The sequence below is a fragment of the Dromaius novaehollandiae genome, chromosome 14, assembly GCF_036370855.1.
Source record: "Dromaius novaehollandiae isolate bDroNov1 chromosome 14, bDroNov1.hap1, whole genome shotgun sequence".
Classification (NCBI taxonomy): Eukaryota; Metazoa; Chordata; class Aves; order Casuariiformes; family Dromaiidae; genus Dromaius; species Dromaius novaehollandiae.
Window position 1 is genome coordinate 21045993 of NC_088111.1, and position 280354 is coordinate 21326346.

General features: G+C 49.3%; 9 protein-coding genes and 1 non-coding gene across 25 annotated transcripts; 4 read left to right on the forward strand and 6 right to left on the reverse strand.

Annotated features, from left to right (window-relative positions):
- Positions 1-8748: 8748 nt before the first annotated feature.
- CCNF (cyclin F) lies at positions 8749-23858 on the forward strand. Its single transcript, XM_026100436.2, has 17 exons — positions 8749-8876; positions 12142-12296; positions 12736-12842; positions 13784-13851; positions 14686-14879; positions 15237-15290; positions 15833-15937; positions 16493-16570; positions 16948-17099; positions 17780-17944; positions 18683-18806; positions 19251-19431; positions 19892-19979; positions 20557-20656; positions 20994-21124; positions 21335-21504; positions 22102-23858. The coding sequence occupies exons 1-17, from the start codon at positions 8864-8866 to the stop codon at positions 22563-22565; spliced, it is 2349 nt and encodes a 782-aa protein (XP_025956221.2). The 5' UTR covers positions 8749-8863; the 3' UTR covers positions 22566-23858.
- A 365-nt stretch (positions 23859-24223) lies between these two features.
- On the reverse strand, positions 24224-33770 carry VRK3 (VRK serine/threonine kinase 3). Of its 2 annotated transcripts, XM_064520679.1 has the most exons (13): positions 33610-33770; positions 33311-33528; positions 33071-33217; positions 31430-31482; positions 29308-29374; positions 28611-28695; positions 28018-28120; positions 27596-27688; positions 27081-27213; positions 26129-26249; positions 25752-25810; positions 25158-25306; positions 24224-24585 (listed from the first exon to the last, which is right to left on the reverse strand). In XM_064520679.1, exons 1-12 carry the CDS (start codon positions 33702-33704, stop codon positions 25158-25160), a joined length of 1323 nt encoding a protein of 440 aa, XP_064376749.1. In that variant the 5' UTR covers positions 33705-33770; the 3' UTR covers positions 24224-24585. The 2 variants fall into 2 exon arrangements, with proteins under 2 accessions (XP_064376749.1, XP_064376750.1); XM_064520680.1 differs by lacking the exon at positions 33071-33217 and having other exon boundaries at positions 33610-33769.
- A 12891-nt stretch (positions 33771-46661) lies between these two features.
- ABCA3 (ATP binding cassette subfamily A member 3) lies at positions 46662-95168 on the forward strand. Of its 4 annotated transcripts, none has more exons than XM_064520682.1 (31): positions 46662-46757; positions 57533-57625; positions 62826-63090; positions 64152-64279; positions 64706-64871; positions 66591-66850; positions 67874-67990; positions 68716-68836; positions 69987-70160; positions 72246-72427; positions 73902-74048; positions 75367-75496; positions 76456-76610; positions 77148-77303; positions 77519-77729; positions 78184-78334; positions 79627-79725; positions 80686-80878; positions 81796-82099; positions 82462-82735; positions 83712-83916; positions 84683-84902; positions 85134-85292; positions 86132-86304; positions 86772-86906; positions 87042-87236; positions 88342-88529; positions 88712-88882; positions 89204-89391; positions 89499-89572; positions 90497-95168. In XM_064520682.1, the coding sequence occupies exons 2-31, from the start codon at positions 57572-57574 to the stop codon at positions 90626-90628; spliced, it is 5127 nt and encodes a 1708-aa protein (XP_064376752.1). In that variant the 5' UTR covers positions 46662-46757; positions 57533-57571; the 3' UTR covers positions 90629-95168. The 4 variants fall into 4 exon arrangements, with proteins under 4 accessions (XP_064376752.1, XP_025956285.2, XP_064376751.1 ...); XM_026100500.2 differs by lacking the exon at positions 46662-46757 and adding an exon at positions 46980-47224; XM_064520681.1 differs by lacking the exon at positions 46662-46757 and adding an exon at positions 52321-52350.
- A 1744-nt stretch (positions 95169-96912) lies between these two features.
- Positions 96913-106140, reverse strand: MCRIP2 (MAPK regulated corepressor interacting protein 2). Of its 3 annotated transcripts, none has more exons than XM_064520683.1 (5): positions 105884-106117; positions 105729-105807; positions 98998-99125; positions 98335-98436; positions 96913-97420 (listed from the first exon to the last, which is right to left on the reverse strand). In XM_064520683.1, exons 1-5 carry the CDS (start codon positions 105936-105938, stop codon positions 97350-97352), a joined length of 435 nt encoding a protein of 144 aa, XP_064376753.1. In that variant the 5' UTR covers positions 105939-106117; the 3' UTR covers positions 96913-97349. The 3 variants fall into 3 exon arrangements, with proteins under 3 accessions (XP_064376753.1, XP_064376755.1, XP_064376754.1); XM_064520684.1 differs by having other exon boundaries at positions 97377-97920; positions 105884-106138; XM_064520685.1 differs by lacking the exon at positions 98335-98436 and having other exon boundaries at positions 105884-106140.
- Positions 106141-110553: 4413 nt separating this feature from the next.
- TRNAG-CCC (transfer RNA glycine (anticodon CCC)) lies at positions 110554-110624 on the forward strand. Its single transcript has one exon. It is a non-coding gene; the product is annotated as a tRNA-Gly (tRNA).
- Positions 110625-110873: 249 nt separating this feature from the next.
- On the forward strand, positions 110874-116788 carry METTL26 (methyltransferase like 26). Of its 2 annotated transcripts, none has more exons than XM_026100489.2 (6): positions 110874-111148; positions 113267-113429; positions 114157-114216; positions 114824-114907; positions 115257-115335; positions 115425-116788. In XM_026100489.2, exons 1-5 carry the CDS (start codon positions 110958-110960, stop codon positions 115305-115307), a joined length of 549 nt encoding a protein of 182 aa, XP_025956274.1. In that variant the 5' UTR covers positions 110874-110957; the 3' UTR covers positions 115308-115335; positions 115425-116788. The 2 variants fall into 2 exon arrangements, with proteins under 2 accessions (XP_025956274.1, XP_025956273.1); XM_026100488.2 differs by having other exon boundaries at positions 110880-111148; positions 114840-114907.
- Positions 116571-121514, reverse strand: WFIKKN1 (WAP, follistatin/kazal, immunoglobulin, kunitz and netrin domain containing 1). The gene is made up of 2 exons (XM_026100487.2): positions 119968-121514; positions 116571-118404 (listed from the first exon to the last, which is right to left on the reverse strand). Exons 1-2 carry the CDS (start codon positions 120202-120204, stop codon positions 116911-116913), a joined length of 1731 nt encoding a protein of 576 aa, XP_025956272.2. The 5' UTR covers positions 120205-121514; the 3' UTR covers positions 116571-116910.
- A 5391-nt stretch (positions 121515-126905) lies between these two features.
- On the reverse strand, positions 126906-164866 carry RAB40C (RAB40C, member RAS oncogene family). Its single transcript, XM_064520686.1, has 7 exons — positions 164715-164866; positions 163842-164217; positions 143397-143457; positions 141121-141181; positions 132678-132755; positions 131920-132142; positions 126906-130176 (listed from the first exon to the last, which is right to left on the reverse strand). The coding sequence occupies exons 2-7, from the start codon at positions 163993-163995 to the stop codon at positions 129896-129898; spliced, it is 858 nt and encodes a 285-aa protein (XP_064376756.1). The 5' UTR covers positions 163996-164217; positions 164715-164866; the 3' UTR covers positions 126906-129895.
- Positions 164867-175260: 10394 nt separating this feature from the next.
- Positions 175261-216208, reverse strand: PIGQ (phosphatidylinositol glycan anchor biosynthesis class Q). 9 transcript variants are annotated; one of them, XM_064520689.1, is made up of 12 exons: positions 215804-216206; positions 212157-212206; positions 210899-211599; positions 204232-204363; positions 202528-202648; positions 196842-196968; positions 195942-196095; positions 192936-193047; positions 190738-190818; positions 189663-189777; positions 185774-185835; positions 175261-181826 (listed from the first exon to the last, which is right to left on the reverse strand). In XM_064520689.1, exons 3-12 carry the CDS (start codon positions 211570-211572, stop codon positions 181674-181676), a joined length of 1731 nt encoding a protein of 576 aa, XP_064376759.1. In that variant the 5' UTR covers positions 211573-211599; positions 212157-212206; positions 215804-216206; the 3' UTR covers positions 175261-181673. The 9 variants fall into 9 exon arrangements, 8 of the variants coding, with proteins under 8 accessions (XP_064376759.1, XP_025956225.2, XP_025956226.2 ...); XM_026100440.2 differs by having other exon boundaries at positions 212065-212206; positions 215804-216204; XM_026100441.2 differs by lacking the exon at positions 215804-216206 and adding an exon at positions 215424-215770.
- A 12627-nt stretch (positions 216209-228835) lies between these two features.
- Positions 228836-253871, reverse strand: PRR35 (proline rich 35). Its single transcript, XM_026100432.2, has 3 exons — positions 253664-253871; positions 234422-236147; positions 228836-232703 (listed from the first exon to the last, which is right to left on the reverse strand). Exons 2-3 carry the CDS (start codon positions 236041-236043, stop codon positions 231773-231775), a joined length of 2553 nt encoding a protein of 850 aa, XP_025956217.2. The 5' UTR covers positions 236044-236147; positions 253664-253871; the 3' UTR covers positions 228836-231772.
- Between the last annotated feature and the right edge of the window lie 26483 nt (positions 253872-280354).

Consider the following 280354-nt stretch of genomic DNA (forward strand, 5'->3'; position numbering starts at 1 on the left):
AGCCATCAGTAATTCTACACCGCTTCTCTTTCAGTCCTTGTTCCAGGTTGGCTGGAGGGAGGTCCACTCAGACATCCCTGCACTGAGTCACAATCCAAAGAGCTTTGCAGTTATAAAGGCTAAAGAGTTGGTTCCTTTCCTCCATTTTTATGCAAGAGCTTAGTTTCTGTCGGAGGTCATAGGTGACTAGACAGGAAATGCTGACATGGAAAGCTGCCAACTACTTACACTATCCTACAGCTTAGCTTGTCTCCTGCACATTTCGAAGGCATGTTTCTCAAAGGCTTGCTCGCTCTGTAAAGTGCCTTGCACGCTCTGAAACTACCTGGATAACAATACATTTACCATGTGTCTACATCTGTGTCTTCCCTATGTATCCCGTACGGCAAGGGATAACACTACCCTCAGCGTAGGTTAGTGTCAGACAATAACTGGTGCATATGCTAGTGGTAAGTTGTGCTCCAGCTTCTGTGTTTCGATGGCCTGCTTCTCTCCTTGCCCTGGCTATTGCAGTCCCCCTCCCTGTGGCCATCCTGAGCCTTCCCAGGCTCCAGGACCAACACATTGTCTTCTGCAGAAAGAGACACAATGTCATGACTCCTATTCCCAGCGGTAACCCTTTTCTGTCCCAGACTGAGGGCAAATTATGCACAGGGAGGCTGGGCCTGACCCCTGTATTTCATCTGTCTGTGCTTCTCCCTCCTGTACCTCCTTTCACTCCTCTAGCCCTTGTGCTGTCTCTAGCTTTGCAAAGTCTGGCAAATGTCTCTTTTACAGCTTTCTTCTCCACACTTCTGGCCCTCCAGAATCGCCATCGTTTATCTCTCAGCATCATCAACTCTCCACCCTTTTCAAATTCAATTGAAAGCACATTTTCTCCCTTGCCTGTGGTTCTTAAATTATACACTCAGCTCATTTCAAAACATCAATTCAGAAACTTGGCGAGGTGATTATTAATAACAGCTCTGTTCTTCTCTGGAGGAGAAATAATATTAGAAATATGTGAAATGTGTACACAGTTGTCATTCTCACTCTCCTCTTTTGCTAAACACTATGTTCTTTACGGGAAACAAAAACAACCCTACACCCAGTATTAAACAGCTGAGACTATGTAATCAGTGAGGAACCATAGAGAACTAGGGCAGTATTTCTTTACATGTTCTGAAACTCATGGTGTGCAGCACCTTCTGTGATGAATTAGTGGTTGGCACTAGGTAGATCAGCAGCACATCTAGGGCTAGGCCTTACTGAGCACCATACATAATGATCTGCAACCCAGTTGGGCCTGTGTGGTTTCTTCATTCACTTGTTGTATGTAGCAGCAAAGCACACAATAGATATAAATATGCTTAATTAGTCATGGCAAATTGTTCTTCAGCTATAATGAAGCTATTCATGTTTTTATTCCAAGAGCATGGGAAGACGTGCCAGGGATTCGCAGGGACCCGGATCTGCTGGGAAGCACTGAGCTGTGGTCTGGCCTGGAAGCATTGGGCTGGCAGCCTGTCAGGTCCATTTCTTTTCTTTTCTCTCTTTTTTTTTTTTTAACTCTACTTACTAAACATGTAGTAGGGTACTGAAGAGTGTTTCACAGCTTATGGTGCCATAGGATGTGCAGAGAAGCAGCTCTGCAGTCCCTCCTGCAGTAAACACACACGCGTGGGTGCTGTGCATATAGGGGAGCTGACCTCAGCGGTCCAGGTACCCCCTCTCATCCTATGTTCTGTGTCATCCTAGCATAAGGAGACAGAGTGTGTGCTTCCACGATGCACAAGAGGGAAAGAGGATAGCTTTCCCAAGTCCTTTGGAGGACGAGGGGGAATAGAAAGATGGGGAACCTCTAACTCTTGTGGTAGAGGAATAAAAATAAAGTCTTCCAATGGAGGGGAAGAAGAGGGAGAGAGAAATCCTTCAGGCATACATCCATGCACCACATGCGGTCTGTATTTTTAGCCTTGTAAGACAAGGGAGGTCCAGTTAGTGATCACTTGGTTTTGAGAGGAGAATAAAATATAAACTAAGTTATTAAGGTATCCAGGAGCTTTTAATTTTGAAGTAAGACTTGCCCTTGGAGTGGTATGGCCCTGACTTTTTCATTGGCATTCAGAGACTAATAGGGAAAGATGTGCCGACACAAACAAAAGCAGGCTTGCTGCTCACTTTATACAGTAACACCAGCGGCCTCAGTTACCATGGACCCAGTACAACATTCCCTTCCTGGCACTTGAGTCTTCAGGATGCCACATATAGCTGTCAGTCTGCGTAAAGTATCTTGAAAGCATAAAAAAAGATATAAATTTTTCATAAAAAAAGATATAAATTGAATGCCCCGTATCAGTGAGAGCCTCCAAGGTCACTCTGTACCCAGAGGAGAAAGCCCAGTCACACTAACAGCCTTTGGCTCAGTGCTTGTCTGGCAGATAAAGTACTGGTCTGTCTGCCTGTATTGTGTAATCACGTCTCCCAATTAAGGCTCACTGGTTCTATTCCAGGTACTTCCCTCAGACACAAGTGTGGGGTTTTTCTTTAAGACATGATACACTTTAATTATTTTAAATGCACCTCTTCTAGCAAGAGCTTGAAGAGTATCAGCTTTTATCCGGAAGAGAACGACCACATTCCCTGTTTTCTGCAGCAGACACCTGTACAGGTGGTGTGTTTCCACTTGAATGGAGTGGCAGTAAGATGCCCCACTGAGAGGCCAAGAAATGAAGGCCTGCAACCATCCAGGGAATGGGAGCAGCACAGGCGCACAGTGAGCCTGCCAGTGGGACCTCCAGAGACAAGACGGGTCAGTCACTGTTTCTTGGCCTTTCCTGGAGCTGCCTGTGTTGGATCTGACTGTAATGGGAGGTGGATTGTTAGCTGGATCTTGGCTGAGACAGCGCACTTGTTCCAAACACACCACGGAATACAAACCTTACTCAGGAGACATGAGATTCACTCCCTCGTGCTCCCCTTCCGCTGTGTTTCATGCAGCACGACTGCTTCTTTCCAACGCTAGGACTCCACATGCTGTACCTTGCTGCTCAGAGGGTCTGTGATGTGCTGAGCATTGCCTGTGGGTTCTGGAGCAAATGAAGGAGACCCCTTAGAGAATCCACTGCTTCCTATATGTAGTGTTATGGGCTTTAGGCTGTCACATAACCTGTCCTTTCAGAATGAGGACTTCACATGACCCAGCACACAGGCACACATCTGTTATCCAATTCAGCACGTCAGATGCTTGCCTTTGTTTTATGCAGTGAGACTTTAGACATAGATGGTAGATAGCTTTAGCAGCAACCTACTGTAGCTCTAAGCTAACCAAACATTTGAAACCATAGCTCTCTTTTCAGGAAAATGAAGCCCATTGTGGACCTCTTTTGCCAAGTCATTTGTCATTAAAAGCCATGTTCATTATTCCCTTGCCTTGGTGAGGACAGACATGAATTCTGAAAAGTGCTGCATTAACCTACTTCATGGCAAATATCTTGATTCTTGTTCATTTACTACTGTAGAGTGGTACTTAGTAATGGAAAGCAGTGAGATTATACACATCAGTATTATGTGTGAGGAAGATTTGTAAAATGAAGACCTATTGCTTTTAAAATATTAGTGCACTCCTTCTTGGGTTAGGATGTCTGCACTGAGGCTTTCTCAAATACAGAAAAAAAGGCAATATTGATGGACATTTGATGCCCCAACATATGTGTTTGATGCCACCTTGTGGTAGTTTTATGTCCTAATTTGAAACGGAAGGTTTTCATTCTTTTGGGATATTTCTATACAAATTTGTTCCATGAAAGAGAAATACAACGTGGAGAAAGGATGGAGATATTAGACATCCTGCTCTGCCCTTGCCCATCATTTCTGATTTGCAGTACTGTCTCCAAACAGCATTGTTAATAAACCTTAGTGCAAACTTGAAATATCCTCCTAGCAGGGACTGCAAATTAATAACATTATGCTGAAATACACACAATATAGGGAGGCAGCCATTAGAATATATGCTGAGATGTCCTGACTTAAAACTTGGGCCAAAGTTGCCCGAGCATCTAAGGACCTCAGACAAACTCTTCCACCTAATTTGCACCTAGATTTACAGATTTGGAGAATCTCTTTCCTCTCTTGGAGAGCAACTTCCATCTCTAGCCCAATAGTTGTTATATTGTACTGAGTGTGTAATAAACAGCTGAGTTACATCACCCTGTTAAAAGCAGGATAGAAATTGTAAAGGTTGGTAACACCATTTCAGCTGAGGACTGGCTCCCTCAAGAGAGGATTGGCTCTTTCTACCCTCTCAGTAATTTAGTCTGACTGCTGCAGAATAGTGATTGCCAGGAAAATTCATGGAACACTTCAGCCTTTCACAAAGCAAGTGGTCTGTATTGTTTTTGTTTGCCCATTGGACTTTGGGAAAGACACCATTTTACAACTGACTGAATGCATTCATCAGATGGTATAATATAAAACCATCATGTTTATTGATTGAATAATCAGAGACTATGTAAAAATTGTAGCAAATTCCCAGACTCCCAGTTGCACATTTGTTTTCTAGCCTCAGACACCCTAGTATTCCAAATGGCATCACATCAGACCCTGTAGAAATACTAGATCCTGAAGGCAATATAGCTGTAATGTTGCTGCATCTGAGCTCATCATTCCTAAGTCTCAGCTTGGCTAATTAACTTGCATGTAGCATTATAATGTCACAGTCATTTTGTTTCAGTTCTGGAACCAACTTGGACAGTGCTAGTTTGGGGGAGAAAGAACCTCTGCAAACCATGCAACTCCACTGTGCAATGTCATTTTCCTGAAAATCTAAATACAATTACTTCTGCAATGGCGTGTAATGCAACTTCTAGTGCATAGTTGCTTGTCTACAATTTGTTCACCAGACTGAACACATTCTGAATGTCTAAATTAAGTGGCTTGTTAACCTATTCACTAGCTGAACTAAGATTATACAGGATGTTACATTCAGATTTACTTTTATCACTTTCTGAAAAGTCCTATTTTATCAAAATTCTTCATCTTTATTCTCTCCTTAAAATCTACCTATTTGAATCTGATCACATACCCTGCATACTAGGGTAAAAAAATATATTAGCTCTAAAAAGACTTCTACAACTGCCAATCCAGAAAGGCTTAAAAGACAAAAGTTCCTAAGAAAGAGGACACCAATGAGTAATAATCTCTACACGAATAAATCCTCTCTCTCACACAAATGGATTAAAAAACAAGCAAGTTGATATATGCCTGATTAAAAGGTATTTTCAGTAAGTTTACTGATAAAACTATGTAATGTCACCTCAAGATAAGACTCAAACAGCAAAAACAAAAGAATAAATCCTAAGCATGAATAAAATCCCTAAATTACAGACATTTCTGATTAGATAATTTGTTCCTGACCTGAGGAGCCATAGAGCTGCTTACTCTGCCCCTTCTCTACAGCCTGGCCTGCTGTCCCGTACTGCTGCCAGGGAGAGGAGGATTCTTCCCTTTCACTCTCTTCCCAGGGCAAGAACTGTGTATATGGTGCTGTGGTCTCTGTGCTCAAAAATACACTTACAGCAAACCATAACTAGCACTTGGAGGAGAAAGGGTTTGTGATGGGCTGTAGGTTTCTGTGAGAGTTTTTTTCCCCTCTAAGAAAGTTGTCTCCTACACAGACAGGCTTTGTCTGGGAAATAAAGCACTCTGTTTTGCCAGGGGAATGTAGTTGTCGACCATGGTCTTTCTTCTAGTGCCTTATTGCTTAAATGCCATGGTCTCAGGCCCTTGAGTGTCTTGGTAAGAAGGATCAACACCTTGATGGAGCCTTGAGCTGGCATAGCAACACCTCTTCCTATGCAGAAGAATCACAGGTTTGGCAGTATAGTGAGTAAGTATTACAGCTGTGTTGAGTTTTGTTTAAATCTCAAAAAGGTAAACAAAAGGCCTTTACTATATTTATCTTAACTTCCATAGCCAACAGATGTGAAGGGAGGAAAAAAGCATTCTGATCCAGGAGAAACACAATCTCTCTACTGTTCAGTGGAGAAAGAGATGTGATAAATAAGAATTCCACTCAGAAATTGGAGACAGTGATTAAAACACACACTTACAGCCTTATTCCTCTTCAGGAATAGGCTCTTAATTGTGTAATGCCTTTCTGAGAAGGTGCAGAACTGAGAAGAACCAACCTGGCTTCCAGCTGCCACTTGGAAAGGGTGCAGGTCTCACTTCTGTTTCATGTTGGTCAGCGCTGTGCAAGTGTTGCAGATACCACAGGGGTTTCTAAAAATTTGCCAGATGGCCATGTTTGGGCAACATGAATGCCACCCGCACACTGGCCTGCCTCTAATCTTATTCATGTCAGTGATAAAACCATCTGAGTATTCTGCCATTTGATTCTGGAAAGGATAAAACAGACCAAAGTTTAGTGCTTTTGAAAATTCCAACCATAAATTTTACTTTCACAGAAAAGACAGAATATCGCTGCAACTAATATTTCTTATCCTTTCGTTCTTCTTCATAGACCTGCTCCAAACCCTGAAACGCAGAGAGAGACTCCCTCGCATGGATTACACCTTTGACTTTGGATCAGGCCTTACATGCTCATTCAAGGTGGGCATACTCTCACCAGTAAATCTGGGCAATGCTTCTATTGCCCTGCTCCACACACTTCTTGCATCTGTTTGTTTTTTTGTCACAGCATTGCTAACTCCCAACTCTCTCTATGCCCACTTGTTTTTCTGTTATAACCTTTCCCATGCCCTGCCTCCCTCTCTCATTTCAACTTTTGGAAAGAGTGTGATGGGCCTGAGGGAACTCGATGAACTGCGACTCACCTGTGACTCAAAGAGCATCTCCTGGTGGTATTTTACCTCTCTGTGGGGAGGTGATTATTCATGTTCTGTTTGCTGGTTCGACTTATTAGCTGACAGAAAGAGCTGTGAGGGGGAAAAGAAATAAAGAACAAAAGCAGACAGCATGATTAACTTTTTACCTCAAAATATTTCTCAGTTAAAAGAGGTTAAAAATTCCCTCTGTTCCCCATGCTACTTTTTCATGTCAACAATTGCAGCATGCCCAGAGAACATCTTGCAGGTTTGCGGATGGAAGCGGAGGTGGATCTGTGTGGGAGAAAGCCTATACACAAAGGCACGTGTATTTACAAAGACAGGTTCACGCTCTGAAAAAGTGTGGGCACATCCACTGTCCCGCATGGTCATTGCACAGGACTGTGGGTCAACGCAACAGGCTTCCACTCCCAGCACTGCCAGAGTTGTAGTGTGACCTTAGACAACTCATCTAGCTTTTCTGTCTCAGCTTCCCCAGCCATGAAATGAGATTACTGTGAGAGATAATGATATTTTTAAAGCTATCCAAATCCCTTGCATTCATGTATACACAGGAAAGCATCCAGAATGTTCTACAGCTGAAAAATACCTCATAAAATTCAGGGCTATCCTTTAAAAAAAAACTCACACAGATGCTACCAGGAAGAGACCTTGACTGTGCTGAGATGGATGATGCTTGCTCAAGGTACCCGAGGGCGGGGAAGTTCCTCACAAGCACAAATCATGACACAGTCATTTTATGCCTAACGAAATGGTAGCTCCTCCTGTTGCTGTCCTGCCTGAAAAGACCCACAAAAGGCTTTGCTGAGCTAAAGAGATAACCTGTAAAACTGATCTTCCCTATGTTGGCTTTGCTCGTCTGCCAGCCTTTTCAAGACACCTTTCTCTCTCTCGCTGGTCTTTGCCTACTTAGTTCCTGGGTTTTCCTCTGAATTCTTTACTCGGTTTTGAACTTTGACTCCGAATTGTCTTTCAAATTCCACCTCTCTCTCGCTCGCTGGGACGCCAGGAGAGGCAGGAGCAAGGCAGGGCTCTGTGTCAAGCTGAGGCACGAGGTGGTGTTGCAGTGAGCAGCACCAGAAGCCTCTCTCCCCACATGGGTCCCTTCCTCCTGCCGGCATGCCTTTGCTCCGCTTTTCCTGCGCCAGCACTGATACTCTTAGGCCCCAGACATTCAGGGAGTCTAAATGGGGTGTAAATAAGCCCGGAAACAGGTTTATTTGTGTGTGTTTTAAGTGTGGTGTAGTTCCCATGGCTGGACAAGCATCCATGTGAGCGCAAGTGGCCATGGGCGAGAAGCACTGAGGTGGCAGGAAGGCTGCTGCCAGCAGGGGCCTAGCTGGGATGAGGGGCTCACAGCCCACGGGCCCTCTGAGGGGCTGAGGCCTCCCCCGCACCCTAGTTGGAGGCTGCGGGGCCCCCCTCCATGGCACCTGGGTGCTTGGGTGACACTGCACGGGGGACGATGGTGGCGACATGACCCCCAGCTGTGTGGGGGAGGGGCGCGTAACGGGCGCCTGCTGCCATGGCAACACAGCCCCCCAGTTGGGGGCAGACCTTGCCCCATGAGCATGCGCCCCAGCCGCCGGGTCCGCGAGATGCTCGAACCGCCAACTGCCCCAATTCGAATTCGCATCCTCAACGCCCAATCACGGCCCACGGGGCGGGGCAGGCACCACCTCCAACCAGCCTTCCGACCAGTCGCAGCGCCTGCTGGGTTTAAAAAAAAAGTGCGCGCGGCTGGTAGGCGTCGCTCACGGGCTCTGGGCCTATCCCAGGCCGGGAGGAGTTCCGGGCGGGACGGGGCGACGCCTCGGGGGGGCGTGGCCTGGGCGGAGCTCGCGGCGCACGCTTTCCCTGACCCTCGCTGAGGCGCGAGGGGGCGGGGCCTAGAGCCGGAGGAGGCGGGGTCTGTGGGCGCGGCCCCGCCCACCGCCGGGGGCTCGGGGCCCGCCCCCACGCGCGCGCCTCATTCGGAGCCGGCTCTGGGGCGCGGCGGCGGCTGGTGCCGGTCGGTTCCCCGGGGACGCGCGGAGATGAAGGCGGGCGGTGAGTGCGGGCCGGGCCGCGGGGCTCTGCGCCGGGCCGCGGGGCGCCGCTTCCTCCCGCCTCTGTCCTGAGAGGCGCCAGCGGGGCTCCCGCCCTCCGGGCCCCGCCGGAGGGGAGCTCTGACGGGGGCAGCGGGGCGCCGGCGGGCTGCGGCCCTGCCCGGGCCCCGCCGCGGCGCCTGCCCGGCTCGGCGGGCGGCCCTGGGCCGCGCGGGCTCCGGGTGCCGCGGCGGGGCGCGTACCGTCCTCCGCGCCCCGCGGCGCGCGCGGAAATTCAAACGGCGGCGGTGCGGCCTGCGGCGGGCGGGCGGACGGGCGGGGGCTCTGCCCCTGGGGCGCGCGCTGCCCGCAGCCCCCCCGCCGGCTCTCCCCAGGCCTCTCGCTGCGGGGGCGTCGGTGTTTTGTATCCTACCTGGGTTTGCGCTTTCTGGTCCTTTTCTACTGGAGGCTGTACAAATAGTCTGCAAGTGCTGGGTGTATCTCAGCGCTCCTTGGCTTCTCATTTTGAAGCCAGCTGTAAAGAAACGTAGGCTGTGTGTGGAATAACATATAGGGCAGCTATGAAGTTGTTGGGCACAAACTGAAATGCAGGAAATTTTGTCTAAATGTTTTGTCTAAAAAAAGAAGTTTTTTTTTTTTTTTCCTCATTCTGAGGGTGGAACACTGGAAGACCTTGTCCAGGGAGATTATGGAGTCTCCATCCCTCCTGGAGATCTTCAAAACCCAATTGGCCACAGCCCTAAGCTGCCTGCGGCAGCTCGCCCTGCCCTGGGCTGTAGGGCAGGACCAGAGGCTCTCTGAAGGTCCCTGCCAACCACAACGGTTCTGTGATCGTGTGAAGTTACAAACTGATTTCCCCGTATGGCTTCTTACCTTCTGAAACCTGCTTTTCTGTCTTTTGTCTTGTTCATGTGGGTGACCCTGCAATTGGCACCCCAGTGTAGATGTCCTTATCTTCCTCATTACAATAATTCTGCTGAAATTGGCCTGGGAAAGGGGATGAAAAGGAGAGGAGTGTTCTTCCCTGTATGTGTTTTATTTTCATGGCAATAGTCTGTTATTCAAAGGTAGGTAACAGGTAGATAGATACATGCTATACTGGGACAACAGATGCTATAGTGTGTCTGTTGGTGGTTTATTCCATGAAACCTGAAGTGCCAAGGAAGTTAATAGTATATATATGCTAAGGCGAGCACAAAAGGCTATTTTAGCACAGTGGCTTTCTAGCCATTGTTTATGGACTCCTTGGGAATCTGCAGGTTATTCCTAAGAATCCTGCTGAAAAGTCAGATAAAACTTACTTTGCCAACTGTAAAAAGCTGTGCAAAGCAATTGAAGATGATGCAGTAACTTTGTTTTGAACAAATCATCTATAACCTCGGAGAGAGAGGGCTGTAACTGGACAGTCCATATATTTTTCCATTCACTGCGTCTGCAGCTGGTAACATGCTCTGTTTCTCTCAAAGATAAATGCAACTTATCGCTTCTCCAGTCTTTCATCCAAACTCTATGTAAAGAATCAGAGAGCTGCACTAGATCATGAGGCTTTCCGCACGTTAGGTTATTACCAGGAGAAGGTAAACGCTGAAAGTAGTAGAGTAGGCCAGAGGAGGGAAAAAAAACTTCATGGAGGAAAAATATTTCCCTCATTAAAATTACCTATCTTCACCCTGACTTTTCTGGCTTTTAATTTCACTGTGAAGAGAAGAAAACTTGGGACTTGCACCATTCTCTCAGCTTATGCATTTGACCCTATAATCTAGGGAGGCTGCATGAGTCTAACTTGTTTTAGCTCATAGATAATATGCTGTGGTTTGCCATATATATTATATTACCGCATTGACTCTACTGTTTGGGGGTTTTTATTCATTTCAAAAAGACTTCAAATTAGAAATTAACCAGTGGAAATAGGGTAAAAATGTGGGCCTCCATATGTGGCAAATTAATGGGCTCTCTAGTGGAATCTATCTTTTATGAAACTTTTTTAGAAAGTAAGTAACTACAGTTTCCATATGATCTCTTTGTAGAAGACTTAGAAGCCCAATTTGAAAAATACAAGCAAGACGTCTTCCTTAACAAACGCCCTAACGTTTGTGTTGTGGGACTGAAACTTTCACTTCAGAATTTGTTTCCTGAGCCCTCGTGTCCGCCCTCTTCTGTCTCAGAAGTGGACCTCTGTTGCTTGCGCGGGCTGCTCTTGAGAGCTCTGCTTTGAGTGGGTTACCGCTGCCTTTGTAAGAGATTGACGTTGAATTGAGCAACGCTGATATCTCTGTGGCTGCTTGACAGACCTGAAAGGAGGTAGAGCATGAAATGACATTGGGGCTGAGGGGGATCCTCCTACCCAACCAGAAACATGGGGGTGATCCTTCTCAGGCAGCCTTGAGGTGGGGGACGTGTTCTTCTCCTCCTCCTAGCAACTTTCACGGATTTGAATTTCTAACATTTGTTAGTCAGCCTGCTGTTAGTGTTGAGCACAGGCGAGAGATAGCCTCTTAGTGGCTGTCCGGACACTGCGTTTTCCCCTGCAGATGGAAAAGGATTGGGCTTTCTACCATGGGGTGTGTCTTCAGCGAGTGGTACTCGTGTGCTTTTCTCAGTTTTGCCTCATATGTTAGGTAGTTTCCTACTCTTGGCTAATGCATTGAGGGTAAACGCTGCCTTAACAGGAACAGAAGATGGAGGTGATGCTTCAGTCTCTGAATGCTACGAGATGCCAAAACTTGAAGAAAGGGCTTCCTGCTTCTTTGACATCTTCCATAAGTGTCTGTGGCAGGCAAGAGGCCTCTTAGAAAAAAGATGAAAGATCTTGGAAAGATCTTGGATTAGTTTGGTGGGTCTTAAGTTCCTAATCTCTTTGGTCACATTTTGAAGACTACTGTCAGCTGAGAAGGAAAAGTCAGGATGTGGGGGAGGTAAATGAAGTGACAGTCTAACTAAAATCAGTAAAATGATGAAGTTATATTACAGAGGGATTGTGCTCAACGGAGAAGAGTTGAGCTGAATTGCTTAAGTCGCCCCTTCTGAGCCTCTCGCCTTAATCAATTAAAATAAAATAATCATTCACTTCTTCATAGCTCAAACTGCTAAATCGGTCACTTCATCCTAAATGAATGTCTTTGAATAAGTGGTGTCCTATGCTGCAGTAGAATAGGTACAGTAACACTGCCCATCTCTGTGTTTATATATGTGTATATTCTATAGCATCTCTTTTTCCTCCTGCTGTTCCATGGCTAACTGAGGTGTTTGGGGTTTTTGTTTTCCAGTAATTCACTGTAGATGTTCCAGATGTTTTTCCTTCCCTTCAAAGCGAAGGATAAGAAAACGGCCCCGAGTCCTGACGTTGTTAAGTCTGCCTGAAGATGTTCTGTTTCACGTTCTGAAAGGCCTTCCTGCTGAGGACATCCTTTCAGTCAGAGCCGTGAGTCTAATTGCTTCTCCTCTGTAACACGCTATGGCTTTGCCTCTGGCAACAGGAGCCAGGACTTGACATGGAAAAGGCTGGCTCCTCATGTCAGAGTAAATCTTACTACTGTGTATATTCTTTGGTTTTCTTCGTTTTTTTTGCTGTACTAATAGCAGTTGTATTTCTCAGTACTTGAGCTTAAGAAGATGAGCAGCAGGATTTGAGTGTTTTGTGTAGGTGTTCTGTGGGAGTTCTCCTGCCAGATCACTGTGACTGAAAAATGTAGTTCAGTTTGGCAGCTCTTGCCTTAGTGATGGTTGGGCAGAAAAACAATTGTGATTTACTTGTGGTTAATTTGCTATCTATATAAAATTAGATGGCTGAAGAACTGTTTATCTGTTGGTCCCTTATTTTCGTAATTGCCTTCTTACACACACACACCCTATCCCCACAGGTGCACTCGCATCTTAAATACCTTGTGGATAATCATGCTAGCGTTTGGGCATGTGCGAGTTTCCAAGAAATATGGCCTTCTCCTAACAATCTGAAGATGTTTGAAAGGTAAACTTTTAAGAATCAAAGTATGTCCATGATTGTAGAGGAGGATGCTTCAAGCTAGGTATCCAATGTGAATCAATTTCTACTGCATGTGGGATATCTGACTGTCCTTTCTTACTTGTAGAAGTCTTTGCTTGCTGTAAGGAAGAATTGTTGAGTTCATGTCTAAACTCTCAAGCACATTAACCTGTTGTCTTTTTAATAGGAGCACGGCCTGTTGTATATACCAAAGTTTTATTTCTCTTGCAGTGCAGTAGTATTCCATGTTGGAAAGCAGCATATTAACTAAAACCTGTGTTATTGATGCTCTTGGAGCCTGTTGCCATATGAACATGCAAGTCAAATCAGAAGATCTAGAATATAACCATATTTCTAAGTCTCAGTTTGTTTAGTCACCTCCTGTGAAAAAGTATTTTTACCTAATGAAAAATAGATAAATGTCAGTATTAAGACTGGAGTTCTAATAGATAACGATAAATCTGGTTTAAAAAGGAAGGAGAGTGTCCGTTTATCTCTGCTTTGAATGGAAATTGGTCACTTTCGGTGTCATGCTAATTGTTTCATTTCTTATTGTTGCTTCTGCTCTGATGCATGTTTAATGTTCTTTCTAAAGACTATCTGATAATTGGCTTGAGAATGGGAATACCAAAATATGTTATCGCATTCTGGCATTGGAGATGTTACATGGGATTGGAAAACAGTTCCTGCAGAATTCTCAAATTGTTCTGGACATGGTCACATCAAAGAGTTGCAGCGAGAAAAGCCAGGGCACAATTTATGCTTAACTTCTGTGGCAGGAGCACGTGTGCTGGTGGTTAGAATGCATTTGTTACACTGCATCAGATTCACAGCCTGGCCTACGTTGTAGTAACTTGTTTAAAGATGAGGGCCTGAAAATACCTATTGACTTAAACTTGAAGTATCCTCTCTGTATTCCAATTTAGGGCTGCTGAAAAGGGTAACTTTGAAGCTGCTGTGAAGCTGGGGATAGCATACCTGTACAATGAAGGCTGTAAGTATGAAAGCTTGTACTTGGGCTCTTGGGGAGAGTGGTGTGACAGATGGAAGCGCAGATGAACTGAAGGCTTATTTCTAGCTGCAGATCAGACTAATTGTCCAGTCACAAAGCTGGCATTTTTATTGGCTACCTGCAAAGTTGTTTCTCCTGTGCCTTGGACACTGATGCTTTTGTACCCAGGTTCTAGAACTATGAAGTGCAGAGCCAGTTTGCTGTCTTCAGTGTGTGATTATCATGCCTCTTCAGTTTTATCTTTCAGTCAAACTTGAGCATCGGCCACTAACCTGTTAGGTGTTAAATGATATTATGGTGCAAAAGTTTTTTGTTTTTTTTAAAAAAACCCACGAAATTAGTCAATGCAGAGCTTATGCACTCATATTTACAAGTCACGCTTCAAAAACTTCTGATCAAGCTTGACTGGTTACCTAGTCTTTTAGATGTGACAAAAGGGACTGATGATTGACAGGAGGAACCTTATCGCTGAGGGTTCTGGCAAGGCAGGTGACTTGCATGCTGCTTTGTTTGTTTGTGCACTGACAGGAATTAACATTGCTCTGAATATTGGTATTTGCAGAATGCCCTCCAGTTTTAGGGCTGTGTGTTGCTACAGACTGACTGTAGTAAAATCTTTCTTCTTTTTCCATCTCCTTGATTTTTTTTTTTTAAAGCTCTAAAGGGAAGACGCTGTTCAGTCTTTTCCTGATTGTATCCTATTGTCTGTAGCAACGTCGCTGACTGTCTTGGCCTGATTAAATGCCAAGAACGTATTGTGAATAAACTCATTTCTAAACTGTTTCTGGGGGTGGGTGGGTGGTGGTTGTTTTTCAGTGTCCATCTCTGATGAGGGTCGTGCAGAAGTGAATGGATTAAAGGCATCTCATTTCTTCAGTCTGGCGGAGCGTCTGAATGTGCGCGCAGCCCCATTCATCTGGCTTTTTATTCGTCCTCCCTGGTCCTTGAGTGGAAGCTGTTGTAAAGCTGTGGTCTATGAAAGTCTCAAAGCAGAATGTCAGTTGGAGAAAGTAAGATTTCTTTCTGCTCTTGACTTTAAGATAGCGTAGTAACTCCACCTAGTTCTTCTGGAAAAATTATTTTTGTTTACCCCAGGAGCTCTTATGCCCTTGCTGCTTAAATGACCATGAATCAATTGTTTTAATGAATTTGCAGCCAAACTGCACTGGGTATGTTGTGAGTGCCGGAGGCCTGTACTGTCTCTTATGAGAGATTCAGTTCTATCTCAAAGATCTCAAAATATTGAGAAAAGTAAGGGGAAGGAATGATTGAAAGGCAAACAAAAGCATACTCTGGAATTGTTTGGGGCGGGGATTCCCTGTTCCTTGTTCCTCCTTAATGACACTTTATTTTAATGCTTTCTTCAGGTTCAAAAAGGATCTATTCTCCACTGCTTGGCTAAGGTCTTAAGTCTCTTTGAGGTGAGCAATGTTTCTGATTTGATGTCTTTGGTGATTCTGAAGGTGACTTTTTCTGATAATACTAATTCTCTATTTACCTTGATAAAAATCAAACAAATGTTCTTGTATTGCTCAAATGCCCTAGAAATTCACGTTCTGATGAGTATACGTTACCGATTGTTTGAAAATGTTATCAATTCAGCTTATTCAATTTTAGAAGAACTGAAATTAGTTTTGGCTTATTATGGGCTTGCACTGTGGTCAGACCTCAAAGGAAGGCTTCCAGTCTTAACGTGTATCAAAATAAATGGCCTTCAGTGGTGAGCAACCTAAAAAGCTTTTGACTAGCTAAGGAAAACTACCAACTAATTCATGAGCCTGGATCTTCACAGGACAGCACTGAGTGGATGTAGTGGCACCCCTTGCCGTCTGGAGGGGACTTGCCACTAGTAGATGCCGTACCATAGCTTTCGGTACAGAGCTGTTCTGCAGCTGCTGAAGTTTGGAGGTCTGGTGCCCAGTTGGCTGGACAGCATAAATACCATTGTGCTTTTTGATCTTAGGATGAAGAAAAAAGAAAAGAATCCCTTGAAATGTTTGAAGAATCTTCAAAGCAGGGTTGTTTAAACAGCTCCTACCTCCTTTGGGAAAGTAACAGAAAGGCTGCTGTAAGTAAACTTTGTCTCAAAACAACATTTTCCACTGTAACATCTGGACCTCTGTTATGTGTGATAAACAACTGCAGAAAGACATTGCTCTTCCTCATGGGTTACCTACTTCATAAACAGGGAGAGCGCTAAGAACTCTCACAAATGAGCCTTGGTGTTTGCCTTGATGTTTAAAATAAGTGAGCCCATGAACAGTTAAGCTGTGGTGCAAGCAGAAGCTCCTTTATACTGAATCTGCTAAAGGCATAGTCACCACTGGCTAGCGATCAGGTTGCTCACTTGGGAATGGGAGGGGGGAGACTGCCTACATCATCATCTATAAATATGTTGGAATGCTGAATGACCTGTCTCATTTCCTGTGAGACCTTGGGCAAGAACTGAAGCAAGCTTCTTAAAAACAATGTTGCCCTCATGATGAGAAACAGACTGGTTGCTGAAACAATACATGTAACCACAAGCAGTGTTTTTTTTTTCTCTGGATATTAGTGTTACAATCCTTCCATTCATCCTGTAAAGGTAATGGTTTTTGAAATCCATTTACATATCTCTCTTTAGATGTCAGATCCTGGCAGATACCTCCAAAGCCTCAGGAAGCTAAGGGACTATGCAGCAAAAGGCTGCTGGGAAGCACAGGTAAGACTGACTGTTAGTCTGTCTTCAGTCTTTTGTATGCTTTTGTGAGCATAGACTCCTCCCACTAAATACAGGGTCAAAATTACTGAATAATGTGTATGTGTGTTCTCTGCAAATCGTCCTCTCTCGAAAATACTGCGTTTCTGTGGTACAATCTGAGCAAGGATCCCTATTTTGCTAGAATTTAAGGCTTACTCCCAAATAATGGGTGCATTGTTCAGCATTTAAGCCAGACTAAGAACTACCTGTTCCTTACCAACATGACAAACAACTTGAAAGGTCATTTCCATTTTCAACAGGAAAATTACAGGACCATCCCATGATGCTTTAGTTTGCATTTGGTATAAGCATTTTCTTTTGTGTTCTGTCTACTGCAGATAACTTTAGCTAAAGCTTGTGGGAACGGAAACCAACTAGGATTAGAAGCAAAATCTTCCAATGAAATGGTGTCTCAGATCTTTCAAGCCTCCCTCCCTGTCAGCAAGCAAAGTATCTTCACTGTGCAGAAAGGAATGAATGAAACAATGAGGTAAAAGCTCAAATCCAGGAGCCAGGCCTGCAAGATGGCATGCCTGCCTGTGACACAGCAGAAAACATGTCTGTTTGCCTTTACACCAATAGAGGAAAACAAATCTAGGATGTGGTGTGTTGGAAGATGGAACCTTTTGCTTTACAATACTTCTACCATGCATTATGTACAATTAAACACATGACACTTTTGCAAAGAGGAGGTATTAGAGCCCTTATTTTGAGCCACAGTGAAAATGAAGTGTGTGTGGGTGGTGGGGGTTGTTTTCTTTTCTGGAATGCAAGTTCTTGCAACTGTCAAGACTGACGAGCCCTCCAGGAGCTAGAAGCGGTGTTTGACTTGTTGGAGCTAGAGTTACTCTCCAGTTTTCTAGATTGGTGGTCTTTAGCCTCCTGACTTATATGCCCCTATCTATTTCCTTGTTCAAGTGTCTATTAATTACAGGCTAGCTTTCAATTTCATTTCACAAACTAATTAAGAGGACCACTGGCCCCTAAGAGGACAACAGGCCTCTGGCTGCAAATCGTTATTGTTGTGCAACGCGGAGTTTTTCTGAAGTCTTTTTTGGTACAATTTCTTGTTTGGAACCCTTCAGTGGAGAGGGGACTTGTATGGGGAGAATGTTCAGCCCAGACCTGAATGGCTTCTAACCTGGCAGATTCTCTCTTTCTCCTGCCTAGGTACATCCTGATTGACTGGTTGGTAGAAGTGGCTACCATGAAAGACTTTTCTAGCCTATGCCTTCACATGACAGTAGGATGCGTGGATCGTTATTTGAAACTGAGACCTGTACCCCGGGCTCGACTCCAACTTCTGGGAATTGCCTGCATGGTCATTTGCACACGGTAGGGATTATGACTGATGATCACAGGCAGTTACTATGATCATTCAAATTCATTTGTGCACTCTAGCTTCTTTCCCTCTGCCCCCTTTCCCCTTCCACCTCCCTCCAACCTCCTTCCCACCCTGCCCTGGCTCCTCACTAATAATAGTACTGGAAAGACCTTTTGGCTTCCCTTTACATTACTGCTGCTTGAACTGTGTTCACATACAAACATTCCCGGTCTCTGCAAATGGCATGCAAAATATTATTTCCTTAGCATATTTGAATATGAAAAAACTCTATTGCAGTGAATAGGTCTAAATGGCTTCTACCAGCAACTAAAGTCTTTCACACAGTATTAGCATGAATAATCCTGTAAGGAACAACTGCAGCAGTATTGTTACCCAGTTTAATCTCTTGTGCTCAAATGAACAGAGCTGCACTTTACAGGAATAAACAAGCATGGTGTGGTGGAATATTATTCTTCTGTATTAGTTCCCTTAATATCTTCACCTAGGAGAGGTTTCCTAAATGTGATGGATTAGAATAATAAATGGTTCCAGCTTAAAGGTAAAATGAAGAGTTGCTGTGCCTTTTGTCCCAGTCTGTACCTGATCTATGACTTTAACAAGTACTTTATGAAGCTGTTTAACTCTTTGGTCATCTTGGATGCATTTCTTTGCCCCCCAAAAAATCAGTGCACAGGTGCACACATTTGGGTTCTTCTGGGGTCAATTGTTAATAATATTTAATGTTGCAGTTTCGTCAGCAAAGAGATCTTGACAATACGGGAAGCTGTGTGGCTAACAGACAACACATACAAATATGAAGACCTGGTCAGAATGATGGGTGAGATCATTTCTGCCCTAGAAGGAAAGATAAGGGTGAGTTTGGAAAATGGATGGAATGCTTAGCCCTTTGGGCTGCCACTGAAGTTGTGCTGCTGTAGTTAGCAGTGAAGTGTGAATCCTTTCCTGCTTCATAACATCTAAGATGTCATTTTTGATGGAACTGCTCTCAGTAAGACTATGCACATTTAAAAGCCTGCTGATATAAAACTGTCTCTCTTTGTGTAGAGATTAAAACTTAACTCTCAAGTTCAGAGGTCATATAATCTTTCACTGGGGAGTGTTTTGATATCATTTATTTGATTGACATTGATATCAGTTATTGATATCAATACTGACATTGATATCAGTATTATTTAAAAAAGAAAAAACAAAAACAAACTCTAAGGTAATGAAAAGAAGGTTTGCTGGGAACAGCTGTGTTGTAACTACTTGGTGCTTGACTTACGTTGCCAACCTCTGTTCTCCTTTGTATATTAGATACCTACTGTGGTGGACTACGAAGAAGTATTGTCAAACATAGTCTCGCTGGAGAGAAGAACTCTTCACCTTTACAGCTTCATTTGTGAACTGTCGCTGCTGAACACAAGCCTCTGTGTGTATTCCCCAGCTCGTCTGGCCGCTGCAGCACTGCTGCTGGCTAAGATACTACACAAGCAAGGTAAGGAACAGCCTCCTAAGTGGAGCTGCAGCATGGTATGCAAGTCTGACTTGCCCTTTTAGGGAGCCATTTTTTCTTTCTTTCTTGGGCAAGATGCCTCAGTCATTTGAGGAGGGGGGGAGGTGAGGGACATGGGTGCAAGACTTCTGAGTGCAGAGATGAGTTCACCTTATTTTGTCTCTTTATAGTTATGAAGAACCAGAGTGTTAGCATTATACAATGCAAATATGTTTAAATGGGACTGAAGGTTTCTGCCATTAATTCTACAGCATAGACAATATAGCTAGCCATAACTTCAGTTTGGCAGACAAAGCTATCCTTGAAGCTGACTCTAAATTTGAGTAAGCTGTTTACAGGCACAAGCTTGTAGAAGATCATGTTCTTTATCCCATTAAAAATATCTGTGTGATTATAGAACTACCAAGCTTCACAAAATGATAGTATGTACTCTCTTCTCCAGCACATCCCTGGACAAGCCAGCTGTCTGAATGCACTGGTTTCTCTCTCGAAGACCTGTTGCCGTGTGTGCTAAGCCTCCACCAAAAATGGTAAAACCTTTGGAACCCTTCTGGGAGGGCACATGAATGTTTAGAATCTAACTCTTCCAGACATACTGCATCCATATGACCAGTCCTTCCAAATGAAGAAGGTGGATCTGGGAAGCAGCTTTTCTCCTCCCATCACAAGGCACTGCGGCCTAGGGCAATATTAGATATGTTCTTGTTCAGTGATAGCTTTTTATTTCCCTGGCTGGTAATGGGCCTGCATTACAGCTGATGTGATGCTTTCTAAGGCTAGCAGTTTCAGCTTGCCAAATGTCACTATTTTCATAAGACTGACTTGCTTATTGCCGAACTTCAGGAAATGTTCCAGTAGCAAAGATAGCTCACTTTTGGAAAAGTACAAGGCAAATATCTTGTTTACTTCAAGCAACAGAAAAGGAACTGGATGCTAATATGCCTTTGAAACCAAGTGGCCTATCTGGTTCCTGAAACACCAACTTCCTTAATGCAGAGCAGTGACAAAATGCTCTTGGACAGTGGGAAAGTACTTAAATTGGCAGGTGGTGGTAGCATGGTCTCATGTAATCCATTCTCAGATTGGGGCTTTAATCTTTCTTTCCAGCTTCCATGATGATGTCCCAAAGGATTATAGGCAGGTGTCTTTAACTGCAGTGAAACAACGATTTGAAGATGAGCGTTACGAAGAAATAGGTAAAGAAAAGGTGAGTGAGTTCTTTCTCTTCATTTGGTGATGCCTGACACTCGGAGCAAAACTAGCCATATGGCAGGATGTACAAAACTTCAAATAATGGGAAGGAACTCTTAACTTTAGATTTTTCTTTTTTCTTTTTTCTTTTTTTTGGAGGAGAGAACATGCAAATAAAGCAGGGGTTTTTAAACATCTGCTGGGACTGTAAGAAGTATAGTTGAGTATGTGTGGCAAGAACTTGCTATGATGGATTTTTCTAGGAAAGAGAGAAATAGCACCCTTCTGCCAGAGGGAATTGCATGATCTTATTTGTACTGACTTTTTTTTTTTTTTTTTTTTTTTTTTTAAAGATGATGAGTTACAGCCAGCTGTGTTCATTGTTGGGTGTGAAGCAGGAAGACCCGGAGCCCAGCCCCTTGCACACAAATATGGTGGAAATTCAGACTTTCCTTAGCTCTCCCTCTGGAAAGAGAACTAAAAGGCTAGTAAAAGCTCATCACTATAAATGTCTGGGAAGATAACATGAGGCTTTCCTCTTTTCTGGTGTCCTGAACTTTCATTCTAAAGCATAATCAATTTTTCTGATCTTAATCTTCTGATTCTTAACTGGCATACCTTTTAAAAGAGCTGGAAAAGAAGACTTGGCTTTTAATATGTGACTTCTGGATATTTTTTCTCTTGTGCACTACAGGAGGAGGGAAGACAGCATTCAGGATGACAGAGGCAGCTTTGTGACTACACCCACAGCTGAGCTATCCACCCAGGAAGAAAGTCTTCTAGACAATTTTCTGGACTGGAGTTTAGACTCCTGCTCTGGTTATGAAGGTGATCAGGAAAGTGAAGGCGAGAAAGATGGAGATGGTGAGGGTTTTATTCTCCTTACAAAAAGCAGATGAGACAAATTTTAGCTATCTGTCTTTGCTTAAAACTGTTTCCTCAGGCAACTTTCAGAGGAAGACCACTTTGGGAAAAACTCCTTTGCTTCTACAGTGGTCTTATACCTCTAAAGCAGTTTAATATTTATATCCCTTCTCTTCATACTGCTTCAGAACATGGTGAAGGATTTTGTAGATGCTTAGAGTTTGAGTGAGACTGTTTTCAAGTACTGCTGTGACAGAGGACCAAACTCTGAATGAAGGGGGGAGTACTTCGAACTGCACTGCATGGTTCTGCTCCAGGAATTTTGCCCATGACCAGCATTGTGAATGCTGTATTACCTGCTTGTTTTGCTAACACTGTGACTGGCTTTTCACTGTGTAAACTGCTGGTGGACAGTATCCGCTGAAACAGGGTGAGGAGGGAATGCCCCCGTTTTAAATGAGGACAAAGTTAGCTGTGTCTTCACTCTATCCATATATAAGTAGACGTAAGATCTACTCTTTTGGTTCTTACTCTATACTGAATGTCATCTTGGTGTTGCTGTTATCAAAGATAACCTTTTCTTTCATCATCCTATAGTGACAGCTCCCAGTGGAATCCTGGATGTAACTGTGGTCTATATGGATCCAGCAGAGCACTGCTGTCAAGACTCCAGTGATGAAGATAACCTAGCTGCAGGCTGGCCTGAGCATGCAGTACCACTGAGTGAGGCTCAGCTGCCAGATGGCAGTCATGTTCTTCCAGCATATCTCACCCCAAGAAATCCTAACCTAGAAGGGAGCTCAGGCTACTCCTCTGTCAACAGCACCAGTCCTACATCTTCTGTAGAAGGCAGCTTTGGAGTACCTCTCAAAACTACCTCAGCACTGTCTCTTGGCAGTGCCATGAACAAGGGGCTGTGCCAGCCTTGTTACTTGAAATCATGTTTACAGTCAGTCTGTGCTAGGCCTAGTGATGGCAAGTGTGACAGAAGACAAGTCAAGCGAAAAAATGTTGCAGAACACAGTGAAGAAAGGGTGAACTTGGGCTTCTTAAGTCTCTGATTTCATGCTGTTTACTTCCAGAGGGTTCCTGGAAACAGTATTTCTGTGTAGTCATGCAGGGCGGTAGTGAATAATTGTCAATACCTCCAAGAAGTGCCCCCTCCCCTCAACTTTGTCTATGCCTATCATGGTCTACAAACCTATCCTGTGCTTCTGTAGCTCACTTCTGGGCAATTTCCTTTCTTGATAGCTGCCTTTCTAAAGTATTCCCTATTGTGTGATCCTATGCAAATTAAGACCCTTCTCTATGTATGAAATTTTACAGTTCATTTTTGCATCATGCCTCACCAGTTACTCCTTGATAGCAGAGTACTTGTCATGTCCCTTACTTCACTGTGAGCCCTATTTTAAAAGAAGTAGCTTTGGTTCCCAGGTTACTGGATGTAACACTATGCTTGAACTCTTCCACTTGAAAGACCTTTTTGAGGCTGTGTGAACTTATCCTTCATGACAGGTGCTATCTTACTCAGCTGGTGCTTTCCTATTCTGTGTATATACCACTTGCTGCACTGATCTATAAGGTTTTTTTTTATGGAAACAATCAAGAGGTATATGAAGGCTCTCTGCAGGTCTGTTTTTGTGTGTATGGGTTGGGTGTTTTTTTTTTTTTTAACCTACCTCTCGCATGGTTTTAGCCCCATTTGCCTCAAGCCCTAGTTGCCATGTGTTCCCTCACCTGAAAAACTGCCCTTCTGTGCCTTAACACTTCACTGCCTGATACAGCAGTACTATGATCTCTGTGAACTGTTCCTAGATGCTGGAATTGTGTGGTTAAACTGCCACCTCCATCCAGTGACTTAACTTCATTTCCTGTCTTGCACAGCCTTCCTTGCTAGTTTCAATAGTGTGTCCTCAAGTAAAGCACAAATAACACTTGAACACTAGAACCAGAGGCAGCAGTGCAATAAGGGTGGATAGTACTTACTGAAAGCTCTAATTTAAGCCTCACTCCTGCCTTCTAATCTGCAAGGACAGCACAGGCATTTCTTACTGCTACAGAACAGGAAATTTCATGCTTAGTAACAACTTTGAAGAAAAAATCTACACTGACCTCAGCCTAGCAAGTCTGGGCTAAAGCCACTTCATGCTATAACTGTTAAAAGAACAGCCTCCTCTTTAAGAACAAGTAGTGAGTATCAAAATATCAAGGTACAAGACTTCCAGGAGATGTCACTGAATTTAACACTGGAACTGGACTCCATGACTCTTCCTTTGTTTAGAAATTACCATGGCAGACAGCAACAGTTCAATACAGTGTAGTGACTTTTTTTTATAAAACTTTTTTTTTTAATACATGGCTCCCTGTCTTATTTTAATGGCTGTGGGGGTGCCAGCCCTGGATCCCATGCACCTATTTCACTGAACCGGGGGCTTGGAGAACTGAGGTGATGTTGTGGGGGGGGGGGGGGGGGGAGGTAGAAGTCTGAGTCGGGTTGAACAAGTCATAATTAATACTAAGTGGAGGTATAGCTCTGGGCAAGTTCTTACCCTTCAGTTGCAAAAAGGACCATCTCAAAGCTATTTACATCCAGATCATGAACAGCTGGAATGTACACTGAATAGCAGTAACAATTCTAACAATTCTACACCATCCCTAAAAACAGAAGCTACAGAAAGGCCTCATGCATGCTGACTAACCAAGGGAGACTGGCCTTGGGTGCTTGTTCACAAAGTTTATTACAAAACAAGGTACTGACTATACAGTTACAAAAAGTCCCTGATTTAGGTTCTCTGTGCCAAGCTTGGCCCTCTCCCTGTGGCTGTGTTACAGTTCTCCAGGTAGCTGCTCAGCTACTGCTTACAGTAACTTGCCATGCAGAAGCGCCTTCACATTAGCTGGAACTTCTTACAGCAGTGGCTCAAGATTCAGTGTTAGGTCACATTAGAGTCAGAGAACACCACCTATAAAAACTCTCTCGATTCTAAAACAGCTAGATAAAAGTTAGATATGTCTCCTGGAAAGGCCTCACAGTGCAGAAAGCTTTGAACTGAACTCTTTTCCTGTGAAAGCTTTCTTGATCTGGAAAAAAGGCACAAAATAGGAACATTAATCAGTTTGAGAAAGAATTGAACAGACATGGGAGTACATTAGGTGAAGCGTTAGCTCAGTGTACCTGGGCCTGTCACTTTACCACTAGCTTTAGCTGATGCAGCTCTAGACTAGAAGTAGATTTGTCTCTATGTATCCAACCTCAGTAGCTAGCCTTTCAAGTTTGGCGGCTACCCTCATGGATGAAACAGAGCAAGCGTGCCCAGTAGAGCTACCAGCTGGTATCTGAAAAGGATAAGCAGAAAACCCAGGCCCTTGGCTGTATTTTCTAAGGATCAGAGTTCCCATAGTCTGCTTTTTGTTGGCATCCCTACACCCCTGCAGACTGTTCAACCTTTATTTATTGCCCCTGGAGGAAGAAGGCAAGTGTTCTTTCCCCAAAAATCTGGGGAAACAGATGCTGTGACATAGGCAAAGCCTGGCCTTGTGTCGCACTGGACTAGTCACTTAAGAATAGGGAACTCTGAAAGGCCAGTGCTGCTCACACACTCCCACTAGTGTGTTTGGGGGTGCATAGTGCTGCTGCACTAAACTTAACTTACTTAGGGTACGACCCTGACATCCACCGAGTCATAAGCTGAAGCTCTCATCTTCTCCAGTGGCTTCTTCAAGAGCTGCCGCAGGGCTTCGTAGTCAGGCTTCTCCTCATACTCTAGTGCCGTTATTTGCTGCAGGTAGCTCTGCAAGGCATCTGCAAAACAAGGAACACCGCTGCACAGAGCAGCACAGCAACCCCAATTCTCTTTACAAGGCTGCCAAATGGACTTTGCCAGTGGACAGATCACCTGCCTTGGCCAGTTGCAGAGAGGAAAACAAAACCAAAGACCAGTATCATGAAGCTCAAATACAAGAGGGGGGAAAGACCCCTAGTCCTAAATCTTGCATTTTTTAAGCCACCAGAACACCTGCCTCTTCAGCCAGGCTCATGAATACAGGTAAGAGGCATCAACCATCCTTGTTTTGCTGTAAAGCAAAGTGAAACAAGGAATTCATTCACAGAAGGGGCCTGCCAGCCAAAACTTTGTCACCACTGGAAGCCATCCCAGACTAGGATGCCACTGCAGAGAAGGTTCTAGCTTTAGGTATAGTCAGTCCTCCTTTCCCATACTCCACAGTCACAGAGAACATGCCCATACCTGGAATCAATTTCTGCCTGAAGCACAGTCGGAGGAGGCCTGTCACATCCCCCTTGTACCTGGAATAGTCAATGCAGAGTGCTGTCAGACAGTAAACAATGGAGCAGGGACTTGAACAGCTTGTCTTTGGCAGTAGGGACAAAAAAAGGCTGAATTCAGATGGCCAGGTTCTGAATGGAGGAGAAATTGGGGTTCAAAGACTCTTTCAGTTGGAGACAAAATTCTGGCCAACTGCTTCCAGAGTCAGCCTTTACAGTGGGATGGATTTACCCACATCCCAATACCATACTGTGACCGAGTGAGCTCCCTTCAGTCAGAAATCCTCCCTCACTGCTTTGATCTCAGCATTTCCCAAAAGAGTTTATGATGTCACTTACCTTTCCTTCTTCTCCATCACGCTTTCTATTTTGGTCAGCTCATCAGACCAAGGCAAGAAGCCACAGAGCCATTTCAGCAGACAATAGCCCAGAGATTCCAAGTCACTCCGACGAGATGGTCCTGATGGGAAGGAAGAGATATTCAAGTGTGAAAAAACAGATTAGGCCCAGGTTAGTGCCTCTCCTCAACAGAGTATGGACTCCAGCCCAAGTAATCGCAAGGCCAGAGGAATCCTTTCCTAGTGGAAAGGGAACACTGCCTATTGGCTGCACAGGCAAGTTCCTAGGCTCTCTCCATAGCTCAGCACTCACTGTGCAGCCTCAGAAGTCTCTATTTTAGGTTCCTCTTGTGTAAAACACAGGCAGCCTCATAAAGGGGTGCAAGTCCAAAGAACACAATTAAAGCAATGCAAGAGCCTAATAACAATACTGGGAGCCTGCTAAATCACACAGTTGAGAAACACTCCCCCCCCCACCAGCCTCTGAAGGACACTGAACACTGGGAGAAAACAGTCCCACCCCAAACAGGAGCAGTACAGGCGCATTTAAATGCCTTTCCAGCTCTCACTGGTTTAAGAGCAGAGCAGAGCCTGCTGCAAGTCTGTTCTGGGCAGGGATCCAGTCTGTCTTGGAACAGATTCCTGCTAAGCCTGAATAAAGCAGCCCTGTTCATACTCCTCACATGCCTGTAGTAGCCAGGGCTCCAGATGAACAGGAGCATCCCTGCACCTCTTGCTGCAGCTGCTGAGTCACCTAGCAAGTCCCCCACCAGAGGCCCAGGGAGAGGTAAGAGGAAACAGCTCAAAGAGGAACTGTTTTCCAGATGCATGTAAATGCCTGGAAAGCAGCAACAACAGAAATGCCAGCAGGGAGGCCTAGTTCCTGACGACATTACCACAGTGAATAGTTCTAGACAAGCTTTGCTGGTTTGTGTCAAAGACAATAGACTCACCTGCTCCCTTGTGGCTATCTAGGCTGATAAACTCTATTGTGCCTTCATGAGGGGTCCTACTGCCTTCACGCCGAGCCACATGCTTCCCTCCTGGGCAGTAACGGAACGCAAAGCAATAGCCCGCTAGGGTCACCTAGAAGGCATCGAGAACCACACAACATCTAAGTGCTACTGCTTGGGGCCAAGTCCAGAGACTGCACCTTTACTCTGCCTTCTCCAGAGAGATTGCCAGGCAGAAGCCTAAAACTTCCCTTCAGGAGAAGTCATTGCTCCTCATGCCAGACACATGGTGGCATCTAAGGCATCGTGAACATTCCTTCAAGTGTGAAGTCTGCTTACCATGTACCTTGCACTCCTGCACACAGCATCTGTTTGAGCGCTACGTGGGCCGCAGTGCTCCTCCTCCCAAGAGCAGGCACCTTTCTTCCCATTGGGGTGCTGCTCTATCCTCCTTTGCAAACCCACCTTCACCACCATTTGCTCACAGCTCTGCTCCTGCTCTTCTTGCTCCCTACCTCTGTGAGGTCAGCTGGGTTCACGTAGATGTTCTCAGCGGAGATATCCCCATGCACATACTCATTTTCATGAATGTACTCCAGGCAGTCTAGCTAGGAGTAAACAGAGGAGGCAAGCACATAAGAACTAGACAGATTCTGTCAGCATTCTGGCTAGCACTGAACTTTACCATTCTTTCCCCGCTCTTGGCAGCTGTGTCAAGGAGCTCACAAGCAGCCTTCAAGTCAAGGGTTTCTCTCATTCTCCTTACCCCAAATTCCCTCAAGGTTACATATTAATAGGCTCAAGAGACACTACTTAAAAAGACCTCAGCCAACCCCCTTGATGATCTGCATAGCCATTAACACTTTTAAAAGGTCACAGAGAAAGTTATAGGGCTTTACTGAACAAGTCTCTCAGAAAGGATAGGTTCTCTACATACCAGCCGGACTGCAATCTGAAAAGCTGCCTTCTCCCTCAGTAGGTTTAAACCATCATCCAGGATGGACTGAAGGGTTCGCCCTAAATCAGGAAACACCAAAAACCTACAAGAGACAAAGACTTCACACTTAGCAATACCTACCTGATATGGCAGTCCTGCGACAGATGCTCATCAAGCAATCTGCCTGGACTTGACCCCTCTTCAACTCCAAGTTAACCTGGGTGCAAATTCCCTCGCTTTTGACAACAGAACCTCCTTGTAAAGGAGGCATGCTGATCCCATACTGCACATATAGAGTCTTCCCTTTATGTTAAGTTCAAAGGTCAGTGATGTCCCCTGGCACGAGCAGAAGCAGCAAAAGTCACGACTTCACCAGCAACACAGGGACTGAAGTGAATAAGGCAATGACAGAGGCAAACTACTTGTTAGGAAATGAGATATGATCAGTACACAAGGTTACGAGCCCAGGGAACAGTGAGAAAAGGAACAGCAGACAGCAACGACAGAAGAAGGAAAGCCCAAGAAGATGGGCAAGGAAGGAAGGAAGCCGTGAGCAAAAGAACTCAGCTGTGCATTGCACAGAACCACCTCACCGATAGTTATTTCCGTGGAGTCCAAAGCCAACGCAATCGGGGATACCCAGCAATGGCACAGAATGCAGCTTCTTCCACTTCTCCACTAGAGGGGGAGAGAACAAGACAGAGCAGTGCAGACGCTGCTAAGGAGCTCCAGAATAGAGGGGCTAGGTCAGAGCTGCACTCCCTTTCTCCAAAGGCACACTCTGCCCTGGGCAGCTCACAACCAGAAGCCGCTCATACCAATTCTTGACCATAAATGCTAGCCTAATGTTTGGGATATCGGCATGATATCCCAAGGGGGTGGGGGGAGGAATCGGGGGGTTCTTCCGACACCTGCCCATGTACTGTGGTCAGCTTGCCCACACTCTCGTTTTTGGATCAATGAAGCACATGCCAGACAGCTGAGACCAGGGAAACAAGGCAGGTCAGGCTGCAGGGTTAAACAGCTACCGGGTAGATCAAGATACAAAGCATGGGTAGGGCAAGAGAGCTTCGAGAAGTGCTTCAATGTCAATATCATGCTGTCCAAAGGTACCTAGACACCCTTGGGAGAGCAGACACCTGGCTAAGCTGCTTAGCACTCTGGCACAGATCAAGCAGTGAATTAGTTTATTCAAGCCTGGACTTCCGAGAAAGTCTCATAGCTTATGTGAGAGGGATGCCAATTTTCCTAACATGCAGCACAGTCCTCCCCCTTCCAAGGAGCACCAACCTGTGGCTTTCTTTGCAGCTCGCTGGAAGAAGTTCTGTTCATTGTAGATCTTGCCATCTTTTACATCCTAAAGGGAGCACAGAGATGAAGGTACGTCACTTAAGCTACACGCCTCCTTGCTAGAAAGGGAGACTTGGGCTAGATTGCTACAAGCTCTTCACTGTGCATTTTAAAGAAGAAAGCAACAAACCCCAAAAATCAAGAAGCAGGTCAGCAACAGAGCTAGAAACAGAGCTCAGGTCTTTTGGTTCACTGTCTAATGCTGCATCTAACAACCACAAACTCCCAGCATCAGCATGGAACAAGGAAGTGGCCATCTCAAGATGGACATTTCAAGCCTTACCACTTAAGAGTTCTCTGTGGGTTAAAATCACCTAGACAATACAGATCATCTAGCAAACTGGAACAAGCTCTAATCCTGAAGCTGCAAAAAGGAGCCAGAGGCAACCTTCTTATCCACAGCATGGATGACATTATTCCTACAAACATGCAAATTCCAACAAGGAGCTGTACCACTTTATTTTAACTGTCAGAAAGCAAAAGATAAGTAAGAAAGACTGTATTCATGACATTTCCTAAGTGTCTGGGTAATGTGTTGAATTCTTAGAATCCATCTTTTTATACCCATATTACTGCCTTTTTACTACTGCTGTTACCCAATGACCTGAAATGCATAGTTTGAGTGTGTGTGTGTGTGTGTGTGTGTGTGTGTGTGTGTGTGCGCGCATGCATGCACAACTGTGTGTATGTACTCCGAATACTACAAGCTAACTTAGGACAGATGCTCTTCTGTATGGGAGGAGGCAGCAATTTTATATCCTGGCTGGTTCGATATCAGCCCCACCCACAATTGGCCAGGGTTGCTGAAGAGCAACGGTCTCCAGACAACATAAATGACCATGTTGCAGAGAAAATTTTATCACACATCTTGCCTGGTGAGCCACAAAGAGCTGTGCTTTCTCAGTACCAGCGACCTGAACCACCAAACCCAGGAATCAAACTGCTGCTCTACGCCATACTATATCCTACAGTCCTTTGTAACTGCAAGGGCAGGGGCATGCAAGTCAGCAGACTGCCGAGCAAAATGCCACATGGTGCTGGAGTTGCAAAATATAGGAGTCGGGAGTGTTATGTACGGAACTAGTTACACTTTCCTACCTACTGGTTCTACTTTTACAGCATTTAGCTGTCCCTTCCCATTAACACCGTATTCTTTCTCCATCCTCTTAAATGGCTCTTCTCTGATAAAACAGAAAAGTGATTTTTCAAATGCCAGCAAGAGCAGGCACATCTAGATTCCCCACAGAACCACCAGTCCTCATGGGTTTTCCCAGACATGAGCAACCACCAAGGGCCACAGCAGACAGGAGAATACAGTCTTTCGCTCCAAACTGTGAATTACTAAGTCAGCTGAATTCCAAAAGCAGAACAGATATTACTGAAAATAACACATTTCTGGACCCAACTCACTGGCAAGTGTCTAGGAAGCTGGCTCAGAACTTTAATCGCCATGTGATTTATAAATGTGTTCCGGCAATACAGAGAGTCTCTCAGTGCTGGTTCATCAACACTACCTCAGCACAGCCATCAAATTCTAACACCTCCGGCTCCCTCAGATTTCAACAGGATATACGCACACTTGGCATACATGAAGGAAGCAGGTCAGACATCTCAATTCTCTTTATACTACATCTACGAAACAAAAACCCTACCGTATACCACTAGATTTGTTTTTGGAGATTAGACAGCCTAGTGGGTCTAAGAGGTAACCACCTGGGATGAAGGCTTTTTTTTTTTAATCCTCATATCTATTTTCTTGACATCTTTATTGGTAAAATCAACTTCTACCAAAATCCAAGCTAAAGACTCCCAGGGAGCTGTACTGATCTTCTAAGCTCTGGTGTTCTTTTCCTTATTTCTCTAAGCAAATGCACTGACAGTGATGAAAGCAGTGAGGCTAGTGCATACTCCATGAGACCGCACTACTTCAAGCTAGAGGGAGCCTCTGTATGACCATCTTATCTGAATTCCTCCAGCACCTCTAGTCATACAGGCCAGATGGGTCAGGTCCTAGACACAGTACACTCCACACTATTCCTTACCCACACAGATCAAAACTCACAAGTTTCAGGGAGTATCTTTGCTTTTGAGGACAGGTTCCAGATGCTGACTGTGCTGTGGAAGGATGGAACAAATGTGGTTACAGGAGCACAGAACAGAGGTACTTGCAGTGTTAGTTGGTTAAAAAAACAGCACTGCTAAACACAGCCTGTGTGACTGACTTTTACTTATCCTCTGCTTCTTTCTCTTGGTCTTTGTGAAAGCATCCACTGTGGGCGCATCTTCCCACGTCACTACAAAATAATTCTTACCTTGCTCCAGAAGCACAGCACCCCTGACATGCTTCAAGTGGAGTTCTGCTTAAATCACAGTAGCATCTAGGCATAGCTACAGTAGTGGGGTACTTTGAAGATGATATGTAAAGAACAAATCATTAGTAGAACCTCAAAAGTACCTCAAATTCATTTGCTTAGACTTCACTACAGCTCACTTTGCAGTTTTTCAAGTATCTGTAAGAGACGTGCCAAAATCTTTTCTACTCTGCATGGATGCTAGAGTTATGTGTGACTTTCTTCCTCCAAAAAGATTTGCACCCATCATGGGGCCTTGGGGTAGTCTCTCTTCTCCTGTTCTTGGACTCACTGCTATACACAAGTCATCTGCTGCTCACTATCCAGAAGGTGGTTCTATGAAAAATGCCCTCCACTGCAAGAGAAATTTTGATTTTCTCTAACATCACAGCTTTTTAAAACACATGCTGTTGCATAATGAAGGCTGGGCATTAAGATAAGTAGGTAAAAAGAAACTCAGGCCAAGTATCAGGCAAAGCATACTGATGGAAAAAAACATTGGAAAAGTGCTTTCAGGTCAACAAGGGAGAATAAAATCCAAATCTTTCCTTTGGAAGTTTAGAACTAGACTGGAGAGGAAAGATCAGCAGGCATTAAACAGCTAAGAGGTGGCCTAGATGATTTAGCTTCTTTCTTTCAGCCCTGAAACAGGAGGAGAAACCTGAACTGACATTCTGTAAATATCGACGATATCTACAATACAGGAACCGCCGTAGGACTGCGTTGGTAACATTTAGGTTTTGAACCTAAATCCGAGAAGAGGAAGAGCTAATGATTCAGGTTCTGGTAAATAATGGAGAATCCCACTGTCAGCTTGATCTTATGTCAATGCTAGCACCTATGTTCTTAGGTCTCCAAGAGCTCAAACCCAACGTAGGAATGCCAGGCACTCAAACCGTGCAGGCCAGCCTCTGCCGCCGGTATCTCGGAGAACACTTGCAGAGCGCTGCCGCCTCCGTGCCACATCTATCCACAGCAGACTCCAGCGGCTCGAGGGATGAGCGACATCCCAGACAGCTGCCAGCAGACACGGACAGCTGCTGGGGACCTCTCAGACACGCAAGCCTGGCGTGAGAGCCCCCAGCCCGGAAGGCAAGGACAGCCCCATCCTTGCGCTTCTGCTGCCGCTGCCCACAGCCTGACCACCGAGGTCAGCCGGGGCTGCGGCGCCAAAGGCGAGGCCCTCCGACAGCCCCAAGCCCTCCCCACCTCGCTGCCCACGCCGGCGGGAGCAACCCTTCCTCCTGCTCGCTCGAGCCTCCCTCCAAGCCAACTTTTCCGGGCGGCGCACAGAGCGAGGGCCGGCTCCCGGCTCCCTGTCCGCCCCACCGCGGCGCCGGGCCCCACGGCACCTTCGTACATCAGCCCGCAGCCGCCCCGGTCCAGGAGCTTCACCAGCCTCCACTGCTGCTTGCTCTGGTCCGTCAGGACCTGGTCCTGCGGCAGAGGCGCCACCGCGGCGCTCCGGGCTTTCCGCGGCGACCAGGAACCGCTCCTCGCTGCGGAGGGAGGGAGGAAGGGAGGGAGCGAGGGCAGGCGGCTGCCGGGCAGCGCGGCGGCCCCGGCGGCCCCGGCCCCGGCCCGGCGCTCACCCCTGCCGCCGCCCGCGGGGCTCCGCGCCAGCCGCTGCGCTGGTGCTGGCTTCGGCTCCGGCTCCGCTGCCTCCGCCCGGGCGGCCAGGGCCAGGGCCCGGGCCGGCGCCTCCTTCTTCTCCTCCTCCTCCTGCGGCGGCAGCCTCTCCCCGCAGCCCGGGCAGAACTTGAAGGCCGGCTCCACGCCGCGCCCGCACTGCGGGCAGAAGCGGCTCATCCTGCGGGCACGCACAGCCGTCAGCGGGCCGCGCCGCCTCCCGCCCCCCCCCCCCGCCTCCCTCCCGCCGGCCCCCGCCCACCTCGGGCACGCGCAGGCCGCCGCGGCCGGCCCCGGCTCCGCGCGCCCCGCCGCCGACCCGCGCCGCTTCCGCCCGCGCCCCCCGCGGCCCGCCATCTTCCGCCCGCGCCGCGGCCCCACGGCCGCGCCTGCCGCTGCGCCTGCGCGGCCGCCTGCGCCCGCCTCCCGCCCGCGCCGCCGAGCGCTCTGCCGCGCATGCGCCCGCCACGCCGCGCCGTGAGAGCGCTCGGGGGGCGGTGACGGTGGCTGGCGGCTCGCGCGCGTTGCCGGGCGGCTGCGGGAGCCGCCGCGTCACCCGGTGGTGGCGCCGGCTCGGGAAGGGGGCCGAGGGCGGTGGCTGCGGCTGCGGAGGGCGCTCGCCGCCTCGCACCTCTGCGAGCAGCCCCTCCGCCGAGCCTGCCGGCAGGGCGCACCCGCCGGGGGGGGGCACCGGGGGCTGCCCGGGGACAGCCGGGCCGAGCGCGCCTGCCCGGGGCCTGAGGCGTGGGAGATGGGCGGGCTGTCCTCCACGAAGCCGAGGCAGAGCGGGAGGGCAGAACTGCTGTCCTGCCCCGGTACCGACAAACATCACTGCCTCGCTGAAAAGTTTCCTCAGTCCTTGCTCTGGAAGGAGCCGGGGGCTGTTTCCGTTACTTCTATTTCGGTATTTATTTGTTATTTAAGAAACAACATGAGAAGGCTACTTAAAATAGACCTTAGGACTATAAAACAGGCTCTGAAAAGTCCATAAATACAAGAGGGGTTCAATTACACAGTGCCAGGAGGGATAACTAGACCCTCTGCCCTGTACTTTGTAGGCCTGTGTATTTCCAGCGGGTACCAATATATTAAGGTGCAAAGGATGTGGCTGGACTTGCACCTTTGTGATCTGGAGAGATGGGACTGAGCTTTGCTTGGGAAGAAGTTGTCACAGCGCCTGAGACCCGCCCGGGGGAGGAGAACGGGGCAGAGGGAACCTGGAGCTTCTTGGTCCCAGAGGAACATCGTTTGGAGCGTAATTAAATTGCTTTTCGAAATCCAATGAGCCGTCTGAATACCGCATGTGTGGGATGCGCACAGAAACAAGGAAGAAACTGAAAAGCAACAGGCTTGACCTCGTACGGTGAAGAGCTGAGTGATGACGCTCACTCTCACAAGAGCTTAACAGGGACCCAGGAATGACCTAGCGGTGTAGCTCATGCAAAGAGCAGCTACAGAAGCTAGAATAAAATAATATGTGGGATATCAATCCTATGTTTGAGCCTACCACAAAATCCTGGGGGCTAGTAAGATGTTTTTCCTGCAGAGAAGGTGTTGGATAGTGTGCTGTCTCAGGCTGGTCACCCTCACCCAGTCCCTCAAAACACTGAAACCTGTCTGTAACACTCAGTAAGCAAGTGAAATAGTCCTAGAAAAGCCCAAACTCTGCCAAATGAAATTAGGAGGCTCGGTGCGTGATGAGATTGGTTTTTGCAGTCTGCTGCAGGGATTTTTCTATCTTTCTTTGAAGCATGTGGGCCCTGTCAGAAGCAATAGAGCAGGTTAGATGGGTTCCTGCGTTCCTGGCTATCAAATTCATAGTGGCAGAATTAATTCTATATATCATTTCATTTTTTCTTTGCATCGTAGATGGCAGCAGACGTATGCTAAATTGGCATACTTACACTGTCATCCTCAGACGGCACAATCTTTTCAGTTCCGGCTGTTCCTGCACCCTACATAGATACAGATAGCAATTGCTTTGTTAAACAGAGCAGCTCTTCAAATTTTTTGAAAAGAATATAAGTAATCCTTCACTGAATTTGTTTGAACATGCCTTTATCGGGCCTGTGTGTGGTATTTTGTTATCTCCTAGTACTTGAAGCAAGTTCAATGATCTTTGCTTTTATCGACTAAAACCTTCCACTTTGCCAGCTAGTTGCACTGATGGGAAGGCAATTTTTCAACAATGATTTTTGAAGCTTTGTAGTTGTAACTTTAATTTTTTGACTTTTTTTAAACAGTGATAACTCATGATAATAGGTCCATAACTTTGCTGGTGGTTGCCTAGGGAACAATGACCATGACGTGAATACATTCAATTTGAGTAGGGAGTAATCAATTCATTAACAAAAATACTGGGCGCTTTAAAAAGTTAAACCCCATAAAGCTGCGGAAAACTGTGAGCAAAATTGATGATGGAAAAAGGTAAAAAAACATTTGTGGAAGGAGAGTGTTCTTTAAGAAAATTTATTTCCAGAGAGCCACCAAGCTAGAATCACAAAAGAGGACTCCCTATCTTGTTTTCATTAAAAGTAATAATTATCAATAAAAAAAATCTGTAATAAATAGATGAAAGAGCAAGTAGATAGCAATTTTCTCCACTTCATAACTAGTAATTTGCATCAGCAATGCACTGAGACATTGCTCAGTAGGGGACTGCATCTGTGGGTAATGCCACCTTCGGGCTGATGTCAGCTCAACAGAAATTTCCTCCCTCTTTCCTGCCTGACTTGAAAACCAAGCTGGAGTGTGAGTTTGTGTGTCAGCCCCGGGTGCTTGGGGCCTGCTCCCTGCTCCGTTTTAGGCACAGCACCAGGATGGGGAGAGTGGGGTCCAGTCGAAGGCCAAGTCGGAGCAGGAAGGGGGCATCGCTTCATTTGCCCTTCACGCCCAGCAATGATCTAGCAACATCCTGAGCGGGGAGCTGCTCCTGGGGTGTGATAGCCCCAGGACACCAACCCTCTATACACTGTCCTGTTTCCTCTATTCACACTGCAGACCTCCGTAACGGAGTCCACCAGGGAGTAATGTGTGGTTTGCAAAAGTTTTTCCTGCCATTTTAAAGTGGATCAGGTCCTGTGGCGTTCTTGAAGCCCCCATTCTAGGAAATGGAAGATATTTCCTCCTTTCTTTCCCTTCTCGGTGTCAGCAGCACTTACCAGATCCCTCACCCATGGCTCCCTCCTGGGCTGAAGGGTGTGCTCGGTCTCTCCCCTTTCGAAAGCCACTTCGTCTCCCTTTATCTGCTTTACCTACCCCATCCTTTTTGAGACACGGTAACCACGCGTACACGTTACAGCAGTCCCAGCAATCCTTTCCTAATGTTCTTTTTGCTTTTTTAACCATCGCAGAGCACAGAGATGATATTCTGAGAGAACTATCCACAGTGACTCCAGGATCTCTTTCCTAAATGATAATAGCTCATTTAGAGCTCATCACTGCATACAGGTAGGGTCATTTCTGCCCATGTACGTTGCCTTGAATTTAATTATATTAAATTACATTTGGTGTCTTACTGCTCAGCCATTCAACATCATGAGATCCCTTTCCAATTCTTCACAGTCAGCTTTAGATTTGACCACTCTGAAGCACGTTGTGTCATCAGCACAGTCTGTTCTCCTTTATGCATGAATAGCACAGGTCTGGCACAGATCCTGCCCATTTATTCCTGCCCTTTGTCTCCTCACTTTTAACTAGTTAATTTACAAGCAAAACTTGACTGTTATTCCATCCCATCTTAATGCCCTGAAGACCTTCTGGAGAGAGGTTTTTTCCAAAGTTTTTTGAAAATTGTTGTTTAATGTATCACCTGATTCACCACTATTCACATCCTCCCAGGAATTCTAGCAAGACTTCCCTCCACAAAGCTGTGCTGACATTGCCTCAATATATTGTATTTATCCACTTGTTTCCTGATTCCATTCTTAATTACTTAATTAATTACTTTTGCTTTTAGCAAATTTTCCTGGTACCAAAGTCAGATGTGAGTCCAGTGTTTCCTGGAGCCCTGTGGAGCTCTTTCTATAAATTAGCCTCCTCTAAAAATTTGCAAACTGCTTTTACTGGGAAGGTCAGGTCAAGTCCTAGGTATTGTGTTACAGTTAGTCACCTCGTGCCTCCATCCTGCTGCAGGTTGCGATAACATTTGCGGGCTTTGCCCTGAGCACACACCGTTTCAGTCCCCTGCCAGCCACAGTGGGTTTCTAGCAGACTTCCTGCTTGTGATGTGTTTGCCAAAATATACTGCTATTAATTTTTATGCAGTAAGGAAATTATGCTCAAAGTATTTTTCATCTATCTGAGTGTGGGTTTTAACTTGCTGGGGTTTATGCATCTTGCTGTTTTCCTTGTTTGAAAAGAAAATGTCAGTTTTTGAAGATATTTTTAATTCTAATTTAATTTATTTATATTTTGGATAGCTTGCTTAGCTGTTAAACCATCCTTCCAGGGGCTCAACAGGGTATTTCACTGAACCTCTTTTGCTAAGTGGCACACATCCATCCTGGCTAGATGATATCTCCCTGTCATTTGCAAGTATTTTGCCTCTGTGTTTGATTTTTCCTCCTTCTAGCAAGTTTCTTTACGTAGCTCATTTTTGCAAAGATAAGGAAGCCAATAGAGGTTTTTAGCCCTTAACTACCCCCACTTTATTGCTTGAGGGTTCCTACCAGGGTGCTGAATTTCCTACTTTGTGCTTACTCTGATGGACTGGTTCTTCTCTAACAATGTGAGCAAGGTCCTGTTCGATGCTGAGAGCTAAATCAAGAGTCACTCACGCCTAAGCCCAGCCACGCCCGATCAGACTAAAGGTCTGTGTAGCCCAGGATCCTGCCATTAGCACTGGCCAAGGAACTTACTAGGGAAGAGTATAGAGACTTGCGGAGCATGTAGTGATGCTTCCCAGAATATTTTCCCCAGTTTTGGCTCAGGAGATGCCTTCTTGTGGTTCTCTACCTAGGATCTCAAGACGCAGTCATTTAGGATGGCTTTGCTGTGACATTTCCCAACTTGAAGTCTCCACTATACTGTGGTTCCTTGCTCTCCCAGCCTTGTAGCCTGTCTTAGCATTTTGGGGTACTGTCCGCATCCTTACTGGGCAGTTTAGAGGATGGCCTTAATAATCTCTTCTGTTCATTCTCCATGTTTCACAGTCCATTCCCTGTGGATTTGTGCTGCTTCTTGATGCATATAATTCATTCACCTCGCTTGACTTAATGCCTGCCGTAACACTTTTCACATGCCAGCCCTCCACCAGCTTCTTCTCCACTCTCATTCCTGGGCTCTTCCCTTCACTGCATCCCTGGGGTTTCACTGATGCTTTAACCTCATCTAAAACCAGGCCGCTTACTCCATTCAGCTGGGATCCCACACATCTGCAAAGCAGCACATGCGTGTGATCTTGACTTGGCTGTCTGTTTGTCTGATGTCCCACATAAATGAGACTTCACCTGCAGAGGGCATTCCTCACTGTCTCGTTCCTGAATTGTACTGGCTTCTCTCATTCCTTTATTGATGGGATGGAGTTGTGAATTTACCTCTGAATGATTCTCTGTCCCCAGTCTCCAGTGATCTACCCCTTTGTCTTTGATTTAAAAACCCTCCTATGGTTGTGTTTGTTTTAAGGGCTACCAGCCTGGCTTTATTTTTGTTTAGACAGAGCTCATCTTTCCTGGAGATGCTCCCTCTATTTTCAAGTTTCCCTAATTTTTTCTAAGTCTGAGCCTTTCTTCCCTACGCCATTTCCTTGGTCACAGACTACAGCCCCCATTTCTCCGTTGGGTCCTGCAGTGGAAATGGGAACCTACCAGAGGATGCAACTGCAGAACTCCCAGTCATTACCCTTCTCCCAGTAACCTAAAGTTCTGCATTCAGAACCCCTCACCTGTCCCTCCCAATATCGCTGGTGCCCCCATGGGCATGAACTCCCCAAGAAGTTGCCTAGATGTGCACATTAGCTGTGGCCCAACCCACTCATGGAGCTGGGATGTTCATACCTGCCACATACACTTAGGTCTGCATTTTATTTCACGTGGGATGGGAGGCGTTTGGTTGTTTTGCGCCTTTCAGGGGAAAAGTAAAAATCATTTCCTCAGTCTCTTCTCACACCAGCTCTCTATTGTGAAGTTTAGGAACAGCTAACGCATGAGTTTCATGAAAAATGTGACTGTAAACTGCCATGCTCTGCTGTGTGCTAAGATGTAACAGACCTGGAACTTAACTAGCTTCTGCAAACCTCTATTTATAAGTCACTGACTCTTCTGCTGACTCTTCTATCTAAGCTTTCGTTGTAGCTGAACTATTAAAATTGTCCCTAGAACCAAATACTGCTTAAGATGAGCATGATATCCTATTAGGACCAGGTTTTAAATTAAAATATTCTCTGGACATGGCACTATAAATATGGAAATTCCGAAAGGATTAAGACCTGCTTATCTACCCCTATGTACCTCTCTGTCTATCCATGGATCTATTCCTTTATCCTTGGTCAAATCCCTGGTGCCTCCCTGTGTCACTGGTTTGCCCCAGCCATAAAGCCATGCTTGTCATGCCCATCATGGGGAGAGATGTGAGCCTGTGCGTGGAGGAAGGGGACAGGCAGGAGGTGCCTGCTGTATATGCTGGGAAGAAAAGTACAAATCTCAAGGTGATAGCGGTGGGAAGAGATGAGAGAGGAACAGCTCCAAAACTGCTCGGATGTGCAAACAGCAATGGGCTGACAGCCTCATGCCCAAGGACTGCAGGAAACCACCCCAGGAACAGCACCAGCCATGAAGGGAAGCAGAGCCCAGGTCATGGCCATGTCCTCACAGGAACTGGCCCTCAGAGGAGGTGTTATTCATCTTCCCAGGTCCCCAAACACAACTTCAGCACTGATGCCAGTGAGACTACTCGACAGGGCACGTGCTTATATGCCAAAGCACTGCCTTCCGGCTCGCTTTGCAAAGGATTGGACATGACTTTGGGAAAAAAGGGGCTGGTCAGCAAAGAAGAAGAGTGTTCTTCATTTCCCACTGAGGGACAGAAATCCAGGCACCATGGTGCCCTACGGACATGACTCGGCCAGGGAGCCGTGGCCTCAACCGCAGCTTGTAACAGGCTCTGGCTGCCACGCGCCCACGCTGTGCTCTGAGATGCAATGAGTGTGGCTGAAAGCAGCCCCAGCAAAGCCCTGCTAACTCAGCTGCCCCGAGAGACCTGCTGCCTCCAGCCCCCTCACTGCAGTCCCTTTGGCCTCTCATTTTTGGCTAAGTTTGCTGGAGGGAGTTACCTGGGTTCCTGGTATGGCCCTGTTGTTGAACTGACCAGCAAAACCGATGTAACAGTTTCTCTCCTCGGCAGTTTGTTTCCCTGGAGCTTTTGGTGCTGAGACAGAAACTGCTAGGGTTTTTTTGCATGCCGTCAGTCGTCTCCATATCTTGATGGAGAAAGGAAACTGGAAAGGGTGAAGTAGCCTCAGGTGAAGTCCTCTTCCTGCCTTTACGTCACTCTAAGGGTTATCAAATTTTTTTCTACGTAGGCATTCTGTTAGGTTTAGAAAATGAAATGTAAACCATATAACTGCCCCCCCTCACTGAGCCAGCAACACCGGCTGCAGTTTATTCGGTTTCTTTTAAAGCAATGTTTTAAGTGAGGTTTTAACACTCTTCCTTGCAATGCTTTCTGTTTCTGCAGGATGGGAGGGTGGGGGACAGAGGTTTGACTCGCCACTGAAAGCTTTAGAGCTGGCTGGATTCGCTCTTCCAGGCACAGGTCTTGGAGAAGGGAAACGGCTAAACTTTTAGGACACGAGCTCCCTCCGCATTTAACAGGAGCTTGCAGGATTTGGCCTTTATGTGTTGAGGAAGGTATGTGCTACTGTGCTAGGCAGGAACCTTCAGTCAGCAGGGGTGGCAGCAGAAAGGGCAGTATATATTGCCTTCAGGAATCTCCTCAATGTCTAATCAATTATGTCTCCCTTATCTCAGCCCTGTCTGCCCAGAATGGCAGCCGTCGGTTGAGCGTGTGGCTTGCTGGATTTATAAGCTGGCGCAGATCTGAGAATGCTGATCTTCACAGAGCGCCCAAAGCTGCCAGTTATTTACTGGCTATTAATGAGGTTAGGCTATTTGCATTTACACACCCCTTTGATCCTGAAGTAAGGTGACAGAGCTTTACAGAAGATGGCTGAGTCACGGGAAGGTCTCAGGAGCCTTTCCTCTCTAAATCGCCAATTCACATTCAGCCCCTGCAAGTGGTGCAAGTCATTTCCGTAGGCTGGCTGCCTGGGAGCCTGCCCTGCCCGGAGAACAGCTCACCTGCCCATCCAGTTGTTGCTGAGGTGGCACGGGGAACCCTGTGCGGGGTCCCCGAGTCGGGGAGGCACTGGAGCTGCATGCTGAGCACGTGAACACCAAGGCTGGAGCAGGCGTGCCTCGCAGGGGAAGGGGAGAGGGAATCCCAGCCCTGGGAGAAGAGAGCTGGGTTCTTGCCCTGACAACAGCAATATCTTTTCTTAGATGCCCCAGTTCAGCCACCTTCACCCAAGCCTCCCTCCTCCTTTTGCTTCCCTTCCCAGCTCTCTCCTGCCAAAAGGTGGCACAAATGCCCACAAGAGCTAGCATAGCCTCTAGCTGGCAGAGGGCAAGGATGCCGGCAGGGGAGCAGGAGGAGAAACAAGGAGTGGAAGAAAAGCCTCTCTTCCCTGGAGCATGTGCAGTTGCCTCTCATGGGAATGCTAAGAAGTTAAGCATCTTCTCTACCATTGCTTTGGTGTTCCAGGTGCCAGGGAGAATGGAGCTGGAGGAGCTGCCAGTGTCTTGCTTGGGAAGAGTTAAGGACACACCTTTCCCTAGCATGACATCAAATGGGACCCCCCATCCCTTCTGCTTTTATGTCACCAGTGTTTCCAAGAAAAATGGTTCTGTCTCCATCCCGCCTTGCTTCGCAGAGCAGATCCCCTGGGAGGATCCAGGCATCTGTGTGCGTGCGCACAATCCCCTTAAACATTAGCAAATCCTGAAGGTTACGCGGGTGAGAGCATCCTCAGCGCTAGGCAAGGAGGTTGCATGGCAGTGCCTTCTCCTGGAGCAGGGAGATGTTGCAGGTGCTTCGGTGAGTCCTGCTGTCCCCTGGCCTCAGCGCACCTGCAGTCTGGGGAGTTACTGCTCCCCACACTAGGCTTCTGGCAGCGAACATCTTTCCCATCACAGGTGCCGGAGCCGGACGCCTGCTCTAACGAGAAACACAAAGTCCTAGTGTTCCTCTTCCTGGGAGGTTGCGCTCTAACGTAATAAATAAGGTTCCCTGCTGCCACATCCAATATTGCAGCGAGTGGGGAGAGATGAGTATAAAATGGGAAACGGTGTCTGCAGAACTTGGCTGTGCTTGTTTGTCTCTGACTCCGTTGCTGGTGGGATGCACCTAGCCAGGGAAATACGATGCTGATCAGGAGGGAGAGTGCGACAAGGGGAGGCACTGCCCGGCCTGGACAGGCAGGATGTTTTCCTCCATAACCTTTAAAATGCCTTTCATGGTGAAACGAGGTATGGGACACACAATGCCAGCATTTCCAAATCAGACAGAGGAGGAAGGCAGCACGTCATCAGCCCACTGGCAAGCGTCTCCTCCGTAGTGTGGCAGCAGCCTCTTCTGCAGCCATCATCCCACACCTTCCAAAACCCAGCAGGAAAAAGCAGGCTTTATGGGAGGCCGATGAGCTGGAAGAACCTGGCCGTATTTGTTCCTGTCCTGTGCTTGATGCTTCATTGTCACTCCATCATTAGCTAAACGAAGCTCCCCCGGGAGATGCTGAGGGTGGTCATGCTACCTGGCCTGGGAACGGTGGTACGTTAAGCCCACTAGCCTGGCAGCCTGGGGGTCCATCCTGCAGACTGTCGCGGTCACGATTCAGGAACACGCGGCCTGGTGTTGCCCAGCATTAAAAGCTGTAGCCACGTGCAATGCATCAGAGGCTGCCGGCTGCCTCCTCACGGGCAGCAGCTGGTGCCGTGGGATGCCCTGCTGGTTTTGATGGGATGGCCTCAGGAATTACCCTCTTGGAGGAACTGGGCCAGAATCTGACCCAGGTAAATGGCGGTGTGGTGGCAGCCTTCAAGGGAAGGTGGTGGTGAACAGCTTGATCCAGTGATCTGAACAAGTAAGTGACCAAGAGGTAACAGAAATGTAGTTAGTAGGTTCCAAAATCCAATCAGACTCCAGATCTTTATACCCTACTGCCATTTTCTGGCTATGTCCTATGGATTTCATCTGCTTCTCTGCTCCAGCATGGGTGTACGGCTTTCTGAACCGCTACAGCAAGCTCCCAGTCCTGAGTGCGAAGCTGCATCACAGAAATGCCACTGACTGTGGCTCGTCGCAACATCTCTAATCTTCTGTCCTTTCCTTCAAAGGCAGCCGCAGAGGGAACTTGAACGAGGCAATGGAGAAGGTCGAGGGGAAAAAGGAGGCAGGAGTAATTGGGAAGGGTCAAACCAGGGCCAGAGCAGGGGTGGGGAAGGCAGCAGAGGTGGCTCTGGGCTGACTCACCTGAGCCTCCCGCTCTGAGCGCTTGGCTTGCAAAGGCACTGACTGCCCCGGACAGTCTGCAACATCCGACTCCTGCCACCGGTCTCTCCTGGCCTGTTTCCCGCACGTTAGATTGGCCTAGAGCCTGTTTCAGAGGGCTGCAGACTCCCGCTCGTGTTACTTCAAAGGAGCTCAGCTCCGAGCAGGATTAGATCCCAAGGCTGGGCTCTTCCTCAGCCCTGCGTGCTTGTCTCCGCTTAGCTGTATATTGAAGTACAAATGTAAACCTCGATATTAGAACAGCCTGGCTCCCCAAAAGGACAGTTGTGCCACTAGTACAGTGCCTATTTCCACGGTGCCGACGTTCATTTTCAAACTAAGCTCTGAAAGCCACCCTTATTCCAGAATCAAAGAATGGGCAGGCAAAATTTTACTAGCAAAACTCCACATTTTGACAGACAGATGATCTACTGCAGCAAACTGTGGGCACCACCGTAGATGTGGTCTCTTCGCCCACGCTGCAGTGAGCAATGGGGTTCGCGCCTGACGGTAGCAGAGCTGCACTCACGCAATTCATTTTGTGTTTGCAGTAGAATACGAGCATCATGCGGGTGCTGTGCAGTGTGGTTACAGGTGATGGGGGAAAGCAAATTAAGAGATTTCTAGCCATCAGCTGGACCATACTCACCGGGAAACACATGCTATCCTTGCACACGGCTAATGTGCATCATTCACATTTCAAAGTGTGCATGCATGAAGCTCTGCCGAGGAATAGTAACTCACCGAGCTGTGATAACTCCTTCCTCTTTCCGAGCCTGATAATCAACTTTGCTGTATGCTGCTTAGTGGATGAGTGCAAGCAGGAAAGGTTTTCTGCATGGGCAAGTCCTTGTAGCTGCCTGCTTTCCTCTGGGAGACGGGCTCCTTGCTCCGCTCGTGTCCATTGAAAAATCCAGGGACGTGCTGGGAGCGATCTCTGTCTCGCTTTGCGGAGGGCCGCGCTCTTCGGATGGGCGCTGGTGGGCAGCTGGTGTCTGTACGTCTCGTACTGCAGCCAGAGCAGGACGCTCGCTGCCAGGGGCAAATACAGGCAAGTCAGTGGGGACACTTCTTCCTTAATAAAAGGTGGTGGAGCTGCTGTACCTTCCCCCTTTTCCTCCTGCTACGTTGTGTTAGCAGCTTGCTTTCCAGCTTTTAAACCGCAAATCCCGCCGGCTCTGCCGCGCAGGAGAGCTGGGACCTGTCCGTGCCGCAGTGGCATCACTGCTGGCAAAGCCTCGGAGCCAGGAGCTTCCTGCCCTGGTGCGTGGAGCCTCCCCTGCCGTTGCGGGACAAATCCTGGCAAGCGCAATCAAGCAGTTCCCCTCTCTCCCACTGAGAAAGCATCACCCCGTCTTGTTTTTTTTTCTTTTTTTGGTGGATAGACTCCTCTCCTGAGGGTTGGGCAGTGGAGTGTGGATGACTACAAGAAAAAACCCTACGGAGACGGAAAGATCATAGCAGAAAAGGGTCTCCGAAGCAGCTGAGATCAAAGCAGCGAAATGGGGCTGCAGCCCTACAGTAGTCTCGACCCCGCCGCTCTCCCTGGCCCTCTTCCTCCATCGCCCTCTGCAACGTGGCCGTGTCAATCCCTCCCGCCCCCCCCATCAGTTTTTGGCACTGTTTTCTCCTCCAAGCCCCTTTTCCCTGCCAAATGGGTGGATGGCGGCGTGGGGCCATGGCCGCGGGCTCTGCTCCTTCCCCGCCGGCTGCGGTGGGCTTCGAGGAGGGGCCGTGAAAAGCCACAGAGCTGTGGGGTCCACAGAGGCAACCCCTAGACACGGGCATGCATGAGTGAGCCCCTGCGTGCACACACAGACACAGTCCCTTACAAACACGTGCGCGCCTGTGTTCCCCTTCAGATACTCGGTTTCTTTTGAGAGCTCTTGGACCCCCGCACATGCAATTCCTTATATGCTGGCATGCAACCTCCTGCACACGCGTGCATGAGCACCCACAAACACGCACGCTGACATGCATATGTGCAATGCACTACATACGCAGATGTGCAATGTGCTGTCGACACGCACAGATGTGCACACATGTCATGCCCTGGTGCATGCACACCTGTTTTCATGCCCGATATACGCACACGCACACATGTGCATGCAAATGCACATGCAATATGCCGCACATCCCCTCATCTGCTCACATGTGGACGCGCAGGCATGTGCAAGGCCCTGAGCGAATACGCATACATGTGCATGCACATGTGTGTACAATGCCCTGTAGACACACACACATGTACACGCGCACACTTGCACACATGCAATGCCCTGCGCACACCCATGTGTGCAATTCCCTGCACACACATACATGCACATATACACATGCGTGTGCAACGTGCTATGCAAGTACACATACATACGTGTGCACGTACATGTGTGCAATGCCTCTAAATGCGTGTGCACACGCACGTGCACACGCAGTGCACATGCAGGTGTGTACGTGCAGCGCGCGTGCAATGCCCTTCGCACAGAGGTGCACGTGCGTGTGCACATGCAGCGTCCTGTGTGGAGAGACGCACTTGCTTGCGTGCCCACGCGGTGCCCCGCGCGCTCACAGACACGCGCACGCGAAGTGCCCCGTGCAGACACGCGAACCGCTTGCGCCTCTGCCTGCAACGCCACGCGCGCGCGCACGGGCGGCGCCCCGCACCCCGACAGGCGCGGGCCCGCGCAGCATCCTGCGCGCGCCCCCGGCGGCCCCGCCCCACGCCGCCCGGCGACACGCGCGTGCGCGGCGGGTCAGGGCGGCGGGCGGGGCGCGGCGCGGCGCGGGGGATGGCGGCGGGAGCGCGCGGGCGGCGCCCGGCGGCGGGGGCGGCCGCGCGGCGCTGAGCGCGGCCCGGAGCCGCCCGGCCCGGTGAGTGGCGCGGGGGGGTGGGGGGCGGCCGGCGGGGCCCGGCATCGGCGCGGCCCGGGGGGCGCCGTTCCCACGGCTCGCTCCGCCGAGGCAGCCCGGAAGCCTGCGCTCGAGAGGGCTCGGCGCGACGGTCAATATTTGCCCAGCGATAGCGCGGGCTTTCGGGTGGCCGCAGGCGCTGTCGGCGAGGGGAGGGGTCGGGCGGCGCGGGCGGGGGAGGCCTCTTGAGCGCGGGGGGCCGGGGCAGGCGCCGCGCGGTGTTTGGCCAGGGCGGGGCGAGGAGGGCCTGGGCGAGCCTCGGGCCGGGGCCAGCTCTGGTTCCGGGCACCGCAGCTCTCCTGCAAATGTCAAGTGGTCGCTGAGGTCGCCCCGGCTGTGTTTTCCCGGGCGGCCCCTCCTGCCCTGCCCCAGGCCGCGCCGCGGCCGCTCGGGGAACGCGCCCGCGATGCTGCAGCGCCCGGAGCGGAGTGAGTCCGCGCTCGTCCTGCGGCGCTGCGGCCCTCGCCCGCGGGGGACGGAGAGGGAGGCCTCGGGCTGCGCGTGAAACGCCGAGCGTTTCAGGGGAGCGAGCCTGCCGCCGCCACCGGCCTAGCCGGCCTTCCCGGCGATGCCAGGGTGTGGCGGGGCAGCGAGGTTGCGCGGCGCCGGGGCGAAGCGGTCGCGGGCGTCGGCCGGGCGATTCGGTGCCGGAGAGGCGACCCGGTGGCGCCGGGGCCGGCCCGGCCCCGTGCTGCGTGCGGGACTTCTGCGGCGGCGAGCGCTGCGCGGCGGAGAGAAGGGGACCCGCGCGGGAGGCAGAGCGTAAGGAGCGAAATGCAGAGCTTTCCTCGCCTTTTGCCGTCTTTGTGCGATCGGGGAGGTGGACGGTAGAGAGCGGCGTTGCCTCCTACCTGTTAGTGGCCTGAAGGGAAGAACCCTGTTTTCTCAGTATCTCCAAGCCAGGGCAGGTTTAAATCGCTACTCAGAAGAACAGCTCGTGGCTGCAGGAAAAGGCAGCTTCCTATTTAATTGGGGTTGCCGGGGGAGAGCGTCCTGGGACTGCCTGAAAGCATTTGGCACCGTCTCGTGAAGTATTGTGTGTGATTCAAAGGCAGGATACGGGATGTGGAAGGTGGGACTCGGTGCCGTTGTTTTGTTGTCTGATGCTCTGGTGGTTGTCTCAAAGCTTTAGCTGTGGGTGCCAGGTCTTGGCGTGCACCTCGATGCCTGAGCCTTGTCCCTTCCCGCTACGCACGTGCAGATAATGAACATGAGAAAAGGTACAGTCATCTTTAGAGGAACAGCAGATACACAGCACACCTCAGAACTGGGTCCATGTAGTTGTCAGGGGGCTCTCAAAATCAAATCCAGTGGTGCTTCTGTGCTTTTGCAGGTTTGCTATGGACAAAGAGGGGTCAAGTCACTTCTTCTGGTGTTTGGATACCCAGGTGCTCTGCATGCTGTAAAGCGTCTACCCCAGGTCCATGTTGAAGAGCAGCTCTGTAGTGATGGGCATGGGAAACAGTCTTTGCTAAAGCAGTGCTTAACAGCCTGAACAGGCTGGGACTGGTGTCTATTCAAAGGACTGTGCGCTGGTTGTGATCTGTTGAGGTCCGATGTGGATTAGCTTTGAGACCCCAGGGTGTTATGGAAAACACGAGTTGCATTTGCAGTGGAGATGAGGGCTGAAAAGTACTTGTTTTTTGGCTGAGGCCTCAGGAAGTGATAAGCTACCTTTCTTCCCCTCTTCTTTCCTGTGCGGGTAGATAACAGGTAGATAAGCATTAGCCTGATGAAAATACACTCGGTGTGGATAGTGTTCTCCTTTCAGAATCAAAAGAGCTCTTGAAACGCTGAGCTGGACATGGGGACAAAAGCTCACATTTCCTGAAGTCTGGCCCAGGGGGAGCGTTGCTCGAGGAGAAGGACGTGTACTCAACTCCCTCGCAGGCAGTACCGTGCCTCTGCAGAGGATAAGCCTCCCATGTCGCCTGGCCGTTAGGGTCTGCTCCTCCTGGCCCTGTTTCCGTTGCCTCGCGGGAGTCCTGGTGAGCAAGTCTGTGGTGGACGTACTGCTCATGCTGGCGTCAGTCCTGAAACTGAGGAAAGCCTGGCCTGGCATCCATAGCCGGGCTGGCTATTTGTCAGACGACCTGGTCAGTCTTTTGCTGTGACTGGTAGAGGTGGGGCAGTGGGGAGAAGCAGCCCTGCGTAGTCCCCTACCAGGTAAGTCTGTGCCTGGTTCACGCCAAGGCTCTTGGAGGTGCTGTCGGTGAGCAGGCAGTTGCCGCCTGGCTGCGGCTTCTCACCCGGCAGGAACCAGTGATACAAACAACTCCTTGACAGTGTAAAAAGCCACAGCTTAGGTTTTGAGGGCTCAGGCACATGAAACTACCACTTCACAGTCTTCCTTTGCCTGCTTTTAGCCCACAGCAAATAGAGTCAAGTTCATTTAGCCCTCAAGGGAAGGGAGCTAACCTGCAAATTGCTTGCTGCAGGCTTGCAGCGTGCCCAGATGGTTAACACAACCCTGCTCAGTGCGTCCAAGCCCTGGGACACAGCCAGCCACAGTGGTTTTATAGCTGCTTTTCCTTATCTCGCTCCCTCCCTCTGCTGGGATGTCGGTGCTGCTCAGTAATTGACTTAGCAGGTGAAAGAGTGAAGGAGGCTGAGTGATCGTACTCTGCTCTCCAGTGGGACGCAGATAGCTCACGCTCAGGCATGGCAAAAGTCAAGCTCGTGCAAAGGTTTTACAAGGATTTGTGTTCCTATCCCCCGGCAGGGCAGATGAGAGGCAGCGAGTGGTTCACCCGAGGGCTTGCAAGAAAGCCCACGTCAAGCTCTGGACCCTGTTTGTTAGTCTAGTCATGAGGCTGTTGAATCTGCAGAGATGGTTTGACGCTCTCAGTTTTGGTAATTCTGGTGTTATGCGTAACTGCAAACTTTGTGGACAAAGCAGTGAGAGTGTGTCTTTTAAACAGAAGAAGAGAGAAAGCAGCTGTGATACAGCACGTCTTGTTTTCCTCCTTTCTTGCTACTGACCAACAAAGCGTCTGACGTATTGTTTTGGGCTTGTTTCAGTGACCCGGGAGCTCGCCGGGTTGCCTGGGCACACAGGATCTGTCCTTGCCTTGCTTCACTTCCGCGGGGCCCGGGAGAGAGGCCTTTCCCCAGCGCCGGGCCCAGCTCCGGTTCTGGGGGCTGCAGGCTGGCGTTGCGTGGCCTACCAGGCCCAGAGCTGACCGCCCGCTTCTGCAAACAGGATCTAGCCCAGCTGCTGTGTGTATTTGCTTCGTTGTTTTGAGGTCTGAGGTTCACATACAGGGAAAAACAGATCTGTGGAGGGCCTGCTTCAGTCGTGGCTTTGCAGAAGGTTGCGAAGCTGCTAGCTCCCGGCAGCTGCCTCTGTGTTTTATGTCTGAGTTAGGTCAGCAGGCTTTCAGATCCTGCCAAGCTTGCAGCCTCCTAGAAAGTTTTATTGTTCTGTTTTGCCCAACCTCTTATACTGCAGTAGGATTTTTTTTTTTTCCTGGTCTGTGCTTTTGATTCGGTCTTGTTCCTGCCACTTACGTCTTCTGCAATGATAAGAAGGAAAAGAAAAAATGGCAGGAAGAACTGCTGGTGACTCCGGACACCCCGTGGCCAAGGGCTGGTGGTTCTGGATGCCGCTGGCTTCGTTCGCTTTTAAAAGGACCCAGCTGTTACGAGACAGGACTTCCTGAGCACGGAGGCGTCTGGAGGCACTAGCTGTTTCTGTAGCTGCTTCCCAGAAAGCTCCCCGCGGTCGCCGGCGGTCCTGCTTTAGGCTTTCAACGTGCGGCACTGCAAGGAACAGAGAAGCGTTTCCCGCTCTGGGAGGGAGCGCGCAGAGGTGCCCTGAGCGCGGAGGCCCTGCGTGCCGACGGCACCCGGGAGGGCCCGGCCCCGGCCTCTGGCACGAGGTGGCTGCCGTCCTGGGAACAGCGTGTCCTCCGGCAGCGGTGCTGCAATGGGATCTCTCAAATGGAGCGGCAGGAAAAGGTCCGGCTGCGTGTGCCGCCCCAGCCGCTGCGGCTGGCGGTCCAGGGACGCAGTTCTCCTTCGAGTTGGTGGGGAGAAAAGAGGTGCTGATTAAAAAAGAAATGTCTGCCGTTTCCAGGCCTTGTTTCTATGGAAACAGGACATCAGAAGAACAGAAATGCAGTAAATGCTCTAAAATAATTGCTGGCTCCCGGGAGCACATGGCCTTTTCTCAGCTCGTTCGGCCCTTTTCACTGAGATGGCAGCCAGGGCTGGCTGGCTCTCCATGACAAGATGGTGTGTGAAGTGGGTCAGGAAGTGGGATGCTGTGGCCTTTTTCTCCATCGATCCTCAGCCTGTCCTGATCTAAACTGTGCCAGCGGGAAAGCTCTAGCTCAGCCTGGCAGCTGGTGTGGCTGCTGGGTTATCCGGCACTGCTCTGAGCTGTGTTTGGCAGCGGGGGAGAGATTAACTCCTCCTTGTGTTGCTCCTGGTGCCGAAGTTTCACGGGGGCTAGTCAAGCGATGAGGGTGTTGCTGGCTTCTTTAGATCTCAATCACGAGTTGAACTGCTGTCTCCTCAGCTCACTCTCAGCTCCTCTGGTCTTTTGAGGGTGAGGATGTCTTTCTCTTTTGCTGACCTTGGTGGAGTTGGCCAGGGTAGATCCGTACCCACCTATTTAGGAGACTGTTCCTCCATCCGCGGTCCAAAGCAGAAAGCAGGGTATTTCCAGTGTGATGGAGAGGAACTTAGGGATCCTGTGTTATCACAGAGCTGTTCTCTCAGACGCTGGTGCCGTTCTCTCTTCCTCTATATCTTTGTCTACGCCACTTTGTGGGAAAATCAGTCTTATTTTACAGAGCTTAATACTGAGGTCAGGTAGAAGAGCGTTTCTGGAGGGTAACTTGACCTGCCACTGTACCGAAGCTGCAATGCAAGTAGGGTTGCAGGTGAATTGCACAGCGTCCTCGTGCAAGGTAAGCAGCAGTATATCTGAAGATCACCTTGAACCAGCCATGCCTAACCTTCCTTTGCTGAGGAAGATGATCCCTGTGCGCTTGAGCGAATAGCCACTGCTCGAGTCTGCGGGAACCTGCCTTGGCTTGGCCAAACGCGGGAGGATTTATCAGAAGAGCGGACAGCGGCCCGTACACTGATCTGTCTATGCGTACAGACACAGGCCAGGGCAGCAAAGCCCCAGCACTTGGGGCTGATCCCGAGAGTGCTTTCCAGAAGTTTTCCCTTCTGGTTTTGCATGTTCTGGGTTGAAAGAGTTATTTCTATGGATGGCCAAAGTCTGAAAAAACTTTTTGCTCTCAAGTCTGGTAGGAGTGGTCCTGAGTTAACCAAGCTTCTCTCTTCTCTCATTCTCCGGTGAGCAAAAGGTTCAGCACTGATCTTCCTGGGACACTGAAGAGCTTGATAAATTTGGCAATAATTAAGTTTTCTGATTTTGCGTGGTGTTTGTGTTACCTGAGAGCTGCCTGACGTTTCCTCAGAAACCTAACAGCCTTGATCGCAGCAGTAATAGCAGCCCTGGTGGTCAGAATGTGCCCAGCTCGCATTTTGAGAGCGCGACAGGGTGAGCAAGCCAGGAGAGATGTGGAAGCAGGAGGTAAGATTTCTGTTAAGGGAGCAGCCTTTGTTTCTACAGCGTATTTTCTTGCCTTTTCCTTCATTGAAACAAACAAGCAAAAATTTTAACATCTTTTCCAGCCTGAATTTGAAGGCAAAAGTTTTCTTCTTGCATTCCCCAGGGCAGGTCAAAATCTTAACTTTGGTTGCTCAGGAAGATGTGGCTGCCTCAGTTTTTGACTTACGGTCTAATTTCCTTTGGTAAATTATCATTGCTTCTGCAGCCATCTAAAGCCCTTCTGTGCTTGGGCTGGTTTGGGCTATTGTGCCACAATTTGCCATTCCCCACTTCTTATCTCAGGGCACTCGAGATGTGTTTGTTCTTCTGTGCTTAGTTTTGACTTCTCTCTAAAGCAAACCGAAACATTGCGACAAACTGGAGATGAGGGGGATTGAGGTTACTCGCTGCTGAGCTGTGAAGGCCCATTTGAGATGTCTGATTGATTGGCTTTGATCTGGCTTGAGGTCTAAAACTGATTTGCAGACTGTCCTGGCTGGTGCTTTCTTTGCTGTTAAGTACTTGCTGAGACTTATGGTTTTCCACCCATGTGTTTAGCTCTTGATTCCCTTTGAGTGAGCGCAGGAAGAGGGTTTCTGCTCTTAGGTGGTGCTTTTGAACCTCTATCAGATCCTGTCAGGTACTTTGCTGTGTGCAATATGTAGCCACATGGGTTTGGGGGGCTAGAGGGAGGCCCTCTCAGTTTAGAAAAAGCCTGCAAATTTTCACACTTTTCTTTGGCAAACAGATGACATTTCTGCCAGGGCAAATGTGGACTAGAGGCCAGCTGGAGACATGGTGCTTAAGTGGGCATGTGATGAGTTTGAATGTGTTTAAGCTGAAATTTAGCAGCAGCTGTGTTTGCAAAGTCCCATTTGCTGTTTCTCCTCTGCTTGCTGCCTGAGGAGGATGGTATCTGATTGGCTTCTCTGGGCTGCCAGCGTGGGCCTGTTCTTCTGAGTTTGTATGTGGAGCAGGACACTCACGCACAGATATGACTGTTGCACGAATCTGGTATCTGCATATATATCTACATCTATATTGAATAGCAAAACCTGCGTGTTTCTTGCTCTGAGAACGCAAGAGTTTTGATTTTGGGGATGGAAAGATGAGTGCCAAACTGAGAGGATGCTTCACCGGGTGGGGCTGATGCTTCCATAGGTCAGCTTTGCTCTGTGTGTGGTAGGCTACCTCCGTGCTGGGCTCAAAGAGCTAGTTGTGTAGAGCAGGTTGCATAGAGCAGGGTAGATGAATGGGTGCTTGTTGCTTTATCTGCAGATCTACATCGGTTTTCATTTGCTCTTGCCGTAGTGCAGTAACTCAGCTGTCAATACAGTGCTTGTGATGCACTTTTACCATTCACTGATCTTGGAGTAAAGATCAAGCAGGGTGATTAATTAACCTCAAATTTCTCCTTTTGGTGGCGTGGCTGTTTCATTTTGATACCTTGAATTCTCTGTTGAGGTTCGAGGTGATACATTGTACTGTGACCGCTTTGTATTTGGAAACCCAGCTCTCTGAGGGTGTTTTTGGCCTCCTGAGGGTAGGAGGCAATCGCTATGCTTGTGCGGGGCTGTGGCACCTGGTCAGTCCCGTTGGAATCAGCAGGAGGAAGTTGTCTTTGCACCCGGGCAGCCCACAGGCTCAGCTGGGGGTGAGGCAGGCATCCCTGCGCTGGCTGGAGCTCCAGAAAAGGCTCTGCATAACTTACAAGAATAACCTGCGCTTCGCCAAGGTACGAGTCAAATGTGTCATCTCACGCTGGGAGATGTTCATCTGCTTGAGCCAGACAGTCCAGCGCTCCCCATTTCCCCTGCCTGGCTGTGCCACAGAGAGAAGGGACTGGATGACTACAGTGACTGCATGAACAAATGCAGTCCGGGATGCCCAGTGCTCCTCGCTGCCGTGCGTGCTCACGCTGGCTGCTGAGAATCTACTCTTTCACTATTCCCATCACAGCCAAGGAAAGGTATCTCAGTGCACATCTTGCCCACGTTCAGTTTCTGTTTAACTCTGCTTCTTCCATCCCTTCCCAGCGAGGAGTCTGCATGTGCAGCAAGGCTCATTCTGAGTCAGTTTAGTGCCTGGTGACCTCCAGCACCAAGGACAAGCCAGTTAATGGGCCAGCAAAGCCTTGGTGGCTCTCCCTGCTTGTGGCCATCTTGGGCTATGTTTGCCAAAGGGGCTCCGGAAAATTTTCTTGGGTAATGTGAAGTTCTTTGCACGTGTTCTGATATGGGAACACTTGTTATTCTGTGAATGTGGAGAGAGGTGAAGAAGGCCTGCCTTTGCCATGGAGCTCCTAGAAGCACCCAGTGTGTCATGAAGGCTGAAAGCCCCCCGGCTTGTCCAGAGGAGCAACACCAGCTTGACAGAGAACCTGCCTGGAGACTGCACTGTGTCCCTTCCCATCCTCCAGGTCTCTGGTTGCTCCTGCTGTTAGCTAGCAGGCTTTGGGGTTGCTAGGATTGGAGGGGAAAGCATCTTCTTACTGCTCCCGGATCCCACCATCTGTGAGATCCCACTGCAGCATTTCCCAACGTGGTGTGAGAGGAATGGCTGAGGAACCATGGCACCGCACAGGATATAAGGCCAGAGGAGGCTTGGTGCTTTCCGGCTGGTGGTACGTGACACTTCAGAATCATCAGCAGTCGCTGTGCTCCACCCCACCACTAGCCCATGTTTTTGTGACACTCCCAGTGCAGCTAATCACTGTAACATGTGATCAGAGCTGGCTTTTTAATATCTCCACAAGTAATGGTTTAGTGTAGGATTTGCTGAAAACAAAATCCACCCTGCATTGCCACCTTTGCTTGCAGAAGCATGAGGTGTCCCTGAACATGAGCAGGTGTATGAGAACAGGCAGGTGCCTGCTGGATCGACCAGGACTGGAGAACGTGCTCTTGAGTGTCTCCAGTCGTGTTGCTGGTATGTAGTTTCCTTCTCTGTGTCTGTAGTGACCTTCAGCGCTGTCAGCTTACAGATCAAACTGTGAGGCTGGGGTTTTAAGCATAGGTCTGCCCAGTTGCAAAGAGTGACTCTGAGTTAAAATCTGGGAGCTGTCTGCTTGTGGGATGAGGCTGCTCGTGCTGGAATAAAGCAGGGCTGACCGATAGTCTGATACTGCCAGGGCCCAGGTTAGCCATCTCACTGCAGAAAGAGGGATTTTTGCTGTGCTTAGTCTCTGATGAAGCAGGCAGAGGTGTTGCTCAGCTCAATGGCTTGTTTCCCACAGTTCAGCAGTTTGCATTTCTTGGTCCCAACTGCAGAATGTGATGCATTGGAGAAGTGAATCCAGCTACCTGACACAAGACCTTTAGGTTTAGGTAGGTACACAAAAGATAATTGCTTGGCACGCTGCATAGGAGCAGGACAAATTTCTGAGCCTTCTGTGGGCCTGTGTTACATCCTTTCATCTTGGGTGTCCTGGGGTCAAAATCATGCTGATGAAAGTGGTCCTAAACCAGACAGCTGTGGCACTTGGATCTGCTTGTGCTAAGGCTGGCCCCTCGTTTGTATTGTGCTGGTAGATAACTTAGCAGGCATATGTAATTGCAGCTCATTTCTTGGTGTGACAGTGATGCTTCATCAGGGAACTTCTCTGCATATAGAGACCAAAGCAATTTGGAGAGATAGTGGGAAGAGGGCTGAGAGGTTCTTTCAAAAAGAGCAGAATGACTAAGGTGTATCACCCCACAGCACCGAGCTTTCTCCTACGTGCTCTTCGGTAATTCTGGTTCCCCGTGCTTTCCTCATCCTTGCCTCATCTTTTAAATGAAAGAGTCTTTTGTGAAGGTGTTGCTAACGTTGCAAACCAACAGTTCTGAAGCCTTGGCGTTCCAGGAGTCAGAGGAACAATTTAAAATCTTAATCGGTTCCAAAATAATGGACTACAAGTAGTTTCATGGCCTTCCTGGGACCATTTTTTGTGGTTCTGTAATCCTGGGTTCCCACTGTTTAACAAAAGTTTTCCGCTCCCCCATTGCTGGGTAAAGACTGCTGCAAAGGAGAAGGGATGAAGCTGCCAGATGTGAGTTGCAGGCTACACAGTAGCTTTCTTTTCGTAGCAATCTTTAGGAGCTACCTAAAATGTTAGGGCGAAAGACTCTGGGATAGAAGTGTGCTTCAAGTGGATGTTGTCTTTTTTACTTCCACTCCTGCAGTGGTAATTGTCTCACGTGGCTGCTAATGTGCTCTATTTAACAAGCATGAATATGCTTGTAGTATTGCTACATGTTTTGTGCCTGCTCTCTAATGTCATGGCCTGCATATTGGGCTCACTGTATTGGGTGTGTTTCAGCGCTGTAGTAATTATGATGTCTCAGTGTTTATAGGTTGGATTTCCAAACAGCAGCCTCTTTTTCTATGTATCCGGATGCTTACTTGTGTCATACAGGTCATCTGGATGACTGGGATCTGATGACACTGGAAACTAAGATGCCGCTGGCTCTTAATGGCTAATAATGACCCTTGGAGAGGGAGCACGAGAGAGTTATTTTTCCCTTGTTTCAAGGATGAGCCGGCTGTTGCAACATCAAGCAGGAAACAGGGTTAGCCACTCAGATTTATTACAAACACGTATGGTCAGTGATGCCATCTTTCTGTCTCGGTGTGGGAGGTCTTCTAGTAGTATAATTGTCAGGAGCTCTCAAGTCATTGAAGTACGTGTATTCTTGTAGTGAAATGAAACTCGCATTCGCAGCTGACGAAAGTGTTTTTCTTCTGGGGTGGTGGTGGTGAGTTAGTGAGCACCTCATTCTCAGGCTGTTGAGATGGTCCTTCCTATGATCTGTCAATGGTGCATGCTAAGTTGGTTGCAAAGGTGCTGTTGGTAAAAGAGTTGTGGAGCAGTACTGCCCATCGCAGAAGACAAACTTCCTTGTTGGGAGCTTTGAGAGCGGTGAGCAGTGCGTGGAGCTTTCAAGCTCGTTGCAAGTGCTCCTGAGCATCAGACTGGAAGCTGGGGTGCAGGCAGGAGAAAGCTTTCTGTCTGATACTGCCCCGGGAGGGCTCCTGTCCTCTTAGAAACAGCAAACTTGGATGTGGGGACTAAGCAACAAGCAAAACCCAGGAGCAGGGTTTTCCAGGGAGTTTCTGGGATTCAACAGTAGAGACCTGCTTGAGTCAGTATATGTTGTTCACTGCTCTTGGTTCTGCTTTCTAGAGTCCTGCAAAGTGGTGGCGGTCCCCTTCTGATGGAAGAATGGTTGTGCTCAGGCAGTTTGGGCTGCTTCTCTGGAAGAATTATATCCTGCAGGTAAGTTGGCACCATGCTTGCAGTAGGGGAGCTGCCTATGTCATCCCTTAAAGGTGGTCCCTTCAGAGCTTTCCCAATATCTAGATTCCCTGGTGAACCTTCTCTATAGGCCCAGGATGGCTCTGTTTGTGTGTATGGTGCCTTTTGTGCTTTTGTGCCAGGGAGGAATGGGCAGGCATCTGTGCTCAATTACCTCACATCCCTGTCCCCGCAATTGCACAATTTATTGGTTCCCCTCATTTTCAAAATAAGACTGTGAGTTCAATTTTCCCTTCTCAAGGGGCAGGATAGCCCATGTGCCCTCCTGTGCAACTGTGGGTTTTCCTGAGTTATCTTATTACATAGATCTTTCTACATCCTTCTCTGGAGAAGGTGATTGCTGCGCTGTGCCTGTAAACTTACCAGACTTGCCATGTTTTTTCTCCATTACTTTTTGCAGTCTTCAGAAGCAACTTTTATGGGTCTGTGGGCTGCCTTAAACCACCTTTGTCCTGGCATCTGCTCTTAGTCCTGCTCTGTGCTTGGGAACTAGCTAGTTATGAAGTATTTAGGGACCTTAGGGCTAACTCGCAAGCTGTGTGCTTCAAAATGAGCATTTGCTTTGCATCACAGCACTGGCTTCCTTGGCCTTGTGACCTGCAGCATCTTGCCTGCTGCTGAAATATGCTGCAGCTCCTTTAAGTAGCTTGCAAATGTTCCTTGGCAGATCCTGCAGATTCGCAGTGGGACCTGGAGCCAGCCCCTTGTAGAGGGCAGTGGAAGAGGAGGAGCAGATCTCAGTGCAATCTGGCTTTAGGGTTTCAATTACCATACTGAGGATCAGCACAATGCTGCTTAAAAATAAACAAATGAAAGGGAGGAGGGCTTGCTGGGTTTTCTGCGGCCCATGCTTCCAGCATAGTATGGAGCGTGGAACAGACTGCAGAACTCAGCTTTGATCTAAGGGGTCGAGGAACTGATCCGATTTGGAGCCCTTTGTCAGGAGCATGCTCCAAGGCCTAGAGTGTAGCATGGTCACAAGCCCTGTAAATTTTTCCATGTGCACCACAGACATCAAGCAGAGCAACCTCCTTTCCTTTCTGCAGCGGAATAAAACCTTCCTCTGGGTGTACCTCGGGGCAGGGGCACATCTCTCCACCTTTGCAAGTTTTGTGAGGGCACAAGCTGACTCAGAGCGACCGTGCCAGAACATACCCTGCAGTGTTTGTTCCTCTAAGTAACCACCAGAAAATAAGCTCCTGATAAAGAAGTAAAGCTCACAAGTTGTTAGCAGGCTAATTTAAAAATGGATGCTCAGTGCAGGGACTGGAGCATGTGACTTGCTTTAAGCTGACAGAAATGGCCAGTTGGTAGTGATGATTATAGATGAGTGTCCCTGTCGCCTCTGAAATAAGGAAGCTTAAATGACTTCTGCAGGAGCAAAAGCCTGTGCTTGTAACTGTGTATTAGCTTCTGAGTTCATGGAGCCAGGCAACCGTTCTGGAAAAAGTGCAAGGGACTATTAGAGGGTTAATATAATAGCAAATCAGCAGGAGGCAGTTCGTCTGCAAGAGCTGCATTATAAAACCATCAGACATCTGCAACATTCACTTTTATGAACGTGGCCTTTTAAAACACTTCTTGACCCTGCCAGCTCAGAGCCGGTGCTTCCTGGCTGCTGTGCCAGAGCTGCTAATGAGTTTGCACCTAGGGCTACCTTCTTGACCTTGACATAGTGTCAAATGGTCATTGATTCCCAAGGTCCAGAGGAACCCTCATGCAGCAGGAAATACTAAGTAAGGAGCTGTGTCTAACAGGTACAGCTGTGACTGATCTCTGGAGGTGGTCAGGTGGGAGGCAGCAGGCAGCTCTTTGCCCCTCCAAGGGGAAATCCAAAGATGGGCTGCCCACTTTAATGAAAGCTGGGGAATGCCAGGGCAATGGGAGGAGCAGCTGTGTGGCAAGATGCCCACACACCCACCCCCTGAGCAAACCTGGGAAGAGCAAATTGGAGCCAGTCGCTGCAGTGCAAACTGTCTCCCCGTTCCCAGGAGATCTTGAGAAATCAAGATGGCTCATGTTCTGGGCTCGCTTCCCACTCCTCCAGAAACCGCGTGTGATCTTAGGATGCCTGACTTGCTGCTTTTTCCTCCGCCTGAAAAATAAAAACGTGTTCTAATCTGCGAAGGGCCCACGAGGTCTAACTCAGCGCTCTGTGCAACAGAGACCCGCAGTTAGAATATGCAGCTTCAGAAGGAGCCGTCACGACAGCTGCGGCACTGTCTGGAGCCCTCGGAGGTCCGGAGCTGTGGTCCATGCTAGGATGAAAGCAGGCAGGGGAAACAGTCAAAGGCACATGGACAGGGGCTCGTGCCCGGGCAGAGCAGCAGGCTCTGCCCGTAGAGTGTGGACCCTGTGCAGACGCCCGGAGTCCTATCGTGTGTTTGTTATAACAGCAGAGCCGGTTGCTGTGCTCAGCTGCAATCTGGACTGTTGCGTTGCAGCTTCCAGCAGACAAGTTGAATAAGAGTATGCCAAGTAGGAGGCAATTTAGCAACACCGAGTGTGGAGAGAGATCAGGGAGGAGCTGGACCATCCACGTAAAAAACAATTGCTGAGACAGCAAGTTAAAGAATAAATGTCTTGGTGCACCTCTTGCTCCTCTTCGTTGCTCCTCTTTCTAGCCCAGCGGAGGGCTGTATAACAACATGATCTTGCAAAGCCTTTTTTAGCAAGAGCCCTCAGAAAAGGTTAGTTTTGCTGCTTCTGCTCTGGGCATATGCTCAAAATGAGCAGCGCTGTGAATCCCACCAGGGAGCTGAGCTGCCTGTTTTGGCAGTGGGTGTATTCATAGCCCATCCCAGCTGCCAGATAAAACTCGTTAGCTTAAACTGCAGTAAATGAGTTTAGTTTAATGTGTTTGATCTTGCATGTGGGCTGGGCTAAGGTCATGCACAGCCGGTAAAGGCAGCTCAGCTTGCAAGAAGAAATGAGGCAGCTGGATTTAGCTTCACACTCTTGTTCACGCTCTCCTGAAGCTTCCCATTGCAAAAAGGGAGCTGAGCAGGTACAAGATGCCTTCTTCCCTGGCTCTGTGTTAGCTCCCTGCGTGGGGGTCCTGTAGCAGGCAAGCAAAGCCATGCAGGCAAGCCCTGCCTCGGTTTCCCCTGAGGTTCCCCGGCCCAGCTGTATTGTTTGGCATGTTTATGAGAATAGACCAGCACTCACCACTTCCCTCTCCTGGAAAGCAGCATGACTCCATCTAACTGTATGAGCATAAATCCAGTGGTTAGCAGCGTGTCCCAGCACATGTGGTAAAACAAGTCAGGGCAACTGCACTGCAGGACCACAGGGCTGTGTTTTCCTGAGAGCTACTGTTCCTTCTGCATTCCTGACCCTCCGCACCTGGTGGTGTTAGTCCCTTTACTCCAGCAGCCTTTGTCCTGCCTCATGGCTGAATCCACAGAATCCATGTTCTTCTGGCCCCTTCTTCCATAAGTACTTCCTTTGCAGAGCATGCCTTGCCAGGTAAATCCTCTTGGTTTAGAGTCAACCAGCCCTGAAGTGAGCTTCTGTTTTTTTACATGGGACATTTGCTGCAGCTGTGTGCGTGTTTCCAGCTCTGCCAGAAACCTCTGCAGCTACTCTCTGCTGCTTGCTCTGGTGCATGCTGCGTCTAGGTAGCAGCTGCTTGCTGGTGGGAGAGAGGACAGTTAATTAGTCACTGGAGACCTGAACTGCTCTGTGAAAAGAGGAGTAGGTTCAGCTCTCCAGTGCCTATCCAGTCACCTCCTAGCAGGGCACGTTGCTTTGTGACGGAGCAAGTGGAGTTTTAGGTGCTAATGAACTTGGGTTAGTAGTGTGTGTTAGTAGTTAATGGAGAATATAAAGTGTCTTGAGAGGCAGCCTTGAGGGAAAACTACAGACATCTGTGCCCTTGGGGATTGGAGGGTAAAGTTCTGGCTTTGCAGCTCAAGCAGATTCACTAAACTTAATTGTCTAATTGCTTGAACTTGAATTTAAAAAGTAAGTGAGCTGATGTGTTTAGTGCAGGCAGATCTTGGAAGTGGAATCTCAGCTCTTGGATCTGTTTTCCACGCTGTATGAGGACACCTGTCACATGTAGCTAGAAGCTTTGAGGGCAAAGTCACTTCATCTGTCTTGCCTAGGCCAGAGTCGAGCATCCTGCTGAAATGCCACAAGAGGCAGCTGAGTGGCATGGGGCTCCTTTGCTGCCTCACTGCTGGATGCACTTGGTTTGCACTCTGCCTGACACCTCGCTGTCACCTGCCGGCTGTCCCAGCTGCCTCTTCAGGCGCCCAGGGGTTATCCACCTCCTGACGGGTGGTCTCTGAGAGCCAGAGGAAAAGCTGATGATTTCAGCGCGAGGAGTTCCTTTTTCCCTCAAGCTATTGCTGACCCACTTCCGTGGCTTGGCAGGAAGAGCTGCCGTGCTCTCAGGGTCTTGTCTCCTGGCTGAGATCTAGAGCTGATGTCCTAGTTGCATGCAACTGCTGATTTCTGGCAGAAAGGTTCAGTGGCTGCATTAGCTTTGCTGTGCTCCAGTTGAACTCCCCTTTGCTTGTTTGCTCTATCTTTCCTTTTATTTAGCTACAGTATTTTTAGCTTCTAGCCCTTTAAGTATGGGTTAAGGTTGCTCTACATTGATAAAAGCTGTTCTCTTCACTCTCCTGATACTGACTGGCCTCCAGATAGCACTTTTCCTTCTTGCGGGAGCACTGAAATGTATTGCGGCACTTGCTTACAGGAGTGATTTAGGCAGGCATCAAGCAGTGCCTACTCTTTGGAAAAGTTTCATTGCACAGCAAAAAGGCAAATAACCAGCTAAACTCATTTATTCTGTGGCAGCGTAACTGGGAAGTATCTAAAAGCAACACAGTTTAAAACTGAACATGTTTAGGGAAGGAGACAGAAACCACCTTGACTGGAAAGTCCTGAAAGATGCAGGAACCTTCTAAATTTAACAGACAAGTCTCGCTTAGTCTCACAGTCAATTCACGTGCTTCATTTGTTTGTAGCCTCCTACAGAAAAAGCCAGCTTATGAGATCTTTGCAGTCCTGAGTGCTGTGAAATGCAAGAGCCCTCTGGTACTTCTGCCGCATGGAATACATGTGCCATGAACTTTGTTTAGTTTCATCTACTTTGAGCAGGTCTAACCCTACTTATATATGTCTTTTTTCTTCCTCTACCTTGCTACAGAAACGGCAGATTTTGGTAACAGTCATCGAAATCTGCCTGCCGCTGCTGTTCGCTGCCATCCTGATTGCACTTCGTCACCGGGTGCATTCGATCAGCCACCCCAATGCCACTATCTATCCCACCCAGTCGGTGGATGACCTGCCAGCGTTCTTCTATCACCGACATCCGAGCAACCCTTGGGAGCTGGCGTACGTCCCCTCGAACAGCAGTGCTGTGAAGAGCATTGCTGAGGCAGTAGAGAAAGCTTTACCGATCAGCATTAAAGGTTAGCAGGGGCTGGGGGTTGTGGCTTGGACTTAGGCATCTCTGAAGACGTGCGTTTGTTATAGCTCAAGTTGAACGCTACGCTAGCTTTGGTGATGTAAGTGCATTCCTGAACTGGGACCTGCAGGTAGGATGTTCTAAGCTTCTTGGATGAAACTTCTAAAAGACATGAAATTCTCCCTAGATTAAGCATTACCAGGGTCCAGAGACCAGCATCTAACTCAAGCACTGTGTGGCAGTGTTGGTGGCAGCAGCTTCACTTTTATGGGCTGAGCTGCCAGCTAAAATTAAGTGTTCTCTCAAAACCTAGACTTCTGCTCAGCAGTCAGCTGTGTCCCCTGTTCCTATGGGTAACACCCAGTACTCATAGCGCAAAATGAGGTTTAACAAAATGGTCATCCTCTTCTCTTCTGTGTATTTGATGAATTTATGTCTAATCAGTCTGTCTTCCACCCCAGTAATTGTTAGAGTAGCCAGAAATTCTCAGACTAATTTTTATTAAGATAAATCTTGATGCTCTGTTCCCAGAAGGCATCACTTTGTCAGCTCTTCAAGGCAGTGGTTTTGCTTTTGTTGCACTAAAGCTGCCTGACTTAGTTTTGATTTTTGTTGTGGTTTTTGTTGCAATTTCTATCTAGACATTGAAACATATTGGCCTTAAAATAGCTGAATAAAGTGGCTGTCGCTTTCCTGAAACAAAGTATTTGATAATCTTGTTGCGTAGAAAGTTTTAATACTTCTACTTCTTGTTCCGAGCTGAAGAAAATACTAGAATTTTTCTGTGAAAAGATATCTGACCTTCTGGTCTCAAGGAGGAGAAAAAAATCTGTGTCCCCCATGATGGGTACAGCTACATCCCATGTAAATTCCCCTATGTCTGACACTGATGATGTTTTTCAACTCTGGCTGGAGCACTTCCCTCCCGCTCAGAAAAACTGTCCTGAAACGATATGACATTTGCAGTGGTGGCCTTCTGGGTTTCAGCCTGCTCTGTGAAATGCCGTGCTCTGCGGACTGCAGCTCCCGCAGGCTGCTCACAGTCTGCCTTTCCTTCCTCTGCAGCTCAAGGCTTCTCCTCAGAGAGGGAATTTGAGGAATATGTGAAGTTGGACAACCGCTCGGGCAATGTGCTGGCTGCCGTTGTGTTCAAACACTGCTTCAATCAGAGCAAGGCCCCGTTGCCCCTCCAGGTAAGCAGAGCTGCTGGATGTGCGACCGCAGCTCGGTGGTGAACAGCTGGGGCTGGATCCCAGCATCCTGCAGAGGGAGAACGACTGTTTTAACCTTGATGAGCAGCCGCTGGCAGAGGGGGGCTGATGCCAAGTGTCCTGGCTCCCAGAAGCCTGCTCAGGCCGTCAGATGCCTGCCGAGGTGCCCAGACACGCTCTGCGAGGGCATGTGAAGTGCAAAGTGTCAGCACTTTGGAAAGCCTGACTGGAGGATGAGGAGTTTACTCCTAAGCTGTTAACAGTGGCTCAGTGCTGGTGCTTGGAGGGACGTGTCCGTGTGAAGAAGCATGTGAGGGCGACATCCTCCTCTGGCCCTTTGTCATGCAAGGAATTGCTCCTCTTTCTGATTAATCCGTGCCACAAACCTCCTTTCTGTGCTCCTTGCAGGTTGATTATGCGCTGCGCTTCAAGTACAGCCCGAGGAATGCCCCCCGCAGCGAGCAGACGGGCTTGAACCCCAACCTTGACCGTGACTGGCACACCAGCTACCTCTTCCCTCTTTTCCAGTTGCCTGGCCCCAGGGAGGCCAAGTTTGCAGATGGTGGCACACCAGGTGAGGGTTTGTTTTTATTCCACCATATGTCATTTGCCAGCCAATAAGACAGACTTCATTTTCCATATAGTGACATACTGTACAGTATTCACTGAGACTCCGAGTATAAATAAATATCCCATTAACCAGAATCTCTTGGGAAATGCTGGCCAGCACCTGGCCTAGTCCTACAGCAGCCAACTGCAGAAATGCAGCGTTTCCCTCCACCAATTGCTGTCAGCTGGCAAGGGAGCTCACAAGGCCACGAAGGGCAGGATACAGGTTTTAAAAATGCAGGGGATTTGTGAGGCAAAGGGTTGACGTCATCTCTGTCAGTCTCTTACTGACAGATAAACAAGTCCTCCCTGTGTCCTTGGTGACTGTGCCCTGCATGCCGTGGCTGGCGTGTGGACGTTGCGGGCCTCGCTTCCCACTGCTTTAGCCAGTATAACTCTAGAGCAAGCTGGAGGTGTGGGATGACAGTCATCTTCCTAAAGGCCCTACAAAATAAAGGAGAGCATCTGTTTGTCTGGAAAGAGTGCCCCTGTTGAAAGTAGTTGGATAAGAATAAATTGTATTTACTTGGATTTTAAAGTTTAAATATGTATTATTTTCTCATTTTAAATCTGTTTTTAATGGTAAATTTATTTCAGGTCCAGACTATTTAGGTCTTATAATGCTACTGAAATACATCAAAACTAAATAGGGCAATTCTGTGGTTTCAGCAAAAGTGCATAAAGAAAGCTAAACTGCTGAGTGGGAAACAGCAGTGGAATTCCTGGAGCTGGCACTGGTTTAGGACTAGCCCAGCCCTTGACTCCTGGAGCTTCCTCTATGGCTGCAAAAAGGATGTTTCCCTTGGTTCAGCTTCTCCTTCCATTTGGTTCAATAGCTACGTCAAGAAAAAGATTGGGACACTGAGAAAGCGGGCAAACTGATTTTCCTCAGAGGGTGTAGGTAAAACAGCATGAGGGCACTGTATCTATTAGTTTCAACAGAGACACTTAGATCAATTCCCTAAACTACAATGTTTGTTTAGTCAGTTAGTTAATATGAATTGTTGTCAGTGAATTGCTTTTTTCCCACCTTTTCCATATCTGTTTAGGATGTTTTAGGCAAATAACTTTCAAAATGCTGATTTGGAGCTTTCTAAATGGAATTCTAGTTTCCATTCAGGTAACGTGGTAGAAATCACCTGTAATGATAGATTAGTTTAAAAAAAAATACTGTTTTCTAATGCACAAAAATTTAAGCCAAATACGTGAAAAAAGGGGTATAGTTTTCCCCACAAAAACCTGCTTCAGTATCTCATACCCTCTTGGTTTACCGAAAAAGGACTGAATTTCATAACAAAAACTCAGTTCAGTTACACTGTCTGTGGTTGATGATAACTGAGAATCACTTTCCTTACAAAAATCACGCAGAAAGAGGATTGCCATTTAAATCAAAGCTTCCTGCCAGCTGTTTTTGAATGATGATTATGAGAGATTTAAATTGTTCTGATTTTAATCCTTCCCAAGCCCCTCTATGTCTGCTGAAATGACAGGGAGTATTTTGATGGTGATATTTGCTTTCCTTTTCTAAGAACTCTTTTCTTCTTTTCTGGTCTTCCCAAATAACCCTTCCCTTAGAGGCTACTTCTCTTCCTAAGAAGGTCTGTCCTGTTCTTTTCTCCCCGTGAATTTGTGTCTATGGAACATGCACCCATTTCTATTTCCTCGTGTTGCTTTTGCCATGCAGGTTATATCCGGGAAGGCTTCCTGGCAGTGCAGCATGCTGTGGATAGAGCCATCATGCAATATCACACTAACGCCACCAATGCCGGCCTGCTGGAGAACATCACAGTGGTGGTACAGCGCTTCCCCTACCCATCGTACGTCAATGACCTCTTCCTTCTTGCCATCCAGAACCAGCTGCCCCTGCTGCTCATGCTCAGCTTCACCTACACCTCACTCAACATCGTCCGTGCTGTTGTGCATGAGAAGGAGAAGAAGCTGAAGGTAACGTGAGTGGGTCATGTGGACTGGTATTTCCCATGCTGCCCCTTTCGTGGGCTGTGATGCCCCAGGAAAAGCTTCCCCTTGCTTTGCACCACCGGGACCTCCTTTTTGAAGGAATGACATCTCCAAAGTAATAAGCACCCTATGATCTGTAACCCATATTGCTGTCAGTGCAGACAGCTCTGTGCATAGTGCTTGCCTTCCTTGCTTTGCTCCTCTCACTATGCAGTGTTTTCTAACAGATCCTTCCTTTAAAAGAACTAGGTAGGAACAAAATCCTCACTGGGTTTGGAGCCGGCAAGCAGGAGGTGGGGAGAAGGGATGACAGGGGATTAGCAAACTCTAGGCAAGAATGTCGTTAATCCTGTTGCTGGAACCCAGCTCTGTTCTTCCTTGCTGTGCAACCTTATCTGCTTAGCAGTGCTGTTGGGTGTGAAGACTGGCGTTTCTTTTGGACTGGAGGGCATTTTGAAAGGTGGCTTCTTGAGAGGACAGCTCTCGTGAATTCAGAAATTCAGTGTGTGGGAAGCAGGATTTCTGTTTTTTAAATCTAGAAACCTGTGTTTCTAAATTGTGGTATATGGGTGGTTAGGAGCTCAGCGAATGTGATGGTTGCAACATCAGGCCTGAGGGTGCAGGGCTCGGTTTCCTCTGGGGTGTTGGATTGTCCTGCCCTCTAGTCTGCCCTGCTGCCGGATGACTGCAGCGGCCCCACCAACCTGAACTGCTGTGGTTTTGGATCCAGCTCGGCGCTTCAGGGAAACCTTGTTTTCCACATCCCTCCTGGCCTGGCTGTGGTGGTGGCCCCTGTTCAGGGAGGAGGCACTGTGTGGGGATGAAGGCTGCACAGGGCTGCTGGTGCCTGGGGCTGCCTCCTCCCTCACCAGCACTGAAGGGCCACAGTCGCCACCTCCACTTTCACCACGGATGCCTGGCCTTGCTCACTGCCACATGAGGTGCTCTGGGCCCCCTTGATCAGGAAGGATGGGTGCAACTCTGGGTAACAGCTTGGCCTTCCCACAGGAGTACATGCACATGATGGGCCTCAGCAACTGGCTGCACTGGAGTGCCTGGTTCCTCATGTTCTTCCTCTTCCTCCTGGTGTCCGTCTTTTTTGTCACAGTACTCTTCTGTGTGAAGGTGAGTATCTTTCCTCATGCCCACATTGCACAGGTCAGTACTGCTGGGCATGGGGATCACAGGACTTCTGTGTCGTTGGCTGGGGAGAAGGAGGGCTATCCTGGTAATTCAGGATTCCTCCTTCTTCCATGTGCCTAATACGGAGAGCCTTTTTCTGAGTCGATTCCTTGCTTAAGCTCTGTGCAGGATGAATGCACTTAGAGTGCACCCAGGAGCTTGGTTTATTCATGCAGGCCGGGCCCCCTGCCACTGTTGACTGTAGAAGGTTGACCCCCCATCTCACTCCCAACAAGTGGGCTAGGTGCTTTAACAGCCTTTCGCACTGCCTACGTCACCCAGCAGCAGGACGAGATGGGAGGGTTAGAGCTAGGCAGGTGCAGGGAGGGTCTGGGCATTCCTGGGCCTAGCAGGAACTCCTGTTCCTGAGAGCCTGTGAATCCTTGGAGAGACTCAGGCTCTCCTGCTTCTCTGTACCAGCAGCATGAGAAAGAGAAGGCAGCTGTCATGGGTGGAAAGCAGGATGTCCCCTGCCTCTTAGGTCCTGTGTTACATGAGGACAGCCCACGCTTCCACCATTTGGACTGATCTAGGAGGGTCTGGGGGTTCTTGGTCCATCTCTTAATTTGTTTTTAACCCATGAAAAACATCAAGCCTTGGCTGCCTGTGTGTGCCAGCGGCTGTAGCAAGCTTCATCAGCTGCAAGTGTAACCGGATTTTCTCGGTAGGTGAGCGAGCAGGGAGCAGTGCTTACCAACAGCGACCCCACTCTGGTGTTCACCTTCCTCGCCATATTCTCCATCTCCTCTATCTCCTTCAACTTCATGGTGAGCACCTTCTTCTCTAGAGGTGAGTCTGACTTCCCTAATTGCCTCCTCTGGCTGATCTTCTGTTGTCTCGTGTGTGTCTATTATGCAGCTCGTCACTGAGCCTCCCTCAGTGCCCTTATGCAACCCCAGAGAAATGTGCTACAGGGAGAGGGGAATTTGAGGAGTTATCAGTTTTTTTAGTGGTCTGTGGTCAGCCTCACCTGTTGTCCTTCCTGTTCCCCAGGAGAAATGTGCAGCTAGAGGAGCTGCTTCTGTGCAAATGTTTTTTTTATGATATAAGCTAATATCTCTTGAAAACACCTTTCATCTTCCTCACTGGCAGTCCAGAGAGCCTACATTTTGCAAGTGCCCTTATAGTAGGAGCTGTCTGACCTGCTGCCTGTAAATCCCTACTTGTAAAGAGCCTAGGCTTTTGAGTTCGAGGGTGTTTGGTGAAATGCTGATGCTGTTCCAGCTGGTAATGGGAAACACAGATGGAGGAAAACACTTAGAATCTGTTTCCCCATCCCTGTGGGGTTTACAAATCCTGCCAAAGGCCGTGAGAGGAACCCACACAATGCAGAGAGTTTGTTCTGGGCCTTGTGCCGACGGGCATAAGAGCATTGTTTCTCTTGCCAGTAGGCCATGCATGGAGAGAGCAGCATGGTATAAAATTATCAATTTTTGCATGGTTTTGGTTGGAAGGGATCTCTGGAGAGATCTTGCTCTGGTCCATCTTGCTCAAAGCAGGGCCAGCTCCAGAGTTAGATGAGGTTGCTCAGGGTCTTGTGTGGGACAACTTGTCTTGAGGCACAAGGCAGGGTGCTTACTTCTCTCTTTGCCTGTGTTTTATATGTAGTGCTTCTGAAGGGGATGTATATACTGTCACTTCCCAAACCAGATAAGCTAATCTTCAGGGCCTCATCTGGGTGTCTTGGGCCCCTGCGTGCTGTGCAGGAGTGCTCTGTGCTTTGAGGTGGGCTGGGTGCTTTAACAGCTGTCCTGTGTAGAGTCAGTATCCAGCCCTGCTCCTGCCTTGCTGTGTGACTTGGGCAAGTTGTAGCCTCTGCTCCCCTGTTACCATTTGTACAAAAGACTTGAATCTCCGTGGATGGAAAGCTGGCAAGAAATATTCAGCGGCATCCCTGTGTTATAAATGTTTCCTTTCCTATTTTTCTCTGTCCTTGCAGCAAACGTTGCAGCTGCTGCTGGTGGTTTCCTGTACTTTTTCTCCTACATCCCTTACTTTTTCATCTCACCCCGCTATGACCTGATGTCCCACAACCAGAAGCTGTCATCCTGCCTCATCTCCAATGTGGCCATGGCGATGGGGGCACAGCTCATTGGCATGTTCGAAGGAAAAGGTGAGTGAGTGCCTCTTGTTCCTCGTGCCCATTGCTGCCAGTCAGCAGAGGCTGGGAAATCAGCCTGCTGGTGTGCACAGTTTGCTGGAAGCTGAACGTCTTTGTCCCGTCCTTTGGCTCAGCCTGCCGCTTGGCCTCCCTTTCTCTGTGGCGAGTTGGAACTGGCTTATGTGCAGTCTGAAGGGCGTAAAGAAGTCAGAGAGCCGCTTTCCTGCTCTTCGCAAGAGCAGGAGGGCTAACTGTTGAATGTTCCTGCAGGTCTTATCAGCTTTGCCCCTCCAAACCCTTGTGTCTGGCAGCCGCGAAATGGAGTCTGAGCTGTACAAGATGCTGTAGTCAGTCTCTTTGATTACAAAGTCAGTTCTGTTCTAAGGGATGGGAATTAATTGCATCCTCTCCTTTCCAATTTTTTTTTTTTTAATTTCCATGTTAATAAGAATTTGCTGTTGGTTCCAGTAGAGGCCACGTCTTTGCAAAGTGGTGGAACTGAATAGGAGGCTGCAGTCACAGATCTCACTAGAGAAGAGATTGTTTCTTCCCAAGGCAGTTACAAAGAATGTGGAGGAAGAAGCCTGATGATGTGTGCGAAGGATGGGGCTGGGAGCCTAGAGCTTTCAGTACAGTTCCTGTTGCATCTTTTCTCTCCATCTGTAAAACAGGGATCGTTCTAGGTTTGCTATGTTGCAGTCTCTTCCAGAACCTCCATGTATTTTTGTCCTCAGAACTCACACGTTGTTATTTCGTACATGTCCTCTAAAACTGTGGTAGGCTGTCTTCTGGGACGCAGCGTCTGTGCAAAGAAACATGATACATCTCCATTTCAGAGGGTGGCTATGGGGACTGAGTCAGCCCTGCGTGAGGTGCATTGATGCAGCATTGATGGAGACCCTGTAATCATTTAGATATAGAATGGCTTGTGGGATAGCTAACAGACCAGCAGAGAAGAGAGGGGAAGCAACACAGGAGCCCTCTGAGCTGCTTGGGTGTTGACACAAGTGATTTCATGGCTGGGAGGTCCAAAAGGGTTGCTGGGTTTGATTCTTTAACGTCTGCAAGGTGATTAAAACTCTGAGCAAATCTGTGCTACCGCTTAAATATTTGTCACTGGCTCTGGAGTTTCCCTTGCTGATATGGCTCAGTTTAGGTAACTAGGTTTAGTGTAGGGAGGGTGGGCAAAGAGTTAAACATCATCCCAAGTGACCAGTTGTATCTGCATCAGCTCCACTGAGCGCTTCGCAGAGCAGGAAAAGTGAAGCCGTTGCCCGTCAGGTCCTGCAGTCCCAGAGATGCGGCAGTGACCCCAGAGCTGCTCAGCTGTACAAGGTACTGCCCTCAGCACAGCCAGGATGGAGCAAGGAAGGTCCTGCAGTAATTCGGGTGTTTCACACAAACACTTTTGGGTCTTCACAAATTATGTTGCAGAGCTCACTGAGTGTTTGGGCCGAACAGCTCTTTTTCTGCTACAGAAGATGGAAGGGGTTGAAGTAACTCAGGTAGTGGGTAATGCAGTGCTCTGTGCAGTGCAATGCAGAGATATCTGGGTTTCCATAGAATCAGCTTGTGTTCAGCAGATGTTAGTTTTGATTCCGTTCCAGGCTTGCTGGACTGGGAACGTTCAGTGTCTCCATGCCAGGTCAGGGTGTGCAGGGAAGGCTCATTAGCCTGGGCCCAGCGCCATGCAAATGTGGAGGAGCGGTGTGGATGTTGTGCAGTGTCCACCTGTGTAAAACCGTGCTGAATCTGATCTGGCAAATCTGAACTAGGTGTTCTCACCCTGTATTCCCTGGGTGAGACTCAGGATGCTCCTATATTTGTGCACAGTTAATACACAGCCTGGAGAGTCCACCGCCAGTACCTGAGAAATGATTGCATTTGTTGTGTTAAAACATGTCAGCAGGCAGGGAGCCATGCAGTGTGGAGCCATGCATGTATTACGTACTAGCACAATAGCTTCTCATTACCAAGCAGTGAATTGGGAAAGGGAGATGTTATTTGGCAGTCTTGGAGAGCACATGCTGCTATGCTTTATCCTTCTAGGGCTGAGTGCTCTGGACAGATGTAAACACTGTCCTCTGTGCATTTCAGGGACTGGCATTCAGTGGAGGGACCTCATGAAGCCAGTCAGCGTGGACGACAACTTTACCTTAGCACAAGTGCTGGGGATGCTGCTTCTGGACTCAGCTGTCTATGGCTTGGTGGCCTGGTATGTGGAGGCTGTCTTTCCAGGGGAGTACGGTGTGCCGCAGCCTTGGTACTTCCTCTTTACGGTAAGCACTGCTGCCCTACGTACGCATCCCTTCCAGCAGTTATACAGGAGCTGCTCAGTGACATTCTCTGCTTTTGTGCTATGCAGCTGGTGAGACTAAATTAACACTGTGGCATCATCTGGCCTTTAAAATTGAGGGGCCTGAAGTGCATACTCAGTAAAGGCTAGTGCTGCCATATTTTCTACTGAATATGAAGCATCTTGCGGGTCTTCCTGGCTTTAAATCGTTGTCCTGACACGTTTTGGCTTACATGACGTTGTTAACAATGTCTCTATGTCCCAAATGAAGGCAATAGAGAGAAGCTACAAGTGAGATGAAACCAGATCCAGTCATTTAAAACTCTCCTGAGCACTGAGATCCAAGTGGACCTAGATAGTCTATGCTCTGCTCCCTCTGCTGTGAGCCATCACATGCTAGTGACAGGGTTTGGGTTACAGTTCTAAAGCAAGCCAGTTTTCACCCATCAGCTGAGCTGGCATTGCTCTGCCAGCGTGTTGCAATAGCCAAGCAAAATGTGTCATCTTCAGCCAGTGTAACTGTGGTGGTTAATGTAACTCAGCTGATTGCTGATAATTCATTAAGCCACAGTGACACAGTCACCTTTGATCATGTGAATGTATCCTTTGTTATTTGATTTGGAGGTTTTTCCTTCTCCCCTCTTAATTCCTTGTCCCAATATGATTTCACTTCAGCATCTGACTGCATATTGCAGTTGGACCAGTGTAGAGCTCTCTGCACAGCAGAAATACAGCTGTCTGCCAAAAGCTGTGGTGAGCTGCTAATTTCTGGGAGACAGCAGTAGCAATCTGAGGCAACGTACTCTAGCCCTGGCTTGTGGTGGACAGAGCGAGCAGGACATGTCAGTGCTCTGGCACTCAGGTGCCCTGCATGCGGGAGTTGTGGAATTGTTGTTTCCACAGGGATTTAAAATCTTACCTATTCTCATTCCTAGAAGGGTTAAAAGAAGGGTATAATTGTAACTTGACCTCAGCCCTTTTCCACTTAGTGTATGTCAAGTTGCTTTGGGAGCTGACTGTCTGCTAGATCTGTTCCTCCTGCTCTTCTGGGCAGGGCGGTTCTGTCTGAGGAGTTCTGCTTCTCATTGAAATGCTAATCTTTTCTGTGGAGCTGAACACTGCAAAAACTGCCTCTATAACTGTGGGCAATCATGCTGTAAGAGAGAACTAGCTGAGGGAAGTAGGCAGCAGGACAAATGGAGAAACAGTTCCATCCTCTGGCTTACCTGCCCGGTAAAGATACACCAGTTAGCAACTGATAACCAAAGAGAAATGGTCTTGCAGAGCCCTTAGAAGTGTCTGCATGCAAGGAGGATGGAGGAGGGTTGCAGGAGGCTGGGGAAGAAGGGACAGTCTGCGTGCCCTGCACCTGAGTTTCTCTCTCTGCTTGCTCACTCTTCTCGCTTGCTTGCTCTGTGCACATGCTTTCTCCACTCACTCACTCTCTGCACTCTCAGCCCTCGTACTGGTGTGGGCACCCTAGGACTATCGTGGGAAAAGAGAAGGAGGAAGAGGAGGACCCTGAGAAGGCCCTGAAGAGCCAGTACATTGAGGAAGAGCCTGCCGACCTCGTGTCAGGAATCAAAATAAAGCACCTTTCTAAGGTACAGACTTCCCAGTGTGGCATTAATACTAGTGACAGGACTTTTCCTGTGTCTTCTCTCCCCTTTCCCAGCATTATCCTAACATTAGAGCAGGCCCTGGCCATGCTGTTTGTGCAAGTAGTAACCAGGTATGATGGCTAAGGGAAAAAGAACTTAGGCCTTTTCCTACTACGGGTTGTTAAGCACAGCACCCTGGACGTAGAGGAAACTGTGATGCCCTGCTCTGGAAAGCAGTGGGTGTAGGAGGAGAAAGGCAGGGCTACTGGTGTGTTTAAGACCAAAATCCACCTCCTTGTAGCACCAAAGCATGGGATTTCAGGTCAAGCAGCCACATGCTTCCACCCACCTACAGCAGACTTGCAGGCAACGCACCTAGTGCTGTGTTTGTGATCCAGTTAATACTAGCCCTCCCTTGCTACAGTACTGCCTTGTGACCCATGCTAAGGTCCCAGTTCTGACTCTTCTGTTTGATCACCCTTCTTCCTAAATTGTCTTTGCCCACTATGGGCACATGGTGCTCCCTCACTTCATAGGAGCTAGGATCACCCTGCTCCTGGATTCTCCCTGCCCTGGAGGGCAGCTGGTGCAAGGAGCTGACCGGCACACATCTCCTGGTATCCAGTGCCCTGCACAGCGTGTATAATCTGTCCCACACGTGGTAAATACAAGGTCTGGGCCTTTGAACAAAGGTGTGTGCTTTTATTTCATGCCTTTTGTTCCTGGGCTACCCAGGAGGCTGGAAATGCTAGGAAGGACAAGAAATGGACCCATATTTGTCCACAGAGGGACCCTGTGACATGTGAGGGACTGGAGAGAGGGGTGTCTCTGGCTTCTCTGGCTGCTGGAAAAGGCCTCATTTCGGTGTGGCAGGCAGCCTTATGATATGTAAACTCATAGAATGAGGCAGGAGTGTTTAATGCTATTGCCGCCAGGCCAGCCGGTCCTGTGCTTGCCCACAGAGCCATGTGGGCACCCATTGCATCTTGGATGTTATGTTTTTAACTCCTGCCTACAGGCAGCTTCCACACCATTAAGTTGCCATCTTCACCCTGAGGTGTGTTGCTTGGCCGTTGTAAGGTAGGTAAGGCTCTTCCCCATAGCTCGCTGCATTTCAGTTTTCAGCTGAAGTAATAGGTACTTGCAGGTGCTGTAACATCTGCATTTAACCTGTTGGATGCTGGTGTCTAATGCCAGCCTCATGTGAGCATCAAAGGATTTGATTGCCCAGTAGAACGGAGCAGGCCTTTACTGGAGAAGTGGCAGATCTGAAAATACTTGCCTTGAAGGGGATATCAACTTGTTAACATGATCTTGACAGGTCTTCAAAGTGGGAAACAAGATGAAAGAGGCAGTCAAGGACTTAACAGTGAACATGTACGAAGGACAGATCACTGTCCTGTTGGGACACAACGGTGCTGGGAAGACCACTACTCTGTCTATGCTCACAGGTAGGAGCTACGTCCTATCTTGGGACTGGCACATGGCAGGAAGGGAATCACCTAAAAGCATGCTAGGCCCTTGCAGTATGAGAGGACAGACAGCCCTCCTGGAGAAAGGCAGCTAATCTCTCCCCTTTAAAGCAAGGGAAGCTGTACCTGTTCTCTGAGGTTGGGGAGGGGTTTTTGCTCTTCCCCAAAGCACTGTCAGTTCACTAAGCTGTTAAACAAAGGTGCCATGGTATTGAGTAGCATGTTGCTGCCTGGGGAGAGAGGAGGGAGCTGGAGGTCTATGCTTAACCCTTTGTGAGAGTGGGATCAACCAGGGAATGTCATCTGTGAAGGAGAGCAGACTGCTCAGTCCAGGGGCCTGAAGCAGGATGCAGCCTTTATGTCAAAGGACTCTAAAAAGAGGAAGGATTAGCTCTAGGATGAGTTGCCATGTGCTTTACTGTGATAAGGGAGGGGAGGGGCCAAGAATTGTTCTCCATGCATTCCTGAGCTGTTTAGCTCAAGGCAGCTGTGTTTGAGCATGGTGGATGGACTTAGATGGCTTTTGATGGTCCTTCCTGCCCTGTTCTCTGTCATTCTGTGCTGCTTCTGCTAGCCCAGGGTACTCACAAGGTCATCCCTGGATGGCAGCGTAGCTCTGGGCTGGCATCAGGTGAATCTCTGCCATGTTGAGAGCCAGGGTTTGTCTGCCCAGCTCACTCCTTGCCTGCCCAGTCTGGCACCAGTTCCAGGTCCATCTCCCATCTGTGAAAGCCATTCAGTCTGCACTGCAGGTGGGAGGGAGAAGTCTTTGTGCCCTGAATTCGGCAGCAAGAGACTGGTTTTCTCAGGCCTTTGGCAGAAACCTGCATTTGTTGGCTGGCTACGACGGGGCCTGGCTTTTCCTCCAGTTCTTTGCAGTGGCTGTGCAGGGTTATTCTCACCCCTGAGCTAAGGCTGTTGCATGTTGTTCCTTTCAGGTCTATACTCTCCAACAAGTGGGCAAGCGTACATCAATGGCTACGAGATCTCACAGGACATGGTTTTGATCCGACGGAGCCTGGGCTTGTGTCCCCAACACGATGTGCTCTTCGACAACATGACGGTGGAAGAGCACCTCTACTTCTACTCGGGGGTGAGTGCAGAGCTTGAGTGCAGCCTCAGATTTTGTTTCAAGTCTTGTTGCTGGGTCTCACCTGTGCCCTTAACCTGAGTTAGAACAGCATCTGTTGTTGCTTCGCAGTCAGCCATGTGCTTCCTTGAGGCTGGGCTGGCGATGAAGGTTGCTGGGAAAAGCTGTGACAGTTCAGATTAGACAGAACAGCCCTTTCTATCCCCTTCCTGTGTCATCCTTGATGAGTTCCTTGTTCAGCTGGGCAGAGGAGTGGAGGGATCCGGAGCATCACTGGTCCTGCAAGGGCTCTGTGCAGCAGAGCCTCCTTGTGTTGGATGTGTGGCAAGGGGCCCTGTGTAGGGAAGGGAGTCCCTCAGTTGGGCAGGAGTTACTTTCTGTAGTCTTCTTTGCCTTCCTGACTAAATGTGTAAAGGTGTGGAGAGAGGGAATGTGGGGGATTTTCTAGCACCTAGTTGCTGAGGAGGTGAGTAGGGTGTTTGCCTGCGGCATCGTTACCCCTGCGGGTGGACTTGACCCTTCCTCCTTCTTGTCTGCCAGCTGAAAGGCTACCCACCTTCCAAGTGCCCTGAGGAGATCAGCCACATACTGAGGATCCTGAACCTGGAGGACAAACGCCACTGTCTGACAAAGGCGCTCTCTGGCGGCATGAAGCGCAAGCTCTCTATCGGCATTGCCCTCATTGGGGACTCCAAGGCAAGTAGTTGTGGCAGGGCCCAATTTGAACCTCTTTCCCCAGCAGCAACATAGCAGAGTGCCAAGGCTTTTCTTCTTGTGGCTGCTTGGGTAGGTGCTCCCCTAGACAAGATCATTACGTGCATGTTGGGAGCTCAAGGCTCCCTCTGGGCCCCTGGGCTGCTACTGTGCACCTCCCAACCCCTTCTCAACCACTGCCCATCTCTTGTGTGCAGGTTGTGATGCTGGATGAGCCAACATCGGGGATGGACCCAGCCTCCCGCAGGGCCACATGGGACCTCCTCCAGCAGCAGAGGAGCAACCGTACCATCCTGCTGACCACCCACTTCATGGATGAGGCTGACCTGCTGGGGGACCGCATAGCTATCATGGCCAAGGGCGAGCTGCAGTGCTGTGGCTCCTCTCTCTTCCTCAAGCGTAAATATGGTAAGGGAGGAGCAGACAGGCCATGCCAGAGCAAGGAGGAAGGCCCCAGACCATCTGATGGGAATGCCTGTCCTCTTCTTGTCATGGAGTAGTATGGAGGGGGGATATAGGGCAGGGAAGGAGACCCACTACTCCTTGTCTGTGTGTTCCCTGCTTCCTCTCCTTGATGCTGTTCTGCCTTCTTTCAGAGATCCATACCCACACTCTCTCTTCACAGTCATGTAGTTAACCTCTCAGAGATGACTGATGCCAAGAAGGCCTTGTTTCTTAGCTTGCCTTCAGCCCTTCCCACTAGCTTTTGTATCACATCTACAGCTCAGGCACAGCCGGCAAGGCCCTGCGATGCCTTACCAGCCTCTGTCTTCTGCTGTCTGCACCAGCACTGAAGGTTCAGGTCTGGCCCAGATTAGACTGATATTTACACTTTTCTCCCTTCTCTTGTGGGTCTGCCCAGGGGCAGGATATCACATGGTGATGGTGAAAGAGCCGTATTGTAGCCTGGGGGAGATCTCCCGCCTCATCTGTCAGTATGTGCCCAACGCCACCATGGAGAGCAATGCCGGGGCAGAACTGTCCTTCATCCTGCCCAAAGAGAGCACACACAGGTAACAACATTATGTCCTGCTTCCCCTCACTGAGTGGTTCCCATCATCTGCATGCAGTAGGGACCCAAGCTGTGGCAGTCACAGGCTTGCTGGAAATGAGAGCTGCTCTCTGTGTCTTCTGGGAAGACACAGGAGGAAATGTGACTCAGTGGTTAAAGTGCTTGTCTTGGAGACCTGGGTTCAGTTCTGCCTTTCACCGGTCTTCCTCTCTGTCTGATAGCATGTTGCTCTCGTGCCTCCATGCTTATCATGTGCCTGTGTAGCAGCTAAGTGGGAGCACTGATTGTTGATAGCTGCTGACTGTTATGGTGGGGAGGGCAGACCATGTAAGCAAACAAGGCAAGTTAGTTTGACTCCAAAATCGCAGCCCTCCCTTTCTTCCACAGACAAGGAAGGGCTGGCTTGGAGGTATTATCCAATGGTCAGAGTACACAGTGAGAGCCAAGTGACAACCCCTTGGAAGTCTGTCATGTTCACTCAGCCTCTTAGCGTGTAGCTGCAAGTTGGAAAATCCATTTCTTTGAAGGGCCTGTGAGCATCAGAGGAAGGAGTCCTTAGAGGGAAGGTCTGTGTTGCCACCAAAGCGGAGATCAGGGCTTTCACAGCTCCAGAGGGACAGGGGCATAGAGCTGCAGGGTTACCTTCCTGTTTGCTGGCCTGCATAGCTGTGTTCCTGTTCTCCTCCGTGCAGATATACATCCTACCTAGGGCTGCAGGAGCTAGCAGTCTGTTGAAGAGGTGCTCGAGTCTGGTAGCAGAGATGTCCCATTGACACCTAGGTGTGCCCCGATGTACAAGACAGTGGCAGAGATGTTTGGAGGCCCTTCAGTGCAACTGGGACCTGGCCAAAGCCTTCACACAGGGCCCAGGGAGGCTGAGAGCATCAGGTCTCTGGACAGTGGTGCAATATGAATAGCTGAGGCTCCCTGTGGCAAGAAAGAGTAGCAGAAGATGGAGCCTGAAAGCTGCTTTGTGGGGAGAATATTGCGCTGAGTGCTGCAGGCAGCTCTGGAGCTGGTTGCAGGATTCAGGCCAGCTGCAGGATTGTTTCCTAGAGTGTCTTAACCTCTGAGTACCTCTCTCATCCTCTACCCATCTCTGGCCATGCTGAAATCCAAGGCCTGGGGATTCAGGGCACTCTGTTCTGGAGCTTTGTCTGCCATCCATTAAATGCAGGGGACGCCATCTTTCTGGCACCCCAAAATAGTCAAGAGCTCTGCCCGGCGGAGCTGGCCTTTGATGTCAGAAGAAGGGGAAAGTGGCAGCATCCAACACCTCACTTGTCCTTGCAGGTTTGAGGCGCTCTTCACTGAGCTGGAGCAGAAGCAGGAGGAGCTAGGCATTGCCAGCTATGGTGCCTCCGTCACCACCATGGAGGAAGTCTTTCTGAGGTAAGAAGCCAGAGGGCAGGGAGGGCGGCTGAGCTCCCCCTGGAAGGGCTGAACAGCAGCAGAAAACTCGTTTGTAGCCCGACTCACAGGAAGCGGAGTGCATGCACGTGGCAGGAAAGCATGTCAGTCTGAATCCCTGAGCCCCTCCATGTGTTCAGCTCTCCTGGGAGCTGTGGTCAAGGTCCCTTTAGGGCTGACTGTGGAGTGGGACCTGGGCCTCCCTGCAGCACAGTAACATGACAAATGGACCCAAGCGCCTTAGTCCTCTCCTGCAAAAGCTTTCCAAAGGGTAACAGACCTGAGATCAGAACAGCCTGCGGTCAGGGGTGGGTCCTGACTCAGTGTTTGACACCACAAGCTCTTTAGACTCTGCTGCAGAAACTGCTAAGCCTTGCCTTGGTGTATGAGTCACAGATACCCCTTGCAGCCTTACGAGCGCAGGTGCCTCCTGGCCTTCTTCCCTGCCGTTCATGTGTGCTTTTGCCCTCTCACATGATTTAACAATGTTGACGCAGTCCCTGTGTACTTCAGCAGCAGTGATGTCTGACACATCCCAAGCGGGCACTCTCGGTTGGAAAGGCCAAGTCCGAATGTCAGTGTGAAGTTGCACAGAGCCATTTTTTATCTTTTTTCTGCTAAAAAAGAAAGCCCTTGAGCTTTAACGATTGAAGGGGGGAAAAAAAGAGCTGCAGCTGTGGAATAAGCTTTATACAGGCAGTGTCTTTTTCCCACAGGCCTTTCCAAAGTACTGATTTTGTCTCTAAATGGCCAGACTAGGAAGAAAAAGCTGGCTGAGGGAGAGAAGGAAGGTTGGAAGAGTCAGTCTGACACAGACAGGTTTCTCTAGGGCTCTCTGAGGCATGTGTGGGTTTTGTCTCAGGGGTATGGCTTCTCTAGCTCAGAACAGCTCGATCCTGTCCAGGTTCGTGCTCCATCATCTGCTTTCCCTTCTGGTGGCAGGGTTGGGAAGCTGGTGGATTCCAGCATGGATATCCAGGCTATCCAGCTCCCTGCTCTCCAGTACCAGCATGAGAGACGCTCCAATGACTGGGCCATGGATGACTCCAGCAGCCTGAGTGGAATGACAGATATGACGGATGACAGCGGGGCACTCATTACAGAGGACTGCTCCAGCATCAAACTCAACACAGGGGTGAGTGCTGGGGGGTATCAGTGCACGGGGAACAGGGAAGAGCACATCTGAAAGGGATCTCTGCAGCAGGGGAGCTACAAGATGGAGCTTGCCCTATGCAAGTCTCACTGCGTATTATCTGTGGGTTATTGAGGGAGAAGTGGAATCTGCATCTTAAGTACAAATTATTTTTAGAGTCATTTGGGATTGGTTGCTGGGGTTGGTCACTGCCGTCCTCTTACATATTACTCTCGAGTTCTAAAGAGGTGCCGCCTTTTGAAGAAGTACAAGTGGTCTAAAGTGTTTTACACCTGTCGTTCTTATATCACTTGGGATTTCCAGTGAGGAGACGAGGGGAAAAAAAAATCTTCCTTCTTTTGCTGAGCTTGCATTTCACATCTGTGACAGCCCTGCATGGCCAGCTGGCCAACACACCTGTGATAAATTTCCCTGTGCTTTGCAAGGGCATGCCTCAAAGAAGGGAAGAAAGGTGTTCATGGGTTTAAAAAGCGAAGAAGTCCTTACGTGGGCTTGGCTGGGAGCTCCTGGCTTCACAGTCCAGTTGCTGTAACAGGGAACCTTGTTGTAATAATCCTATTTGTGATCCTCAAATGCTGAGAAGGGAGACTTAGGTAAAGATCATGTCTGAAGCTGCTTTTAGATCCCAAAGTAACAGTGTCCATTTGGAAAGCCATGTTTTGAGCTGCTGACCTCCTGCTCTGAGGTCAAGTGCTAACCTGTTAATCCCTTTAGGGGCTTTTCTGGAAAGCAGGTGACAACCAGTCATGTGAGCTTGTGGGCTAAATGCAGGGAGGATGGAGGGGTCAGGGAGTTGGCCTTTGGGCTCGTTTGCTCCAGAAACTGCGTGGGCATGGGGCCAGTGGGGTTGTCTGCAGCTAGTAGGACTTGAGCTTGACCTCTGACTTCTCCCGTCCCAGTTCTACCTCTGCTGCCAGCAGTTCTACGCCATGTTCATGAAGCGAGCCATGTACAGCTGGCGCAACTGGAAGATGGTGGCAGCACAGTTCCTTGTGCCTCTGATTTTCACTGCCTTTGCCCTCATCGTTGCCAAGACCTTCCCAGGACCCAGGGACTCCTCCCTGCTGAGGCTGATGCTGGAGCCCTACGGCCAGACTATTGTGCCTTTCTCTGTCTCAGCTACCTCAGGTCTGTCGCAGAGGTTAGCGGAGCAGTACGTGGAGCTGCTGGATGCCCAGCACCAGTCGCCGCTGGAGGTGCTAGGTGAGGGCTTGTGGAGCGTAAGCGCAGCAGATGTTGCCTGGGGGTGTGTACAGGAGCCACAGGCTTTTCCTGCCGTGGCCAGTGGTGTGAGAATGCTTGCAGGGAGGCTTAGATCCCCGCTGCACTGTATCCGACCTAACCTGTTCTATCCTCTCCTGTACAGGAGAGTCCTGCAATTGGGTCCTGCCCCTCCTCGCCCCAAGCAGAGCTATGTTCTTTATAGCCCTGTGTTTGTGGCCATTGTTAGGGCTAGAGTGGGCTACCCAGAGCTGGGGCTGCTCAGGATCCTTCTGCAGTTGGCCCTGGGTGTCAGCTCTTTATTTGCTAGAGTGTGCTTGTAACAGCAGAGTGGTGTTTGACAGGTGGCCTGGAGGAGTACCTCATCTCAAGAGCGTCTGAGGAGGGGGGAGCCTTCAATGAACACTACATCGCAGCTGCCTCTTTCGAGGGAGCCGGAAACCACACCGTGGTCACCGCGCTGTTCAACAACCAGGCATACCACTCCCCTGCCACTGCCCTCATGCTGGCTGACAACGCTGTCTTCAGGGTACTGGCAGGCCCCAACGCATCCATCACAGTCACCAACTACCCTCAGCCCCGCAACATCACCGAGAAGGCCAAGGACCAGCTCATGGAGTATGTCTGATCGCACAGCGCTTCTTTCCTGCTAGGGCTCACAACTTCCATTGGCACAAACTGGCTCTGTTGTACTAACATCAGTGGAGAAGCCAGCCTCGAGTTTCTTAGACCTAAATGTAGCTGTGGTTGTACTTAGGAGGTCAGGAGAGCAAAGCTATGTAGCAGACTGACCTGCCTGAGCCTGGCAGTCGCTTAGCACAGGTATCTCAGTGACTGAGTATTTCCCTTTAGATGCAGCCTGTGGTTAGGGATTTTTTCCCCATGGATGCTCAGTGCCCATTTCTCCACCTGGGATCAGAGGGAGCTGTGCAGCTGTATGTTTCAAGAAATCCTGCATCCAGGGTCTCTGAGACTCCCCTGTACAAGAGGGGTCATGCATGTGACCTCGCAAAGGCAGGGTGAAGGTTTTGTGGTGTCCTGGGAGGGCTGTACTTGGGAGACTTACTGAGATATGCTTTTATTTTCGGGCATTTCTTGTACATGCTGGTTTGATGGGCGAGTGTAGTCTTCACAAGAGCTGAGTGTGGTGGAGGCAGAGCTGCTGTGACCTTGCTTGCTCTCCCCATGCAATGCTGGTTCCTCTTCCTGTCCTCACATTTCCCCAGTGCTGAACCACCCAGGCAGTGGTATGGCATCGTAAAATCACAGGTTGACGCCCCAGGGTCAGTGTTGTGAGGAAGAAGTCCCAGGGGAACGCAGGGTGCCTGTGACTCCTGCTGAAGTTGTTGGGACCTGCCAGTGCCCAGCACTGCTCAGCATTCAGCCTCTGGCACAGCTTCATGACTAGGAAGGATGGCAGGGTGCTGTCTGTAGCTGCCCAGAGGGTTGGGGCCTCGAGTTGGAGGGAACCCAGATGGGGCTGGCATCAACACCTATTCCTGAAACATGGCATAGGTGTGTTGTCCCCATGTAGCCTCAGCGTTGGTCTGTTGGGCTCTCCCTGTTTTAACCAGCCCTGCTGCTCTCCCCTCAGAGGCCAGACTGGGTTCGCCATTGCCATCAACTTGCTCTATGGCATGGCTTCGCTCGCCAGCACCTTCGCACTCCTACTGGTCAGTGAGCGGGCCATCAAAGCTAAGCATGTCCAGTTCGTCAGCGGAGTCTATGTGGTCAACTTCTGGCTTTCTGCCCTGCTCTGGGACATCATCAACTTCCTCATTCCTTGTGCTCTGATGCTGGTAAGTCACCATTAACACCCTCCTGTCATACCCTCTACAAGGTCCCTGCCATCACAGTGTCACTGATGGAAGATCGCTGGGGACTCCCAGACTGGCACTGGGTGTTCTGCATAGCAGGGCTCCCGGATCAGCTCTGTCATGTAGCCAAGAGAACTTTTGACTCCATCAGTGCTCTCCACATTTCCTTTGCCTCTGCCTTTCCTTGTGTCAACCTACGCAAGTTGCTTGAGCTGCTCAGCGCCCCGAGCGTGGCCTCTGGGTGTTACTATATGGAGTGCCTGATCTTCTGGGAGAGCTGGGATGTGTGTGGATGGAGGGACTTGTGTGGGCGGAGGGAAAAGGATGAGACCACCTGGCTCTGGCTCAGTTAATATGTAGGATCAGCAAGAAAGCTGCCCCTCGGTCCTGCTGGGAGCTCAGCTGTAGGCAGAGCTGTCCAGCTTCCCTACCAGTAAGGGTCAATTGACTGCAACCTCTAGGCCTGAACATTTGGGAGTGGGCAGTGGCACTAGAACATCCCAAGTATATGGGAGCCTGGTGAGAAATTCCCCAGGGCCAGATTTGCCCTTTTGCATCCTAATCTGCAGGAGCTCCCCCTGGTACCAGGTATAGGCTGCTAGTGTTGCCAGTGGGACCCCTCAGTGATGGGGTCTCCATGCCAGCATACCGCTACTATTATGTTGCTTGCTACCTGGGCTGTTCAGGCAAGATGGTATCACTTGCAGTCAAGAAAAACATACACTTTCCTCACATTGCTGTGCCCCAGGTGATATTCCAGGCCTTTGATGTGCAAGCCTTCACTCAAGACAGCCACCTGGTTGATGTGATGCTGATCTTCCTCCTTTATGGCTGGGCCATTATCCCCCTCATGTACCTCCTCAGCTTCTTCTTCTCAGTAGCAGCCACAGCCTACACACGTCTCACCATCTTCAACATCCTCTCAGGCACGGCCACTTTCCTTGCAGTCACCATCATGAGCATTCCAGGTGAGTCCTCTTTCCTCCTTGCATGCCCAGCAGCCTCCCTTCACCAAAAAGACCCAGCCTAGGGCTGTCCCCACACCTAGAGCTAGCAAACAAACACCCCGTGACAACCCATCCTCACTACTTAGCATGACAGAATTTGCTCGAGTTCTCCTTCTGAATGTTGATGTATCAAGATCTTTCTCTAAAAACAGCTAAATCTCATCTGTCCATCCTCATATGCTCTTTTTTCAGAACTGGGCTTGGTGGACCTCTCCAGAACCCTGGATAAAGTCTTTCTCATCTTACCAAATTATTGCTTGGGCCAATGCATCAGTGACTTCTACCAGAACTATGAGTTCATTCAGTTTTGCACCTCCTCTGTTGAAGCCATCTTCATCTGCAAGGCATTCAGTGAGTTTGTTTGTTCTTGCCTGCCCACGCTGGCCATTCCACTGCATCCACAGCCTCACTGTGGGGTCTCTGTGTGGGGTGAATGGTGAGGCTGGGCAGCTGTGGCAGAAACGTTGCTCGGGGAATTTGGAGTGGCTGACCTAGGTCCAGCACAACTACAGGTTTGGTTGTGCAACTGTGGTACTGTGCTTGATAAGAACCAGCATGCGCTGGAAGGGCGGATGAGCTTTGCTTTGAGTTTTTCTCTGGAGCAGCTGGAGGAGCAGGACTGGGTTTTGGGGTAGGGGTAGGTCTACAATCCCTGACAGCATCTTGATCTCTCATGTATGAGTGCCTGTGTCCCCAGGACTCAGACACGAGATGTTCATCTCAGGAAATTTGTATGCTTCGGTATCATGGAGCCTCCAGCCCAGCCTGGGCAGTAGCTTCACGTACCCTGTTAAAGCAAAAACTGGGCAGCATTTGTTGGAGGGATCCTGTTAAGGAACACTTTTCTTGCTAAGAATTTGGAGGGAAATGTGGCCTTGGGAAAATTTCACAGGCAAGTGAAGAAATACCAGTTGTGGTCTGGGTCACAAATCCTGAAAGAATGAATTGATCTCCTCTGTGTATCTCTGCTGGGCATCTTTTCTCGGTGCCAGCTCCCCTCCAGGGCCTGAATCCTGTTGTGGGAGGGATTGGAAGGAGCTGTGTGCAAGGATCCCAGGGCTTGAGCAGTGTGGGCTGGAATGCAGATGAAAGTGGCAAGGCTGTGGGCACCCAGCTCTCTCTGGAGCATATTTGCCCTTCCCCAGACTGTGGATTCATCCAAATTTGATTTTATCCCACCCCTGCTCCAGATATCAGTTATCAGATGAACTACTTTTCCTGGGAGATGCCTGGAATTGGACGATACCTGACATCCTTGACTATCCAGGGCTTCTCCTTCCTCTTCCTCCTTTTCCTCATTGAGACAAACCTTCTCTGGAGATTAAGAACTTTGGTCTGTGGCATCTGCAGGCGGCGAAAATGGGTGAGCTGAAGCATATGGTAGGGAGAAGTAGGCACCCTTGTGTCAAATCAGGTCCAGGGGTCTCTGTGAACTGGAGACAGGCCCATGTCACTTGTTCAGATCCTACCCAAATTCCTATGGTCCGTAGAGTCGCTCAGACCCAGTGATCAGGGCTCCAGTTCCCTCTTCTCCCTCTGTTCAGGACTCCACACAGAAAGTGTCACTTGGCTAGGAACAGCTCCCAAACCCCATAGACTATGCACCTTTTGACCTAAATCATCTTCCTGGGAGAGCAGCCATTGAGCATGTTGCTTAGAGGAGTGCTTTTGAGCATGTGGGGTGGCAAGTGGAGTGGGACGTCCCTCGAGGTAGTTGACTGAAGGGGCGTATCCCTCATGGGGTGGGAGGACTTGCCCCAGGTCAGTCTGGAGGAACCTGTTTGTCCCACAGCAGCAAGGTAGCAGAGAGTCTTCTTTCCTGTATTTCAGGTTGCACTCTTGAACAGGGTGCCTGTGCTGCCAGAAGACCGGGATGTAGCAGATGAGAGGAAAAAGGTTTTGGAGTCACCACCAGAGCTGCTGTCATCACTGAGCAGCCCCCTGGTCATCAAAGAGCTCACTAAGGTGAGGAGAGAGCATGGATCTTCCTGGTCATCCTGCTCTGAGCAGACACATGGTCCTCACAGGGTTTGCCTTGCTGTGGTGCTGGGAGTTTGGCATGTCCTGTGATGGCACAGCTTGTTCTTTGCTCTCCGCCAGGTCTATGACAGCCGGGAGTCCCTGCTGGCAGTGGACAGGATCTCCTTGGCAGTCAGCAAGGGTGAATGCTTTGGCCTTCTTGGCTTCAATGGAGCAGGCAAAACCACCACCTTCAAGATGCTGACTGGTGATGAGAGCATCACATCAGGCGATGCTTATGTGGATGGCCACAGCATTCTGGCCAACATCAAAAAGGTACTGAAGGCTGCAGGGGTGGAGGGTGAAGTAACAAGCAGTCCTGCTTCTTGCTGTGCTGTCCAGTGGGTGTCACCTTGCCAGTGCCTCTAAGGAGGACACAGTTGCAATTGTTAATGGTGGATGTAATATTCCAGGGATATTGTGTTCATGTCTGACCCAGCTCTCCTGTTAATCTGGGCATCTGGAAGAAATCTCCCCTCCACTGGGATGGCAGATAAGAAATGAATGGAAGTCAAACCTTGGAAGTCTGGCAAACTCTTCTTCAAAAGAGTTTAGCTCAGTAATTGGAAATGTGGAAAATGTGAGTTAGAGCTCACTGTCAGATGACAATCTCTCTAAAACAAGCAGGGAAAATATTTCTAGGCTCCAGCTAGAGCTCCCCTTGCTGCAAATCACCCATTCCCTTTGGCAAAGCAAGAGAAGAGTCATAAACTGAATGCTTCAAAGCATGGGTCAGTTTTTTGTATCAATCCCTAGACACATCTAACTGTGTCAACCCTAGGCAGTGTCAGGCATTGAGAACAGGGAGAAGAACTGCCTGAAAGTATGATCCTGTTAACTTCCTTCCTTGGGACTCTACCTTCTATTGGGCTCTTGTCTCCAGAGGAAGACAGGATATGGGGAAGGCACAGGCAGCAGGGTAAGGGCTCGGTAGCACCAGTCTCTCCCAGACAAGCTCACTGAAGGACTGATTTCTTCTTCCACTTACTAAGTGGCACAGGGTCTCCAGTGCTTTTTCTCCTGAAAGCCTGGACCACCTGAAATGACCCCTCACAGCAAGGAATCAATTTGGGTAGTAAAGCGTGAGAAGTGTGTGAGACCATGCATTGCCTTCCAGTTGCCTTCCCCAGCTGTGCTGCATGTATCCATCCACTACCCCTGCTTGCTGCTTTAGCGACTGGAAAAAATCCCTCTCATTTTGAGTACAGTTTCAGAACTGTAGTTCAGTCCCTGTTAGTTTGAGCATATGACCTTGCACAGATGTGGAAAAACTCTGTGGGTGCTAAGGCAATCACGTGTACCCACCATCCTCCTAGTGTGGAGATCTCCTTGCAGAAACCTGCCTAAGAGCTAATCCTCCTTGGGTTCCTCTTGTCTCAAGGTCCAGCAGCGGATTGGCTACTGCCCACAGTTTGACGCCCTCCTGGACCACATGACAGGCCGCGAGACTCTGAGCATGTACGCCCGGCTGCGGGGCATCCCTGAGCGTTATATTGGCAGCTGTGTGGAGAACATGTTGAGAGGGCTGCTGTTGGAGCCCCATGCAGACAAGCTAGTGAGGACCTACAGGTGAGAGGGTTATTCCAAACATGCGCTTACATAGACACACCCCATCTCTCTGAGGCTGGTTGGCACTACATGTAATCATGCATAGCATCTGGTCTAAGGACCTGTCTACCCTTTGTCCTGCATGGCTTCCCCTGTGCTCACTTCAGGCCCGTTTCTCTCCCTATTCCTGTTTCCTTCCATAGTGGTGGTAACAAGCGGAAGTTGAGTGCTGGCATTGCTCTCATTGGTGGCCCCCCTGTGATTTTCCTGGATGAGCCCTCTACTGGCATGGACCCTGTGGCCCGCCGTTTGCTCTGGGATGCAGTGACAAGGACGCGGGAGTGTGGCAAATCCATCATCTTCACCTCCCACAGGTGACAGTTTTCTGGCCAGGTCTTGGCCTGGGAGATTGGGAGTGGACAGGAGGGCATTGGGGGCAAGGGGATGGGGCCCACCTCCAGGGCCTGGGATGAGCTGTGGTGGTAGAGCCTGATGTGGGTGGACATAGCATGCAGCCGAGCAGCAGCTGGCTTTACCCAAATCTCCCTCTTGTGAGGCAGGAGAAAACCCAGCAAGGAGACAGTCCACCTCCACCATATCCCCAGAAGCTTCTGCTGTTTCCCAGCCACATATGAGCAGAGCTGGAACATCTCAGTGCTCCTGCTGTGCTGAACAAATCCTCTTCTGTCTTGTAGCATGGAAGAATGCGAGGCCTTGTGCACCCGACTGGCCATCATGGTGAATGGGCAGTTCAAATGCCTGGGCAGCCCCCAGCACCTGAAGAGCAAGTTTGGCAGTGGCTACACCCTCTTGGCCAAAACGCGGAGTGACGAGGAAGGCGAGCTGCTGGCCTTCAAGGCCTTCGTGGACAAGACTTTCCCAGGTACCACAAGCTGCTGGACTGGCTGCCCTCCGCAGGAGGGAAGGATGCCATTCGTAGGCTTCAGCCAGTTTCCTAACTCAAAGCCTCTTTCTACTTGTCTCTTGTAGGCAGTGTCTTGAAACATGAACACCAGGGCATGGTACATTACCACTTGACCAACAAGAACCTCAGCTGGGCACAGGTAAGGGCATGCTGGAGCACATGCCAGTCCAACCCCATGCTTTTCTTCCCATTTGCAGAAGGAAAGTGTTGTTGGAGGGGCAAATGTTTTCCTGCCCGTTCACACACTGTTTGTTCTGGGCTGAGCCAAGCTTCCCTTTCATGCTCAGCTCATCTTCCTTTTCCTCCAGAGTCACTGTCTGTCTGAAATCCACATGATTTATAAAAAACAAACTCATTACAAAGTGGTTTTCTCCCTGACCTTCTTCCACCTTCTGGCCTGAACAGGTCACATGCAAGTGTGGTTAGGGAGAGAGCAGTTTGGGAGCACTGTGTGTGCTGAACCAGGACCACTACGATCCCCAGCCTCTCAGAGCTGCCTGCCTTTGACAGCTGCCCTCCACAGAGAAGGCAAAATCTCCATTGGGAACAAGCATTGCTTTCTGTGTGTGTTTGTTCTTAAAATATTTCCTGAAAGCTCTGCAGCAGAAAGGTGGTAGAAGGAGTGTTTTTGGTAGTCCCATCCTTCCCACCCCTCATCTCCACATCAGCAACCTAGCACTTGTTCCCATGAGCTAGCGCAGGCAGCAAGTCTCTTGACACCAACCAAGACATCTGCAGTTTGAGCCTCTCTGCTTCCTGCTGCTGCCCTTTGGCCTGAGGAAGTGTCTAGCACCGTGGTTCTAGGTACCTCACACTGGCATCTGTGTTGTCCCATCCTGGGCAGCAGCCCAGTAGGGCTTACAGGGGAGCAGTGTTGCCTGTGCAGCATGTAAATGGAATAAACCAATTTGAGGTTTGAATTCCCACCCTGAGGCATCTCTTGTTGCTGTGGGCTGTCATTTGTTTGAGCTTCCTTAGCTTTTTCGGTCTCAACCTGCTGCAGTTGTCCTTATGTTGGAGTGAGTCTCTTGCAATAACCAGAGCTGCTTGCCATCCCTTGCAGGTCTTTGGGGCCTTGGAGAAAGCCAAAGAGAAGTATCACTTAGAAGACTATTCGGTTAGCCAGATATCCCTGGAGCAAGTCTTCATGAGTTTCACTCGCTTCCAGCACTACACAGAGGACCGAGGGAAATGAACCCACTGGTGCCCTTCTTCATGGACTGGCCCTGCTGCCTATACATAGTATATATAGAGACAGTAATTTATATATCAGCGTGTGTCTTAAATAATGTATAAATGTAAGAAAATTTTCACTAGGGGGAGGGAGAGTATGGAATCATACCTTCTGCTGTTGGGCTGTGGGAATCACAAGTAGTGTGTGTGTTGCGTGCCTGCTGCAGCGCACGTGTGAGTATGTATATGTGTGTGTGTGTGCGCCTGTGTGTGCATGTGACACTTTCACTCTTCAGCATTCATTCCCATCTACAGCGAAAAATGTCTAAAAAGCAACGAGAAAGAATAGATGGATGGAGAAGGGCATTGTGGATTGTGCTCCATCCTGAAATCTTGGTGTGCCTCTCAGCAGAGTAGGACTGGGGGTACTGTCAGGTTCCTCTTGCTGGTGCGGATGGTTGGAAGGCAGGCTGCTGCCCTGACGCCGCACATGTTTCCCACACACCCATTGTCCCACCCTGCGAAAAAACTCATGTGCATCAGGATGCTGCTTTATGGTCTTCACACGCATGTCAAATTATATTCTGTTAGGTGGTTTGCTTGTGATTTAACAGGATGCTGTTAAATAGCTTAGATCTAAAATGTTCACTGGGTTAAGTAGGATGCATTGAGGTTGCCCTCTTAGAAGCACTTTCAGTCTCGATGGAGGGGACACAAAGAAACAGCCATGGTTTTCCCCCTACAGCGAATCTTCCGTCCATTCCTTTAGCAGCAGAAGGTGGGAGAAGGCTCTGTCTCCCTCTAACCTCATAGAAAAGATGTGCCCTCCTGCCTACTTGGCTCTCACTCAACTCTGCTGAGACTTGCTCCAGGCCTGCAGCTGTCAGCCGTCACGTGGGGAGAGGACAAGACAGGCTGTTCTGCACAGAGCCTGTTAGTCACTGCTGCCTGGGGAACGTCTTTGGGATGCATGTGCTCTTCCTGTGATAGCCTGCAAGCAAGGGATGACTTCGCCCCAGCGAGGGCCAGAAGGTACTCTATAAACCTGGTAGTCATCAGGGCGTTCATCTTTTGCTGGCTGTCTGATCCAAAGGTCAGGTGTGTGCTTCAGGGGTGGCACCAGGCTTTCTCCTCCCATTTCCCCCTGGGATGTACTCAGCACCCCATGGCCTGCGTGTGCAGGGCGCTGGCTGGGGAAGGTTGGCTTTGCTCTGCTGGGGAAAGCTGTTCCCTTCCCCTCTGGCGTGATACAAACTCTGCTGTCCAGGAGAAGAGATGTGCCCCATTTCCCCGCCCCCCCCCCCCCCCGCCACGCTTTCATTTTCCCTGCCTGTGCCGTGGGTGCCCTGCAGTGTCGGCAGGGAGGGGGAGACCAGGCTCCCTGGGCGCGTTGCGTAAAGGCATCTACAAGGCACAGTTCAGAATGAGCAGCCTGTGCTGAGTTGTCTCCATCAGCAGTGCTGAACCCGATGTGTGCTGCCAACCCAGACACCTGATGCCATGGCGAAAGGGAAATCTAAGACCTCCTTTTCCTCCTGCTGGCAGGGGCCCAGCCGAGGGAGTTAAAACGTGCCCACGGATGGAGGCATACTTGTCTGCAGAGGCTGGCAGCAGCCCATGCCGTCTGAGGGAAGGCATGTTGTGCAGTGCCAGTCGCTGGCACTGGGTTTGCAGGGAGGATGTTTGATGGATAAATGCCCAGAGTTTGGCCCTTTGATAGAGCATGGGAGGAATAAGACCGCAGCCGTAGAGCTCAGTCTGAAGGCAGGGATAGTTTGGAGGTTTAGCAGGGTGTCTGACGACTGTTCGGCTTGATGTTACATCCATTAAAAGGTTTAGACAACTGCACGGCCCTGGATTGTGTTACACAGCTGTTCCAGTTGCAGGACTCCAAACCTGCATGAAGGGTTTGAAGGACCAGTGATGCTCTGACTGCTCTCTTCCCTTATGCCCAAGAGAGCTCCAAGCAGAGTATGTCCGTCTTCCCCATGTCCCTCTCCTCATCCCCATGTCTGTTTGCTCCCACAACAGGGAACAACTGAATTTGCTGCCATGGCTTTGCCCTGCTGTCAAGGAGTCTTACACCTGAATGCAGCGCCGAGGATATTAGGCAGTCGGTCTGCCCAGGCCTTGTCCGTGCAGAGACAGAGGCAGCAGGAGCAGTTGGGATTTATTTTTGGCATTACTCAGTGGTTGGGTTGCTTTTTATTTGTTTGTTTTATATAAGTGTTGATTCTTGTCTGTCTCTAACTAGTCCCTGTTTCACTTGTGGGCAGTCCCCTTCTGGCCGACTGCTCTGTGATCAATGCAGAGCTATTTGCACTATAGTAATACACACAATTGCACATACTAAATCAATTAATATTATGGGGAGGGGTGCTGATTCCCTTCTAGTGATTGCATTGTCAGGGGTCGGGTTATATTTTGGGTTGGGCTTTTTGTTTTGTTCCTGTAACTGATTCATTCTTTCCTGTTCTGTTTTTCCTTTCCCCTAATGCTGATGTTTAAAATGGTCGTGCATCATGTTACTAAGAATTTCCCTGGATCTTAACTGAGCGTGTTTTTATTAGTAAGCAGCCAGCTGGTGAGTCGAATCTCTGGAACACCTCTGGTCCTCTCGTATGGGCTGATACCGAGGATGTTCTGACTGGGATCATCTCTGCGCAAAGCAGAACCAGCTCCCCTTTGCACGACGCAGAACTGCGGATGGGAGCGGGGGTCCTCAGCAATTGCCGAGGGGCTTCCTGAGCTGCAAGACTTCCTTCCAGTGACCCCATGCTCTGTTGCAGCCAGATAGGGATGGCAGTTTAGGCAGGGGGGCGTCAGGAAGGAGTGACCAACATACTCTAATGCCACCTTGCCTGTGTGCCAGGAGTGAGCCCCCTTCGCCTCTCACCTTCGCAGGCTCCCCTGGCCGTGTGACGGCAGTTGGTTCCCCTCCCCAGGCAGGGTGCAGGGCCCCAGGTGCTTGTGCTTCGCAGGGTGTGTGGCACCTACCCGCTGGAGCTGGTTCTGGGGAAGATGGAGCTCAAAGCAGTTCATCTGCAAGTAAAGTTTGTGTTTTCTGTTCGATGGGTGCCTGGATCCACCAAGAGCTCCAGGACTTCCAGTAACGTTGATTTGCACAGAGGAATAAGGCAACACTTGGCAGAGCCTTCTGGTGCCTTGCCTCAGATGGGGGCAATGGCATGAAAGCAGTAGCATGTGTAGGGAGAAGAATAATGTGGAGTGGGGAGGAAAGGGTGTGGTAGGGGTTAGAAAAGAGATCATAAAATGCAGAATTGCAAAGTAGACTTACTAGAAGTAGGCTCTGTCACCTGATGGTGCCACAGGTTAGCATTGCACTGAGCACAGTAGCAGCAGAAAGTACAGCAGGGCCTGAAGGAAAAGCATCGTGCCCTCAGGCACAGGCCCTATTGGGGTACTGGTGATCCCCAGCTAAGAGGCCAGCTCTGGCCACAAACTTGGGTCCTCTGGCTGATTGTATTTAGAGAGTGTAATCTCTGCAGTTGAAGTGGAAGCTGAAGCAGAAAGGATCTTAGAGGAGTAACAACAAGGATGAAATCTGTATTCAGGCGCTCACTGACTGCTGGACTGGGATCCTGCTCTGGAGAGCAGCACCACCACTACGAGCTCTAGGGCCTGGGTCTGCACCTGCAGCTCTTCAGGTTGTCTGCTCGTAACTCACCCTTGGTAGCACTGCTGAAGCCATGACTCTGGGGCAAGGTTTCAGTTGTTCTGCCTTAAATGAACTGTAGAAGCAGCTTTTCTCTTTGGACCTTGTTTACACAGAGCTGTAATAACCCTGTCCTCTTGCAGAGGAAGCAGCCACAGGCTGTGCATGGTGCTACTCACTTGTATTTTCTGTTACAGCAACATTTCCAAGTTGTACCAGGCCCAGGGAAAGTTTGAGGCAAGTTAAGACCAGGTTTTAGAAGAGGCAAGAGAGCTCACATGCTGTCTGTGCCTGGGTATGAGCTCAGAGGCAATTCCGGACTTGGGTCCTCTGTCTGCAAGGTGGGTGCTGCTGCTTGAGATGACAAGCTTTGTCCAGCACTACATCCCACAGTTCACGTGGTGGTTGTGGCAACTGGTAGCAGATCTATCTCCTCGTGAGGCTTCCTGGCCAATTTACTGGCCTGTGCTAATGAGAGCTGGTGGGCAGCATCAGGGCAAGGCCAGCTACTTGCTCTCGTGGCACAGCGCAGCCACCATCTCTGCAGCACAAGTTACTCTACGGTTATCAGCTTCAGGCAGCAGCAGAGCTAGTGCCTCTTCCCACAGGTCCAACTGCAGCCATAACACCCTGGGTGCTGGTTTCCACCATGCTCCACTGCTCTGCCCCTGTGCAATTTCAGTCGGGTTTGGTGTTGGAGGGGTGACGTGTCTGTTTTTTTTGGAAATGCTCTTGTGTGGTGAGATGTGGCAGCTGGCGGTTGTGCGTGGCAGGACAGGCACCATGAGCGCTGGGGTGGACTGGCATGCCTGGTCTCCCCTGGCATGGTGCAGATGGCTAGAGTGGGGAGATTTATGCCATCGTAGGAATAAAACGGATTTTTCCAGTTGGTGTTTCCTGGCTTCCTTTGCACTCAAAGAGCAGCTCCAGCCCGCCCCCCCCCCCCCAACTAGGCTTCTTTGCCAAGGGGTTTTGCTCTGCTTAGGTGTGTGCCAGGCCAGTCTGCTTGCTTCTGCCTCACTGGGGCCTGTGTGGGTGGAAGAATGGGGGGAAGGGCATGCCACCAAAATCTGATGCAGAAGGAATTGAACAGACTGAGTCCAGTCTGGAAAAGCAAGCAGGCTGGGGACCATTTTGTGTGCTGGATGCCTCTGCAGTCACTGGTGGGGCTAGGAGCAAAACTGGGGGGGGGGGGGGGGGGCTGGAATTGAGGATGCGCCTCCCTTTCACTGCATGGAGGAATAAGCTCCCTTCCCCAGCCCAAGGCCCTGATGTGGGAAAGGGATGGAGTGGAGGCAACATGCTCACGTGGCTTGGGCTCTGCACAGCAGCAGCCAGGACAGACACAGAGCCCTTGAATGGCTTTTACCATAGCAACCTTGAGGGCCTCTGAGGCATGGGGTGGGTGACTGGTGCAGAGCAGGGCCTGGCACCCTTGTTCCTGCTGCTTTACCCATGTACATGATGCACTAGGGCTGGTTCCCCCCCCCCCCCCCCAGCCTGCCGAGGCGCTGTCCCTGCCACTGCACGGGCCTGCGCATGCGCCAGCATTTCCTCCCTGCAAGGTTTGTGCAGGAAATGCAGCTCGCAACTGCTCGCCCCTCCTGCCCTGTCCCTGCCCCGTCCCTGCCCCAGTTTCCAGTCCCTCACTTGTGCGTGTGCCCAGGCCATTTTGGGCTCTCCCTGAAGGGTAAGGAACAGCTTAGCGGAAGGTCGGGGGCATGGGGAGGGGCACGCACAGCTCAGAGCTTACAGCACAGTAGGTATCTAATGCCCAGGGCTCTTCAGGAATCAAAGAGCCAGATTTAGCCCCTCCAACCCACCCCTCTCTCCCACCACACAACTCACCTGGGTTTTTTTTTTCTTTACACCAGGTGCCAGGACAGGACATATGCCACTTCCACAGCCCTCATTCCTCCAGCTCCCCCTGCCCTGGTACAGCTGGCAAAGCCACTGTTCTCAGTAGCTTCCAAGTGGGTTGGTCCTCAGGGCTGGCTCGTCGCAGAAAACACAAAGCGCATCATACAGCACCTTGCCTGCCAAAGCCGCCATGGCCAAACCCTTGCCCAAAGTTGTCCGCCTCCTCTCCAGCCAGGTTTGCTTTCCTCAGCTGGTGCTGCCATTGGAGGTGGAGTGAAGAGGTGGCCCAGTTTCTCATGTGCCATCAGAGCAGATGGGCCCTGCAGGTGCTGGTGCCCCCACCACCACCACCGCCAACACACACGCACACGCACCCACCGCTGGGGCTGCAATAGCCATTGGCTGGGCCAGGGAAGATGAGACATGAGGCAGCATGCCCAAGAGAAGGCTGCAGCACCAAGGTGAGCCATACCAGAAGACCTGCAGATGCTCTAAGGCCTTCTTCCCAAGAGCTGGGCCATGGAAGCCCAGCAGAGAGTAAGCTGAAGAGCTTGCCACTTGGGTAGTGGGCTACCAACAAAGCTGCCACGAGGGGTGTGTGCATGTGGGTGTGCTCACGTACACACACACACACACACACACACACAAGTACCCTTCCTCTCCCACACCCCAGCACCCTCCCATGTTGGCAGAGCCCCTCCAGCTCAGCCAGGTCCCCGCTGTGGCAGCCACTTCTTACCAACAAAACCTCCCAGGCCAGCAAGCGCCTCTCCACTGGCAGTTTCAGCGCTTTATTGTCTCACGGTCCTGGCTACAGAGAACCTCCTCCTGTCTCGTCCTGCAGCTACGGCGTGAGGGTGGGAAGGGTTGCACGCCTCCCTTCGTCCACCCAGCACAGCACTGCAGTGTCCGTGGGATCTAGAGGCTGCCGGAGCTGCAACTGTCTGAAAACTGGCACTTAAGGAATCCTGGCTGGGGCCACACGCAGCTCCTCTGCCCCCATGCTGGGCACAGGCAGGCAGGGAGCGGGGGCGCTCGGCCGGGCATGGCTGTGGTCCGTTCCCGCTGTCCTCGGTGGGCTGGGAGAGTGGGTCACTTGATTTTTGTTTGTTTGGTTTTTTTTTTTTAAAAAAAAAACGTTTCTAAATCTCACCGATTCTGGTTTCTAACCAGATACTTTTAGCTTTTGTGGGTTACTTGTTTTCTTTTATGAGCAGTTTTCGATTTTGGCTAGAAACTGCTGTGCCCACCACTCCTCCAGGTCGATGGGAACAAAGTCTGAAAGACAGGGGAAGGAGAGAAAGACAAGAGCATAGCAGAGCAGCTGGAGAAGGGAGTACAGCAAAGGGTGGTCCCATCAGAGCCACATTCCTTGTCCCTGGGAAAATGACACCCCGAGGTTTCCTGGTCCCTGGTCCCTGTCCCCCAAACAAGGCTGGATCGTGCCTTATGGGGACCTTCTCTTCATGGATGCTGAAGGAGCCCTGAGGCTGCTCTCCAGGGTGCATTCATTCCAGCTCAGAGCAGCCTTGGCTGCCTGCAGACCTTGTTCCAGCTGCCTTTGGAGAAGCACCTTGCCCACCCATCCCATTGCACTCTGGCTCAGTCCCATTTAGCCCAGGGAACAGGAGAGTCAGGTCCCCAACAGCAGAACCCAACATGGCGGGAGCTGGTGCAGAGGGCACCTCTCCAGCACAATGTTGAGCCCACCTTCGCCACTGGAGAGGACATTTTTTCCAGAAGAGCCGTAAATCAGACGTCCTGTTTGTTTGGGCTCCCTTGAGAAAGCATGGTGAGACATTCACACCGTGGTGCTAGGAGCCAACTGCTCCCACCTCAGCACTCCCCAAGCTGCCTCAGCACTGGCAGGACACCACAAGGATGGACATACCCCAACCCTCCAGCTATTCCAGCAGCAGGCTCCTCATGCAGGTCTGGCCCCCAAACACTGTCCTACCACATCCACCTCCACCCAACCCAGATCAGCTAAGGCCTCCATCTCAACCATGACACCTCCGTGTGTTTAGTCCCATGTGAATGATCCAATCGTTCCTCCTTCCCACACTAGAATACAACCCTGCTCAGCAGCTTCGCCTGTGGCCTGGGCTGAGACCTTACCAACTCATTCCACTGTTAAGCCTGCAGGCCTGAAGCACCCTAGAGACCACACACTGGGACTGCTTTTCACTTACTTTTCAGTCCGGGGTTCGGGGTTTTCTCTACGTATTGCACAGGGCCGCACACGTTCTCCCCTCTCTGGCTGTCGTCTAGCTGCTGCTCTACCTGCTGCCAGGCTGGGAGAGGGAGAATGTGCGGCAGATGAGAGGAGCGAGCCCCTGGGGCAGGCAGAGTCCTGTAGCTCAGACCGCCTCGTTTCAGACCATGCGCAGCACACCAGGCTGGCCCTGGGCTCTCGCTCCCTATCCGAGCATGGAGCAGGGCTGGGAGATCCTGCCAGCTTGTGCTGCCCCCCACTTAACTCCGGCTCTCCTCTTCTAGAAGAGGCACTGGTTGGTTTGGGGTAAGGGAATCTCCCAGCCCTGGGGCTGTACTGCGCATGGGAGAGGAGCAGTAGCCTCAGTCCTCCCTGGGGCTGGTGCAAGGGAGACTAAGAACCCAGGCTGCGGTTCCCTGTCTCTGCCCTCCCCCAGCCACTGAGACCCCCGACGCGAGGCAGAGCCCGGGTAAGGCAGCGCGGAGGTGACGCCGGCTGCGGGCGCAGCAGCCCGCAGCGAGGGAAGGGAGTCGCAATGCAGCACTCACCTGGGAGGGACCCTGTGCTATCCAGCCCCCCACCTGGAACACGACTGCAAGCGGGTGTCTGCGCTGACGGCCCTGCACGCGGACACTCTCACCTTCGTAGACGAACCGGACGTTCTCCTCGTGGGCTGAAGTATAGCACTCCTCAGGGGCCGAAACATGTTGGGGCAGCACCTGTGGCCTTTTGCCGTTCACTCTGTTGAAGACGAGTTTCTGGGCTGGACTGTTGAGGCAAACAGACAAGGGGAGAAATAAGAGAGACAAAAGTAGCTTTTCCCACCAAGCTCCAGATGAGGAACATATTTGGAGCAAGGAAATAGGCTGTCTAGATGCCTCGGTTCGCTAAGTAATTTGCTGCACAGCCTTGGCCACATCATGTCATTGCCTGATGCTTCACTTTCCCTCCGGAGAACAGCTGCCTGCAACCTCATGAACCTGCTCTGGTCAGGGCCTGGCAAGATGGGCTGAACTCACAGCTCCACTATGCATCTTGTGCATGTCTATAAGTTCAGATGGACAATTATCAACTCACCGTCTGCCTAGAGCCCCACTCATGCAAGGGTGTTTGGTGCGTGGCTGCTAAGCCACCCTCCACTTGGAAAGACTGGGATGTGTCTGTGCATCAGTTTCTCAAAAACCCATCCTGCCGGATGAAGTGTTCAAACAACCTACGTGCGACCTGGCTCATGTCCTATCCCAGCTGCTGCTCTTGCCTTTTTTTCTGTGCTTGGCCACAGGCTCCAAGAGATTCACTGTGTTCTGGGTTTGCAGCAGGACAGCTTGTCCTGCATGCACACTAGTGTGGAGACCTGCCTGCGTGGGGTGCTCACACGCTGCCCAAGGTGGGACTCCAGGCCTCGGTGGGAAGGGGAAACCAGGAAGCATGGCAGTTGTCAGCCAACAGACAGCTCTGCCCGGGCAAGAAGCGAGATGCCAGACCTCAGCCTCCCCTGCTGCAGGGGAAGCTCGCACAGCTCGACTTGGAGGCAGCATTCAAGTACTTGCTAATGAAAGCAGCTACAAACCTAGTCTGGCCACATTCCACGTCCGCTTTGGCTGCCTTGTTAACTACCAATTATAGGTGTGAATTTTCTCTTAAATGCCCTTATTGGCTTGGTGCTGTACCCTTCCCAATTGCCATCTTCTGCTCTCCCATGCTGGATGGGCAGCATGAAGGTGCAGAATCCACCCCAGGTCCCCTTTGCCAGCACTTTCAAGTCAGAAACATCCAGAAATGGACTGAACCTCCCTCCAATCCCTCCTCCCAATAGAGAAGGACCCGGCAAGAAGGCAGGGCTCAGCTCTTCTCAACTAAGCAAGTCCTGGAGCAAAGCAACAGTAATCCTGCATTTCTGCTAAAACAGGGACTTTCTGGGTGAATCCCCAAAGCAGCGAGCCTGGCCCCAGCAGAGCACTGCAACCAAGCAGGTCACTCCCTGTAGTGCAAACAGCCTGTGCTGCTGTGTTCATGGAGAGCACCAGCTGTATTGCTTCCCACATCTCCAGAGTGGAGCGGTTTTAGAGACTGAAGACCACCTCCCCAGCGGAAAAGCAGCAGAAGGGGCCTGCTCCAGTCCACGCTTCAGCACTACACTCGGGCATGTACAGTGAACTGCTGGCCCTGCTGCTCGAGGGAGGGAGAGAGACACAAACATGGTGGGACTCAGAACAGCTCCAATGTCCATGGCAGTGCCCAGGAGCAGGCAGGCCCTGCGTGAAGCAAGTCAGGCCCAAAACTGAGTGGCAGACTCAGTTTTTAGGTTTCAGCTCTCCCTCTGATAAAGGTGAAAGGGCTGATACAGGATGACAGCATATGCATTAGGCTGGGGGCATGGAAAAAAGTAGTCTGGAAAAGTGTGTCAGGAGGCACATTCACACCATTAGTCCGTTCCTCCGTGCAGACAGCTGAACTCCGCATCTCCTCACGCTCACACCCATCTGTTAGACGCTTGCTTACAGTCAGGGAGAATACAACAGCTACGTATGTGATACTGCTACAGCAAACACCAACGATCCTGGGAGCTGCTGGCCGTTCCTTAGACTAGTTTCAGACCACAGTTCTGCAAAGCATCTTACCACAAGAGCTCAGACTGAGTGAGCATGCTTAAGGGGTGCACCCGTGTTGTTCAGCTCGAGAAACCAAGGCACACGGTATTAAATAACTAATGCGGTCACATGCGTAGCCCTACGTTTAACTATAGACAATACGGCGCGCTACCGCGGTCCCTGGAACAAGAGAAACTGATGAGATGAACAGGAATGAAGGGCTTCACTTTACTGGAGATGTTTCTTGAGGGTGCGGGGACACATTCTTACCCAGCCAGCCTGGCTCAGCCCTGTCCCCCTGCTCAGGGGAGCTCTCGCTCAACAGCACCAGGCCCACTCTGTCCCTAGGGCTCCCATCTATGGGAGCAGGACAAAAAAAAAAAAAAGGATTTAGCCCTAAGGGAAAGGTGTTTTCAAGCAGAGCAGAGAGCAGCACAGATGGGAGTTTGTATGGAGGAGCAGGACATGGTGCAAGCAAGGGGAGCTGCTAGGCCTAAAGCTGAGGGCTGCTCATCTATCTTTTCTGTCCCCTATACAAAAAGACAGTTGCTAAAAAAAGTCTGTTTCTAGAGAATAACTGCATGAAGCATCATGCAAATAGAAGTGCAATATTGTTTTGAGTTGGGAAAAGGGAAGTGTTTCAGTGCAGGTCACTGGATATCTGAACCTCTACATCCACACGACATCGGCATTTGCTGGAGCAGCCCTACTCCTTGCTGCTGTTAGTCTGAGGGTGCCCAACACACCCAGGCTGGGCCACGGCTGGACAACGTGCCCCGAGGTGCTCCTGGAACTGGGGTGAAGCAGCATGCGAACTGGAACCAAGTGGTGGAAACCTGCTTCCTAGGAGCTAGGATCCCCTCTGGAGACTAAGGCACTTAAACCAGCCCCGATCTGGAAACACAGGTACTGAAACTGGGCACATCAAAATGAAAGACTTGGAGTAAGATTTAGCAGGGGGCTCTGATCTGTGTAAAACCCTAGCACTTCAGCTTTTCCACCCAGCTTTGGGACAGCACACATCTAGAACAGTCATATTTCTCACAGTACAAAGTCTAACAGGCTCTGAGAACGCAGAAAGATTAGAGTTTGCAGAGCAGATGGGACTTCAAACAGGCAGCGGGGTCCCAGCAAGCACCTCTCCTCTCCGGTGCTCGCACTTGTCGACCTGTTTGAGTGAGTCTCAGAGCCATGGGCTTGCGCCTGGAGCGAGCTCTCCAGTCCCGACACGCCTGCGGCAGGGTGACAACACAAGCCACAGCAGGGACCCGGCGTGAGCCACTGCCTGGGGGGCTGCAAAACAGTGGAGAAACATGACACTGCCATAGGTGGTGTGACAGCCGGGAGGGTAAATAAATAACTTGCCTTAAGGACAGTAAATGTTTTACCAGCCATACCAGTCAATTCGTGAAAGGTGATAGGCGAGAGGGGAGGATAGAAGTGAGACTTTTTGTTCATTTCTTGAAGACGGGGAGAAAGTTGGTTGTTTCCTCTCCTCCCACCTGACTTCCCCAACAGAACAGGTACCTGCCTGATCTGTCAGGGCCTATGGATTGCCACCAGCTCTCCATCTCTGTGCCTACCGAGAAAACAGTCTCAAAAAGAAGTGATCACCACTCCAACTCCTGTCCAACATCTTCAGCAATTTCTGTTAAAAGTTGGGACAGTGTCCAACCCAAAAACTCCTTTTATTCATTACAGACAGAAGATAATCATCATGATGGCCCATGAGAAATTTTAAAGATGAATGCTTAAGTGACTCACAATCCATATACAGGCAGCAGCCACACTGGGAAGCCCCTGCTTGGGCATGTCTTTCTAAGGGATCTCCAGCCAGAATGGGAAGGGGCGGGGGGGAAGTAGGCGCAGAGACTTCTAAACAGTGAGAAGTTGACCCTTTGTCATTACACACCAGTAGAAATTGAGATGCACAAGCACAGATCAGCACAAAGCAGAAGCCTTGCAACAGCAAGGGGCAGCCTTGCACAGTAAAGGAATCCTGCTGCCTGCCAGACAGCTCCAGAGAAAGGTAGCCGGTTGTAGCAAAACACAAAGGAGCCACTTTTATCAAAAGCCCTGAAGCTGGGTGAACATGCCCTAAAGTAGTTTCACCCAGCCCCATGGAGGGTTGCAATAAATCACTGATAAAGATCCTGCAGGCAGGCAACGTCTTTGATCAGGTTTGCGGGACAGCGCTCCGTGATAGCGAAGGCTGGCTGTCACGGGAGCACGGGTACTTAAGAGGAGGCTCTATCAAACCCACAGCACATCTTGAACGCCTGAAGCAGAACGAGCTGGGAGAAACCCAAAGGATTACTTACAGATCACCTCCTCTGCTGTCAATAGGTTTAGGACCTATAATATATGAAATAGAATAAACTACATAGCCAAACTGCTGGTGGGGCTGCAGCCACCACCCCGAAAGGGGTTACAGACATCAAAGCTGGGGATAGGGAGACTTGACCAGCAGGATCAGGTCTTTTGGTTCTGTCATTAGCAGCAACTCCAGACCATCGTGCAGCCAGACTATGCATGTACAGCTACTTACACACTAGTTCTGCAGTCCCGCAGCAGCATCACAGCACAGCCCCGTGCGAGCATGTTCCAGGAGTGGGGCGTTTGGCCTTGTTTAGGGAAGCAAGGTTTGTGCAATCAGTCCAACTCCCTCCCCCTGAACTTTTGGATCAGTTGCACAACTTTAGCCAAATTTGGCACCAGGGCTGAGTTCTCACAGGTTCTGTGGAAAAAGGGAGCTTGGTAGGAGAGAGAGAGAGACATGCAAATTGTATCCCCATGGACAGCAACACCATCTGAGCCTGCAGGACACCAGAGAATCCATGTGGGACAAACAGCACCCATGCAAATCCACAGTAACCTGGGCTTCACCGACTCCTCTGGTCGCAAAACATGTTCTCCCATGATGGTACAGGAGCTGCATTCAACTTCAGTCAACCCAACACCTTACTCAGGTTCCTTTGCTATGCAGGTAATTGCCACAGTGACGCTGTGGGATTATGAACAGGAGAAGAAACCGGGCCAAGGGGTATAAATGAAGGGAGAGGTACCACTAAATGTCTTCCCACAGAGCAGTGAGTCAGGCTATGAAAACCCAGCGAGCCCCACAAGCAAAGACCACGGGGCTGCAGCAAGTAATCCAAGACCAATGTTGCTATGTTTTAGCATGAAAGTGTAATGCCTTCCCCCCCCCCCCCATAAAACAGGTAAGCAGAAGAACAAATTAGGCTGCAATTTTTGCGCTTTCTAATTTATTGAACGGCGCTCAGGGCACAGCAAGCGGGTACTAACTGACAGCTTAAAGTCAAAACAGCCTCACACCTACTGCAACACCAGCTACCTTGCCTTAGGGACACCATCACAGGAGTTTCTAAAGCAGCTTTACACCAATTCTGATTGATTTCTGCATGCAAAGTAATATTAGTCAACAGTGGGGTGATCATAAAAGGAACACACACCTCCAATCACTTGGGTAATCTGATCATGCAATGAACTAAGTAGCAGAGTCTTCCAGCGGGTCAGTTAGCGTAGGACATAAGAAATCTGTTGCAACAGCTTGTTGCTGAGCTTTCCAGCCCGGCAGCCCGCAGCTTTTCCCTGCGGTACTCCTGAAGCACGGGTTTGGAAAGGGAAGGGGCTTGAGCAAGCAGAGAGCTCCCATCGCAGGGGTAACGTCGGCAGAGCGGCTGTCTTTGAGCCGACCCGAGTCCACACACCAGCAGTGGCCAGGGCTCCTTCGCACGCGGGGGTGGTCACCGCGCAGCCCCTGCCCCAACAGCAGCGCTCCCTGCCCGGGGTGCGAGCGCCAGGGGCTCGGCCCGTGCCGTGAGGCTGTCCCCATGGGGTGCCTGGTCCCACGGCCACGGGGACGGCAGGCCCACCTCAGGGCCCCAGGAGCTGGAGGAGGGGGGCTGAGAGGGCTCCCTGAAGCAGGCTTGTCGTCCAAGCGCCGCCTCAGCCCCCTGGGACAGGCCCTGCCTCAGCCCCCCAGGTGCTACCTCACATCCCCTCCCAGGGGCCATCTCACCCCCCCCCCCCCCAGGACAGGGCAGGGGGGCCCTGCCTCAGCCCCCCCCAGGGGCCACCTCAGCCCCCCAGGACAATATGGGGGGGCCCTGCCTTATCTCCGTAAGTGCCTCCTCAGCCCCCCAGGACAGGTCGGGGGGGGTCTTGCCTCAGGCCAAGTGCCACCTTACCCCCCCCCAGGACAGTATGGGGAGGGCCCTGCCTCAGCCCCCCAAGTGCCACCTCACCCCCCCCAGGTGTCACCTCAGCCCCCCAAGACAGCACAGGACAGCCCACCTCAGCCCCCCAAGTGTCACCTCGGCCCCCCAGGACAGGGCCGGGGGCCTCACCCAGCCCCTCAAGTGCCACCTCAGCCCCCCCGGGCAGGGCGGGGGGCAGCAGCCCCTCGGCCGGGCCTGCCGGGGGCCGGTGTCCCGGTGGCCCGCGTGGGGCCCGGCCGGGCAGCGCTCGCCCCGCCTCCCCCTCCCGCCGCCGCGGCCGCGCCGGAGCGCAGAGCCCCAGCGCGGGGCTGCCCGGGCCCGGCCGCGCCGCCCGGGCGCTCGCCCGCCTCCCGCCCCTCCTCCGGGAGCCATGCGGCAAGGACAGCCCCGGTAACCTTTCCCCAAGGTCACCGCGCCGCCCGCCGCCGCGCCGCCCCGGGCCGCGCCGCCGCCCCGCCGGGCCGCACCGCGCGTGGGCGCCGGGGGCGGCCGGGGCACCGGCGCCCGCCGCGGCGCCGCGCCGCGCCCGCCGCGCTCACCTCGAGAGGGGCCAGGCGCTGGGCTGGTGCCGGCCGCGCAGCTCGCCCAGCTTGCTCTCCACCTGCTGCTGCGTGGGACCTGCGGGACGAGCGGGCACGCGTGAGCCGCGCCCCCCCGGGCACCGCGCGCCCCGGGACCGTCCGCGCCCCGGTACCTGTGCGCCGCTGCGTGGCCAGCTTGCTGGGGCCCCGGGTGATGGTGTACATCATGCGCCGCGGGCAGCCCCCCCCGCCCTGCCCTGCCCTGCCCTGCCCTGCCCTGCCCTGCCGACCGCGGCGGCGGCGCCGGGACCCCGCGGAGCCGCTGCCGCCCCGCTGCCAGGCGAGTGCGGCCGCCGCGCGCCGCCGCCGGGCGCCTTTAACGGGCCGGGCCCGCACGCGCCGCGTGCGCGCGACACGCCCCCGGCCTTAAAGCGCCACGGGCCGCGGGGGCGGGGGCGCGCGCGGGGGGCGCGCGGGGGGCGGGGGAGTCACGTGCGGGGCGTGTCCGGGGCGCGCGGGGGGCGCAGGACAGAGCGGCCACGTGGGGGGCGCGCGGGGGGCGTGTGGGAGAAACGGGGACGTGTGGGAGACGGGACGCAGGGACACGGGGACAGGGGAGACACAGGACACGGCGCACATGGACGTGTAGGGGACACGGGAGAGAAGAGACACAGGACACATGGACGTGTAGGGGACACAGGGACACGGGAGACACAGGACATGGCACACATGGACGTGTAGGGGACACGGGAGACAGGACACAGGACACATGGACGTGTAGGGGACACAGGGACACGGGAGACACAGGACACGGCGCACATGGACGTGTAGGGGACACGGGAGACAGGACACAGGACACATGGACGTGTAGGGGACACAGGGACACGGGAGACACAGGACATGGCACACATGGACGTGTAGGGGACACGGGAGACAGGACACAGGACACATGGACGTGTAGGGGACACAGGGACACGGGAGACACAGGACACGGCGCACATGGACGTGTAGGAAACACAGGAGACAGGACACAGGACACATGGACGTGTAGGGGACACAGGGACACGGGAGACACAGGACACGGCGCACATGGACGTGTAGGGGACACGGGAGACAGGACACAGGACACATGGACGTGTAGGGGACACAGGGACACGGGAGACACAGGACATGGCACACATGGACGTGTAGGGGACACGGGAGACAGGACACAGGACACATGGACGTGTAGGGGACACAGGGACACGGGAGACACAGGACACGGCGCACATGGACGTGTAGGGGACACGGGAGACAGGACACAGGACACATGGACGTGTAGGGGACACAGGGACACGGGAGACACAGGACATGGCACACATGGACGTGTAGGGGACACGGGAGACAGGACACAGGACACATGGACGTGTAGGGGACACAGGGACACGGGAGACACAGGACATGGCACACATGGACGTGTAGGGGACACGGGAGACAGGACACAGGACACATGGACGTGTAGGGGACACGGGGACAGGGGAGACACAGGACATGGCACACATGGACGTGTAGGGGACACGGGAGACAGGACACAGGACACATGGACGTGTAGGGGACACAGGGACACGGGAGACACAGGACACAGCGCACATGGACGTGTAGGGGACACGGGAGACAGGACACAGGACACATGGACGTGTAGGGGACACAGGGACACGGGAGACAGGACACCAGCACGTAGGGATGTTCATGGGACAGGGTATGGGAGACGCATGGGGCACAGAAGACTCATGGGGCACAGAGGACTCACCAGGGACATGGGAGCACACCAGGAACACGTAGGAGATGCGTGGGACGCGGGAGGGGGTGGAGGCACACCTGAGACGTGTAGGAAGTGCGGGACAGAGGGGTCATGCGTGGGACACGTGTGGGAGATCCACATGGGATGTAGGGGAGACATCTGGGACACAGGACATGTAGGAGGCACGCATGGGACATGCGGGAGCGAGGCAGGACGCACGAATCACGCGTGGGACACGTCGGGACACCCAGAAGGGGTGCGTAGGGGACGCGCTGCAGCGAGAGCGCTTGGGCAGCGCCTGCGTGCCTGGCTCCCCCTCGCCCTCGGGATTTCGGTGCACCGAACACGGGGAGCCCCTACGCCCGCAGTGGGGACGGGTGACAGCGGCACGGGGCTGTTGTGCGTCAGCCGAAACTACGGGCAGGTATTGCTCGTGGCTTCCCCGGCGTGATTTGGCGGGGGGAGCCGGGAGCTGAGGCACCTGCACGCTGGCTTTGAGAAGAGTTTCTGAAGAGCGGGAGCTGAGCACCACGGCTCAGAGACGGCAAGGCAGGAAGGCGGGCTGGTCGCTTTCCTCCGGGGGCCGCTGCCTCCGTGCCGAGCCGTGGTTGGAGGTGATCTTTGGACCCGGGAAGGTGTGCTGAGGTCTCCTGATGAAACCTGCTGCGGGGGGGGGGTTAGTCCCAGCGTTGGAGATCCGGCCCACAAGCTCAGCCCTGGTGGCAGAGACAAAACCCGGGCAGCTCCTCCCCAACGCTCCTGGCAGTGTGGCCGCATCTTCTGCAGGAACCAACCTGTCTTGCACCCTGGGGAGCGATCACTGCGGGGAGAAAAAACCCACCCACACGTGAAGACAGGGCAAGGTCGAGGGCTGGGGAGAGCTGCTGGAGAGGAGCAGGAGGGCTTCCTAAGCCCTTGGCAAGCTTGGCAATGAGGGCACTGATCCTGACCCCCAGGCCAGCCTTGGCAAGGAGAGGAAGAGCAGCTCTTCCGCTCTCAACTTGTGGATCCCTTCAGAGTTCCCCTGAGATCCCAGGGTTTGCTCTCCTGCCTGGATGTCTTCCAGTCAGCCCTGGGGTATGGCCCCAGGGGGTTTGCCCTGGCACGTGGCCAGGGTGAAGGTCACAGGAGGCTTGGTGTGACAGTGGGCTTGAGGAGAGGAACCAGGTGGTGTAGGGAGACAGGTTTTGGGGGGATGCTGAAGAGGTCTGCTCAAGCTTTGCTCCAGGGCTGGAAAGCTGGCCCTTTGTGGGCCGTAGGTAAAACATGTAAAAGGCTGCTGAGTTTTAGGCTATTGAGCTTCAGGAAAAATAGAGGTGAGAGGGAGGTTGGAAGGAAAATAGCTGCTTGGGACGGTTAGCTGTAGGTTTTCCAACTGGGAATTTTTTTGTGAGTCTGGCTGTGGTCAGAGGAAGGACCAGAAGGATTTGGGCTGATGGAGCCCAGCCACTACGGGGTTCAAGGTTGCTCTCCGTTTCTGCTAGAGGGGCGTCTCCTGCTTCTGCCCCTCTGCAGGGACCTTCTCGCAGCACAGGTATGGAGAGGGCCACAGCAGCGCCTGGAGATGGTCCCATCAACACAGGGCACTGCCCACTGCCGCGTAGACCAGAACAGTCCAAGCAGGACTTTGCTGCCTCCTGTGATGGCCCTTTTGGTGTGCGAGAGCTGCTGGCCTTGGGCAGATGCAGCCCTGGCTTCAGTTGGGGCCAGAACGATACGCTCCGGCAGAGAAAATGTGAAGAAATGCGCCACAAAGCAAAAGGGCACTTCTCCACTCGCCACCCATTTTTAGGAGGCAGGTTCAACGCTCATCTTCTCCTTTCCTGGTGGTGGATCTATGCCCCGTCTGCCCGGGGCTGTCTCTCTAACTGCCAGGGAAGGCTGTGGGGACTCATCTCTTCAGCTCCTCCATCCCTGGAGTCATGGAGCCCAAATCTTCACGTGGCAGCTGGCATTTCTCAGGCCCGGGAATGATTTGGCTTCCACTCGGCAAGGTCTCAGCATTGAGAAGGCGCTTAATCACTGCCCTTTGGTCAGGAATTGCCCGAGCTGGAGGTGACCTTGGGAATTTCCGCTTCAGCAGCCAGGCTGCTGTGAAGGTGCAGCCTTGCTGAACTGGGAGAGTTTTCCAGGGGAAGGTGTGCTGCACCGTGCTGGTGGCTGCCCTCTCGCAGGACCAAGCCACGAGCAGCGTGACCGGGACCCCGTCACCCCGTCCATGCCCCTTGGCCCCATCGCACTCCAGATCCCCCTCCAGAAGGGCGTCCTCCAAAGCGGACGGAGGTTGTTGCGTGGGGAGCAGTGTCCAGTCCTGTGGTGTGCTGGGCTCTCATGCTGCCACCAACTGCTTCTCTGGCCTGGTAGGTTTATGCCTTAGTTTCCCCATCTGAAATGAATGCAGGTTTTTTAGGGCAGCTGCGTGCACATCGGACTGCTCCCAGTGCGGGGCCTTCCCATGCTTTACTGTACAAAAGCACTAAACCCCCCAGGATCTTGGGCTCGGAGCTGGAATGCAACAAACATCGTCGTTATTAGGAGTCCTTGCAAAAGGGGCTCCAAGGGTCACGCTGCAGAGCCACCACGTGTGTGCAAGGAGCATCCACAGGGGATTAGCTGTGTCTCGCTGGAGCTGAGTGGTGTTTGCTGAGGAATTACCCCCATCTTGCTGGTTTGGCAACTTGCTGGGGCTTCCCAGTCCTTTTGCCGCTTTCCCAAGGCCAGGGCCAGGTTGCATTCTAGCAGTTTTGTCAAGGCACGTCGGAGAGAAGGTTAACCCGACTGCATTACAGCAGCGTGGGAAACCCTCCAGGGGCCAGGCCTGCGCTGCGCGTCGCAGGTGAGCTGCGGCGAGGCAGCCGACGGGGCTGCTGGGGCTGGACTTTCTGCTCCCAGAAGCACAGGCTCCCACGAGCGTGCCAGCCCCAGCGCGATGGGACAGGCCCCGCTGCCCTCTCTGGTGCTCGTGCCCTGGGCAAGGAGCGGGGCAGCGCCCACCGCCCCCCTGCAGCGGGCAGGGCGGGGGCTGCTGCCCTTACACGCAGCGCCCAGAAGCTGCCGCCAAGGGCGCCGCTGGTGTAGTGGTATCATGCAAGATTCCCATTCTTGCGACCCGGGTTCGATTCCCGGGCGGCGCACAACCGCTTCGCTTTTTTTCATGTCAGCCGTTGCCTGCCCCCTTCCTCCCCCCGGGAGGGGCGGCCGCCGCTGCCGGGCAGCGGGGCACAGCAAGAGCCGCTGCTCCCGGGGTCGCGGGGGGCCGCTGCCGCCGGGCGCCAGGACCACGCGGTGCGGCGGCGCACACCCCCCCCCCACACAGCCGCACCGCCCCCTCCCGAGGCGGGGCCCTAGGAAAGGGAGGGGGCGGGGCCCTGGTGCATGCTGGGAGCTGTGGTCCCCGGCTCGGCGGTGCGGCGGCAGGACTACAGCCCCCGGCGTGCCTCGCGCGGGGCGGGGAAGGGCAGGGCGCCATGCTGCGGCCGGCGGCGGCGGAGCGGAACAAGGGCCCCATCCTGGCGGTGCTGCGCGAGTACGCGGGGCCCGGCGCCGTGCGGGTGCTGGAGGTGGCGGCCGGCTCGGGCCTCCACGCCGCGCACTGCGCCCGCGCCCTGCCGCGCGCGCTCTGGCAGCCCTCCGACGTGGAGCCGCAGGCCCTGCGGAGGTAAGCGGCTGCGGGCCGGCGCCGCGCCCCCTCGCCCGGCCCGCTGCCGCGCTTCCCCGGCCGGGGGAGGCCTCTGCGATCCGCGCTGTCCGGCCGGGGAGCGCGCGGGCTCGCACAGGTCCCCTCGGCAGCGCGCGTGGAGGGGGGCCTGCGGCCTGCCGCGTCCCCAGGCGAACGGCCTCTCCCGGAGATGCCGGCGGGAAGCGTCAGCACACGGAGCCTTCCCCGTTTAAAAACAATCTCTGGGGCTGCGCCCCAGGTGCGGACCTGGGAGCGGTGGCTCGGGGAGGCGGTGGCTCTCCGCTTCCCTTTCGGGCCGGGTGGGGACCTGAAATGGTAGATCGCACCGCTGCCGCCCTCTCTGCAGGAGAGCTGTCGCGCAGCCCGGCAGAGCAGCTGCCCACGCTTCCCGGGGTGACATCGTGGCGGATGTGCTCGGGGGCCCTCAGCCAGCACCGGCCTCGCGCCTGTGCCAAGGACGGGTGTCGGCCTCAGAGCGTGCCCCGCGACGGCCGAGCCGGGAGACCGTCCGTCTCAAAGCGTCCTGGGGCCGCTTGAAATGCTCGCCCAGATCCCCAAGCGCCCGACTGAAATGCAGCACCGGTCACAAGCGCAGTTACACATGGCCCCTTCCCTGGCGCGGGCAGTTGTGGCGGGAGATCTTCTCCGCGGTGCCTGCCACCGAGTGCCTCCCAGCGCTTTCCCTAGGGCCTGATGAACACAGTCATTCCCTCGTTTTGATGTGAAACCCCCAAAGGTGCTTCAGCCTGCCCAACCCCCCCGCCCCCAGTATGGACAGTCTCTGGGCTGACACTCTTGCTCCGTGGAGGGATGGGCTCAATATGCCCCCATGCAAGTGCAGGCAGATCCTTGAACCTGAAAGATGCCTGGTGCTGCTTTTTTTCCACTCCGTGTCTGAACTTCCAGTGCATTTCTGGCTTGGCACCGTATGGGACAACTTGCTTTGGTTGCGAGTGTGACTCTTCTCGTGTGTACCACACCTTGCACAGCCAGTCCAGCTGCAGACCGAGGCGCCAGCTGCCCTCCTAGGAGAGCTTAAATCCCACCCCCAGCAGTGTTCAGGACTTATCTCCCTATTAAAGAGGTCTCTCCTCAGCCCCCAGGGAGTAAAGCTAGCTGAACATAGCAAGCTCAGGACCCATCTCTGCCCATGTCTCTGTGTTTAGGGTTGACTTTCAGAGCCAGGACCAAGGGTATGAGTTGCTGGCCCAAGGCCCTCCTGGGGATAGGGCCGGAGGGTGCTGGGGTGGAGGGAGGCAGTCCCGTGACCTGGGAGCAGTCTCGGGTGGGCTGTCATTTGGGCTTCTAGCAGAAACTGCTTGCGCTGGCTGGGTATTGCATGTCCTTGAAGACAAGTAACGCTTACCTGCCGTTCGCCAAGTGCTGAGTTGTTTCTGTTTGTGGCAGAAACATGTCACTGCTCTGCTGGGTTGTGGGAGAGGAGGTGGAAGGTGATTCTGTCCTGCGTCAGAACTGCTAGCAGTGCCAGGGAGAGCAGCTGGCCACTCACCAGAAGGGCGAAAAGGAGCTCCTTCAGCTCTGAACGGGGGGTTCAGGGTGCTATTTTTAGAGCTGCTTTTCTCTGGCATTTCTAGAGCAATGTATTAATAAATTTTGGAAAAGGAACTTCTCCCTGAGGCTTTTGGAAGGTCAGCCCTCGCGGCCCCTGCGTTTGGGAGCCCTGTCGTGCCAGGTGCTGCTCCAAACTGAGGCAAGGTGGGAAACTCCATGTTTTCCAAAACAGCTCTCTGCTTTTGAGTTTGAAAGCAAGGCTTGTTTGACTGCCCAGTCAGTCTCTCCCCCAGTACCTCCTGAACTGTTTGGCCTGTTGGAAGGCAAAGATCTCAAAGATAGGAGTTTCCTCATGGTTGTATGAAACACATTGTGCAGAGACCCAAGCTAATGCCACCGCAAGCAGCTGTGTTGCGAGCTCAGCCCTATTATTAGGTATCCGAGGTGCCACCTGGGAGAAGCTGCTGGCAGGCAAGTTTTGGGCTTCCCTGCATTGGGGTGTCGCTGTGCAGTTACCAGCATGGCAGGGACTTGGCAGGGCAGGCAGTGCCTGGGCTTGGGCTCATGCTTGGGTTCTGCCCACAGCATCGCTGCCTTCAGGGAAGCCATGCAGCTGCAAAACATGCTGCCACCCATCTACCTGGATGCCTCGCAGAGCTGGGAGACGTGGGGTGGCATCCAGCCTGGCACCCTGGACCTCGTCGTCAACATCAACATGATGCACATCTCGGAGCTGCGGTGCACAGAGGTAAGCGGAGCCCTGGGGCTGCCCAACGTCTCGCGGCCTTGCTGGCCCCAAATGCTGTGCCACCAAGGCTGTGGCTTGTGCCCAGCTGCCCCTTGGAGCTTGGAGGCCTTCCCAGAGGGGGTTTCAGGCCAGCCTGGCTGGAGGGACTCTGGTGCTTCCCTGTGCCTGGGCTGCATGTTTAGGAGGGCTCAGGGTGATGACTGCAGTGTTCTGGGTTGTGAACTCAGCTCAAAATCAGATCCTGCCACATCCCATGTCCAAAGAGTCTCTGTCCTCTTTGGGGTGCATCAGTCCCAGGATCCTGGCTGGGCTGACAAGGGAAACTGAGGCAGGAAGACTGGTGCGACCTGTCTGTGGTCTTGGCTCCCTGCCCTACGCCTTACCTCAGACCTGTGCAAATCCAAGGGCCATAGTGGATGGTGAGCCCTCAGGCTGGCTCCCCACCAGCTGTGCCTCCATTCGGGCAGAGGGGAATTACAGCCCAGAGCTGAGATCTGGTGGTGGTGGTGGGGAGGGAGATATCCCAGTGCCATAGTTACCTTGGGACCAGGCTGGACTTGGCTGATATTCTCAGGGTCCATTGCAGAGATGGATCCACTTTCATCTTCCACTCAATTTCTTGAGAAGGCCCGGTCCCCTGGTCTGCATTACCCTGGGCTGAGGAGAGGGGGCCCTGGTGGGATATCTCTGGCTGTCTGACCTGGCACGTGCCTCTCTCTTTCCCCAGGGCCTGTTCGAGGGAGTGGGGGTGTTGCTGAAGCCTGGAGGTGTGCTGTTCACCTACGGGGTAAGTGCCAGTCCTGCCAGTGGCTTGGCACTGCTCAGCGGAGCCCTCTTATTAGTACTCTGCGCCCGTTGCTGGGAGAAGGAGCTGGCCCTGGGGGCATCACGACCTGGCACTGCTTCTACTCCCATGGCAGAGAAGAGAGGGCAGCACTGGGCACTGCTTGTGCTGGATAGGGGGTGTTGGGGGGAGGGCAGGGAACAGACCTTTTGGGGCATGCAGTGATCCCTGGATGGGGCTGGCTTGGCCTTTCGCCTGCCTGAGACACGCTGCCTGAAAGGGATGGCCCAAAGAGCTGATCCTGCCCGTCCAGGAGCGTCGATCCTGCCTCCTCACATGCTCTGCTGAGGGCTAGGTCAGCTTCGCCTTTGGCGGGGGGGTGGTGGTGGTGATGTTTTGGTGGTCTGGTATCCTGTACCATCTCAGGCCTCGGCCCATCCTGCTTGGCCCCTTTGTGTGTGGAGGGGGAAGGAACCCCAGGGCACAGTCCCAGCACCCTCGGTTGGGGCTCTCCCTCACCCCCTTGTCTGGTGCGTGGAGGACAGGCTGTGGTTTGCAGGGGGGGTTGGAGGGGGTGGCAGGGAGCTGTCGCTTCAACCCACTGCTCCAGCTTTGTGCCTCCTCAGCCGTATGCTGTTGGTGGGCAGATCAGCCCTCAGAGCAACGTGGACTTCGACTGCAGCCTGAGGCAGAGGTAGGAGGGGGGAGCAAGGCCCTGCATGGGGGTGTGTGGGCCCAAATGGTCTGCCCTGGGGCCTGCAGCGAGCATTGCCTGGCCCATCTTGCCCATGCTGACCACCGTGCGCAGCCGTGGGGACAGGGAGCACGCTGCCCCTTGCCCTTGATGCTTGGCCTCAGAGAACAACCAAGCATGTTCTTCTAAGAAAAGGCCCAAACCAGAGGCTGGGGGGAGCTCCACAACATCTGGGGGGCATCCAGTCCCCTGTGTGAGAGGGCTGCTTCAGAGAGAGCCTGGGGGCGAGGTCTGCTCCCTGGCAAGATGTCATGTCTGTCTGTCTGACACATGGCTCTCTTCTTGGCAGCAATCCGGCCTGGGGCCTTCGGGACACAGATCTGTTGCAGCAGCTGGCTGAAGCCAATGGGATGTGTCTGGAGAGGATGGTAAGTGCCCCTGGGCTCTGTGGGGCGGGAGGACGGTATTTCTCTTTGTGTGGTCCCCTGCGGCCTGACCCTGAGCTTTGTGCTTCCAGGTGGACATGCCTGCGAACAACAAGTGTCTTATTTTCCGCAAGCAGTAACCTGCCAACCCTCTGCCTTCTGCTTCGCTGCGGCACTAGCGTCCCACAGTCTCGGAGTGGGAGCTTTCGTATCTCTGTGCCACCCTCCCGGCAAGGCCGTTCCTGCGTCTCCATCTTTGATGCCTTCGTGATGGTTCAAACCACCAACAGCCTGTTCTTCTGGTGCCAGGCTGGGGCTTTCCTGGCAGCCAGAAGCTGGACAGTAGCAGCAAAGGGACAGTGCCACAGTCACCCTGGGACCAGGCTGGACCTGACTGATATTCTCAGGGTCCATCTCCTGTTCCTCCCTGCGGAACGGAGCAGACCAGCTCTGGCAGGGGTGAAGGGTTCAGCCAAACAGCTTGTGGTCAAGGTAGGGCTTCTGCCAGGGGCTTTAGGTGTGTATGGGGCTGATGGACTTGAGGCCCTCTCTCCCTCCCTGTCTCAGTGTTCCCTTCTGCCAGCCATGGTCGCAGGCTGGGGGGGGAGGGGGGTTGAAGAGAAGGGGAATAGGACTCACCCTGCCCTATCATTTTCTGAAGAAAGACAGCTTTGTTCACGCCAGCCTGTGCCATTCCCCGCTTCCATCCCCAGCTATACGTTCTTTTTTGCATCCCCTTTGCAAGGGAGGTGCCCTTTTTGTGGGCCATAAAAGCCACCACTGCTGCCACTGAGGCCCCTTAACGTGGGCAGCCCAGCCTAGGGGACAGAGCACAGCCTGGTGTAAGGGAAACCTCTGTTTTAGTGCCTCAGTTTCCCCCTCTGTACAGCAGAGAGAAGCCATGTGTGTCTGGGAAAGTGCTTTACCAGAGGTGTAGGGAATCTCATCCCCTTTCTAACACTATGGAAGTTTGCCGGACTCTGGCTTGAGGTCTAGCTGCAGACCAGCTTCCCCAGGCCTGGCTGCTGCAAGTTGCCCCCTTCCACCTGGAGCCAGTTACCAGCAGGGCATCTTCCTCCATCTCCCCATTTCCCAGCACTGAGGCTTAGGGGGGCCCTTCAGTACCCTTGCCCTAAATCCCTGCACCCAGTGCGTTGCATGGCCATGTTACAGCATTGAAGGGAGGTGAAAAGCTTGCTCCAGGAGAGCCTGGGTTGTATTACACGGGGCTTGGAAACTTTGGTGCTGTGGGAAGGTTGCGGGGGCTGGAAGACCTCTCACCCCTCTCCAACCTAACCCAGTCTTTTATTGATAGTATCTGGGCTGGAAGGGTACACAGGGAGGGCACACAGACAGATAAATTACAAGGGAGATGGGCTGGGCCAGAGCTCAGCGCAAGAGAGGGAATTACAAAATAATGATAATAATTACTAAATAAAAACACTGGTTTGTGGGATCTGCCAGACTGCTTCCCCCTCTTGAGGTCAGTCTGTGGCACTGCATGTGGCTGGCCAGAGAGGCTGCCTGGGGTGACACCTGCCCTCATGTCTATGTGTCCCTGCTGCCCCCTGCCCTCCCCTAGTCCTGGAACCTGTTCAGGAGATCACAGGTTTTCTTCTCGATCAACTCGTAGATTTTTTTCACACGTTTGTCATTGGCTGCTCGGACATAGCTGCTGGGGTCCAGCATGGCCATACCATCGTGCACCTCACCCATGATGATGAGTGGGCCATCGTCTGTGGTCATGTTGGGGCAAGGGCAGTTCCAGTCCATGTCAGTCAAGGTCACTTCCAAGTACTTGATGTTGAAGAACTTGAGGCCCATCTTCTCGTCCTTGAGGACATCTTCGAGGGCAAAGCGGGCGATGCCAGAGTCCTGGTCCTCGATGATCTCCATGAGCCGTCCTACAATGGCAAAGTCACTACGGCACAAACTCAGCACCATCTTGTTCTTCAGGCGGCAGGTCTTGCACTGCAGGTTCTTAGGGAAGGGGCAGACATCCTCACAGGTCTCCTTGCTGTCAAAGTTGTTGTTGTTGCCTTCGCAACCACCATAGACAAAGGAATGGCACTGCTTCATGAGATGGTTATAGGCCCAGCGGGCCTCCCAGTTCTTACAGGGGCCCTGCACCATGGGCAGGAGGCAGGTGTGGACGGCGTTGCTCACGCAGGCCGAGCGGCACTCCTCATACGTCTCAAAGTGGTTCCGGTTGGCCCCGCAGCCACCATAGCGGAAGGTGAGGCAGGAGCCTTTCTTGGCATCAAAATGCCAGCGCACCTCATGGGCTTCGCAGTCCCGCTTGTCGGGCTCCTTGAGGCACTCGGCGTTGGGGAAGGGCTGGGTGCTGCCCAGCCGCGGCTCCCCGCTGCCAGGTTCTCGTTTGATGACGGAGAGAGGGAAGTCGGCCCGGAGAAGCCCAGCAGAGTTCCTTGCAGTGCAGGTGTAGATGCCAGAGTCCTCGTACTGGGCATTGTAGATGACCAGCTGCCCGATGTTGGTGATCACCACGTTCCCATACATCTGATCTGGCCTCATGATGAAGTTCTCCTCATGGTCGCTCTGCTTCTCCCACGTGATGTCGGGCCGGGGCCGCCCACTGACGTCGCAGTGGAAGCTGACTGTGCCACCCATGTAGACAGACTGGTGGAAGGGGTTGTTGTAGAGGGCAGGGGGAATGGGCACCTCAGGGCCAGCCCCTGGCGTGGGGCGAGCGGTGGTCTCCTGGGGCACGGGGCTGGTGTTGGGCCAGGTGAAAATGTACTTGCACGGCACCATCGTGAGGCTGATTCCCCGGATGCAGGCCTCGGCGTCCATGTAGCACTTGTTGTAGTAAGTGAGGCCATCCGAGGCGCAGGTGAAATTGGGCTCCTTCTCACACCGGTCCTTGCACTTGCAGATGGGCTGCCCATCCCAGATGTCGCAGTCTGAGCCCTGCTGCGTGCACACAAAGCTCTCGCACGAGGCTTCTTGAGCTTGATCCAGGGGTGAGAGACTTCCATCAGCAAAGCGAGCTGCCACGCAGCTCCGCAGCCCACAGACATTGGTGCAGCACTTCTCAAAGCCCTCACAGTCCTGGGGCAGGGAGGAAAGGACACACAGTAGCAGGGTTACGGCTGCTGCACCTTTAGCAACTGCTTCCACCTATTACCAGCATGCAGCTGCCTCAGGAGTGGCATGTGGAAGCACAGCTTGCAGCTATGCTTTACTACAGCGTTGGGACAGGAAGATGCTCCACACGCCGCAGGGAGGATGCAGTGTTCGGTTTTGCCCTGAGTTAAGAGCTCGCCATTTAGGCAGAAGCTGCATGAAGCTTAGGAGACCCCAGCTTTTCTCATTTCCTAGGTACCCCACAATGTATGACTGGGAGGGAAAAGTGCTGCTTGTCAAATCCAGCACTGCGGCTCTCAGCACAAACATGTTCTCCTCTTTTCCTGCCCCTTTGCCCAACCAGTCCCTGGCCTCGCTCAGCTCTAGGTAGGAGTTGGACCTTTCAAGAGAGACTGTGCTAGCCCCATTCTGAGCTCAGCCAGATTTGGGGATTGAACACAATCCTTTACTGACCATCACCCCTCCAGGATGGTGATGAGTGAATTGCAAGAGCCTGGGGCGAGGAGGTCCCGTTCTCCTGCTGGAGACAGCCTTTTAGATTTCCCTAGGTCCAGTGTGAGCACAGCTGAGGCCACACTGCTGGACATGTGAATCCCTCAGGAAGGGCTTGGGGGGGGTGGGGGGGGGTCAGTCTGGTGAGCGTGGCAGTGCTGGGTGGAAAAGCAGCACTGTCCACTGCTTCACCATGTATCTGCTGACCTTCAAGGCGAGCTTGGTTCAGGGAGCCAGCATGCTCTCCACTGCCTGAGGGGAAGCAGCGCTTGTTGCAGAAATGAATGGCCAAGGAGTCACTTTCTGGCTTTAATGAGAGCTATCAGGGCAGGGAGGTGACCCTCTCCCCTGCCTGTGGCTGTGGGAGGCCCAGAGCCCAGATGGACAGCCTGGCCCACAGGGTAGTTCTGTGCCAGTTCTCAGGGTCCTGCCTGGGGGGGAGGGGGCAATTGTGTGTGGGGGCCGTCCAAGTGTAGACCCTACTCTGATTGAGGGGGATCCCTGTCCTAGCACGCTCCTTCCTCTAGGGGAGGGGACGATGCCTCCATGGGAAGGCCTGGCCAGTTGGGTGGGAGCACCCTGGGGGGGGGGGGGGGGGGGGGCTACACAGATGGGGTGCCCTGGCCGTAGGGAGCCTTTGCCTGGGCTTTGCTTTCCAGGCAGTGGTTGGTAGTGGTGGTAAACTATTTCTTTGCCTGCTGCAGGGATTGCTAGCAGCCCCAGGGCACAGATCATGCGTGCCAGGCTCACAGGCAGAGGAGGCAACCACAGCAGTAAAGTTGCATGTGGGATTAAATCCCCTCACCCCTTTTGCCCCCCCCTCCAAGGTCCTAGCCACCAGCCTTCATCCCTCCATCCTGGGGTGGGGGGGGGGGGCAGTGAGCACTGGGTCTTGCAGAACTACCCTGGGATGTGGTGGTGGTGGTGGGGGGGTGTCACACTGCTCTCAAGCGCACCCAAAACTGCAAGCAGCACCCAGGTCCTCCCTGGGTGCCCTCCCGGCTCTGTCTGCAGCACCCGCAGCGCCCCGCTCACCTGGTCCGTGTGGCACTCCCGCTCGCAGGTGCTCTGCGCGTCCACCCACAGGTTGGGGTTGAGCTGGTTGGGGCACACGCCCAGGTGCCGCATCCTGAGCGGCTGCAGGCTCAGCCCTTCTGCCACGGTGGCCAGGAAAGGCAAGACGAGCACGACTAGCATCAGGTCTGCCCCGTCGAGCTGCAGCCCGCTTGTTTGCTTTTTTAGTCTCTGGCCGCTGAAGCTCCTGCAAGACATCTGGCTGCCCTGGTGCCCTGTGGCACTGGCTGCCTGCTCCCTGCTTGGCAGAGCCTTGCCTGGCTTGAGTGGCTCACAAAACAAATCGCATGCAGAATGGAGGTGGGGAAGGAGGAAAAGAAAAGGCAGGTGAGGGGACAAAGAGGAGGAGATGCGGTCCAAACCTCTGTGAGCTAGCACATCCAGTGCATGCTGTGCCTCCAGAGATGATGCCCAGCACCTCCATCCATTGCTGATGCTGAGCTTGCCTGGCGGAAAGTCTCAGAGTGCTCGAAACAGCATCGTGGAGCAGTGCTGTCCTCAGAGAGGTCTCCAGGCGTGTGCCTCCAGGTTGGTGGGTGACACGAGCAGTTCATCCACCCCCCCCTCCACAGAGTTCCTCCAGGTGCTTGTGGAACGAGTCAGTCCATCCCGAGCACCCCAGACTTCAGGTTTTCTTAAGCCCCCAGCTCAGCAGCGAGCCAAGGCAAGGAGGGTGCGACCATGCGGGCACCAAGCGGCTGGCGCGGAGCTCCTCGGCTTGCCGCAGGCACCACCGCGCGCCCAGCGGAGCGAGCGGGCAGCGGCGCAGGACCGGGCTGGTGCGCGTCTGGGGCAGGGGGTTGGAAGAGGAGGACGGGAAGGTTGTAATCTGAATCCCCTCCCTTCTCACTGATGTTTCTGGGTATTTGGAATGGAAAAGGCGCTGACCTCAGACTCTAACCCTGTCTGAGCTGATCGACTGGGCAAACACAGGGGGAAGATCAAAGGCAGAATGCAGAAAGTCTCCAAAGAGAGAGAGAGAGAAAGGAGGGGAAAAAAAAAATGCCTGGCCCATGGAGCCGAATTCCTTCAGGATGAGAAAACAGCCAGAGCCTGTTGTCCCCTTGGAGCAGGCTTGGCTAGCCAGGCCCGGTGGTGGTGAGACAGGCTTGGCCCTCGTGCATGCCCATCTTGGCTTCTTTTGGTTTAATTGCCAGTCCTTAGGGTCGGGCTGGATGCTGAGCTTGCCCGGTGGACGCTCTGCAGGGAGGGATGCCAAAGCTCCCAGGGACAAGGCTGCCCTGGGAGGCCCTCCACCCTGCAACCCTGCCTTCTCCTCATGGCAGCAGGCTTGCAAAGAGCCTGCTGCCTTCACAGCCCCGCAGCAGCCCCGTGGCCCAGAGCAAGGCACCCAGGAGCCTTCCCAACCTCCAGCTCAGGGAAGGCCATGGAAGCGGCATGCCAGGTGTTCAGGCTGGGCGCACTGCGAAGTGAAGCATCCCCGAGACCTCTCTGCAGCCCCACTGCAGCGCAGCTGGATGCCGGGTCCTGTGCCCAGCAGCCCACGGTGGCTTCTCTGGGTGCTCCAGCACCGGCCCTTGCTGCCTGGTAGCTTGCTGGCCCCAGCACCACAGCATGGTGGTTATCCAGCACCCACGGAAGGTCCTGACGCAGCCTTGCACCAGCACTCAGACCTCCCTCCCACTCTGGCGCTATATGATGATAATTTACAGCCAGGCTTTTTAAACGCGCTGTTGTTCAGAGCTGGAGAGCTTCTGGAAAGCAGTGCCTGGCTGTGCCAGGCCCAAGCCGGGCTGCTCCAGCACGCCAGGGCCTGGGCTTCAATCCCCGCTCTGCCTTGCAGCATGCCTCCTGGAGCCAGCCCTAAGCTGGCAGGAGCCAGCCCACACTCCCTGGGCAGATTTTCCTAATCCCCACTGGAGACTGACCTGCAGCAGGCACTTTTTACAGCACTTCTGAGCAGCCTGGAGAGCATTAACTCTTCCAGCACGGGTGTGACCAAAGTAGTTTCGTCTTTGTCTTGGCCTCAGCTCAAAGGTGGGTTTTGCAGCGCTTGAAAAACATCAAACCATCAAAAGGCGGTTTTGTCTGGGTCAGGAGCGAACCCAGCTGCACACCCCTCTCCCCCCCAGCACTTTCCCAGCATTTCTCAGGAGGCAGCGAGCCTGACGGGTGAGACCTGCCAGCTGGGGCTCTGCTCCCATGGGAGCAGAGGGGCTGGAAACCTTGGAGGGCATCTCAGCGCTTTCAAGCTGCCTTCTGCAGAGCAGAGTTCGGGGCTCGGGGAAGCAGGAGAAACTGGGGAAGCCTTTTCTTGCCCTTGCAGGCATAGCCGCTACAGCCCGTGGTGAGACGCAGCATGACCAGCGCGCGGCGGCTGGCTCCTTGTCGCAAGGGGTTTAGCTGAGCAGCTTTCGCCGGTATTGTCCCCGTTTGCAGAGCACAAGCGCTGCTAGCGCAGCCGCCCACGCAGCGTCCGGGGGAAGCCCGGCTCTGCCTCGGCCGGGTGTTTGCCGCAGGGGGAGGCTTGGCCTGGTCCTCTGCACCGTGCCCTGGCGCGCTGACCTCCCAGCTGATGCCCCACTGACACAGCGCCCTGGCCGCGGCTCAGCTGCAGCGTGCGACTGCTGCCCTTTCGCTGCCCAGACGGCTGGCTGGGCCGGGAGACCACTGCTGCACGCTTGGACTTCAGGCCACGTAGCTCACCAGCAGCACCCGCTACCGACGGCAGCATTATCCCAGGGACTTAGCAGGAGTGGTTTTTTTTTTTTTTTTTTTTAAATCCTGATGCAGTGTTGGGCCTAACGTCAGCTTGCCACGCATACACTAGCCTCCTCCAAAGAGTTACCCTGCACGCAGCCGTGGTTGCCCTAGCTGGGCCCCCTGCGTGGAAGCCACACGCACCAGCCTGTCACGCTGCGGCAAAGCAAAATCAGTCCTGGCCATGCGCTTCTTGTTTTAGCACGTGTTGGCCGTCCCAAGTCTCCCTGTTCAGGGAGCTGCTGCGGCGAGTGGGCTGGTTCAGCTCGCCCTGGCTCGGCAGCTGAGTAGCTGTCCCTCCCCAGCCGCATCCAGCTGCAGCATAACCAGCTAAAGGAAGAGATGATCGGACTTCCCCCAGCTCACCTGATGTGCTGCCTGGCACCAGGCTCCTCGCGTCAGGGTCACACACGGAAAGCCCTGGCCCTCAAACCAACCCCACTCCTGAAAAGATGTACCATCACAGGATGCATGGGTCTTGCACACTGAGGACTGGACTTATGAGTGGTCTGGGGACCTACCGTGGCTTTTGGACATGCTCAGGATGACTCAGGGTCTTTTGAAGTGGGCTGCTGCAGGACCGAAGAGAAGGGTACACCGTCTCACGAGCAGAGGGGGAGAGAGGAGCAAAAATCTGCCTCCTAGCTTTTACCAGCATGTCCTGTGCCCATTCTGGCCAAGGGCCTTCACATGCTTCTCCCCTGCTACCTGGCGTCTGAGCCTTGCAGCACCCTCAATTCATTTGCAGGCACCTTGGTTTGCCCGCAGGCAACACCACCACCCTTCCCTCCTCACCGGTAAGAGTGAGACCCCGGGGATGGCCAGAGCTGTGACAGGAGGGCCACAGCAACACCAGCCCGGCTGTCCCTGGCTCTGGGGCACTCCCGAGCCTCGTGGTCCCTCTGCCCTCCCACAACACCACTGCGCCCGTGGGAGATCCTGCCTGGACAGTGGAGCAAGGAGGCCCAAATCCCTGCAGCTACGAGCACGTTTATGGAAACGCCCCACTGCTGCCTTAGCCCCTGACCCACGCAGCCTTTCACCAAGTTCCCATGGGTATATTCCACCCAGCCTGACCTCCTGTGCCTGAGTGTCTTCGCAAGATAAATAAGCACCCCATCAGGGAGAGGAGACAGTTTCTGCCTCAAGGAGAGGACAAGTAGGGTCTAGACGTGTGGGTACAGCATCACAGTAGTCTTCTCAGATCTTCTCAGATCGCTGGAGCTCATTTGGATCAGATCCCACCCCGGTGGCCCCTCTCCTGAGCCAAGGAGGCATCCTAGGGGAGGTGGCCTGTGTTCCGCAAGTGAGCCCGAGATGTCTTATTTCCATGTCACCAAGATCAAAAGCGGCGAGGCTGGGATAAAGGCCTGCTAGGGACCTGTGTTTCTGCACGCCCAAGGCTGGCTCAGGAAGACCCCGAGTGCCATGCAGCTATTTCCTCTTATTTTTGATGGCAATTTGCTTGCTGACCTCCGCTGGGATCTTTTGACCCAGGGGCTCTCCCCTCTGCCATGGGTTTCCCTTGGCAGCCTTGTCTGCTGCTTTGTCACACGAAGCCAAGCTGCTGAGGTTAACTGTCTTGAGGAGGAGGCTGAGACTCAGAGCAGCTGTGCAAGTCCAGGGAAACCACCTTCGTTTCAGCAAAATAATTAAATCCCCCCAAAGCAGAGGGCTCTGGTCAGGGCTCTGCATGCATTCTCCAGCTGCAGGGCCAAGTCAGCAGCTTTGGGATGGTGAATCACTAAATGCAGACCCTGCATGAAGGGGACGGCACCCCTGGCCGCTGGACAGACAGGCAGATGCTGCCCCACAGGGAAAAGCTGCCTCTCCAAATTCCCTACCTTATGTCTCCTGAAGCTTAGCAAATTTGCCAGCATCTTACTTTCACTCATACTCCTATTTCCAAGCCAGGATGGAAATCCTCTTCCCAAAGGCTTTGGGACCCTCACCCAGATTTTGATTGTGCATCACAGCAGAGGGTCCTAAACCCTCAAGTCAGGGCCACTGCAATGCATACAATAAAATCATTTTCATGCATGACTGAAGCTGGACTCGTGCTTCATATCTGCACATTGGATAAAGTGGTCTGGGGTCTTTAATGCAAGCTTCTGAAACACATTGAATAAATCAGTTCTCCACTGTACATCCTCTTTGCCAGTCAACCTCCCATCTAATTATTTATTTCTCCAGGAAAATCACTATACCAAACCTAACCCCCAAGCATGGTCTTCACCAGAACAGGAAAGAAAAAGCAACTCTTTCCCATCCTGCAACAAGCCTGTCATAAACTTTCACCACCTGAAGGCTTAACATAGTCCTAAGTTCAGCCTTTCCAAAACTTTCTCTCTGCACGTTGAGGGGCTGGAATATTAAAATACTGGTGTCTGACTCCAGGGTGGCCAACCCTGCTGACTTTCCCAGCCACTACCACCTACCTGCTGCGGGAGAGGAAACCATGCATGGCTCCAGCTGCCTCTCTGAGCCCACCCACCGAAGCAGGGGGGATTTTTCGGGGTCATTTTCAAAGATCACAGACATTGATGCAAATGTTATGGCTACTCTTCTCGGCTTGCAGCTAATGAGAGCGCAGGAAGCGTCTCGGCACCTCTGTCCCAGGCAGAAGTGCTGCTCAGTCCTGCCAGAAAGCCCAGCAGAGCAGCGCTTCCCTCCCCTGTGCTAACACACCAAAAAAGCGGAGAGGGCTTCTGCTCCAGCAATACACAAGATTGCATCCTCATTTTTGAGTATCTTGGGTGCAGTCAGCCAAGTGTTCCCATCTCTTTACTGCCTTTGTGGTACAAAACTTCAGGAGAGAGTAGGACTAAATGAGAAAAAACCCTCAGTGCTGGAAGCTGGGGCTCAGAGAAACTCACCCAACTATCAAAGACCTGGCAGCACTGGTAAAACCAGCTCAGAACTACCCGTTTCCTCTTTCTCAAAGGAAAAGGGAATTTTAAAGCTCTGCCCAAGCTCTTCCCCCCTCCCCTCCTTTACTGAAGCTGTCTTGCATTTTCTTGCCTTGCTCTTCCTGAGCAAAGCCATCTGCAATGAAAGCAGATCATGCTGCTTCAGCGTAATCAGCTCCTGCTGGTGATTCTCCACCTGAAATCACACAAAGCCTGTGTTTAGGCTCCGCTGGCGAGAAGGAACAGACACTTCCAGAACCCGCCTGAAAAACAAAAAAGCATCTGTGACTCTTCCCTGACCAGGGTTTTACCTTCGTTACAGGGTTTTTCCAGGCTGCAGGCACTATCTGATTTCCTCCCCTCCTCCCTCCCGTCCCCAGCAATTACTACTTAAGCTGTTAAAACAAGCGTAGCCAGTCTGGTACGAAGTGGAAAATATGATCCTAGGGAAGTGAGCAGGCAGGGGAATAGGGAGGTCAAGGGGAGGTGGGCTGGGAGCAAGAGAGAGGAGGATTAGGCAAGGAGAAGTTTCCCTCTCTGCTGAAAGTAAAGGCTCCTAGCCTGCCCCAGCCGATGCCTCTGACCTCCACCACCACTTCCAACCATCCAGGCTGCTCTTCGCCTGCCACGGTTGCTCTGAGCTCCCTCTCTTCAAACTGGAGGATACAAAGTCTTCACCAGCAAAATGAAGGAGGAACAAGCTTCCGCTCACTGCAGCATCCTCCCCATTTCAAATACACGGGTAGGATGGCTAAACGTTGCTGGCCTTGGGGCCATGACGAAGCCACGGTACTCGGCCCACTCGCTCCACGTTCAGCTGGACTCAGGCCCTGAAGAAGGCACCTCTCCAGCCATTTAAGGCCTTGGCTGTACTTGCAAAATCCATTTCTACGCACGGGGGACCGCTGCAACCCCCACCCCCCATGCTGGTTTCCTAGAACCATCTATTTTATTACACGTTTCAGGATGTTTTGTTTTCTCAAAGCTTTGCTACCTAGAGTAAGCAATTCTGTACAAATCAAGCTTTTAATAAGAAAGTTTTAGCTTCTGCATGGGAAGAAGGGGGAAAATCCCCTAAGCCAGCAATCATGACTCTCAGACCAAAAATCCCAAAGTCTGAGATTAGTTATTATTTTGTTGCTGAATGATTTAGAAGTAGCAATATGCACCTATAGCATAAAGCAGTCCCAAATCCCCAATCCTGCTTTGAGCACAGCCCCTTTCGAACGTCCCAGTCCACATGACATTGATGCAACATTTCCAGCTTCAAAACAAAAAAAGGCTTTAATTTATGTAAAACAAAACAATGTATAATCAGTTGAACAACATTGACTGTACAAAGGAATAAAAAAATAAAAGGATAGTCAAAAAAACAACCCACAACCCCATAGGAATGGTACAAGTGTTGGAGAGCAGCTAAAGACTAGTGTTGATATCAGACACAAGAACCTTTTTCTTTTAAATTAAAAAAAGAAATTGAGCAAACACTCCAGGTGAATCTTCCATTTTCAATCCAGAGAAGATCTACTGAGATTTTACAGGGCAAAATCTGCTGTGGTCAAAAGACGTGGGAGGTGTCATTTGCTTCAGGGCAAAAAAATAATACAAAAATCAAGCAGAGGTAAATAAAGTTTTTTCTCTGGACATAGAGCAGCTTTGCGATTTCACGACAGAAACCTTCATTGCCTCTTCACGCCATACGCTGGAGCCTGGCTACTGCGGAGGCAGGAGGCCATGGGTGGCCCTGTGCTGCCCAGAAGATGTTTTCCAGGAGAAGTTGCCTTCTGCAGGGCTTGGGGAGGGGGGCATCACCTGTTGGCCGTATATCCCTGGATTCCCGGGCTGCTGAGCCAGTGATTGTCTTCTGCTCCGCGTTAAGTGATGGGAAACAGGTGCCAGTCAGTCCAGACAGGTTCTAGAAATCCCCCGGCTTCCACACCACCAAGCCAAAATTGGCTACAGCTTTGCTCTTAAGCCAAATCACTACTACAAAGGATTCCTCTCCCCCCGCCTGCCCCTCCCTTTGGGTTTAATTCTCTCCGCACTCATTTGAGCTGGGCAATAAAGCACACTGGAGACAAGCCGAGAAATCCACCCTTGTGTCATGTTTTGTTTTAAAGAGCAGGGGGGGAGACTCCTCCGTGTCCTAGGCTAGTTTAGAAGCAAGCAGTGCCCCGCAGAGGGGATGCCCCAGCCCGGGATGGGCCCCTCTGGCCCGTTTGAACGGAGCGGGTTGTCAGCCACGCAAGAACTGCTGCAGCTTCATCCTGCCCGTGCAACGTAACACGCCTTTTTTTTTTTTTTTGGGGGGGGGGGGGGGCAGAAGAGGAGCAAACCAAGGCCTTGAGGAATTGCTAGTGAGCAGAGGAAGATGGCAGCGCTGCACAGGTAAAGAGGAGACCGGCCCAGCACAATGCAAAGCAGGTCATGAAGATCTGAAGGCCATGAAAGCCACTCGAGCTACCTGTCCTGATGGCCCACAAGAATCCGTCAACATAGCTTGGTCCCGCTGTCAGGCTCTAGTTCTGTAATAAGGGCTAGGGATTTTTTTTTCACATTTCCAGGTGGATTTCCAGCACAAATCAATACATTGCTAGGGGACTAAGCCAGGGAAGCACGTGCCCTCGCATGGCAGATGTTCCCCCCCAGCACGCATCCGTCTCGAGCTCTCGTCACTGGGCACGCTTGCCCCCTCAGATCCAGGAGCAGCACCACAGACCGCAGCAGTCTGCCCTTCCCGGTTCCCCGTCACAGCCCTGCGAGTGCAGAGCGCCTTTGTCTCCCCGTGCAAGCCCACGGTTTCTGCGACTGCCCTTTTCCACACCGCTTTCGGTTTTCATATCCCAACAGGGGCCAGCTTTCCAGTCCCGGTCACTGCCTGCTCCTTCACGCTCCAGTGGGAAAAGCCGCTTCTCTCCTTTCCCCACTTTCATCTAGGACAGGAGCCAGAGCAACGCTAACTTAGGCATCAGGAAGAAGAAATAAGCCAGGATTCAGGGGCCTCTGCCTCCTGGGGTAGCGACCTTCAGATCTGGAGAGCAGGGGTGCACCCAGACAGCTAAATGGCAGACGCAGGACTCCAGAAACAGTAGCCCGAGCTTCTTCTCTGCTGTAGGCTTGATGCTTCCACCCTCTGCTTCTCAACCCCCGATCAGCTGCACATCAGAAAACGCAACGTGAACATGGCATGGGTTGGCCACATGGGTTCCAGCCTCGGAGCTGCCTCTCTGTCCTGCCTATTCCCCCCTCAAATCCCTGACCTTGGTCTCTCCACTCTGTCCCTCATTTGATGTAAACCCCACCCCTGCCTGCAGCACTTGTAAGCTTTAGGGAACCATCACGATAAAGTAGCTTGGAGTATGTAACACAAATCATTCTTTCCTTCTACATATGTAGTATTAAAAACAAAAAAAAAAGTAAACCTGTGGGGTGACTGAAAGTCTCTTAAAGCATTTGTATGTTTTCACCTTAAAATCCCCCCCCACTTCTGCCCTTTTGCTGACACTGGAAAAGTTAATCCAATGCTTTTATTTACATGGCTGCATAAAATTTTCCCTGACTGCTTCTTAAAAAAAAGAACCCTTAAAAAAACAAGTTATATGTATATATATATATATATATATATATAAAATATTTACATAAATAGATGAAGGCGGCAAGCAAACTGCTTCCTTCAGCTTTCCAATTGGCCAACTCTCGCTTTTTTTTTTTTTTTTTTTTTTTTTTTTTTTTTGGCAACAGCAGGTTAACATCCTGGTGGAAACTGTTGTCAGTCCCCTGTCCCCCCTTTTTTTTTTTCCTACATCCAACAATCACTATTGCACCAGCTATCTGTTCAGGAGTCCAAGAGTTAAAGTTGCAGCACAGACTCTCTTTGCCTACTCCCTTAAGCCTCTCAATCTTCCATTAAATCCATTCCTCTATTGAGACTGGATGAGCTTTTTTCCCCTTCTCCCCCCCTCCCCGCCCCAACCCAGCAGCTGTTGAATTTTCCACCCCAGGCTGAGAGGCAAAGCCTAAAGCATTCTTGGAGGGGCACTTGGCAGACTCCTCTCCCTGCCAGTCCAATGAGATCCAGCCGGCACCACACTTCATATACGAAGCCAAACACAAGCACGTTCCCAATCTTGTGGGCACCGTCGGAAAAGCAACCAAAGCCCATCCGAAAGGATCCAGTCGAAAAGGGTTAAGTGTGCAAACATCTGTACATCGGTGGGTGAGTGTGGATATATCAAGCAGCTCACGGTGCGTCCATCCTGCTAAGAAATCTTGCAGTTGTTGCGTGAGCAGTTCTGTGGGGGGCTCTGAGGTGGGCGAATCGATTTGGATCTCTTCAAGCTGTTACCTTTGCTGCTGCTCCCGCCCCCACTGCTGGCCAAAGAATATGACCGGCCGTGCATCATCACTGCATTCATCCCATTTGCCATAGAGAAGGATTTCAGGTGACTCTTGATGGTGACAGGCAATGGCAGCTTGTCAATGAGGTGGACTGGGGTGCAGGACACAATGGCTCGGCAGCACAGGTCCTGTAAGCTGAACACTGGTGGGAGAAAAGACCAGACAGTCAAGATTGCAAGGACAGACTTCTTCCTACAACAATTCTTTATGCTGTGTAGTTCTTTTAGCTTTTCTACTCTAAGAAACAAGCTAAGAGCCTTGAATAGAGAACAGATTAGTTGATAATCCTTTATTCCCAACCTTTTGTCCTAAATTCCAGGTAAGCTCTGCCTTTGCAGGTTAGCCTTTTTTGAGACGCCAGCTTTGGTGGCAGCACTGGGATAGACACTACTGCCACTCCTCCTAGCACAGTGGACAGGATAGAAAGAGGCCTTGCTCACATTCCTGCCAGACACTCGGTTTCTCAGGCTACCATTTGGCAACCTGAAGGACAGGCCCAGGGAAAGCAGGCAACAGGTTCTGCAAGCTCTGAGGCTGGACATAACTCCCATTTGGGATTGGTTTGGCAAGTAGCAGCCAAGCAGCAGGCTCTTTGCTGAGTGATTGCAGCAGCAAAAATCCCACCAAACCAGAACAAGGCTCAGCCACTTGAGGCTTCCCAGTGTCTTCTTAGCTCAGTGCAAAACATGCAAGTCTGCTTTGGGAAGTCTACTTGGATGGGATTTCTCAGCAACTGGCCACATGAGGGCATGCCTTCACCTCCAGCCTGCAGAAGGCTGCAATCCCTAAAAACCACTCTGCTATTCCAGAGCAGGCAGTGTAGGAAGCCAGCAGTTAGAAATCCTGCCTCTGGAAGAGATTCAGGAGAGGTCTATAGCAAAAAGAACTTCACTTTCAAACCACAGCTGCAGGCCAGCTCCCAGCTACCCACCTACGCTAGCTCAACATAAGGCAAGCCTTCAGCACAGAGCACGGTGTCATGCAGCACCAAGGAACTTGCTGTCAGGATGCAGCCTTCTACCTGTCTGAATTGCAAATTCAGCCCAGGCTGCTTCTCTCCTGCTCACCAGTCTTCCACAAGCATGAAACAGCAGCATACCAACAAGGTCAGGAGCAGTGATCTAGTGATGGGGGATAGCTAATAGGATCCTCCCTTCCCTAATGAGCAGAAAGTCAGGACCCATATGAAGGCACACAACCCCACGGGTGGGGGTATGAAACTCCCGCTGCTTAGTCTGTCAGGGGGGCATGCTGCCACCTCTGGGCAGAAATGTGGGACCTAAAACTATTTTACTTCAAATGCAACATGCTGAGAAACAGTTTGGACTCAGCTCACAATCTGCCACACTGCAGATGTGTGCATGACATGCTGGACTATTCCAGCACACTGCTCCATGTCTGCAATAGGCACATAATTTAGTCCCTTCCAGTGATTTGTGTTGCCTTGGATTCACTCAGCCTCCACGTCTCTCTGAAGCTGGAGATACGGGCTCAGACAAGTATAAGGACAGAGGTACACTCAGATTCATCCCACAAACACTTGATTGGAGTACTTCTAAGTTGTGAGCTTAATTGCCTCCTCTAGAGCAGAGAAAGGGGTGTAGGATGCTCCAGAGCAATTCAGAACCCAGATGTGCCACAATGCCCTCTGGAGCTGCCCATCCCTTGTTGCTGGCTGCAGGGCTCCTGCAGTAATACAGGCAACTTGATGAAATGCCTGGAGTTAGACAAGCTGCATCTGAGCCACGTGTCAGGTGCTTTCAGACTCCACAGTTACTAGTTAACCTGCCTCCCACCTGAGGGGAGGCAGACAGCCACATTCCTCCACTCCAGCCTAGGCAGCTGTCATGCCTCCCCCACTCAGAGCATCTTCCCCACTACTGACCTCTGTTGGGTCTCCAGATCTTCTCCATGCCATGCCGCATGAGCACAATACGAGACAACTCTGTGAAGGATTCTATGACGTTGAAGTTGCACAGGGGGCTGACCTCAAAAAATGTCATGCAGTTCTTCTCCGCATAGGCCCGCGCCTGCTCTGTTGGTACTTGCCGCTTGAAGGCAAGGTGAAGCCTGTTTCCCACCAGGATCCGAGGGACACCTGGGGCATGCTTAAAAAAAAAAACAAAAAAAAAAAAAGGAGTTGGAAAGGTGGAAAAGCATGGCTTACCTTTAGTAATGGGAGCTTATGTCCAGTTTTCTACTTACCTTCAATAGCAGCAAAGGGGTAAAAAATAGAAGCTGCTGTGTGATGACGAGTAACTGCCAGGCAACTGGTACTAGATGACGAGAAAGGCTAATTTATCCCCTCTAGAATCCATTTGAGAAGTAATCTCCCTATGTTTCTTGGCTATTCCCAAGCCCTTTGCTGCTACTCTGGATTTATACAGAAGTGGAGAGCAGGCACTTGTCCCCTTGCTCTGCTGATTAGTAGATTGCAATGATCCTCCACAGCAGAGCCATTCCTATCCCTATCTCAAAGGTGCAACCTCCCAGGATTTTTAATCACAGACCGCTGCACTCATGCATTAAGTTTATCTTCCCACACTACCATACATGTTGGCTCTTCACAGCCATAGAGGCCAGTAGCCCTAGCGTGTGAATGGTGCATTAAAAACCTTACACATATTCTTTCACTCAACTTACCTCATCTATTTCCTTTATCCATCGATCTATCCCATCAAAGGACCAGCGATTAGTGATATCATACACCAAGAGAATTCCCTAGTAAAAAGAGAACATGCAATTAGGAAGTTTCACACTATACGAACTAAAAGGGAGATGCACCTGAAAAGACTATTTTTATATTCAGAAACTAAAAGGCTGAGACACAGAAATAACATTTCTCAATTTGCCTCAGTTTTAGTGCTAGCAAGTACTCAAACATAAAGTAAGTCTGTACTAACTCAGATCCATTAGAGAGGGATTTACCCCCATTTCGAACAAGTTAGCAGCTCTGGAAAAGGTGCCAATTCTGTTTTTGCTTGAGCATCTCCCAAATCATTTCCGAAGCAGCAGTCTTTGCAAAGGAGGACCTGCCTCGGTGACTTTCTATCAGATTTGTGATTGGGCAAATATATGTTTGCACAGCCTTGCTTTCTGAATCTGCTTGGAATAACAACATGGGACTGGCAGGCAGATCCAGGAAGCAAGGTTGTGCAAAGCACGCACTTGTCCAATCACAAGTCTGACAGAAAGTCACCAAAGCAGAAAGGGGCTTTTTCCTTTCTCCTTATACAGAACAGCTACATTAAATAGCAGGATGGTAGCAGATCCCGACAAAGTTTATACATCACATCTATCTTCAGCACGTTTTTCCTCTCCTCCAGAATCTGTTTCATTCTGTGTTCCTTTTACTGTCAGGGAAGAAGCTGAGTGATTTCAATAATCAAGGTAACGAGTCTGGAGGATTAGGAACTCGGGATCAGGGTCCACACTAGGCTCTGCTGAAGGCCAGCAATGCTGCTAGGCGTCAGTGCCGCACTGGCAGAAAACACACACAGCTACAGTGACTCCAGCCAATTAGTCAACGTAAGAGTCAGAGCAGATCAAAGCTCTCCCAAGTGCACGATCCCACCACTGATGGGAACCAACAGCCGGTAGCTGCAGCGTTACCTGCACAGGTCAAGTACGTCTGCCCCCCAGAAGGCTCTCCCAGGGCTCGGCTTGTGTGCCCACGCAAAGGAGAGGAGGAAGCCTGCACTGCAGGAGACATGGTTCAAGATGACAAAAGCAGAGCCAGAACTTGAACTGTAGAACTAAACGGTCAAAGACCAACCAGAGGTAAGACGCAGTAGTAAGCCGCAGGCAGCCCAGCTGCAAAGCCCCGGTGCCACCAGCCACTGCCAAAGAAATCTGCTGGGTCCTCAGGAAAGGAAGGCGCTCAGGCACACGGCTTGTCCTGGGCCAGCCTGCTGCCCAGTGGTTGCTTGACAGCCAACACAGCAGCTCTGCTCTTAATTCCTGTCCATTACCAAGAAGGGATTAAAAAAGTCACCATCCATCTAGCCTGTGCTGTGAGATGGAAATTCCTCTCTCACTCTGCTTAGCCAGTGGTATAGTATTTTCCAGTGGCTTTTCCCTTCTTTTCTGCTTCTAAAAAGAAGGGGAACCTCCTGTATGCTCAAGGCCCACATCTCTTCCCTAGGCACCTCACAAGGCGTAGCACAACGCTGGTGACCGGGACAGGCACATTCCAACACAGGGAAGTCTGCATCTGCACCGGCAGCAACACACGGCAGCACCTCAGAAGGTCCTCACCCTCGCTCCAGGCCTAGCTAACAGGTTCATAGCAACACCTACTAGGCAAGCTTTTTTGAATCAAAGTATTTCCGAGGACAGCCACAAGGAATCTAGGCTAGGTCCGGCCCTGCAGGCACGCAAGCTGAAGCATCAGGAGCTACCCCTTGGTTTCAATGGTCAGGCACATACAGGATTTAGAGAATTGCCTCAAGGAGCAGCTAGTGCTCCCATTGTTTTTCCAACCTCTCTTTTCCTTTATAATCAAGGACATTTCAAATGATGACAGAAACTTCAAGGTCATGCTGCAGAATCATAATTGAACATAGCCAGAAATAGGAGCTAGAGAACAGATGAACACACATTGCTGAGAGAAGGCAGCACAGCCAGACACAACATGAAGCATCACATGGAAAATAACCCAGGAGCAGTAAGACTAAGCTGAGGGCAAAACAAACCAGTTCAAGGTATAGACTCCAGGATGATAGATCATTTAGCAGCAAGTTTGGCAGAACCAGTCTTCTTTTAATCTGGGATGTGCTCCAGGAACAGTCATCCTTTGAGCTTTATTTTCATTTTTGCTATATGAATTTTGACCTCTAGCTTCCAGGGCTGCACATGTGAATGAAAAGCTCCAGTCTGCTTGATGTTACTGCAAGAGTGCATGACGGCCAGGAAATAACAAAACAGAAAGAGTTTGATGACCCCCTTCCAAGACATAAACAAACTCTGAACAAGTTAAATGAAGTCTACTTTATTTCTGGACTGACATTCCTTTAGCCAACAGAAACAGACTCAAGACCTAGTTTGTCAAGACTGCTCCTGCCAGAAATATGCTCTAGGAGAAGAGCATCTTTAAGCATGCTGGCAAGTGCAGTCTAAGATCTCCTTAAAGAGGAATAAGGATAAAATATCAGCAAAAACACAACATCAGGTTTTCAGTAGCAAGGTGGAAGCGAAGACGATGCTTTCTAAATGCAAGAAAAGACACACCGTCTCCCCATGTTTACCCTCCAAAGTCAGAACACAGCTCCTTGCACTTGCATTTAGAATTAGGATTCTCGGATCAAACTTTCCAAAGATCAGGAAACACCAAGGCCAAGCTGTTTAAAACCTTGATTCTGTCCCCATCTTTCCCAGCATGGGTATTAAGACCCGCTTTATATCTACGCAGCATGAGATGGATGAAGCAGCCTTAAAAACCCCTTTCCAATGTATGGCATTGCCAGATGCTTTGCACTTCTTCCAAACAGTACAGGTATAGGAATGTGGTGCATGGAGCATACGTCACATCCCAAATACACTTTGTCATTACCACTTTCCCTCCTAGAGAGGGCAGCACCCAGACACGTGTGCAGACAGGGAATTGGCACTATCTCTCCTGACAATTCCAACTAGGATGTGTCTCTTTTCCACTTAAAAAAGAATTGGAATAGTGTGCTTGAAGTTTTAATTAACCATAAAAATGAACAGATTTCCATCTGCAACCTAAATAGTTCTCTTTCCAAAAGCCTAGATTGCTGGGAACACCATAATTATCTCCATGCCTCTCAAACAATAGTTTGTTTCACAAAACAACTTTCAAGCGTTATGCACACCAACCTCCCCTAGTTCTCATACCACAGAGAAGCAAAAAGCTCTACCCAAACTTTACATGCAAGTTCTCAAATCTAGGTTATTCTAGAGCCCTTGCCAACTTAACTCATCAACAGCTCCAGCATTCTTTCGTCCTCTTCTCCCCAACCTTTCTACAGGCTTCTGCATTAGGAGACTGGACTCATCCCTAGACCTTTCTCAAGTCTTTTGACACCTAATTTTCAAAGTTCATTTCCACTCTGAATTGAACACTAAATTTGTTCAATTCCATGCCACTGCCTGTACATCGGCACAAGCCTAAGCATACCAGCAGTGGAAGTTTCCATATACGTGCTGCATCACACAGTGAACAAAATACAAAAGATCATCTGTTATCGTATGAAGCAGCACATATGGACACTTTCTTTGACAAAAGCTTGTCTTTGGCAGCAGCCTACAGAGAGATCTGCCTGCACAGCCAAGGGGGGAAGCTGAACTGTGCCCCAGGGACTGCTTCCAGCTTACTGCAGGTACCTAAACTGGACTTACCTGGACCTTGCTCATGGGGCAATTACACCCTGCTGCCAGATAACTCCCAATATGTTATGCTGTTAGGAAATTTTATTTATCATTAAGCTTTCAGTAAACAGCTTGACAGGCAGGGGCTGGCTCTTCCAGCAGCTGGACAACCTCCATGGAAGTGACGTGACACAGCTGTTTGCAGCAATGGAAGAAGCTGTAAGGGGTACAGCAAAGACTGTATCTCAAGAGCTTCCTGAGTTTCCAAAAATGCCATCACCTCCCTGCATACTGTGAAGCCCTGAACAGGACAAACAGCAACTTTTCAGATCAGCTGCCTAAGCAGAACTCAATAGTATTCGCTATTCTGTTAGGGCTGCGGCTCTGGTATAAGATAGAAGAATTTTTGGATACTGGTTATGACTTTCTATAGATGGTCTGAAACAATTCGTGAAGGATTTAAGTTTCTGTATATCACACTGGATGTGAAATGATGGCAGGCCATGTTTCAAGAACCAGTTTAAGTCACCAGCACGTGAGAACATCAGCAATGATTAACTGTAGACTAAAAAGCACCATTATGATCTTCCTTTTCCCCTCCATCATGACTGCTGGAATAGCTGGCATTTGCTCTTAGCAGCCGTAAAAGCCACAATTGCATGCAACAGTCGAGAGATCAGTGTACCAGCCCTGCTTGTAGATATGACCAAGTAGAAAAGGCCAAAGAACAACAGTAAGAGAGCAAAACAAGAGATTTCTGAAGCACCTTTAAGCTCAACTAAATACCTCTCACTATATGCTACATTGCAACAATTAAGATCAACTCTTTTGCAATATGGCAGCCCCTAAAGTTTTCAGGTATTTCTTCACTCCTGTACAGATCAAGAACAAACGCCACTTCCCAACTAACAAATTTCTAAGGGGCTGATTTAGCATCATGCAGTTCTCGCACACAAGTGAAAGGGGATCAAAACTTCCCAACTGTTGCCGGGCCCAGCATGTATTTCACAAAAGGGATATTGCAACCAGCTGCAGAGATGCGAGTTCCAGTTTCTCAGTTTACAGTAGCAACAGAAATTCGTTGCTCTCTGGAAAGGTACCAGCGTACTGAAGTATTACCACTACTGCAAATTTGGAAGCAAAAGATATGAGATAGCAAAACAATTCTGAAGACTGCGGTACTACAGCTCCCCTAGTTTGTTCTGCAGGTAACAATACTGCTGGATTTCCATCTCTATCCTCCTCTGCCCCTAGAGTCGGGTGGATTGGGCCTCCATGCTCTTCCCCTCACCCTCAGTGCCTGGAGGTCAGCGCTGCTATCCCCAGAAAGCATTCCTCCTCCTCTGCCCCAAAATAGAGATCCCGAAGCAACCTGCTAGCCTAACACACTCCTAAAAGGGAAGGGATGATGAAAGCTGTTGTGCTAGAAGGGGGGAAACCTCAAACCCCAGGGAAGCAAGGAGAGAAAAGGAGGGAGGTCTCAATCACATCGGTATGCTACAAGCTTCCTCCCTGAACCAAAGAGCGCATTGCATCCCTGAAGAAATCGTATCAGTTAGGCATGGCAGGGAGTGACAGCAAGAAAGACCTGTGATCCTAGTGACAAGCCCCTGAAACCCAAGTGAAAACCTGTGATTCTACAAGCCTGCTGAACACTCTTCATTTAACACTGCCTTATCTATAGCATAAAAGAGGCACATACCCCATGCTAGCCCCTTACTAGAGCATATGCATTCACATTTTGGAGAATCCTTCCAGTAGTACTACACCACCAGCACTTATAATGCAAGAGCTGCACACTGCCAAGCACAGAGAGTCATTCAAGGCCACATGAGATCACGACACACTTGCAAACTGTCCCAGGGCAGCTTCTGTCCAAAGAGCCCACAGGCAAGATTCTCTAAAGGACCTTATACGCTAATGGGACTTCTGGTCCTGCACTGAGTCCAAGATACTGGTTTTGGCCTCAGTTTTTTGCAGACAATTCTGTGCTATGCTCTCCGGTTACGCATTTAAAAGGGAACGCTACTCTCCTCATTGAGGAGCAAAAATACCAAGGCATTGTGACATGTGGTGGATATTTAAAAAGAGAAATAGCTCGCAAGTGTGGATGCGTTGAAAGATTTACATCTGTCTAGAAACTGAAATGGAGCTGTAAGGCATTTATACTGCATACAGTGCTTCCACTGGATTCCTACAGCCTGTCTCTCTTGACACATTTGATGTTGGATGCCAGAAGGTGTCATGTATCTGGCTGATCTAAAGTTTGAAATGGACTGCTTATATCTTTCTTCCTCAAAATAAGGTTCTTGATAGTTTCTTTACTTGGGATGGCAACATCTTGCCCTTCCATTCTGCTCAGCATCGCTTTAGGAAAATCTCACTTTCAAGTCTCTGAAAAGCTTGTCTTGTTCATCTTATCTGCTCATCTCCCACAAGGAACCCGTGTAAAAGAGAGATATTCACAATAAACCTAAACAGCCAACTTGACGGAAGGGTCTTTAACGTGAATGATATAACACTGAATGCCAGAGTACTCAAGGACCTTCCAGAGACCTGTTGCTCACTTATGCAGTAAAGTGTAGCTTGTCCTTAAGCCTGCCAGGTCCCAGCATTCTGCTCCTATCAAAAATCCCTTTTTGCAAGGAGGAGCTTTAAGAACGAATGCAAAATTTGAGTTTCCGAAAAGGACTTTCACAGGTTGCACACGAGAGCAAGGGCCTGGCCTCAGCAATCTGACTGAGGGCCCTTAGAGAGGTCAAGTGAGTATAGGGTAAGAATATCTGAATAGTGAGTGCTTAATAAAATACATAAAGCAGCTGCATGGTGTGACAAGTGTCTTGAATTGAGGGAAGCACACCTGACTCCCCTCCCCACTTTATTGTCTCTCAAATGTAGCGGTAAGAATTGAACCCTCCAAAGGGAATGCTGGAGAGATTGCCAAGTGAAGAAACTGTCTCCTAGCAGGGACCAGGCCTTTGGAGTTTTCCTTCCTCCCACCCCCAGCAGTCTCACTTTTTGCCCAGTCTGTGGCTACTCCATCCCAAGCAAAAGGACTTTTCTTGAGCACTTTGATGCATTTCCCTATTGCCCCCTCTCTCCCCCCCCCCTTTTTTTTGCAGACTCCATACTGCTTCCCTGGGTAAATAGCTATGTGCTTTCACAAGCCAATACTTTGAGCAGGGACATCTTCTTGAAAACGTCAGAAGTAAAATAGCTTCACTGTCCCAGTGAAGATGAGTGGTTCCAAACGAGGACCAGCCCACTCTTTCAACTAAAGAAAAGTATTTTCATCACCATTCTTTCCACCTCTCACACCTGCCCTAGGTCTTTGTATGGCAGCAGCAGCTAGGAATTCCAGCACATGGTGCAGGCTCCACTGGGTTGAGTTTCACCAGGACACAGCATTTGCTTTGAGGAGCTCACAGTCCACACAAAGGGGAGAAAGTCTTTTGTACAGCAATCTGGAAGAGCAGGTCGTGCTGGAGACAGAGGTAAAAGGAATCAGATGATACTACTAGGCACACCGCAGCTGGGAAGCCTGCCCTCTCTCCACTTTCTACTCCTGGTTTGATTCGGGCATCTGACCACAGTGATTTCTCACTGACCAAAGCTAAATTATGAGGCCAGAAAACCACACTGACCAGCTCTGTTCATTTATAACTGATAAGGGATAAGGCATGGTCTCCAGCAAAGGGATACATTAGTACTGAAGCTCTAGAGTTTTCTGAAATGTAGTATGAGTAGAGGAAAGTTCATCTTTAAACTCATGCATTGGACTGAACATGTAAGCTGGAGGCCTACATACTCTCCCACTGCACGTTGCACACCAACACTCCTGTGCCTTGCACTCCTGCAATAACCAGCAAGTCGGGCTCAGCTTCAAAGAAGCTGCCTCAAAGCCGTCCACACCACCAGAGATGTGCACAAGCAAGAATAAATGAGACACGGCAGGAGGTATGAACAGCACATCCCAGTCTAAGTGATCTCATGTCTAAAGCACAAGTAAGTCTGCAGGAAGTCTTTTCAAGTTCTTTTAACTTAAGGAGACTTTATCCTGGAGGCCCCCCGCCATGTTACTAAAAGGATGACATTAGCACAGCAAGAAAGCATTACTAACAGCAATTTTTCAGAAGAACCACAAGACAATTTCTGATATTCAGAATCTAAACTGTATTCTGGAGCAGGGCCCAAAGGAGAAGTTCAAAATTTAATGCTTGATTTCATGCTTTAAAGAGTGCACTTTAAAATCCAACTCAGCTGCTCTAGTTTCAAGTCTGTATCAAACATGCAAGTTGGAGAAGCCCTATTTTTGGACCTGACTTAAATGCAACACAGGCTGGAAGAATTCCACTGGGAAAGCTGCTGTCATATTTAAGCCAATCTGACAAACCTCAGAAAGCATAAGTCCCCACATTAAAGTGAAGGCAGATCTAGAGTGAGAATTGCCTTCTCCTCTATAATCTTTGTCTTCTCAGCCCTTAGTCTGGAAACTAATATTGAATTTAGTCTGTAATAGACCTCTTCTATAGCAATCAAAGTCTGTCACTCTCCCTCCCCTCTCTCCCACTGTTTCATAAAAACAGAGTACTAGGCAGCAAAGAAATACAGTGTGTTAACATAGTTCCCATCCTTCTGATGCTCAATGTGTTCTTTTTCAGAGCTCTTAACTACAGAGTGAAAGATTTTTTTTTTTTTTAACAGTCACAAAAAAAAAAAGCAAACGTTCCCTATCAAACACTGACAGCAAGCTTACCTGGGCTCCTCTAGAGTAGGATCTGAAAATGGTACAAAATCTTCCTTGCCCTGATGTGTCCCTATAACAAAGAAAATTAAAGTTACAGCTACGAATGCTGAGGAATCAAATCACATACCGCACATCTCCTGTTGGACTAAAAACCAAGTAGCATTGACTTCATTAGCTCTTTGGAACATGCATGATACCAGAACTGCTCCACAAGGTATTTTCAGGAAAAAATCTGAAGACATTCCCTGGGTGCATTGTCACTTTTGGTTTTAATATGATGCACCCCAGAGTTCCTCCCTGTAATCATGTTTCCCACGGAGCAGGCACAAACAAGACCACTCAGCACTACCTTAGGAGCTACCAAGATGCAAGTCATTTTATTTCCTTGGGCAAAAGATCTTTTCCCTAGTTCTCTCTAGTTTACTGGCAGTTCAAAAATCAGGATGAGACTACAAATCTTTCCTAGTCATAGTTAAAAGCTAACCTAACATAAAACGAACAGGATCATTGAAGACAGAAGAAATTTTGTTGCACTAGCTAGTTTCACTTTTCCAAAAAAGTTTTCACCAAATATGAAAGGAATTATCTTTATACCTAGACCTCCTTGACAGACCTAGCCTGGCATACCCTACACAGAGCTCAGGAACAGTACTAGAGAAGTATCGCTTACTGGGACAAGGGACTTCACAAACACTAACCTTTGTCCTAAATGCCACTCAAGACATGGTATAAGCAAGCTTCATTACATTACTAGCATTTCTCAGAGCCTGTGGGAACATCAGGGACAGTAAGCCAGAGCACAGCATACTGATCCGAGCAGTATGTAATCCAAACTCAGGTTCATAAGCAAAAAAAATGTTGTGATGTTTGCTGTGTCCATTTGATTCTGGCCCAGTGAAGACACATTAATAACCACCGAGAAGCTGGGTCAATCCCACAGATTTGCAGCAGCTATATGAACAATGCAGCGATCACAAGTTTCAAGACAGCACCGCTTTCAGATCTAAAGCTTTCAAGGGCCATATTATTGGTCCTGGACTTCAATCTAACAAACTGTGCTCAAGCCCTCTTCTCCCCCTAACAAACAAATATTGGGTTGGATGAGGAAAGAAATGTTAAGAGTAATCATTAAGTAAAATAAAATCATTAAGGCATCATAAAATGATGTTGTAAGTATTTCAGGGAAGGTTATATGCAGGTTCTTCAACTTAAGCAGTACAGCACAGAAAGAAAAGGGCTTCAAGAGAGAAGCAAGAGGTGACTACATACAGAGTTGAAATGCTAAAATAGGCATCTTACAAGAGAAAGAGAAGAACATAATAAGAACCACATAGAAAAATACAAGCTAGAAGAGGTAAATTAGCAATTTCTGTTCTTTCATAACAAAAATGAGGACATTCAACTGAAAGCAGGTATATAATTAAACCACGAGACTGTACACTGCCGAAGTCAGACAGCGAGGCCAAGAACCTGGTGTTCATTCACTACTTAACAATTCAAACAGATATTCCAGTTGATACAAGTGTTGAAGTGGAAATTTAGCTTCATGGTCAAGGGCCTGTGTCACCCCCTATTAGATGAGGATCAAACCCAGATTAAGACCTGGCATCTCTCCTCTCTCATCTACAGGATTCTTGTGGCAGCTTCTCAGCAGTTTAAACCACAGACAGAAAGCTGGCTAGAAGGACTCTGGGTCTCCTGCCTCTGCCAGCATGGGAAGGAAGAGTCACTGTTCACCTGAAGCATTCTCACATCTCCATCCCAGTGTCAGGTCACTCCAGTAGATCCCGCTCTCCAGGGATTTACTGTAGTCTGTGACACTAACTGTGAGATCGATTCATTGTGTTGCTTATGTTAGAATTTTCGACCCGAGGAATCGAGAACATCCAGGCTTCTGCAGGCACAAAGGGCTTCAAACACTTTTCTCCTCCTTTCCTATTCTCTCGTACATATTTCTCTTCCTAGGTGAGAAGTAAAGTCCAGTACTACTGCCAGAAGAGTACTGCTCCCCCAGGGATTGAGAGCTATATGGGAATACAATCAGGTACAGCAGAGAAGGACTGAAATAGGACTGCTCTGAGGACGACACACTGTTTGTGCTACTCATTAACGGAAGGAGGGCCAATTTGCTAGAATAACTTGCTGAGAAGAAAAGCTACTAAGCCTCACTGCATGACCAGAGGATGCTCCGCATTCTCCGCAGTTCAATACAGTATCGTGCTAGCAATACTCCTCTGCTCACTGATGCTGGTCCTACAGCGAATACAGTTTAAAAACAAACTCACCAGAGTTCCAGCTTGACCCTCCTGCCATCCAGCAAGATAGTAGTGGTCTTGTAGTCAATTCCTGAAAGAAAACCAACAAAAACCTGAGCAAACACTGAACAGGTCTTTGGAGATTGGCAAGAAGTCGGCCTTGCCCACCCAGACCCACCACTTAACACTTACTGAAAGTGTGGTTTTCTCCCTCTTGCTCTACTGCAAGTTTCTGGAGAACTGGTACAGAGACTTGATAAAACAAAGAACTCCGCTTCCAAATAAAGAGCACTCTTGTGGAGGTCTTTCCCTCCTCCCCAAAAACATAACTAACCCCTGGATTGCCTCCTTCTTTTGCAGTCTTCGATAAAGCCGGCTCCACCTCTAGAAGATTCACTGTTTTGCAGCACTACCCAAAGTGACAGCGTTACAGACGTTTGGGGGATTAGCCAGAAAGATGAAAAATGTAGAAGTTTCTCTGAGAATTTAGTTTGCAAGTCAAACATCTTTGCATGAACATCACCTCCTGAAACATTCAAAGGACATTCGGGAAGGTGGTTATACTGGAAGCTTGCCAGCGTATACGATTTCTTCTTTCCAACTATGGGGCCGGAGAGAAATTGAGAACTGAGAAATGCTCATTCGCTATACTTGTTAAGGAAATAAGATAAAAGCAAATTCAAGTTTACTTCACTTTTCCTACAGAGAAAATCGTTTGAGGAGTTTCACATCAGGGTCACAAAGGTCTACAAATAGTCACGAAGCAAAGGCTGATGCAACTCAGCAGTGTGTTTTTACTTTTACAGGTGCAGACCAAAACTAGTGAAAGGTTCAAGCAATGGCCTATGAGAAGATCTGTTGTACTCAGTACACAACAGGGCCAGAGGACAGCCACGTAAACCACTAATAATTTAGTTGCTTGAAAGTTCAGTCCAAGATAAGCCATCGGATGCATATCATATAGAAGTCAAATGAGGCGGTAAGCACTCCTCCTCCTTTACCAGGAGCTGAGAAAGCAGCATAAGACACTGTTTCTTATGTTCAGGGAGAGAAGAAAAAAAAGATTTTTTTTTTTTTTTTAAAAGCAATTTCACTTCTAGGCAATATGTCTATGCTAAGATGAACATGCTGTTCACCCTCAGCTGAGGCACAGGTAGGCAAGAGCACAACTGCACCGCCAGTCCCCTTCCCCGCAAAGCCTAGGTTAGAGGATAAGACAAGGAACGGGCAGGTGGCCAGCTAAGCCAGATTCTCAGGGAGCTCGATTTAATATGCTGCCGATGTATTGAAGTTCGCTAAACAAGGCAAAAAAAGCACCATTACCAGGCAGCCACTGGAAAGCGTAAACCAGTTTACAATCTTTAATAAAGCAGAACGCCTTTCCTCCGGTTAGATCAACTCTTTTCCCCTCTCACCACTGGATAACAAACCTTGAATTTATATCAGAAACCCACCATCGCATTCCCAACCACATTTCCCCTCTCCTACAAGGACAACGCTGCCCCAGTAACCTAACAGCCAAGTTTGTCAATAAAGCAAATGGATTTTTTTTTCCTGAGTCATCAGCAGGAGCTTCCTGTTAGTGAAAAACAAATTGGATTTTAGCCTTCGCAGGGTGCTATAAAAAGCAATAAAGATAATTATCTTGAATTCCAACCATTTCCAGTGCTTTATCACAGAAAATGGATAGTTTATGGTTTATCTCCCTCCAGAGACAAGTGAATGACCTGTATTTATTTTCCTACGGATAGAAATCTTCACTGTCCCGAGAGACAGCAAGCGGCACCACTGCACCAGTGGAAGCAAGCCTACTCCGCAACCAAAGGATGGACGCTCTGGGATGAAGCATCCCAAAAGATCGCTTCCTTTTTCCCTCCCCTGCTCCCATTCCAGAAGGGGAATTACGTGGGCTTTTAAGCAAAGGGCTAATTAAGCACACTGCCTTATTTCAGATGAGAAGTCCCCAGAGCCTCTGCCCTGCGTGCAACCATCCCATTGCTTTTTACGTGCAAGGGCTCTCTGCAGGCAGCGAGCACTCAGCGTCCTCCGTGCCAGCGGCCTGGATTAGGGCACCGACGGAGCGCTTGCGTGAAAGCGCCAAGTCAAGCCAGCTAAAAGGAATAGCAACATAGTTTTTGGGGCTCAAAGGCTTTCAGAACGCAATTGTCAGGGTGAAACTAGTCGCTCAACTGTTCTGTCTTAAAGAGGAGAGGGATTTAGGTGGACTAGGAGAAGACAACTCCAGTTAATGCAGACAACAAAAATACAAGCCCCGAAAGGCAGCTGTCAGCTTCCACGTTCACAAACTGCTTACTCTGCATGTTGGATGTTCACAATACGTCCTCAGAGAGCTACTGGCCTTTTGCACATATATGCATGCTAGTCACAAGAGCAAGGCTTTAAATTCGGAGCCTCGCTGTTCTCCACCAAACCGCACCAAGTAACTTAAATCAACACAGGCCTCATGGCAGAACAAATACCAACAACGGTTACAAGCAGGCAAACGTCAGAACACCCCTTCCTGAACTCCTGCTATAACTGACCCCACCTCTGAAGATGCTTCGGAAAAAAATAGGTAGGAAAGGTACTGTTCCTTCGCCTCCATGCCTACCCTCGGAAGAGAAAGCACGCAAGACAGGAGGGAGGGAAGCACAGGGCGCACCGTCACACGTTTGCCCCCGCAGATATCCCTCTCCACGGGAGGCAGGCAGCCAGGGACGGCAGCCAGGGTATCACTTTCACAGGAAATTAAAAGAGCTCATCGTAATGGAGATGCTCTGGCAGACTCTCCAAGCACCTGCTCCCCACTACGCTTGACGGGTTTCTCTTTGATATGTTTAAACGCTCCTCACTCTTGGATCCAAGCACAACACAGACCTAAAGCTGTGGCTCTGTGGAAGCAGTGGCTTAAGCTGCCTCAGTATTTGCCGATGCACATCTTCATACAGCATTTATCTCCTTAGCAAAGGACTGGAAATAAAGGGTAAAGGCCTTTTTCCTGAGGATTATATGCTTGCAGCGCTGGCATGAAAGCTAGCCTAAGGAATTCACATATACTCAAGTTAAAAGCAAAGCTGTTTTGACTTCTTATTTTAAGCTACGTTCTGCATTTAAACATTATCTGGTAACGTGAGTTGGCATAAAGTGATGTATTTTGCAACTTGCATGTACCTACATCTGGACTAGGGGTTAAATTTACAAAAAAAACCCACCAAAGACATCCCCCCACACTTTTAAGCAAAGACTCTACTTACAAGCTCACGGATTCTGACAGATAAACTACGCAATGGCAACATTTGGGGGAAAAGGTACTCATACAGCACATCAGCTCACAGCAATTCCCTTCCAAGCCTGCCTGCGACATCTTTTGGGGTCTGCTTTGCAGTTGGTGAGGTGCCCTGAGCAGGATGCAGCTGACCACGCAATTCCAACATCCAGGCAGCAAACGGCACTTACATAGCTGTGCAGGAACAGCGGTTGCCACAGGCAAATCCACAGCATCTCTAGTACTGCTACATAAATCAATCACTGATGCACTTAAAACCATAGGATTCAACACCATGGTTAGTAACCCTTATTAGTAAGGGTACGATGTATGCAAGGTTTTTACTCTACCCCAGCTGCTTTTCTGGAGAGGCCAGGGGATGCAACTACTGCTTGACAGTCCCCCCGGAGAAGAGGAGAAGTTGCTCATCTGCTGCTGGCAGCCTCACAGCAGACACCTTATTCTTCACAACTGCATAAAGGAGCAGAAGAGTTGCAGGCCCTGCTCAACGCGCTTACCTGAGCATTTTCGCCGTTTCCCATCTGAAAGCAACCGCATGCAGAGAGCTCACACAATTGTGAACAGTTGCAATATTACTTCCATTTTAATCACATTAAGGGATTCTTTAGCTGTAGCCTCGTACGTGCTGCCTAGCAGCCATTTACCCCACCAAGCGGAGCAGCAGGCTGTAGCAGAGAAGCCAAGATCACTTTCCCGGACTGGCTTTTAGCGGCTCCACAATTCAGCCCTGGCTGTTTTGTCCCGGGGATTTCAGGGCAGGGGCCCAGCCCAGCCCCTCCACCTTGAGCAGCCGCTAGATGCCACTACTGCACCGGAGCCTTTGGCAGCGCGACAGCCTCGGCCCCGCCGCCGCTCCTCCATCCCGCCACGGAGCTGCTCTTCTCGTTCAAGGCAGTTCGGAAGCTGACGAACTCGGGGAAGTTTAAATCTAAGTTTCTGCAGCTGACAGGGCTTTCCCCCTACCTGAACACCACCTCCGCCTGCAGCGGAACACAGCTCATCCCAAAACTGGTGTTTTGTCTCAGTGGGAACAAGCCTTGATCCTCTAAAAAAGGAGGCACTGCTACACAGCCCATGCTCGACACCTCTCCTGCACGTTGCAGTACGTCCGCTGCCAGCAGCTGCTTCGGGAACCGGCCTGGCCCTCAGGGCATCCAGGACTAAGAGGAAAAAGCAAACAGCGGTGTTTAAAGCTTATTTTTTATCAACTGATCTTTCTTGACCCAGATCGAGCTCGATTTAACAAAATGAAGAAAGCTTGGAAAACAAGTCTGGGCTGTTTGCTCTCATTTAGCATTCAGTCCAGCTCCTCTCCTGCTTTTTTCCAGTTCCACTTTAGACTCCTACTTACACTGACGCCATCTCAACTTATGTTTTATACGGTAAATCTACTCGGTACAGAGTACTACGTAAAGCGATTTGTTGTTGCCAACCCTGATGCCAGACACCCAACTCCCCTTGGCAGAGTGAGGTTTCCTGTGAACAAGTGCTATAATCGCTCCCATCTCCAGAAAATTCAAGAAATTTCTTTTGACAACTGATATAAGGAAAAACCTCAGAAATCAAGCCATTTTCCCATGGGAATATGTAGCAGGTATTACAAGAATCTTATCTATTCCAAATTACTAAATTGGAGCACAAGATACTTCCTATCAATACTTCTACGAACCCAAAAAAACCTTAGGATGAGCTAAAATTTGGCCTGCCACCTGAAAGACTGTACCCATCTTAACTGGGAAATAAAACCCCTTAAAGAATAATGTCACTTTGTCTGGAAAAATTTGGTACTGCTTTGTAATCAGGCTGTCAGTCTTTTTTCCGCTTAGGAATTCCTTGCTCAGGGAAAGGCATCCTAATGCTTGCGTTGAGACCTTAAAGGCTGCTTGTCCTAGCAGCAGCGAGCCAAAGCCAAAACCGAGGAGGCAGCACACAAGCAGATGCACAGACCAAGAAGTCGCCCCGAAGAAGGCAGAAAGAAAACAGGGAAATATATTTAATGCTATGCTTATGCTCTCCCTTTGAATAGGTCAAAGCCTCCTGCAGAAAAATTGGCTTTAAATAGTTTAAATGAACATGGTCCTATAAACACTTACTGCTGTAAGCACAGTAGTTTCTTGACTTTATGTGCATTTTTGTTTTAAAGACAAGCAAGGAGACATTTTTGCATTTCCGGACTCTCAAGCCCGATTCTGACCTAATGCCCGTAGAGGAGACGAGAAGGCTCTCCTTCCCTTGAACAGTTAGTTCATTCTCCGTTAGTGATGGGATGAGAATAAGAGCTTTCAGAGAGCACAGACAGCTGGGGAGCTCCTAGAAGCAATCCTGCATTTTAGTTTTTTAGTCCAAATCAACCATCCTCCTCCAGAAAGGCTCTAATAAGGCAATCCCCCCAAATTAATGGCTCCACCATACCTGTGTAAATGTATTTCAAAAGGCTACAGCTGGGAGGAGTCCCATTACAGAGGGATGAAGGAGCTTGCCTAACGTGAGAATGAGCCATCAACAGGTTTTTCTGGGAACTTTCTCAAAGTCTGTGCTCAACCATGCTGGCAACAATATCTCAAGTTTGCATCTGCAGTGTCTTTGAGAAGAAGGCAATTTATCAACAAATCTGGGGTAGATGACACTCTAGGTGACATCTGGAAGTCTCTTTACAAAAAAAAGAAAAAGGCACTCAAGTGAGACACTGATATATTTTTAAGGCAAGCTTGCTTTCCTTCCTAGAGATACTCTAGTTATTGCTTCAAGTCATTTACAGTTTGTGTGAATCACAGGTTGACCAAAGTTGCTTTTGCCGCTTCATGTCTTAAATGGATTGCTTTCTATTCTTGGGGGCCCTGAATTCATTGCCTTCTTTTCTGTTAATCCACCCACAAAAGAAAAAAAAAAAAAAAAGAAAAAAAAAAAGAAAAAAAAAAAGAAAAAAAAAAGAAAAAAAAAAAAAAGAAAACACACTGATACACATCACGTGAGCTTCATTAAAAATATATTCGGTTTCCCCCAGCCTACAGATGTGCTCTGCATAACGTCAGCTCAGTTTTTCTTAATAAAACAGGGTTGAATTCATTTATAGTTCAAGAGAGGGAAATCGTCCAACCCATTAAGTGTGATATTATATATGGTGAAGAGTCAAAACTCCTGAGGTGTACTATAACGAGCCAAGGCCAATCTGTCACTCAATACATTATATAAATAAGAAAATAAGGTAAGTTAGGTAACCCTATCCTCCTCATTCAGCCCTAGATTAGATGTTATCTTTTACTTTTTTTGCTTTCTAAGCAAGAAGTATCTTGCCCTGGGACAAAACAGAGCCTGAACTGCGTGGCTTGGACGTTCAAGGGAGCAACACTCACTTGCGTGTGTTTGAGATGTAATCCACATCTCTGGTAGGAATGCTTGTTTACATGCACTGCTGAAAATCCTCTCTTTTTTCCTCCACAGAGGACTTGTTTTTAATCCAGCTGAAAGGTTTGTATAAGTAAATAAGAAAGAAATCTCAAACAAGCTATGAATCTACGCAAAATTAGTGCAAGGATTGTACCTCTGCATATATAAACAGACTACAAAGCTGAAGCGTTCCTTGGCTCCAATAAGTTCAGCCTAAAGCAGTTAGTGTAGAACTTCATTTATCCCAAATGCCAGTTACCAGCCAAGAAGTGCCCAAAGATAACTCTATTCCAACAAGAACCTGGATGTTACAGATATTAACTAAAATATTCTTAGCCACGAGTGACATAGCTTGGTTTTAAAATTCAAAACTCAGCCCCATTGAGCAGCAGGCAGTGAACCGGGGAGACATGGTGAGCCACCACGCAAGGCTGAACACTTCTTCAGAAAGGAAGGGACCCCACGGCATGCCACCCACGCGGGCAAGAGCTGCCAGTAATAACAGCCAGCAACAAATTTACACTGCCAACTAAAAGTTTTCCTTTGGGCAAGTAAAACCAATAACCATTTGCAACCAGACTACAGTACCCCCTCCCCACCTGACGGCTGCGTGCTCAAAAGGCTGGTGCACCCGTTGGTTACCACCTCTGCCTACTGAAGAGGAAGAAAACAGAAGAAATAACAATACAGCCAGGCCCATCCTCAACGTAAAGCAAAAAAGAACAAGCAAAGGTAAAGAAGCAATGGGAGGTCACCGCAAGCTGCAAAACTGAGCCGAGAAATAGGTGCAGTAGTTCCATATCCACAGTGCGACCTGAGAGCGGATCAGCTCTAGACTAAAAGCAGCATTTCCATTTGGAGGCTTCCAGATGGGGTGGACCCAAACCAGACCAGAAAACCCCCCCACCACTCAAACCTCCCAAAATAACTATCAAAACATACTTACTAGCATAATCGATAGCAGTAATTTGGACAGCAAGCAACCCAGGCACTTGACATGTTGGGTAGTAACACAACATAAACTGAGGTTTCTCTACCGGCACAAACCCTCCCAACCACTTCGTTTCTGGGTAGAGCTGACCGCCCCCCACCCCCCCACCAAAAAAAACAAACAAACAAACAAAAAAAACCACACACACACACAAAAAACCCCAGCACACTCAACCACTTTGCACTATCAACGAGTAGCGTTCTTGGCACACTTTCTAGTGCCCAGCTTTGTGGGTGTACCAATAAATACATACAAGGTCAGGAGAAGAGGAACAGAGCTACTCAAGAACAACGTTTGCTTCTCAAGAACATGTCATCACATTCTTCTTTGATACAGACAGCATCCACGCAAAGCGATTGCTTTTTCCACAAATTCTTTACTCAAACTAAAACAGACTATCTGTCTGGGACTCATTTTCCTGCAGAACAGTTATTCCACAAAAATTTTATATACTTTTAAAAACATCCTGCACATTCTCATTTAAGAATGTTTATGGTGATATGGTCAATAAGTTATCCATCTACAGTTACTGAATGCAGTAGCCAAGTTACTCCAAGTGCCATGAAACAGATGGAATATGAAGCCAGGAGGCATTAAGAGCGTAGTTCAAAATGCCTTATTTTTTGTCTTCTTGTAACTTGTGCTTTTGTGCCTTCCCTAAACTGAGTAAAGGATACTCAGGGCTAAAGACAGATACCAGAACTGGCTGCTCACGGATGAACAGCAACACTGAAACAGGTTACCATTTCATTTCATTTCTAGTCCAATGGGGCAGGTAACTACAAAACCACAGCACGTCAAAGGGCCCTTTGCAAGCTGGTGAACATCCATTCAACCAAACAGGTTAATAGTTTTAAAAGCTTTACACTATGGTACACAACCACCAAACAAATGAGTCCAACATCAAATTCTCTCCTTGCCAGCAGGGCAGCTGCTGAGGCCAGTAATGAGATAACGGGTGCACCAGAGATGCAGATATTTAGATTTCCTTGACTCAGGTAACTTAAGGAACAGGCAGTAGCATCGGCATTAGAAGACAAAATGAGTGCGTTAACTTGTACCACAATTCCTACTATTAACTTGGAGAAGTGGCTACTTTCTCCATTATCAGTGAGTGGTACTAAAGCTCAGAAAAACATGGTATGAGCACATAACCATTAGCTTATGAAAAAAAGTGAATTTTACTTATTTGAATAGATAACATAACTGATGAAATTATCTGACCTTAAAAGTGTACAATGATTTAGCTACTCAGGTCAAAGCCGTAAGCCACAGAAGAAAAAAAGTCTAACCCATGAACTTCTGTGTTGTTTGGAAGAGTCACGCGTTCAATTACCTAGAGACACACAACGAAGTACCCTCACCAACAACAGGGCATAGGTTTTAAAATAAAGATGAGTCACCTCAGATCTGTGCTTTTTAGCATTAACATTTACCTCAGCAGGACTATTTCTTTGTTTTAAGAATAATGATAAAGTTCCCCAAAAGGATCCTAACAAAACTATCCCAGTTAGCACCTGGAAAGCCTGGGTGCAGGGGGGAGCACTCATTTTTACCACTACGCCACTATACTGCAACCCAGTGAAGAAGCAACTTGAGAACAAGAATACAAAGGTCTCACTTCTTAGTTGGCATCCGAGTGATCAATGATGCTCCCTCCTAGCCCATCATATCGGCTTCTATCTTCTACCCAGTCTCTCCTGCAACCGCCTGTCCTGACAGCCATCATTGCCTGCTCAGAGCAGCAAATACAAAAATCCATTCCTGCTGCACATCTCGATGGGCAATACCAAGGATCTCCAAATCATCCAACTGTTAAGGATTTCCACTGAAGAGCTGCTCAGCAGAGACACTTGAACTCTTTCTTTGGAGCCTAAGGAGGCAGACCCAGGTGCCTGCAGCCAGTCGTGAGTCCACGTTCCAGAAGCAAGCCCGGTGCCTCACGCTAGCTCCGTCCAACTAAGGTTGTCCAAGTACTTGTTAGCTATGCAGGACCAAACAAGCTGCCAAGCACCTAGTACAAGGAGACATACTGAAATGCAGTGAGAACAAGTTACACATAATGACTTCAAACTACCCAAATCCGTGGATTTCTTCTGAAGAATGCACTCTGTCCTTCACTCATACCCACCTCGTTTCAGCTGTTTGTTTTAGATTCAGATTGAAGCTCTGCGACACAAAAGCTGCTTGTTTTGGTATTTGTTCCAGGCATCATCATCTACTACTAAGTGCTTGCGGGCAGAGGGGGCCATCATACAAATAATTGCTTGTTTGATTTTGTAAACAGCACAAGTAAAATATATATTCAGAACCCTGCAAAAAGTTCAGATTTGCAGAATACTTTGTCTGTCAGCTGCCTGCTCCGCAATTCAGCGGAGCCAATGTCGGCAGCTCTGGTCCTCACGCACAGTGGAACTTTGTTCTCTGCTCATTTAAGGATGGCAACCGCATCTGAAAACTGTGTTTGGAGCCAGGAGCAAATCTGTTCCTAAAGCTCAAGCAATTTCAGCAGACACCCAAGAAGCCACAGAAAGAGTCAAGAGTCAGTCGAGAATTGGGAATGTTAAGTGGATTTGTTCTTTAGAAGAAAATCAAGATTGATTTTTATGCACAGAAGCTACTACAAACAAAAGAGTTTCTTCATGCTTTGCAGTTCAGATCTCCATAAAAACTATACAGCTGCGCTCAGAAACAAAGGCAGCCTATGAGGGGGGAAAAAAAAAAGAAAGAAAAATCATGGGGCACCATAACAATCTTCATTGTTGCTGGATTACCATACAAACACAAAGATCTACTCACAGACAAGAAAAGAACTCAAAAAGGTCTAAATAATTGTATAAAATACCTTCAAAATCCTAACATTTCAGAATTTAACATTCCACATTTACATCTCTAAGCGCTGCACATGTTAATATGTGGGAAACACTGGGTTTACAGAGTTGGCGCTTCACAGCATCAATATCGGCCCGAGGTACACATCCGAATTTAACACGCTGCCTTGCTTTGCAAGCTTGCATCAGATTCATTTCAAGACCACGGATAAGGCTGCAAGCTTATTTTTCAATGCTGCAGTGGCTCAACACATTCTGAACGGGGAGGCAGCCTCCAGTTACCTGGCACACGCACGCGAGCTCACAGAGATGCTCAAGTCCAAAAAATCAGCTGCCAAAAGCCAGGTTGCATTTCCAAGTTTTGCCATTCAAACGGTCACATTCCATCACCACAGCATTGATGCAAGTACCAAAAAAACCCCCAATCACCCTGAGCCCAACACTATACATCCAAACTCCCAGGGGAGGCGGGGGGGGGAAGTCTGCAGGATTTCAGCTGGGCTTAGAAGGGTTAATAAGCATCACGCATCTAGCGCCCATACTTTCAGTGCTCTAGAGAGACTAGTCACCATGACAACTTCAATTGAATACTGGGACCCCAACTTCTCAATTCCATTCTCACAGCACCTATAGCGAGTCCCACAGTTGGAAAAGAATCAATCCAAGTTGATGCTGCTAATTTCACATTTCGGTGAACTGCTTCCACTGAGGACAACAGATCTCAAGGGACTTAACCTACAATACATACCTGCCTGCACTCAAAAAAATCCATCCTTGCCCTTAAATGAAGGGTTGCTACCACTAGCGACGCAAGTATCTTTCTATTCGTGCTGATGAAACACGAAGCTTTGCAGAAGCATCACGAGATTTCTGAACAGCCTTGATTCATGCTTCTGAACATCTTGCTCTCCACGAGAGCTGAAGCCTCCCAACGTCCTCCTTTTGACCTGTTGTTACAGGATAAAGAATTCATTCCTGGAAGCAAAATGAAACATACACAGTCGTGTTTAAAAAAAAAGCAGCGCTGACGAACTAGAGATACTGTCTGAAGGGTGGAGGGTGAAGGAAGAAAGGCGACAGTTTGTGGCGGTGAGAAATCCAGCTTGAGGCAATGGATATCCTATCACTAAACTGCAATTCTTCAACATTCGTGTTGCTGTTACCTGCTTAAAAACAGACAAAAAAAGACACACTGGATTTTAACCCTGTGCTACAGATAACGCCTACGAGAACGCAAGCACGACTCAATTTGAGGAGGCACTTTACAGCAAACGTACGTTCGCTACCGTTTACAGCGAGCAACGAAGACGAGGTGCTCCGGTTCGGCACGATCGACCCCGCGGGATTTCATCTCCTTGTGTCTCAGCACAGAGACTACCTTGCTAGCTGTTTCCTGCAGGGATTTTAACATCAAGTTGCTTTACGTTTCTCACTGCAAGGAAAATAAGTGAACAGCTCTCGTGACAATTAAGACAGAATTTAAGATGAAGCAAACAGGACAAGCAAAACAGTTATTTTGCATGCTGTATCGAGTCAGTTTTCCTGTCCACTCAACCTCCAAAACCACAGGCAAAACAGACGACACCCGTCTCCTCTTAAAAACCTGTAAACAGGATATACAAGATGGAGGGATTGCTCTGAACATGACTGGGGAGCAGGGGGTGAGGTGCAGAAAACAACCATTTGCAGAGACAGGCAAGTGGTATGATTAAAAACCACAAAGATTGGCCAAGGAAAAAAAATTAAAGTTGGTGTAGAAAAGAAGTGAAAGTGATATCCTTTTAAAGAAAAGACATATCTTTTTATTGAGTAAAGCTTTATTCCAGAGATGCACAGCACCTTTCATTAAATTGTCAGTTAAATACAGCCTTTCCTTCTGTCTGCCTTCTCCTTGCCATCAATGGCTTAAGGACATATTTTGTTAGAATCACATGAGGATTTTTGTCTAAATTCAGTGCTTTATGTCAAAATGCCTTTAGCACTGCACGACACATACAGGACATGAATTGCTTTATTGGTTATCTTTATAAGAGAACAGGTGCCCAAGTTAATGATAAAATACTTGGATTTTCTAGCAGGGTGGTAGACAGGAGGCAAAGAGAAAGTAGAACTTGAGGGACAAAGCTCAAGAAGTTAGGGCCGTAAAAGCGTTCTCAATAAGTATCATATGAGCAAACTAAATTTCAGAATTCGTGTTATAACTGCACTATTACTAGAATTTTTGCAGGAATAAACAGACCTCTCAGGGGAGGGGGGGAAGAACTGAGCCTCAGTCCTCTGTGTCCCAAGGAAATTTTCCTTCACAGTCTTAGCTTCAGGTGAGTCCCAACTCACACCAAAATATTTAGCAAAATGGAACAGAAGGCCTGAAGACTTTTCACGTCAGAGCTTCTTTCCTCTTCCTCAGCCTGGAATCAAATTAAAACCTGTAAGACATGATGCTTCTGTATCACTGCTCATTTAGTGACAAGTCTGGGATGTCAGAGAAAGATAAGGGGTGGAGGTAGAGTTATCAGGGAAATAAAAACGAGAAAAGAGCAAGATTATGGGATCTCAGCACTCAAACCTAAGCTTTTAGCACAGCTATTTGCCAGTGCAACAGAAAGATGCTCGGCTCTTCACAGAGGAAGGAGGCAGCTTGAGGAAAACATGCCAGGGAGCAGCTGGCAACAAAAGCTGATGGAGAGGAGGGGGAGGAGGAGGAGACATTTTACGTGGGCTTTCATATGCAGTTTATATCTCAAAAAAACCAACAGAAGAGGACAATGTCATCTGAGGATCTGGATAAAGCTAAACCTACTTGCTTTTAAGAAAACTTGAACAATAAAGAGAAGCTTTTAATTCCAGGTATTAGAAGAATATTTCACCCATTTCAGATTCACGGCACTCAGTCCACATCGCCTTCATGGACTTATGGCTCAGCTACATGTAAGCAGCCACATAAAAGCAAGACTACACCAGATTATTGGACTGGGCAGATCTTAACCAACTCCAGAGAACATTAAGAACAACTACTCGGCTTAAAAAACAAGAAACAAGACAAACTACAGCCAGTTCACCTGAAAGGTTATACATGTGCAATAACCTAAGTTGCTGTCCAACCTTAACCCTCACTGACTTGAGAGCTGAAGACATCAAGAGCTGCTAGGTGCTCCGAATCCAGAAGGATTTAACCCCCGAATAAAACACCTTCAGGTTATAACCTGCAACTAGTAAGCCCCACATCAAGCAGCGAAAGAGTTTGAATACGGTACGTTAGGAGATATTTTTCATGGGAAGGATTCAGAAATAAACACGGGAGAAATAAGAGATGCTGGAGTTGTTTCCAATGCAAAGCTTGCTCCGATGAGACGAGAATTGTGTCTCCCTGATGACATGGTAGCAAACATCGCTGAAGCACACTGATGTGAGTGCTGGCAGACACAGGGAATTACTGTAACGATCATTCTCCCCTTCTCAAGCTATTGAAAGAGGAGATTCGTAGTAGCATGCCCGCTGCCGATTGACTGAAGCGTTCCCTATAGATTAATTTTGCAACCACTAAGGGAACATGATGGCAAGGCCTCATTTGGAACATTCTGCCTCAATCCACCCTGCATCAGAGTACTAAAACCTCAAAATGAAACCGTGTTTCAATTAGTGCAGAGCCATGCCAGAAAACAAGCAGCAGTTTCCGTTGGCATGCAGCATCCGAAACAGCTGGCCAGCCCAACGGGACAGCTCACAACTGCAACCGATATGGAAAATCATCCTCTGTCAAGACACTGTGAACACGTCCAACAGCACGCAGCCAGGCAAGGATGAGGAAAAAACAGAGAGGCAGCATCAGGATCAATTTTCCCTCCCCTCTGATGCCAGAGATAGCCTCGACGTAGCACAGCAACCCAAGGACGAGCCGTCATTCGGAGTCCGAAGGCCGTGCCACAGCACTGCTTGATGTTCGTTAGCTGTGCCTTCTCCGTCTAGAAGGTGCCACGACATCAGTACTGCCCCAGCAGAAGACCAGACTGAAAATGGGGACGTCCAGCAGCTATTTGTTTCATGCTTGAGAAGGGAAGGCAAGATGCTGTTGGGTATTTCCAAAGGAGACAGAAGTCCTTTCCTTACAAAACTGGCAGAAGTTTAAAATAGAACTGCTTGTTGCTTTGTTTTTTAAATGATTTTTTAAAAAGGGCTTGGAGAAAGTAAATCAGTGACAGCAAAACCACAGCAGCACCACTTCAAAATACAGCAGGAACTCTAGCCAAACACGGCAGCAAATTCAGAGCCAGTAGGTGAGGCGTCAGGAGAAGTGAGAGACTGCATCTCCCTGGTAGACCTTGGAAACTCGAGAGGCAAAGAACAGAAGTGCACAAGATCAAGAGAATTCCCTCTCTTGATCCCTCCTTGTTAGTGAGGAAAGGGAAGAGACAACAACAATTCCCCTTTTCTCTATCCTTGTGTGCACTAGTTGTGGTAAAAATAAATCTCTTGGTCAGTGAGTGACTAACCAACTTGAAGACTACTACAAAGCAAAGCTAAACCGTTTCCCAGGTGACATTTCTGGATGCACGCTGGTGACTGAGCAGTTAGACTGCACTCTAGACAAAGAGGTGTAAGAGGACATATGGAGAAAGTAATTGCTGTAGAGGTGGTTTTGAAATGGCCAGTAAAGGGAACTCCGAATTTAGGCAACTGCACAGAAACGGTCAGAGGAAAAGACAACCAAAGACATGGATCATATGAGAAAACATTCTGCTGGTTCAAACAGCAGCTATGAGGTCCCTAGGCAACGAGCACTGGCTGGAAGGGGCTGAGCAGTGTCTTCAACTGTTCTTTTAATGCCATTTCTCACTGGCCTTCCAACCAGGGAAAGGACACCAAGCTACATGGCCCTAGATCTTGATTCTGGGAACCAAGAGTTCCAGCTAAACACAAACACTGAGGAGCAGCATTGTGCTAGACAAGTGACAGCAACACGGGTCTGCAGAGAAGTGCCTATAGCTCCAGCTCAAAAGCTGAATTCCTTGCATACGTATTACCGGGTAGAAGTCTTGGGAAAGACTCAAACAGTTATTACCTGAACAATAAAACCTGTGAGTAGCTATGGTAATTAAGCATTTAAGTTGCCTTTTTCCTAACATTTCATTGGATCAGTTAATAATGGAGAACGAAGAAACTGAGATTTTTCTTCAGTGAGTGAATACAGTGTCCCTAGCACAGTAAGAGAACAGCTAGGAATGAGGCTTTAACATAGATTCTAAGCCCCAGCTAAGGGATGATGTTGAAACTAGTTGTGAGGAGGTCACTGCAGAAGGGATGGTCACCAGTCTCCTACAGCAGGACAACTTTCAGTTGAGCTGTCGTATGCTCCTTGAAAAGCTGAAAGAAGGACATCAGAGTGCAGACATAAGACTTCCTCCCTATGACACTCTTAACACAACCTGAGGGCAAGAAAAAACAAAACAAAACAAAAAACCCCCTTCCAAACAAAGCTATTTGTTCGGAAACACGTTCTATTCTTTCCTTAACAGATGCTCCTCCTTTCTTACGGGAGCAGCAGTAGGTGAAGGGGAGGACCCTTCCACAGAAGGAAGGGTGATAATCAGCAAAAGCACATTACTTTCATGTCCATGTAGCAAAAGCGGCCCGGACCCTATTTCTGGTGCATGCTGAGCACCTTATCATATGGCAGTAGTGGCATCTGTGCCCATCAAGCATTCTTGTATAAGGAGGCCTCCACATGACTCATTCCGTGGTGATGCAGTACAGAACGCAGCAGGTTTCTCAAGCAAGCCAAAAAACAAGCTGAACAAGATTTTTTTCACTGTAAGCATATGAATAATTAGATATTCAGGAGAGGCTCTATGACACAGTATCGACAAAGTGATAGGTCCTCCTGTGGAGAGCACAAAGTGGTTCCTCATCTGAGCACAACTCCTATTTTCACGTGTAGCTCCACCACATCTACTTGTCCAAAAACCTGCAGAGCTCTGCGAGCAGAAGAATTCCTGTCCTGCTTCAGTATTTGGGGAAGGATAAGGACAGAGCGGGCAATTTAAGCACTTAAGTGGCAAGTGATCTGTGTAGTTGACTTGCAGCCATGAGTAGGGCACACACTTTTGCTTTGAGTCAGCTGTTCCATCACAGCTCAAATTGCAGGGGCTAGAATAACCTTCCACTGTACCTTGGGAGAAAGAGTGCCTGCAGAGAAGAAAAAGCATTCTGGGGTCTCAAGGGAAAGGCAAGCTTTTTGGTTCTCAGGGAAGTCCTCTAGCTGTCAAGAGTAATGGTGGTGCTCTGAAAGGAAATGGCAGCCTGCCTCCTCAACAGCAGATTTTAAGGGTGGGGAAGAAGGATGAAAGTTGGGAAGAAGGATGAGACTGGAAGCCCAGAAAAAAAGAATTATAGTGTTCTCCCCAAATGCTGCACTTTTCCCAGAACATCAGTAAGGTGGTTTACTTCAGGGACTTTTGAACCTGGCTGAGACAAAGCAAAATGCAAGTCAAACTTGGTTACAAACCCTCCCAGGGGCCCAGTTCTACGTGCTAACAGCAGTTTCCTTTACATCTCATGTAAAGCAGGGAGGGGGAGCCAATGTCCAGCATCACGGCACAAACAACACCGCCAGGGAGCAGATCCTGCTCTTCGCACGGAGCACACTCTGCCCGATAGAACATGAACCTAATAAAAAACACGCAGGTGACAACTGGACCTCAAATCCTGAATCAAACAGGCACTTTTAAGTTACCAAGAAGTTCTGTATCCAAAGCCTTTGCAGTTCTCAATTTTTCTGCTTGAATGGACAAGTGTACTACTCCAAGCCACAGGCAGACCGACAATCCAGAGAGCTATCCAGAGCTAGGATTAAACATTCACTCATATTGCAAAGGCCAACAGCATCCAGCAAGTAAAAACTGTCTCTCTTTATATGAGCCAGATTTACTTTTAACAGTGATAAAAAAAGAAAAAAAGGGACATTGCTAAGGTCTTGCTATACAGAACAGGAACTGCACTTTTAAGAAGTGTCTAATTTAATACAAGATGCCAACCTATAAGGCTGCATTGAAAAGTGATGTTTTGGCTCAAGGATTCTGAATAATAATGGAGAGAATGATGTTCTGATATATATAAAAAAAGAATATATTGTGTCCAAGGCTTTCAGAAACTGGACATAAGGAAACGGGGCTGCTTGCTCTTCAGAGCTCCACATAGAGCTCTTTTTGCTGATAGAAATAGGGTTTCCTCATCTCTTAGTTGTCTACTTTCCCCGACAGATCTGCAGAAAAGAAAAAACTCCTCAAACTCTTTACTAGATACCAGGTATATGACAGATGAGCAGCAGCAATAATATAGAGCCTAATTTATAAAGAGTTCTAAAGTTAAGTCTCTCGGAAGAAAGGAAATTTTTAGACCTGAAAGGAGAATCTATTATTTCATTCTATGTTTCAAAACCCTGTGTTAAAAGTTATCCTTGGCCAACACACTAAAAACAGCAGACCCCACATGAGACAAAAATGCATGGCACAATTACTCTACCCCTTCCCCTCCAGAGGTTAGGGACTAGGGAAATTGCTTGAAATTAGAGATGTCCTAACCACAAAATAAACCTAAAGCATATTTCATTTTGCACTGATAATGGCACGATCTGTTTTCTGGACGGATTGAATAAGCAATGCATGATACAACATTTGTTTCAAATGGGAGCATGGGGGTGGGAGGGGATGACGATGAGGGTGTGCTTGGAAGTATGAGATTTACAAAAAGTATGAGATTTACAAAACAGCCTCTACATAACACCATTTTGTAGTTTTAGGACAGCATTAGGTACACACTGAAAAGTTTAGACAGAGGGAATCAAAGGTTTTAGAAGCCTGTGACAGAATATCAAGCCTTTCACCTCTCTGGATTACAGGTTCAAAGCCAGGCCATTAGAGAGCAGGACAGCCCTTTGGGCAGCGCGCACAGAGCCCTCAATACTCTTACTCCAGCTGACAAGTGCTCACATCACAAGAAACTATAGTACTTCAACCAGCTGCTTCAGCCAGGAGGCCAAGCATTAAACGTTCAGAGTCTAAGCATCTTCATATCAAGGGATGGTCTTGCCAGGGCACAGCTAAAGCATGCTGGCAGGGATGCTTGCACTGCCAGTACTTATATCACAGCTACTCCAGAGATAGAGGAAATTTGATTGCCAAGGCTGTCAAGAATATCAGCAGTATCAAATTCACTCAGATTGCAAAGCTGTTCAATCTGATTATCCAAAAAGCATGCAGTTTAGCAGAAGCAGCAGAAGCAGAGACTACCAAAGCATATATTATTATGAAAAAAACCCAGTATCTGACTGTATAAAATTCACTACATAAAAATGGGTTCCACTGCCTGCAGAAGACAGGGGAAGGTTTTAAATATACTAGCTTACTGATATTTCTTTTTCTAGAAAAAGATGGTGGTATTTTCTTGTTATAAAATAGCAGGTATAGAGACAAAACTTTTTTTAGTTATAGAGGGGAACCCCCCCCCCCCCCCAACAGTTCTTTGAAAAAAGTGTGCATGTGATGGTACAAAAACAATCATACCCATTATTTCACAACTTGTTTCTAAACAATGGTCAAAATCATTTCTATTAGAAGACAATTCCAACTCAAAACAACTACCCTTGTTACAATCTTCATCTGTTTCTGTTTAGTAAATATTTATCCCAAGGAGCAATTTAATAGCTCCCAGCCAAGGCAGGTTCCTCAGAGATATGAGGTCTCTTCAGGGAAGCTTAGAGGTATCAAGTATCTCCTCCAAGGTAAACCACACAAGCTCAGCCAGACATCCAAACGGATGAATGATACCACAATCTTCTACTTCCAGAATTTGCTATTCCAGTTTCACAACCCTCCTGACTTTTCTGAGTCAGTGCTTCCTCATAAATGTCTGCAGATCAGGTGTGCTCTTGCATTAGTTCTTAAAATGATGGTAATAGTTCTGAGGATATTATACAGTTAGGAATTAAGCCACGCTGCTCCTTAGCAACTCTAAATTCAGCAAGCTTCAACCCAAAGTGTCCAGAAGCACCCGATTATCTCAGACTCGACTGTCTCACATGAAAGAAAATACTAACTGTTCCAGCCCTCAGGTTGGTTCTGGTGAGGATGCAGGACCTGAATTAGATCGCTTCCGTCAAGCCCCTGGGGCCATTATTTTGCATTGAGGATGGTGAAACCTATGACAGATTGAAAATCACCCCAGGACTTGTACCATGCCAGGCAGTGTTACATTTTAACTGCAGCGGAGGGATGCAGGAAATAGCACAGCGTCACTCCTTGGCTCTTAATTATAGTCTTGTGACACTATAGTTAATGGTCTGTCATGGGCTCCATTATACACCCTGATGTTTGCAGGAGGCAGACAGATGAATCTGTGCTCTCAGTACCCAAGTACCAAGTCATAACAGCTTTGGTCTGGAAATAATGTTACTGTTCTTTTGTTACAGCACTTCCCTTTAGTACCATTCAATCCTCGCATTAACCCCTGCCGCGATGATGGAAAATAAGATTTGGCTCTTTAAGTAGGCTGTACAAGCAGAGCTGTGTTTGGTAATGGTCCAGCTACGCTTCAGGATTTGCATGTCTTGTGATTACATCAGACACCAACTTCTTTAGCATCTCTCTAGCCAGAAGCTCCAGGAGACCCTTGTGATTTTAAGGAACAGTCAGCACCTTTCCACTACCATGAACGCAAGCCCTGATAAACAGCGTTATGTTTTCAGTTAAAAAAAAAAAAAAAAAAAAGAAAGAAAAGAAAAAAACACCCAACCCCTCCCTCCCCCAAATTGACTTCTTTATTGACAATGATATAATGCAGAGTTCCCTTCGTCTATACATTAAAAGACTTCAGAGCTGCCATTCAGTAACAACTGCGAAGACACAGATCATTCACCTTCTCTGAAGCTAGCTGTCATGTCACAGGATAAAAGCTTTTTCTCCCACCGCCCCTTCCACAAGCCTTACCGTTGCTGTAGGCATACGGCGATTCTGAAGCTCCATCTTGAAGGCTCTCCAGGATTTCTCCTTTGCCAACATCGCTGTCTCCTACCAACAGGAACTTGAGCAGATAATCATAGCTCTTCACAGGGCTTCCCTGGGTTCCCATTCTCCCTCTCATTAGCGAGGAGGCACAAACCGCATACTAAACGCGCAGCCAGACTGATGGGCGCTCCAGTTGCGGCTCCCGAGCTTTCAAAGGCGACTGGACGAGAACGATTACCGCTCTCCCCCCTTCGAAGGGGGGCAGGAAAGGGAAGAGAAGAAGGAGCTGGTCTCAGACCGAGCCCTCCATCTTCCCCACCTCGCCTCTAGTCTTCTCTGCCGCGATACGCTCAGATACCTGGGGAAGGGAGGGGAGACGGGAAAAAGAAAAAGAAGAAAGACAGAAATCCTAGTTCCGTCGCCCGTGATTAGCAGCTTGTTAATTAAGCAACCATTCTCCCCAGCTGCTGACAAAGAAACCGCGCTCGATCCTCCGCAAGGCCGCGGAGCCGGAGCGGCGGGTCGCGGCGCGGAGCCCGTCACCCGCCGGCCCCGCGGCGGGGCGGACAACAGCGCCCGGCAGCGGCCCGCCGCCCCGCGGGGAGCCGAGCCGAGCCGCGCCGCGCCGAGCCGAGCCGCGGCGCCCCACAGCGCGCCCGGGGGGCCCGGCCCGGCCGCCAGGCGCCGCGGGCCCGGCCGGCCCGCCCCCAGGCCTGGGCCCGCCGCCTCCCCCGGCCGACACGCAGCCCCGCCGGCGGCGGCCCGCACCCAGCGCGCCCCCGCCTCGCCGCGCGGCCCGGCGCGGCGCCCCCTCCCGCGGCCGGGGCAGGCCCGAGCGGCGGCCGCCGCACTCACCTCGCGGCCGGGGGCGCGCCCCGGGGCCGGGGCAGCTCCGCCGCCAGCACGGCCGCACCTCCGGCGCGCCGCCTCCGCCTGGCGCCGCCGCGCAGCGCCGCGGCCGGCCCAGGGCGAGGCCGAGGCGAGCGCCCCGCTCGGCCCCCGCCGCCATAGGCTCGCCGCCACGTCCGTCACGGCCGGCACCGCCCCGCCACGCCCACTCCCGCGCTCCCCCTCGCCCCGCCCGCGCTCTTCTGGCCCATCAGAGGCCGCGGCCGGAAGAGGGGGGCGGGACTGGCAGGCCGCGCCGGCCGGTCGTTTGCGCGAGGCGCTGAGGGGCGAAGACTACAGGTCCCGGCGTGCCTTGCGAGGCCCGGCCGCGGCCGCTCGGGACGCGCCGGAGCAGGGCATGCTGGGATTGGGAGTCGGGAGGGGCGGCTCCCTACGGGGCGCCTGTGGGGCGGGGGAAGCAGCGGGGCGCGGGCCGGGTGGGGGCAGGCGGAGGCCTTCAGGGAGGCAGGGCGGGGGTGGGGTAGGCTGGGGGGGAGGCCGGGGGGGCAGCTGGGGGGGGACCCCCGGCCTCCTGGGTGCTGCCCCGGCAGGGATCAGGTCCTCCCGCGCCCAGGAGGGTGCCTGAAGTGCGTCAGCGTGCTGGGCCGCCGCTTCGTGCGGTGTTTTGAAATGCCTTTGCGGGGGGTCGTGCACGCGTCTGCCCCAGCGCAGAGCGCAGGAGGGAGGCAGGACCACAGCAGTGTAACAGGCGGCTGCCCAGGCTGACGGGGGGGAAAGAGAAAAGCGAATTAATTCCTTATCTTGGGCTCCGATTCACCTGAGCTCTAAAGGATGTGTTTAAAGTCAGGCATATCATTAAGCGCTTTGCTGAATCGGGCTTTTGGGGTGAAGATGAGAGGAGGAACCAGCACAGAGCAAGCGTGATCTGCCCTAGCCAGGTCGCCGAGGAAGGGCAGCCACGTCCGGGTGGGAAGGACCATGCGGGGCCCGATCTGGGGCTGGCGGAGCCAGCGGGACTCTTCCCGGTGGCTGCCACAAGCTCTGGCCTCGCCGCAGCTTTTAACGCACTGTGCTCGTGCCAGCCCATGCCGTGGGTCAGGCAGTGATGCTGCAGGCCTGACGCGGCCCTGTGCAGCCCAGTCGCCCTCAGGACAAGGGCTTTGCCGTGAGGTGGGGTGCCAGCTGGCCGTGTCCCCCATGCTGACAAGCCAGGAAAAACGCCAAGCTAGAGGGAGTCCTCTCGGGAGCTCGCATGTGGCCCAGTAGCAATGTCACCGACTCTGGTAAACAAGGGTGGTGCTGGGTTGGGGCAGGGCCAGTACACGCAGCTCAGGCACTGTTTTAGGGGAGAACAAACATACAAGTAACCAGCCAGCGGTGGGGAAGGCTTGGGGAGAACGGATTACGGACAGTAAATGCCCAGAAAATGATGAGGCTGAAGAAATGACAGCCTGTTTACACAAGGCAATGACATAACAGCTGGGGCTGTGGAAAACAAGGGCAAAAGTGTACCTGTGCTCAGTGTTGCAAAGAGGTGGGACATTCAAGTAAAGGATACTGGAAACCAAAAAATGGACCATGTGTTTTAGGGAGATCTAAGCACTAGGTCAGCCGGTTGCCATGTGAAACCTCTAGCCTTTGGTTGCAGCTCTGCAAGCTGGCTTGCAAAGGTGTGTTAAGTCAGGGAAGCCGTGCTTTGCCTTCAGAAGGGCTGTTGCTGACAAGCAGCCTGGCCACCCTGGGGGCTGAGCAGCCTGAGAGACTGGGGATTGAAAGTCCATCGTGATGGAGGACAGCCTGAAGGGGAAATCAAATCACATAGACTGATAGAGTACTATTCTGATCTCCCAAGGCAGTACCGTCAGTGATCCGGAGGGAAAGGAAGGATTCCTGAATTTGACAGTGATCTCAGTTCCAAGAGGAATTGCTTTGAGGCCCTAAACCGGGGGGGGGTGGGGGGGGGGGGGTGGGTCTCACCGTGGTTACTGCTGTGCTCCAGCCTGCAGCTCATCTGCAGGGCTGTTGGGCAGTCATCAGGCAAACTGCACCGTTAACTGGGCTGTTGATATCTGAAGGAGTGAATTTGCCCTCCTGCCACCAGCAGGGATGGGAACATCCTGCAGCCCTGTTTCAAAGCCACGTTCTTTTCCTGTCTTTTTTTTCTTTCCTGGCTCATCTCATTTGCATTTCAGTACCAGATAGGTCCTCTGGGTTGTGGCCATCTCAGAGCAGCGCTGGTGTCTGCACTCAAACACCTTGACCATGGGGCACCCCACCTGCGGGGCACCCCAGCATCTGCTCAGCTCAGCTCACTTTGCAAAGGAGACTTGCAGGAGTGGGTATCCAGCTTGTTCCTCCATTCTGGGGGGCTGGGGACCTCTTAGTTATCATACTGTAAGCACTCTGGGCTCTGAGGGCCCTCTGACCCCCAAGAAGTGGGGTGCACATGGGGTGTCACAGCTTTGTTGCCTGCCCAGACTGTGTGGGGCCACTGTGGTAGGAAGGAGGGCTGGAGGCCCCAGAAGGTCCTGGTGTCTGGCTGAGTGAGGATCCTCTCCCTTGCAAGCCTCACTGAGGTAGCCCTGTGTGAAACCATGGATCTTGACAAATTTTTTTAGAGCCAACCAGCCCGCTAATTAGTTTCCCAGCCTGGCTGCTTTGCAGCATGTAACAATTAGTGCCATTTAAAATGACACCCCACCCCCAATTTCCCTCCTCCTAGGGGAGTGAGTGGACCTTGAACCCAGCAAGCCCTGGGGAAGCTCATCTGTATTCCAAGGACGCTGCTGGCTTCCTCCACTCCTTCCCTGCAACCCACACATTTGCCTCCTCCTTTGGGCAGTTTCCAGTGATTTTGAGTGCTGGAGATCTCCAGAAAATACTGCTGTGTTAAACCAAATTAACATTTGGGGTCAGCCCTATAGATTTCCAGGAGCAGAGGGTGCACTGAGATGCAGCAAGGCCAGGACTGCATTTGGCGGGGAGCGTATCCCAGCTATGGGCTGCAGGTTCCTGGGGCTGCTGCAAGGTTACAGGGTCTGAGAGGTTTCCTCCTGACATGCGTGTGCACACATCTGTGCACATAGGTGGGGTCTGGCTGCCCACAGTCCAGAGCAGGGCTCAGCAGCACCCAGTCAACACAGCTTCTTTGACTCCCCCTTTCCCCCAAATCTCTTTTACCTCCATGGGTCATTTCTAACTGAATGTGACAGCAAAGAAACTGTAAGAGGGGACATTCCTACCTTTTTCAAGAAAATCCATAATTGGAAGGAGGAGATAGAGCACATCTGTACCTCTGCTAAGGGTAAGGCATGAACTCGATTTTTATTAGTCTTCAGAGCATCAGCTCTCATTCTCACATCCTGCTAACCCTGTTAGTGCTACTGCTTATTTTCTGAAGCATGCTCACATTGATTTCTGAAATCCCCCTGGAGGGATGGAGGGATGAATAGATGGGGAGGGTGATGGGATTGATGGGGAGCTGGATGGCCAGGGAGGAGTGGCAGTTTGGCTGCTGCCTCTGCGTGGGAGGATTTGGCAACAGGGAGAAGGAGACTGGCAGTCTTGGGGCAAGACCCAGGACAGCCTGGTGCCCCTGTCAGCACAAGCCAACTGGCCCAGGGATGCTTGCAGTGAGCTGGCTGGGCAGATGCTGCTGGCCCCTGGCATTATCTGAGAGAGGTGGAGAGTGGAGGAAAAAACACCCTGAGTGGAGGAAAAAAACAACGTGAATACCACAACACTCCAGTTGCCGCAAGCCAGCTCTGCCAGAGCCAGCCAGGCTGGCACAGCACAGCCCATGTCTGGATCTTCGTGGCTGCTTGTCTCCATTGCAGGCGCTCCACCTGAGGCTGCAGCACCTCCCTGCCCAGCTGGGCCATGGTATCTTCCGAGACTTGAAGAGAGTATCTTCAGAAACATGGAGATAGAGAGGGATTGCATTGTATCAGTTGCCAGCAGGAGGGACTTCAAAGGTGGCCTGCAGCTCAGCGCAGTGCTGAAGCAGCGCTTGGCTTTTTCCCCAGCACATCACGGACAGTGTGGTCCTTTACTATGAATTAGATGACCCTCCAGTGTCAGGCTCTTTCACTTGACCTCCTTGCCAAATTGCCTGGGAAATGGCTGCCCGGGGTAGAGGAAGTCCTACCGGGAGGGTTAAAGGTGCTCCTGTCCCGGTACGGGGCAGCAGGTCCCTGCAAGCTCTCCTGATGCAGGTGCTGATGGGAGGCAGCTGCTCTGTCTGGGTGCTTGGAGAGACTGAGAGCACTCAAAAAGCTGCTGGCAGCACTTTAATTTTGGGCCTGTGTGCTGTCTCCCTCCTTGCTGACCCACACCATCCTCCAAGCAGTCAAGGAGAGCAGGGGAAGCATCACCGTTACGGATAAACATTGCTAAAGGCACTCCAGGGGAAGATCCTCCTCACTGCTGGAAGCAGCTTTGGGCCGGTGTTACTGCAGGTCCTGGGACAGCAAAGCCCTTAGCACTGACCTGGGATTACTATGCCCTTAAAGATGGGCTCACATGTGTTTTCCTGACGTGGGCCCATGAGGTGCTCCTTCCAAAGGGGCTGGAGAGCAGCTAGCGCTGGGGTGGAGCGCAGCCCCTGGCTCCGCAGCCATCCTTTGGCACAGGCCTGGGAGGACACGGAGTGTCCCAGCCCCACGAGCTGCAGCGCTGTGTGTGCCCTTGCGCCTAGTGGAGCCCAGCTGAACTGCTGGCCTCTCCCATCGTCACCAGGGCTGCTGAGGTGGAGGTGTGGTGGGAGCCTGGCCCGGGGCATCTGGGGCTACGGTTAGCTGGGCTCCGACCCTTTTGTGGGCTGAAGGGGTGGGGGAGGGCCTGTGCTTCTTGCTGGACTTGTGCAGGGGAGTTGCGGGAAGCCAGCAAGTGGTTTAGCTCCGTCCTTATGAAAAGAGTACCTCCGCTCCCACCCACGCGTGTCCAGCGTGCGGCATAAGCGGTGCTGGGCTACTGGGTTGACAAGGACAAGCGTGCAGAGCCTCAGAGACACCCATTACCCAGCCCTGTGGTGTTCCAGTGATCCTGGCCTTTGCTATGTCCTTCTTTTAGTTTTTAGGGCCCCATGGGGCGTAGGGCAGCCACTGTAGCACAGCAGGGTGGCCTCCAGCCTCAGCAGCTGACGTTGGAGGGGAGCTGCAGACATGCAGTTCAGAACCAGTAGAGCAGCATTTTCTACCAGTGGAGCACAAGAGGACATGTTTAAGCCTGTGAAAAGCTCTGGCTTGTTTTTGATGGCTCCAGGTATGCTTGCGTTAGCCTGTGTCGAAGCCAGGAGCGGTTGGGAGTGGAAAAGGCCTCACTCTGCGGGCAAGAGGCTTTGGGAACTTGTGTGGGCCAGATCTGGCACATGAATCACACTTCCCTTGAGGGATGAGACGGAGTGAAGGGCCTTTCCTTGCATCTGTCTTCCTCCATGTGAGGCCCATAGGCCTCATGGGGCATGCTTCAGCCCCAGTTACCCACTGTCATCTCTCCCCACTGAGGCTGCAGGGAGGGGGGCTGCAGGGAGGGAAGGTGCATGGCCTGGGCTGGGAGGGAGGCCTGCTGCACTGACACTCTGAGCTGCCAACTCCCTTCTGCCCTGTTTCCCCCCAGGGTCAGGCAGAGAACCTGTTCACGCTGACTGAGGGCTCCCCCGTTGCCAGTGCTTTGGTGCCATCTCGGAGCTGGTGCCCTGCTTGCTGGAGGAGTTGGGGAGCTGGCCGGGAAGGACAAAGGCTTCAGAACCGGCTGGGCTTTTGCCCAGGGACCAGGCCACTTCTAAGTAGGTTTCTTGCCCCCATCAGCCCATACACACTGGCTGCTCGGCTTGAAAACCCAGAAGGCCCCAGTGGGGCTGGAGGGTTGAGCAAGCTCAGTGGGAAGCAGAGGTATCTGGGTTGTGTGATGCATCTTACAAGGGGCATCAGTCAGTGATGCAGTGTGAGCAATGAACTCAGTGCCTGGCATGCATTCCCAAGCATTAACCTGGCCTGCCTAAAACTCATGGACTGCAAATGCTGCTGCACCCCAGGCCAGGGCCACACAGGTGCTTCCCCTGATCCGCAGCCCCAGGCACAGAGGTGCGACCTTGCCCCACTTCCCTCCAGCCAGCTTCAGGGGCCAGCTTTGAATTCCTTCCCAGCTGCCTCACACTGGGAGGACACCAGCATCCATCAGATCCTTCCATGCCCTGCTACGGAGATGCTCTCATGTAGGCCCCAGTGCCTAGATCCTCCCCCTGCTCCTCCTGCATTTGACTTGCTGAAATCCTGTCTCCTCAGGCAGTGGGAGGACCTAGCAGCCTCTTCCCCAGCCTTTCTGTCTCCCTCCTTTCTACCAGGCTCAAAACCTGATTCTGCGAGATCCTGAGATCCCTTTGTGTAACTGGTGCTGAAGATGGGCTGTGGCTTTTCAGTGCAGGATCAAGGCTTTAAAAAACGAGCAGTGACAGAAGGCAATGATTCCTGGCAGGTCAGATGGTGCCCTGAGAGCTTTCATGCTGTTGTAATTCTTGCCTTGCCCAGTGGCATGGAAACACGCGACTGTTGGCTCAGTGGGGCTGAATGCAGCCCTCCCTTGGGCGGGTGAGTCAGCTTCTCTGCTCTGCTTTCTACCAGCCCCCATTCCTCCCTTTCTTGTTTTGCTCCCTTGCCCATGCCCCTGAAGTTGCAGCAGCAGCAAGATGTTTTACTTGCATGAAATATTAATTGCTGCCCAAACCTGTCTTTTACTGCATGACTGATTCACTTTCCTCCCCTGGGGAGTGCTCTGCATTGAGGAGCAAAACAGAAACAAAAAAGGCAAAAATGGACTCTCCACCTTGCTGATGCTGACTGTCACAGCCCCTCTGTCAGCCTGCAGGCGAGCACAGGCAGTCTGGCAGGGAGAGCCTCTGACCAGCTGCCCCATGCACAGGAACCCCTTGCCCTGGGCTGCCCAGCGCAACTGGGACCCTGAGAGCCCAGGGCAAGGAGCCAGCAGGAACAGCTCAGCTGCCCCATCCTTTCCCCATAAGCACCACGGTTGAGACAGGTCTCATGGAGCCTGGGAGCCGCTGTGGGTTGGCAGCAGCTCTGGGAAGCTGCCTCTCTTCCACTAACGTGTGCAAATCTGGAGAGGCCAATCTTATCACCACAGCCTCACTGCTTAGCTGCAGCATGGAGTCCCACAGGTTGTCCTTCCCCATCTGCTGCTGTCTATGCCTGCTTATCAGCAAGCGGCTGTGCAGAGGGACCCATCCCTTGCAGGCTATGCCTGTTTCCTGACATCGCTGATATGCGTCAGCAAGGCAGAAGCTGAAGGGAATGAAGTCACTAAGCACTTCGAAGAGATGCAGCGTTGGAACGAGATTGCCTGGATTTTGTGGGGGAGCTGGGGCATCGCAGAGACCCTTCCAACCTCCCCCTAGCACTGGGGTTCCTCCTGGCCCTGAGAGACACACACTGTGACTCAGGCCACAAGATGGGTTTTGCTTCAGCGGACAGGCTGTCTGAGATGAAGAGGCTCGTATTCAAAATTCTGCAGGGCTCAGAGAGCTGCAGACAGGGGCATGTGGCCAACCCATGTCATGGACTCCTTTGCCAGGAACTGTGCTCCAACCATGAGGAACTGCAAAACTCCCAATGGAGATAACAAAAAGGACTCTAAAATAGGCTGAAGGAGGGCGCACCAAAACTGCACAAATTGCAGCTAATAAAACCCAACAAGCCCAGCCCCACTGATCTGGCATTACAAGAGGCCTTTTTGCCCAAAGAGGTTGAAGGACAATTAACATGCAGCACTGGGGACTGGCCAGTGATGACTGCATCTGTCAGTTGACTGAGACAGGAAATCTGGGCACCAAATTGCCAAGGACTCCCTTCCCACCTTGGGCCAGGCTGCTAGAACAAGTGGCACAAGTGGCTTTTGAGCTCACTCAGACACACCCAGGGGCATGGATAGCTCTCACCATCCTGAGACCCTGGCAAGTCCAAATGTCCAGGTTGAGTGCTGTTACCTTGGGATCAGTCTAGATGTCACTGACCAGTTTCTGAGACTCTGGGCTCCTCATCTAGCACCCAAACTGCACAGCGCCTCTGGCCTGCCAGTGATGTGACAGGCCCCTCCACTGCAAGGGACCCTCCTTTGATCTGACCTCTCAGGGGACAAGGGACCCTCCTTTGATCTGACAAGAAACGTTCAGAGTCTGTTCCCCTTTGGTACTGTGATTTATGTAGGCGTGAGATGTTTCAAACCTACCCAGCCTGTGGTAGACAAATGATACAGCCCTTCCCTCCATGGTCTTAGGAGGCAGAAGATGAACAGGGATCAGCGTATGCATAGAGTGCTCCAGACTTACTGCTATTCTTCAAAAGGCTTTACAGCCTGGCATGAGGCATCTCTGCAAAAGAGGTGTAAGCGAGGCAGGAGGCCAGGTTTCCTGGGAGATCGATAGTGCAATCCTTTATGCTGGAACAACTCCCTTCAGAGCACAGAGCAGCTAGCAGGAGATGGTGGAAATCTGGAGGGAGAGGGCAGGAGAGGGGCTGTCTGCTCCTTTGATGTTCCCAGCCTGTCTCTCTCCCCACTCCCGTGACCTGTGGACTTGCGCTCCTTTGTTGCCTCTTTGTCACAACATCTAAACATCTTTGGGTGAGCTTGTTTTGACAACGGTTTTGTTAAAATAACCTTCCTGCTATCACTGAAAATGGAACTTGGGGCTATGAAGAAGCACAAAATGGTCAGCTTTGAACAATGGCCCTAATGTGCTCCATAAAATAGCACAAAACTATCCTATTGCTGCTGTGCCACAGAGCGTGCTGGGCCCTAGGGATCATCACTAACAGTGCTTCTCAGCTTGGGTTATCTGTATGGCAGTGGCCAAATATAGCCACCACCTTCCCCTGCCCCCTACCTCCAAAACATCCCAGGTCATCCAGCATTTACAAAAGAAAAATCAAATAGCAGATGTCCTGGTGACTTTTATCGGGACCTGTTGCTGCTGTGTTTTCCATCCCCAGCTGTTGCCAATAACCTTCTCTAGGGAGCGGTGGGACTGTAGACTAAAGACTGCAGATAAACTCTTGTGGAAGGATAAAGGGGTGAGGATGCCAGGAAAAGTGAAAGCAGAGAGAGAGGGGATGGATCTGTGTGCACACACGGCAGGCAGGATTCCAGAGGAGAAAAGAAAAGTCATTCTTGTAATTATTCCCCCATCAGCCCACCTGATCCAAAGCTGCAGGATCCTTGGAACGAAGAGGAGGATGGGCAGGAATCACCTCAATTCTGTCTCTCTTTTCCTTGTTTTTCTTTCTTAATCCCGTCACTCCTCCAAGGTCAACCCCAGAGCCATGATTCATGGATATTCAAGTGATCTCTCATTTCCTTCGTGGGTTAGTGGAAAACGAAACAGATCCCAAACTGGTCATAACCAGCATGAAAAAGGAGCACAGAGAAAGCAGCCCAGGGCAGTGGGGTTATTTAAGAAGCTCACAACAGCATGTTGCAGGAGGCACCAGCCTCAAAGTTATGTAAATGTACAGGGGAGATCCCAGTAGAGATTTTCTCTGCAGTGTGGGCAGGTTGTCACATTGCTGCATTCAGCTGGTTACGCCTGACACTAAGCAAGCCTGAAACAATGCAAGTTTACAGCTGGGTTCCCGCAGCACAGCACATGGCAGCCACAACGGCCAGGTGTGAGCCCAAGCACTTGCAGCACTGACCTAGCAGAGCAGCGCTGGGGCTGATTCTTCTGATCGTCAAGGAGCAGAGCTCTCCAGATGACCGGTCCTCTGAAAACAAAGCCACAGCTTACTAAAGGGCTCTGCCAATAACCGCACTGTAACATGCACCATCTCCACTTGCCCTCGAAGGCCTGAGGAATGGCAGTGCCCCTGTGCCTGCTCTGATTATGGCACTCTGAAAGAGAAGGTGGATGGACTGGGCACTGCTAGCCAGGCGAGATGCAGCTATGTGCAAACTGCTCAGCTGACTTGGAAAGAAAAGAAAAAAAGATGAATATAAGGGTGTTGACTGCTCTAATGTGAAAAGAAGCCACAAAGCAGAGGCAATCAGATCCTCTCAGACATCATTCCCAGGCATGGCTTACATTCCTGCTCAGATTGCACCGCTTATGTGTTGCAGAGGCCTTGTGCCCCTGAGTCCTACCTCTCATGTTGAGTAGCACCATATTCCACAAACGGGCTCATGGAAAGCAAAGGAGCCACCCACTGAAGCATGGAAGAACATAAGGCTGGGAGGGCATCACTGTAACCATCTGCCTGAGGCAGGATCAGCTGAATCAGTGCTCCTCATTGCAAGGGTATTATGATTTGGCCTTTGCAGAATACTTTCAACTGGATGAATGGTGAAATATTTTGCAAGTGTGGAGAGAAGAGATCAAAGAAAAGTTTGGCTGGGCCTCAGGACTGGGAACAGCAATCACTCCGACAACCGAGCAGAGCCTCCAGCAGACTCACCGCTTCACAGTCTCCTACGCTGGTGGTAGATGCTACTGCGGACAGCCACACAGGTGGTCATCAGGCAAGTTAAACAAGAAGGAAGACCTTGATTTTTATCCAAACATCTTTATTCTAGTGTAATCAAAATCCATTTAAATTCTGATTAAAAAGTTTAATTAACCAAAAAATCCACACCTGTCAGGAGAACAAAGATCCCCACCCCTAAACTGTCAAATACAAGCATGTGTGACTGGTACACACAGAACCTGTCTCATCCCAGCCGTGCATGGACCCATTAGTACAAGCCCTGCTAGCACCTCCATTGCTCTGCCATGCATTTCTGTTTGGATAAACTGCACTGTGATAAGAGTGAGGCAAATCTGTTTACTAAGCCAGGGTTTGTTCACTGGACTGTTAAGCCAGGCTGCTGCGCTTTAAATCAGGGCTGTGGTGGGAAGGAAGTTACAGCTTCAAATGGCGTAACAGTGGCATTTTAAAACAAACACTGTTTTTCTGCTATTGCACTTTCTACTAAAGCACTTTGTTCCTGCTTAGCACTTGGTAGTTTATGTGGAATCAATGAGACCATGTACCAGTGCTTTTTAACTAGCCCTGCACATCAAACTTCCTCCTCATCTTCTGTGTTCACAAACATACCCACACGTGCACACACACTTCTAATTAAACTGCAAAGATTCCAGCACTCTTTTTTAGTATTTTATTTAAAAACAGAAGAGATTATAAGTAGGAGGTTTGATTAGAACAGCTGTTGTGAAGCTCTCATGCATTTTCCCAGTGCCAGATGCTTCTTAAATAACACTGTGGTTGCAAGATGTACCTACAGCCTCTCTCTACCCCTACTGAATGCAAACTGGGCAGTGGCTCTGTTGCTTCCCGGGAGGAACCCAGGACAGGACTTCCACTTGCTTTCCAAGCTACATCACAGCCCTGTTTAGAAATGAAGGGTTTACTTTCTATTGCTTTCGGCATTTATGATTACACGTATCCTCCCGATATGCAGCTGGCTGAGACAAAAAATGGGGAGTCTGGGCATTCTTGGTTTGATGCCCAGACTCAAACGTGGATAAACATTGGAGATCAAGCTATCATCTGAAGCTGAGCTGAGATTCAAGGGGCCAGACTCTTGCAAACAACTGTTCAGACCTCCCAGTGCAAAATGGTTGGCCAGATGGAAAGGTGATGGGCACACTAATCTCATCTGGGAAGGCAGATCAGCTGCTCACATAAGGTTAGCCTTGTTCTCAATATGTTTATCCTGCACAGTGGAATACACCCTAAAAGCTAGCTGCTGAACTAGTTGGTAAGCCCTGTGGCCTTGTGTCATGTGGCTGGATCAGCTGAGATCCAGACACATCCTATCTGTATTCACAGTGCACTGCCACAGATTATGCATGAAGAGCTTCAGAGCACCACACAAAGGCAGCTCTCTCAGATCCAAACAGACTTGCATGCAACTAGCTTGGGGGTTTCTGCCCCACATCTCTCAGTGTTTCCACTTCTAGGTTTAATGCAGGCATAGTGAGCTTGGCTGGAGTGCAAACACTCTCTCAGCTACCAGATCCAAAAAAGCTGTCGAAGAGCCATTCAGGTAACTGCCTATAATGAGCAGGCAACTTTCCGGAACTGCTGAGGGCTTAGATAACACCCAAAAGAAAAGCAGGTCTCTAAATACCACTGCTCGGGAACAAAGGGAACATGGGACCAGCAAATCCTTCAGATTTGCTGATGAGATGTGAATTATGATGTCTCTTAGCTCAACCTAACATGATGGTGTAATCAGCAGATTGAAGCACAAGAGTAAATCAGTAAGGGCTTGAGTATTTCAAAAGACAATCAAGCAAGAAGGTGGTGTTGCATAAGTACAATCAGGTAGCACATGGCATATGGAAAGCAACTCATTATCTGTGTGATGACAAAGCAGGAGAATTTCCTACCTGCTGTAAGATAATGCTATTAGAAGAAAACTGCCTGCACTTGTGATTCCTCTGTGAAGTTAGAGCTACTTGGACAGACAGATGGACAGCCTTGTCCCTTAGATCCTACGGTCTGGATTACATTGGAGACATCAGTCCTGGTGTGGCTACAGTTGAAGTAGCTACTACCATACTAAGCAAGGTGCTCTAGGTGGTAGCTTTTCAACAGAGCCATAAGACCTGTGTTCTCTCTGTGGTGGGTGCCTATTTCAAGGATGGAATTGTGTAGCTCCACTGAGGGTGCTACAGCTTTACAGATGTCTCTAATAGAGCTCACCAACTTTAACAGGATGAGGGCAGGAGGCAGGTCTCTGCATCTTCCTAATCTGCAATTGGAGCTGGCAGGCACTACAGTATCTGACAGCCTCGGGGAACAACCTGGCTGTTAGGTGCTTTCAGCATGACTGTCCTGCTAAGATGCATCAGGACAGTAGGCAGAAGAACTGATTCCCTGCCCCTCCACCCCACCCTCCAGTCCTCTCCCTGAGAGGATGGGGACTTGTGTAATACTTCTAAAGGGTTTGGGAATTGTGTTTGGTGCACTGCATACTCCTCCTTTCAAAATCACTACAGTGAGACGGCCATGTGGGCGTCATCATGCACTCCACTCCTGTTGGCTTCAGGCAGAGGTTTACACATGGAGGGACTAAGTATCTGCACTGAAGTGTTCCCTGTTAATTACCATCTGTACCACCACTGCTGAGAGCACTGCAGCGTGTGCAGCAGAGTGTAAGTCAACATATTGATTACACATACGTGCAATGCTCTTGCACATTTGTGTAATCCATATGTGCGGGCCTGACACTGTATTCACATGTGCTGCTAGAACAAGGCACAGTCCAGCTGCAGGATCAGGGAAAACTCCCAAAACCACAAACAGAGCCTTTAGAGCAGGGTAATTGCTGTGATTTCCTTTCAACATCATCACGTGCTAGTCTGGTTAGGAAAGGAAAGTATTTCTCAAAGGCAAAATTTCTATCTAGAAGGGACTTTAACATGCTGTGAACTACTTTTTTCCTTCACAAAAATCATGCTTATGTAGAGACATACCAAATTTTGTCCCAGCACTGGCAACCGTAAGGCAGAAGAAGCAATGATAAGGAAGTGCAGTATTAAAAAAAAGTCTACAAGATTACAATCTTTGAGGGATGGTCGACAAAGACTGCTTGGTGCCTGCTAAAACGGGGTGTGTGGTAGGAGTCAGAGAAGGCGTGAAAGTTTCAACAGCTTCTCATCCAAGGACTAGAGAGCCAGCTAATATGGATGTGAGGATAAATTAATGCAATAACCACACTGGCAATCTCTTCCCAGAGGAAATGCCAATGCTAGGCCACAGTCTGCATTGCTGTGGAAGATGGTGCTGATCCTACCTTCTAATTAGAGAGATGACATAAAGTCAAATGTTCCTGAGCAGGATGTCTGTTAACTTGTAAAGTCTTTGTGCAGAATCAGAAAAGGGTGAAGGAAGACTATTTTACATTAGTGACTGAAAAAGAAGAGGACAGACACAGTAAATATGCAGTAGAAGAAACTCACAGGCTCAAATACTGTCATGGGCAACAAGTACTCAGAGTATGAATAACAGTGAGAAGACAGCTCAGGCACCAGTTTTGCGTGACACAGGAGCAGGAGAATCACACCCACAAGAAGCTTTTATTTCCTAGCTGGGTTACTCAAAGTACTCTGTCTCACAAGATTCAGGATCTAGGGTTGATGGAGGAGCTTTTTGTCAGGTTGATATTGTACCATTCCCTGAGTCGGTACCAGTCTTTAGTAAACTGATTTAACACTGGAATGTCCAATATGTTTGGCAGATTCCCAGTAGGAAGGCTACATTTGCCAGTTTTAATGGCTGTGTGCTGGCTCTGGGGCTTTCAGGTCACTTGATCCTAAAGGTCATCCATGATTATGACCACTGTGAGCTGTTTTGTCTCATAAATTTTTAAAAGCCAGTAGGAACATTATTTTCATAAGACTCTCCTCGCCCCTCCAAAAAAGTTTCGCTCATCAGTTACTAAAGCAAGCTATGCAGAGTCATGGGAGGAAACGGGGGGAATATCATTTAGCTACTACAGTGGAAACATGAGAGGAAGCTAAAGTGTAAATCTACTCTAATGAGTGGCCAGGTAAGGATGGCTCTCCATGAGTCTGACTTAAGCTGAAGAGGAAACATCATTTAGACCATTCGCCCCTTAAATGGATCACAATCTGGACTTATTCAAACTTAGACTGGGGAAAAATACTTGTGTATTGATATTCCAAAACAAGAACACACTGTACATAAATTTTAAGCAGTGGTTGTTAAAGAACATAGATCTCTCCAGTGTCTGCAGCTAAGGACAGGACAATGTTCCACTCAAAACCTGCAGTGGTGGTGGGGCTTTTACCGCATTAGTTTCTTTCAATGATACCCCCTTTTTCTATGGATTAAAGAAATAAGAAATTTTCTTTTGGTAGCAGTGCCTGTGTAATACTACCTCCCCTCATGACATCCTTAAGAAAACTGCAAAAACTTGGCAGTTCCTGCATTTGCCTGCTAAGGAATGTCGGGACCAAAAACCTGCCTACAGAGCTTCATTTTGCTCTGATCAAGTTACGGCTGAAAAGGCAGCAGCTGTACTGTGAGAGCCTGTTAGTAGCTACAGACAAACACAATATATCTGACCAGGGGTGTATTAAGGCAGCCTACATTCCTGGGACCATAACTCCTTCCGTTCTGTGTTAAGCTCAAGTACATGGATGAGATATGGGACTGGGTAGAAGACTCCTCCTCCAGTTATCCTGCCAGTGGAGGTGCTGACTGAAGGCTACTAAAGCCCCAAAAGTCCAGGGCGCCTTCTTCCTGATGGCCTTCTGCTCCAGCAGATTAGCTGTGGCTCCTTGCTTTGCCCTGACCTAGTCACATTGGAATACACAGGCAGCCCTCCAGAGAAAGGCCAAGCAATGCAGACGTAACACACACACCCTGCTTCTCCTCCATCCTCAGTCTCCTTGGAGAGAGACAGAGCACTCTGGGGCAGAGGAAGAGGGGGCAGAATTCAGCATGCCTTTTCACCTCTAATTAATGCAGTCATTTCAGGGGTGCAAAGTGGCAACATGATGTAGTGACGCTACATCACTGCTTGAGCCAGGGCAAGAGGAGCACGCAGACCTGGAGAAAGTATACTCCAGGTTATGACTGTATGTAAACGTCTACACAACAACAACATACACACTGGAACACTACACAAGTGCATAGGAACACACTCCCCAAGAGAGAGAATAGAAGACACACCTGAAAGAGGAAGAGACATCAAAATGAATATGCCATTAGAATGGGACACAGAAAAGCTGAGCACTGCTGTACTGTGGAGGCAGTATATGAGGAACAAAAATTCTCCTAAGAGAAATGTATCTGCAGTTTCAGGGTAAGAAGTGGCTTTAAAGGCTTCAGCTGAGATAACTTTAAAAGCTTCTTGACTATCAGAAGATGCAAAAGATGAGGCACCACACTGAAAGGCTCTTAACTGGGTCCTGAGACACAGGGGGATGTGCTGACCCTGTAAGGGAGTGCAGCACACGCTTCCCTGAGCTGGTCAATCCACACAGCATGCAAGGTTGCTGCAGTCCTCTTGTACACATACCAGCTGGGGCTGGATTCAACAACACTGTGTTTGCCTTACATCACGACTATGCAAAGAAGCCCTGAACCTTGGTAGGGCACAGACCTCGCAGCTGCCATCTAAACTGGAGCAGTCTAGAGTTTGAGGCTGTGCTCTCTGCATTTCCAGTTCTGGTGTTAGCTTAGGGCTCAGCTTCCCTAAATCATTATTTGCTTTTGAAAATGTAGATGAGATTTTTCATGCAGGCTCAGATGCACAGCGTTCTGTGTTTCTGGGCCTCCTGCCCCTGCTGTTTCTATGCTCAGCACCTTGCTGTGAATCTGAGCCCAACCAGAGGCAAAAGAATACATATCCTAGGAACCCAGATAACCCAGCTGTACTGTTTTCAGTGTGTGACTCTAAAAGCTGATTCTCCTTGACTGGTTTTGATCAGCTGGCTTGAATATTGAAGCATAAAAGATCCAAAATACGCAGAGGCATAACACACCTCAACACTGCGGCTTTGAATGGCTCCAAGGGCTGTTTTAATGTGGTCCTGTGAACTTACATGGAAAGATATAAATTACCAAGACATACAGGAGCTACTTCCTTGATTACACTGAATGCTGGTTCCATGAGGCACTGATGGGCCTAAGCTTTTGCTTTAAAAATGATCGTTACCTGCTGGTGCCACCAGGCAGACAGTTTGTAATCTAGGGTAGAATATCACTGTATGAACAGGAAACAGCCTGGAAACCAAATCAGTCCAAACACAGTGTAGGGGAAGGAGAAAGTTGAAGAAGAATGTTTAAAAATACTTGCCTTTAAAAATTCAGCCCCTCTCACATGTTACCAAAATGTAATTAAAGGGATCCAGCAGCTGCTGGTTCCAAGCATTAGGATTCAATATTCTGGCCAAGTCTGTCAAACTTCGTTCCTTTGCTTTCTTTAGTCTTGCTTCTCTCCTTTGTGCTTCCAAGGGTAGATCAGCTCTCCAAAGAACAGCTTCTTGCAGAGGGATGTCCAGGAATCCTTGGGGTAACAGCTGTAGGTTGGCAGCCTGTACGTCTGTACCACACTGCCATATGATAGAGGGTTGATCTACGAGGAAAAGGAAGAGGGAGAGCAGCAATGAAAATATGTTGTAGTAAGAAGCACAGACAGATGAGGAGGGCAAGTGCAACTTTTGTGTAGCATCAGCCTCTGCTAGAACATCCCCGCAGTACTGCTGCTTACAAAGTGTTAAAGTCCCTCTCTAGCTACTTAAAGCTGTTTAGCCTTCTCTAACATCCTGAAACATTAACTGTACTTGGCAAGGAGTGTTATTAGACTCATTTTCAAGGAGAGAAGCAGAGGCAAGCACCAGCATGATTTGAGAGTGAAACTTGTTGTTATAAAAGGTTGTCGAACTGTCACCTTGTTGCTTTAGTAAGTTGTAGTGGTTAGGGAGACAGGGGCCACCTACTGCAAACAGCTGCATATTCCTCTGGAGATGCACTATGATTCTTATGAACTCCTTCAAAATGTGCCAGGGGATACAGTCTGGCCAAATCTGGGTGCATGAAAAGGATCCGTAGCAACAGACTGTCCCCAGAAGAGTGAAGAGATTACATAGAATTGGTGGGTCTCAGAAAATAACTCGAGAGATGTCAAGGTGAGGGGACTTAACAGAGCTAGAGAAAGCTTGGATGGGGGAAAGAAATGGAAGGTTATACTCTTCTAGCGAAAGGGTCCAGCTGCGTTGGAACCAACCAAGCAGCTTTATAGAAGAAGAAAGACTCCATAATTCACAGCAGAATATCCAAGTACAAAAAGGAAAGAAAGGCAGCAAAAGACGTACGGACAGTCATTACTTTGTCAATAGATGAATATTTTGTCTCCTGAAGAGTGCCTGGTTTTCTGGGAGTCTGCTTATACTACCAATTTGCTTCAGCTATCTGGTGTTCATGGAGAGGGGAAGGATGACTGCAGAATGCCTAAAAGGATCAAGCTTCGGGAAAGGGTGATTAAGCAAATAAGGCATTAAAAGTGGTCCTGGAGACCTCTGCCGAATTAGTTTCAAGGCACAGCATTGTTAAACAGAAGGCAAAAATGCTTGTGCCCAGCAGCATCCCTAAGAAGTTAAGTAAAAAGCCAGGGCAGCAGCTCACGCAGGCTGAGGGAAGCCAAAGAACAACCAGATCCAGCATGGCCTGGCCTTGGGACAATGAATCACTGGCAGATATTAAGTGAGTCCCAGACAGATTCACAGGAAGCTAGTTTTGAACGTAATCAAAAGGAACATTTGTACCAGAAAACTAAGAGCTGAGCTCATACCACCTGCGGTACGGCTAATCCAAACTAATGCAGCTCATATTTCCAAATGCACTCTACAATCTAAAGGTCAAGAATTAACCACAGCATTTACTGGACATTATTTCTGAATATAACCAATCTCATCCCATTGTGGTCATAAACAGTTTGCCAACCACCCCCTGCTTCAAAACCCCAGCAGTAAAACTTGAGTAACTGTTTCTGGCTATTTCCTCAGCTGAAGCTCTTCTTTACTGAAGACCAGTATGTCTGTGGTGAAAACAAGTTTATTCAGAGGGGTTAGGAACTGCTGCTATACAGTGGAGATACACAGAGTATATTCCTTTGACTATTTGCTATGTGGGCTGGATAATTTGGATGATATTTGGACCCAATATTTCTGGTTGAAATCCATCCCCATGCAGATTGATGGTGCTGAGGGGTATCATTTGCGCACTTAGAAATAACAAGGGATGATTTTAACCCTAACACAATATACATTTCTACCTCTTCTATAATAGAAGGAAAGATACAAGCAAACCCAAACCAACCGTTTTATTGGGGAAGTGGCAATCTGAGTTCCTTTTATGCAATTTCTGTAGTTCAAAGCTATAATATACCCTGATATAATATACACATCCTTTGTTTCATAATGGAGGTGTTCCCTTTTCCCTTCCTGTTGCTTAACCCTTTTCAAAGCAGTTGCTGTGAAAGATGACATTTCTAGAAGAAGGTATGCAGATGAATCAAATGCAGCATGTCCTCTTGCTAGGCTACCAGTCAGCTGACCTGCACTGCCAGAAATATTTCTTCCTGTGTACCAAAATAAATTATTTTAAACCCTTATGAAAATACTAACTATGTAAGACTTCCTGGAAAAATTTAAGCAGCATTTGGATGGAAATATCATCCTGCATCCTCCATCTGCCTGCGTCTGGACTTTGCTTTGCAATGACACTGTCTAAATAATAAAAATAATCACTTGGCTGAACCACAAGCTGAATATGGATGCTCAAAATCAGTATAATTGATTTCTAATCAGTTACCAGTGCTCACAAGGACAGATGTGAACATTTAAGTCACCTAAGCCTAAATTATTTTAGGCACGGTTACACTAATACACAACCTTGCTTTCCCTCAGGTATGGCTTCAAAGGGCTAACATATGGGGAGGGGACAAGAGGCAAAGCCACTGTGAAATTTTTAGAAAAAAACTATCACCAGGTACCATAAAAATTCTAGCATGTCACTAAAAAGTAGGCTTTTTAGATTTTCCTATGGAAAGACCTGTCAGAAAGTGGTATACTCAGCAGGAGTTCTGACACAAGCCTGTATTTCATTTCCACCAGCAAAAGAGTGCCTTTAGTGACTCTCTGCTCATTATTATTTGAGTAGAAGGCCAAAAGACATATCTACTAAAGCACTTCCACCTCTTGAGCTGGTGACTCATGCTATATTCTAGGTAGCATAAGGACCTTTCTGCAATGGTCCAAGGAATATTGATCATATTAATACGATTCAATGCCTCTGCTCTCCATCTAAATCCTGATCCTTTTCCCTTGGAGAAGCTACCCACCTTGTCTCACAAACACACTAGTGCCAAATTCTCTGCTCCACTTAACTGCTTCTGTGCCTCACCATTGGTGCCCACAGCTTCCTTTTTATGGAGTCTTCAGGGCATGGGGAATGACAGACTTTGTTCTTATACCACTACCCTACCTAAGCACCGGAAGCAGGAAGATAGTGTGCTTACAGCATGCTACAGTTTTGCCCTACAAGACATCTGCTGATGGGATTCCTTTTGAAACTGCTGCTAGCTGATGTACCAGTTCCATGCCTATCTAACCCCTGCTGAAATGGGGCTGGACACAGGATGAAAAAAGCAAGAGAATTGGGAAACTGGTTAATTCCTTCCCAGACATTTTTCCAGTGTCCAAATATTCTTTATGCAGCTCTATATACTGACTCACAGACTGTCCTCCTAGGATGCAAAGAGCAAGAAAAGCAACTGTGTGATGCAAAGTCAGGAAATGGAAGTTTTACAATCACTCCTGAAAGAGTAATGAGAACTTCACTGCTACTATCAGATCATTTCTTTTCAGAAAAATTTCCTGTTATTATCTCTGGCAACAGAGCATGGAAATGCAAGGTTACAAAAGCACAGGTAACCTTTTGCTATATATCTTGTCAGAGCAGCTTTGGAGAATATATGAGGAGGCCCTTCCCTCTGTTCGCTCATCCACACTCTCGTCCTGACTGCATCATGAAATAGCTAAAGCTTTTCAACACATCTGGAAGGGAAGATCTTTTATTAGCCCGTAACTATCTTTCATGAAGGTGGTTTAGTTGCCTTCTTTTGCTTCTCTCAGTGTTCAGCAATTATTAAGGTGCAGCTCCATATAGCCAGGAAGTGAGGTGACAATGACATTAAGTTTTAATTACGGAAGCAACAGAGCTTCATGTTTCTTGTGTCTGTGCACATTTCTTTTCATGCCACATAGGATACTGCATTTTTTCTAAGCTGAAGAGTCAAGCAGAGTATTAAAAAGTACAGAAAGCAGCAGTCATTGCAATGTGAAACATATTTTCCTTGTTTCAGCATTGCATTGTTGAAATTTTTTAAGTGGGGCCTTTATAAAAAGACACCAAGTCATGGGACCAGTTTCAGAACTCCTATTGAAGAGAAAAGGTTATCAGGGATAGTCCAAGGGGAAGCCTATAGCAGAAAATGTAAATGAGGGCATGAAAGCGGCTTACCTGCATAAGGAGTCGAAGAGGTTTTCCATGCTTCTGTTCAAGAACTCTGAACTTCACACCAGCTGAAAATAAACAGAACAAGGAAACCAAATTTATGCTGGAGAAAAGCACCTGTTATTTGCCATTCAGCTCTGTTGGCTGAGCACCACTTTTCTAGAGATGGAGTTTTTAACCTTCTTGGATTTGTGAACCCCTAAAAAGTTTCAACAGGAAGCACAGATTCTCTCTATAAGATTTTAAACTTAATGGCAAGATACATTTTTCTCAGCTTCATTAAAAGTACCGATATAAAATAAAGTAAAAAAAAAAAGAATAAAAAAATAAAAGTACTTGACTTCCAGGTTGAAAATGGAGTCCTAAAGAAAGCACAAAGCCTAGAAATCAAAAAGAAAGAACTGATCATGACAGAGGGACTGCAATAATCTTTATCTGTTCCCAAACCTCAAACAGAATGGGAACTCCATGTTAATAAGAGAAGAGGACTCTGCTTTAATTTGTGCTCGTGTGGATACTGCACATGTGCGAATCTCTCTCCCTTTCAGACTAAGAGGGGAAAGTGGCTGGCCCAGAGGCTTTAAAAACATTTCAAAGCAATCACTGCCTATTAATCCTAGCATTTCTATGTTTGTAACACATGACTCACTCTATCAAACCTGTCACTTTTATATTCCCTCTTGGACTTGCTACATTCCCAATACTTTAAAGATAAATAGCAAAGCTATTGGATTCCAAGGCTGACATATTGTACATGAGTGTTTAATGTAATGTTTCAAAGAAAGATTACAATTAGGACTAAAGAGCCTTAAAAAAAAAAGAAAAAAAGATCTCAAATCACTTCACAGAAATAAAACCAATCCATCCTCAGCATATCTGTAACAACTAAGTGTGCTCTATTATTCCTTTCTATAGGTGAGAAGATAAGGCAAGAGAAATGATCTGCCACAGATCAAACAGTGACTCAGAAGTAGAAACAGAAACAAAACTGTTCATCTGTGTTGGCCTCACTGATATAGTATCTATGTGTCTTTTATACATTAAAAATTTTTTTTTCCTTAAGCTTTGAATTAATTCTAATTCTACAGTTTATTCTTTCTTCTGGGAGGGAACTCTCTTGTCAGGCAGAGAGCTCTAATTTAAACGACATCTCCCCAAATCGTAAGGCCTTTTCTGTGCGGGACAGGAAGGAATGATCTGCCTTTTGCTGGGTTATATTGAAACATGGGCTTCTCCAGTAGCTTCAGAAAGATGTTAAGGTCTTCTGGGTCTCGACAAACAAATGTGCTGGAAGGGAACAATTGCTCAGAGTGACTCTTCAAATTTTGGCTAAGAGGAAATGTCTGAGTCATTCCAGGAACTTCTCTTCAGGAAGGCAATTTGTCAGAGGTAGACACAAACAAGTGAGCACTGGAGTTAAGGTACATGGTCTAGCACACTCAAGCCCTATTTGGGGAACAGTCTTTTAGACCAGCAAGTGCTGCATGCTGTAGGTCACGGCTGCACACTCCCCTTCTACAGCTAGAAGCTAACAGTCTCTTAATTAGACTATTTAATTGTTCAAGAGCCTTAAACTTCTAAGAAAATATATGCATAGAGTGTTTACAAATGAATTTCTTTTGGAATGACCTATAGATTACTATAATATTTAGAACCCTTTGAGCAATTCACTTTGCAGAAAAAGCAAGAACGTTCCGTCTATTCCAGATCATTCCATGAGAGAAGAACCCTAAATTATCTTCTGCAATTACCAGCCAACTCTAGAGTCTAGGGTTCTGTATTTTATGTACACGGTTATCATCAATGGCACAAAAAAAGTCAGTACATGAACCAATTTGCTTTGTTTCACATGACAGCGCTCACTGTCATATGAAAGCTCACTGATCACTTGTTTTCCACTAACCATGGGGGGAACGAACACAACAGGACCTACAGAACCATGCATTGAGAATGACAAACCTTGTCCCAAAGTTTGTACGGTGAATAGGTATTGGGCAAGAAGGAAAGAGAAGTGCAGAGAAATGAACTGACTTATCCAAGATCATACAGCACATCAGTAGCTTAGGTGAGGGCAAAATCCCAGACTCCTGAACCTCACTGCTAGGTCTTAGCACTTTAAATCAAGATCACAGTGTACCCATCCGACCAAGGTGGCAGTCCTTTAGCTAATGCTGGGCAGACAGAATTCTTGCATAGAGGACATCAGCTTTGATGCATTTTCAAAAGGCTTTTTAAAGTCCAAAGTGTTTCACATCAGATGTGTGGAAAGAAAATATGTATTTCTGGCATTTGGACGGATCATTACTCACCTATCCTGGCCCAGGCTTCATCAATAATAATTGCTTTGTCAATTCACAAGCTGAGCCAAAGAACTTGGAGGCCAGATGCCAGGACTGAACTGAGCTGAACTTAAACACTGCACTCAAGCCTTGCTGACAGGAAAGGCTACCCATCCATGTTGGTAGAACCATCCTGATGATGCTTGTAAAACCAGCTGCCATAACATATACCAAAAGATGGCTTATCCAAGTTCTGAAGCAGAAAACGGAGGCAAAAACTAAGCAGTAGGGACATCAGGTGAAGTGTACTCCCTAAAGTCCTTTGAATTTTTGATTCAACTGCTCCTTCTGTTAGCACTCCAATAAAATGTTTTTATTCTGTGCCAGGAACACAGGCCAGAGAAATTTTCAAAGATGCCTCTTCATTTAGTAGGCACAGTATTGTGGTGGTCTCTTTTTAAATATTCAAGGGGAGCAAAAAAATAGTCAACAAAGAAAGTAAGTCAAGTAACAAACTCAACTGAGCAGACAATTCTCTGCTGACACTGAAGTTTTCTATCCTGCAGAGGGTGGCCAGCTGAACAAAACTGAGAAGTAACCCAAGACTGACTGGAATAAAGGGCTTTATATCTCTCAATGGCAAAAAAATTTTCTTCTGCTCTTTGATCTGATGTTTACTGTGTCAGTTTTCTTCAGCAGCATTTCCTGTTCTCCAAAGCCCTGACGGGTTAAGAAGTTTCTGCCAGGAAATTCATAGGAACCTGCCGAAGGCACACGTGGAAAAGCAACAGACTTGGTAACACTGCTCAGCTCTACCTTCCCAAAATCAAGTTTGGCACTGCTCCAACAAATAAGGCTGTTATCACTTGTCTTGGGCTTCCTTTGTATTTGACGACTGGCCCTGGTTTGGTGATGACCAAGCTCCTTCTTACATTTAAAGTTTCCTGCTGCACGCTTTTTAAATGGATGGGAGATGATGATTTAGATCTGTTTGAATTTAACTGGGTTAACCATAGCTGTTTTCAGTTAAACCCATTTCGAAATGACCTTACTCTGCTCCTAATCAGGTTATTAGAAGCGGAACAAGAATGAGTAGTTTCAAAATGGTGACATGTTGGTCTCAAAAAGTGAATGATTATATGAAACCTACCCAGAGCTCTGAAATTAAACTGAACACCTCAGTTCAGGTCTCTAATTAGTCAAGTCAAGTATTTTTGTAAATTGCTTCACAGCCAAAAATCCCAAGCTTAACAGCTTGTTTAACTCTCAAGAAGTTTTACTGGACCTAGTACACTAGAACTGGAAAAAAACCTGAACTTATTAAAAAGGTGCTTGTTTGGGTGTCACTTTTAGTTACCACTGGCTTTGTAAAGGTGCTTCTGATTCTGCTTCGGCATCAAATTTCTTCCATTGACATCCTTATCCTGCTCCTCGGGGTGACCAGTTAATGGTATGGACAACTGCAGGACTGGAATTACGCACTTGGACCCCTGTTCTTCTCTGGTCTCCTGCATCTTTCTATTCACAAGCTACTCCTGCATCAGTTCAAGGAATCAACATGGAATGTGTAATGCAAAATCCCTGAATTTCTGCCTGAGCAGTCCTGACGGACTTACCTGCAAGTCTGTAGGGTCTGCAGAGCCGAAGGATGATTGAATAAAGAGGCAGGGAGTCAATCAGGTCGACTAGCAAGTGTATCAAGCCTTGCACAACCACCACCAGCAAACGGAGCTACAGAGAAACAGTTTAATACGCAAGTCTCAGAGAAATAGGAGGGCCAACATTTGCAACTTCACGAGTTGATCTGCAATCTGACATTTTTGTGTGCTAAGGCAAAGCCTCTTAAAGTGGGTTTGATGTCTAGAAGTGCTGGGCATCCAGCCACTGCATGAGGTTCCTTCACAATCTTAGCCTAAGGTTGTAACTCTAATGAAGTACCTAGTATTTTAGAGACTATGACCTCTAAAAACATGACAGCTATTCTACTTTACAGTCTAAAAGGGGGAATTCAGGCTTCCATTTCTAGTAAATTCTATCACTGTATTGGTAAATAAAAATTTCTCTTTCCAACAATGAAGCACCTTATTTTTGACTGAAGAAACTCCATATAGAGCATTTAAGCAAGAGCAAAGGAGCGAGAAACGGGCTTCCTGCTTCGTGTTTTGCATCCCCTGATTGAAGTAACTACTTTTGTTGGAATGTATTTGTTTTTGGTGTCAAACTCATCTGAAAAGAGATGGTTGAAATTATGTGGAGGCTACCGCCCATGGAAAATTTTGCTTCAGGCCTGAAATCGGACTGGTCATATTGGAGGTAGAAAAGAAAAAGTCCAACCCTCTTAGCAAAGCCTCACTGAGAACAGTTAACACAGTAGGTTAATTTTCAGAAGGAAAAGTTCTGGATCAAACTACAGGGGCCATTACACCAGGTGCAAGAGGGAAAGATTAAAAATGACTTTTAAGTGGAACAGCTTGTCCTGCTGACTTTGATTTGCCGGAAATTCCCTTTGAAGAAACACAACCATGTATCCTGAATTCCATTTACGTGATCTATGTAAGCTGTGTGACAATCCTTCTTGGGACACTCAGACAAATATTATATTTTCTTTGTGGATGACAGTAAATGACTAGGAATCCCTTTTTTAATATCTCAGAAGACCACATGTGACTGGCTTTAAGGTTTAAATCTTACCAGGGTAAACACCAAATAATACAGTGCAGTTGTAGGCAGAAGGAACAGCAGGATTGTAAATAGCAAAGTGCCAATAAATAACTAGGGGAAAAAGAAACACAATCATTAGCAGAGCAATGGCAAAATACAACAAAATAGAAATAAAAGACTAGGAAGTCATGAGACAATGAGAGTTTGCAAGATTCTTAACAGTTTTTTTTACTCCCTATGTGAATAACTTTGTTACTTTGAGTATTTTTCAGTACTGCTTCTCTCACTGGCCTTTTTAGAAGGCTGCCTGTTACATGATTATGTTTGGAAGGATCTATAAGATAGATCCTGACAGCATTTTTTCCTTTATAGACAATACTCAAGATTTCTTATTTTAGGCTGGCTTCCTTAGGAAACAAGGCTCATGTGATTGTGCTGCCTGTCCATCCTGCACCCTCATGAATTCTAAAACCATTGGCCAGTTTTTACCTGAAAAAGATAGAAGGGTATAAAGAAGTAGAAATTTGGTAGGTAATTCTGCAGAAATTTGAGAAGTGTTTTTTTCCTCCATGTTTTACCAGAACTGGCAGTTGGGGGTCTCCTTTTAGGGAAAAGCTGGCAGAGTTGGTGAGTAAACATTCCCACTGGCAGCAGCCGGCTGGCCAGCCAGCGTGTCTACAGCTCCAGAGCAGGCGCAGAACTTCTGCCTCTTGCTCCGTGGGGGTGTCACAGCAAACAGGGCCAGAGGAAGAGAGAAAGAAGCTGGGGTTACTGGGGCAAAGGGGAGCAATATTTAGGGGATAAAGGAGAAAAATCCATAGGAAAGCAGGTGTCATTAGCTCCGCTGCCCACAGAACAAATTATTTTTATTTCAGACCAGACCAGTTGGCCAAAATCAAACTAATTCCAACTGGAATCAAAGGAGAAATGCAGACTTGTGGCAAATGAGGATCTGACTCTTCAATTTTCAGTCACAGCTTCTAGAACAGAGAGGGTAAAAGAACACAAGGCACTGCCATTTTTCCAGAAAGAGAACATGACCATGGTATATTATGAAAGAAAATACCCACAGTCCTGTCCCAGAGGCAGATCAACATCCTCGCTCTAAGTATGTAACCAGAAATAGATCATAACCCGTCCCTGGCTCCCTTCTCTTCATAACAGTTGTTTCTCCCCTCTTCCATCACTCCACTACTGTTGCTTAGCATCTCAATAAGTCTTTTAAGGTCTGCTTTGAATGTCTCTTCCCACCCAGGCCAACGACAAAACTCCCACTGGCCTCCATAGCAGCAGGATGAAGCTTGAAGTGCCAAACTAATTATTCTCAAAGTACATAGGGACAGAAGACTGACGTAAATTGTCTTCCTGACACAGAGGCTCTTACTTTTCCATTACTACAGAAAAAGAAAAATAGCTCTTCCATCGTGAAGTAAGAGGCTCAAGAGTGTATGTTGCAACGGAGAGAGACACACTGGCCCTGGAAGTTACCAAACAGCACTGCAAGAGAAATTGCAAAGAAGGCTGCAGAGAGATGAGCCAGTCTCTCCACGTATTTACCATGGTATCTACAATTCCCAGAGAAAACCACCCAGAGCTGTAAAATAACAGGCAAAGATTAAAACAAATATTATTATTATTATGATATTTTAACTCTGAGACATTTTAGTCATGTTTGCAAGAGCAGGCATGGAACAGACAGGCTCTGCTTAACTTTTCTGTGGAATTTCAGAATTTAAAAAGAGGTTACACTGTTTCACCAAAAAACCTGCATTTGCCGTTCCAGTGAAAAAGTGTGGGCCAGGCTCCAAAGCAACACGAATTAAATAGGGCCTTTTAATAGAAACTATAGGAAGTCTGTTCCTATGGCAACACTCCTGAGCACCACTTCTTAAATTGCCTCCCTCCCCCATAATCACTCCCCCATCCGTGCTCTGAGAGGTTGTGAGCATCTGCAGCACCCACTGAAGTTCACAAGCGTGCCCTGCAGGTGCTCAGCACCTCCAAGAATTAGGTCCCCTGAGCATGCAGAGAAGTGATGGGGTGCTGTAAGGCAGCAGTGTCCAAGGATTCGTTTGAAGAGCCAAGGATGCAAAGTGGGAAGGTGTGCACTTTTTTGGAGGCTCTACAAAGCCTCCTGTGGTTTGTGTCTCAATATTAAACAAAGCAGAATAGGGTCACGTTGCCTGCAGGCAGTGTCCTGCAGCACCTCCCCGGCACTGTAGCACTACCTGGTCCAAGTCATAGGAGCAGGAATCTACCCGCTGTCTGAGGACGTTCCACTTCTTCCCACGGAACAAGCGCCAAAGAGACGACAGGCCATAAATTTTCAGGCAGTAGAGCCTGAGCAAAGAGAAGACACTGTGAATTAGAGCTGTGAGCTCCTGAGCTTCAATACAAAGCAGCGGTCATCATCACACTCATGCACCCACTGACTTACTGATGCCACACAACTCAGGGAGGCAAAAGAAATTAACACAAGAATGATGCAGATAAAACACTAACTGCTCAGTCATCTGTATATGGGCTGTCCCTTGGCACGGGTGAAGCACGCTACTGCTGAAAGCTATAGATCAGTGGAGGGCAATAGTCATGCCCATGCCCCCTGGCTATGACAAAGCTCTTGACTGTAGGATTTCTGCTACTGTTGATGATGGAGCTGGTGTATGGGGAACAGCAGGTTCTGCTGGAGGGAGGACCCTATGAGCGGAAGCAATCACAAGTCTCCTGTCACCACCTTCTCTGTAGCAAAATAAGCAGAAAGCTTACTCCCCAGAGCTCACCTTCATCTCTCGAGTTTATATCTGCCCCACTCCCCTCACTTCACACCTTTCCATGGCAGCAGCAGCCAAAGCTTTGCCCCTTTCATCTGAGTCAATACAATTCAACTTTGCCTACACAGCACAGAGAGGCAAAGGAGCAAATAGGAAAGGACAGGAGTCCCTGGCAACTGCCTTAGCAAACCATAGTTTCAAACATCTGTAAAAGTGGGAGGAGATCAACCAAATGGATGGCGGCACCCCCATGACATCCTTTCATCATTGGGCTTTAGCAAGTTGGTACTACAACACTTGAAGCTACTTGCCTCCCAGAAAAATGGCAACAGTGGGAGAAGCTTGGGGTAATAAGAGGTGGGAAATAGCGACACCTCCAGAATAACTTGATAGAGCAGGAAAGAGCCCTTGGAATGGAGAAGAGGCACAAAGAACCATGGGCAGCAGTCTCCAACATAAATGGATGTAAAGAAGGGGGGGCAAAGCTATTCTGTGGGGCAGAACAGAGCTCGAGAGAGTATGACCTATTAAAGGCAGACTGGTTAACTAGCCTAGTTAAAGTGCAACGGCTGCTCAAACTTCAAGACGGCACTGTGAAAGCAGTGGCAAGGAGTCTTATCCAAGAGAATAATCTGGTTTTAGGAACACTAACCGCTTCAAGGAATTGGCAGGGTGCCCCCAAAGGGCTGGCAGGCACAGCTCAGTGCACTGATCTCTAGGTAAAAGGGTGCCCAGGAGAACTCCTTCAGGTTGCTGCTACACACCTGCCTCATGGCTCAGACTAAGGCTGCACCTGCCTGCTCCCCCATGCGCAGTGACATAATACCAAGCATGTGCATTTGATTTAGCACCTGCCCCACCTTTGCTGGCTACCTGCACACACATGCCCACTTTCATTTCACTGTGTGGTTAGTTTCGGAAGAGGATCTGAGACTTCACCATCACCTGAACCAGCAAATTCTCTTGCCAGCTGCACAAACACAAGGTGTTGTGGTGATTTTGTGGACGTGGGTGACTGGCATCCCTTCTTGACTCTCCATGGGGGACACCAGGCACAGCAGGGGCAGTTTGCTGCCAGCTTCAAGATAAAGAGCTGCAGCAGACAGCTGAGGCTGGCAGGCTGGCTCCCTGTGGCTCATACAGGAAAACCAATCAGTAGGGAAAAGGCTTTTCCTATTCCGACTCACTGCACAGTTATGAGAGACCAAAGCCTCGTATCCACTCCTCACAGCACAAGAAAGAAATTCCACTAAATAGAGGTGCTGGCAAGAGACTCCACGTAGACATTACTGATCTCAGGTGTAAGCCCTATGCTCACAACAGAACTGATTCATAAATCATCTCTCAGTATTTCTAACTATCCCCCACACTACCTATTACTAAAGTTCTACTATTTCTTCTATTGTTTGCAATATACAGCCCTCTACTCATCCTATGAGAGAATGATGCTAATTCCGTACTTTTTAGGTCAAAGGTTCCCTTATTTATTACCTTGTTTCTTGTCTCCTTGGAAGGAGCAGACAGATATTCTCCAGTGCCCTGTGTGATGCCCAGTGGCCACGCTTGTCAATGGAGGGCACGAACAGAGTATGTTGGTTGGCACCCTTTGCACAGTAACCCCAATGTGCCCAGCAAACCCAGGATGTGCCCCAAAGCCCCTCACACCCCTCCCTCAGAGCCTCTCCCTGGCTCCCAGGCCATGAGACCCTTCAGTAGGTCTGGACAATGATGCAGGGATGGTGTCACAGCCATGCTACAACCCCAAACCTGCCAGCTGGGCTCCATGATGCAGACAGAACCTCTAAAGCAGGGCACAGTCAGGGACTGGGCTTCTCCAGAAGTACAAGGGTTCCCATTTCCTCCTCCTCTCCTCCAATATCCCTCAAAACTACTAGGTAGGGTACAGCTAAAAAGAGGGAATCAAAGGGATGGCATGAACTATTTATTGCACTCCACCTCCTATGTAGTTTTATTTATTCCAGGTCACTACTAAAATAAGTAAATATTAAATGCAAGAGAATTGAAAGATAGGCTGCTTGTACTGCTGTGGCCATTGCTTCTACATGCATAAAAGAATGCAATACATTAATTTTCAGCTTAAACTGTGAATTCAAGAGAGCTATACCAGGAATGAATGTACCCAGTATGATATCTGGGTCTGGGATAAGATGAATGAATATCCCACAGATGTGATATATGAAAGTTTAGGTTTTGTGGCTTCTTTGGTGAGGAATCACGCCACTGTGGCCCAGGTATTCCAGATACCTGCTTTTAGCTAGTGCTTCTGTATGATGAAGGTCCATCTGGTTTAGCAAGAGGCTTTGACAGCATCAGCAGTAAACATCTGCCACAGCAGAGAGCTGTTAGCTGCAGTACTCCACAAATTAAAGACATGCCCTGTGCGCACGCATTAGCCCTTCTCTCCAAACATACCTAAGACACAAACAAGAGAGATCAACTCACCTGGCTCCGTAGACATAGAAGCAGTAGATGTGGAAGGTCAGAAGAGCAATGATATCAGAGAGGATGCAAAGAGCCACAGTCAGGCCCAGACAAGCTGAGAGACCAACATACCAGAGTATCATCTCAATGAATGGAGACATCAGGTGAATGTAGCCTAGTGGACATCACAGAGTGTCAGAGTAAGAAAAGGACATTTGACTGAAACATCTTCCTGCTGAAAATCCCAAAAGACCCTGCCCTAGAACGTTGCTCCAGAGATCACAGCTAAGACAACATGGAAGTAAAACTGGAAAATTCCTTCAGCTCGAAGGAATCTTCTATTTAGGAGGGCCTACAGAAATTCTCTTCCCTCCTAGGTTTCTGTCCAGGTGTGGCAGCTCTGTGAGGAAGGGGGGCACATGCTCAATTTGAACGGAGGAGTCACCGTACTCCACATGTGATTTATTTTTCTGGATTTGTGTCCAGGTTCATAATTACATTTTAACCGCATGTGTCAACCTTCACTGAAACAAATTCCCAGGACAGGGTCTGCATTTATGTCCTGAGATAACACTTGTCATCCCTATCCTATCAACTACCTCTTACAGGGCAAAGACTACAAAAGCCTACATAAGAACTAAAACTTTCCCTTGGACACTAACCACCAATGGCACCAAAAAGTAAGTTCTGCTGTGACTTGCATTATTTGCAAAGCATCAAGCTGAACACTTTATTTAATATGCATGACCTTCTTGTGTGGGAATCTAACTTTGGCTTGAGTTCCCAGAGCAGAAGGACTCACAGACGAGTATGCACTTGCAGTGGTACACTTTGATTCATTATTTACCTCTAGGCAAACATTAAACACTTGGGAGGGAAGAGATGAAAGCGCAGGCTGAGAAGTTAAACAGTTGCACTTACTAATCCAAAGATGGATGTGGTAAAGGAAGAAACGACCCAAAACCTGATCCAAAGCTCGGTTCATTTTCAGTCCAGCTGGTGCTCCCATTAGCCACTGGAGCAGGTCCTGGAGCTCTTTAGCTATATGCTACAAACAAGGAAATGAGATAAAAGTTTATCGCATTGAATAGGTTCAGTGTACTGAACATGCTACCCCAATGCACAAAGTATTCTCACCGCACCCTAAAAACCAATGGGGAAAAAAAGCATGCAAGCAAAGAACTATTTTGTAGAAAACTAGCTAAATCAGATATGCACCTTGATGGACAAATGACTCTTTTCTAAACCTAAACATAACAGCACAAGAGGAAGCCGATCTGTTTAAATGGTCTCAGTGCTGGGAACATGAACCTAGTGTTTGTTTCTGGCCATCCCTGGTAGACTTGCACAGTATGGCTTCCTGACATATTGAGACTTCTTGCAAGAGATGGGCAAATGCAAGTGCACAAACCAACTTCATTAGACAGACAACTGAAGAGTCAGAACTGAGGGAGCAATCTAACTATGGAGAAGGCGATCAGAATTTTTAAAGGGCAAGAGGGTGGTGCACCCCTGAACAGGAAAGCTGAATTTTTACACCAAATAACCTGTGTGTGTTTACAGCAGGGTACAAAACATAACTATATAAGCATACTTTACATATAGACAAACTTTGTTTATACTCTGAGGTGTATTAGGCAAGATTAACTGTGTGTGCTGATGTATAGTGTATAGTGCTGATCTTGCTTAGCTACATCATAGCAGCACTGCCACTATTTTGTCTCTATTGCAGGCTTCTGGGAGAGATACCTATTGCATCCCAGTAAAAAAGAAGCCCTCTGAATCACTGAGAACAAAGCCTGAGTAAGTTCACTACCCAAGTCACTGAGAGCTTTGACTCACAATCTCTGGTGATTTAATCCTAGGCTGATTTTGTTTACTGATTTTAACTCTGCATCCATCCCTCTGCCAAAGGTCCCCCTTGCAGTAGGCAGGGCAGAAGAGAGGACGGCTCTGCTCCTCAGCTGTAGCACTTTGCGGCTTGACCTCTTCATGCAAGCTGAAATCAATGGTGAAGTCCATTCACCAGATTGTTATTTGAGGTAGCTGAGAGGGGTAGTCTCCAGCAAACAGGTGGGGAACATACCTGGGAGAAGTGACCTCTAACACTTTCCTGCATGAACAGTTTGAGATTGTGAGTGAAAGCCTTCAACCTCTGAAAATCCCAGCCATAACCAAAACCATGCATGTGAGTTGCAGGGAAAATCGTGCGTGTGCAGAAGAATCAAGACATGCTACCTGAAACTGATGCACTGCAGCCTGCTTTCCCCAACATTCATATGCATAATTTCTCTGTAGGCAAATGATTTCCAAAGAGTGATTCCATTTTACTTATTAACCAACACAATCATTGTAAAATGAGTTTGTAAACATGTACTTTTAATGTAGTGACAAAATTATGAGCTCCACCTTCAGCTTGACCAAAAATTCACTTAACAACGTGGTTCCCTTTTTTTCTTTCATTCACTGTCCCTCTATCCCAACAATCCTTAAAATTATCTCACTGCAAATCAGAACTGGCTTGAACTCATGGATCTTACCCTTGTTGCTGAGAAAGAAGTGTTAGCTACTTTATAAATAGACTGCTTTTAATATTTAAAGTGTTGGAGTTGTAACTTAGAAAAAACATTTTGTGATTTTAATGAAATATTTAAATGCTTGAAAGTAGTCCTTCAGCAAGGCTGTTTTCCAGCACTGAATATTTCTGAGATTTCCAGTTCCAGAGGTGCTGTTAAGTTCTAACAGGGCATTGCAGCTTTGGTAAGGTGCCTTAGCTTGCTGTTACTTAGCTGGGCAAAGCCTTTCAAAACAAGGTCATAAGTCATAACATTGCAGGTTGTTTTCCTATTACACTGATCAATAGCAAGCAGAATCAGAAAAGGTGGCTAGGAAGTCCAATCCTCTTGTTGCAGTCATGAACACTGAATGTGCCTAGTATTGATAAATGGAATACAGTCTATTACATGGAAATTGTTTCATTAAGGGGCTGTAGGGACATTACCAATCTGAAGACTGAAACTAATGTGGTTAGATTAGATCACTGTGGGGATATTTTCCTTACAGTTATAGTCTACTTGCTAGATTTCATATGCAGAGGCTCTAGTGGTGATGTGACATCAACAGAGAAAGACACACAGGTCTACCACTCTAAATTATCTGTTTTATTCTGTTTATTGCTTGGGTTTTTCTGTAGTCTCTTAAAGAAAGGTTGCTTCACGTTGCAATACATAAGGCTAAGCTGCATAGAACCAATATAAGGGAATAGAATATTTATGCACATGCTCTAGTGAAAGTCAGAGAAAGAAAAGCCCTTCTTACTATACACATTTGCCCTGTATCTGTTGCAGGGGTTTGGAGCTCTAAATTTCACTATTTTACAAATGACATCTAAGAATATTTTCCAGGCAGTGTTCTCTCTGCTTGGTTTACAGATCAGCAGAACATGACTGAATAGGATCTTGCATTCAGTTATCACTAAGTCCCAGTAACATTTTGGGAGGTATGATCTATGATACTGCTCCAAAGATATTACAGTGTAAGGAGAAGAGAATATAGCCAGGATAGAAGATGTGTGTGTGTGGGGGGAAGATGGTTTATAAGCAGTTCTTTTTAAAACAGAAAAATGTAGCATTTTCAATTAGTTGATTTTTTTTAAAGGCTGTCTGAAGGAAAGCAAAAACAAGGACTGTGATTGGAAGCCTGGTGGGAGCAGGAAGAAGGAGAGTAGGAGTTGTGATGGCACCTACAGAGAGATTATTCACATTTTCCATGCTTGGTTTTGAAAGCCTGCTCAAAATCAGTCCTTCGTATTGCATACAGCTACTCCCCAGGTGTCTCTGAATCACATCTGCTTCATATACTGACAAAGGCAATTTGCTATTACGGTCAGCACAGCTCATCAGGCAGTGAAAGTAGGAGCTGCAGTCCATGATGTCTTGTGCATCATCAACAATCGCCAGCTAAGTGCTGATTTGAGAACCATTATATCAGGGGATGATGAACAACAGCCAAGGAACATGGCTTGATCCTCACGTAAGCAGGCTGAGCTTGTGACCCTGGCAAAAATAACTTACCTGCTCCTGTTTCTTTCCAGAGAGATGTCTGACTGGGGGTGGGGGTTGGGGGGGGGGGGAAGCCACAGCAAAAGAAGTCTAAGGTACAGTTTGGCAGCTGCATTTCAATTAACATGCAAAACCAAAACAAAACAGAGAGGGGTACACAACACGACCTCTGGAAGTGATAGGTTGGAACTGCCAGAAGGCGGCAGAAAAAGTATGCAAAGTATCCGGCCCCACACCTTCACATAGTTAAAAGTCTGTCAATATAAAAATCAATTAATCAAATCAATAAGGTTTTTTATATATAATGTTTTATTTTCTAACAGACACACTGATGAAAGAATCATCATCATCATCAGATCTGAGGTGCTTATCAGAAACAGAAGAGCAAGGAGGACTAGGGAAGAAAAAGTCACTCATCCTGCACATGGGAAAGTTTGCATTACTGAACTTGGCAACACATAAGCACTTGAGAAAGCTCAAGTGATGGGAATAATGTGTACCAGATGGAGACTCAGCAGCAAAGTGGAAACGTACTGTTGAATGGCTAAGAGGAGATTTTGCTGTCATACTGGAAAACAAAGTGATCCTGGCTTGTACACCACACGCTGAAGTCATTGGTATATTTTGGGATCACTCAGTTCTGTATTTTTTATGGTCGTCCACAATTTAATACTCTTAAAAGAAGAAAGCAAGGCTGGAAAGTAAGAGGAATTGTAAATGGCCTGAACCAATAAGCTTGGAGATACTGCAGAGAAGAGAGAGGCACAAACTGAACGTCAGGCCACCCACAGCAGCGGAAGTTAATGCTTCCAGGAAAGTAAGTAAACAGCTCTTGGGGATCCTGAAGTCTGCCTACTTCGGAGACCTGGTGGAAATAAATTACACTATGATGTGCAAGTGGATTGACAGATGAGCTAAATTATTGAAAGAGGAATGAATGTGCAACTCTCATAGGCAAGCCCATCCAGGACAGGTGCTGTGATCAGATACACCTTGAGCACAGAGCGCATCCATCTGCCAAAGACACTGGGCAGATGGAACACTTCCTGGAGCCACCTGTGAAAACAGGACTGCAGCCAAAAGCCACTTCCTTGCAGATCTGTTAAGAAATCAGATTTCTGAGAGCTAGACCCCTACAGTAATCCCCGAGGGAGAGCTCTAGAGAACTTAAACTTTTCCAGCTGAAATATCTGTAAGGGAAAAGACTTAGAAATAAGACTTACTAAAGACTTTTAATTTATAGCTCAAAAACTACAAGATCAAATGTATTCCAAAAATTGTGGTCTTTTTTACCACCCCATCACTGCTGCTGAAGAAAATGTTTGAAACATGCCATCCTTATAAGTTTCACTAGAAAAGATAACAAAAATAGTAATAATGATGATCCACAGCTATGCTGGCTACTCCGTACACTCTTTCTGAAATAGGAGCATGTGCAAGAATGATTAGAGACATATGGCTTGTGATGCTGAAAATGTTAGACATGGACCAAGTAGATCATCAGCAGGGGAACTCTGAGCTCTTCCCAAGAAAGACAAGATGATCAGGAGAAAATATATTGTTGCTGGAATTCTATAATCAGAATAAAATTCCTCCCAGCTGAGAAGCTGGAGAAAGAGCAAACAGAGGACCTCCAGCTGCAAGAAAGAAACCAGTGGAAAGATCGACCTTATCTCCCAGCAATGAAAGGAAAGTGGGCAAAGAAGAGATTAGGCTGTGCAGGGTCATGACAGTGCTCAACACTGGCTGCACACGTATTCCCAAGACAAAGAAGCTCTTAAAATGCAGTGAACTTCAGATGAATGGCCTGGTCTCCAGCCTCTGAAGTACATTATATGTTCCTTATTACCACTAAACAGATGTATTGGAGTGATACACTTAAAATGAGCCACCAGAAAAATCAGAATATTATGAGTCATACTTGTTCTTCACGAATTTATGCTGATGCTGAGGGTTCTTAGTGGGCAAAAGGAGTTGATGTTTGAGAAAAGCACAGGACACAGCAAGTCTCCCCTGCCTACCACCATTTCAGGGTTTTGCATCCTGACTAGCTAAGGCCATTAGACTTCCCCATGAAATTCCTCTTCAAGAGAATAGCTGCACTGCTTGTCAAGTTTGGTTTTCCATCAGTTTATCAGACTCAACCCAGGCTACTGTTTTCTTTTTCCAAATGCCCCACATAACAACTTGAGGACACTTCCTGTCAGCTCTAGAATAAAAGTACTTTGGCTTGATAATGACTCCAGTTTGCTGTTGCACAGTTGTGCCCATGACATTCTTGTTACTTTGGCAGCTGGAACAGTCCTCCAGTAAATTTCTAGTTACTATTCACTACACAGAGCAGAGCTTGTTCCTTTTGAGCAGCCACAGTAGGCTTGATCTGAAGATTTCACTGTTTTTGAGGAGTCCTGATTTGCCTGACTTGAGATAGGGCTCTCTCTGAAATTCTTGTACATAAGGCACTGCCTCCTTGAAACTACCTCAGGCATCAAGAGCTGGTCACCATTCATGGCAGGCAAAAGAAGAAAGGCTCTGTTGAGACTCACATCAGCCACAGGTATAAGAGTGTCAGCAAGGTGACCAATCCGGTTCTTTCTGTACAGCCAGGACATTAGCAGTATCCCCAGAGCAACATCAGTCAGCAGTGAGACAAAGATGTTGGCTTTCCTGCATGCAGGATAAAGAGAAACAATGTTAAAGAAAAAGGACAGTGTTTAATGTTTCAATAACAACTACTGGCTTCACTTACATACCCTCTTTCATCTTCCAGGGACAAAAGGACAATTACTTAAGAGATGCATTGTAGAGATCTTTTGACTTTCACTGCTACTTCTGTGGCCAAACACTGGGCCACTTGGAGCCTGCTACAGTAAAGTACCATTTTAGTAGGGAGAGTGAATGAAGCTACAAAGAGGAATGTTAGACAAAGTATAAATACTCAGTGGGGATTTAGCAGTACTAAGGGCACTGGTGCTCAGATGAACCTCACATTGAGATCTGATGGCTCTCCAAGAGGTATACTTTTGTTGAACCACTAGTCACTGTAATAAATAGTGTTTCTGGGTAAATGAACAAATCCAGAAGGGCTGATGAACTGCCCTCTCACTGCTAGAGTTTCTGAATGGAATTCCATGACCTGAGTTATGCAGGATATCAGATTAAACAATCACAGTTGCTTTTGGCCTTAAAATGTACTAATCTATTTTCAGTATTCCTTGGGAATCTATTACTGCAGGATAAGAGAACCACACAGAACAAGACTCACTACATAATGGCCACAGGGCATCCAATATTTGTCTCTGATCTCTGACTCCCCCTCTTCTACTCACAGTGCTGCACATCTGCTTTTTCTGTTACACTGATTTTGTTACTACTGTTGGAATCTCTGGTCTCCAGTTACTGGCAGAAAGACTCCCTGAAAGAGTGGGCAAAAGATGGGAGCATGCAAACCTTTCTGCTCTTATGGAAAAGGCCACTAAATATTGATTAAGTCTTTGGCTAGCAGTGGCAACATCTGTGAAAGCACTGAGCTTGTGGGAGTAGTGATAGCAATGCATTACACACACAGGTACAGTACAGGCTTAACCTGGGCAATATCCCAGTCTTGTTTCCCAGGCCAGGGCAGTATCTTGCAAAAGGCACATCTGTAATATGAAACAGTGTGCAGGGTAAAGATCGGCAAACTAGCAGGGAGTTGAGAGAGCAAGTCAACACAACACAGTGCAGTGAGGACCCTGCGGTGTTGTCGTGCTAGCCGGGCCACCTGTGGAGTCTTGCAGTGGGCACAGCATCCATGGTTTGGGTTCCCTGAACCTCCAGCTCCAAGAGGAGCCACCTCACCTCTGTCTGGTCATACCACTAGAGAGAGGTAGGTGCCTGAGGCTTCTGAGTGGAAAGGGAGGGGATTAGCAACACAAAACAGAGCCCAGAGCTCCGTAAGCAACTCGGGGCAGGAGCAGGGGGGTTCTGCAGAACAAGTACAGGATTAGCGTTAGAAACAGAGTGAGACAGAAAATATCTCAAGCCACTCTAGGGTGATAATCCCAATACAAAGCAAGTGCAAACTAGACATCCAGCACAGAAAAACAATGAGATGGCAGCTGTAGGATAAACTCTCTGATGACACCCTAGCCATGGAAGTGAATTTTTTGGCAGCTAGAGCAGAAATTAGCTGGTGCATAGATGATGAAGGCTCCAGAAGGAGACAGGGTTAGAGCAACGATGTATGTGTCTGTGTGTGTACTCCATACCTCATTAGTTGGATCTGATTTTGAGCCTTCTTGTTGCTGCTGATGACCTGGAGGTGCTGCAGCCGATGTCCCAACTGCTCACAAGTCGAGAGTTTACTCCATAAGAAAGACAAAGGCCAAAACTTCAGCATTCTGTGGAAAAACAATGGGAATCTTCCTTTTTGCTTTTGTCATAAAGCAGGTTTTATTGTGTTTGTACAAACTCCCACAAAAAATGTTCAGTGTAAAGTTAAGGTTGTGTAACCAGAGATAGTGACAATGTAGACTGATTACAGAATATTAGACATTAATGACTCCCTTAGAGGTTAACAGAATTTGGGCAGCCTTTCCAAACCAAGACATCTAAAGCAGACAACCCAATCTCTTACTTCCATCTGCAATCCTGTAAAACAAAGTGCCTGTCTCTTCCACAGAAGCCAGAATGCAATATTGATTCCGGCCTGTGTTTTGGGATGTATCACTAGGATGGCACACAGCTTTATGTCTCCAAGAGACTGACGTCAAGGCAATTCTGTATATAGAGAAAGGATGCAACACAGCTTTGAATTGACAACTGGATTTTTGGACTGGAATGCTACCGAGGATCACCAAGGATCTTGCCTCTTACTCTTGCAACTTATTCACAAATGCCAATATTACTAAAAAACAATTCTTTAATTGTCCAGTTGCTTCTATTGGGAGCTAGGCATTACAAACAACTGTTTTCTCCTGCAGTTCCCTTTTATCTCTTTCCTTTGTTTTCTTTTTCTTCTTTTTTTTCTTCATCACTTCCAAATTCCTTGCTCAGGGTCTTCATTCCTATCTTCTTCACATCTCCTTGACAAGGGCAACCAGCATTAAGTAGATAACACAACACTTAGTGTTTAATTAGGTTACAAAGTTAATGTCCACATTAGGTTTGTAGGGGAGGGAATATTCACACAGTCCTTTTTTATGACTCAGAAGGAAAGTACTGAATGATGCCCAATTATCTTTGGGAGTTACTTTTATTACCACACAGCCCAGAAAGCAGGGAGGAATGGTGATCTTCTGTAGTCCAAAATGAAGCCACTGAAGGTAGGTTGGTGAAAGAATATGTAGCAGTGGTACAGTGACATAAAGTACCATATTTAATCTGAGGAATACATCTGGATGTTGACATGATTAGGATCACTTCTTTCCTGTATACAATAGTTATTTCTCTCACTAAAGGTGCAGGAATCTATGCTCACTTTTTGTTATTTTTTTCACCTACTCTCTTTTAGTGCTTTGGCATGTTCCCTTCAGTTTGCATTCATTCCAAATGCTAAATCCATTTCTGGTATACTGCTTTGCTTTTGAATTTGCACAGCTGTTTGGATCAGTGAATTTGGCCTGGAGATTTCCATGAAAAGTGTACATGCTTTCACCAGATTTCATCTGGCAGAATTCAGCCTGTGATCTAGCAGCAGGGTAATTTTATGAGTGGACAATATAAAATGCAGACTGGGGCTCTGGCTGTTATTTATACAATATTCCAGCCTCACAAGTGAATCCACAAATGGCAACTATATGGCTAGTTCAAAATCATGCTTGATTCACGGGGTTTGCTTCTCTTTCCTCCCCCCATCCCTCTAAGCCCTTTCAACCATACTTTATGCAAGGCTTGTCAGTTTAAAATCAGAGTCCTTAAGTCCCCTTCCCCCTCTCCATTAAAATTTCAGATACATTGGTTTTGAAATCCATGCAGTGTACTGTGAATCATTCTCCTTAATTTGAGGCCTCTGAGTTATTCAGCTCTTCATTACAGCCACCCACCTCAGAGACAAATGAATGCACTGTTATTCAGCTGACTTGTCAGGAGGTAATATCTAAAGTGACAGAGGAAAGAGCACAGTATGGGGGGAGGGAGACACAGTGGGTAATCATGCTGGCCACTGATCTCAAAGACCTGGGTTTGTAGATTCACTAAGGCATAAGTGCAGATGAGTTTTCTCTTCCAATTACATTCTAGCCCAGTAGTTCCAAATTCTGACCTGGAAAGCCTTCGCTATAGCAGAGAATAGCACTTGCAGAGAAATGCTCTCTCTTTCAGTGAGGTTATGTCCAAAAGGCTAAGGATGAAAATTCAAGTAGGAAGTAATGGCTCTGGGGCCCTGTGCTAAATGCTCACTGGGCTGACTCCCTCCCCACCCTCTCCAAGCAACATGTGTTTCTTTTACCATTCTTGCTGCTCCATGACTCCAAAAGCAAGAGGCAGCTAGCTTGGGGGTCACCCACTGACCAGATAACCCTGGTCTCCTGTGTCAAAGAAAAGGAGAGGTTCCTGCTCTGTTCTGCTGGTGAGGAGTGTGTCACATAAGTGATAACAATTATCAAATGAGCCTTGGCCTTAGAAGCACATCCTCCACATGTCCACCCACTCTGATGTTTCCCAATGGGCAAACATATCCCCTTGAACACGAAAGGCCGTGAGGTTGTCTCACATATTGGAAGAGATACATAAAAGGTGTCTGCTTGTCTGTATTACGGCTAACTCTTTCATTTTTCTTTCCACTGAATATCAACTAAACCAACCTCTATTCTACTCTTAACCAAAAGAAAGTATATAAATACAGACATTTAAATGAAGACACACAACAAAAAGCTCAATAAAAAGTTGCAAGATCAGCTATGGAAACTTCCATCTGTAAGAGTATTGAGGAAGAAAGCCAAAAATACTTCCTGTGTGGTCTCCTACTCCCTGCCTCATCATAAATGCTCCCACTTGTTTATCACACTTATAGTATATGGAATGATTTTTAGAAGTATAATGGAAAACTAACCTAATTAATAATAAAAAAAAAAAGACTGCATTTATATCACTGCGTTATTGAAAAAGTGTACAGCAGGAGATGTTTGAGGTACTTCCAAAGGTAAGGGATTCTAGCAATGAATTAACATAGCCTGCATGAGTAAATCTTGAGTTTCCAATTCAAATTCATTCCAAGAGCAAGAGTGGACTCTTCAAACACTGGATAAAAAACAGTCTTTTTGAAACTGGATCACACACAAATGTTAAAGCTCCATTAACCAGAATTCCCTGACTGCCTTGTTGCTCTTTGCTAGAAACTGCAGGAACAATGCCTCCCTTCTGGATGAGGAATCAGAGGTCACATCGTGTCAGTAAAATGCTATCAGGCAGCTTTTTTTTTTTCCTCTCCAAAAGGAGCACACATACTCTGTTGCCCCAATACTAAATCATTCTAATGTTCCCAACAACACACTAGAGACTTTTCAGTGGTAAAGGAAATTCTGCACGCAAGTCCCTCTGAAGATTAAATTGCAATGACCACCACTTAGCACAAGGTGGTGCTGAAGAAATGTCTTATTTTGAGGTGAGTAAGACTTGTACAGGACTTAAGGGTATTTTATAAGCTTGTATCAATGTTAATGCCTAAAAAAACCTCATTTTCTGAGATTTCTAGATATATCATTGTTTCCCCAGCACAAATATGCAACAGTGGCATATAAAGATGATGAAAGAAAACATGCAAAAGCCCCCAAGCCTCCACAGCTTGAGTGGACATTGTTAAAGTATTTCTTTAGCTTTTCAAAGCTGACTATCCTTTAATATCACAAAAACCTAGGAAAGAAAGAAGTCTTGCAGTATATCTCAAAAGACAGAAAACTGTCAGTACAAAGGGAATAAGCAAACTTCAGAACTTAGAATCTCTCACTGAAAACTGTCTGTGGAAAGGACCTTTTCCTTACATGAGAGAAGAGTTAACCCATATTTCTCAGTCACCTCCCTAAAAGGCATCAAATAGAAAAGCAGCATACCAATGTACAATATTTAAGCTTGACAAAGACTAAATGACATAAAACTTTTCAAGTAAAAACTAGCACCCAGAAAGTCTCCTTGGAGAGTGGCTCCATTATCATCTGGTTTGATTTTAGCAGATCCCTTTCAGCCTCTGAGTGGTGCTTGGAGAAGTCTGGACAAGAAGACATCCTTATCTCCCTCTCCCTATTGGATTCTATCCCCACAGAAACCAAGGAAACTACCAAAAGGAACTACCCTAGAGTAACAAATCTTCAAGAAGCATCTCTGATTCAGCATGTATAAATAGTGCAACACTATTGTTTTCCCCTTGAGACTGGGAGGGTGTGCCACAATGTGGGGACAGAGACTTGATGGCTTGTGTAGGGATGTAAAAGGGTACAAAATCAAGGGGGTTCAGTTCCAGCCAGGCCTTGTTTCTCCTTCTTTGTCTATCCTCTGATCAGAAGCAGTGAAAACCTGGTAGATCCCATTTTATGCTGGGTATGTCCTGTCCCAGCACAGGGAGTAGGGGACTGGAAGGACACTGATCTTTAACTACCTTGAGCCTTCCCTGCATTGCATACATCAGCAAAAAAGGAAGTTGTACCCCACATAATACGGTAAATTGAACTGAACTGCACTAAATGACTTAAAAGGTCAGCCAGAAAGTTTGTCATAAAACCAGGTATTAATCTCTTTTCTCCTGGACTGATGTTTTAAAACACCCATAAGATAGATAAATATCATGCTGGTACAACAGGTGAATAAAACAAAGCAGGAGGAAATCTGTATCCATCCCCCAAGATAAAGAACAGATTAAACCTAGGTTTAAGCACAGCAAGCTTCACATTCTACATGCTGGTACACACAGCTGGCTGCTAGCCTGGCTGCTGCTCTAGCTCAAAGCAGCTATATTGGGTTTAGGAAAAGCTGGAATCAGAACAGCTGCTGATAAACTGGGCAGCAGCTATCTGTGCCTGACCTGCCAGACTGCATGGAATAAGCCTGAGCTCCCACGTCATGCCTGGACCCTTGTCTCCTGGAGACCTGTGAGGCTTGGGCTAAATCTGAATCTAAGCCTGGTCTGAGTGCTAGCACTGATCAAGGTGAGAAGTCTGACCTTGAGACAAAGTGCCTATGCAGAAAAAAGTCAGCTTGTTTGTTGGTGGTCACATACAGCCCATGGAGAGCCAGGAAATGGACTTCCAACCTTCTGACTCCCAATCTTCTATTTAACTACAAAATTCTGACTTCATTACCATTGGCAGCCAAATGCAAAGCTAGTGTCTACAGAGCCATGCCACAAACCTGTGGTTCCTGGTTATATCAGGTCTGACTTTGATCTTAAATCTGTTTTATTTGAACAGTCCAAAAATGGACAGTTTTCCCTTCTATATCAAAGTGAGTAATCCAACTGTTCAGCAAACCTTTGTGTATGAAGAGTTTCACTGTAATTTTTCATGACAGTATCATACAATTGGAAACCTGTTAAAAGATTCCATTTCCCATACCCTTAGGCTATACTTGAGAAAATTTACCCATGAATACAGTAGTAAATTTGATTAATCAAACTGTCCTCTTGCAGCTTGGAACCTGAACTCCAATCCCCTTTCTGGCAATCCAACACAACCTTACCAGGCAGATTGCCCAGACATGTTATTAAGCTTTATATAAAGAAGCTTTTCCTTTTCAGATCTGCTCAAAATTTCTCTTTAGTGCAGGCATTTGCCACACATTACATTTGAAGCATCCTATTCACAACAGTGAAATTCCACTGCAGCCAAGGATAGACAATAGGATTTAACCAAAGACTCAAGTAGACCAGTATTCCCTTTAACCTCCTGTGATAAGGTCTCAAGGTTGCAACACTACTGTCCATTAGAGAGATGATGGATTTAAACACACTATTTGCTGATGTTTCACAGCCGTGGAGGGATTCATAGCAAACAGAGTTTAGGGAGTCCCAGCTACCAAGCCATTAAGGAAGACCCTCACATCCTTCTGCCAGCCATGCTCTAACTGGAAAACCTATGTTTCAACTATGATGAAGTTAAAGTGGGGCTGAGCTACCCCTGCTGCAAATGGAGAAGAGCTCAGCGCCTCCCCAGAAAAACCTTCCAGCTCCTCCAAGAATTTCACCATGTTTGAGAGAGTCTTTAGCCTTGTGCTTAACCAGGAATCTCCCCAGACTTTAATAGCAGGTCCATTGTAGCCTGTCTGCAACAGATGGTTTGTCTGGAGCTTCTCTACCTGCTGTTGCTGATGGAACTCAACACATTGCTGGCTTACACTGTGTTAAGCCTGTGGATGTAGTGAGACTGGCATAAACAGCAGCCCTTTCCCCTCCCCTTCTCACAGCTGAGACTCTTATCAACCGGTTCCCACATTTCACCTCCTTGCAGTTGGGTCTGCACTTCTGTAGCGGACTACTGTGTCCTAACCTTACCAGTCACATAAGGTAGGTCAGTCTGATCTACAATCTGCTGGACTGTGCCTGCTGGGATTAAAGTCCCTGAAAGGGGCTGCACTGCAACTGGCAAATGTCATCTACCATGGTCCCGTCCTCAGGGAAGCACCCTAGAAGACATAATATCTTGTCAGCTAGAGCCCAGCTCTGCAGTCTTTACCCATTATGTCAGCTGCTGAACCATCCAAGGGCCCTTTTACATGCTGATGATCTCAGAGGTCAGGAAAGCAGACACCTGAAAGGCACCTAAGATCTGCAGGACTACAAGCAGTACCAAGAGATATGATGAGATTGGTACAGTTCACATAAAATCCATTTCCCAGTCAGTATTTCTCATTGTGGCTGAGCAGGAACACTACCTGTGCTGCCCTGAAAACACCTAAGCACGAATTACATTTCCATGCAGCATGTAAACTGGCCAACGTCACATTGCTTACCTGCTCTTACAGATCACAGAGGTAAGTGACAGCAGGAATGTCAACAGCATACATGCAGGCACAGAGGCCTGCTTCATCAGCTCCACAATGATACTAGCTTCAACTCCATCTGACTGCCAGTGGGTCAACTTGATGGGCCCATCATCATATCTGTCTGTCATGAACAATATCTTGCTGTTTGCAACTGTGTTAAACATGGCAGCGAGCTTTGAAGCATCATCTGCCTTACAGTCAGTGGAGGTAGCTATGTCCACTGGGGGATGTAGATAGGAAAGCATGACTTTGCGCTGGTCATAATATACTAAGATGATTTCTTCTTCCTTAGGGCTGTTAGACTGTTTCTGAAGGGTAGAACAACTCCAAAATTTGCTGTCTCTCTCTTTGCTTATCTGAATCCACGGCTTATGGGAAAATATTGTCCCAAGGTCTTCCAAGAACTTACTCAGACTCTCTTCTTTCTCCTGTTTGCTGTTGCTCCACGAGCCAAGCACAGAAACTTTGATCTTCGTCACCTGCTGGACTTCACTGAGATATTGCTTCACCTGGACTGGAATAAAAGGGAAATGGACCACTGCAAGGATAACAGCAGAGTTCTGTTCTGAGATCCAACGACCGATCAAAATGCCACTTTCTGCTGAGGAGCAGCACGAAGGAAAGAAGACCTTAAGTACCATGACAGCGATCCTTACAGAACGGTACACCTGCCAATAAACACAAACACAACATTTGGGGATGGCAATCACATACAAAGAAAATCTGAGCTGACCAAAGTCATTGGTGAGGAGGCCCACTCAAGTTTTAAAACACTAAGTCTAATCACTTGCCTTTGTACTGAAACTAGATACTGTCATTTGTGACAGCCAACGGACATTTCGAATCATAGAAGTATTTAGTGGGCTCGTAATAAACTCCAGTCTTTGAAAATGATGGGTGGTGAGACTGGAATTTTCCAGCAAATTTATTTTCCCAGTCCTGGAACAATCTTTCATGACGGTACACTGGGAAGCGCACACACACTGCTGGACTGGCCAAGATGAGGACTCTGTCCAGTCTTGCATCTTGGTATCTTGGTTCTGACACTGGATACTCCTGAAAACTCCATAGAGAAGGGCCTAGATAGATACATACTGTGATGCCTCTGGGGAATATTTCTTCCCATTACTCACAATCAAATATTGGTTTATGCTATGAAGCAAGATAATTTCAGAGCCTTCTTTATCTTCTAGGAATTGGGAGCTGTGCTCTGTAACAAACTCACTGGAGAACCTTGGTCAGATCACTGAACTCTTCTTGTCTCACTCCCCTCATCTGGAAACAGAGATGATAGTTTTGAATTAAGTTGTGAAGACACTATGATGATTAACTGATTAAAGTTTATATAGTAGTTTTAATTCACTAGATGCAAGATCCTAAAGAAGAAAAGCATCTTTACTTTATCAGTATTCTTTATCTAATATATTTTTCTTCATGTCATTAAGAAAACATTTCAATGGCTTTGTAAGACCTTTACAAAAAGGAGCTTTAAGGCAGTTGACAACGTCTCTTTAAATAAGGTTGAGGTTTCTAACAGAAATATAATTGCAGTAAGGAGTGCGCTGGTACAGAACAATCAGCATCCGGTGCCTGTTGTCCTTTTCTGTCCTTTAGTGCTTTGTTAGAGATGTGAAAACTCTACAAGCCCCTAAGGCTGGCTCCTATACGAGGGACCAGTCAATTGGAAAGAGAAACAGAGAGTGTATTTATAACATGTAGATAGGATGCACAACATGGAAGTCCCTGGCGCTTTTGTTCTTCTCTCTATTTAATACAGGACAACGGATCTAGTAAATCTCAGCATCTGGCAATTTGCTAAGGCACAGAATAGGCAGTGGGGAAGCAACAAAGGCAAGTAATTAACCTAGTCTCAGAACCACAGCCCTGCCAAACACAGCAGCAGGAAATGTCTGCTCATGAATGAGTTGTCAGCCCCTCAAGGCAAAAGGTGAAGTTTCCTTGGCATCTATCTCACCCGTGCCACAGGGAAAAGCATCACAATTGCAAGGACTAATGTTTTCCTGGGCCTGAATTTTCCCTTTTACAGCAAAACTGCAAAGCACGCCCCAATACTTCCCTTCAAAGAAGTGTAAGGGTGCTTGTGAGAGGTTCTGTGTTTGCAGCATGCTGCTCAGAGTAGGTGGTGTTCTCAGCTCCTGCGGGGAGTGAGCACCTCACCCCACCACCTGGCACACCCCTCTGGCATTTTGAGGCCACAGAGGGAGGTATAGCTCCCCCTCCTTGGCCCCCAGCAAAAGGGAAAAAGGAAGTGGAAACGCGTATCAAAAGAAGGGCAGAAAGAGAAAATGGCACACTGACATCTTAGGACTGTAAAGATAAAGGACACCAGGTGTGGAAAATGTTACAGACCTGCAGTACAATTGAAAGACTTAGTCTTTTGCCAGATAAAGCATAGTATCTATTAGATTCAGATAGACTGAAAAACAAGACATCAGAACTCATTTTTCATCTCTATTGAAATAGATAATATCAGGGTGGCTTTTTTGGGGAAGATCATGAGGAAGAAAAAGTACACATTTCCTACCTAGAAGAGTCTTTCCTGAAACAGATAAGAAACTTTGATGAAAATCAGCTAACAGACACAATTAATTAGACTAGTCCTTGAAAAAAAAACTGAAATAAAACCTATCCCCTACATTTCACTTTTCCCTTCTTTAGAAACTGTGGTTTGTCCAAGAATACTAGCCAAAATAGTCTTCCCTGCACCACCTCTCCTTCCTGCATACCTTACTCAGATTGTTAAAGAAACATTATTGAGATGAGATTTGGTCCAGGATTTAGCTTTAGGTTTGAAAAAGCTTTTTCATTTTTTGCTAAGATCTATACACACATTAACAGGAAAAAGGAAATAAATAATAAGTAAATACAGGAACCCAGAAAGAAAAAAACAGATGGAATGTGTCAGGAATGTACATATATACATATGCTCAGAAATTATTCAAAATAATATCAATTTAGCTAGAGGGATAAAATTTTAGCTATATTGCAGTACCAAAAACTTACAAGTGAAGTTTACCAACAACTGAATACTTTAAAAACTGAAACTGAGTTGGCCATTTTAAAGGACCAAAAGAAAAACAAAGAAATAACCCTACCTGAATGTTTTTTTTGTTTCTGTTTTATTTATCAAAGCTACCACCAGTAATATTGAAAAGATAAGCCTATATCTTTTTAAAGTTGAATTTTTATTCTTATTTTTCCTCCAGAGGTGTCACCATTGTTTGGCAGTATCACTACAAGAGATCTCCAGTGTCCCTACATGGCTCTCCTTCCTAAAGGTGTGCTCATACAGGAGACATTTCAGAAAATTACTGAACTGACTCTTTCAATTCAGTTATTTTTCAGTAAGATTTTTTTTTTTAAAACAGCCATCTAAGTGGTGGAAAAAACTCTCATGGAGGAAGAATATTTCTCATCTTTATTTTCGCTATCTTGTTTTTTCTCTTGCCTTCCCCAACCTTTTAAATTAACTTAGTTTCATTTGGCTTACTACCACGACTATAGCTCAGTTTGAACAATAATATAGTACTTCATCTGTCCTTTTGATGCCGCATATATTGCTGAGAAGGCTTTGCTATAATATTCAGCAAATATAAAATATCCCTATAGTTGAAAACAGACCGTGTCCTATTTATATGTTAATTTGGCATATTCTTGTAATCAGGGAACAGGTCTGGGAGCTCAGGAAGCAGAGCTTGTACTCCCAACTCTATGAATTGCTGTGTATACCTTATTCATTTTAATATACTGTTTGAAATCTAAAGTTGACATTTTAAATGTCACTACAGGCATCTATTTCACTGCTGCTAATTTTAACAGAAATATCCAAATATTTTTACTCCATGCTCCCAAGCAGATGCCCAGAACTGCCCACTGTTTCTAAGCCAAAACCCCCAGCCTCTCCCCAAGTAGCCATACCAAAAAAAAAAAAAGAGAGAGAGAGAGAAAAAGAGGATAGAGCATAAAATTAATTAACTTGCTATTTAAATCAAACAAACAAATAAACGTAGGACTACAGAACTGGTTCGTTTCATAACTTTAAATACAAAAGCACTGGCAACTTGGGGCAGACGTGGCCCCAGTCTCATCAAATGGGCTTGCCGCATCAGCATCGACTATGCCAAGCAGTGCTAATGCAAAGGGAGTAGCCTTCATGGGCTCTGGTAAATCTGTGCCTGACAATTCAGAAGCCCTTCTGCCAGAGTTTAGGGTCACCAGGCCAGGAAATAACAAAAGCACTGAAAACCTGGTTATGCCTGTCCCTTGGGGACAGCCGTAGGACTGTGTCTCCCAGCAAAGTCTTCCAACTTTTTGCTCATCTATTTTTTTTGTGATTTACAAATCTGATCTTTGTTCGGGAAGGTATTCATGGGACACGGACAGGCCAAGAAACATTAACAGCTGTAAAAGGCCTTCTCCTCGATGCCCCTTGCTCCAATCCGAGCCTGGTTAAAGGCAAATAAAGCGCTACCCTTTGGCTCTTCGGCTGCCTCTACAAAAACGTGCTGGGACCACGTGTTGCCGTCCTCGGTCCAAGTTTTCTCAGTGACAGGGGTCGCTTAAAGCGGTTAAGAGCGGCCAATTAGCCCTTCCTGGCCTCGTTCGAGCACAGCTGGGGAAGCGGGGGAGCGAAGGGCGGTGGGGAGCGGGAAGGCCCCAGGGGTCTCTTCGCAGCGACCAGCGGGACCCATGGCGCAGCGAGGCAGGCCCGGGGCGGAGGGCAGGCAGGGCGCGACCTCCGGGGGCACGGGGGAAAAGGAGAGCCCGCCTCCCGCAGGCCAGGCACGCAGAGGGCAGTGGCCTGACCGCCCCGCTCCCCGCCGCGGCCCCCCGGGCCCGCCGCCCTCCTACCGCGCCGCCCGCCGCTGCCATCCGAGCCACTTCCGGGGGCGGCCGCGCCGTTGCTAGGATACGCCGTCCCGCCAGAGGCCCCCTTTGTGTTCCCGCGGCGCTCCGGCCGGCGCCCTGGGCACGGGTTTGAAGGTTCCGCCGCTGCAGCAGCCCGCGGAGGGCAGCCGCGTGGCGCCCTGGCCGCACAGGGCGGGGAGAGCTGCAGGGCGGCACCGGGCCGGGCGCTTCCGCTGTGGCCGGCTTACAGGAGCGGCCCGCGACGCCCCGTAGGCGGCCCCCCGGCGTCCCCGGGGCCGGGCCGGGTCGGGCCGGGCCTCCCCGCCCGGAGGGAAGGGACCGGCAGCGCCAAGATGCTGCGCTTCTCCGAGACTCGTTCTGCGGGGCAAATGGCTGCTGCCCGCGCTTGCTGCCCCCTGGTTTCCTCGCCGTGCTGCATTCAAATAAGCAAAATGCGCCCGCTTTGTTTCTACACTGCGCTTGCGTGATTTCGCAGCCAAATTAAAAAAAGGGGGTGGTGTGTGCGCGCGTGTATGAGAGGATGCTCGAACTTTTAGAGTTTTAAGACAGCCTCTTCTAAATTTCTGTCAACCAAACCCATCAATTTTCCATGTGCCCTTAGCTCTCAGCCTGTCTGTGATTTTGCCCTGAGGCCCCAGCAGTTTGCAAGCCTCTGCTGCAGCCCTTATTACCCGACTGGGCTGTGAAGAGCCAGTGCCAGCCTTGGCATCCCCTGCATGGCCTAGTCCCATCCGCTTCCCTAACCTCCTCTCCCGACTTTCTCACTCAGTCCTTTCCTTTGGCTGTCTCTCAGCTCCTCTCTTTCCCCTTGTTTTTAAGGTCAAGTAGCTCAGCAGCCTGGGAAAGACCAAGAGCAGCCCCTTCTCCTTGGAGCCTGCTCTTGTCTGCTGAGGCTAGGGTCAACTACCAGCTCCCTACAGCACAGGATCCTGCCTTCTGCCCGTCTCAAAAACACAGGACGCACTGGTATGTCAGCTTACCTTTCAACTGCTTGTCTCCAAAGCCTGCCTCCAAAATGAGTGCAATGCGCTCTGTTCAAGCTGTAACCGCTGTGCTACAACCGCAGGCTGAGCCTGCTGATAAGGAAAGTCAGCTTTGTACTAACCCTTCAAACACTGGTATCGCTCAGTGCCATGACATGTAGGTCACAAGAAAAGCCAGGGACTCACATTCCATCATGAGACCCTATTTTCCCCCTCCCCATGGCTTTGGCGAGCCCCCATGACCTCTGTTTCTTGACATTAAATGGAGGAGATCTGATATGAAACCATGAATGGTAACAATGTTGTTCAGGAGTTTCACTGCCATCGCATTCCTCTCTGTTTCATATGTACATAGTGTGTATGCATACACACACACCTAGCTTGTTTTTGCAGACTGGTGTTGTGCAAGCACATACAGTCAGGGTCTCAAGGATGCCAAGGACTTGGGAAGGACTTTGAACAAGGTGAGAGTGTCCTAGCTAGAAAAGGAAAATGGCCGCAGAGCTGGGGAATGCAGGTCTCACAGGGGTTCAGAACACAAGGATGGCAAAGAAAAGGATTTTTATGAGTTCCACATAACTGGAAAGAAGGTGGGGAAAGACTGGTTTTCTGGGAGCTCACTTGAAGGGAGGAGATGGAACAGAATCATCTTCATTCCTTTGATCCACACAGCCCCTGTCTCTTGCTCAGCTCTCCCTGTGCTCCCTTGCTTTGCCAGTGGTAGAGAGGGTCTTGGAAAGCACCACAGTATGTCCAGCATCTTCAGAGTATATTCCAGGGTTAGGAAGGAGAAAGGGTCCTCTCTGGGGTTCATTTGGGGCTGAAAGATAATGACTGGACTCATATGGTCTTCTAAATTGGGCAGACTTTGGGGACCAACTGCAGGGGCAGGTGAATCCCTACCATGGTGTTAAACAAAGGGTGAATCTTATATGACACCTTTCCAATGCTGAGCACAGCTAGGCCAAGTGCCATGTGTATGCAGAGGTCTCAAACATCTGCAGAGGCTGAGGAGGTTGTGCAATGCACTTTATCCATGCTGACATCTTGGAGATGGAAAAGAGAACACCCTTCCCTCCTCTGCCACAGCCTGGCTGCTTTAGTGCTGGTCTCTGCTGATAAAGGCAAGTGCTGTGGTTCCCACAACCCTTCTGTCCAGAGGCAGAGCACTTCTCCAGGTGCAGGTGGGAATAAAACAGCAGGACAGGCTGATTCCCAGTGCATGTGTTTATGTGAGCATTTGCATGTGCATATGTGCAGTCTACTCCATGCAATAGACATTGCTTCCCTGTAGAGGCCGGGAATGAAGCAAGAAATCTATTACCTTTATTTAAACATCCTCCTGAAGTTTGTTCCAAACTAAATGTGCCAGACAATGGCTACCAGTTCTGACCTGGCCATACCCCTCCATTCATACTCTGCCCATTGGCATCAGGAAGCTGGAAGCCTGGCCGCAGAAAACAGGCATTTGGGGAAGAGAAATAATTCTATTAGTTTTGCAAAGACACACAAAAATGGTGGGGAATGGTAACAAGTTTGTCAAGGCACCATTGCATAGCCAATTTTAAGTAGTTTGGTCCTTGTTCAGTTATATTAAAGTAGCTGATGGATCCAAGAGTCGCAGAGCTAGTCCTTGTTTGGTCTAGTCCTTGTTTCTGCCATCTGGAGGCTGGAAGGCAATAAGCTGGTTAAGTCTGGGGACAATGCAAAGCTATGGGAGCAGATGAGTTCACTACCTGACAGCAGAACCAAAGCTCAGTGGGGTTGCAATGGAACCAACCATGCTCTCTGCCTAGACATCAGGTTGGGGTTGTCGCAAGATGCCCAAAGGTTGCCAGGGTCGTAAGGAGGCCTCACAATCCTTAAAGACTTTCCACAATTCTCCGCTGGGTCTGCCACAAAGAGCTGCCCAAAGAAGGAACAAGCCACATCTGTGGGCTTCTTCAGATCTGCAGACACCAGGCAGATAGAAGCCCCATTCTCTGGGAGCAAGTGGACTGTGTGACACTGCTCATCTGCCACCAGGATGTCACCTTCCACATCAACACAGACCCCAGCTGGATTGCCAAACTGATGTCCATGTTTGTTTCTGAGAGAGCACACAAGCTTACTGCTGCTTGTGAACAGCTTGACATCTCTGCATTCCTCACTTGCAATAAGGCCTCCCTTGGGAGCTGAACTGACATAGCGAGGTCCCCGCAAGTTGGGGACTGAATGGATATTCAATGTTTTGAAGGCAAGGTCCAAACTAAATCTGTGGACTTGGCCTTGAGCATACTCTGCTACCAACATCCTGCCCATGGAGTCTACTCCAAATCTTCTGGGGGAACCGACCTTTCTGATCTTTATCCATTCCCCTTTGGAGGGTCTGGTGTGATGGTTAATGACCCAGATGGTTCCACTCATCAAGTCCGCTACAGAGCAAGTCACTCATCCGAGTCACAGTCACATCTTGTGGCAAGAACACACTGCTTCCCTGCTTCTTGGCAGAGCAGGGACTGCAGCATTTGGCCTGAGCTGTTGAGGAGATGGACCCCAGGGAGCACTCTGTCAAGTAGATGCAGGGAGCAATGGATTCCACTTATTCCCCCGTGGGGAACATTCCCACCCATGGCTGTCAATGGGTTTGGGCATCTGCTGGACCAGGTCATCCTGGTAATAGTGGAGGAGCTTTTAAATTGAAGAAACTGGATTTTACAGATGGGGAAGCTGAGTTACCAACCATGGAACCAGCTTGCCAGCCACCGCACACCCAAAGACAGAAGTGTCCACTTTGCTTCCATGACACTGGGCACCCAAAACTGCCATCAGACCCCTGGCAATGTGTCCTGAACCAAACCCAGGTTGCTCATTTACAGATCTAAGCCTATAAAAAGGGCCCTGACTCCCTGTTCCCAGCATAGCTCGGGCCAATGACCACGTGTGACTATGAGCCCAGCCCCATAGAAGTCATACTTCTGTCTTAACATCCTGGGGGCTGCCCTTCCATGGCAGTGCTGCTCTCCTGCTGGCTCTGTCCTGTCCTTTGCCTGGCTCAGGGCAGCAAGGTGGAGAGATGGTGTGTTAGTGATGGCTGATTGCTCTTGGGCCTGGGTAAACAGAAAAGCTCCTTGTCCTATCAAGCAGGAGCAGAGAGACAAGGGCTGATATGTAGTTTTTATTACCTGCTTGTCCTGCACCCAGAGAGAAGGCAGTGATCAGTACCTTTCCTCCAGGATCAGGGCCATATCCTATCTACTTGCTCCTGCTAGTGAGAGAAGATGGCCCAAGGTGCCCAGTAGCAGTGAAAATTTGGGGTTTTTACTTAAAGAACTGGGGAAAGAGGATATAGTGCTCCTACCCTTAGCATGAGACACAACTTCTGGGATGGAACGGGAGCAATGTCACACCTTGAGGTCAGGACTTCTGGCTTCACTCACTGTTCTTTTGCTGACTTACCACATGCCCCCAGCCTGGTCTTTGCTCAGCTCTGTACCTCGTTTTTCCCATTTACAAAAAGGGGGCTTGTGACTTTTTCCCCAGCCATGGCAGGCTTTGAGGTCCAGCAATGAAGAAGCTCTAAGAAGGATTATTTTCAACGAGGCAGATCAGCCAGGACTCATGAGCCGTCATGCACAGCTCTTGTTCTCCACATTGGTCAATCTTCACTCCATCCAGCTCAGTAAGGCAGTGTTTGGAGTCGAAGGTGGTATTTATTGATTTGGCTCAAGCAAAGAGAGTCAGGAGCAAAAGCAGAATCAGCTGGGTCCAGCCTGCAAAGTCCTCGACAAAGTTGGTCCTCCTGCACTGGCAGCATTCAGTTTACAAAATGCTCAGCCAGTCCTTGGCAGGAATGAGCTCAAAGCATTCACCTTAAATCTGGCCAAGGTTTTCCCTGGGCTTGAGGGAGTTTGTGTCTCTTCATTACTCAGCTGGGCCAAAGTTAATGAAGTTCAGACCAGACTTTCCCCGCTTTTTGAGATGCTTGGATGGGGATGTGTGCACCTAGTCCTTCCAAAGAACCATGTGAGTTAGAGTGGGGGTTGGCTGACTTCAGGGAGCTGTGGGATTGGCATCTGCCTCTAAACTGTCCAGGGGCTGGGATCTCCTTGCTTTGTGTGTTTAGGGCACTTCTGGCCTTGGATCAATGTATCTCTGAAGTTCACAGGATCGGGGGAGTTGGTTTGGCCCTTTCATCTGCCAAAAGGTACAAAAATAACTTGATATGACAAGCGCCAGGGCCACTCCATCCGAGCCTAGGCAGGATAGGAGGCAGCTTCAAAAAAACATCTCCCAGGGCAACAGAGTTTGACCTTTTGTTTCGCTGTTGTGTGCTCCATCACCAGGATAAACAAACACGGACTGGTCCTGGGGCTCCAGTTCACCTTTTCAGGACTGTGGCTCTGTCACAACCTGCTTGAAAGCCACCCCCAAACCCCACCAGACACATGTATCAAGGCAAGGCCCTGGCAGAGGCAAGGCCCCCACCCTCTCCATCCCCATACAGACAGGAGGGGCTGCAGGGTACAAAAGACAGGGACATTGTTTGGCTGCCAGCTCTACAAGTGGACCAAAGGGAAGAGAGTTTAAGCCCAGTTCAGGCTTGCCTGGAGCACGTTACTTGCAGGCATTAGCAGCGAGCTTCCCGTGCAGTTTTTCCTTCCCTGAACCCCAAGGACATCAGCTCTGCCTTAGTATCCTGGAGGCTTCTGTAGGACTCTGTGCCAGCTCTAAGCAAAGTGCCAAGCTCATAGCAGGCTGTGCTGTGGGGCTCCATGCCACACTGCATGTTCCCCTCCCAGGGTTTCCTGAAGCCCACCTTGACTCCATGCTGGTAGGGTTTCTGCGAGGAAAACCATACAGGCAGGAGAGTGCAAGCCCTGGGTCTCTGCCAGTCCGTATGCACCAAGGCACGACACCCACCTGGCATGGCGCACGCATGCAAGAAGCCAGAGGGAGATTCCACGGGCATAGCTGAATTGTGAGATCTGTGATTTCATTGTTACGTAGTCACAGAATTGTGGAAAAAACCCCAGACCTCTCCGTTCAAAATATTTGCCCATCTAGATCATGCCTCAGCAACCAAGGACATGACCACGGGGCAGGTAGACGGTGTTGATTAGTGAGCATATCCCAGCCCCGATTTTGCAGGATCATGAGAAGGCCAGTGCTTATGACATTTTTGGATGCTTAATTGCTGCATTGCAATGAAGGCCCCCCATTGCCTGTTTCTGTAACTCAGATTCATGCTGGGACTCTGGGGTGCTCCAGTCTGGAGGGTCTCACTAGTCCCTCGCCTGCCGGCCCTGGACTGCTGCTGGCAGTGGGAAGATTTTGGCAGAGATCTGTGATTATTTGCTGATAAACCAGATACGGACCATTGCCGGGACAAAATGCAGCTGCACTGCAGCCGAACCTAGACTTGCTGTTTCTTTGCCTAGACACCAGGCGGCTCTGTCTGTCCAAATAACCAAGAGAAAGATAATTGGCATAATTTGGTTAAAAAAAAAAATCAAACCCACCGTGTATATTTGTGTGTGTGTGTGTGTGCACACGCAGCAGAAAGTGGTGTCCCAGGGCTGTATGTGAGAGCTTTAGGTGGGAACCCTGAGCACCAGACTGCACAGCCAGCCTTAGAAAATCTTGCCTCCGGCCTGAGTAGCCTCCTCCCAGCTTCAGGAGACAGAGCATCCTGGTTTGTTGTCCCACTGCCATGCCCGTGCTCTCGGACAACTGCTGAGCTTCACCTTCTTTAAAGGGTCCTGTGGCACAGTGAGGAAGAGCTCCCAGCTGGTGTTGGAGGAGGGTTTAAGTGTGGCTTTGGGGTGTGCAGGGGCTGGGAGTCAGGGGCTTTTGGAGCCACGTTCCTGAGGTGGGTTGGGGTTGGGGCAGATGGAATTTTTAAACCCAACTAAGGGAAGGAGAGAGCAAGAATTCAGTTCCACTTCGGACATCACAGAGTCCCCTCCAGAAAGGAAAATTATAACTACCCCAGCCCCTCCTAAAACTACCTTGGCCCCATCTTCAGTCAGTGTGGGCACCTTATGAGACACCAGAGAGTGCTGACAGCAGGTCAGCCTTACTTGCGAAGAAGATTCTCTAGTGTCTGATAAGAGCTGAGCTGATACCTCAGCCTCTCCCTTGGCAATAATAAAGCTCTCTTCTTTCTCTGTGGCTTCCCCTTCTTGTAACACTCACAAGAGGATTAAGTAGTTAATCCTCTTTGAGACATTGAGCTCCCTGTTGAATTTAACCAAGTGGGCCAAAAGCCCTGAGACATAGATGAAGCAACAACACAAAGCCCCTTTCCTGCAGGAAACAACCTGAAGGATGAGACATGACTGATCTTGGAAGCAGCCCATTGCCTCCTTCCTCATTCACCCCCAAGCACCACTCTGAGCTCACTCCCTGCCCTCTGTCTCTGGCTGGGCTCCCGCTACAGCCTGTCCATGCTTGGCTTTTGCCTCATGGTGAACGGTGGGAGCAAAGTGAAGCATCCTCACAGCTTGGCTGGAGACAGCTTTGAGGCTGTACAGGATGTGGGACAGAGAATAGAGGCTTTTCCCAAGTGCAGCCAGTGCTCTTCATGGTGGAGAGGACTCCGGCGGGTCCAGGGAAGTGCTGTGGCCCTGGAGGCACAGGAGTTAATGGAGCAAAACTATGTGCCAGAAACATCCTTTTTCTACATGGTCCTGGGCCATTTTAGTTTCCAGGAAGGACTGCTCTGGCTCGGGGTGAGGAAGCGTGTGGCAGGCTGGTGGGTGCCTGCTGCAGCCGAGCAAGGAAGCCACTGCACTTCCCACCCAAAACGCAAACTGTCTAAGTCCTTGGGTGCCCCACACCTAAAATCAGGGAGGAAATAACAACTGCTTTGGAGATTTGGCCCTCTGCAGCCCCAGATCTAGGAAGATGATGTGGGCATTTTGGCTCTGCAGCAGTCCCTGCCTAGGCTGGGAGGAGTGAGATGGGGCTGCTCCAGTCACCCTCCCTGGCCTGTAAAGTTGCTCCCGTGTCTTCAAGCAGCTTTTGCCTCTGCAGAAACAGTTCCTCCTTCCTGCTCAGCTGTTCTGCTCTCAGGCCCTGCATCTTCCCCCTGTACCCCTCAGCAAGCAGAGGGAAGCCCCACTCTGGCTCTGAACACCGAGTCCTGATGTGTCTGTGGTACCTCAGCATCTTCCTTATCACCTTGACCCCGGCCAAGCACGGGCTCCCTTGCATGCATCCATTGGGCAGGGGAGAGCAAAGGCAAGGGAGGAGCTGACCAAACATTGCAGTCAGTTGGGATCTCACCCTGTCGGAGCCTGCAGTGCCTGAAGGAAACTTGCTTTCCACTATGCTTGGCCAGCCCTGATCAGAGCCAGGAAAATGCAGTTCTTGCCCTCCCCACTCCCAACAACCTTTTTAAGTGTTTAACCCTCTCTGCTTCACTCCATGGGCCTTTGATCCAAATCTAAATTCAGGATGGTTCTGCACTTGGCAAATACCCAGGGAAGTGATCCATTCAGAGGCATCCAAGAGCAGGGAAAGGAAACCTCCAAATGGAATAACAGATGGACAGGGGAAAAACACAGCAGAGAAACTTTTGTAGTCTTTTGTACTTCTTTCCCTCACATAAAACTGAGTAGATGGGGTAGCTCCCACTCCTTGCTTGTCTGCACTGGTATCACATGATAGGGGGAATGGAGAATACAATCATTATCCGAGCAACTAAGGACCATCAGTTCCAGCACTTCCATGCAATTTATTGTGCATTGCCACGTGCCAATGTTTAAGATCAGTCTGAAGGGTTCATACTAGGGCTGGCTGGTGTGGCTGCCATGCTGGAGGAGGCAGGGCGAGTTGAACCACGGCAACATTATCCCCACAGAGCCAGGAGACAGTTGCTAGGGCATGGCAAGATGGCTTGATGCAGTGATGCCACCGAGGTGGTTGCAATACCAAGAGCCGCAGCAAGCAGTAGTGTTGCTGCAACAACCAGATGGGATTAGCAGATCCAAGATCAGTGGAAGGTACTGTGCAGGGTGCCTTCTTCTGAGCTGCCTGATCTCTGGTCCTTTTTTTTTTTCTTGAGAGAAGATCCCAGGGGGAGGAAAAGGATTCCCTGGTTTCTCTACAAGTGCCCCAGTTTGGATGGCAGAACAGACAGTGTCTGCCAGATAGGCTATAAGTTCATGTAACTGCATTGCCCTTGCAATTCAGTCCCCTGCCAGGTGTCAGCACATCTGGACTGCTTCCGTGTTACTCTGGCTTGTCAGCAGCCCTGGGGACAACATTTCTGCCTCCAGGGGAGTCTGTATCCTGCCCTGGTTGCTCCTAGCATGCAAATGCTTCTAAGCAAGGGGAGGGATGAGGCTGAGAAGAGGCCCAAGGAAGAGCACACAGACTAATTTTTCCTGGTCCTGCTAGGACCTTCTAGGACACTTTGCTCAAGGCTTCTGAAAACACCACTGCTCTTTATTTAAGATCATGGGGAAAACTTCCCATCATGCATTAATTTAACAGAAAGAAAACCTTGCATGCCTTTCTCTGCCTTCTTTTCCCTATACAGGAAACACAAGATGGGCTGGGACTGGTTCCTGGAGATGACTGGCACCCTTCTGGGCAATTCGTGGTTTGTCTTCCCAGCTACAGAGTCCTCCTCAGCTAGCTCACAGCTAAAGAGTGTGCATTGCATTCAGTCTCCCCATCACTGCAAAGCCAGTTCATTACTTCTCTCCTGCCTGAGACAGAGCAATTCTGCTCCAGGTTGTCTTTGCACCTTCACATGTCTGCTCAGAAATCTCCTTACCGACCTTGTCCCTTTTTTAGTCCATGTTTGGTAACTTTCCACGGCTCTGCGCTCTGGCCTCCCTGCTTTGAGGTAAGAGAAAACTGGTTGTGCTGGGCAAGAACCACTTCTTGTCCTGAGCTGGTTCCACCTCGTAGCCCACCGTTACGAGTGAGCAACCAGCTCTCTGGGCCCTGCCTGGGGAGGCTCATGGGAGAGATTCCTGGAGGCGGACAGGATGCATCACCATTGCCAGCCTGACAAAGGGGGAGCAAATAAGATCATCTCAATGCTCGCCTTCCCTGAGTCATTCCAGCCATGGCCTCTAGATTTGCATGATCCCAAATCAGTTCAATATCACCCACCCAGCTACTGATCAATGTGCAAAGGATTAACTCACCTTGGCTTCAGACTTGCTCCATGGCCGATTTCTTGGTGTCTGGGAGGCATTGCAAGCACCCCTCTAGCACAGCTTTTCTTGGCAGCACCCTCTTCCCCTGAAAACAGGAAATTGCTCCCCTGGTGCTTTCTACTCCGTCTTTTAACCAAGGGCAAAACTGCATGTGTTTACAACTCAGACCCCCTCAGACTCAGACCATGGGACTGTGGTTTCTCCTGTTATGCTGGAGCTTGGCAAGGGGAGGCAATGCCTGCCACAGCCCCTCTGCCCACCTCACCTCCCAGCCTAGCACTCCTCCGTGGAGCTATGTCTCACGCAGCCTGGAGACTGCACATCCGCAAGTGAGTGGGACAGTGACTGTCTTGTTCCTGGCATGGGATCGATCTCCCCCTTTCCTAAATTTGCCACTGAAACTTTGCCAAATAAGTCAAGGGAATTTCTGTGGGGTCTATGGGATATTCCCATGTCATGCTTGGACCTACCCTTCTCATGTGCAGCCATCTGATGTGATGTCCTGCCACCCTGCCCTACAAATCATGGTCCCCTCCATATACCCCTGGGTCCCTGGGTAGCCCCTATGGTGTCTCACCCTCTGCTGCCGGCCCTGGCAGCACATAAAGATGACAGTCACAGCCAAGACAGCTAACATGGCACCCAGCCCACAGTGTGCCTCGTGCCTCGTGGGGAGGTTGGAAAACTTGTTTGGGATGCAGCAAATCCACCCTCAGTGTCCCAGTTTTGTTCCCAGTTTCTCTGGGGCCACACCCTTGTGCTGGCAGGATGAAGAGAACAACAACCTTTTCTTTCACAAGGAACCTTGAAATCTGTTTGTCCCACTGCCTTGCTCGAGATAAGCCTTCCCTGGGGGTTTGTTAATTAGGAAACTTTTTCCCCCTTGTCAACCCTTGAGCTGTCTGTTACTCTTGAACCCGGAGGAGAAGGAATACATAAGCGGGAGCAGCTGTACCCACCTCGGGTTAGAAACCCATAAAATTCGTGAAGCTCCATTGACCATGAGCTGCTGGGCTCTGAGCTGTGCTGGGGACCTGCTGTGAACCTGTGTCTCCTCTGCCCTGGGAGAAGGGGGGTGTTGCTGGCCTCAGTAGGGCAAAGGAGGAATTTTGCCTCACTCAGCTGGGTCCTCCAGCTGGTGTTGGGAACTGACCTTTGATTGGTAGGAAACTGGGGGGGGAAATGAAGTGGGGGGACTTTGGTCAACCGTGACCAAGTAAGATGACTATCAGGTGGGCCTGCCATAAAAACCAGGTAATGGCTGCCTATCAGATGCCTTTAGGGTGACCAAATAGCTGTGTAATGGGCCCTGTGCTGGAGTGGGCTGAGGGCCCTGAAGGGGCAGATTGCAGACCAGATAAGCTGCCCCAGTAGTTCAACTCCCATCCATTATTTAAATGCAAAGGTAAATGCTTCCACCTTTTGAACTAGAATGGTGCCATCGGCTCTGCCACCTCCTGAAGGTCTCTGTCCTCCCTGAGGGCCACAATGCAGGTGAACTGCAGGCAGAAGTCACTGGGCAGGGGTCTGTCCTGCACAGCTGAGCTGGGGCAGGAAGGGGAGCCATACCCTTCTGCAAGGCTTTCTGTGGGGGTGCCACCAGCACCCCTGGGGACAGGGTGCAGAGGTTGAGTGTCAGGGCTTCACTGGTACCTGAACCAGCACCCTTCTCTTTGCTCTTTCCTGCACCAGGACAATGGGCTGCCAGACACTGCAGCTCCAGCCAGCTGCATTCAGAACAGGGGGTCCTGGAGGGTGAGGGACCCTGCAGCCAAACTGCAAGCATGTGGGCAGCTCTGGGGACAGGAACAGCCATGCTTGCCTTTTCTCAGAGCAGGATATGTGGCAAGAGAGCCACATATCCTGACCACTCCTATGGGCACGCTCAAACCACTTATCCATGCCATGACTCGGTTTCCTCAGCTATTGAATGAGAAAACTGATGTCTTTTGCGAAGTTCTTTGAAACCTACTGATGAAAAGCGCTTGACAAGAGTTTGAAATGATATTATTAGTGTTCTATAATCTGTTATCTTTTCAGTATATGTTCACCTCAGAGGAGGACAGCAGAACTGGGCACACCACTAGGTGTTTTGTTGCAAGCTGTTTCAGTCCCCAGCTGTGTGCCCCAGAGGAGCTGCCCAGCTGAATGAGCAATGGCAGAAACAAGCTCTCAATGCCTGCAACGAATGCGTGCTACTGCCCATCCTCGCCAAGCATCTCTGTGAGATCTCACCACTGCCTGGAAATGCAAGTCTGTTTCCCAGGCTGTGGGTTGCATTTGCCCTGTTTTCAAGCAAAGGGGCACACTTTTAATTCCCAGTGCTGGATAATTTGTCAAAGAAGCTGGGTTATCTGCTTTTGCAGGAGGAAGCTCTGTCCTTCTCTGAGTTTGTGCTGGGAACTGTCCTATAGGAATTAGGACCTCATTACCCTCTCTTTAAACATAGTGAACTGCTCCTCTTCCCACCAAAGGCCAAGGGGGTAGGGTCCCAGTGCTGATCCTGCAGAAGAAAGCAGTCAAAAAACATACACATAAATAATCACCATGTGCACCCAGTGTCAAAATCTGGCCGCATCGCACTGGTGGCTAACTCTGCACCTGTGAAAACCTAGAAGGAAATATCTCTGTAGTGGAGATCTATCAAGAAGGGCTGTTGGGAAGTCTGGCCAGAGTGCGTAGAGTACCATGGAAAGGAAAACATGCTTGGAATGGCTGATGGAGGGGACTTGTTCCCAGCTCTGGTTGTTCAAAGGAGATGCCTACCCTTCCAAAGGACACCTTGCCAAATGGTTGCTCAGCAGCAAGGCTTAGCACTGGCCTGGAGCACCTGGACATATGCTCGAGATGCAAATAAAGCAGGCAACAGCAACTCCTGTTCAGAAGTCTTCTGTTTAATGGTTTTGTTTTGTTTTGTACATTCGTAAAACTGTGAACAATAAATACTGTGATTGGCCTCTACCTCCCACTGGACGGCCCCCCCCCCCCCCCCGCCCTCATCACTTTCTCCGTTGGCCCTCTGTAAGCAACATAGTGAAGACTGCTGGCACCTGCTCCACTTGCATCCCTGGGCACTACCTCGCAGGAGAGGCCCTCAGTTCCCTGGACGTTAGTGAGCAGTGGCTGCATCCCAGTTTGGGGGGGCAGGATGAATTGAGGGGCTGGGAAGGGAGTGGCTACCTGTGTTCAAGAAATACATCAGATAAAGGCATGAAAGGCAGTATTATCTGGTGATCTGAGCCTGAAGCTTAGGTCCACTGATCTCCTGCTAAAGTCCAACTACAGAGTCCAACTACCTCTCTGGTGTCTAGCACCTCCCAGGTGCCCAAGTTCAGCCAGGGGTCTGCTAGGAAAAACAAAGCGGTGCTTGGAAGTGGGAAGAGGTTGTACACTAGGATGGATGGAGGGACCCAGGGGTCTGGATGTTCCTCAGAGAAGGAAAAAGCGAGGTGGACAGGGAAGGATGTCACAGGAATAACGGAGCTCCAGCTTCCTAGTTGTCTCTGTGTGCCCTATTCTGCTTTGGGCAAAGTGAGTCCTGGTGTAAAGAGGGAAGAAATGCACAGGGAAGCTGGTGTGGAAGTGCCTGTGCCAGAGGTGCACAGGGTGATAGAAGAAGCTGGAGAAGGACCGATGAACTGCTGGAAGTGGTTAATGTGAACAAGGTGCTTGGTTTGGAGAAGGCTGCTGTGCTGATGATGTTATAGCATGCAAAGACCACAGCACTCTTCAGACTCAGAAAGAAAAGACCAACCTCACCTCCTCTGGGCTCCAGGACTGAGCACTCTGCACCCAACCTTGGGGGCTTGTGCTAGTGGGGTTTCATTAGCTTCAATAGCCTAGTGGGACAAGGGCCATGTTGAGAAGCAACAGGCCATGGCCTATCAGGAGCCTCTGGAGCTAATTCTTCCCTGACACCCTTCTAAGGGACATGGTGTTGAGCAGAGTGTCTCCCCTTTTGAATACCTCCCCCCCTTCTTCCACCACTGCACTTGCTTCTCCAGAGAGTAGAGACCAATAACTCCATAGGACTATGTGCCCTGAACAAAGTTTTTGAGCAAGCAATAAACCTCTGTGATGAGGTGGAAGTTTTGTCCAGAGAGCAATCAGGCAAGAAGATTTAACTCTTCCTGTTGCCCAGGTCCATCAAACTACCTGGGATTCCCAGGTCTCAGGTAGGGGCCTGCCTTCTTCATTCACTTGTAGTAGCAATGTCCACTTTGTGCCCAGAGAAGAGCTAGTGTCTAAAGCTCCCTTGCTCTGCTGTCTAGGTTCCTTATTTGTGGCTTCGTTTCTTGACCTCTTTATCCCCCCCCCCCCTTTTTTTTTTCCTCAGTGCAAAGAACAAGCTGAGCAGGCTGAATCAATGGAGGCCCTTGGCACTAACAGAAAACCCCACCATCTCTTGAATGGAGAGTGTAGATAGGATAGGAAAGTGTACTTGGCTTTTCTGTGTTGAGGAGAGCACATTATTCCTGCCACAGCAGGAAGAAGTCCAAGAAATCCTGGCCCAAGCATGGGGACTTCCTGAGTCAAATCAGATAATGCTCAGCCAGATGGTAGGATACAGGGAGGTGCAACTGCCCAGCAGTAGGTACCAGACTGCCCAACAGAGGCAAGAGCACACAGCAAGCATGGGAAGAAGGTGGTCTTTCAGGAAGGCCAATGCACACCCAACAGAGGGAAGCCAGCAGGCACTTCCCTGGGTGGCTAGCTCCCCAGCTGTTCATTTTGCCATCTTCTCTGGCTGAGGAATGGCTGTTCAGCATTATTCCAGGTAGGCCAGCTTGGGACAGGCCGGGTAGCTTCATAACCCAAAGTCCCTTTCCAGTCATTGTTAGTTTATTTGCCCCTCAAACAGTGCCGTTTGCTGCAGCATTGTTTCACCTATTTTGCTGTCCCATTTTATCATCATCTGGAGGATTAGGACTAGTTGCAGGAGCTCAAGGAAGTGGCATTCTGCAGGGATACAGGCGTTCACGAGGAACGTGCATGGGGAGAGTCTGTGGGGGCAGAGGGAGGGAAGATTGTTTCTGTGTAAAGGCAAAAGAAATAGCTGGACACTAGAACAGTGGGCAAGAACATGTCCCCACAGCCCAGCAGTCTCCACATGTGGCAGGCCCCTTTTCCAGGGAGGCTCAGCACCCAGGTGTGGAGCTGTGATCTGAGGCAAGGAGGCTCCCATGTAATCTTGTCTGTATGGCTGGGAGGATGCTCCTGTCTCCACAGTGTGGAAACTGCTTGGCCTCTGAGTCAGTCCATAGGGGCAACCAGTCCTCTGCTGTGACCCTGAAGCTGTCACAGGGTCTCTGGCTTTGCTCTGTACAAGCTGACAGCCACAGTCTGTATGAGCACCACCATAGCTGGATACAGGCCTTGGCCTTTCAGATACTCCGTTTGCGGTTTCTCCTCTGTCTGCAAGTCATGGGAGCTGGGTTGCAAAAGTCCCTGAGTGTCTCCAATGAGAAGATGCTGCTGGGGGAGGGGGGGGGGGTGTTGGCTGAGCCTTCTGCTGAAAGCTTTGTGCTTTTAACAGTTTTCTTTACTTGCCTTCCAGTGACTTCAGTGAGCTGAGCTTGTTGAGTATGCACAAACCAGGAGTGCTGTTCTTGGCAGTGAAGAAAGACGCAAGAGGGGAACTGGTTTCTTACACGTGGAGTCAGTCACAAGAAGTTAGGTGGAGCACAGTGTGACGTGGCCTCAGATTCATACAGTGGTTAAGCTTTCATCTGTGGGGAAGGGGGGCATAGACTGGGAAGGTTGTGCATGAGATGATTAGTGACATCCAGGAGCTTTTGAGTATGGTGGACTTACGGGTCTGCATGCAAAGGGCTGTGGATACACACTGTGTCTGTCTCACCGGGAAGGCTGCAGGACAGCGAACACTGCATGGCCCGGCACCTTAGGGGCCCATCCTCGGTGGCTGGGAGCTGAGGGCCCTGGGTGGTGTTGGATCTGCCATCTGAGCAGAGCAGGACACTGGAGTCTGCCTCGCACTTGGTGGTACGGCTGTAATAAGGCTCCATCACGTGCCGGAGCTCCAGCGGCATGTTGAGAGGCAAAACTTCAGCTTTGATCACAGTTCCTAGATGGGCCTCAGAGGAAGATGCCCGGAGGCTCTCTGACCGGCTCATCTTGATCAGAAGGTCGATGGTTTTGTTTTCGGCCTCGAGGAGACAGTTTGCCAGCCCTTCCCCTTCTCCAGCTTCTCCAGTTTCTGTATATTTGTTGAGGACCTCTTGATCTTTGCTGTGGATCTTCTCACTTCCTAGGCTTATATTGCAGGGTTCTTTCTTGGCCTGTTGGACCTTCTCCACGCTTTCAGAGGATCTCTTTACCGAGAGGTCCAAGGGCCCCTCATGGGGTTTGGTGGATTTCTCCAGTGCTTGGTGGATATGATAGAGCTCCCTTCGGATTTTGACCAGCTGCTCCCTCAGCTCTTTTTGCCCAGGGGTGTCCTCCTTTGCCAAGTCAGACAGTTTCTTCTCCACCTCTTGGTACTCCTCTAAAGTTTTGGACAGGTCCCCAGTAAGCATGGTCGTGGGCTCAGGGTCCATTGTGGTGGCAGAAGTCTCTTGTGCTCTGCTCTTCTTACAGAGGCCATGGTCAGAGGCAGCACCTGCAGTGGGCAGAACTTCAGAGCCATTGGTCTTCTCTGCCTCCTCAGGCTGGCCTGCAAGGACATCCATGTGCCAATGGTCCAGGGCCTGGTGGAGGTGGCTGGGGTTGGCCCTTGAACCACTGCACAGAAGAAAGGGATACAATCAATAGAGAAAGCCAAAGCAAGATCCTTGGACATATGTCCAGGACCAGCATTTCCTGATTCATCCAGGGTTCCTCTACTGTCTGCTACCCTGTGTGAGGTCTTCTCAAGAAAGACTTTCGTGTGAGCATCCACAGCTCCAGCTGGACCTGCTCGTGGCTTTGTTCTACCAGGAGGTAGATGGCTGCATAAAGAGAAGACCCCAACCCAGGCCGTTTTGTGACTCCCCCCAACAAAGGAAAATACCGGTCTGGCTTTGGAGGATGGTGCTGGTGAGTGATCCCTCCTCAGCTGGCCAAACCTAGTTCCTCTTTCTCCTGGCAGGGCTGGGGGACAGATAGACAACTGTTTTGATGTAAATGACCATCCTATAGGCTTGAAGGCCCAGTCAGAGAGGCCAGCTAGCCTGAGAGCAGGGAAGGGGGAGGTGAATAGAAGAACATGGAGAGCTTCTCCAGAGAAAGCTTCTCCAGGTGCTGAAGGCTATGTTTTTTACCATGACATCTTTCTTAGAGCTACAGCTGGACTTGCATGATCGGGTCGGGGGGGGACGGACTGAAATTTTGTTAGAGAGAGCTGTATGCATTTCTAGCCCCAGGTAAAAGGAGATATTTGGAAATCTGACCCTCCCTCTGGGCTTTGAAACCAGAAGGCAAATCAAAGGAATGCAAATGAATATTTTTAAAAATAGGTAATGATTCTTCTAGGAACGGTGGGATTTTTGGGGCACAAGAGGAGATTCCCCAATGCCTGGGGAGAGCAGGACCACACCACACAAACACTGCATCACTTTTTGCTCTGTATAAAGAGGGAGAAACTGAGGCACAGCAAGTGGTGATACAGGCCCAGGCCAAGTGCTTGGACACCTGAAGGCTATTCACACTGTGAGGTGAGGGTGAGGCAGGTATCAGGACATGGCTACAGCAAGGAAGGGACAACACTGGACACTGGACTCCTCCTAGCACACTAGGACCTCTGTTTGCCAGAGGCCTTTGGTTGCAAGGGATCTGTGAGTCATTAAAGTCAGCGCAGTGTTGCCTGAATGTGGGATGAATAAGCTGTGAGGGGCTCAGGTTCTGGCCCAGACCCAGGTACATGATGCAGGTCAAACTCCCATTTCCTGAAGGGCAGTGGCAAGAGTTTGGGTCTGCCCAGGGGCAAGGAGCCCATGGGAACTGATGTACCTCGGAGTCCATCTCCACTTGGGAAGAGCTGCCTGACTCCAGTTTTTTCAATATACATTATTGGCCAGGCCAACAAGGAAGTTTCCAGCTACCTCAGGGAAAACCAAGGCCCAAGAGAACTCTTGCTCTTTGTTCCCAGCCAGCAGAAAGCCCTATTCTGGTTGGTGCTAAGTGTTTGGGGGTATGGACCACCAGCCTGGACTGCGCTTGTCTCTTTGAGCCTCATCTGCCGAGGCTCTGCCAGGGAGTGAGCCCTGCCCATGCTGTCATGACAGTGGTGCCACGTTCTGCCCATGTTCTGCAGGAGGCAGAGCTTAGCTCTCTTCTTGGTGCTCCTAAAGGGACCCTAGAAGCATCTAGAAACCAGTAAGTGTAACCTGCCATTTCTACATTATGTGGGGAGCTGGGGAATGGTTTAGAGGCAAGGGATGAATCAAGGGTATGACAGGGTAAGAAAATGATGTTTAGGGAAAGCCAGATGTGAAAAGAGGCAGATAGATCAGAGACCTTACCTGGTCTGGTAGCTGAGTTTTCCAGGGATCAGTGTTTCCGATCCCAGCAAATCCAGTCCATTGGCAGGCAACTTTCTCTTCAGGGAGTTGCCTGGAGGGCTGGTGGTCTCCAGACAGGTCACCATTGGTAACTCAGCCTTCTGGATGCTGCTGGGGGGAAAAGTGCCATCTTTGATCCCCATCAGATTTTGGTAGATGTCAGTAGCTGGCATTTTGCGTAGGTTGTTGAGACCTAAAGCTGGGATGCTTTCCTTCTCTTGGGACAGCCATTTCTCCTCTCCTCCCTGCCCCAGCATGGCATTGTGGCTGAGTTCAGAGGCTGGCTCCTCTCGCACACCTTTTGACCAAGGAAAGCTTGTTTTCAGAACAGGTACCTTCAGCAGCCCTGGTTTTGTTGGTTCACTGGAGGTTTTGGCTTGGGTAGGCGTGGGCATGACAGAGCCTACTGGCTGCTGGGCCTCTGGCTTGCTGGTGGACATCTTGTTTTCGGTGGTGCCAAAGGTATGCTCGAAGAGCAAGGGGTAGTAGAAGCGGGGGAGGAAAGCTGAGCGCTCAGGGCTCTGGAGGGGCTGGAAGTGGGAGGCATGTGGGTGCATCAGCTGGGCTGTGGAGGCCAGAAAGGGCAGCTGAGCCAAGTGGGGGTGAGCTGTAGCACTGTTGGCCATGGTGGGGCTTAGGTAGGAGAAGAAATTGGGGTTCAATGGATAGTTAATACCCAGCAGTGAGAGGTTGAGGCCCTGAGGTTCATGGTAGTCACTGTAGGCTGGAGGGGGGTAGCAAGGGATGATGTTGCCTTCAGTACAAGGTGGAGAGACCTCGGGGGTGTTCCTTCTTTGCCCATTTGTCACCAGCTTCCACTGCTCCATGAGGATCCCACTGCTGGCCAGGCATTTCTTTGGCACTTTGCAATGCTTTGGCTTGGCTTCTAGGTCTGGTGAAGTCATTTCCCTGCTCTTCATGACATGGTTCTTGAGGGAGAAGACATCCGTGATGATGAAGTCAGGCTCCACCTCTTTGCAAGGCTTGTCTCTCTTGTTCTTGAAACCGAAGACCAAAGTGTTCACTTCTGGTTCAGCTGGGTCACCATGGCAAACTGCCTCTTCAGTTTTCTCCTCCTTCTCCCCTGCATCCATCTCCCTCAACAGGCCAGCAACATCCTCCTCCTCCTCTTGGAACTGGCTGCTTTCTTCACCAGCCCCTTCAGCAGGCAGGATCTCAACCCCTGGTGTTGGCTTGTCCTCAGGGCTGTCTCTGCTGGAGGCTTGCTTGGTGCTCACTGATGCTCCTGACACAGCTGATGAGTCGCAGGTCTCCTGCTCATCCCGCCTTCCACGGAGGCATGAGGCCTCTGTTGTGTGCAGGAGGCGCAGCTCAGGGTGAAGCAGATTCCCCTTCTTGTAGGGCCAGTCTGACTCAATGAGGAGAGAGAGTGAATTCTTGCACAGGCTGTATTTCATGTGGTTGTAGAGGTGGGACTTCTCCATGCAGGTGAAGGGACACTGGAAACATTTGTAGTTGTATGGCTTTCCCCATGGCCTTGGGATGTAGTGGGGCTTTTTTGGCTTCCTCTCCTTGTGCTTGTATGCTGAGGTCAGCTTGCAGCCCACATCATCCTTGGACATGGTGGTGGGTGGCTGGAGATTGCTCTCAGTGGGATTGAAGGGGAATGTTGTGTGCTCGGCTCCAGAGGTGAATGTTGCAACCTCACCAGGAATCACTGTGCACCCTAGAACAAGGACAACACCACAAGATGGTGAGTTGTGGCTGATCTTTTCCCAAGGGAGGTGGCTCTCTTCCATGGGTACCTCATGTGTCCAGGGAGTAGCATTGCTTGGGACCTCAGTATGGAGCTCCCCTGCATGCTGTTGTGGGGGACTAAAACTGAATCCAGGGATGACATTTTTGCCCAAACCCTTCCCTACTCACCAGAGGTTAATATGTACTCTGAGCTGTAGCTGTACCTATAAACACTGTCTCCATAATTAATCGTATTCTGGCAAAACAACCCCAGTGAAAAAGGAAAACAAGCGCTATTTAAGGCGTTGAGGCTAAACTACCTCAAGCTGACATTGAAACACCCAGCCAAACTTCCCACATATCACGAAATCAACCTGGGGCAGTTCCAGCAATGCCAGGGGAGGCTGTCTGGCCTAACAATTTCAGTGCCGATGACAGAGAACAGGAAGAGAAATCCACCTGCAACCCAGTGTGTTGTGCTGGGCATGGGCCTTTGCCATATCCCCAGGTTCAGCAGCATCACTACCTAGCTTGCCAGTCCAGGCTGAAGGAAGGGGCTCTATGGGCCCATCTACATCCCTCTGAGGGTCTGAAAAGGCAGTCTACCCCACCAGGAAATAGAAAACCAAACTGGATGGTACAAGTTGCCAACTCAATTGCCAAGCAGTCTACACTAGAAAGTGCTCCCTGCCCTGCAGTGGGGAGCTTGCTCATCCTATTGGCCTTCAAAACGCCAGGGCTGCTGTCCCCTGTTGGGGCTGGAGCTGTCTGGACTGAGACATGTTCCCAAGCTCATTTGCAAAAACTGTTGCAGAACTGACTTAAATGCAGAGACCTCAGACAGAGGCATGTTTTTGGTGTTTTATTGCCCATGTGAATGGCTGGAGATGTCACATCTCTCTGCTGACAGTGGTGATGGAGGGGGCTAAACCTAGTGAGCCTGTGGCTTAGCATCATTACTGGCTGCAAGAGTCAGAGAGCAGAGTCATGGGGAGGATTCAGGCTGCATGCTGGCAGCCCCAGTGCTCCTACTGGGTCCATACACGAATGTGCAGTTGTGGCTCAGAGGGGAAGGTCTGATGGACAGACTTGCCGGGGGAGGCTGCAGTCAGACTGACCTTAACTTGACATTGCAGCTGTCCATTGCAGTCCTCCCTGCCCCTGGCTTCTTCAGTAGGTCCCATGCTGTGTTTCCCCTTCTTTGTGCCAGGACAGAGAACTGGGATAATCTGGCCTGGAAAGCCAATCAAGACTAAAACAAACCTCCCTGATCATAGGTTTCTTCAGCTAGATTGAAATGGCTGGGAAGTGTCAGCCTCTTACAGCCTGCTTGCATGCCCCCCTGCCAACGCACGGCTGACCCTTTTATGCTTCCTCACTTCCATCTCTCCCAGCTCCCGGGCCCTGCACACCAGGGGCTGCTGGATTGTGTTACGCTGCTTGCAGAGCCAGCTGACTAGTCCTGCAGCCTGTCTCCCCACCCGGCCTGGCGAGGCACTGCTGTCTGCCCTGGGAACATGGGCAGGGGAGGGGGCGGGCACATGGGCCTGCTGTATCTCAGTGGAGTTGGATTTGCAGAGATACCAGAGACACCATATTTAGGAAATCAAGCTCCTCAACAGATGGCCAAGAAGCAAACTCCCGAAATCATAGGGCATCATGGTACCAAAACACACATCTCCAAATGGTCTGTTGCCACCTCTCAAGATATCAGCTTCCCCCTGGGGGATGTGTGGACTTACAGGGCTCTTCCCCTGATTAGAACAAAAACTTGCATTTCTTCTGGGGAAGGCAGTGAAGTGAAGGACTCATTCTGGCATGGACTGGGTTCATATCTCAGGGCCAAATCCTTCCCACAGCCCCCACTGCAGGCTCATCTGGCAGATCCCAGGGCAGAGCTCTCCCGACAGGAGCCACGGCCTTTAGGAGCCAGCAGGCCATGAAGTCTGCCTGGCAGTAAATCAGGCACGATGCTGTCAAGACAGCTCTGCTGAGGGAAAGGGACAGCCCGGGAATGGAGGAACAAGAGAAAGCAGCATCTCCTGGTCGCTCCTGCTTTTGCCACAAACATGGGCAGCCAGAGCCATTAGGAGAAACAATCTGCTCTACTTTTCTTTGCTGGCAATCCAGGTCCTCTCTTCAGGGAGAAGGAGACAAGTTTTGCAGGACTGGAAGAGAAAAAGCTCAGTCTTTCTGCATGGTATGGGACACTGTGACTTTGGCTGATGCTGAATCCAGCCCAACTGAGGCTCCAGGTTGAGGCTGCTCCTGGGTCTCTCTCCCTTGCTTGTCCCAAGAAAGGGGATGCAAGGGATTAGTAATCCACAGCAATTGTTTCCCACTGGCACAAAGCCACCAGTTACGCTGTCAAACAGAGAGACCAAGTTACACTGTCAAACCAGATCAGGGGAGGGATGGGAATGGGGCATTGGGAAGGACCTTGTATGAGCCCAGGAGGGCAAAGAAGGACCACATGCAGGGCAGGTCCTGCAGGCAGCAAGGACCAGAGCTGACTGCAGCCACATTTAGGCAGTTGGTGTGGGAACCAATGGCAGTTTTAATGGACAGTATTCCCTCACCAGACCAGACTGCATCCAGCCTGTAGCCTAGTGTGACGTTTCAGCAAAAGAAGGCTGTTTCAAGGTTGTGGAGTCCCAGGGCCAGATGGTGAGTCACTCCATCACATTAACAGGCATCCTCTGCACATGGCCCCTTTTACAGTGGCTGTCTAAGCACTTTCCAGTTGGACAGTGGGGGATAAGCAGTGTAGTTCCTGGGAGGACAAAAGGCACAGCGGGGCAGTGCTGGGAGCAGGGCAGGAATAGGTAAGGAAGGGGTTCACATGGCACCAGCACTCACACGAGGAGGCAGGTGGATGTGCAGACTCTGTGATCCTTTCCATCTCCCTGAGTTGAGTTGCCTTGCTGCTACAGACAGTTCCTCTCAGCCCTGGAACATCTCTCAAAGTCTATGGAGAATATCTGCTCAAAACACTGACCCACACTGCCTTTCCTGAGACCAAGCATCTTACTCTAGGTAAGCACTTTTTTTCCTGCTGTAACCCAAAGTCATGGGCACTCTGTGCCAGTGGTGGTCCTGCGGACAGTCCCAGCAGCCCCAAACTGCTATGGTTATGTAGGGGGGTCCTGCTTTCCTTGGGGTGAAGGATGCTTTCACACAGCACAACACAGGCTCCCTGCCTTCTCCTCCAGGCTCTGCTACTGGCTTTCCTCATAACCATGAACAAGTTGCATCACTTTCCTCCTGCTCCTCATAGCATGTTGAGACCACTGGCATAACAAGGGGAGGGCATTACCTGATTTTACCCTTTCCACTTTCTTCCTGATGTTTTTGTCAAATGGGAGAGAGCATCTCCTGTCTGTGATGGAGACAGTGAATAAAACATACCCCATCTTTCCTGGTGTCTCATGTGAGCTGGGCTTCTGGCCCTGTAGCACCCATCACCCATCTCTGCTGCCTCGCTGGGCTTCAGGTTGGACTAGGGTAGCAGGCTGGAGCAGGGGCTCTTTGGCTGACTGGAAGCAGGCATAGGGACTCCCTGTAGCCTGAAGCCAGAGGTATGTCACTCTTTATGCTTTGCTAGAGCCTGAACAGAAGACTGAGCTGGAAACAGGGTTTTGGAGGCCCAGCGCTCTGGATGCCCACAGACCAGTCAAGTTGGAAGCTGTTTCTGCCATTAAGATCTGGTCTTGCAGAAAATGGTCAAAAAAGTGCCCTTGTAACTGACCTGTTTCCCTCTGCTTCAACACCTATCTGTAGAAGGGTTGAGATTTTAAGGGGAGCTCCAAGGGTGCAGATGCCAACTGCAGCAGCAAAAGCTGATCTTTTCTCATCTGAGCTTGAAGCACCAGAGACAGAGCTCAGGGCCTCATCCTGCCTGCAAGTTCATCACAGCAAGCAATGGTTTGGCAGTGGAGAGACTCCAGAGTGACACGCTTGTCTTTGAAACTTCAGACACCATGTGCATGCGTCACACCTGTGAGCCATGAGATATCTCTGTCTACACACTGGGATATTCAGGGGAGCAGAAGGGATTTAGGCAGTGGGTCTGCAGGATGGGACACCTCTGAAAAGTCAAAGCACTGGGCCATGTTCTGCTCTCCCTCTCCAGCACCACTCCCTAATTTAAACCGCTGAGGCTGGGGCCCCCAAAGCAGACTTGTGGGTGGTCTCCTGGATTCAGCTCTACCTGGCTGCCTTGCCCATCTCCACATAGGTCTGTCCTGTTTGAGGGTAAGAAGTGAAGGATCAGATGAGTGGGGAGCTGGGCTCCTCAGCCCTGCTGGGATGCATGCAGTGTATTTGCAGGTCAGTTGAACAAACATTTACTGTTTATATGCCAGAGGCAGATTAAATCTTTGCTGGAAGACTGGAACTGGTTGTTCCATTTCTGCACACCTGATTCTCCTCCTTCAATGCTGCTGTGAAAGCCCTTGCCCTCCTCTGCTCATCGGTGCGGGGGACAGCACGGAACCATCTCCTAAGGGGACAAGGGGTTTGCTCAGCAGAGGCTGAGCTGAACGTCCTTGTTCTGCTTGGTTGCCACTTCCACCTCCGTAATGTAGCAGAGAGAAATGGCAAGGGAGGAGCAGAGGAAAGAGGCAGTGAAAAATAAGGGCAAAGAGTGAGAAAGTGCCCACAGTATGAGCCAAGGGAGGGGGCAGGAAGGCTCAGGGGGAGTGGAGGAGTCCTCAGAACTGGATCAGGCCCCACAGAGCTGGGAGACAGGCGTTGCGGCTCCTGGTTTCCGAGCAGTTCCCGCACCAGCAGATCTTCTTGGTCTGCTGAATCTCTCTCTGCCATAACACATTATTTCCACTGGGCTGTCAGATGAGGCGTTACGGGGCCGTGCCTGGGGGGCAGGCACACAGCAGGGACTTTGCACCTGTGCCTGGGAATTACAGCATCCCTGCACTCTCCACTAGGACTGCAGGGAAGAGAGAAGGGGGGCACAGTCAGATGGAGGGAGTGGAACAGGAAGAGGAGAAGAAAGAAAGGGAGAGACAAAGAGAATGAAGAAGGGAGAGATGCACAAGAAAGAAAGATCTACAGTCCATAGTGCTCAAGTGCTTTAAAAATCCCAGGGCCCCAACATGAGTTCCATATGATTACATCAAAGTCCATCTAGCTCGTGCCTCTAATAGTAGACAAAAGCAGATGCCTATGATGTAGGGCAAGCAGAGATGGTATTGTGTCACAATTTTCCTAAACCTGCAGCTATTCACCATTTACCAGTTTTCCAGATGTGGTGTCTCTGTATGCAGTATATCTCAGTGGACCGCCCCTCCACGAATTTGTGTAGTCTTCTCCTGAAGCTGCGGAAATGTTCAGCACTCAAAATGTTCTGCAGCAGGGAGTTCCCTGACACATCATGCAGAGAGCTTCTTCCTTCAGCTTCCTGGGCTTGTTTCTGTCCCCTAGCTCTTCAGCTGGAGCAGTGACCACTTGATCCCAGTCCACCCCCCAGCCACGTGGGGGTTCGTGGCTATCAGACCCCATGCTTAGTCATCTCCTTTCCAGGCTGAAGGCTAATGTGGGGGCAAGACCTTCCAGACCTCTTCCACCTTCTTTCAATCTCTTCCCACTCTGCAACAGCCTTTTGGAGATGGGGGCTGAGGCTGGGGTAAGGGGGGAGGGGGATGCTTTCTGGTGGCTCTGCCCAGCCCCTGGCGGTGCTCCTGCACATCTCTGATCACTGGGGAAGGAGGTCTTCCTGCTTCTAAGTGACCTGCACAGGGATTCCCTCCACTTTATCTGCCTGTACAAAATCCCCCTTCCCTGGAGACCCTGGGCAGCTCACTAATTGCCATACTCATCTCTTGAGACGTTTTTTGGGCAGTAATGAAGTCTTACACTTTCCTAGCAATGCGAACTCTTCTGGTACATATGTCTTCATGGACCCATAGGCTTTAAAAAGAGACAGCAGACGTCAGTGAATGGGATGCTGGAGATCCATCCATGTTCCTGTCCCAACAACAGCCTCTTACACGCACTGCCCTGTATCTCAGTTTCCCCATCTGTAAAACAGGATGATTCTTGCATGGGTACTGGAAAGACTGGTTAGTTAATCTTGGCCATTGGTTATTGCATTTATACAGGAAAAAAAAACCCCAAAACATGTGAACCAAAATCTAACTGAGCCAAAAGGCCTGCTGTTCACAATTTTGGTTATTCCAGAATGAAGACCGCTTTACTGCTCGGATGCAAGGTCTCTTGCTGGGTTGTCCCTCTGCACTCCCAGGCAGCGCCTCAGGGTGGGTGTGCATGGTGCAGGGGGACATGGCCCACCAGTGAGGTGACCGTGAGAGCAGGAGGCAGGAGCTGCAGAGGGACACTGCTCGTCGGCAGGAGACCTGCCAAGCAGAGGGGACAGGGGCTCCTAAAAAAAAAACAAATGTGGTTTTTTTTTTGTTTTAATTGGCATCCAAAAATTCTATGAACAATGTTGACTTCTGCTGTGAAAAATAGTAATAAAGGTGAAAAGAGAAACTCAGGCAAGTGGAAACCACAGGATTTCCTGTGCAAGCCCCTTTTGGCTGCGGTGTCATTGTTCCCTTGCCTATGCTCTGCCCTGGCCTTGAGGGCTGATAAAGGCTAGTATGGTGCTCTGCAGCCCATGCCTGTTGCCATGAAACCACAGTGCCCCTCTCACAGGAGCCCCTGGAGCCTGACAGAAGCTGGGACCAGACCCAAGTGTAAGCTCTGAAGAGATGCCCATCCCTGGGAAATAGGACACACCAGGTGTGTGATGCTGAATGACAACTCTCCCTGGCTAACATGGGCTGAACCTGGCCCACCAGGTCCTGTCCAGGGCTTATCACTAGCTATGACTTGAGGAGGGGACTGATCCCAGCACTGTGATACTTCACCAGAACTATGAGATGGCATTTTTCCTGCATCAGTTCTGCTGTCTCTTTGGTGATTAAATACTTGCCCTGGATCTCTACCACACATACTCTACCAGCAGCAGGCCACAGGTTAACACGGGTCAGATGTCTGCCCAAGACAGCTTTCGCTACTATGCCAGCCAAAGCACACAGCCAAAGGAGAGGAGGAGGAGTGATATGCTGGGGAAGCTACCTGTTACCTGCTTCCAGGGAGGCTTTTTACGCTGGGATGTCTCTCCTCCTGGAAAGCAGTTTTGAAGAATGCTATATCACTACAAACTAGCACTGCAGCCTTCCCTCCCTCTCCACCTGCCCCCCATTCATACGTGTACCTGTGCACATATGCTTTTGCTTCCAGCAGGAGACTGGCTCAGCTGGGCTTTTCGTTTGGCCTGCTTTGCTGCAGGCAATCCTGTTGCAAATCTGTCGTGGTGTTTACAAAGGCACAATAAAGCCTTTAGATTGCAGGGCCTTGCAGCCAGCCATGAAATGTTTTATGTCCCACTCTGCCAGGCCAGCCTCCTCAGGTGCTGGTGGCCCGGGCAGTGCTGGTGGGGCTGGCTCTGAATTGCTTAGAGGAAGGAGAGACAAAAAGACTCTGCTGAAGTGGAGGAGACTGGTTCAAACAAAGTTCTTCTACAGAGGAAGTGTCCATTGAAGAAGCCTTACCACTGCAAACCTGCCCTGATGTCTGCTTTTGCACACCCTCAAGAGCTCCTCTGGCTAGGGCAAAGATCTCCATCTCTCAGCCTGATGTCCCCCCTTCTTTGCTATCATTCTCAAAGTCCTTAAAGGCTGTGTGTAGGCTGCTAGGGAGCTGTAGCTATCCCATGGAAATTGGCTGCCCTCAACCATTCCCAGTTGATCATGGAATGTGACATGGAAGAAGGGGCTGGGAAAGGGACTTCAGCTCTTTTCTAGTCAATGGTGCAGGACTCAACTTCCTATCCTGTAGCTGTAGGCTACCATGGTCTCCCATGAGCTGGTCATACCCTGTACAGGTGGGAATTAATCTGTGGTGCCCCTGCACATCCAGCACTAACTGGAGCAACAATTCTTCCCTTCATCTGTCTCCACTCAACTGGTCCCTTCTTGGCTTTCCAAATTGCTCATGCTGTCTTGGGGCTCAGTGTCATGCCAAGCCTCCTTCATGACTTGTGCGGCCCCTGTGTTGCTACGGTAGACAGCATTTGCTGTATCAGGAAGCTCACTGCTTAAACGACCATGTCAGCCAGGATGGTACAGTGGCAAGAAGGGAGAGAATGATGGTTCTGTGGGATGTCACACTTACCCTGATCTAACCCCACAGTCATCCCATTTCTTACCATTACCTGGCATCTCCCATTTTGGTGCTTTCTACAAATTTTATCTCTTTTTTGCCACTGCTGATGCTGGAGCAGCCAGACAGGCATTGCAGGGAGGGGAGTGAATGGCAGCGGGGGAGCCAGTGATCAATACAAACCACTTTCCCTATGCTATGTGCTTTTGCCACAGGGGCTACTTGGCTATTAGTGGATATTGGCCCCTCTTTGTTTTCATAGCCTCTAGTTGTGTGATTTGAACTTTTAAGCATTTATCGGAGGCTGGGATGAAGGCAATTGGCCATTGTGAAGCAGCAGGCATCCATGAAGAGGAGGGAAGCCTGACGGGGATACCGGGAGTTCTACATCTCCCTGGAACTGGCCCTGTATGGGCACTGAATGTTAAACTGCACTTGTGTTCCATAAAATGGCTTTGTGAGATGATCCTGCTACTTCTCTTTTTGGGGCTCCCTACAGCAGCAGCTTCAAAATTATTCTCATCTTCAGATGTGCTTTACTTTGTGTTGGTCTCGATTGTTATACCAAAAGCTCTTATCTTCCTGGGCTACAGCATGTCTTCAGAAAGGCCTGGGATTTCCCATGTACCCCAGACTGCCAGTCCTTCCATGTTTGCCCATCTGCCATGATCTTTTTGTGTGAGGGGCTGTGACATATGTCACATAGCTCATCATTGCTCCACTGCTTAGAGGATCCTTCATCACCAGTTGCATGCTGAGCTCAAGAACGGCTGACCTAGTCTGTTGATGCAGTCAGACACGTGCAGGGTCACTAAACCAAGAGATTCTCTTCCAAGACAAGCCAAAGTCAGAAACATGTCTCAGGAGCTCATGGAGGGGTGACCTCTAAGTGCTTCTTGGGCCTGTCCAACCTGATCTGCCATCCCCTGGAGCAGTGGCTACCTTCACACAGACATTAGCCCAGGGTGCTTTACTTCAGGTGAGGAATGGACCACTTTGTTTCACAGAAAAAACATCAATCTCTAAAGAGATTTCGTTGTCAGCTTTATGCAGCCAAATCTGGATCTGTTTTTCAGGTAAAATGTCCAAACCCAGTTATCTAAAAGCCTGACAGCATTTGGATTCCAAGCCTTTAGTTTTCCAGCATTTAGGGTGATCTGGAGTTTCTGGTTTAGAAAGCTCAAGTTCCCTCTACAGACAGCTTTTGGTGAGGGCCGTTTGCAAATCCAAAGCCAGCCTGTTGTCTCTACCAAACACCAACCCAGCTATGAAGTGGTTCCATTTCAGTAAGAGCTGCTACCTTTGGAAGAGTGGGCTCTCTGGAATTGCTTTCCCAGCCTTGGAGTGTCCCTCAGGACAGATGGTGAACTTACTCCCTGCTGTGTGTCAGAGCCACAGCATCTTCACACACACAAACCTACAATTTCTGGAGGTCTGGAAGTCTTCTCCTCTCCTTTGTGCACTTGTTCAAGAAGCATCTCTATGTCTCTGACACATCCTGAGCTCCTCTGCTTCCAGCATCCATCCCCCCAACGCAGCTTTCTGCCCCTGAATCTCAATTAGCCTGAAGACTCTCCAGGGCAACCACAGCATCCTATGAAAAGCACACATGGTGGCAAGTGTTCAAGTAAATGACAGTGGATTGGGGTCATTGTCTTCTGCCCTCCACCTATGACACACACAACAAGACTCACAGACTCGAGAGATGAGCTCAGGCTGCGACACCTTCCATGCCACTGTCCACAGATGCAAAGGACCTCCACAGCAAAAGAACTTCCTCCCACAGCCTTTCCTGCTGCAGCCATTCAGGGGAGAGGTAAGTCCTTGAGAAGAGGTGTAAGACTGTCTCTCCACATTTTATCAACAGCCTGCACAAGTTTGTACCTGGGCTCTACACTCCAGTACAGGAGTTTCCTCCTTCTTCCTCCACCTCCATTTCTACTTGCTAATGGAGCTCCAACAGACCACAAGCTCCTAGCTGTGAAGTCAGTGGCTTGATGGTAAACAGACCTCCAGAGGTATGAAGACAACAACAGTATCCAAATGAAAATGTGCAGTTGGGTAGAGGGGAAAATGGCTGTGTGCAAGCCATAAGTGTCAGCAGTGTGGCTGACACTCAAAGATGCTCAGAGGAGAGGGTGCCCAACACTGTCATGGTGAGTGGAGGTAGAGGAAGAACATTTCAAGGAGGATGGCGTGTGGAACTTGAGAAATGCATATAGCTAAAATAGGAAGGTATGTACCAGCTCTCTCTTATGGTAAAGTTTGTGAAGTGATAAACTATGATGTACAGGATTCCTGCCTGTCAAAAGGACACTACAATGTTACCTTCCCTGTTCCCAGGGGGCTGGAAAGGTGCTTGATGTAGTCACCTTCATGCTGGACATGTTATGCTGCTCCTGAAAATTTTCCAGAACTTCTTCCAGTTTCTATGACCTCTTAGGTTTTTTTCTCTGCAAGTGTGTTTCTTCTCTTGTTGGCTTGATAGCAGTTCTGACAACCCCAGGATGGTGTCCCACTTTCTGCAGCCACTTGCCCCGGGAGATGCCCTCTCAGATTTTCTGGGGCTGAGCTGAGCCATCCAACACCTGGCAAAACCCTTGGGGATTGTTGTTTCATTTTCGTAAGCCCCTTCCTACCCATCTCCCAAGCCCATCACCTCCGATGTTCAGCAGCACACAAACAGTCTGAACAGAGCACCATGAGTCTCTCTGCTCAGTGCTCATTCCCACAGTCCCTCTATCAAGGCACATTACGAAACCTGTTACACCATTCACTCCCCATAGGACCCACGCTCCCTCTTTTCAGCAAGGAGAAGAAGGTCTGTAAGACTGCAGGATCTCAGCCAGATGACTAAGCTGCTCTGAGTGCTGTCCCTCACAAGGCAATTCTGCCCTGCATCTGCCCATGAAGCATAGGTTCTCTCCTTCCAAGTGGCTGAACAAGCTGCTGGACTCTCTCTAGTACGTCCATGCTTTTATTGAAGTGAGGAGCCCAAACCTGGACCCAGTTCTCCAGTTGTGGCCTCTCAAGTGCTGAGTAGAGGGGAATGTTCCCTTCCCTGCACCTGCTGGCTGCACTTCTGCAAAAACAGCCCAGGATGCAGTCGGCTTCCTTCCCTGCAAGGACACACTGCTGCCTCATGTTCAAACTGTTGTGCACTAGCACCTTCAGTTCCTTTTCTGCAAAGCTGATTTTCAGGCGGTTGGCCCCTAACCTGTCTTGTTGCATGGGGTTAATCCATCCCAGAGGCAAGACTTTGCACTTTCTTTGTTGAACTCTGTGGGGTTACTGCCAGCTCTTTCAGGTTCCTCTGAATAGCAGCCTTGCCCTCTAGCACATCCATTGCTGCCCCCAATTTCTTATCCTTCATGATCTTGCTGAGGGTGCATTCCATCCCAGCTCATTTATAAAGATATTAAACAGTACTGGTCTCAGTATCAGTTCCAATAGTAACAGGCCACAAGCTGCACTTTTATTGTTGAGCACAGCCCTCTGAGTCTGACAGTCCAGCCAATTTTCCACCTGCCTTACAGTACACTTGCCCATATGTCTCCAGTTTGGCTATAAGGGTACCACAAGTGACCATGGCGAAGGCCTTACTAATGTCACAGTAAACAACATCCACTGATCTCGCCTTATCCACACAGCCAGTCACCTCATTGTAGAATGCAATCATGTTGGTCAGGCATGACCTGCCACTGGTAAATACATACTGGTTGTTCCTAGTCACCTTCTTGTCATTCATTGGGCTGGAAATGATTTTGAGGAGGATTTGCTTCACAGCCCTCCCAGAGACTGAGGTGAGGCTGTCCACCCTGGTCCTCCTCCTTGCCCTTCTTGAGGATGGCTGTGATATTTGCCTTTTCCCAGTCATGAGGAACTTCCACAACATTTCAAAGGTGATAGAGCGGCCTCACAGTGACATCGTCCAGCTCCCAAACCACGCCAGCATGCATTCTATCTGGTCCCATATACTTGTGCAATGAATCAGTATGTTTCTCTAGACCTGGACTTTCCCCGGGAACTCAGACTTTATGGTCATAGGCTGCTAACTCAATCATGTGCCTTGGAAATCACTCCTTCCCTGCCTTCTGCATGAGGAGAAGGACTTGGTGCAGGGCCGTTAACTGGACCCATTTCCCCACCTCGATCTCCCTGATGCCAACAGGTTGAGGGATGAGATCCTTCCCCTCAGCCCTGGTGAGGCCACATCTGGAGTACTGTGTCCAGTTCTGGGCTCGCCAGTATAAGAGAGGTATGGAGTTACTGTAGTGAGTCCAGAAAAGGACTACTAAGATGATTAAGGGACTAGAGCATCTATCACATGAGGAAGGGCTGAGAGAGCTGGGACTCTAGCCTGGAAAAGAAAAGACTGAAGGGGGGATCTTATCAATGTGTCTAAGTATCTGTAGGGAGGATGTAAAGAGGATGGGGCCAGACTCTTTTCAGTGGTGCCCAGTGACAGGATGAGAGACAATGGGCACAAACTCTAATACAGGAAATTCCAGCTGAACAGAAGGAAAAACTTTGCTGTGAGGGTAACAGAGCACTGGAACACGTTGCCCAGAGAGGTTGTGGAGTCTCCATCCTTGGAGATATTTGAAAGCTATCTGGACAGGATCCTGAGCAATGTGCTCTAGGTGACCCTGCTTGAGCAGGTGGATTGGACTAGATGATCTCCAGAGGTCCCTTCCAACCTCAACCAATCTGTGATTCTGTAATATGGGTCTGAACAGCCTTGTGTCACAGGGTATGTTGTGTCAGGAGCCACCAGGTCCATGCAAGGACCACTGAGTAATCTGCACATCTCAACTGAGTTTGGGTTTGGGCCAGGCACACCAGGAGAGTTGATCTGCTAGTATCACAGAGCTGACCATCTAGGGACTTTCTGTGATGAATTAACATCCCTAGGGGCTTCAGCCTGACAGCGTAGGTGACTGAGCCTCTCCCAGGCAGGACCCTGTTAGTGACAGCAGCAACTCCCTCGTGGGGGAATGCTAGGGAAGATAGCAGGATGTTGGATCTGGCTGGAAAGGAGCCTTTTTGGAGTCCTCGTGTCTGGGGTCTCTGCTGGGGTCTGTCCGGAGAGGACGGCTTCAAGCACAGCTCATACTCAACCTGGTTTCCAGCAGGAGGAAGGGAAGGCTCCTGCATCCAAGGGCCCTAGGCTGGTTTCTTCCTAGCTCTTACAAAACCAGACTGCTGTTCCTGGGATAACATTCCCAGATCTGCCCTGGGGCCGAGTCCATTGTGTAAGCAGCAGGAGAGAAGTAACTCAAGGCAGGCAGGTCCTCAAGAACAGAAATGGTGGGAGGAGAGCCATGCCCACAGCTATCTCTTCCTGCTATGCACTCCTTCCTCCAGCAGCCCTGATGGCCTGCCCTAAGGCAGAGGGCCACTCACCTTGGATGTGCCCAGCCCATCATTGGGATCTCTGCTGCACAGCAAAAGAGCTTTCCTTAATGCAACTCTCAGGACACACCCCCACAATAGCCAACATATTGAGTTCACTACCTCCCTCTTGATGGACCCACCTGTGGGCTGGGAAACTGAGGCAGAGGAGGGGAGAGCAGCTGACTGAAGATCTCATGGGACACAGCTTGACAAAATGAGCTTGTTCCCTGCCTTCAGGAACAAGCTGCCCCCAATCAAACCACAAACAGGATGTACTCTTTCTTTTTGGATGGGAAATTGGCTTTCCCCTTTCTTTGCAGGGCAAACCCATAAAGATCTCTCTCTCCCCTAAATTAGAGGGCAGGTCTCTTTTTAGCCAAAACTTGGCCAAGGTAAGTCAGTGATTTTTAACTACCATTAGAGAACCAAGTCTGCTTCAATGCTCTTATCATATTAACATGATATAAAATGCTGCGCTTGCAGCCTCAACATTGGCAAAGTTAAGCCATGCTTTCAAAACAGCCACATGTTCTTCTCTGTGTTGTTAACTTGCTTTGGAAGCTGGATTTTGCACAGCCAGGCAGGATCCCTTAGCAAGTGTAAATCTGTGGACCTCAGTGGGTGCCACCATTTTGCGTCAGGGAGGGCATGCACCCGTGACTGTGTGTGGACTCATCTCTCCCAGGCCTTCTCTGCCTCGTGCTTACCAGCTCCCACATGCTCCCTCTGGGCAGTGATTTTTAGGATCCATGCAGTGAGGGAAAAGTTTAAATCCCAACAAAGAATTATTTTCCACTGCATGAATCTAACCAGCAACTGAAGAATTGCTGTCTACAAAGGACTGGGTATATTTAAGATAAAAGCTGATAAACTAAACTGGGGGGCGGGGGGGGGGGGGGGGGGGGACACAATGCTCCATTTCCTCTGCAGCACATACAGTACAGACCACAGCACTGGTGCTGCCAGCAAGGGCAGGGTCAGCTGTATTTTGGAGAACGTATCCCATAAAATCCAATTCATTGCAAAATTCATTTCAAAATGCTCCCAATTAGGATCCTCTGCTGCTTTTCTCTCCCCCATTCACTTGCAACGTAGGTGAGCATGAGGAACTACATCTGCTAGATTAAAAAATGCCCAAAACTATGACTAAAAAAAACAAAACAAGACTATGGTTTGCTGCTATTTAAAAGAGCTGTATGAACAGAAAGGAAATTTGCAGATGAGCAGAAATGGTTGTGACTGACTTTATCTAAGGTGTAAGAAAGGAATCAGCCAAAAACATGACCTCTCTCGGGCATACGATCATGGAGGTTACCCTGACTCTGGTCCAGGAGCAGAGAGGCCTGAAAAATATTGTTCTACTGAAGAGCAACTAATATTTTTCCTGGGAGATAACACGCTCTGAAAATAACAGCTATTGGTAGAGAACAGGGCAGTGCAAGGGAACACAGTCTTGGAAGAAAACTTGCCAGCTGGGAATACCCAAGCACATGAAGTGGCACTGCTATTCACAGGCAATTTGCAAGATTTCCCCCAAACATGTACTTTGTCTGAAGCAGGAACATTTGCGAAGCTGCAGGCCATTTGGTCACCTGGAGGCAGCAGAAGCCTCTTCAGCTTGTTCCTATTTTTTGAGAGATATATACATATATATATATATATATATATATATGTATGCAAATGCAGATCAAAGTGACTCCCTTAGTGATGCTGCCTCTGCTCCAGTCAGTCCAACCTGTTCTCTGTTTCCAGTTCCTTCCTCTCTTACAGGCCAAAAGACGCGAGAACAGCTTGCCCTGAGTCTCCATCACTGTAACCACCGCTACTGCTCATGCCTCAGTGCCATCACGGGGTGCAGGCTCCAGCGCAGGGACCAGAGTAAAAGACTTTAACTAGAGGCTGGAGCTAAGACGCCGAACAGGCACATAAGAGAGAAGGCATCACTTAGCCATTAAATAACCCAGTAAGATCTGTACTGGTCATGTAATGACCAGGAAGAGTAACAATGGCCTGGGGAAAAGCCACCGTGCCTTTACATTCTGGGATGTTATTAGCCGTGGCGTAAAGGTGGGTAAGGCAGCTCATTAACCTGTTCTGTGCTGTGATGCTGTGAGAACAGCACAGAAATGGCCATGAAGCTGCGTTTCTGCGAGTCCCAGAGAATCTGTGTACCGCCTGTCAGCTCTGGAGTCTACAGGACACCCGCAGCACCGTGGTGAGTGCCGGGCCAGATGATCTGTTGGGAGTCCCGAATGCAACAGCCACACTATGGGCCAGGTCTACAGGCTGGGACCGAATCCTTGAGTTGCTCACACAGAAAGTCCATGGAAAGGAGGTGATATTCTGCCTCCCTCCTCTTCAAAACTGGTACCTACCAAAATGCAGGTTCAGACAGGGTGCTGAAATGTCTGAAAGTTTCCAGGAAAGGGTCAGAAAACCCTGATGGGGAAAGCGGGGGCAACATTCATAAACGCTTGCCCTGGAATTTCATGCTGGGAAACCAAAATCTGAGAGATGCCGGCGGACAAACTGCACCATGACAAAAGGCGGGGTGGGGGGGGGGGTGGCGGAGGCAAGAGAGCAGGTCTGAGATGAAGCAAGAGGCGACCCAGAGCATCCATGCAGAAAGGTACTGCACAAAAAGCCTAAACATCTCCCGTGTCACAGCCCAGTGGTGTCCCTGGGTTTGCCGCTACTGCAATACACATTTGTGATTTACTGATCTGATTTCATTACCCTTTTTGCAGGGCCCCAAAATGCTCTGATTGCTGTGAAATGTTCCTCATTATATCACCTAATGACTTAATTGTCTAAATTAATGTAAACATGCATTGTCTACTATAAAGAAAGAAAGTAGATTTCTAGTAGATACCATTAACCATTTCAATAACTAACTTCCTGCAACAATTCAGCAGCTCAGTTTACTTTTTGCTTCCACTAAGAAGGATTTAGAGGAAAAAATTACGGATAATATTAAGCCTGTATTCTAAATTTCATCCTTTCCCTCCTTTTTTTTTTCACAGTTACAATTATTTTTCATGTCTCCAATCTGAAGAAAACCACTCGCCTTTTTGATTATTCAGGATAAAGTATATGGATATAGAGAGGTAAATATGGTCTTTGGAAAACAGCACATAAAATTAATATATGGCTCTGTACACCCAGGTTATTTATGATCCCTTGCTTCATTTTTCAGTCTGAAGAAAAGTCAGACCTCTGTAACACACCACACGGTACTGGGGAAATGCTCTGAAATCCTCCACAAACTTTCTATTGTAAAAGACTCGCGTGAGCAAATTCCCAGTAAAGGCAATTGGACATGTCATTAGGAAAGCAATCCAAGCAGAAAGGCCCCATATGACCTCCTTGGTGCCAAACACATTTACTAAAAGGCAGCTAGAATACTTGCAATGGTATCGGCAAGTTGGATCAAAGAGCATCACTTTGAAATGATCTAATCCATGTGCTGAACGGTTTCTTGTCCTGCAATCCTTCCCATTTCTGCAGTTTGCACAAACCCCTTTTCTAGCTGCAGGGCCGGTGACACCAGGCAGCCCCACCGGCTTGCTGCTCCCGCGCCCTGTCTCCCTGCTCCAGTCCGCCTGGGTGAATGCACAGCTGCAGCACAGTCGTCCGACAGTCCCAGCTTGGAGTTTCGGGCATCTCCAGTCTCAATGGGATGGCTTGGCTTTTTTTTGCGAGAGTATAAAATCGATGTGAGGAAGCACCTTTTAACTCCAGGGAAGTTCCCCCCTGCTTCCAGATCCTCAGCAGGTTTCCGTTCCCCAAGGTCACCCTTTCTCTGACCTGCCATGAAACCCTAGGTCAGGGCAGCTTTCGAGCTTGCTTACGCTCCAAGCTCATTTCTCCCCCCTGCCCACCTCTTTCAGTCCAGAAACAAATGAAAATGTCAAGACTTACAGCTCGGCTCCGTTCCCACCTTGGTCTTTAGTGTCTCAGCTGGGGCCCTGCTCTGATCCAGGGCCTGGAAACTGCAGATAGGCTGTGAAAGAGTGGGATAAGGGTATCTTCGCCAGCTGGGACACAGTGTCCCAAAGCCCCATCAATGTGGGGGGGCGAGCGACTTCAAAAGCTGCTTCTGAGCATTTACAGGGCTGTTTGTAGAAAACATCAAACTCGGGAACAGAAGCACAAACCCAGGAGTCATTCCCCCCCCCCCCCCCCCCCCCCCCCGCTGTCCCTCCCCACCTCTTGCTTGGTCTCATTTGTACCGATTTGCCCCGCAGGCTTCTTTCTGATTTGCCATGTCCCTGGCAGTGTTTCGACCGGGGAGGGGGAGAAGGGAGGCGAGACGGGGGATGGGGTGGGGGGGTGGAAAGCAAGGGATGGGGAGGGTGCTGGGGAGAGGAATAGGCCAACAGGAGTCTGGCTTGCCAAAAGCAGTTCAGACCTAGAAAAAGCTTTAATGTGCACAGACGGAGCAGGCTGGAAGCAAAACCAGCTGGGCTGGAGGAGAACGTGCTCAGCAAGAGGCACGGGAGGCTGGTTTGGAGCTGGGTGCGTGCATGTCTTGGGGCTGGCTTGTTATACCAGCCCTCTGCCCCTGTGGGGGAGGCACAGGAGGGAGCAGAAGGTGAGATGTAAAAATTCCTCTCCTAATGTCAACCTTTCCTATCGACAAGTGACAGGCAGGATGCCAGAGTGGTTTTCTCCAGCATTAATCATTTACCTGCTTCAGCCGGCCACTCATGCCCTGACATCTCCTGCACCACACTGCCAGCCCAAGAGGTCCCCCTTGCAAGACACTTTTGGCTCCCTAGTGCTGGGACGTCCCTGCCATTGTCACCACCCAGGGCCCAGCCTGGAGCTCGTGCCCTGGGGCCTGGGCTACCCATCCTCCAGCAGGGCTGGCTGTGGGGCAGCGATGCCTTGTGAGAAGAGACCTTCCCTCTTGCCATCAGGGTGCTCCCCCAGCGGGACAGGGGAGACAGGAGGGCTCCGTACCAAACCGATGTTGCAGAATGTCCTCTGAGGAAAAATTTTCAGCTGAGATGCAACAAGCACACTGGGGCAGAGCTGAGTCAACCATGGAGAGAGAGAAAGAAGTCCCCTGGGAGGTTATTCTGACCTTACAAGCCCCAGTTCTCTCTGTGCAGGTCCCTTTCTCCTACAGCAATAGAAAGTGAGCCCCACACCACCTAATTTTGGTGCCTGTTACTCATCTAAAATGGGTTAGGTGGCCAATAAGCTGTGCTAGTGTTTCACAGCGGTGAAACCCAGTTAGGGGGTGCGGAATGATCCCAGGTTCAGCTCCCCCCTCCCCGCCCCAGCTTGGCCTTTTGCCTGCCCCTGGACCCTTATACTTATAGGGATGCACTGCAGTGCCATCCATCAAACCACAGGGCAGCGTCACAGCTCCCTGAAGCCCTCCTTATCCCCCAAATGCAACTGGAATTTTTAATATCTGAAATTCCTGAAACTCATATGTGTTTCTTTCCATTTTTGACACCTTTTCCTTCAGGCATGCTCTGTTCTTCTCACTCTCTGACCTGGCCGAAAGTGCCTGCGGCAGCTGCATCCTGAAAAGCCCATTGCAGAGAGTTGCTGGATTGGGCCCAGATGTTTGAGTCAGGCTGGCTCCACTGCCCTAGCCAGCAATGCCACATCTGCTTCCACTTGTCTCGACCAACCCAATGGTGAAGCTCCACTGTCTAAATCAACACAGGGACTGGAGCAAGCCTTTCTCTGTTTAATACAAGTTGTTCACTGTAAAATCTGGCCCTCCCAAAATTGCCTGATGCTCTGTCCCTGCTTTTCTCTTCTGGGCTAAGTGAGGTGGTCCTGTGTCCTTTTTCACTCTTGATCTGCAGGGTCCCAGTCAACTGGCCATGCCCTCAGTTGAGCATTTTACAGTTGGGCAGGGCTCTTGCCCCATTTTGCAAGAGGTCATCAAGGCTGCCAGTGACAAAACATTTCATCCCATCAGCCATGGGAAAGAGGGGAGCCAAACCTCATCTCCAGTGCCCCCTCACAGTTCTGTGCTCCCATTCCAGCACTTAGGGGCTCTGGCTTTGCTCCTGCCTGCATGCTCAATGCTGGCCTGCCTTGCCTGCGCTTGTCCCCAAGCCATCACGGAGATGCAGGCTGGCAAGTTCTGTCTGAGGAGTCAGACCCCTTCCAGGGCATTTTGGAGCCAGCCAGTCCCCCAATCTGCTGCTGCTTGCAGGGCCACCTGTGTCAGCTTTCCAGACCATCTGGGAGAGGGAATGTCGGGGAGAGCTGGCTGCTGTCCCCCCAGCCGGGTCACCGAGCAAAGGGACAACAGGGGGGGCTTGGGGCTGGGAGAATTAGCATGGCTACCTCACTCAACCTGTGTGCTGGGGGATATAGAGGATGCTGACAGCACCATATGAGGAAGAGGAGGGTGGATGGAGACAGCCCCTGTGCAGCCCTGCCAGACTTCTCCCATTTGGAGAATGGATCTCCTGGGTCCACCACCATGGGCTTGCGGGATGCCTGGGATGGGGGTTTCTGCTGTTGTGCTCAGATGGAGACCCTGTCAGTGAACACAGGTCACATCCCTGCTCTGTCCCCCCTTTTCATGGCCCTCCCTGGATGGCTACACTGACACATTCACTGCAGCTTCTAGATGTCCTATTTTGCATAGGGCATGCATGCATGGGGACCCGAAAGAGGGCTGCAGCTCCTTCCAGCAGAGCCTCCCTGACGGAGTGTTTTGGAGGCCTAGCACCAGAAGGCACCTTGCACATATGTACACCTAGACGGCACCCATCTGGAAGCTGAGGAAAACTGGCATCCAGGGCCAAAATATTTCTTAGCTGGTCTCTTTTCAGCCCAGAATTTCCCTGCCACTGTGTAGCCCAAGATCCCTGTTAAGTAAGGGCTGGGGACACGTGGCCAAGCAGCTTTGCTTTGAGGGAGCATTTCCCAGGCAGGGATGGATTCTCCCTCCGCCTGGGACCATGCCTGTCTGCCAGGCTGTCTGTGCTTACACCTTGGCCATACTGAGGCCCGTGTGCAGCTCTCATAGAAATCTGGCTTGCTCCCACGAGCAGTTTTTCACTCTTCCACACCTACAATCAGCTGCTTCTTCTGCTTCAACCGCAGAGGTCAGTAAAAACCAAGCCGGAAAGAGGCACAATATTGAATAGGGCTCCAATACCTTTCCCTACAGCATCCCCTAGCTCACCTGGAGCTGGGGAGCAGCCTTAGGTGGTCTCAGAAGCCTGTGCCTAGTTAGAGGAGCTGATGCCCACTCTGATTTACTCTGTAGTGTAGCCTAGTGGCAGCCATCTTTCCTCCCCTGTTCAGCATTTTGAAAGGCCATGTCTCTCTGCTGCTCAGGGAGCATTCTGAGAGCACCCAGCTTCAGCTCCAACCTTGCTGTGCACTAGGAGCTGCACAAACCCCAGGGCTGCCTGGCAGCCCTGCTCTCCTGCTTTCTCTCTCTTCCACCCCCTCTGCTGCTCCTGGCTGCGTCCAGCCCCCGACAGGCAGCCAGCCCAGATCCCACTGTCTGCCCTGGGAAGCCGGCTCCTGTAGCCAGCCCACTGCGGCAGGGTCCTGAGGCTGCCCAACAGCCCCAGCAGAACCAGTATATTAGCAAGAACTGGCGAGTTAATTCCCAACCGGCAGCCAGAGCACCAGAAACTCCACAGGCATTGCAGAGCAGGGGAATCGCTGTCCACTGCTCACAGGGGGAAATTGTCCTTTGATAAGATGATAACAGAACCTGCCCTGCACATTTCTACAGGTAGTAGAAAGTTTTATTTGTCACTGGCTGCTGGAAAGGTCAAGATGTCCTCCTCCCCCTTCTATTTCTGGTCCATGCCCTTTTGCAGTTTGAGCAGGGAAACATTCCCTTCTGCAGCATCCAGAACAAGTTGTCTTGGCTGTAACCCAATCCCTGACATCTCGACCTCCAAGGCACTTTGGCATAGAGAGGGCTGCAGGTAGGAGGCGGAGGGCGGATTCTTCCTCCTGCCATAGTATCACAAACTTTCCCAGTCACGCAGGGTTCATTGCAGCACAGCCAGGCCCCAGCAGGCAGCACAGGGTAGTGGTGCTCTCTGCCAGTCTCTGCCACGCGCTGGCTTGGCGGGTTTCTGCTCACCCTTGCTGGGCCTTAGTTTCCCTGATGCTGTCCACACTGCCTGTCTTCTTTATGAACCAGAAGGCTCACTGTGAGGTGATGAGATCTGTGCATGATGTGGTGTCATGACCCTCTGCTCTCTACAATTCAGCTTTTGCACCCAGTGTCAACACTGGTATGGACTGATACTCTCAAACCAGGGAGCCAAGCTCTCCTTGACCTGTGATGGTCAGGAAGGCCCTAGGATTTAGTACTAGTATTTTTGGAGACAGTATTATTAATGATGCTCTTCTCAACACCCTTGTGACCACCCACACAAGGTTGTGCACAGAGAGAGCATCTTCCTTTGTGACTCCTGTGGTCACCTTCTACTCTAGCACAGGAACCTCTTCTTGGACATGCTGCTGGAAATCAACTGGGTTTTGGTTATCAGGCAGCACACATGATGCTGCCTGAGCTCTGCTGCTGCAAAATGGGGCAGGGAGAGAAGTCTTTGTTGACCCGTGCTGTCACATGTACATATATGATCCCAAGATGGTAGGGCCAAATGAGCCCATTTTCTGCCTGGCGCTGAGCTATAGCTGGCCCAGGAATAAAGAGGAAGGTAAAAGGCTCGAGGATCCCCAGGAAGCTTTCCGCATGCATGTCCAATCCTTTACACAGGGGAGACACTCCTTCAGCACAAACATTTTGGCAGGCAGAGTACTTCAAGTGGCTCTCTGCTTCTCTGGAGAGGCCAGCCTGGCACAAGTGGTGGAAGAGAGATTTGCGGGCATGCCTGGGAAGCAGGACCCTTGGGACATTCCTGGGTCTTAGTGGTGCCACCCAAAACCAGGAAGCAAAAAGGGAACAGCCACACAGACAACGGGGGGTGGGGGCAAAAAAAGGGGAGTTGCCCAGAAAATTGCTCTTTGCCTAAACACTGCAGTTTTTTTCCTAAGCCTAGGAAATGTCCAAACATTCATTTTGGCTGTTTTCTGGGAGATGATTCTGCCGTTGCAGTGGATAAGCAGCAATGTTATGCTGAGACCTGAGGATGAGTTACCAGCTTCAAGGCCATTTCAAGCTCTGCAATAGAACAGGCAGGACTGGGTGAGGAATCTGCCGGACTTTGCAGCTGCAGTGGTCTAGCATTGCTCAGGACCCAGTTCTCTGTGTGTGGAGATACTTGCAGCTATATGAAGAGCCCCAAAGACACTTCGCAGCCTGAACAGGCAATTGTGGGCCTTCCTGGTCACTGGTTTCTCTTTCCCACATTCCTAAGCAGGTCTGATCATGTTCATCCTGGCATATTTTGGAAGGCTTCTGAAATCAGAAAGGCCTGCGGATAAGAAGGAGCAGAGCTGACAAGCCCAGCTCTTGTTTCTAGCCTCCCCTTCATTGGCTTGCCCAGACAGTATTCTATTATAAGGCTTGGCCTCACTTTACAAAGCTTGGCCTTCTATAGCTTTGGGCCAACCTGAAGAGGCTTAAGAAAGGCCCTGGGGAGCTTTCTCATGCCTCTTTGTTCATGGAGCAAAGATATTCCCAGCCCCAAATCTATAGATTGGCCCTTAAATTAAAGCAGCCTCCAGGGACCAGAGTAACAAGAGTAGATTTTGGTTGTGTTTTGTTTTGTTTAGCTTTTTCCTGAGTAGACAGCCTTTGCCCAGGAGGGCTTAGCATGAAAAATGCATGCGGAGATTGGGGGAATGGGGCAATGTTAGAAAGAAGCTATCGATCAAATATCTCTGAAAGCCACACATCTGTGCCAGCTTTCCTGCCTTTGCCGAGCCCTTCCTACCGCTTTTCCTGGTGTGGGGCTTGGTGACTTTGCCTGCTATTAGGGCTGGTGCTGCTGCCCTTCCCTGCAAGTGCTCTGCAGGCTGAAGGAAGGATCTCGGCAGAGGAAGGACTTTGCACCCAGGACAACTTCCAGCTGTACCAAAAAACCAATCAATGACTCTGTAATTTCTGCCGTGCAAGTCTCAGTGGAACTCACTGCTAATTCTTCCAGATGGGCTTTCTTTCTGGTTGAGTCTCTCATTCTTTCACTTGCCTGCTTCAGATATAATCGGGAATACTCCAGGTCAAGATTTGCAAGACTGAGCAGTGATTTAGGAACCCTTGGTTTAATGGGGGGAGCATCCTTTGGGACTCCAGTTGTACCTGTGACTTGCCACTGGAAAAATATCACCCTTCTCCTCCACACTCTTTGGGATACAACACAACAGAAACGGGGTCCCTTTTCTCCCCAGATCAGTGGAGGGATCTGATGGGTTCTTCTCCCAAGTATTATAATACCATAGCAATAACTTATTAAATACTGAGATGCTCTGCCCTCTGTGCTGATCAAGATGCAGATTCAGCCACAAGCCCCACTGCTTCTGTAGCATTCTGCTCCAGCAGATCAGAAACATGAAATCAGCTTCTTGCAAATAATATGCAAACAACACTAATGCAAATACACAGACAGCAATACCCAGCTCTTACATCTAGGGCCTCTCATTGGTACATTGCATAACCTGAAAACCAAGGCAGGCAACCTAACCCATCTCTCAGCACAAAAAGAACAAACTATCAGCAAATTCTAGCACCTGCAGGAAACCAAGAGCGGTCAAAGGACAAGGGTCCTGTTCTTAGCTCTGATGCTAAACTTGGTCTAGTTCATGAAGTGCTGACATTTTTTCACACATAGGTGCCCTAGAAGCTGTGCAGAGGTTGTAGGTGCTGTTGAGAGACCCTGGACAGGATTCCTGGAATAAGACAAGGTGTTTCGGAGGTAAAACCTTTGTCTGGATGTTGCGCTTGAAATAATAAACAGTTGAACATTTCTCAGGCTTGACACTGCAGTGGATGTCTTCATGTTCCTAATAGCCCCTCTCCCACTGAAGAGCAGTCCCACCAAAACCAGCATCGCTGTCCAAAGCCAGTTTGGGATCTGGGAGACCAGGCAGTGCTAACACTGCATTTCAAGCTCAGTTGAAAGTGCCCTCAAACTAGTCCCATGGCAGCCCCATGGGAAATGTGGACAGAGGAGCAACAAGGAGAAAAGTGATAAGGAGACAGTGCCAGTCTGATATCAAGAGGGGAAAAGATCTCCAGCATCTTCACTTTTCCCTTGTAGTGGACATAAGCATACAGCAAAAACTGGTTTCTTTAGCACTAAGGGTTAGTGTTTTTAACCCCTCCTTGGATAAACAGAGCTTGTCAAAACCTTGAATCACCCATGAGAAGTCAGGTCTGATATGGAAATGGCTCAAGCTAATTGTCAAAGGCAGCACTTCAAATTATCAGGGGTCAGGGCCCTAAAATCTCTGCTCATGAAAAGCCTCGATTGTGCTTGCAACTGAAGATGTGCTGGCCACATCTGGTTTCACCAGCGGGCACTGGGGATAGGAGCAGTCCAAGAGCAGGTGGCCAGATGCACCATCCCCAAGGGCACACCGAGGGTATCCTTCTCATCTGGAGGGTGGAAAAAAACCCTCAAGACGAAGTTACAATTTACACTGACAGCCTCAGCAGTGGAAGATCTGCATGTGTATAACTGCAGGGTTGGGAATGTAGCTTGAGGCCAGCTCAGCTGGGCCTGTCACTGTTGTGACTGCCTCTACCAGAACCAAATCTGCCTCCCTGGGCTGTGGCAGGGGTAAGCAGTGGTCTCACAGGTTGGCTTGATGGCCAACTTGATGATCTGTGAATGCGGGGCTGGGGGGCTCTGATGCTGGTACAGTCTGTAAAGGGCCAGCACTCCTGAGCTGGCTCTGCACAAGGGCTGTGTCAGCGAGCAGTTGCTGAGAGAGCAAGGGGAAGAAAAGGAGCAGACACCTAGCTCTGGGTTTTAGGCTGCAGGAGCCTGCCAGCTCTGAGGCGGGGGTTCAGTCTGGCACCTCGAGCCCACTGGACTGAAACATCCTTTAGGTAGGCTGGGAGCTGAGTGTCTTGCTCTACTTTTCCCAGTCCAAGACACTCTTGATACCCGTTCCCAAGCAGTTTCCACTTGGGAGGCAAGCCAGGGATTCAGGGATGGAGTGGAAGCAAACAAAAAGCATGAGGAAGCCCAGAGACTGTGGGACAGGACCTAGCTGCAGCCCCACAGTGCTCCCCATTGCTTTGTGGCAGCTAGACCGTGTACAGCATATGCTTTTTCACCAGTTCGCCATTTTTGCTCAACTTGTAGTCCTGCTTCCATCTTACAGGAGAGGGGAAAAAGCGGGGGACATGAGGGGAAGGAAGACAGGAACAGCATTGCCCAGGGGTGCTCAGCCTCTCCTTACCTTCTTTCTTTACTTGTCTCTTTTAAGGCAGGAGCAAAAGGCAGAAGTGCGCTCACTGCCCTGCAGATAGGTCAGAGTCTCAGCCCAGCTGGGAGAGGTACAGGCAGATCTGAGAACATTTGCTACCAGGAAAGGTTTTGAAAGGTAAAAATACCTGCAGTCCATCTTTCTTCCGTTTTCTACAGCCTAGGAGATGGCAGCTACAGGCTGCCAGAAGTCACTGGCAGGTGTCTTCTCCTCTCCTAGACCCTTGGTCCAAGTCATGGTGGGCAGGATACTACCCTACTCTCCGCTAGATCTTTTTGGAGTGTCTGATCTTGGCAATGCTGAGCTATTCAGAGGAATCAGATTTACACTCTTGCCTAGGAAACAGTCACAGCAGCAGAGACACCAGGAGAGTTTGGCCCAAATCACTGATTTCACTGCAGAAAGCTCTGCATTAGACCACCCCCCATCAAAGAGTACAGAGGGAGATGAAGCCCTCCGCTCCCTTCTCATTGGCTGCCAAACACATCTCATGGGGCAGGTCTCAGGCCGCAGGCATTGTGGGGGCATCAAACCCCAAGTCCTTACCCCAAACCTTGCTTAGCGGCTTTGGGAGAGGAACTGGGGACTCTGTTAGTGGGAAACTGGTCATAAGCAATCACCTGCGCCTTCAAAATTCCCAGCGCCATCCATTCTTGGAGCCCACATCGTTGCAACGAGCAGGGTAGAAGATGCTGCCCAAGCGTTTCCCTACCCAGGTATGCTCAGTCTTTCAGTGTTGCTGCAATGTGGTGTGGATGCATCCATCTCTTTTTAACCCACATCACTCCACAGAGCTGGCTCTGCTCGCAGTCACCTCTGTTTTAATGTAGCAGGACCCTTGAGTCCCCTCTCATAATTATAGTTTTAATTACTATGGTTGAATTCTGACTCCCCGACAAAAAGCAAGAAAAAACATCACTCCTGAGGTAGACCCATGGCTTTGTACATGCACAGAAGGATCACAGCAAATGCTAGCATTGCATGGCATTGAAGGACAGGACTGTATAAAGTGTACAGAGGGTGCAACTGAGGCACAGAACAAGACAGCACCCTCTTAGGTTCCCATTCAGCCTAGCCTCTCTCTTGCACACAGAGCAGTTTTTATCAGGTGTGCACTGACCAAGGATGTATAAACAGGAATTCCCTAAAGCATTCATTTTAAAGATTTTTGTCCCTGTTTAACCAATTTACAATTACACCCACCCATTTTGCCTGGGACCACGCAAGCTTGCTCAAGTTCATGGAAGTTCACTAAAATTTCCTAATGCCAAACACAGTCTAGGCTCTTCCATTTCCACATTGCTTCTACATGCAGTTTTATACCCCAGTGAACATCAGGAGAAGGAAAAACCAGTAAAATGCATGGACATAGAGACTACATAGCTATTGCTAGCAATATTTTCCGTTCACCAGGACATGAACTATCCCAGGCATGAAGTCTCTCCCCTCACAGTGAGGATAGATATATGTTATAAGAAACTCCCCCGGTTCTGTATAGACCCCCCCTCTCCACACACAGACACAGAAAAAGACCCTCCTGTTGTGCTTTGTTTTGCATTTTGCTGCCGCGTTATCTCCAGCCCAAGTCCCCCATTCAGCCTGGGCTGGGAACAGTTTTCTTTGCAAAGGAAATTCCAGCACATGAAGGTGAGAGAATCCAGTCAGGCGCTGAGGGCTTTAGGCTTAGAAAAAGTGCTTTTTAAAGTTGTTTGATATTGTTTTGTTCCTTTGTTAAAAGGCAAGGTCAGGGGAATCCCAAACTGGACAGATTGAATGGGTCGGTACCTAGGTGGGAAATATCTCAGAACAGCCCAGGCAAGAGCTGTGTGCTACCCAAAGCCCAGGCAAACTTCGGCAGCAAGAGATATGAGAAAACAAAACAGCAGCTGGTTCAAGATGCTCTTCAGCTTACAGCATCTGTGTTTTTGCAAGGAGAGAGGCTGAGGCTATATTCTGGCAGAACCCAATCTCTCAAGCATCCCAACTGCCCATCCTGAACTCTGCTGCTGGCTTATACAGACATTGCCCGTACCAAAAGGGGTTAAAAAGTCCATTAATAATAATAATAATTGCACAATTCAGTCTGTCTGCAAAATGCCTTACACTCTGCTGCCCTCCTCCAGAAGAAGAGCACGTCCCTGACACTTTGCCCCCTCCCTGAGAGAGGCTCCTTGGAAAGGAAAAGATGAGGGGCTTACCTGAAAGCAGGACTCCTGTTCTCGCTCTGCTTCTCTGCTCTGCCTGATGTTCACTCTGTGAAAGTGGGAAGCGTTTTAGATCATGCAGTAGGTTATATATTGTCTGCAAGTCTGGCCCTAGGGCGTCCATCAGTTGGTCTTGCTTTGCTCCTGCCCCTATATGGAAGATAGCATCACATGCTCCGCAGCTCCCAGCTATCTGCCTGGCAAAAGGGGAAAAGAAGAAGGAGAGAAGAAAGGGGGAAGAAAATTAAAAGGATCTTCATCATCATGAAAGAGACAGAGAGAATTTCTCAGTGTAAAACCCACCAGCCAGAAATCCCTGTCTGACCCAAACTTTCACTGTTCTCCTTTTGTTATCTGTGGCTCCCAGCAGCGCCCTTTCATGTGCTGTTCAAGGCCTGCAAGATGTGAAGGCAAGTTTGCCTTGATCCAGCGCCTGCCTCTCTGGGAGAGCAGGTGAGGGGCTATGGCCTTGCTTTGCAATGCCTAATGTTGAATTGCAACTCTCTAACTGCAAAATATTTATCCCTCCCTGATAATGCCCCTCCACCATTGGCACTCATATCTCTCATTTTCTGGCTTCAGCCCACAGGGGACTATGCTAGCTGCATGCTGCACTCTTGGGGATCCTGGGCTATGGGCAGGGACAGGGCGCTGAGCTTGTCAGGCCATGGGCTCACCCCCTTGCAGGGGCTGAGCTCTTTCCAGCTCCTGTGTACCCTGGTATTTAACTTCTTTGTTCTCTCCCAGTCTAGACCAAGAAGCCACATGAGCAGCCACTCCAGCATTTCTGCCTGCCTGGCAGAGAGAGGGCAAGGACAGTTACAGGTGGAGTTTTTCCAGGTGAAGTCACTGCTATGCAAGCTTAGTCCCCTGATTCTAGCTCTGCTTGACTCTGTCCAGCTCCCACAGAGATGGTACCATTGTGGTTTCTCTGACTACTCCCTGCCCTGTTACTGGCTTTGTGGTTCACATCCCTGGGCACTTTGCAAGCTGACGGTTTTTAGAAAAAAATGACATTATTGCAGTATCAATAGATCTGGGGCTGAGTCAGGCTTCCCTGAGTCAGGCTGGAGCTGAGCTCCCCGGGTATCAGGACTACCAAGCTGGCACAAAGCTCCTGAAATGACATCTCCTGGTTTGGGGTTCTGGTCATGAATAGCTTTCTCCAGTGTTTGGGAACAGGGCAGTCAGCTTCACCTTCCCAAGCCAAAGCAATGTAGGCCAAGAGTTGATGGCAGGTAGTCAGAGATGTACATGTGTCCCAGCCAGCACTGCTAGGGGAATAATAAGAATAACAGGGAGGCTGTTGCACCTACCATCCTGCCAGATGTTTCTGAAGGTTTGAGGACATTTCTCCAGCAGGAGCAGAAAAGCAACCTCCTCAGCAGCAGGTTTGCACATCAGGTTACAGTAAACATAGGCAGCAGGTTGTGGGCAGAAAACTCCATTTCATGTTCTTCTCTGCCAAATTCTACCTGGTGCCTTCTTTGCCCTTTGTACCTCTCCACCATCCTTCCAGCTCCCCAGTGGAAAGGGCCAGTTCTGTGTTTCTTTTCTCACTTTTTGTGCCTCTGCTATCTAGACTGTGAGCAGTGCAGAGCAGGGCGCGTCTGTCCTCCACTTTGAGTAGGGCTGGAGCTCCTCCTGGACAGCACACCCCAAATGATGTCTCTGGGTAAGCACAAGAATCACGACCCCAGCATTGTGACTTATCACTCCTAGCAGACATGCAGGTGACTTGGCATCCCTGCCAAGCAGGCCTGATTTCAGAAAGGTGAGACCAAGGTGATGACATCCCCCACAATCCCAGAGTCTTCCTTAGAGGGTAGATCAGAATTCATGCCACCTTCTAATAGACTTGGTCAGGTACAATACATGTGAATATTATCTCTGTTTCCATAATTATGGGTTCCTGTTTTTCTTGTTAAAGAGATATTTCCTTTTCTAAGTTTTTTGTTGTTGTTGTCGTTGTTGTTGTTGTTAAGGCTCAAAACCTAAACATTTTCCTTGAAAAACATGGTTTATTTTGCTCACTTCTCATTCACTGTCTCCCCTTTCCCAAAATAATCCAGTTTGGGTTGGCCTGGAATGTCATTCTTCTGCATGCAGGGACCACTGTCAATGAACTAATAATGTGCTCACAAGGCTTGAGTTTTTGCCTGCAAACCTGTATCTTTTGCTGACCTGCATTTTCACCTTCTTCAAAAATATCTGGGAAAAAAAATAGCATTGTGTTACACTACTTAACTGAAATCATTCTAGAGCCTTGTATATGGTTACGCCTGAGCATGGGACAGTGGGTATCCATCTCCAGGTGATATGAACATGAAGGAGTTTGGCTTTGAGGTGGGCTTTAATGGGACCATCTAATTATATGGCATCTGCAGCTGAGCCCCAGGAGGACATGAGCAAAGCTTCCCTCATAATCATTTTAGGAGCTGAAGGGCCAAGGGTCAGTTTGATAGCATGTCTACATGGAAGGATCTGAATGAAAGAGCCTGGGTAGAAGACATCTAGCAGGGGTTATGGCTGCTGCCTGTGGCTCATCAGAGTTGGACTGAGTTGATCTCTCCTGCTTTGGAGCTCTCGCATCCACCCTGCTGAAGACGAGAAAGCCTTTCTCTGGGCAACCCATCCTCCCCAATTCTCATTTTTCTGAGGATCTCAAAGGGAAAGTCCTGGAAAGGGCGTTGCCTGATCTGACCATGCTTTGCCCAGACTCACCATGGTTTGCCCAAACAGCCATGTCCTCACAATGTAAGGTCTTATGTCCCTGCGTGTTCTGTTTCCTATTGGGAGACCTTGGGTCATTCTCAGCCCAGAACAGTGCCAAAACATCTGGTCTTCTTAGCCTCATTAAAAATGACTGTGTCAGAGTGAAGGATGTTACCCTAGGTCACCAGTCTCCACTGCTGCGTGCCAGACCAGTCTGGGGGCTGTCAGCTGACTTCCAGAACTTCCTGAGACCTTGTAAGAGCCCTCTGTTTCTTCTCTCGAGCAACGGGACACAGTGTCATTTCAGGACCTTTTCACATGGCCACTGCTGCTATCTTACGACCTGTGAAGGCTCACCTTCCAGGGTCAGACAGCTCTATTTAGAAATGGCTTGATCAAAAGGTACAGGTCAATTATTCTAGAGGTGGGGGTAAGGTCTTTCCTTTCTCGTGATCTCTTATCGAGGGCAAAATAGCAGCATTTTTCCTCCTTAGTTTCAATTGTGTTTGACTCCATTTCAACCTCTTAGGATGTTCAATGACTCTTTCAACAGTCTTGAAGATGCAGTTCTGATGCTGGAGTTCCTTACTTCGTCCATGCTTTTCCTAATATTTTGCCAAACCCAGAGATGCTCTGCTGGCTTGCTCACTGGGTAAATGCTCCACCTTCCCTCCTAGGAGAACTGTCCTGCCTCAATAGAGGTCTCCATCACAGCACTGGTGCCATCTTGGCATGAGATCCCCTTAAGTTGGAAGGGTTCTTGCCAAGATAATAGAATTCCATTTAGCTTTAAAGCTCAAAGCCAACATACCTGAAACATAAACTCTCTGTGCCTGTAATCCATTTTCCATAAAGTGCATTAATACATTTAAAACAAGTGCACAGCCTTCATGGCTAGCTTAATGGGAGACACAATTTCTGCTGCTAAAGGACCCAGAAAAGCTGAATCCTTGTGCGAACTCATGCACTTTCTCTCTGTTTTGCTGAGCAGGCTCCTACACAACACCCTCAGCCTGATCCAGTGGGTTGGAAACAAGAGTCAAGGTTTGAAAGCAACCTGGGTAACTAATGTCCTTGCAGTTTTGTAAATCTTCCTATGTCTGCTAATGGTTCATACCATCTTTGGAATGGAATGGGTGAACAGGCCTAGCCAGGCACTGCTGGGATGAAAACTCCACCAGGAGTTACTAACTATAGAGAAATCATTTCTGATTCAGAAAGTCCATGAGCTATGACTGGTTGGAGGCTGGAAAAGCACTCAAGAAAAGACTTGCATACATTTGCTCTGCTTTTGTCTTCTCCCCTGGGTTTCTACTGTTGAACACCATCCAGGAGCCATATTAGGATATTTGGCATGACCTTGTACAGCTACTGTGTTCTTCTATAATGTGAGATTGCCTCAGATATTAAACAAGACTGCAGATTTTGAGTTGAGTTCCAAAAGGGCTCAGGTGATATGCTCTGGATCTAGTTGTTCAGACTTTCTCTTTTCCTTTTGGGAAGACCTATTTCCTCGATGACAATCTCTCTCAGTTCAGATGGACAATTTAACAGTTGTGCATATCCATTATTTGGAAGGAAGTTTTTTCTCTGTTTGAGGACCAAAGTCAGAAGAGTTCCATTCTCTATTGAGTCTAGTGTCTGGAAGATTTTGTCTTTCTGCCAGGAGATAAAGACCATTTCCACTGCTTCTGCCTTTATTATGTCCTACTGAAAGTTCCACCAGAAGGGTTTTTTTGAAGGCCTTAGAGTTGAAAACTCAAATATCTATGTTTCAGTGCTGAGAACTGGTATGGGTCATTGGAACCTGAAACTATGAGCCTCAGCTTGACTAAGGGCAGAAGGCTTTGTTCTCAAAGAAGTCAGCCTTACGTATGCAGCTGGCTTCAAGCTAGTGAGATGAATCGCCATAGGAAATGTCAGAGCTCCACTGTTAACAGGCTGCTCCACCTCAGTATACAATTCTAGGGTGCAGAGGTGGGACAAAACCCCCTGCCTACAGAGGGAATTTCTGTATTGCTGTGAGCCCACCCTAGGAGGGTCATAGGTGATGGAGACCATCATAGGTGATGGAGACCGTCATAGGTGATGGACAAGACAGAGGCCCGAAGAGATAGGTGCTGCATGGTCTGTCAGCTATTGATGTGAGAGGAGCTCAAGAGGCTGGAGTCAGCTGCTCTGACAGAATGAGACTGGAGCCCATATTCCTCCCTCCTACAATTAAAAAGGCGGAAAAGAGGAAAAAAGCAGCTTTGCTGGTGACCTTCCCTCTCACAGATCTCAACCCTCCTCACTTCATACACTAGCATCAGGAGCAAACAGCCAGGCTGGGACCTGTCAGGCCAGTCGTGGTACAGAACTACCCAAATGTTGGCCGCGTGTGCCTGTGCAAGTGTGTGTGTGCGTGAGCGCGCACACACACACACACACACACACACACACATACACACATGCACCAGAGTGCTTGCTTTCTTCAAGCCTGCAGGCTGCTTCGGGGGAGGGGAGCTGAAACGGTTAGCTTGCCAGTTTCTCCCGAGGTCCACTGAGAGGTGTCTGTAGGGCTCATCTCGAAGAATGTCAGAGTGCATGTGCTCCGCGAGACGGCCTTTCAGAAGCCATCAGTCCCGCTGTCACGCAGCGGACCACAAATCGGGAGTGACAGCTGTCTCCGTGTGCACCATCCATCTGTGGCAAATGTGTCAGCTAGCTGAACACTCCTGAGGAAACTGCTACAGAGCCAGGGAGAGGAGGAGGAGAGAGAGAGAGAAAGGGGGAGTGAGAGAGAGAGAAAAATGAAAAGCAGCAGCAACAGGGGTGAAGGTGGACAACAGGTAACTCAGCAAGGCCAAGGGTCCTAAATTGCTTTGGAGGACAGAGGCAAAGGTTGCCTGGCCACCGCTCGGTGGGGATGCCCACTAAACAGCAGCCCTTTGCCTTCCTAATCCAAGGACCTCAAAGCTCTCCACAAACACTGTAGATCCCATAAATCTCTCTCAATGGACAGTGTTATCAACAACAGTATCACAGTGGAGAGAACAGGGCAAACTGACTTGCCCAAGAACATGTCTCAAGGAGCAGCAGACCAGGGAAGAGAATACAGTGGTCCTGACACCAGTCCTGGCTGCACACCACCACTCCTCTCGTGCTCAGTGTCAAGCAGTGCTTCAGGCATTGAGGACATGGGGAGACAGTATAGCTACTTCCTTTTCTCTTCTCCCGCTATGGATATAATCTTCTCCTTTTCTCCTCTCCTCCCCTCTTGTCCATTCTATCACCCTTCATGCTTCGTCCTGGGTTAATCTGGGGCTGATGGAAAATCACATGCAGCCCTGAGAACTTATATTATTTTACCATCCCACTGGAGCAAGTACCAAATGGTTAACAGAGAGAAGTCACTGCTTCCCTTAACTTTCTCCACTCGTCCAGTCCAGTCTTGCTTGAAGAGGTAATTTCTTGGGCAGGGAGAAAGTTGGGTACATATGGACCACTCACTCTTTGGATGTCACTAAAAATATCAACTCACTTCATTTGGTATGCATTTTGATGCTTTTCCAATAAAATGTACTGAGAATCCTTAACACAAATTTATCATGGGCACAAAACTACCTTGAGATTGTTGTACCAACTTTGGGGAGCTACCAACTAAATTATGCATGAATTGGAGTCGTCCTGATGGACAGCTCTTTGGAATATCACTCGTTCAACCCAGAAACCAAAGAACTGGAAATCCCAGGTCACCAGCCAGAGCTCCCCGCATGAGAGACACAAGTCTCAGCACCAGCCCAGCCTTGAGAATAAGCGACAACCCAAGTCTTTCTGCAGTTGAAATGCCAGGCGTCCTCTTTGGACAAAACCTTAGTGTAGACTCCTTTAAGGCTGTGTGGAAGGGTACAGAAGTGTTACATGTTTCTGGTGGAGGCAGGAGGGTAGAATTTGGAGAAGGGTGTGTAGGAGGTGAAGCTGTGGGTCTTTCTCTGTGGATACCGCTGCATTATTATTTACTCGTTTGGCTGGCTCCACACAGCAGGTGCTGAGGTGTTCACAGGGAGTGGAGGAGTGTGTAGCTGGCAAGGCAGAGATCAGGGAGCAAGGAGAGGTGCTGAGCTTCCTGGGGAAGAGGGACTCGGGAGCTCAGGATGGTGCAGCAGGCAGATCAGGTGTGTGCTGGGGAAACCATGCAGCTCCTGAAAGATGGAGAATGGAGCTTCCTGGGGGAAATTAGCAAAGCCAGAGATAGCTGTAGTAACCACTAGGTAACAGTAAAACATAGAGGGGGCTGGAACATGGAAGGAGAAGCAAGTTCAAATAGAAAAGCTAGGGAAATGAACCCAACAGTTAAAATACAAACAAGAGTTTTCTGCCTCATAGAAGTGTCTCAGCACAAAGCAGTGGTTAGGCATGGAAGCATCTTGACAAATATTCCATTAAATTTACAAGAAAACATGATTTTTCTAAGGCTAATCAAACGATTAAAGCCAACCATGTTTGCCTGGCAGTCAATGTCTTAAAAGCAAACAGCTAAAACACTAGCAGAAGAGCTGTATCATCTAAACAGCATTTGGAAAACAAAATAAAATATTTCAAAAGGAAATATTTCATAATACAGTTAAGAAATGTCAATGATTTACAAAAAGTCATTCAAGTTATAAAACTTTCAACACCATGGCAGCTAATTACAGCTGGTTACATTTTGATTTACATACCTTAGTAAGCAATATAAGACTCATTCCATTGGATTTGAATAAAAATTCCTCTAATAGTGCTTATTTATAGCATGGCTCAATAACATACTAAGCAGTAAATATAGCTATAATAACTGGTCTAGGAAATAAGAACCTGTCAGCCAAAAAAATTAATGGAACATGCTTCCACGGGGAAAACGCAATAAAGATACTCAGATAATTATCAGCTGTTTTCCAACACTCAGAATTGTGCATGAAGATAAATGAGTAAATTTAGTGCATTAGCTATAGAGAAAGGCACGTCTGTCTGGCAGAGGTGAGTCTCAGCTTAAGAATGGAGGGGACAAAAGCATTGAAAAAGCAGAACAACTTGTAGACAAGGTTAATTCTGTATTTTTTATTTAGCAGCCAACTAAGAACAGTTGGAAATGAGGCCAGATGATTTAAGGAAAGCTGTAAAATAAAAATTAGCCAAGGAAATGTGGGAAGGTGATAGTAGAAGCAAATCTATTCCCAACATAAGCTGTCAAGGATAATAGAGCACTGTGAATTAGGCTCTAAACAAGGGACTTCTTCCACACCATTAAAATCATAGCTTCTGTGATTGCCTTTCTGACATTCATATTCAGGAGTCCTTCACACCCATTTCATACTCTCTTTGAATAACTACAAATGATCGCAAAAAGGACAAAACACAGGAGAGTCAGACTGTACTGAGTCAGCTGGATGCTGCCCAGTGTTCAGTCAGCTTCCCAAGACATTTCAAAGAAGAGTTGCACAGATCTTTTAGGAACTTCTGCACTTAGATATGGGAACTTGAAGAACAGAGGGGAAGAATTAGGAGAGTGCAGCAGCATTCAAGAGGAATACATTCCTCTGAATTCAATAAAATAAGAAATGCTCTAATTAATGATCTCTGGGACAAATATTGAGCAAAGGTGATATAGCTAATGATCTGAGTAACATAAAATTAAGAGCTGAAATTCTGTTCTGAATTCATTCTGTTTGTGTGAAGCCACTGTCCTGTACAACACTATCAAATATATGTACCAAAGTTATTTCATGATCCATTCTGGTCAACCAAGCTTTTTAAAGAGCACTGGAGAACATGCACCTGCCTGGAAAACACATCAACAGATGTGCAGAAGGGTCCAGTGATCATGACAAAAAAAACCTGTTGTACTTGCTTTTTTATTCAGGAGTTGGTCAATTTAAACCACTCCAGAAGTAAAACTGCTGTAACAGGGTCTACACATCCATGCAAGAACATACAGATCAGAATCTGCAACTTTCCAGTTCAGCTCACCTATTGTATTGGCACTTGTACTGCATCTTCCAAAAGATGGGACTGAATAGAGATATCTAAGGCATTTTTCCCCATATATTCTTCTGTTTCATCAGTGTTAAACCATTTCACAGATGTCCTGGTTGCCAAAGGTCTTTGGCTGGCAGAGTTTCACAGGGGCACATGACTAGCATATAAAAAATGCTTTTCTTGGCAGGTCTTTTAACTGCTTGCTCTTCTTTTCTCCTTAAAACTCTCCTATGATTGAGGTTTGCTCTGTGTTTGGTGGCATTGCCATTTTCCTGGCAGCTGGGAGAGATGGAGTCTTCAGTCTGTGGGATTCACCCAGGGTGATCGGACCCTGTGCCCCTGCTGGAGCCAGGCAGCTGAGGGAGGGAGACATCTCAGCACCTGGAAAGTGGCAGGGGCACATCTCCATAGCTGCCTCTTCCCCACAGCTGGGGCCTCTGAAAAAGTAAAGGAGAGGCTAGCCTGGAGATCCATGGTACTGAGGGAGGCAAAATGAAGCCAAGCTTACTCTCCTGCTTTTTCTTTCTTCTTTTTTTTTTCTTTTCCCCCTTTCCTATTCCTTTTCCTTTTCCTTTTATTTTTCCCTTTTTTCCCTTTTTCTATGTTTTTTTTCCTTTTTCCTTCCTCCTTTTCTCTTTTTCCTTTTTTTTTGCCACATCTTCGAAGGTGGCAGATGCTAGAGAGCTGCCTCGTTCCATTTCTAGGGAGGGACTCTTACTAAACTGTTCATACAGTTGCGTCTTGCATGCTGGCAATTCTGATAGTTATGGTTGGTAAAATCAAACTTCAGTTGAAAGAACTTGCAGTCCTTTTCCACTGCCAACTTCTCTCTGAGGGTACCATGTGGGGAATTTCAGGAAGCAGAATGGATTGGGTAATGAGAGAAGGATGGATATGCTTAAAATACCATCACATATCGAGACCTTTCTCATTCTTTTCCAATGCAATCCTCCAGGAACCATGGATGCAACCAACACAGTGCTCTAGAAATACGTTTCCCCCACCTGGCAGCATGCTAGGAATAGGTGGTTTTGGAAGATGTTCCATCCAGCTCTTGTGTGTACTGGCTACATGGCCAAAGCAAGGCATGGCTCCATGCCCCAGTTTCCCCAGCTGTAAGACAAGGAGTTATCACACCGAAGTCTTATCACACAGGAGAATAAGGGAGATAAAGTCACACATTTACATAGCACCTTCACATCTTCATGGGAAGGGGAATGCAGGTGAATGGATGACTTACGGAGGGGCACGGCCTCCTGCTCCTAATGTGGCTGAACCAGACAGAGTTCGGGGAGCACTGGATGGCAGTCGCTGACTGACAGGGTTCACAGCCAAAGATGAGAGGACATAGCCTTGCTTTCCTGGGGTGATCACACCAAAGCTAGCTATGCTGCTGGGAAGGACAGAAATGCTTTTGTGCTCTGCCCTCATCCTGCTAAAAGGCAGCCAAAAAGTGGAGTTTCAGGGACATTCGTGCTTGGATCCTAGAGCTAGACATAAGGGAGATATTTCATGCACTTGTTTCCAGTCTCTTCTCCCAGTGGGATTCATTGTCAGTCCCAAATCCTCAAGAGCAGCAAAGTATGGGCCTGCACTTCTGCTTTCCTTTCCAGAGCCCTTTCCCTCCAACCTAATCAGGAAGCTCTGCAACATCTCCTTTCAGCTGTGGGCTCAAGTGCACTATCCTTGCTCCTATTTGTTACCCCATGCCCAATTTTCTGGGGTTGGCTAGCACATGCCAAAGGCAGTATCTCCAGCCAAAACTCCAAAACTCCAACGTCCCCCCCCCCCCCCAAAAAAAACCCAAAGGCCACAACATAGGGCCCAATGGACAACACGAAAAGCAGAAATAAAGGTACCAGCTCTGAGTCCCATGCACCCGTAGGAGACTCTACCTTCCCCAGCTTACCTGGTGAAGTGCCTCATGCTGCCAGGAACAGCTTAAGTCGTTGGGATGGACCCTTCTGCTGTCTTGCAGTGACAGCAGCAAAGCTGACCCTGCATGCATGCAGTTCCTGCCCGAGGGCTAGGGTGTCCATTCAATGCACAGGTTACTCTATGTTGCTTTATGGACTCAGGCTGCCTTCAAGAGCTATTAACACCAAGGCAAGGATAAAACAACAGGCTCTGAAGCCTTCCCTTTCACTTCTGGGAAAGTCAGTTTGGGAGAAAATCCTCTCTGGGTTGGGGGTGCCACCGCTAGCAGATGCGAGGCTGACCCAAGAGCTCTCTGGACAAGGGACTTGTGGAGCAGGAGAATCACAGCAGAAAAAATAACAAATGAAATCAGAAGCAGAAAAATGGGAACAGGTCCTGGGAATTTCTTGTGACCCCTTTCCCCCATGGGGAGTCAGTGAAGTCAATTATAAAGGAAAGAAAATGTTGCTATGTGAGCACCTGAAGTCATGTGGCTGCTCTCCTGGTTTCATGTCTCAGTCTCTTTCCATCTTCCTGCTTCTGCCCAGTCTCTGTCTTCTAGGACGCGCCCCCTTCCTCCACTCCCATTCTTCCCCCTGCCCCCCAACCTCCAATGGGACCTTCATGTCTCTCATGTTCTCTGCTGATGGGTCAGGAAGCAGCAGCTCCTGGGGTCTGTTCCCATTTTTGCTGTTTGGCTGGCCGTGCACATGTGCTGGTGGCAGGCAGTCCAAATAGAGCAGAAGATACTGTTGCATTCATGCTGCAGCATTTCCTTGGCAGAGGTATGGGGCAGTACTTTCTTTTTGGTCTTTCTCTTTGAGCAAGACAAAAAGTTTTGCAAAATTTGTTACCACTTCTGAGATTTTTGACTATTTTGCCAAACTTGGCTAGAATGGGGCCAAACAACTGGGAAGCTGAAGGCTGAGACAGATAGTGTGCCTGCATGAACCTCACTTCTTTACAACATCAAGCTAAAACCACAGAGCTACATTAAAAATGGAAGAGGGGCCAGTCAATAAGCAGGAACTGAGAACAATGAACAGGAATGAACCGAAAGGAATGTCAGCTTGCTCATCTGACATCAGCACCTGACAAAATAAATGGTTGTTGGAACCAGACAACAAAGAATTGACACAATCTGTGGAAAACAGACTTCATTCAATTATTCTGCCTCATTTTTGGACACGATTAGAAGTTTGGCCAATGATGAGAATATCACTGTGGCAAGCTTCTTTAAAGTGCCTGATATGGTACCATGCAATGTGTTGATTTAGAAAACAGGGAAAGATAAGAATAATGTAGAACTAGCTAAATCCTGGCTTTGGGACATATTCCACATGGAAGAGGGAGCAGGGAATCAGCTCTGGTAAGTTGTGTCTGGCTTGTCTTCCCCTCTTGGTCCACTGCTCACATGCCTTTCAAACTGAATTTGGGAATCAGCTGACACAAGTGAGGAACAGCCTGGGTGGGGATGCTGAGGGAAGCCTGCAAACCTGTGCTGATATCAGTGCTCAGACAGGGTGGGGGTAAGCAGTGCTGGCGTAAGCAGGATGCTGAAGGTGCAGGGGGAGCGAAGAAAAGAGCTCTTGTCCTTGGTTCTGTTTCTTATCCTTTTTCTTGGTTCTGACCCACGAGCCAGTGACCCACTGCAGGGGGTTATGCTCTTGTGCAAGGGAGGTGAATACAGATGAACCACCACAGAGGCTGGGTTCAGCCCTCCCTCCTCCATATCCACCCCAGGGCCGGTTGGTCCCTGCCATTCCATCTGTATGGGTTGACTGTGAGCTGGTGACCTCCACCAGAGCTGGCATCTAGCCCTCAGGAGGGCTGAAGCATTTAACAGGAAGGTAGTTAAACACTGCAACAACTAACTAATTGCTCCTGTGAAGGCTTCTCCAGTTCTAGAAATGGTGTAGCCAAGATTCAGCAGCAAAAGACCAGGAGAAGTTAATGTGGGGCAGTTTTAGGTCTGGGGTGGGAAAGAGATCCCTATAGGGCTCCACAGGGCTGAGCCATGGTGGGAATCTGGTGAGGGAGAGCAGGTATCCCACGGAGTCCTGCTGTGGCAGAAGTGGAGCTGGTGGGGGGGCCACTGAGCAAACATGCCATGCTGGGTGGTTGAAACATATGGGAGAGGGCCCATTGCAGGGCAGGGCCAAGGCCGTCCCAAGGAGAGCCCAACTCCACGGTGCTGCCTGAGGAAAGGTGCATCCAAAGTAATGACCACTGTGTGAGGGACAGGTGAGTGGCAGAGATGCTCCGCCTGGCATCTTTCACCCATAGCAGTGGGCGAGTAACCTCTCTCCAGGCATGAAGTGATAGGACGAAACCCTTCCTTAAGTAGCATATGCCAGATCCAGCGCCATAAGTGGCACTAGCTCACCTGGCAGGGACATTTTGTAGGCTTGAAATTGTCATCGTGTGTGAGACCACTGAAGGCCAGGGCTATAAAATTGACAGAAAAAGCCAAGACACTGTGGTCCTCAGAGGAGCACATGGCCGCTGGGGGAACCTGTCTGGGCAAACACAAAGTAGAGCAGCCCAGAAGTTGCTCTGAAGTTTGTAAGGGCCCAAGCCTTTCCTGCCTCCCTGTATGGATATTTCATGTCTTTATATGGGAGAACATGGCTCCAATTCCCTTGTGAACCTTAAAAAAATGAGTCCACACAGCACACTACACCCAATCAAGATATCAAAATGGGCTGGCAATTACCCTGGAAGTATGTGGGGACTTAGGCCAGATGAATTACAGCACTGACTGTAGATGCAGTAAAGGACCCTCCTTTACACATCTGTGTAAACCTGTTCTGTAGGTTTACTTTCATATCGCCAATCCCTAGTTACTTTATTCTGTCCCTGCAGGATCTACTCTCCTTCCAAAGAAGTCAGCAGGCTAAATCTACAGCCTGCCCCAAGGTGCTTCCACCTGAATCACTAAGTACAGCTACCAAAGCTACCAAGTGGGCCCTAGTCTGGCAGATGTGTTGCTGAGGGAGCTAGATAGAGTCCAGACTGAACTCCCTATGACAAATCTGTTTCCAAACTGAAAGCAGAATTCCTGCTGTGCCCACAGGACTGGGTCCCAGACTTACTGCCTTACTTTGGTAGCCTTTATCCATTGTAACATTCAGAGCTTAACTTGTCCACAGAAGGCAGAGCAGTGGCAACTTCAAAGTAGAAAATGTGTAAAAGTGAGCTCCCAGAACTGCAAACCAGAAAGGAATGGAAGGGATGAATATCCCTTCCAAGCAACCAGGAAAGGAAAAAAATCGAACAAGCAAATTGGCTAGAAGGTGCTTTACAAAGTATTTATGAGCTGTGCTCTTTAAAAATGGATAAGCTGTATAGAGAGCTGCCCTTTCCTAGCAGTGAGATTGCAGAACTATTGCAAGCACTGGGGAAGGGAAGCTTTGCTTGCTGAGGGAAGGCCAGGATGAGTAAGTTTGTGCTTGGGAAAGAGGTGTGCATGGTGGATTTTTGCTTTTGTACAAGCCCCATCAGGCTGCGTGAGCTGCACTGCCTTCAGTTGCACTTATTAACTCCTGATGAAGGTCTGTCTGGAAAGACAAATATTCTTTCAACTCTCTTCTCTGGAAGCCAGAGTAGCTCATGACACCAGGGCTCCTGTCCCATCCACACTACATATTGCTGAGGGGCTAATGCTTCCAGTCTGTACCCACTGCCAATTCTGCAAAGCTGGAATCTCAGTGCAAGGAAGGCCAGTGTGAAACGAAAAGGCTTGGACCCAAAGTGGAGGAGCATTGGAAGCTTTGAGTCCTCAGTATCAAGGTGCTGCAGGCCAGAACTGTCCATAGGCTTGATGAGTCAAGAATAGCAAAAACTGTGTGTTTCGATGCAGCCGTGTGGATGAAGGATGAACAGGAGGGTAACAGAGTTTTGTAGGGCAGGGATGACGATCAGTAGCCAGGCTGTGGCCAGCATGTTGGGCCAACAGAGCAGCTGGGAGAGAGTTGTCATGCTGTGCAGAAACCTGCCCTGTGGACTATTGTTATCCTTTCTGCGGTGCGAGTTGCTCCTTTAGGCCCCGTGGTTTCTGGCTGCCAGCAATGAGAATACTAGCAGCCCTCAAACTGTGCTGGGTGTTTTCCCAGAACAAAACCTTGCTTCTACCTGGGGGACAGACTCATGGCTTGTTCAGCATGACCACCGACCTCACTCCTGCATGGCTGAGCCTCAACACCGACAGTTCTGCAGCTCCTGGCGCAGTGCTGGCTCCGTGAATGCCGCAGTCTGTCTGCACTGTTAGAGTCACTCAATATGATGTGGAACAGCTGTTCAGTGGAAAGCAATCTCCCGCGGGTGGCAGCGGGGAGGGAGGCAGGGTGGAGGAGCGGGGGAGGAGGCAAGTGAACACTGAGCCGCTCAGCAGATAATTATATCTGTGTGGGCTGGATCCTCCGCTCACAGTCAAAATATAGATCGTGAGAAAAAGAACAGTGCTGTCAGGCCCAGTCAGTACTCCCAGCAGTGACAACGGCTCCTTTGCCACTGGAGAAGTGGCAGTGTGGGGAATGGGATGGAGTGGAGCAGAACAGAGAAGAAGAGCAAGACCATTCCACTCAAGCATGGCCAAGGGGGATTGACTCCATCCACTGCTTGCATATCTCAGCTTGGAAGGATGGAGGGGAAGGCAGGGCCAGTTTTCAGACAGAATTCGAGGGGAAGAGCTGTGATTCCTCTTCCATGATCCTGGAAGGAACAGAGTTTAGGGGGGGCAGGGGACAGCATGTTAGGGCTCCTGGGTTTGCCTCCCAGCTCTATAAGTAAATGGGTATTTTCCATAGCATGCCACACTGGCAGTTATTTTCCCATTTGGACACATAAAAGAAGCAACTAAGAGATTAAAAAAAGAGTAACTTCAACGGCAGGAACAAGGAGGAGGATGAGGCAAAGCACAGTCCATGCTTCCAGGCACACCTGTGTCTGCAGATGTTCAGGAAGGCAGCTGAGAAAGAAGCAGAGCTATAAAATGTGATCTGATGAAGATGAACAGGGATAGCATGATATACTAGGGACAAGGGGGCTTTGAAATACATGTGTTTTGGCTGTCTTGGAAGGTCTCTTTTGCTTTCCTCTACAAAGGTCCAGATGCAGTTTGGAAAAATTGCAGGGACATTCTGGAGGAAGCTATCACAAACTGCTGGGCTCATTGGGGGGCTGACCTTTCATTCGAGTAGAGTCAGGATTTGGGCTCGTACTCTGTTTTGCTGAGAGGGGCCTTGCTTGGCTGGATATTCCCATACTGTTGCCAGCTATAGGACCACATAGGTCTGAGTCTCTTCAGGAAACCTAGACTGCTTGGAAGTCTTTGGGATAATGGTGTCCCGTTGCAATGAGGCAAAAATACACTCTGCCTCTTTGCTTCTCACTAGAACAACCATGCTTGGTATGAGACGAA

What these genes read in the sequence shown, in the direction of transcription:
- CCNF (XM_026100436.2), top strand. An exon ending in CAGAATGTCAGTTGGAGAAA is followed by an intron (nt 14,880 to 15,236) that starts GTAAGATTTCTT and finishes TGCTTTCTTCAG; the next exon opens with GTTCAAAAAGGATCTATTCT. An exon ending in CTAAGCCTCCACCAAAAATG is followed by an intron (nt 19,980 to 20,556) that starts GTAAAACCTTTG and finishes CTTTCTTTCCAG; the next exon opens with CTTCCATGATGATGTCCCAA.
- VRK3 (XM_064520679.1), bottom strand. Translation starts at nt 33,704, where the DNA reads ATGGCGGGCCGCGGGGGGCGCGGGCGGAAGCGGCGCGGGTCGGCGGCG. An exon ending in AGCTGCAAAGAAAGCCACAG is followed by an intron (nt 28,696 to 29,307) that starts GTTGGTGCTCCT and finishes CTCCCCCTCTAG; the next exon opens with TGGAGAAGTGGAAGAAGCTG. An exon ending in CAGGCAGAAATTGATTCCAG is followed by an intron (nt 25,307 to 25,751) that starts GTATGGGCATGT and finishes CTTGTTTTGCAG; the next exon opens with ATGCCTTGCAGAGCTACCTG.
- ABCA3 (XM_026100499.2), top strand. Translation starts at nt 56,832, where the DNA reads ATGACCCTTGGAGAGGGAGCACGAGAGAGTTATTTTTCCCTTGTTTCA. An exon ending in GGAAGAATTATATCCTGCAG is followed by an intron (nt 57,626 to 62,825) that starts GTAAGTTGGCAC and finishes ACCTTGCTACAG; the next exon opens with AAACGGCAGATTTTGGTAAC. An exon ending in CTTGGTACTTCCTCTTTACG is followed by an intron (nt 72,428 to 73,901) that starts GTAAGCACTGCT and finishes CTGCACTCTCAG; the next exon opens with CCCTCGTACTGGTGTGGGCA.
- MCRIP2 (XM_064520683.1), bottom strand. Translation starts at nt 105,938, where the DNA reads ATGATGTACACCATCACCCGGGGCCCCAGCAAGCTGGCCACGCAGCGG. An exon ending in AGCGCCTGGCCCCTCTCGAG is followed by an intron (nt 99,126 to 105,728) that starts GTGAGCGCGGCG and finishes TTGCCTCAACAG; the next exon opens with TCCAGCCCAGAAACTCGTCT. An exon ending in CCCGAACCCCGGACTGAAAA is followed by an intron (nt 97,421 to 98,334) that starts GTAAGTGAAAAG and finishes CCTGTCTTTCAG; the next exon opens with ACTTTGTTCCCATCGACCTG.
- METTL26 (XM_026100488.2), top strand. Translation starts at nt 110,958, where the DNA reads ATGCTGCGGCCGGCGGCGGCGGAGCGGAACAAGGGCCCCATCCTGGCG. An exon ending in GAGCCGCAGGCCCTGCGGAG is followed by an intron (nt 111,149 to 113,266) that starts GTAAGCGGCTGC and finishes TTCTGCCCACAG; the next exon opens with CATCGCTGCCTTCAGGGAAG. An exon ending in CGGAGCTGCGGTGCACAGAG is followed by an intron (nt 113,430 to 114,156) that starts GTAAGCGGAGCC and finishes CTCTTTCCCCAG; the next exon opens with GGCCTGTTCGAGGGAGTGGG.
- WFIKKN1 (XM_026100487.2), bottom strand. Translation starts at nt 120,204, where the DNA reads ATGTCTTGCAGGAGCTTCAGCGGCCAGAGACTAAAAAAGCAAACAAGC. An exon ending in GGGAGTGCCACACGGACCAG is followed by an intron (nt 118,405 to 119,967) that starts GTGAGCGGGGCG and finishes TCCCTGCCCCAG; the next exon opens with GACTGTGAGGGCTTTGAGAA.
- RAB40C (XM_064520686.1), bottom strand. Translation starts at nt 163,995, where the DNA reads ATGAGAGGGAGAATGGGAACCCAGGGAAGCCCTGTGAAGAGCTATGAT. An exon ending in GCCGTATGCCTACAGCAACG is followed by an intron (nt 143,458 to 163,841) that starts GTAAGGCTTGTG and finishes GTTTTCTTTCAG; the next exon opens with GAATTGACTACAAGACCACT. An exon ending in CCTACTCTAGAGGAGCCCAG is followed by an intron (nt 132,756 to 141,120) that starts GTAAGCTTGCTG and finishes TCTTTTTACTAG; the next exon opens with GGAATTCTCTTGGTGTATGA.
- PIGQ (XM_026100437.2), bottom strand. Translation starts at nt 211,956, where the DNA reads ATGCAAGACTGGACAGAGTCCTCATCTTGGCCAGTCCAGCAGTGTGTG. An exon ending in GCTCCTATGACTTGGACCAG is followed by an intron (nt 190,819 to 192,935) that starts GTAGTGCTACAG and finishes TTTTTCCCCTAG; the next exon opens with TTATTTATTGGCACTTTGCT. An exon ending in CAGACCCTACAGACTTGCAG is followed by an intron (nt 185,836 to 189,662) that starts GTAAGTCCGTCA and finishes GTTTATTTTCAG; the next exon opens with CTGGTGTGAAGTTCAGAGTT.
- PRR35 (XM_026100432.2), bottom strand. Translation starts at nt 236,043, where the DNA reads ATGTCCAAGGATGATGTGGGCTGCAAGCTGACCTCAGCATACAAGCAC. An exon ending in AAACTCAGCTACCAGACCAG is followed by an intron (nt 232,704 to 234,421) that starts GTAAGGTCTCTG and finishes TCTTCTGTGCAG; the next exon opens with TGGTTCAAGGGCCAACCCCA.